The sequence below is a fragment of the Centropristis striata genome, chromosome 5 (assembly GCF_030273125.1).
Source record: "Centropristis striata isolate RG_2023a ecotype Rhode Island chromosome 5, C.striata_1.0, whole genome shotgun sequence".
Lineage (NCBI taxonomy): Eukaryota > Metazoa > Chordata > Actinopteri > Perciformes > Serranidae > Centropristis > Centropristis striata.
This window is the reverse complement of record NC_081521.1, coordinates 37,050,063-37,338,420: the sequence shown is the minus strand read 5'-3', so window position 1 is coordinate 37,338,420 and position 288,358 is coordinate 37,050,063. Positions and strand designations below refer to the sequence as shown.

The 288,358-nt window shown below is 38.7% G+C and overlaps 21 protein-coding genes and 3 long non-coding RNA genes across 32 annotated transcripts in view; 16 read left to right on the top strand and 8 right to left on the bottom strand.

Moving 5' to 3' along the window:
* LOC131971773 (chemokine-like protein TAFA-1) overlaps nt 1-5,276 on the bottom strand; it is a 29,677-nt gene extending 24,401 nt beyond the window's left edge. The window contains exons 1-2 of one of the 2 annotated variants that reach the window (XM_059333371.1): nt 4,959-5,276; nt 3,556-3,700 (exon numbers count right to left, since the gene is read on the bottom strand). In XM_059333371.1, the coding sequence (XP_059189354.1) occupies nt 3,556-3,697 (142 nt within the window). In that variant the 5' untranslated portion in view covers nt 3,698-3,700; nt 4,959-5,276. The remainder of the gene's footprint in view (nt 1-3,555; nt 3,701-4,958) is intronic. The other variant, XM_059333370.1, reaches the window with a different exon arrangement.
* Nucleotides 1-25,102, top strand: part of LOC131971061 (uncharacterized) — a 55,772-nt gene extending 30,670 nt beyond the window's left edge. Inside the window, exons 2-3 of the long non-coding RNA XR_009394343.1 lie at nt 21,293-21,392; nt 24,467-25,102. This is a non-coding gene — a long non-coding RNA (uncharacterized LOC131971061). The remainder of the gene's footprint in view (nt 1-21,292; nt 21,393-24,466) is intronic.
* Nucleotides 25,103-27,353: 2,251 nt separating this feature from the next.
* On the bottom strand, nt 27,354-31,544 carry slc16a7 (solute carrier family 16 member 7). Of its 2 annotated transcripts, none has more exons than XM_059333603.1 (5): nt 31,459-31,544; nt 30,633-30,863; nt 30,291-30,434; nt 27,985-28,848; nt 27,354-27,876 (listed from the first exon to the last, which is right to left on the bottom strand). In XM_059333603.1, exons 2-5 carry the CDS (start codon nt 30,847-30,849, stop codon nt 27,707-27,709), a joined length of 1,395 nt encoding a protein of 464 aa, XP_059189586.1. In that variant the 5' UTR covers nt 30,850-30,863; nt 31,459-31,544; the 3' UTR covers nt 27,354-27,706. The 2 variants fall into 2 exon arrangements, with proteins under 2 accessions (XP_059189586.1, XP_059189585.1); XM_059333602.1 differs by lacking the exon at nt 31,459-31,544 and adding an exon at nt 30,977-31,077.
* Nucleotides 31,545-32,246: 702 nt separating this feature from the next.
* Nucleotides 32,247-36,779, top strand: LOC131971926 (uncharacterized). Its single transcript, XM_059333604.1, has 3 exons — nt 32,247-32,700; nt 35,690-35,878; nt 35,997-36,779. Exons 1-3 carry the CDS (start codon nt 32,557-32,559, stop codon nt 36,189-36,191), a joined length of 528 nt encoding a protein of 175 aa, XP_059189587.1. The 5' UTR covers nt 32,247-32,556; the 3' UTR covers nt 36,192-36,779.
* A 2,286-nt stretch (nt 36,780-39,065) lies between these two features.
* LOC131972057 (calcium-independent phospholipase A2-gamma-like) lies at nt 39,066-44,923 on the top strand. Its single transcript, XM_059333806.1, has 8 exons — nt 39,066-40,547; nt 40,845-40,997; nt 41,089-41,246; nt 42,107-42,201; nt 42,991-43,162; nt 43,275-43,332; nt 43,552-43,746; nt 44,465-44,923. The coding sequence occupies exons 1-8, from the start codon at nt 39,108-39,110 to the stop codon at nt 44,921-44,923; spliced, it is 2,730 nt and encodes a 909-aa protein (XP_059189789.1). The 5' UTR covers nt 39,066-39,107.
* Nucleotides 44,924-46,141: 1,218 nt separating this feature from the next.
* Nucleotides 46,142-68,257, top strand: nfascb (neurofascin homolog (chicken) b). Of its 2 annotated transcripts, XM_059333713.1 has the most exons (28): nt 46,142-46,570; nt 49,308-49,462; nt 50,667-50,793; nt 50,874-50,979; nt 51,073-51,263; nt 52,739-52,861; nt 52,996-53,214; nt 55,038-55,149; nt 55,299-55,486; nt 55,571-55,702; nt 55,783-55,926; nt 56,331-56,442; nt 56,531-56,694; nt 56,977-57,124; nt 57,803-57,927; nt 58,012-58,113; nt 58,977-59,174; nt 59,457-59,527; nt 60,099-60,321; nt 61,174-61,289; nt 62,625-62,835; nt 64,045-64,167; nt 64,500-64,673; nt 64,777-64,908; nt 64,987-65,056; nt 66,015-66,026; nt 66,829-66,864; nt 66,984-68,257. In XM_059333713.1, exons 3-28 carry the CDS (start codon nt 50,718-50,720, stop codon nt 67,213-67,215), a joined length of 3,540 nt encoding a protein of 1,179 aa, XP_059189696.1. In that variant the 5' UTR covers nt 46,142-46,570; nt 49,308-49,462; nt 50,667-50,717; the 3' UTR covers nt 67,216-68,257. The 2 variants fall into 2 exon arrangements, with proteins under 2 accessions (XP_059189696.1, XP_059189698.1); XM_059333715.1 differs by lacking the exons at nt 46,142-46,570; nt 49,308-49,462 and having other exon boundaries at nt 50,645-50,793.
* A 3,076-nt stretch (nt 68,258-71,333) lies between these two features.
* On the top strand, nt 71,334-76,404 carry LOC131971238 (acidic mammalian chitinase-like). Its single transcript, XM_059332566.1, has 10 exons — nt 71,334-71,358; nt 71,459-71,488; nt 71,590-71,794; nt 72,231-72,287; nt 72,389-72,554; nt 73,695-73,819; nt 73,923-74,046; nt 74,147-74,329; nt 74,425-74,541; nt 76,173-76,404. Exons 1-10 carry the CDS (start codon nt 71,334-71,336, stop codon nt 76,335-76,337), a joined length of 1,197 nt encoding a protein of 398 aa, XP_059188549.1. The 3' UTR covers nt 76,338-76,404.
* A 5,424-nt stretch (nt 76,405-81,828) lies between these two features.
* LOC131971237 (acidic mammalian chitinase-like) lies at nt 81,829-85,295 on the top strand. The gene is made up of 11 exons (XM_059332565.1): nt 81,829-81,947; nt 82,033-82,059; nt 82,197-82,401; nt 82,486-82,542; nt 82,634-82,799; nt 82,886-83,010; nt 83,098-83,221; nt 83,837-84,019; nt 84,195-84,311; nt 84,412-84,544; nt 84,628-85,295. The coding sequence occupies exons 1-11, from the start codon at nt 81,836-81,838 to the stop codon at nt 84,897-84,899; spliced, it is 1,521 nt and encodes a 506-aa protein (XP_059188548.1). The 5' UTR covers nt 81,829-81,835; the 3' UTR covers nt 84,900-85,295.
* Nucleotides 85,296-96,844: 11,549 nt separating this feature from the next.
* Nucleotides 96,845-97,903, top strand: LOC131971239 (uncharacterized). Its single transcript, XR_009394363.1, has 3 exons — nt 96,845-96,907; nt 97,237-97,283; nt 97,868-97,903. It is a non-coding gene; the product is annotated as an uncharacterized LOC131971239 (long non-coding RNA).
* A 24,658-nt stretch (nt 97,904-122,561) lies between these two features.
* On the top strand, nt 122,562-142,197 carry LOC131971565 (chitotriosidase-1-like). The gene is made up of 20 exons (XM_059333074.1): nt 122,562-122,586; nt 123,029-123,055; nt 123,198-123,402; nt 123,544-123,600; nt 124,327-124,492; nt 124,612-124,736; nt 124,827-124,950; nt 125,039-125,221; nt 125,390-125,506; nt 125,634-125,766; nt 126,035-126,239; nt 126,381-126,437; nt 127,266-127,431; nt 127,551-127,675; nt 127,767-127,890; nt 127,979-128,161; nt 128,330-128,446; nt 128,574-128,706; nt 128,944-129,030; nt 142,193-142,197. Exons 1-20 carry the CDS (start codon nt 122,562-122,564, stop codon nt 142,195-142,197), a joined length of 2,364 nt encoding a protein of 787 aa, XP_059189057.1.
* Nucleotides 142,198-147,660: 5,463 nt separating this feature from the next.
* Nucleotides 147,661-156,696, top strand: LOC131971564 (mucin-2-like). The gene is made up of 13 exons (XM_059333072.1): nt 147,661-147,720; nt 148,387-148,413; nt 148,545-148,749; nt 148,839-148,895; nt 149,355-149,520; nt 149,615-149,739; nt 149,831-149,954; nt 150,045-150,227; nt 150,345-150,461; nt 150,697-150,823; nt 151,178-151,347; nt 151,840-154,443; nt 154,636-156,696. The coding sequence occupies exons 1-13, from the start codon at nt 147,696-147,698 to the stop codon at nt 156,694-156,696; spliced, it is 5,991 nt and encodes a 1,996-aa protein (XP_059189055.1). The 5' UTR covers nt 147,661-147,695.
* An 8,948-nt stretch (nt 156,697-165,644) lies between these two features.
* LOC131971563 (chitinase-3-like protein 1) lies at nt 165,645-173,653 on the top strand. The gene is made up of 11 exons (XM_059333071.1): nt 165,645-165,669; nt 166,073-166,099; nt 166,198-166,402; nt 166,493-166,549; nt 167,382-167,544; nt 167,645-167,769; nt 167,861-167,984; nt 168,074-168,256; nt 168,391-168,507; nt 168,624-168,759; nt 173,210-173,653. Exons 1-11 carry the CDS (start codon nt 165,645-165,647, stop codon nt 173,374-173,376), a joined length of 1,329 nt encoding a protein of 442 aa, XP_059189054.1. The 3' UTR covers nt 173,377-173,653.
* A 5,074-nt stretch (nt 173,654-178,727) lies between these two features.
* On the top strand, nt 178,728-185,401 carry LOC131971562 (chitinase-3-like protein 1). Its single transcript, XM_059333070.1, has 11 exons — nt 178,728-178,752; nt 181,066-181,267; nt 181,351-181,407; nt 182,351-182,516; nt 182,650-182,774; nt 182,860-182,983; nt 183,074-183,256; nt 183,390-183,506; nt 183,620-183,805; nt 184,472-184,780; nt 185,123-185,401. Exons 1-11 carry the CDS (start codon nt 178,728-178,730, stop codon nt 185,399-185,401), a joined length of 1,773 nt encoding a protein of 590 aa, XP_059189053.1.
* A 2,959-nt stretch (nt 185,402-188,360) lies between these two features.
* On the top strand, nt 188,361-192,491 carry LOC131971560 (mucin-2-like). Its single transcript, XM_059333069.1, has 3 exons — nt 188,361-188,375; nt 188,495-188,840; nt 188,899-192,491. Exons 1-3 carry the CDS (start codon nt 188,361-188,363, stop codon nt 192,489-192,491), a joined length of 3,954 nt encoding a protein of 1,317 aa, XP_059189052.1.
* Nucleotides 192,492-195,751: 3,260 nt separating this feature from the next.
* LOC131972364 (N-fatty-acyl-amino acid synthase/hydrolase PM20D1.2-like) lies at nt 195,752-202,205 on the bottom strand. Its single transcript, XM_059334191.1, has 13 exons — nt 201,921-202,205; nt 201,756-201,842; nt 199,617-199,852; nt 199,414-199,500; nt 199,175-199,308; nt 198,071-198,190; nt 197,835-197,910; nt 197,685-197,746; nt 197,523-197,601; nt 197,354-197,425; nt 197,098-197,263; nt 196,912-197,011; nt 195,752-196,590 (listed from the first exon to the last, which is right to left on the bottom strand). The coding sequence occupies exons 1-13, from the start codon at nt 202,138-202,140 to the stop codon at nt 196,461-196,463; spliced, it is 1,569 nt and encodes a 522-aa protein (XP_059190174.1). The 5' UTR covers nt 202,141-202,205; the 3' UTR covers nt 195,752-196,460.
* Nucleotides 202,206-203,809: 1,604 nt separating this feature from the next.
* Nucleotides 203,810-210,460, bottom strand: lemd1 (LEM domain containing 1). Of its 2 annotated transcripts, XM_059334045.1 has the most exons (11): nt 209,632-210,456; nt 207,836-207,938; nt 207,543-207,701; nt 207,023-207,084; nt 206,698-206,745; nt 206,431-206,586; nt 206,140-206,224; nt 205,904-205,998; nt 205,690-205,776; nt 205,317-205,390; nt 203,810-204,535 (listed from the first exon to the last, which is right to left on the bottom strand). In XM_059334045.1, the coding sequence occupies exons 1-11, from the start codon at nt 209,824-209,826 to the stop codon at nt 204,223-204,225; spliced, it is 1,377 nt and encodes a 458-aa protein (XP_059190028.1). In that variant the 5' UTR covers nt 209,827-210,456; the 3' UTR covers nt 203,810-204,222. The 2 variants fall into 2 exon arrangements, with proteins under 2 accessions (XP_059190028.1, XP_059190029.1); XM_059334046.1 differs by lacking the exon at nt 205,690-205,776 and having other exon boundaries at nt 209,632-210,460.
* Nucleotides 210,461-227,413: 16,953 nt separating this feature from the next.
* LOC131972246 (major facilitator superfamily domain-containing protein 4B-like) lies at nt 227,414-230,583 on the top strand. The gene is made up of 10 exons (XM_059334043.1): nt 227,414-227,707; nt 227,807-228,005; nt 228,229-228,471; nt 228,597-228,759; nt 228,926-229,041; nt 229,161-229,334; nt 229,424-229,571; nt 229,662-229,732; nt 229,870-229,990; nt 230,093-230,583. The coding sequence occupies exons 1-10, from the start codon at nt 227,478-227,480 to the stop codon at nt 230,185-230,187; spliced, it is 1,560 nt and encodes a 519-aa protein (XP_059190026.1). The 5' UTR covers nt 227,414-227,477; the 3' UTR covers nt 230,188-230,583.
* Nucleotides 230,584-230,736: 153 nt separating this feature from the next.
* Nucleotides 230,737-234,375, bottom strand: LOC131971762 (acidic mammalian chitinase-like). Its single transcript, XM_059333350.1, has 11 exons — nt 234,351-234,375; nt 234,146-234,175; nt 233,828-234,029; nt 233,617-233,673; nt 233,362-233,527; nt 232,955-233,079; nt 232,663-232,786; nt 232,334-232,519; nt 232,023-232,142; nt 231,284-231,425; nt 230,737-231,187 (listed from the first exon to the last, which is right to left on the bottom strand). The coding sequence occupies exons 1-11, from the start codon at nt 234,373-234,375 to the stop codon at nt 230,895-230,897; spliced, it is 1,470 nt and encodes a 489-aa protein (XP_059189333.1). The 3' UTR covers nt 230,737-230,894.
* A 3,777-nt stretch (nt 234,376-238,152) lies between these two features.
* LOC131971559 (CMRF35-like molecule 3) lies at nt 238,153-240,451 on the top strand. Its single transcript, XM_059333068.1, has 4 exons — nt 238,153-238,189; nt 238,272-238,637; nt 239,793-239,841; nt 239,994-240,451. Exons 1-4 carry the CDS (start codon nt 238,153-238,155, stop codon nt 240,145-240,147), a joined length of 606 nt encoding a protein of 201 aa, XP_059189051.1. The 3' UTR covers nt 240,148-240,451.
* A 1,545-nt stretch (nt 240,452-241,996) lies between these two features.
* LOC131971252 (cell division control protein 42 homolog) lies at nt 241,997-248,039 on the top strand. Of its 2 annotated transcripts, none has more exons than XM_059332585.1 (6): nt 241,997-242,165; nt 243,378-243,518; nt 243,636-243,708; nt 243,818-243,927; nt 245,549-245,746; nt 246,572-248,039. In XM_059332585.1, exons 2-6 carry the CDS (start codon nt 243,414-243,416, stop codon nt 246,659-246,661), a joined length of 576 nt encoding a protein of 191 aa, XP_059188568.1. In that variant the 5' UTR covers nt 241,997-242,165; nt 243,378-243,413; the 3' UTR covers nt 246,662-248,039. The 2 variants fall into 2 exon arrangements, with proteins under 2 accessions (XP_059188568.1, XP_059188567.1); XM_059332584.1 differs by having other exon boundaries at nt 242,011-242,165; nt 245,888-248,039.
* A 1,049-nt stretch (nt 248,040-249,088) lies between these two features.
* Nucleotides 249,089-258,083, bottom strand: LOC131971251 (F-box only protein 6-like). 4 transcript variants are annotated; one of them, XM_059332581.1, is made up of 7 exons: nt 256,917-258,081; nt 256,725-256,757; nt 250,839-251,088; nt 250,621-250,735; nt 250,444-250,539; nt 249,406-249,556; nt 249,089-249,305 (listed from the first exon to the last, which is right to left on the bottom strand). In XM_059332581.1, the coding sequence occupies exons 1-7, from the start codon at nt 257,562-257,564 to the stop codon at nt 249,159-249,161; spliced, it is 1,440 nt and encodes a 479-aa protein (XP_059188564.1). In that variant the 5' UTR covers nt 257,565-258,081; the 3' UTR covers nt 249,089-249,158. The 4 variants fall into 4 exon arrangements, with proteins under 4 accessions (XP_059188564.1, XP_059188565.1, XP_059188563.1 ...); XM_059332582.1 differs by having other exon boundaries at nt 256,725-256,760; nt 256,920-258,081; XM_059332580.1 differs by having other exon boundaries at nt 256,725-258,083.
* A 1,754-nt stretch (nt 258,084-259,837) lies between these two features.
* LOC131972079 (F-box only protein 6-like) lies at nt 259,838-268,530 on the bottom strand. The gene is made up of 6 exons (XM_059333837.1): nt 268,117-268,530; nt 263,219-263,468; nt 263,001-263,115; nt 262,824-262,919; nt 261,672-261,807; nt 259,838-261,571 (listed from the first exon to the last, which is right to left on the bottom strand). The coding sequence occupies exons 1-6, from the start codon at nt 268,216-268,218 to the stop codon at nt 261,425-261,427; spliced, it is 846 nt and encodes a 281-aa protein (XP_059189820.1). The 5' UTR covers nt 268,219-268,530; the 3' UTR covers nt 259,838-261,424.
* Nucleotides 268,531-271,084: 2,554 nt separating this feature from the next.
* On the top strand, nt 271,085-273,167 carry LOC131972172 (uncharacterized). The gene is made up of 3 exons (XR_009394441.1): nt 271,085-271,311; nt 271,412-271,491; nt 272,861-273,167. It is a non-coding gene; the product is annotated as an uncharacterized LOC131972172 (long non-coding RNA).
* A 1,299-nt stretch (nt 273,168-274,466) lies between these two features.
* Nucleotides 274,467-287,281, bottom strand: dnajc11a (DnaJ (Hsp40) homolog, subfamily C, member 11a). Its single transcript, XM_059333953.1, has 16 exons — nt 287,188-287,281; nt 285,674-285,803; nt 285,485-285,558; nt 283,774-283,875; nt 283,538-283,666; nt 283,273-283,395; nt 282,978-283,051; nt 282,690-282,879; nt 282,492-282,577; nt 280,829-280,945; nt 279,579-279,734; nt 279,381-279,450; nt 279,068-279,125; nt 276,310-276,452; nt 275,336-275,465; nt 274,467-274,988 (listed from the first exon to the last, which is right to left on the bottom strand). Exons 1-16 carry the CDS (start codon nt 287,257-287,259, stop codon nt 274,963-274,965), a joined length of 1,680 nt encoding a protein of 559 aa, XP_059189936.1. The 5' UTR covers nt 287,260-287,281; the 3' UTR covers nt 274,467-274,962.
* Between the last annotated feature and the right edge of the window lie 1,077 nt (nt 287,282-288,358).

The window sequence follows — 288,358 nt, the reverse complement described above, 5'->3', positions numbered from 1 at the left end:
CAAGCTTAGAGGAGCTCTCTCTTATGAATAATTCATAGCCTGGAAGAGGAAATAAATGGGAAATACTGAAATATGTAAAACCTATTTGTAGCTGTGAGCATACAGTAATAATTAGGGCACTGATTGTCCTTAGATTCATTTACTTCAGAATATATTTTTCTTTCAGGGCTAACCAAGGAAATGACAGGAATAGTTTATTTCTTGTGAAGAATGTGATACAAAATCGGCAAGGAAAACAAGCTTTGTCTCTTTCTGCCACAGAGCCAATAAAGCAAAGGAAATCCAGTTTGAAAGCTTTAGAGGAAGTTTTTGGTGTTTTCACAGAGTGGTCAGGGGTCTTTCTACAATGAACGTCACAGTAGCATGTGTAGCAACATCAGGACAAAGTGGGTTTGCTGAGCTCCAGATGTGGAGAGGCCTCAGGCTGAGGCTGCATGCCACTTCCCATTGGCACTGCAGCGAAGCAGCGATGACACTAGTGCGAGCATGGTTGAGAGGAGGTCTTGGGGAGGGGTGGAAGAAGATGTACGTCAAAATAATGTGCCCCCAGGATGCATTATATAAGGCTATTAAATTGTCAGTGTCTAAAACAGTGCATAGAGGATTCAACCTTTGTTTGTGACAGCCGAAAATCCATTTTTCATGTTTGTTTCATTGTGAGCTTTACCAGCGAGTGGTTTCTTTTGTTGGAGTGCACTGGAGAAAAAAAACTGGCCTGATCCTCTACCCCTCATTAAAGCTCCTGAAAGGGAGACATGAGGGATTTAAATGGTATTTTTACTCTGGAAAGAAATGACGTATAGGAGCACTGCATATTCTAGAAGAAAACTGATATTAAAGTTGCCGAACATTAAAGTTACATCCATGCTGAAAAGGTTCATCTCTAAGAGGGGCTGACGGGGCTGAGGAGGGAGGGCAACTATAGCTGCTATAAAGACGATCATACTAGGTAACAGTATGAGGCGAGAGGAAGACGGTGAAATGGATATCACACAGAGTAAAGTATTTATGACTTAAGTCTGAATAAATTATAATATACAGTGGATACTTAGAAGTGAGTTACTTCTGCTTGTACCCCGGTTCTGCTCCTCTGAATATCTTAGCTCAATATACTCGTGCACACGTATCTACGCATTTTACAGAAACCACTATGTAAGAGATTATCTGCACGGTGTTGAGAATGGATGACCTTTCACTGATGAAAAGGTTGACCCCACAAAGCTGACTGTTGGTGGGAGTCGGTTCACGAAGGAGCAAGGCCACCTCAGGCAGACGCTGTCTACTCTTCCTGTGCACTTTGTTATCACCTGCATATGATGCACTGCATCACCAATGGTACGGTTTCTTCCACAGGAAATAGACTGCTGCTCGACAGATTCAACACACCTTTGTTCTCTCTGCAGTGAGCATATATTTCAGTCTTTAGCAAATATCATACAAGAGCTGGGAAAAGTGCTCCTGAAAAGTGTGATTTGTCACACCTGCATAGCATATTTAATGTTTCTCAGTAGCTGGAATAAGTTTTAAAATCGATTCAGGTAGGAGGTTATACTTTGTTTAGCTAGTAAATGATTCAAAGAAGGAAATATCTCCTTCTGCAGTTTCTTCTGGACATGTTCAGGGGTCGAGAGAATGCATGACCCCAAAAGCAACATCTCTGCCCGGCACTTTACGGATGCACGACAAACACAATCTGTTCTCTTTTGTGCACAGTTCACGCTCTTTGCACCAAATAAATACAGTACCTTATGAATCATACCGCAGCGAGCAACACTGGCTGTACCAGGAAGGCAGAGAACTGCCGTAAGCATATCTAAGAGAGTGGCAGGCAGCAATCTTTAAGTAGAGCTGTAGGGCGGAAAGCAGGCTGCCTTGTCCGAATCACTGAGCACACACTGCACCTACTCAAGGGTCATCTAGCTAATGGACTTCTGGACACACATTCTTTGCAATAAGGCTGTCAATATCTCGATGCACGAGTGGAACGGTTGCTCATATGCTGTCAAATGAAATTATTATTAGTGAGAAATACAATGCTGCTGATAAATATGTAATCTTCCTGTCTTGTGTGGCTTTTCATGCCACAAGTGTTTTTGTTTAGAACTGGTCATTTATCTAGCGTTTGTGTGCGTTGACAGGGACTGAACATCAGGTCACAATTTAGCTGTTTTCAAAGTCACGACATGTGATTGACTTGGTTTTTTTTTTTCGAAAAGAAAATCCCCCAATAGATCTAAATTTCTATTGGCAAGGACACAACTGATCCCTCGGCCTCTGTAATCTCGATTTCCGCCGGTAATACCAGTCACCGTGAACTTGTGGCATTTCGCTGCCTTTAATGATTGGCCCAATGGTCTGCAACCAATGGCCTTCTTGCCACCAATTCATGACCCGTCAACCCCAATCCTCTCACCAATCCAACAGGCACACAACACACAGCACAGAACAAATGTCCCAGTGTCAGAATCAATCCAGACAGGCTTCCCATCCTCCTCTCATAAAACTGGCATCTCATTTATCCAGGAGTGAGGACTAGCCATACTATGGTAAATGGAATGACAGGGCATTTACACTTTTAGTGGCAGAGGGTCCTGAAGGATTTGAATTGTTCGCTTTGAACTCATTTTCTCCAAAGAGCTACCTGAATGCACATTTGAAATATTAATTCCATTTCCCTTTTGTTGACACGAGACCACTTTCTAGTGATATCTTATTTGTGAGTGTATTTTTCTTTAAAAAATAACATTTTTCTCCTCCAGTACACGCGTGCAGACACGAGTAATGAAATAAAGGTGTTGGAACAGGAAGTCTTCTGACTCACAATATTGAGAGTATTGAAAAGACCCCTTGCTGATACGCTTGAGGTGCACCGGCGCATGGAGGAAATAACAGACACCAAGGACCTGCACGCTTATGCAGCTACTTCTCCCTTTGAAGTTCTGACAGCATTCGGCTTCCTCTCCTACGTTGAATCCTGAGATCATAATTATTTACCATAACCACGGCACGCATCCGCCTGATGAAAACAAAAGTTCGACCGCAGTGATTCGGTCATTTTCTATTCAGTGCAATTTCACAGGGACCGCAATCGCACAGATCAAATTGAGAAGGAGCAGTGTAGCATGAATATCAACTGTAATAGCTCAAGAAGGGAAGGCATTCATTGTCTATCTTTTGTGATCTTCAGTAGAGAAATTCTCATACTATCAAGACCAAATCTTAATGAAAAACAGTCCCTGTGCAATGTGCTTGATAAATAATTGGTTGTTAGTCCAAGCTTAACCAATAATATATCAATGAATGTAACAACTTCATAAAATCAAGGTGGAAATATAAACCCAGAGAAAAACAAAGTGTTTTTTTCTCCGGGCTCGTGACAATCTAATTAAACACATGAGCTACCGCACCCAGGATGCTACAGAAACAACAGTACTCAAGGGGAGATGCCAGCAACTGAAAAAATGACACTTAAAGGAATATTTGTTTCTCATTTTGCTTGCTCTCATAAAAGATCTGTACCGCCCAGAGCAGGAGAGAAATCTCCAAAAGACTCACCGATCATGTGGATGGTGGTTCGTCCAGGCCTCGTCCCATGATGCTGTTGGATGGTGTCGTAGAAAGTGGCCTCGCACAGCTGAATGGCAGTCACACTGACCCAGAGGCACAGGCAGAGCAGCCAGGACATGACAGGACACATCTGCTAAGGACCGGCAGAGGTGGAGTCAAAGCAAAATACATCATGTTCTCAACCTATGACCTCAACCCCCCCAATCATGCACACACACTTCCAGAGTCGTGAGCAAAATAAATAAATAAATACAAATAAGTAAATTTCAGGATTTTAAACAAGCACTCCGGTCTATAATTGGCCTTAACGCTCCTCAGAGTCTTTTAGTCATCGAAATTTATCATTAGCATGATTATATAAGTATGACTTCTTCACTGTTTCGTCTTCCTAGTTTGCCCTGTCTTGTCCCTGAGCCACAACGCTGCAAATGTGGAGTGATCCCTGGGGAGTTTTTCCCATGCAGCAGAGATTTCCCCTGACAGGCTGACTCCCTTCAACTCCTGAGCTGTGCTCCTGCCTCAAAACCTAAATCAAACTTAAAGAAAGATAAGATTTTTGCAAGCAACTGGCTGCCGAGGCTTTTCTGTATCTGTCAGAATAATGTGACAGTGACACAGCAGTGATAGGAATCAAAAGCCTTGTAATGTTTCACCATGCTGTTTTAGATAAAAAAAAATAATAATAAAAAAAGAAAGAAATAGAACAACAGCGAGGAATGCTCCTGGTCATAGGATGAGGGTGGCTGTGAAGGAAATCTATGAAGGAGAAAATACAAAATGTTTCAGCCCTGAAATTGTTTCACAACAGTTTAACTCACAGTAGCAAACCACCAGCATGCATTAGATTATTAACCGTCTTTTAAAATGCATTAATTCATATCATAACCTATTCATAAGATTGTATTTTACTTCATTTCTTTGTCATGATTTCCACATTTCTCTCAAGTGCAAACTTTTATCAAATTTTAGGAAGGACAAACATGTGTTTCATTGATTTTATTTCTGTTAAGGTTGTAAATGAAATGCATTCTCCAGATTCAAATACTTTTCAGCCCTTTCGCGTTTATTGAGCTTTTAAGCATCTCACGTAGCAATAAAATAGTTTAGGAGAATAGCAAAATGGCTGAATAAACATCTTAAATGAAATTGCAATTCTCACTACAATCGATATTAAATCACATCAGGGGAGATTAAAAAAAATAGCATTTTTCTTTATCTCAAAAATGTGCCATAGAATACATTCACATGTGCAGAGTTCACATTTAAATCGAAACAGATTTTATGGTAACTGTATGATTTGCCAGTTTTTATGCAAAAAGCTAAATCTCTTGACAATGACAATGACATGATTTCTCTTTTGCCGGGAGTAAAAAAAAAGGAGAAATTCTTACCTGAGCAACCCTACACAGAGTATATAAATATCTCAACAGAATGACATAAATCCATCCATAATGCTGCTCATGTTGATCCCATCCAATAACTCTGAATTTAGCTCGAGGAGGGAACTCCACTGACTCTGCCTCCCTGCTCCACACTTTGATAGCAACAGTCCAGTGATTCAGAAATGACCGTCAAGCCGGAGTCAGGAAATAGATTTACAGCTCTTTCAATTCCACCTTTGAAATATCACTGCTTCCCCTTGAGGAGCTGCTCCCACTGACACTGAATTCATTTGCCCCTTCGCATTTAAAGGCACGTGCGGAGTGCTCCTTAATTAACTGTAGTGGAATCTCTTCTTTCACCGTCTGCATCCTTCCAGTGAGAGGCAGCCTCTGAGCAGCGGCTCTCGCTGAGTCCCCCCTCAGCGAGCACTAAGAAACAAATGTTCCCTTACAGCCGGGCTGTGTGTAAAGACTGTATCACATGTCTTAAAGCCAGACTGCCTCTGGATTAGATGGCATGGTAGGACTCCACCTGATCAAATGCTTCTGACAAATGCAAATCAGGGAAAGTGGCACCACTCACGTCGCTGTGACCACATGATTAACAATTATTTACATTTAGAATAGATTTTTTTTTTCTCCCCAAGGGACCGTTTCCTTTTATTTCTTTCTCTTTTTTTGTTGTCAGCTTCTACTCTGCCCTACATAAAGAGAACTAAGAGCATGCTTAATCTTTTAAGCATTAAAAGCTATTTCAAGAAACTTAACAAGAAAGTCAGGATGTTATATTACCAGATACAAGCACACAAAGAAGGAGAGAAGTAAGTCCGTAGCTTACCTTTGTGTTGTTAGAGGCAGGTGGAAAAAAGGAGATTAGAAAGGAACATGTTTAAAACGAGCTGAGAAGAAAGAAAATTGAAAGCGGATTGTGATGAGAAATAATGTCCATTCAGCTGAAGGTAATCTTCAGCTACAGTGGACGAGTTCCTCAGTGTGTGATGGACATGTAATGGTGATCTTAAAAAGCAAGGGGAGATGAGTGCTTTTGGAGTAAATCAGCGGCCATCTGTATGTATGGGAAGCAGCTCGATCCTCCCCGTTCCTCGCCACCTTCGCTACATGGTGAGCTCTACTTTTGCATTGTGTCTGGATTTTTTATCACTGGCATGCAGAACATGCCCAAGGCCTGCAGCTCACACTGCCATCTCTACGGCATAAAGACTTCACATTTTATTTTGATGCTTGCTCGGGAAGACAGGGTGCATTCCCAGTTCAGGAAGTAGCGGAGAATACCCAGAGTGAGAGGAACAGCAAGAAACTGCTTGAGATGTAGGCACACTACAACACAGCATTAATGTCTGAGGCTTTGGCAGAGTCAACTCTGTGCAGAGGGGATTTGGGACATATAGGAGAGAGCCAAATAGCATAATTTGCTGACTTGTTCTAAGCAGAACAATAGTTCCCGAGGATGGGGCAGTCATTAATTGTTCACAGGGATTGTCCCATGTCGACACTGTGCTTTGACACACTAGGACTGAATTTCATTCGAGCCATCTGTTTCACAGGGATTTTGTTCAGAATTATGTGGAACTCATGGAGCACATCGGAGGTCATGTACCCGAAACACGGAGCCCTTAATATCATTGATCTTTATTCCTCTGAAACACACAGGCAACTATCCGGAACACTTGAAAGAAGTGTCCACACAGTCTAACTTAAAGCCCCACTTCAGTGTATTTTGGAATTTATTGTTATTTCCTGTGAGTGTTGAATAGTCATACTGTACCCCACATGCTTTTTGACGAACAACTTGCTAAAGTTAAAAAAGGTTGTAGGCTTAACCCTATAAAGCCAAGTGTATCATATTAGATACAGTTATTTTTGAGACCTCTACATCATCAAAAACCTGATGTATACATGTGTTGAAGATAAACAACTGAGCAACAAATTGCACAAAAATACCAGATGTAGCAAAAATGATATGCAGGTTCCACGAATGGATCAGTCATTGCTGCATTAAAAAACTTCATATCAGCAGATGTATGATGTTGTGTTATATGGATAAAATATGTATTTTGCATGGTTGAGGAAAAAGGAAAAGTCAAAGTCTTAATAGGTTAAAAATGTTAGGGTTTATATGTTTTTGTTAGTTCGAGAAAAACAAACTGTGAGCAACAGATTGCACAAAAAGACCTGATGTATCAAATATGATACAAATTAGAATTCATATATGCAATTTATTTATTTCTTAAAATTCGTCAGCAGGTTAATAAGCACTCAGTTTTTACAAAAATTGAATTTTCTGGCAATTATTTCATGGTTCAGGCTTTATAGGGTTAAGGTTGCTAAAACTGGAAGATGACATATGACTCTAGTTGAGGCTGCAGGTCATCCTCCAAGCCTGGCAGGTGCTCTCTCTGTCTGTCTGTCTGTCTGTCATGTCTTAAAACATCATTGTGATTGAGCTACTGGTAGTCAAGATATCGCATATTACCATATTTGCAACATTGTAGCCTTAGTTATATCTCCATTCATATGAAGAAAAGATTGCGCCAGAGAGAGATGCTGTGTTGTACTAATTCTTGTGTCATTGTTGGTCGGATAAACAGAACATTTATTAAATTCAGTGCCATATTGTTGTTTTCCAAGATACTGTAGCTGGTTTAATCCAGACTGGGTTGGATAAATGATGCAGTCTGGTTGACAGGATAATTGATTATGTCCAACTTTTAACCACACCCCCATTGTCTGTTTGGGTGATATAACAATATCTGGATCACAGAAGCCAAAGTACTGACACCAATACTTTTTATTATTAAAAGTGTGAGGCTAATGTACTAGTGCGGTAAGCCGTGTGTCATGTTTTCAGCGGTGAATGTATCATTTATAATCTACAAGTGTAGGCACTGAAGCTGGCGCTGACACTCAGAACAAGACTTAGTATCAGTAGTTTCAATAATTTTATTGTCAGTCTGCCTGTCCCTAATGTTCAACAACCATTAACCTTTATGAATGGCTAACAGAAGGTCTCTAAACCCCTGGGTAAACATAGTAAAGGTCTTTAATCAAGTTGGGCACAATTAAATCACTCTGCCAATAACTGGAAAGGGGTTGAAACCCAGTGAAGTGAAGTCAAGAGATTCTTTGCTGCTTGTTCAGAAATAAAAGCTTTTTGTTTTTTAACGTTCAGTAGAATTGGCGATGTCACACATCATGGGAAACTTACCCTCCTCTTACACAGTCCTAATTGGTCAGTTCCAGCAGAAGACATACATCTTTTTAAAAAACTGTTCTTTGGTTTTGGCTACACAAGCAGTATTTGTTAGGAGGATCACTGAAGTTGTTGCTTTTGTTCTTTTTATTGAATTTTGTAGATAATAAGAAACATATAACAGGCTTATCCTTGGTAATCCTCCATTCAATTGTTCTTTTGCTTTCTTTGTTTAATGTTTGTTGAAGCTAAACTATTTCTAAACATAAATAGTTTACAGTCTCTACTGGAGCAACGCAAGTACACTTCACAAAACTGAGACCATTGCAAATATTAAAGAGCACTGAAATGAGTTGAAGGTCAAGTGTGTTTTCCTGTGATATACCAAGAAATTGTTATTTGTTAGTTGTTAACGGAGTGTATTGTGCAAAATACTCCCCTTTTCAGTGATTGTGCAGATACATTTGGGTATAAGGAGTTCCTGCCAATGCACAGACTGTGAAATAAGCAGGCTTTTGTGGTCTGCCTAGATTAGAAAACATGTGATTCAACAAGCCATTCAGGCTTCCAGTGTCACATGCAGGCTCATTAGAAGATACTGCTCTCCTACCTGTGTATCTGCTATGATAAACATACGCCATCATTTTTTCGCAAGCCACTCAGAGCCGTATGGGCTTTTTCTGAAGGTCGAAAATGAACTTGGAAAAAGAGCATAATATGTCCCCTTTAAAGTGACAATCCTTCATATTTCAGTCCCAGTTGATTTAGCCACACCCTATTACCTGGTTGTTTCAGCGAATGAGGTTTAATATAAAGGTCGAAGAATACTGGGGTCAGCAAAACAAACAGTAGTGGTTTTAACAAAGACATCAGTATATAATTGGCCTTTTTCCATCATTCTGTGAACAACCGGGATGTGATTTTATGCTGCACACAGCATGAGTCTGCGAACAGTGAAAAGTAAAAGTAGTTTGCTACCTCGCTGAGAAGTAAGAGGTGTGCAGCTCTTCATCTAACAGCTCACTGTGGTTGCTCCTTCTTGTTCCATTACTCCCTGCAATATTTCAAACTGAGAGATTGCAGGAAGAAATGAAGAAATAACAAAAATGGCCGTTGTTTTGCAGATGCTTCCTTGATGAATGTTGGCGGTCAATGTCAAGCATGTTGACACGAACATTGCATTTCCTGTGACTGCCTATATAATGAAAGTCAGCTCGTGTTTTGGAATTGAAATACTTTTAATGTGCAGCAATATGAAGTATTCGGTTTGTATTAACATTAATTTTATTAAGCGCCACAGGAATTTTTGCCCTCTGGGGTCAATCTTCTCAAACTCAGTGAGGATTTTGAATTGGTTGGTGGTCAGATGCCTGAAATAAGGTCTGTTGTAAGCGAGCTGAAGAGATGTTTGCGTTTTGTTGTACTATTCAAAATAAGTTACTTAATACCCCACTTGTGAATTTAGATGTTTTTACGTGTTCTTTAAAAGACGGCTGCTAACTAGTGGCTAAGTGAAACTACAGTGGTTGTGGGGACATTAGACATCATCACGCCGTGTACAGATGGGAACTCTCTCAGTAGTCCGCCTCACAGCCTTTAGTCGTGTTCTTCAGTGCTTTTGCAAACTCTTGTAGATTGTAGATTAGGTTAATAAACAGTTTATCAGGCTATGGTTTCGCTAGCTTGTCAAAATAGCTGGTTAGCTTTTCATAGATCATCTGAAGCATAACGGTAGTGACGTTCAATTCATGAGACTGTGGAGTAGTAGTTTAAAGTATATTGTTAGCTTTTTTGCTTCTGTTGGCTGCATTAACGCTTCAAACTTCATTAAAGTGTTGTTCATTTGTGAATATTATCCTGCTGAACAAAATTCGTAAGAATCAAAAATGTGTGTTTGCCATAGAGCCTATTTTCTGCAATGATAACAAAATCCAATGCAAAAATCCCATAGGCTAATTTTCAATAGACCCCATGGTTTGCTCTCTATACAGTATTTTTCCCAGAAATGTTGCCACAGTTTGTAATACTGCAAGTACACAAATTACGGCTGGCAATGTACGTGTAACAAATCCTGCGTTAATACATTAAAAACAAAATTGTACTTATAAAATTTGTATTCACTTTAAACCCTTAACTGTGTAACTTGACAGGCCTTACTGGGGATTTCCACCGGACGCGTTACTGCAGCAGCACGTCTCCACAGCGTTTTTGCTGCGTCTTGTCAATTCACACCGGACGCGTTACTGCAGCAGCACGTCAGTTTAGCGAGCCGGCCGTATACACGCGAGATAACGAGATCACGCGATAATCCTGACCATACGGGAGACCGCAAGCTCCCGTGATAAACTTTAAACTCTATTTATACAGTCTATGGATAAACTGTGTGTATAAAGTAAACAACAACAACAAAAAACAACTTACTTTGCTTCTCTGAGGTGAAAGATATGTTGATCTGACCATCTATCCTTATAAAAACAATATATTATGTCATAAATGATTGTATGATGTTCCACTTCAACAATTAGTCTCTTGTCTTCCGTGTCGCCGATCCCCTGAGACCCTTTGATTGATTGATTGCCGATCTGGTGCCCCGGTCATAACATAACGTTGATGTGAAGTAGTTTTAGGCTGCATGAACTGCGTATTGTGTTTTATTTTGAAAGGGGCGAAAGTGTTTTACGCTGAATCTGAGTCGGACTTCCTGTCTGGTGCGATCTGCTCTGTTGAGATTTACGCGGTTTGGCAGCGTCTCGCGGAGAAATAGAAGTCCTACCTAATGCTCGCGTAGAGACGATGACGCGACGCTGCTGTAACGTTACGCTACGCGCCCGGTGGAAATGCTCTCATTGATTAGAGTGCTACCTATTTGCAACGTCATACGCGACGCTGACGTTACGCTGCAGTAACGCGCCCGGTGGAAATCAGGCTTAAAATACATTTTGCAATTGTTTGGGCCACGATTTCATTCACCGTTAGCTTATTTTTTGGATATTTTAACACACACACACACACACACACACACAAACACACACACAGAGTATGTTTCAATAACTCATAAAACAAACTTTATTGTGCAGTTATTCCAGGTCTGAAGAAACACAAATGCACCTGAATCCATCTATCATTCTTTCAGTGCAACAAACCAATCAAACCGACTTTTTAGTGACCTGCAGACCACCAGTTTCTGTCTGAAGAAGGTTCATGCACTGCTGATTCAATGGATCCCTCCCTGAAAGGTTCCGACGGCTGCTCTCTGAAAAGCAGCCCTTAAAAAAAGGGGACACTTTTTGTTAGAATGTTCACAAGAGTTGTCTCCTAAATCTAAAACGGTCAGTACAAATATGGCCAGGAAGCAGACAGCCCATAAGCTCCCACGGGCTTTTGGCCTGAATGTTACATACCTACAGTGATGAGATTGTCTGGGACATATCCAAAGCATCGTGCTTCATCCTACATCTGCAGAAAGACAACATAAAGTCGTGTATTTTTTACAAATAATGGCAGCAATATGGGTCTACTCTTAACGCCTGTCTGGTTCCATGTCAAATTCCCTTTCCAAATGGCATGCCCACAAGATAAGGTGTTGGTTTGCTACTTTATGCCAAGGGTGGATAAGCAGAGTAAAAATGTCAATAAATCGTTGTATTTCGCTCAGGGTGGGAGAGCTGAAGATGTCTCTGGAAAAACTATTGAGCAGTTTTCTATTTCGCTTCCCCCCCCTCAGCCATGCCTACTCGTGTCATAACAGGAATCACTAAAGGTTTAGCTGCCCTAAAAAACGGGTGACATTTAAAGATGATATTATTGTTGATTACAATAACGGCATTCCCAGGAGGCCGATTTCTATTAGACATTGAGAACGTGTCATACTGTAGATGCATCAGCACACAATGTCTTTTGAACAATAAAAGAGGAGGGGCAGTTCTTGTAGATAAAAGTCATATATTTCTACAGGCATTCCTGCTACAATTTCACACAAATCCCCACATGCACCTTCCGTTCACAGCCGCTGTTTGGTGGCATAGCTGTGACACAGAATAGACAAGTGGTGTGAAAGCAAAGATTCAATAATAGAAGAAGATATTATCTCGCTGTTGGTTTAACAACTCAAATGTCTTTTCTCTGAGACCAATAAATCACTGCCAGGAAATTACTTACAGTGAAACAGTGAGAGATCCCTTTCAAGTGATTCGTTTGCATTTTCATTGAGTGTTTTTGTTTTCTGAAGCATTCTCTGCTCCTTTCTGGAAAGGTCAATGGGAAACGGTTGGTGTCTACTTTATCTGCATGAGCCAACTCTCAAGTTCAGCCAAGTAAGAAATAAGATTATCTTTATAGAAGGCAGTGTGAGAATCTGGCCTTTGAATCTTATTCAGTGGAGTATTAATGTCTTAGCGGGTAGAATCAGCCCAAACTGCTATTAAAATAACTGAAGTCTTGAGCGGGATGTTTTTCAATTCGCTGAGCCCCTCATGTTTAATGGAAATTGAGTGTCTCACCTTTTACATCAGTTGATCTTAACATTTAATAGATTCTTTTAAGGATATTAATCTTTTCCATTATATCTTTGTCGTGGATAAGAGAGAGGCATATTTCTCTCAGGCCAAACAACTCATTAATTTCCCAGACACAAGCCTTTCTACACCTGAGGTGTGATATGAGAAAACTCAGGTGAAAATAGCAGTATAAAAAAGCTAACAGTTCGCCAACGTAATGCATGCCTAGCTCTGTTATTTTTTTAGAGCACATAATTCAAAACTGGAAATGCCTTTTCTCCTCCATTATTTCCTGAGTCCGATTGACATTTACTGAGAGCTACACTATTTGATCCCACCATTAAGCCAAATGTCATTGCATGCATATTATGAAAATTTCAAATTAACAAAGAGAGCTACAGTATTGCAGTGTCAAGCAGAAAAAATACAGCAAGCATTTCAACATAAGTAGCCATTCTTTTAGCCCAAACTGCTGATGACAGTCTCCAGAGAGAGCAGATGCTGTTGCCTTCTGGCTCCGAGCTTCACCGTTCCATTCCAGTAACCGCCTCTGTGCCTCCTGAGATTTGCTACAGTAAAACCTGCTCTCTCCCATGGCATCCAGGTGACGAAACTTCACTAATACAATAGGTGGCTTTTTATTCCTGCCTTTTAAAAAATGTCATTGGCCGTCAGCGGTTATCTGGGTTATGTGCCCTGGGCTGTTTTAATAATTGAGATTAAATGTATATGCCAAGTGTGATGTGCGTTTGCGTGTCTTTAAGATAGTCTAATCAGATATGAAAACATGAAACAGGGAGATTACAGCTTCTTTGAGGGATTTTGAAAAGGGAGGAAATCTTTCTTTCCTCAAAGTCATACAATCAATCATTTTCAGTGCCTTTACTGTGTCCTCCTCGTCTCGTACGGTTGACATGGCGCATTGAAGTCATGTTGGCTCCATCACATCACATCACATGACAACCCTGAAAATTGTGGTTGTTCATGTAATTGAACTTGCCAGTCCTCCTCAGATGCCTGTATTCATCTCCTGAGATGAAACCACATTTGCCCTGGAGATGTTTACATTAGCACCTGAATGGCATGAACATAATAATTTTGGTCATGTTGCTGTTGCAGCCGTATGTTATGCATCAGGGATGCACGAACCGGATCATACTCGTAAAGGGGGTTGTGTCTGTGCTAATTCTTTTGTTGATGCTGGATTGTGTAAATATAGCCTCTTTTCTTTTTTTCTGCTACTGTCGAATACCAAAAACAAGTTTGAAAACTGGTTTAATACAGAGCAAATACACCCTTCCCAAACCGACATTCATACAAGGACAGAAAATTGTTATGTGTTATTTTTTTGTGCTGCTACAGCGAGCGAAAGGTCTATAGTTAAGGGTGAAATCAGTGAGTGACATGTCAAATCTCTGGTCTCCACTGCTGAATCCCTGTCTTGAAGGGATTCAGCAGAAATCTCCGTCTAACCCCCCTGACAAGGTCGGAGTGTCTCATGCAACCTTTTGTGAGAAACACTCAACACAACAAATGGACACCAAACTGTCTGATACCTGCTGTTTGCACTCACTTGGCTCAACTATGAAGACCCACCTGACACTCTCCATCCCAGCAGAGTAGGCTATTTGTTCGGGGCCCCTGCTGGCTAAATATGACTCACTGGCAGAGGTCAGCCTTTTGACAAGTGATAACTTTACTTTTGTCATGAGGTGGTTGAGTGGTCAACAATGATAAGATGATATTAGGAAAGTGTTTTTAATGTATTTAAAGTTAAATAAGTTTAGTTGGTCAAAATTGTAATTACTACAAAAATCTTTACCAGAGAATGAAGTCAAACTCCTTCTGTGTGTGTTGTAATCTAAGCAACTCTGTTCTTTGTTGTGGTCTCCGGTCTGGCCACCCGTGCATGTAAGTAAAGCCATATATGACAAATTGCAAATGATAGCCATGGGCAACCAAAGCTCAGACATATGCAATAAGTTTTATGTATTTTTCTGCAGTAACGACTCCCTATATTGGTGTTCTCTAGGAGCAGTGAACTGAACTGACAGCCCGTATTTTAACTTGATTAGTACAATTTCTGTGTGGGCGTTGCAAAACATAGCCTCAAACCCATGAAAACTTCAGTTAAAATCACACTGACATTTGCAAATGCAACCAACAAATTCCAGCCTTACGAGACTTAACATACCAGTTTTGTGTGCTCCACTCCATACGTCTAGAAAAGGATGGTTATTAGAAACAATCCAATATAGTTCTTTATGATAGTAATATTTCTTTATTCACCAACAAATGAACACATTTTGAACACCCAATTTGTCCTATGACATGATCCTGGCATGATCCTGGGGACGCTACCTCGTCCCTGTCGGCCTGGGGAGAGCCCTGAACTGCCACATGCTTCCTCCGATACATGTGGAGTTAGCAGGCCGCTTCTTGCATTCTATGCATTCTTGACATAGAGATTCCCCGGTGGGACGTAGCGCGTGGGAGGATCACGTTATTCTCCCCCCCCCCCCCCCCCATCCGACCAGAGGGAGGCTCTATAGCGACCAGGATCAATGCATGTTTTTGTGCGAGGTCCCTGTAAGGGGATCCTCGGGGGACACGGGGAGAAAATGCAACTCCACACAGAAAGGCCCTTTTGCCGACACCGACCAGCTCTGCGGACACCGGAGACATGGAGCTGGGGACACACCTCCAACGCCCACAGCGTCCTGGCGGGAAATCGAACCCAGGACCTTCTAGCTGTGAGGCGAGAGCGCCACCAACTGCGCCACCGTGCCCCCTATGAACACATTTTTTTTAATCAAACTCTTCTTAAATATTGCCAGCTTGAGAAAAAGTGAGAGGACGGGCGAGTCCATGGAGAGGACATATCTGCAGGATAGAGGAGAGAACTGGGGCGGCTGTGGCTCAGTTGGTAGAGCGGTAGATCCCTGGTCATGGCAGCCTACACGTCGAGGTATCCTTGGGCAAGATACTGAACCCCAAATTGTTCCAGATGCTGAATGAATTCCTGATGTTGCCAGGTGGCACCATGAAGCATAGCCTCCACCACCAGAATGAGACTAAGACTAGAAAAGCGCTATACAAGTGCAGTCCATTTACCATTTAACTGAATGGTACCAGCATAATTACATTTCATGCAAGTTGTAGTTTTGTTTTTTTGTCTACTTACAAATTAATTGTTATTTAAACATATTAAAACACATTTTTTTCTGCATAATAGGAGCTGTCATTGATGCAAATTTGTCTTATAACATGGATAGAAAACCTGCAGAAAAAAACAACGCAAAAATGCAGAAGGATAAATTGCATTGAGTTACAGAAGATGTTATTAAAATGTTGTAAACGTTACATTTTAAAGTATAGTATACTTAGACATTTTAGGAAAATGTTTATTTGTTTTCTTATCAAGAGTTTGAAAAGAAAAGTGATACTAAGTGATGCAGTTGAAGCTATGGCCAGAAGCCAGTTAGCTTAGCTTAGCAAGAGCTGGCATAGCTCTGCCTGAAAACACAACTTGTTCTTTTAAAAAAACATTTTAAAAAAAACGTGTTGATAGTTAGACAAGCTAGATGTTTCCTCCTTCCTTCAATGCTTTATGGCTTTGCTGGAGATGAGAGAAACCTGCTGACTTTGCTTCTGTAAATGCAATTAAATGATTTATTGGCCAGGAAGAACAAAAAAATTAAGTTAAGTTAGGACTATAAAGTTCCAGTGGTTCTACAAAGTAGCCTGGATTAGAAGATCCACGTCAAAGAAATACTGGAAGTCTTCATGATATTTTCTAATATTTTCCCGAGCTGTTCAAGTGAACTTCATTTCACCATTATCGTGCATTTCACCATTATCACACTCACTCTTTCTCCACCTCCACAGGAATGATATGAAAATAGCTAATATAAAAGCTGAAATTGTATTCTTTCCTCTGTAAAGAGAGATGATTGCATATCAAGTTGGCTGGTTGAAGTACCTCCTGTGTATGACTCCTGTGTGGTGGGAGAGGAAGCATTTTTCTTCCAACCAATGGAAGAGTGAGTCAGGTTTATGACTATGGGGAGCAGAGGGTGGCCTTTATTTCCCTGAGAAGAGTCATTATTATTGCCCTGCAAATTTATGGCTTGCTTCTGAAGAGAGCCTACCAGCAGAGTGCCTGTCATTTCTCTTACTATCTTATGCATTATTGATAAGTCTATGGTCCTATCATCCATTGTGTGCTGTTGCCATAACTCAACAGCAGAAAACAACATATACAGTATACCGTAGATGTGAAGAGGGAGTCTCTCTTTTGTTCTCGCTACTGTATTTTACAACACTTTTATAAAAGGTCTTTCACCTGTAAACAGAAGTTATGACGAAACCAAACATGGTAACAACAACTTTGACCCCTCTTAAAAGAAAATATCATCACTTTGTCTCATATTATCAAACATATTTTCTTGTATTCATGACTGGAAAAACATTAAACACAGGAACGATTTAACACATACACACTTGATTCCCCTGCAGGAATTGACAAAAAATAATTGGCTAATCAAATTAAAGTCAGTGTCATGAAGCAGTTTACATGGGCATGGGTTTGTTGCTTGGGTTCACATGAAGGTTGACACAGCGAGACACAGATGATGGTTTAAAACAGAATGGACGTGGGCTGTAATGAGCATGCTAATCCACTGCAAGAAGCTCTGGATCAGACGCGAGGGACAGGACTGGTTTCTTGTTTTCATAATGCAGGTGAAGCAGGACAGAGAGACTGAAAAAGTCATTAAAACACCTCCTTTGAATTATACAAACAGAAATGAGCTATTTAAATTTGAATATCACTGACCATCATGTGGTTACAAATGCTTCATTGGGTAACCCGTCGCATGACAGCCAGAACAACCTATTAATCGCACACGTCTGCTTCAATTAATATGTCCTGATAAATGGTTGCTATTCGCTATACATGCAGCAGTTACATGGGGAGATAATTAGATCATCATGCTGTTAAAGGATAATAAGGATTGGCCTCTTGCAACAAAGGATGTCCTCCTTTGACTCTGTCCTTCACCTGGCCGTGAACGCTGTTCAAAGAGAAGGCAAGAAGAAAAAAAGAAAAAAGCGTCCAGGCTCAGACGTCTTTCATTTTCTTTTATCAAAAAGTGCCAGTGAATGTGCCATCTTTAAACATGTGGACGTGCACAAATTGTAGCTGTACGTATAGGCTGCAAGTGCAACCACACACACACACACACTTACACATCAAAATCACTGCACAGTACTAAACAAGTTCATCAGTGATGTTTTATTTGGCACCTCCCACATGTGTTACCTCTTTCTCTCTGTCTCTTTCCTCCAAAGCTCCTCTCACTGAAGGACCCTTCAGACTAGCAGCAATCATCCTATTTAGACAGCTGAGAGGGCTGCTTTTTGAAACATGGTATTGTATAATGCGGCCTGCGCTTGCAATCATGCTCTTCACTCTGCGATGATGAGGTTAATTTCAGTCTTTTGTGTATATTCTGCGTATTTGGTTGTTTTATATAAGCAGGCTAATTCAACTGCAAAAACAAGCTCATTTTTTAATTTCAAACCATCAGCTTTCCACATGTTTTCTCACATGTCATATTATGAATTGATCAAATGCTTTTTTTAGTATGGTGTTAAAAATAATTTTTACTTACATACACACACACCACTGGAATTTAATTTGTTTCCTTCTTGATATGATGGTGCAAATATGTCTGAGTGACATATTTAAAGCTGCTCATGTGGTGATGCATCCTGAGCAGCAACAGTAAAGGGGAAGATAAAGACTTAACAAATTTGTTTATTAGCCTCCCACTTTCTGACGCTCAGCCAATCCATCACCGCTGAACGACCTTATGAATACATTACAATACATTAAAGCTGATTGGCTGCACAGGAGTCAGTTTGTGAGTTATGTGGTTTGTCATTCTGTTGCATTAGCTCTTAACTCCTCTCCATTACAAAGATAGATATGACTGCAACTGCTTGCTAAAATCACTGAAAATCTATGTCAAATCATTCTTTTGAGGTGTAATTTTCCACATGAGCAAAAATAAAGGAAATAATTTATAATTCTTACTTTAGGCTTCAGTGGAGCCTACTCATGTATTGCAGAACCAACAAATACTTGATATCTAAAACGTTGATCATTGATTTCTTTTGCCTGGCAGGAACAGGAGGGAAAACAAACAAAACAATATAACTGTTCAAATGACGTGGAATCTTTATATAATTATGCATAAACAGTGCTGCCCTTAATAATTACAGGTTATATAAATGAACCGAAGCACCTAAAGAAGCAACTAAAACAGCAATAATCTAAATTTTTTTCTCTAATCTTGTTGTGGGTAGCACTGACATCAGGCACCATGAAGGAAATAAGTCCTGGTCATTGTTTTGTCATACCTCTCAGATTCTCAACCATATATAAATGATCTATAGCAGGGGTCTCAAACTCAAATTACCTGGGGGCCGCTTGAGGCAGTATCAAAATGACCAAAAAAAGAGACACAAAATTACTAAAAAAAAAAGGACACAAAATGACCGAAAAAACACTAAATTACTTAAAAAACACACAAAATGGCCCAAAAAAGACAGAAAATGACCAAAAAATACAAAAAAATATTTAAAAATGACCCAAAGAGACACAAAATTACCCAAAAAAGACACAAAATTGTTTAAAAAGACATAACATTACCAAAAAAGACACACAATTACTAAGAAAGACACCAAATGACCAAAAAATATTTAAAAATGACCCAAAAAGACCAAAAAAAGACACAGAATTACCAAAAAGGCACAAAATTATTTAAAAAAGACACAAAATTACCAAAAAAAGAGACCTTCCACACACAATACGGTAAAGTGCCATTCATATAAAATTCACAATAAAGTTTGAGACCCCTGATCTATAGTGCATTTAGGCGTATCCACCTCCACTTTTGCTAGTTAAACAGCACATAATGAGGGCACAAAGTAAGGGACAAAGGGCTTGTTTTTAGTCTATAAAGTATTTTGGGCATAATGAGTTTAATCAATCAGTGTCATCTCTCGTTCTCTTTAAAAGCCAGGTGCACGTGGGACATTGCTATCTGCTATTTTCCAGATTTGGCAAATTAGAGAAGCGACTGGAAACCTCTTTTTTCCAGTCATTCATCTCATCAAATATCTGCAGGGGAAGGGAAGGAGAATTCTGTCAAACCTTAATCATATTAGTCATTTTAACTTAAACCATGATCTTTCCCGAACACTAACCAAGCTGCCTATGCTCATATGTATTGTTGTTGTTACGTGCAGTAAGATTTGTTGCAACAAATCCCTTGAAAAGACTTCAAGCAACAATAGAGTTGGTAAGATTGCAACTTGTCTGTCCTCTGTGTGACACTTAAAGGTCCCATATTTTAACACTTAGTTATATCTGTACAGTTTATATATGTGTCTATTAAACACTTCTATAAGGGTGTTGGCAAGATAAAGTGTTGATTTGATTTCTCTGGCGGCTTCTTTGTTTCCCTCCCACACGGCAAAGATTCTGCTGCTGGGCGGAAGTAACTGCACACTTGTCATCACTATTTGTGTGCAAAACGATCTGATTGGCTGAGCACAAATAAGTCTAAATGAACTTTCATAATATGAGACCTCATAGACTTTCTATTGGTTTAACAATCACAAAAATATGAAATATCAGCCAAACAGCTTTCTCCTGTTTTAATTTAGCTCGCCCTGAAAACACTTTTTCAAAATTATTTGAAAATGATTCTGAAACCTGCAAACAAGAAAATTTGGTTTTGAATGACTACCCTTGCACCTGTGTAGCTATTGACAACTCCTTAAAAAATATTGCTCAACTACATGAAACCTGGAGGAAAAAATCCCCCATTGTGTTCATCCATATTGTGTGCTGCACACAAATGCATGCAGTTTCTTTTGTCATTTCCTTCAGAGAGAACCTACAGGCTCTACTTTAAAGACATTTTATTGACTTGTCCATATGGTTTATAGGTTTCTAAATGGCTTCACTTCTCTTTAGGAAAAGAATGGGAATTTAATCACACACCTTTGGCGGGCTTAGCGAGGCAGCTGCGACAGTCAACAACCTCGTCATGTCAGCCTCAGACTCAGGAGAGACTGTCCTTGAAACACAAAGAACCTCTGATGACATTGATTCACTTCAGCTACTGTAGTGCTCATTCGCGGTTACAAAGGCCAGTGTGTTCAAAACCTTTCCAGCTCAAACAAGCGACAGCAAAACGACATAGTGCAGACCAGGTTTAAAATAAGTTAATCATTAATGCCTCCCACATTCCCAGAGAGACACCGTCATCACTGCTCCCCGCTCATCAACGATTTCGGTTCAGTGTAATGATACATTTAATTATTCTGGGTGCTGGCCAGAATTGTGCAGATGACACAATTTGGTAACAGAATCCCAGTATTACAAGGTTCCTGATGTGTAATTACACAGATGTTATGAGTGAATCAGGTACTGTATAAAGGCTCGCTGTTGATTTGTGCCATCATGTTTCATCCTGCTTTTCATTTTGAGGCAAGGACAAGCCGATACGCCTCAGTTGCTCTTATAATTATTTCTGCTCCTCTCCCTTTTCCATGCCCAGTCTCTCTGTCATGCTCTCAGTCTCGGCCCAGGCCTGGGTGTCGATCCCCGAGGACATGACGCTGGAATGCCTATCTCAGGCGTCTGTAGATGGGGATTGGGTACGATCTTAGATTCAATACTATTTTCCAAATCAAGACTGAGGAATTAAATGAAATCTTACAATGTTATCTCTCAGGTCGAATTGGTCACTCAAGTGTGCTGCCCTGATAGACTGATAACACCAGCCATTTACTTTTTCTCATCCACATGCCGCGGATTACATTAGAGACTGCGTGTGTGCACAATGTGTAAATGCTACAGCGCTTGCAGCTAGTTTATGTCATCCAGTCCTTTAGCTCTTCTATCAGAAATTGTTTATGTAACAGTGTAATTCAGTGTGGTATTCAAAGGATAGATTATAATCCACAGGACAATCCTTGTATTCTTCCTGTAATATGCACACAACAGCACCGCCGTCCCCAGACATGCGAGCTTTAGTGGTTGTCTGTGTTCACCAGATAAAGAGGAACAATGGTTCTAATAGGCAGCAGAGAGTCTCCACAACCAGTGTTTCAGCGGCGCACATTTGTTCTCACAAAGGCTAAATGTATTTTGAGTGGCAGATTAAGGATATTGGTCAGGGGCTCTGCATTGTCAACTCTGAAAAGTGGGGTAAATGTGCGTTTGGATGATAATTCACACATTCTTAGGCTCGACGGCGGACAAAAAAGCCGTAGTGTTCTCGGTTTTGGGAAATGTGTTTCACAGATTGTTAATTATGGGTAACATAATCTCATTAAGTCCTTTTGCTTTGCGACTCAATTTCTTTTACAAGCATTAGTCATGATTGAGTAGTTTAGGGGTTTAAGTTCCTCTTTTGTTTGAGTTCAAAAAATGGCCGTCTTCATAAGCGCCTGTTTTGTCCAATTTGTATTCCACAAGGATAGCCGATGTCCAGCAGCAGCAACAGCACAGTTTGCCTGCTCGAAAGTCTCTAATACCAAACAGTCTTGGCCTGGCAAAGACGTTGAAGAACATTCAGAAATTGTATTGATCCAAAGATTGTTAAGATTTACTTTTTCAGCGTAGCTTTTGCATGTTTTTCATCTCTTATACCTTCTTAATACAATACACCAGTGGTGGAGGAAATATTCAGATCCTTCACTTCAACCTATGTTCCAAATTACAAAAAAAACATTTACCAAGAAGAGAAGTCGCTTATACTGATTAATCTACAGAGACTCTGCATCCCCTCAGCTTTAAGAAGCTTTATAGCAAGTTTCAGTTCACAGTTTAGCTGTCCGCCCCAAAACTTTACTACTTTGCTTCACTTTCACCGCTCTTATAGTGTTATTTCCAGGCAGACAGCTCTACAACTTGCTCAGCACTAGCTGGTGAACATAGTGGAGCATTTAGCAGCATCAAAGACCAAAAGCAGAGCTGTCTCTTTAAGCCGATGTCTGCTCTGATTGGTCAGTGTTGCAAGGTCTTGCACATCTATATCAACAAGGATAGAATAAGGAGGTCAAATGGCGTCATATGGTTGGGGTACAGCACATGTGTGTGTACCTGGAGCTGTGATGACCCAATGAGCCTTTCAGTAAGTGCGACCAGATTTTAAACCCAATGATACAATGCCATTTAACCCTGTGACCTCCATTCTTTCTGCATTCTCGCTGTCTCTGAACCATTATTGCAGCCACTGTATTACTGTAAGGGAGTATAGCAGCATTTTCTATATAGTTGTGACACAGCAACCTTACCTAAAGTCTTGATGGCTCGTTTCAAGGCACAATTTCTGAATGCGGGCTGTGCTCGATTATCAGTGAATTTAGCGTTCTGATGCATTCACATTAATTATATAGCAACTAGACCTGCTTTACAATCAAAACACATATGGAGATCTCACTTTTTACAATGCATATCCTTTAATTTTGGGCTGAAACTATTCATTGTTTAAGCTACAACAACAGAAGTCAACAATTTTATCAAAAATATCCAAAAGGTTTCAGCTTCTCTGGCTCAAGGATTTGCTGTGTTTTCTGATTCACAATCAGATAATAGAATCCACTGAATAGTTTAGGGTTTTGGCTTGTTGGTTAGACAAAACAAGACGTTTGAAAAATTGACTGTGGGAAGCTTTTTTTTTTTTAAACTGTTTTTTGGACATTTTGAAGGTTAAGTGATCAATAAGAAAAATCAACAGATTAATAAATATGTTGGTTTCAGCTCTAGTATAGTCTGTAATAATGGATTGTATTGCATAAGCTTGTATTAACAAAAAAAGGGTATGGAGTGAAATAAAAAGCATATTTACTCTGAAATTTAATGGAATAGAAGCAAATCAGCAAATTGAATACTGAAGTAACCGTAACATATAAGTAGCTTAAATTGTACCTAAAGACAGTATTTGAATAAATTGACATAGTGTCCACCACTGCAGTAGACAGCATGCTGTACATACAGTATATCTGTTTACAAATGTCCTTTCAATGTGAACAAATATAATCAGTAATCATTAAGTGCTTTGTAGAAGAGATATTTGTCTTCTGATTCATTCCTCCAGGGATCGGAGAGGCTGAAAAGAAAATCTCGACTTCCTCTGTTTTTCCCTCTTCACATTCAGAAGTTGACTGCTTGTGCTGGAGAAAATCTATTTTTCAAAACTATCTGAGAAATACAGATGATTTCACTGCACATAAATATCAAGGTGACCATGATCGATGTTCTAGTAGCTGTTTGCAAAGATTATTGATTTTGAGAGTAGGGTACTCTGTGCCTTTTTTTCACCAAATGATCTCAGTAAATCTTGTGTTTCATCAGGGGCGACAGTCAGTTAAGGCACGCTGCAGGACATGGTGTCTCTAGTCTCTTGAAGGTGTGATTGAGTCCTTGAGAGCTCCTTGGATAGAGTGACATGGCAATTGCTCCTCTGTCGACTTGCGCTGCGTATCCATGTTAGCCGCCCTGGCAAACGCTGTTTATTTTAGACCAGCGATGTGTCATTAACAGCTCCGTCCACAGGGCTGATGAATAAAGTCTTAAGTCTCTGGTATTCAAATGACGTTGCCTTTCCACCGAGTGCAAACATTGTGAAGACAGATTAGTTCTGCTGCTGTGAGTAAAGAAGATTAGCAGAGATTATTAACAAACATGCTGGATTAAATAGACAGTATCACTCTCTTCTTTACAGACATCCCAACTGAGTGGTTAAAACAGAAGTTGAGGTTCAACTGCTCAAACCAGCAGCGTGGTTAAAACATCATGTCTTGGAAGCAGTCATCTCAGGGATTGGACGCAGAGCTGCCTGGATTTAATCGTCTTGGTCCCAATTAAAGTCAGATTTACTGACATCAGTCACAGTTCATCACAGTGATTATGCTCAAGCTGTTCAGTGAGGAGATGATACAGAGTTTATGGGAACTGCCACTAATTGGAGGTCTTCACTCTCTCACTTTGTGTTCACTCATTAATAACTTCCATTTTAATATATGGAAAATATGTCATATCACTATAGTAACATTAATACAATATAATAATTCAAGAAGACTTTAAAATCTAAAATTATCAAGGGTTGCAATGAAATTTGATTGAATTTGATTTTTCAGTTTAAGGTATCATGTGTTTTGTAACAATGTGATTTACTCAGTTAATGTAATGTATATAATGTAATGTATATACATGTAGATAGTACAGGAGAGGCAAAAATAAGCCTTGGGGCTTCAGCCTATTCCTTTTTCGGTTGCTGTCTGATGGATTCTTTTGTAAAAAAACATGATTTTATTTTGTTGTCTTTGTTTTGTTTGTTTTTGTTGTTGTTTTTTGTAACCGAAATAAAAGCATTCATTCATTCAATACCTATATATCTTTAAAAAAGACATCTTTAAATAATGTATGCATGCTTCCCTCTACACACTTAAAACCAATGGGTCAAAACTGACCTAATTTGGGTACGGTTAGATTATTTTCCCACCATGAAATATAGTTTAGCTGTGAACTTAATTTGCTCTAGCTCTTTTTCAACTTGTCGCTATTTGTTTCTACTTGTTAAAAAGATGTGTATCCTTTGCTGTTTTAGTGGTATAAATCTACTATGAACTAAGTAGGACTGTACTTTTTACACATTTGAAGTATATGTTGTCACATTTTTTCCCCATTTCATTATAATTGATATTTGTATTTCACCACATTTCAGAGAGGAATATTGTACTTTTTACTCCACCACAGCCTTATTTAACAGTTATAGTGACAGGTTCCTATTACTACTGTTTATTAATCAGTCAAGAAATCAGTTATTTTTCTTGATAATTGACTTATTTAAGTATTTTTTTGTGGTTTCATCTTCTCAAATTACACAATTTGCAAGTTTGGACTGTTTGTTAGACAAAACAGGACATTTGAAGGTGTCAGTTTGAGCTCTGAGTGTGACTGATATTTGTCATTATTGTCTTAAAATAATAATTAATGCATAATAATAAAAAAATACTGGTTGCAGCCCTGTATAAAAAAGTTTAGAATTTGCTTCATCTCAACAAAGAAAAAGTTATTTACACATTAACGTATGGGTAATAATAACCCATATATAATTGTATTTATACAGTATATCCTTAGACAATGGCTGTTTCTCTGCCGTGAGCTGCAATGAATACATCTGATATTCTATGTACATTTTGTGCAATAGGGTAACATTATTAATGCAGGACTTTCACTTATAATGGAAAGTTACAGTGTGGTATTGGTACCTGCATCAAAACATCATGTGCACATGATTTTGTACAAGTAAAAATAAATTTGTTATTTACAGTAATTCAAGTAAAACTTGAGCTTATTGTGTCTGGACACTGGATCAAAATAACCACTCTACACAAATGACAACATAGTAATGTATTTTATTTGGTTGAAATTAAACCAGTTCCCAAAGAGAGAAGACCACCCACCCATAAGCCATGGACTTGTACCGTTTATCTGACTTTCAGATAATGTTATCTAAGGTTATAAATAAACCTATTGATTCCCTCATTTGAGCAATTTTCATCCATCTGAAAAAGGAAGTCAATATGCACCTTGCAGGGACATGATAAGAATGGATCATTTAAGCATACATCTCTAATAATGGCATTGTTCTTTTCCTGAATGGCTCCAGTGTGTATCTTTTATTGCAGGCGCTCAAGGTCTGGCACTAAGGGCACGTAATCACGCAGCATGTTGAAATATAAAGTTTGACCTGAGGCGGTGATTTGACCTGGCATCGGCTCAACAATTGTATCTGCTGTCAGATATTTTCAGATGTATTCTTCGGTTCTTCACAATACATATGATATTAATATGTATTAGCGTAGAAAGTGTCAATTACAAATACACAAACGACACAACACAGCACATTAAAACACTGCAGTGTTTAGGGGCTGGTCTTATAGCTACAGTTTGATAAATGTGCTGGTGTAACATGCATTATATTTTTCATGTCAGTGAGACTATGCATGCAAATGCAATATTCTTATTGAATGCACAAAGGGTTCCCAAAGTTCAATGCTGAAACATTTCAATAACCTCATACTGAATTTTTAAGACTGTACTAAAGTTATGTTGCACTGATACAACTTGCACAGATCCCCATGGCACTGAAAATGTATTTTACTGTAGACTAAAACTTGAAGAGTGAATAAAGAGTTTTTCCTCTAAAAGTGGGAGTTAAACTTATAGGCAGCAGGAGGGGATTTCAGGGAAGGTATTTTAAGAGATGGTGTGTAGGGTTTACAACAGACATTAAATTCTCATTTTTCTTTAAATTGCTGTGCCCTTGGCGACTCATTTATAATATCTGCTTGCCCATAAGAGGGTCACTGCCCAGACATGGGAAAGCAGAGCGGTAAAGAACCAAATCACAAACGAAGATTCCTATTGTTTAATTGCAGTTTAATAGGAGAGATGTGTTGCACCTTGAGTTGTCACATGGTAGTCTCCAGTGCCATCTAGTGGTAAGATGATGACAATAAACAGTAGTGCTATGGCTCTGTGTTTTGAGGTTTAACTCTATAGTTTATCAGTCCCTCAGGAATATACTTTTCATTCAGCCACTGAAGAAAGAGGAATAATATTACTCTATAAAGCCATTATGGTAATTGCATTGGAAGAAACTGCAGCATTTCTAGATGTTTTAAGGCCATTAGAGTTGTTGTTGGCACATGATATAACAATAATGTATATAAAATAACCATTAAAATACCAAATATTGATCCGTGTAGAAAAGGTCCACAGAGTCCAACAACTTCTCCAAAGTAGAAGTGCCATCAACAATAACAATACTCCATATACTGTATGTCCTGCTGTAAAGAGCCTTTGCAGTGTCATCTTTCTACATCCACTAAAATAAATTCATAGTCAGCAAGTGCATCCATCTGTTTCATGTGCAGTTTTACCATAGGGGCTCATTCTAAGTTGTACAAGTCCTCATCTCCACAGTTGCACTCTTGCTCCGCTCCTCGTCCAGCTTCTTGTAGTTATAATAGTGCATGATGAAGAAAAATATGCCGGGCGTCAGCATGAACACTCCACATGCGTAGTACATGTATTTGTAGTCCCCGAAACGATCAACCAGAGCTCCTAAAAGAGAAGATCCACATTTCATCAGCATTTTTTAAAAGTCTAATGCTTTTTTTTCATGCATTCATAATCTGAAAGAAAAATCTTTGTCTCTTAAAGTTCACAAACCTGAAAGTGGAGGTCCAAGAAGCACGGGTGCACACTCGATGATGGTGACAAGTCCTACTGCACTGGAGAAGCGATGAGCTCCAACAAGATCCATCAAAACTTCAAAAAGCAGTGCAGAGAGCATCCCAAACGCCAAACCAAAGAAGACTGCATAAACAACCAGACCCACATATCCAGGTAACAATGGGCATATAAGGTGGCACACCCCATTGTATGAAACTGCAAAACTGAAAAAGTATTGGATCCGTGGTCGAACCAACTTGGTGTTGCCAATGAGGCCAGTTGCTGGTCTGATAAACATGTCCACCAGAGCAAAAATAGAGAGCAAGAAGGCTGCTGAATATTCATCAATCCCTTGATGTTTGGCATACGGAGCTAGAAAAACCACAGGCGCGAAAAACCCCAAAAACATGACCACATTACCAATGAGATAAATGAGGAAGCCCCTGTGTTTGAAGAGTGAGAGATCTATGAATTTGTGCACACAGCTCTGACTCTTGCTCTCATCTTGGCTTTCTTCAGTCATGAGGTTAGCTGACTGTGCACTGGTGTCTGAAGGAGCAGCTTCCTCAGTGGCTGCCCCGTTACACTCTGCTGGCTCACTGTTTGGTTGGGGTTTGGCATTTTTGTTGACTGGTCTCATCAAAGCGCCGGCTACACAGCAGTGGAGCACAATTGATCCCAGGATGAGGAAGCTCCCTCTCCAGCCAAAAGAATCAAATAAAAACTGATTGAGAGGAGCCAGAGTGAACAGAACCACTGGACTTCCTGTCATGGCGAGCCCGTTCGCCAGCGGCCTTTTGACCTGGAAGTAGGTACCTATGATCGTCAGGGCCGGCTGAAGGTTGAAGGCGAGGCCAAAACCTGTTGAAATATTAAAATCGTTCATAAACACATCATAAGTAATATCATTTGTGTCCCCATGAAAATACAGTAAAGCTTGTAATGCTGACGTCTTATTAAAAAAAACATTTAAAGGCAGATAAAGAAACGTTGAGGAATGCAGACACCTTACTTCCTCATCAGCAGCAGCTTTATCTGAATGATTTTACTTTCAGTGTCATTTTTTCTAGGGAGAAATTTGTTTTTTCAACTCAAATGTTAGAGATGCATTATAGAGAGTTAATATGCATAGCAGTTGTATTATGAATTAGTCAAAGGTTTGCTTGATTTAAAAAACTTGTTCTGGACAAATTCAAACAATTAAAATGTTTATTGGAGCTGGAGCTGTTCATTTTTAGAAATTGTACATTGTTATAAAATGTGTATAAAAGTTGCTTAAATTAGTTTGAGCAACTTTTATAGAAAAACAGCCAAATGTTTTCTGTGACCTTCTTCTCAGTTATGTGGATTTGTTTCTTTTTTTGTGTCACTGACTGATAGTATCTGGAATATCTTTTGGTTTTTGCCTGTTGATCACACAAAAGAAGCAATGTGAAGGTGTCACCTTGGCTTTAAGGGAATTGTGACAGAAAACATTCTGTCAGACTAATCAGTATTGGGTATAATTTAGTTGCAGCCCTAATTAATCAATCAAACTTTATTTATATTGCGCTTTCATACATAAAAATGCAACACAATGTGCTTTACAAAAAAAAAAAGAAAAAACAAACAATAAAAATGACAAAACCCACCCCTCCCTCCCCCACATACACATCTGTAAGTATACATACACAAACATGCACACACGCATTTAGTCATGCACGCACACAAACACACTCAGACTCACACACGGCACATATTGATTGATTGATTACTATTTCTGAAAAGTATTTGACCACTGCGGATATAAAGATAAGATCAGGCACTTCACCCATGTAAAGTCATTTTCTGTGCCAAGGTAGGTGGACCATCTCTGTTAGATTAGAGTTTAAAGTCTGAGGCTTTTGTTTACTCTCTGGTATTAGCACGATCAAGTGACCTGGCGTACGCTCAGGCATGTGAGGATTTTCTAAATGCATCTGATTTAGTCAGACATTTAAAAAAGCTCATTCAAACCCAAGTCTGGGTTTTTCTGATAGCAACATTTTAACAGGGCATAGATTTGTCTTTATGATTTGAGTACACAATTACACATTGAACAGAATGACCCAAGTTAACCCCACACATGGGCATGAATGGCCCTCGTGGACCTGACCCTGGTAATAAAAAAAACTCCAGCATCCTCCAGCCGGTCACAACCGGGCAGCATGAAACAAACATGAAGCAAAAGCAGCAGCAATGTTCCTAGTTAGCTTTCTCACAATCTAAATGAACCCCAGGTTATTGAATAGGATCTTTAATGACAAAACAAATGTAGAACTTACCTCCAATAACTCCAACGCAGAGATACAGATGCATGATAGACGTGCCAAAGGAGGCAAGCACCATGCCAGTGCTAACCATGAGCCCACCAACCATGACCACAGGTCTGCTGCCATACCTGTTGACAAGTATACTGCTCACAGGTCCTGTACAGAGGAGAGAAATATCTCATTTTCTTGCATGGTAGCTTCTTTAAGTAAAGTTTTACAGCTCTGAGACAATATCTGTGTTGGTTAATTAAGAGATAAAACATTTATCATGACTTTGCTCATTTAAAATGTTGATGGGAAACATTTCCCAAATGCCTTTGTCAACTTTTTTAAAAAGGTATGATTGCCACTGACCTCCTGCATACATAGAAGCAAGCATGACTGAGGACAGCCAGGCAATCTCACTGTAGGAAACTGAAAAGTATTCCTGGATCTCCTTAAAGTAGATGGTGAGGGACTTGGGGAAGGCATAGGAGAATCCTATGGAGATGAAAGCCCCAAAGACAATAGCCCAGCCCCAGCCTCCATCTGGTGGTGTGTAGCCCAGTTTGGTTGCTGTTGCAGGGGGCATGTTGGATCCTCCGGCTTGATAGTGGAAACAGGTGAACAAAGTAAAAGAAATTGCATAATTAAAGCTATAGTAACGCTCCCATGATGCAGACTCTAAAACACAAATTCTCCAAATCACAAAAGCTCACCTCTGCAAAATCCTCAAACACCGTACTGCGCAGTCTATGAACCCTGTTGTACCAGGATTATGTTGCCTCACAGAGACCCTGGTTTAAGGCTTTTGATCTCATCACGTGTGCTTGCATGACAAATACTACTGCCATACATGGAAAAAGCAACAACCCTCCCGGAGACAACATTTATTTTGTTAGCATTCAACAGAAACACAGGCCCCTTGAATCTCAGCCACAGATGTGCCATCAAAGCCTTCTGGGACCAGGAGTTGTTGAATACAAACAAAATAAGATGTCTTTTATCTCAATTAAAAATGACGAGGTGCTCAAATTTAATTAGACATTACAGAAAATGCCCATTTAGCTTAGAATATAACCATAAAACCCCAGTATTGTTACAGCTGTTACGAAAAGCACTGTGAGGAATAACAAAACATTAAACATGCTCAAATATCACTAAGCCAATAAACGTACAGATGCTGTTTTAGCTCACCCACCTCCAACAGACCAATAATATAATTCCTCCTTTGAAACAGGTTGTCTTTGAAAACTGGAGAAAGAGTTCACCTTTACTCCACCAACATCTGGCTAGTTAAAATGCAACAGAGTGGGACCTCTCTCCGCAGCCAGGGTCACACTATCACCACGCCCCCTTCAGTCACGCGCGCCGGTGTCGTGCCAAAAAGTGATTGCCTGCCAGAATCTGATTTCTGGCCGCGGGAGCGCGCACTGCAGCCCGTTGAGCGGTCAGATCTTTACATTATGAAGTTCATGAATGAGATCAAGTCATATTTAGGCAGAAATAACCTTTGAGTAACTGTATCTGGCCTTCAATCAATTTTTGGCAGGTGAAAATGCCTATTTTGTGTTGTAATGGTGCTTTAAAGGGATTCCAAGCTGTCCTGTTAGCTCTAGTGTTTACATTATGAAGCTGATGAATGAGATCAAGTCATATTTAGGCAGAAATAACCTCTCAGTAACTATACTATGCCTTCAATCAGTTTTTGCGAGGTGAAAACTGAAATAGACGTGTCTATCACGTAGTTGCCATGTCTGATTTCGCTACAAACTACACTTCTTTTGGCCACAGTTGTAATAATTACGCAACAACAAACGTTAAACTTTCGAAGCCACATGCCTTTGCTATAATTACATTATAATACAGTTGTGTGTATCTGCATATTAAAACCGTTTAATCCAGAGAAAAGCAGACGTGTTTACGCTACCGCTCAACGGGCTGCCGTGCGCGCTCCCGCGGCCAGAAATCAGATTCTGGCAGGCTATCACTTTTTGGCACGACACCGGGCTGCTGCTGCTGCTGCTACTAAGTCATTGATTTACAGTTTGTATACTAGTTTTGTACTCGTAGTTAAATTGGTGAATAAGATCATGCTAGAGAACTTCCGTCGAGCGTTTGTTTTCTTGTTTTGAAGGGTCGGTCACTGTTCGTGTTACTCAACAGCTTGTGTAACACAGTTCCTAGCATTGTTTGCTAGCTGGTAGCATTAGCTTAACGGAAGTGAATAGATGTTTCTGTGTAGCTAGGTAATTAGCTGTCTTTCTTAGCAAGTCAGTGTCAGTAAGTATATTTGTAAATGTTTTCCCAAGTGAGAGCACGTCTGGTCCCTGGTCTGACCAGACTCTGTGGTGGTTTAAACTCAAATGCGGCAATAAAAGTTGCACCTGCCCTCTGCAGACACCAGCATCACACCTCCAGCCCTGGCTCTGCAGGTGTCAAGGTAAGCTTCTCTTTGTTTCTATATTACTCTGTATAGTCTACACACAAATTATGATTAATGGCTAATTGACTTAATGATTCTATACACAACTACAGCAGCGTTGGTATGTACAGTTGCTCGTCAAAGTCACTGCAAACTTGCAAGAACACAACTATTCGTTAGCGAGACTCTTCTGTTTACATCAATGTTGTTGTTATTAAAAAGGCTTTTCACTACAATAATATAACGTTACAGTCTTGCCGGTGTTGTGCCGTATTAAGCACCCCTGCCGTGAAAAGCACCCCCTCAGATCTCTTAATATAACACAGATCTCTTATTCACGAGTAAATGTCAAAAAGGACTAAATGCTCATGTTTAATTTACTACAAATGACAACGTACACACAATGACAAAAATGATATTCTCATTCCATGTCACGTTCTGTTTAGCGTCCAGTTTTGTGTTAATGATTCATGTTTAAATGCGCTCATGGATTCCACAATAGTCATACTTTCCCACAATCACAGTCACAGATAACAAAAATCGGGTAAATGGTTATTGATGTCATTAATTAATAGCCTGCTTACTGTGTTGTCTTCCATAATATTTGTAAATATATATAATATAAACTCCTAAGTATGTGTTTGTGTGAGTGTATATATATATATATATATATATATATATATATATATATGTATATTGAAGTGCCGGTGTGTTGTTTTTTTTCTTGGTCTACTTATCATTGAATATAAACTCCTAAGTATGTGTTTATGTGAGTGTGTGTGTGTATATATATATATATATATATATATATATATATACGAGGGGGTGCTTTTCACGGCAGGGGTGCTTAATACAGCACAACACCGGCAAGTATGCCTACCAGTAATTCATTTGGATACATTTCCAGATACAGCTTGTATGCAGTAATGGTTTTAGTTTTTACTTACTGTAATGATTACATTAACGTGAGGTAAATTCCATCAGTTAGCCAAACTAACGTTACAGTACAACGTAGAAATATAACTGTCAATTTCTGCACTTTATTCCAAAGATGTTTGCCAGTGAAAAAAACCCACTCTTATGATTGATTGTTTCATTGAGTCTTTTTACTGACTCAGATCACTGACTCTTGGATGATAAATTGAACAAATCTTTTTTTTTTTTTTTTTTAAGTAATTTTGTTCATTTTAACCAGTGTGGCGCTGTAACCCTCTTGAGGGCAATGGAAAAAAAAAGCCAAAAAAACAGCACGGTTCTCAGACACTGAAGGCTACATGGTTTGTTACAGTTGACAGTATACACAAATGTCACAACAACACTGGGATGCTGATCAGCACAGCATTGTTATGCATCGCGATCATTAAGCTCCAGTACAGTGACTAGGTAGTTGTCACGATAAAAGGACAAAAGACTGATCGATATGAAGCACAGGTTGTGAATGAACCGCTGTGCTTACAGCTCATACCACAGTCCTGCGGCTGAGCTTGTACAGCTGTCGCATAACGAATGAATGAGAGACTCAAACATGACATAGTTGAGTAGCAAACTAATCTTTTTTTTTTTCCTGTCCTGGCAGAGCTTATGCAGCTGTCACGGACGAGGAAACGTACTGCGTGAAAATGAACGAATCACTGACTGAGACCACTCATTACTCCCATGTCATATAAAAGATTAGTTCAAAACGAAAGAAGCGTTCATGAATGACACACCACTAATTCTACGCTCATTTTTTTAGAAAGTTAAAAGCTAATGATCGAATCCTTCCAGGTAATTAAACTTCAAAGCAAACATCACGCCATTGTGTGAAACTTATCACCTTAAAATCTCTTGAATCTGCACCGCTGAAGTGCGTAGTGCCGAGCAGGAGCAGCGTGTCCAGTCCTGTGGAACTGGGTTAACTTGAAACTGAGAACTGTCAAATACGTTTTGGGGCATCAGATATCACAAGTGGCCGCCGTTAGTCTGCAACGTCAGCAGGAAAATATGTTACACTATTCAGTAATGCTAAATCAGATGCAACTTGAATACCTGTACGTGTGCAGAGTAAATCAAAGTTACTCAAAGATACTAAATCACAAATGATGACTTAACTGTCTGAATGAATGACGTTATATATTAAAAATAAATATATCATAATTAAATTCATGACTTCGACCTCGTTTTCGCTCATTTTTTAAAATTTGAGATCATGATAGATCAAATTATTTATTATTATTTTATTATTATTTATCCCAAGGGAAATCCAGTTTATGCAGAAAAGAAACATTGCAAAAACAACAGTACCACAAAGCAATCACAAAAGAATAAGTCATATATATATATATATATATATATATATATATATAATTTATTGATTTTAAAAATAACTAAAAATAAAAACTGTACTACAGAGCCTGCACTCAAGCTGAAAAGTGAAGAAGAAGTGTGTTCAGGACAGGTGCAATATGGGCTAATACAGCCAGTAACTGTAAAGAAATTTTGGCAGTTTTAAGACATCAACTACTCAACATGGGTTATTTTATTTATGTCCTTTTGAAGTTGTCATGTTTTTCTTTTTGATTGATTTAAAGTAAGGAGGCTTACTGATGATTCTTTATGAAATAAAGGGTTGTACATTTCATTTTCTATTTTTCTATTGTTTCAATTTTCTAGTTTGTTTTATTTTGGTCAGTATAATACAAAACAATATAATGTTGTTTTTATATCTAATTTCAGCTCTCATTGTATTATGTTGAGCTCCAGGGGTGTACCGTTTTCACAGTATTATTTATTGTTCTGCTGAGAAAACACTTGGTACCCACATTACAAGCAGAACTGGGCATGGTAACATTACGGAATTAATTGGACGCAATACAGTAATTATTGATATGGTTGTTCATAAATGCCTCAAAGTGTTGTTCACCCCAAAAAGCAATAAGTTAGACGCCTTGTGCACTTGAATTAATGCAATATTCTGTGTTGAAACAGAGGATTTCCTGTTATAATCAATCTCCCTGCTCTGTTCCAGGTGCTGTATGATGGGCTTTGTCCCATATGTGTAACAGAGATCCGATTTCTCCAGTTTCTGCAGAGAAACCAGCCTGGGAAAGTAGATTTTATTGATATCTCCCTGCCAGGATATGATGGAGAAAAATACAAGAATGTCAGCTATGAGATGGCCATGGAGGAAATGCATGTAATTGATGAAAAAGACGAGGTAAGCCTATGTTTCACTGGCATTACGAGCACTGATATTCTGTATGTTAAATTTTCATATTAGCAGATTAGCCTAACTGTAGTGTTATCAGTCAGGTGATCTTCTTTTGTATTGGCAGGTTCACCGTGGGGTCCCAGCGTTTGCAGTCATGTACAGTGCAGTGGGCCTTGGCTTTGTAGGTCGCCTTATGATGTCTTCACCTGTGAGACCATTCATGGACAAGTCTTATGCCATCTTTGCCAGAAATCGCTTGAAGTGGACCGGACGCGGGGAGGAGTGCACCGCGGGACGCTGCGAAAAGAAAACGCATTAAATATATTTAATAATTTAATTTATCGAGAAGAACTGGAAAATACCTCATGGTTTATCCTGTTCAATCAGTTTATTATGAACCTGTCTAGAAAAGGTTTAAAGGCTGTTTTTGAGTAAAAGGAAAATATTGTCTGCCTTATAAATTTGCATGCTGTGAAGCCATAATTTGATGTAAAATTTTCTTGTGAAATGGAATAAACCTACCTCTGTTAAAGTGATTAAAAAAATAATTAAAATGATCTGAAAATCATGCCAGTGATATAGATAGTCATAAAAAGATAATAGCAAAAACAGGATTTTCCATCATACCGAAAATGGCCTGAATATTCAAAATTGATGTGTAATGTAAAGCATCATATTGACATATGACAAAGTATTTAGTTATTTTTTATTATTTAACTTTAAACTGCTCAATCTGACCAATAACACCATTTTCTCAGAATATGTATCAGTATCCTCAACATATAGAACGCTGAGGTTTTAACAATAACCAACATGTTGCACATTATGTTTTAGTGTTGGTGCACAAGACAGAGCGTTATGGAGTACTGTATACAACACTGTCATAGTATGACAAATATAAACAACTGAGAAAATCACTGAAGCAAATTGCAGCCAATTTCCTGTCGTACAGCGTCTCAGATTGAGGTGCATTCAAAAGTAGATAGAGAACCAAACTGTCAGGAAACTGCCACTAGATGTCATCGTAAGCCTAAAATAATCAGCAATGAGGGGAAATGTTCCTCAGGAATTGTGTGATATGGCAGACCTGATTAATTGCTGGATAATGATTGACCTGTTCATTTAAGTTGCCTGTAATAGATATAAGAAGAAATGATGAGTGAAATCTATATATAATAAAAGAAACACAAAAACCAAACTGACTTGATATTTGTAATTGATTTACAATTTGTGTGTGCTGGCGGATGGATGCAGACACTGAAGTTAATAGTCTAACAAAAACTTCTCCTGTTTCAAACAGGTTTCATCAGCAATACATTGGAATGCAGAACAACATGTGCTGCCAAAGGTTTTACAAGTTGTGGCTGTAGGAAATGTTGACAAATTACAATAATTATGTATTTTCTTTTCCACAACAGCATGGTAAATCACTGGAATGCTTTTCAGGAAATGCTTCGGATTACAGCTTGCACAATACTGGAAATTATTTATAGATCCAATATCAATAATATACTTATTGGCTATGGAAAAGCTTGTGGAAATAAGGGGAATGTTTGTGTTTGAGAGACATGGAAATAAATTACTACATAATATTTATTTTAAGAAAATACAGTGAACAGTTATGTTTTTACTGGGTAACAAGTCAGGAATAATATGGTTTACAATGTTGTAGAAATTAAATCGGATTTCAAATAAATGTAGTTGTATAGGCTAGGTTTTAAATTATGATTAAATACTGGACTGTAAGAAACTGCTTTTGTAAACCCCTTTGTCACTGTAATTTTACTGACCTTACAATATAAAAGTTTAGACCTTTAAAGACCGGTTTGTACCTTGTAATGAAGTAATCGTCAAGTAATTTTAAAATTTTTAAGTACTCGGTGTACAGACTAGTTACACTTGAACCTGAAGGCTGAAATCTAGAGCATGCTGTATTTTATTTTATCTATTAAGCACTACAGACCTGTCTTGTGTCACATGTTGTTGCCTGTGAACAGTTTCTCAGAAGTCTGTATGTTTTTGAGGGAGGTATGTTTGTGTGTGTGGTGCTGTGACGCAAGAAGCAGCTAACACTGCTCACTGAGACCCTGGAATGGTCACCCACCCACCCCCTTCCTAATTTTAGACCTGTGCTTTCAGCCCGGCAGTCACCACATGACTTTAAGCGTGCATGGTCTTACAAAGCATTGGTCATGCTTGTCCTCTCCCCCCAGCCCAGCTCAACCAATAAGATTAAAGTACGGCAGAAAGGAGGGTTGACTCAAGTATCAAAACACAGAAGAAATAGTCCTCCAGTTGACAGTTTATCAAAAGTTGTTTGCTTTATTTTAAAGAACAAAGATTTTGTTGAAGAGGAAGTGTGAAGACTGAAGATAGGTGTTGTGTTTCAGGTAAATCTTCAGCATATGTTTTAATCTGACATTTCCTGTCAAGGTTAGAGTAGCTTTAAGCTACTTTGGCTCATGACCTTCCCCCACCTAGGTAGGAAACAACCATAGTAGATGTTTTACTATTGTACTGCAGAGCTGTTTACCTTTTCTCTCTGTGAAAGAACCACAGAAAGTGTTGATGAATGCACTTTATTTTATATAGTAATTTGGAGCACATTTATTTGCTAAGGACATGAGGGCAACTAAAGATTAGTGTCTCTAAATTTAATGTCACATTGCAGAATGTAGCGCTCTATTTACATGTCATGTACACTGATGTATTCCCTCTGAGGTTTCATGTTACATTTATGAGGGAACACAGTACAAGGAAACTGCAAGGTTATTGTGGCACAACATGTTTGTACACACTGTGTTAAGAGTCACATCATGCCTCTGCTCTGAACAAAGAAGATAACGATGCACCAAAATTTCCTGATACTAGACACTTAAACTTGTGCTTCTTTTTTACAAGGTAATTCAGTTTTGCACTTTGTAAACACAATTTACATATAATTTTCTGTAACAGGATGAATCCCTGTGGTTGAAATGATTGACTGAAAACTGAAAGCATCAGCGGTCAACATTTTCTCATATTTAGTTTTATATCTTTATATCTACCAGGTGGATTGGAACAATCTTTTATCCTGACAGTCATGTTCAGTACAAATTACTCATATATCTTGTACTTTGTTTTACTGTGTTTGTTTTGCATGTTTTCCTAGATTCCTGCTGAAACTGATGCTACAACCTAATTCAATGCAATCTCAGGAGCGACATTTGGACTTGGATTGACTGCTGCTCACCACATGAGGCCAAACATGGGTCGCTACCTTAGCACCAACTTGTGTTCAAGTTCTGTGAACAAGACTTTGAGATCATACTGCAAAATTAGGTACCTAATGAGCCTACTCAGAAAGCACCCTCATCTGGCTAAAGAACCACTCAGCCTGGACCTCCACAGATATTCATTGCTGTCCCCTTCTCATCCGTCCAGATTTACAAAAAAAGCTACCTTTAAAATATTAAACCACAGTGATACAGGTTCTACCTCTAACTACATCGTCAGAGATTTCACCAAAGAGCTGAAACATCTCCAGGTGGTGCGTTTTTATTCCTCCTCCAACAGAAAAACATTCAAACCTGAAGCTCCAATTGGGATCTTTGAGGAGGCTCCGAACAGTTTTCTTTTGAGTCTTGGTCAGTCATTTAATAAATTGTCCAGACATATTAATGTTTATTTCAAGAGAAAGGATGTTGTATGTCTAGCTGGAAATGCCAGCCTTGTTGTCACAACTCCAGATTATCATGGCAGGATGCAGAGACGTTGTCAAAGTCAAAGGGCAGCAAGAGAGAGAAATGTTTCTGAAGGGAAAGACACAACACAGACTTTAGAAAGCAAAGATAATCAGGAGAGCTCAGGTACAAGTCCTCCGACACAGGGCAGCTCTGGACTACAACTATTTCACATCAGCTCTTTGGTGACAACATTCGGTGAGAGCTACAGTTATGTTGCTAATCACATTAACTCAGTCTTTTCTCGCAGTTCTGCAAAAGTTCAAATGCAGGAGAATGTGGAAACCACAGGAGGGACAAACAGGAGGCTGAAGAGGAGAAAAATGCAAAACACTTACATCATAAAGTCTACAGAAGCTGACATTTCAGAAGCCAAATCTGGTGCCGATCAAGCAGCTGTTGAGTCTAACAATTTCTCCAGCAGCTGGGAGGAGGGCTACCTTCACTTTGCAAGACACATCAATAAATACTTCGGTGCTAAGGCTGCTGAAGAAGTTGACCCAGGTCAGAACAGGAGAGAACAACTTTCTGTGGGAAAGAATAGCACTTACAACAAACACTTTACAACACACTCTACCTCACAAACTCAAGGTGCCGTGTCACAACTGAAGCAAGACAAACCATCCAGCCATGAAACTGAAAGCCTTTTCCACAACAGCCAAAATAACACAAACTTTGGGGAAAACCATTTTCAAATGGCCGGTCACATCAATCAGTATTTCAAGGGTCAAAGTGGTTTGGATGAGGACATTGATCGTAATCTCTTACCGGAGATAGTCCCTGGATCTACTACTTCTGAGAAACCCAAGACTTTATCCTTTATGGATTGTCTTCGCCACCCTACAAGCGCCATCCCTGACATACTGGGTTCTTATCTGAATCTGGGCTCCTTGACCCAGACCAGTAAGCCCAAACCTGCCATAACATCACCAGAGGCAATACTGAGTAAAAAGGTAAGTTGCAGCAATGTTCAGTGATGCTGATCAATGATATTTGACTCTGAAAATATAAAAAGAAAAAGATCATTAGTCTGAAAAGGTAAACACTATCCCATATATACTGTAGAATGAACTGAATCTCATTCTTTAAACTTTTATAACATTTCTTCTGAATGTATTCACATTTTGATTTTAACTAGTGCTCTGCTCCCCCATAAGTAGCAAAATCATTCCTAATGCTCTTACAAAACCTAAAATACCTCAGGCTGTAATGCATATATTTATGATTCATTTTTGGTTGTATGTTCTCAGTTCGTCTTGGGTCGCAGGCAGGCGGAGGAAATGACACGCAGGCTGGTCGGCACTCTGTCACAGGCTTCATCTCCAGACGCTCTGACCGCCTGCGTGGAGGCACTGAATGAACACCTTATCCGTTACCCATCATGCAAAGCTGTAATGTGGCAGGTCTGTTGCAAATGAATCAATCACATTTGAAAATGTAATTTAACAAACTGATTTGACCTCAGTGAATTATTCAAGATGTTTCTGTTTCCAGGAGAAAACTGCCGCCACATTACTGAGAAAGCGACGAACCTGCAGAGATAACCAGCTGCTTCAGAACGCATTAAGGGAAAGCTTGGCTCTAATCGGCTACGTGGATCCAGTCAAAGGACGTGGCATTAGAGTGCTCTCAATTGATGGTGGTGGCACAAGGTAAAAAAAAATCGATCATTAATAAATGTGCTTTTACATTGCAAAGTGCATGATCAGCAGCAAGAGAAAATTGTCAGAAAACGGTGAAAGTTGTCCATCAATTCTTCAAATAGCAAGTTTCATCTAAACCAGTAGTTCTCAACCTTTTTGAGTCGCAACCCACAATTTAACATGCATGTTGTCCGCGACCCTCGCTCACTGAACAGAATCTCACAAGCACAGTTCAGATCACCCAAAAAAGAAACAAAATGACCAAAAAAGACACAAAATGACCAAAAAAGACACAAAATGACCCAAAAAAGACACAAAATGACCAGAAAAGACACAAAATGACCAAAAAAGACACAAATTGATCACAAAATTATCAAAAAAGACACAAAATGCCCTAAAAAAAAGACATTAAGACTAAAACACATGAACACTTTAACACAGTGGAGACAGAGCTGACTTCCAAAATGATTTGGCGACCCCCAGAAATCATCTCGCGACCCCAATTGACCCCAAGGTTGAGAATAGCTGATCTAAACAACAGTACAAGACATTTAAATAATTAGTTTGCTGTAATATAAGACAAAGAAAATTAGGTAGCAACCCATCCCTTCTGAAAGCTGGAAGCAGGGAATGTTTTACATTTTTTATTGAAAAATGAAAAGTATTAATGTCAGAATAGTTGCCTATTGATTTTCTGTCTAATTAGTTAATCAACTAATTGTTTCAGCTTCACCCAGAACCCAGTTTTAGATCCTCTCTGTCATGTGCTTTATATACAATTACCTTACCTATTATCCTCATCATAATCTTTCATTCTTCTTCATTTGATATACTGAATATTAAATTAAATTAAACCATTCCTTTTCCAGGGGTGTGGTGCCTTTGCAGGTATTAAAGCTTCTGGAAGCTGAGACAGGAAAGAAGATCCACCAGCTGTTTGACTACATCTGTGGAGTGAGCACAGGTGACAAACAACAGAAATGAGTGACAAAAAAAATCATATAATTTATTAAAGGAACACTCCACCGTTTTTTCATATTAAAACATGTTATTCGGTCAAGTAAGACGAGTTGATACAGACCTCTTGCGTCTCAATGCGTGCACTCAATCGCCCTGGCGTGCGGCGCCACTTGGCTAGCACTTAGCTTAGCCCAGTTCATTCATTAGGATCCAAACAGATGGACAGTTAGAAGCGACCAAACTCCTCCACGTTTTCCCTATTTAAATACAGCTACACGAGTAGTTAAACGACCAAGTATGGCGACACAAAATAAAACGTGGCGCTTTTCTAAGCGGATAAAAAGGAGAACTATAATGTATGGCGGAATAGCACTTGGGAGCACTTCAACTCAGCGCAGTAATATCATCACTCCTGAGGGGAGAAGATTTTTCAGGAGTGATGATATTACTGCGATATTTTGTGTCACCATACTTGGTCGTTTAACTACTCGTGTAGCTGTATTTAAATAGGGAAAACGTGGAGGAGTTTGGTCGCTTCTAACTGTCCATCTGTTTGGATCCTAATGAATGAACTGGGCTAAGCTAAGTGCTAGCCAAGTGGCGCCGCGCACCAGGGCGATTGAGTGCACGCATTGAGACGCAAGAGGTCTGTATCAACTCGTCTTACTTGACCGAATAACATGTTTTAATATGAAAAAGCGGTGGAGTGTTGCTTTAATTTATTTTTGATGCTTCTCAGTCTGAAGCGGTAAGTTTAAGGCCTTACTCACGTGTCTCTGCGTGTTTTTTAAAGGTGCTGTTCTAGCCTTCATGCTGGGTCTGGCCCATTTCTCTCTGGAGGAGTGCGCTGACATGTATCGTCGTTTTGGCTCTGAAGTGTTTCGGCAGAACCCCCTGGTTGGTACTATGAAGATGGGCTGGAGTCACTCTTACTATAACACTGAGACCTGGGAGACAATACTACGGTATTCACAGAATAGATTCTAACTCTCTATACAAGTACTCCATGCTCAGCATGTTAATAAAGCACCAATACAATTCTGGTCTAATGGAATTTTCTGTATTGATCCTTTTTAGAGAAAAGCTGGGAAATAGAGTACTTATCAAAACAGCCAGAGATGAGTTGAGCCCCAAGGTGAGAATACTGCAATCACAATGGTAGTTGATTTTATGATATTCTACAAAATCGTCAAAATCATAATGTTGGACTGATAAGGCTTCAGCTGCTAAGGTAAAGCCTGTTACTGTACTGTAGAATACAATTCATATATTTTCTTTGTTTCCAGCACTATACATGCAGTTTGCACAGCCATAACAAACATTTGACAGAGGGTATTGTTGGTTTTATGCCCAGGTTTCAGCAGTCAGCACTGTGGTAAACTGGGGTACAAGTCCAAAGGCATTCGTCTTCCGCAACTACAACCACAAACCAGGCTCTCTGAGCCGCTACGCAGGAGCCTCAGCCTGCCAGATGTGGCAGGCAGTTCGAGCATCATCAGCTGCCCCAGGATACTTCCAGGAGTTCACCTTGCAAAGTGACATTCACCAGGTAGGAACATGGTGTGGTTTCTGCATTCCCTGTGGGTTTTCAGTTTCAGGTTTTCAGTGGAAAACACAAAATGCTGCTGCTAATGAAACATTTATATTTCAGCAGAATAGAAATGTGGCGAATTAGTGATAGGGGCTGTTCAAAAATTAATTCAGGTGGGGGGAGGGACTGAACTTTATGTGACACAGCATCAATATATTTATTAAGAGAGAAAAATAGTTTACCAAAAAGAGTTTAAGATGGTGTAATCCAATTATATGTTAATAGTTATTTCACACAGCCACCAATTGCTGCAGTTATGACATGATTGTTTACCTGGCCAAACACGTTAAGGACCTGGGATGCGTACAAAGGCCATGTTTAAGTAACTTAAAAAACAACTCATTCACTCACTCAACTTAAAAGACAAAAATGTAAAATCTTTGAGAATTTGAAAAAACTTTAAAGTCCCTTGCCTGCTCTCCCTAAAAATGTAGCCTATCCTCACTTAATAACCACCCCCTTTGAGCCTCCCTAATCATTTCCATACTGTATTAGGATATTTGTTATTTATAAAGCTGTTGAGTTTAATTTACTGTATTCAAGCTTCAAGTTAACTAAATATATTCAGGATGAAAGGGCTCTGTGTTTTGGCTCGCACACAGGGCTTTGAGTGGGTCAGGACTGAACAAAATACTTCGTCCTTCACTTTCAAAATCATTTCTGTGTGTCTTCGTAGGATGGAGGAATTGTCCTCAACAATCCCTGCTCCTTGGCCGTCCATGAGAGCCGTCTATTGTGGCCCAACCAGCCCTTCCAGTGCGTGCTGTCCCTTGGCACCGGCCGCTATGACAATGCTAAGAGGGCACCTGCCACCTCCACCAGCCTGAGAGCCAAAATCAGCAACCTGATCTGCAGTGCCACTGACACTGAAGGGGTCCACACCCTTTTGGATGAACTGCTGGCTCCAGACGTGTACTTCCGCTTCAACCCCATGTTGAGTGCTGTGGTTTCCCTGGATGAGAGCCGGCCCCAGGCCCTGGACCAACTGCATAGAGATACCCAAAGCTACCTGGAGAGAAACCGGCCCAAACTGGCCAGGCTGTGTTTGGTGCTCGGGGCTGAGCGCTCAGCTGCGAGCAGAACTAAGGACTGGATGAGTGAGAGGGCCTGGGAGATGAAGCAGAGATGGATGTGAGTAAGTACAGTATGAGGTCTGTGCATTGACGCACTCCTACACAGGCTGTGGGCAAAATAACATAAAACACCTTAAAGTTTAAACAAGCACCCCAACGTATGCACTTTTTTGTTGAAATGTGTCACTGTTAATAGAAACTGTACATATAGATGGATGACATGACTGTTCTGCAAAACCTAGGTTTAAACAACTTGATCGCCCCCTGGTGGCTGGTTGCAGTATCAAGTCATAAGCCCCGCCCCTTCCATGTTAGCTTATGGGACCTGAGCCTAACTAGAAAAGAAGTGCACGTCAAATAAATTTCCCAAAAGATGTTTTCTTTCATTTTAGGTAGGTATGATAACATTGAAGTACATACTGATGAACAGAACTGATCTGCTTGAAGGAAATTGAGCAAACACCTTGTTTATAAGCGATTTTTCAAGTAAATATAAGAAAACTTCCAGAGGAACAAAGAAGCCAGATTTTTTGCTGCTGACCTTCATCAAATTCGTCAAGGTTATTATATCATGAGATTTTTTGTGTCCAATTCCTGTTATACTGTATGACAAATCAATATGGTGTTGTCAACATGCCTCACTTACGTATAGTGTTTTGTTTGATGTTGATTACTTCTCTATAAAGATGCACAGCACATTAATAATATAAGCACTCTCATGCACTTTATTAAATCACTTTGCCTAATGTGCAAGTCACATAATTTACTATCTGATTATTACTATTTATGTTGCACTTCTCAGTGTTGTTGAATGTAATATAAGCTATTAATCATACTTTCTTGCAACATCACAGGTGATGTAGTACATTATTGTGTATTTACAATTGCATTTGTTTCAAATAAACTCATATTTATGAAGTCTCTTATGTTTTTGTCATTATAACTTTCCGATACCAAACACATCAAACCGTCACCATTTTATCTCAACCCAGTCAGTAAACGTCCCTGGTCTTGACAAATGATTTAAAACTTTATCAATGAAGTAAAAGCCATCCTAACACTTGAATGTGACGGGTTAAATCCCCCGCCCCCATGTGTGTGAAAGCTGTGCCCTCCCTGCCCACAATAGACTGACTTTGTTCCAAACAGAAAAGCTTTGTGTGGGAGAGTGTGTGTCCGTGCCAGCCAGAGTGAAGATACAAGGTCAGTAACCCACCCCCTGTCCAACACACTGCAAATCAGCAGCACACATAAAAATATATATATATATTTGATTTGATCCTTTAAGCAAGCTGCAGTTGATTGTGGCTAGATGACATTTAAACCTAATCCACCGACTAGTGCAAACAAACTACTTGGGTTTAACTTTCCTCTCCCATCACTGGAGAGATGACGTTATATTTATGTGTGGATTTCACAATGGATTTATTATAATAGGCTCTCAGGCCCTGTTTGACAGGCGTGTGACCCAGGCTTTGGACAGCTGTCCTGGTGGGCCACACCAGCCTCTGTTATCTCTCCTGTCACCTGCATTCAGCTGATGGAGTGACAAGTAACAGGAAAGCCAGATGCAGCTGGAAAAGTTGAAGCTCAGCGTGAAGATAATGTGGTGAATCTACTGTGACAGAAGATGAGAAGAAAGTAGTTGTCTGCTTTCACTGCAACAAGGGTGACAAGGGACCAAGGAGAAGCGAAAACTAAACTCAAAGGTAGGGACATAAACCACTTTCTTAAAGCTCATTTTGAATATTATAATTGAATATAAATTACACCGTCGAAGAAGGCATTAACGCACTTGAGTAGCATAGAGTCAATCGCCATGTGAAGGAGTGCTTTAGTCTGTGCATGTGTCGTTCAAGACGGCCATCAATGGAAGTCAAGGTTTTAATGATGTCATAGACTGAGTTGAGAAGTGGGAGGGGTCTACAACTGCATCAGCAGATTTATGAGAGTAAACACAAGCTCTCACACCTGCCACTGAGATGACTGGCATGAATTTGCATCACTTAATATGTGGCAATGTTTCTGTTACAAATGTCATCTGCATTTGACTTAATATACTACATCTTACTTATTACTTAATGTTAAGAATAACTGGTTAGCATAAAGTTGTCTTTCTATTTTTATTTAACAGCATGACTCTATTGGTCGGTCTGCTGATTGGTCCATTGGTCTGGACTGAAATCTGCTATTTAATAGCTGTTTAATGGATTGCTATGATATTTTGCATGGATATTCATTATCAGCAGACAATGAATTTTGCTGACTTTCTGGGTCCCTCAACCTTTCTTTAGCCCAGCCCTGAGGTCCACATGTGTTGATTTGAGGTTCAGATGATGGTTCAGACATTCATGTTCCCCTCAGGATCGATTTTAATAACTTTGGTTATTCCAAAGCTTTGATGACAGACTGCCAATTTTGGGAGCCAGCATATGGTTAAGGGCCAAACTAAAAAAATCACACTTGTGAGCTTTTGACGCAGTAGCTGAATTGTGTGTTAAATGCAATGTTTTGAAAGTAAAGGTGAAATGGACAGTGGGAGATTAAAATGTAATCATGCATTTCCTGTCATGGTCGGGGGCCACATATAATGTCTCATTTGGCTGCCATTGACCCACAGGGCACACTCGGAGCAACTATGCCATAAAAAAAATGTATGCACCACCATCATGTCATATTTTCCTTTTGTTGTGAGCCAAATAACTTCAAAACACATGACAATTCCCATCAGCCTCAGCTGTATTTGTTTAGTGCTAATTGCCAAATGTTAGCATGCTAGTTGTTGGCATTTATCTCAAAGCACCGCTGTGCCTACAAGTACAGCCCCACAGAGTTGCTAACATTGCTGTAGACTCTTTGTCTGGTTACAGGATGCTCTTGAGTAAATATTTTGTTGTTGTAGTTTTTGAGACAATAATGTTTTGATTGCACAGTGGTGATGACTGGCACAGTGTCCTGGAGTTTCTCAGCAGCCTCCTCTTGAGCGCTCCCTGACACAGTGACGTCACAGTGCAAATGAAAGGTGCTCCGAGTCTGAACAGGCAGCTTGTGCGGTCAAATACTCCCTCCCACATGCCATCTGCTTTTACCCGAGCCCTGGGCACACGTGCCAAAGGAGACCCGCGAGCATAGAGACCTTCTTGTCGTCACTGAGCTGGCTCTGTCCGCCTCTCTGCCTCTTCACTGTGCAATCTGGTGCATGGCACTGATCACTGCTCACTGCTTCAGTCCTATGTATGGGAGGGAAAAAGCCCATTCTGAGAGCCAAGAAGCTCAACATACCACTTCTGCTTTTGTTTTCTGTGTGAGGCGTGTCAGGTTGTGTTTCAGTTGTGAAAACAGGGGAGGGGATCAGGGCCCAGAGGGTGGTTTAATGCTTTACATCACAAGTTGTGTGAAAAAACATGAATGAAAAGATGGTAAATCCCTTATGATTCATACAAACTTTCAGTCTGATTAATTACAAGTTTTAATTTCATCTGTAGGTAGAGCCACTTCATTGTACCCCCCCTCCCTCCCTGTCACCAAGCTATTGTTTAGCCCCATCTGTGCTGGTTTGTATATGCAGCCCCGTGTGGATGCCTGAAAGCCTACACAGGTCAGGACTCTGTCAGCAGCCGTGAGATGGCTTTTGTTTAACACAAATACAGCTTCTCCTGTGACTTTGGCACCGTTTCTAGAGAAGAAAACTGCTGTTTCCCCTCCTTAAGACTTTCACAGCTGAATGGTAATGACCTTTTCGTCCTCTGAGGATATGCATGTGAATGGTCTAGTGTAGAAAACTGTCTACTAAAACAGAGGATAAGTTCTAATTGGTGTTTTGGAAAAAACACAGGAGGTCCATGAAGGAAAGTTAAGAATGCATTACTTTATATTATAGAATTTCAGCACTACAAAGTCATCAATCTGAAAAAAATGAATGTTAAATGTTTTGTGTTTCCTTTATCAGGGCTATCAGCTGGAGTCACATGAATTGAGATTTGTCACATGTAAAATTCATATGAGAGAAACAAGCATTGCATTCATACTCTGTTTTCCCCAGCTCTCTCCAGTCAACAATAATTCCCACATATTGATGTCATCAAAACCAACAAGAATGCAAAGTTTTGTTGCTTTAAGAAAAAAGGAAATTAGGCTAAAAAAAATATATGCCCTGCCGTTCTCAATCTAAATCATTTAAAATGTCCAGCTGTTTGTGTAATAAATCTAAAAATGTAATATTTAATTGCTTGAGAACTTCAGTTTGTTTATTGTGTGGACTTTGTGTCTGTGTTTGATTGAGATGGATTGTTGAGAGTCATGAGAGGCTGGTCAGAACAGTGAAGTGATGTGGGTGAGGAGTAGGTGGTGTATGGTGCTCATTCATTATTCATGACATGGGTGGGCAGAGTGTAAGTGGCATTGGCAAACAGAAACTCCATTACTGAAGTGTATCAACTCTTCTAGGGTTCTTGACCTGATATTTGAAGGGCCGGGGTTTTAATTGGTATACTGCACAAACAAGAATAATTTCGTGGAGAACAGTCTTTGGAAGTATCGATGCATTGAGAGAAGCCACAGAGATGGGGAGGAGAGAGCCCTGATTTGACGTTACATGAGAGGTAGGTACTGACAACTTTTTGTTCTCATTATGATAACGTGACTCATGGTTCATTGCATATATTACAGGAATAATATGGTGAAAATATTTTGAAGAAAGTAATCTGAGGAAACACTTTTTTATGACACTTTCTAGACATATAATTTATTTATTCCTGCCTGTCTAGTGGTCCATGGCAGCTTAATCCCCTCTTTATTTGTGCTATGTAAAAAACTATGATAAACCAGCAGTGTGATCTTAGTATGGGAGATGTATTGGGTGGAAATAATGAGGTAAATTGACTCAAATATTATAAGTACAATTTTGAGGCACTTACTCAAAACATGAATATTTCAATTTGATGCCACTTTATCCTTCTACTCCACTACATTTCAGAAATTGCTTAACTTTTTGATCCACAGCATTTACACGAAGGCTAGAACTACATTTCAAGTAAAACACATTGGAAACTCTTATAAAATGTAATACATTATTACAGTTTATATTGAACCAGTTGTTGCAAATCTTTTTAGATAATGAATCCTCTCTTGAGACCACTGTGTCAAATATTTAAGAAGTATAAATTGTTAGCAGATTTACCTAAGAGTGATTTCTCCTCTAAACTTTGATTCAGTTGTTTTATTTAAATTTCTGTTTCACAATAAAGAAGTTTTTTCAAAAACTATGTAACAGAATCATTCTCACAGTGATCATCTCAAGACCTCTCAGATTATTCTTGTGTCTCTTTGGAGATGACCTGACCTTTAGGTTAGGAACCAGTGGATTAAACTGCTGAACTACATATATAGTAGTTAAACTAGCTCTGTTTACCCATTAGTGCACATTACTTAAATATGATATTAAACAACACTTACAGGGGCGATTTTTCTACAGAATTAGTACTTTTTATTTATATTTTATATATTGATATTTATGTTCTTTTACTTTTTACTTTACTTTTACTTTACTTTTTTTTACTTTTCTTTTTTTTTTTTTTCAAGTAAAATGAGGGACTTTTACTCTTTTTTTTTAACATTGTGGAATCACATTAACCAAGACTGTAATATGTTTATTGCTGCATTGAAAATGGTTTGTGAACCTTTGGTGAAATCTTTTGTAAGATGTTTTATATACAGCTTTTTTTAATGGCTTTTTTATCTGTATCGCATGAATGTATTGCACAGTAGATCACAGTATCTTCTATTTTTCTTCACATTCAATTTAAGAACAGGACAGTTGGTGAAGAAAAGAGTGGCTTGGTTCCATGCACTGTAAAGATGGGGACACTGGTCGAACCAGCGCTGCTGCTACTTTTATGGCAGAGTGTTTGGGCTTTTGACGTCCCTCTGGAAGGTGAGTCATTAATAAGTAATATGTATTGTCTAACCATTTAGTTTATAATATACTAATCTGATGTATTTTTCTGCCTGCAGTCAGGCAGCCCCCAACCATCATAAGGCAGTCAGTGAAGGAGCACATTGTCGACCCCAAAAACACCATGGTGATAGAATGTGAAGCCAAAGGAAACCCTCATCCAATGTAAGAGCCGATAAACAGTTGTGTTATAACCGTTATTGTCTGCAAACCCCCTCACTGTTTTTTTTTCTGTCTTCCTCATTCTCTTTCATGAAGTTTCTCATGGAGGCGTAATGGGAAGTATTTCAATGTGGCACGTGACTCTCAAGCGTCAATGCGCAGGCGCTCAGGGACGCTGGACATCTATGCCTGGAACAATCCAGAACAGTATGAGGCAGAGTATCAGTGCATTGCCTCTAATGAATATGGATCTGCATACTCCAACAAGATCAGACTTCAACTATACAGTAAGTTCAGTGCTGGGACTGTTAGAGCCTTCCTATGTTTAGTTTGGATTTAGATTTTTATTTTGGTGTTAAACTGCTCGGTGATTCATCAACCAACAACAGTATTTTGATATCAATCCTTTGACAGACAGTAGGCCAATGTAAAGACCTCAGGAAGTGAGTGATGTGATCCACTTTCTGGTCTTAGTGGTCTAGTCTTGAGCAGCAGCGTTCTGAATTAGTGGTCAAGTTTTTAGGAAAAGCTGTAAAGACACTGTTACAGCAGTCTGAAGATAAATCCATGGACAGGTTTTTCCAGGTCCAGCTGAGACATAAATCCTTTAATCCTAGATATTATCTTAAGGTGATAGTAGGATGACTTGTAATCGTCTTTGTGTGGCTTTTGAAATTCAGGTCTGAGTCCATGACTACACCAAGATATCTGGCTTGGACAGTGGTTTTTAACATTGCTGATTAAAGCTAAGCACTGACTTTTAGTCTCTCCTCCTTGGCTCCAAAAGCAAATATCTCAGTTTTGTCTTTGTTTAAATTCTGCCTATATTTAGTATTGGGGGTTGTGGGCAGGGGGTTTTTAGGGGTAGATAGCAGGTCAATAATAAATGCCACGTAAAAGTGGTGTCCATCATCTGAAAGATTAGTTTGAGATGCAGCTCAGCACTGTGTGTCAATATGTTCTGGTCATAAGTCTGACATAATTAATCAATTTATTAAACCTATTAATGTGTATAAGGGTTGAGAACAATAATGTTTGGCTTTCTGAAGTCCATTTCCATTCTCAAGTATGTCCTATGAGTTGTTGTAGCAACTTTTAATTTGAGAATAGACAAAAATCATCAAAAGCCCCTCCAGTTTCATACGATATCAGTATCTTCTCTATAGCCTTAAAATGTAACCATTGCTACAGCATCTGAAAGAAAGAGACACAGCAAAACAATGCCTGCAGTATTATATGAAATGTGTCGCCATTTATAATACATGGCCCAAAGCCAGGAGAACAATGTGTCTGATTGCTGGTTTGTGATATATATATATATATATATATATATATATATATATATATATATATATATATATACATACAGTACAGGCCAAAAGTTTGGACACACCTTCTCATTCAATGTTTTTCCTTTATTTTCATGCTTATTGACATTGTAAATTCATCAAAACTATTAATCAACACATGTGGAATTATGTACTTAACAAAAAAGCTGAAATAAATGAATAACTGAAAACATGTCTTATATTCTAGTAAGCAAAGGGTGGCTACTTTGAGGAATCTAAAATACAAGACATGTTTTCAGTTATTTCACACTTTTTTTGTTAAGTACATAATTCCATATGTGTTCATTCATAGTTTTGATGCCTTCGGTGAGAATCTACAATGTAAACAGTCATGAAAATAAAGAAAAACGCATTGAATGAGATGGGTGTGTCCAAACTTTTGGCCTGTACTGTACATATCTGTGTTTGTGTAGGACCTCCTGTGTGGCCGAGGGAGATTCTGGAGCCTATGGTGGTCAGTATCGGCTTGCCCCTGGTCCTGTCCTGTGACCCGCCACCAGGCCCGCCGAAACCTGATATCTACTGGATGTCCAGCTGTAAGCGTCTCTACATCTCTAAATGACTGGAAACCTACACAAAAAGACATCGAAATGATCTGCTAAACAAACATTTCAAGAATTCTAGCAGTTGAATTGTGTCTCCTGTGAAGTGACTTTATATTTGATTTCAGGCTCCTATGCAAGACCTTTCAACTGGCCCATTCAGACAGCTTTCCCCACCATGCAGCCTGTGCGGCCGGACCGCCGGGTATCCATGGGAGTAAACGGAGATCTGTACTTCTCTAACGTCCTGTTTAATGACTCTGCTACTGATTACTGCTGTAATGCCCGCTTCCCCTACAAGAATGTTATCCAGCAGAAGATGCCTGTGGTTGTTAAAGTGATTACAAGTGAGTATGAGTGTGTGTTAACACTGTCTAGTTTTTAGTCTATCGGATCTTTTTCATGACTAATTTGCAATGGCGGAAAGTAACTAAGTACATTGAGTAAAGTACTGTACTTTACTTACTTTACAGAGGGAAATATTTTACTTTTTACTTCATTTACTTGATTACTTTATTTACTTTGCAGATTCAGATTAATAATACAAAATAAAATCAATAAAAATTATTATGATTATGATATATTATTATAGGTGACGATGAGGCTTTATTGATCCCTTGGTGAAATGTACAAGCTACTAAATCAATATATTAAATAAGTAATGCATCAAATATTGTATTTCAATATTATAATGTATATTCCAAGTTTACTTTTTGCACTTTTAAAAAACTTTGGTGCCAATACTTTTGTACCTTTTCTTAAGTGAATTTAATGAATTGCAGGAACTTTACTTTTGATTCAATATTGCTAGACTTGTTTTACTGAAGTAAGAAATCTGACCACTGGCAAACCTGCATGTAGATAATTCAATGGCTATAAAGGAAACAAAAAGTAGGATTAGGGGATCTGTGGCTATAGGATTGGGCTGAGGCATGGCAGGGGTTTTGGCCTTTTGGGCGTCAGGTGAAACAGTTTTTATTCTTACTCTGTGGTAGAAAAAAACAAACACCTGCCCTCCAAACACAACAAATTGAAATATATATGACTTGTTGGAACATATTTTCTTGAGTACTTTGCCACCAACAGATTTTAAACTATTTAGTTGTTGTAGTCCTGTTTACATGTTCATACTGCATGTCTGATTTCTGCCAACAAAACATTAATTGGGAGCTGAATTTGAAATGTGTAAATATACTATGGCATCACACAGATGAAGGCAGGACTATTATGATATGGACAGTTTAAAAAGTATATTGTCAAATTATTATGTTGCACACAAATGCTTTCCGTTCATCTACACTAAATTTACTTTTTCTAACCAAACTGATACTAACAACTAACAATAACTTCTAATGTCTTACACACTGGACTTTTTTTTTTCAGACTATACTCAAAAGACTCATCATTTGCTTCAACTTAACTTACTAATTGTGGTGAGTGTGTGCTCTGCATCAGCTGTCCTCTCTTATTTTCTGAGTTAACCCTTTATGGTACGCATTATGATGGAGTTAGGAAAAAAATGTGTTTTTTGGTCTTAAAATAGACTAAATAAACATAATCTGAAGAAATTTTTGGGGGTTTGTTGTCAGTAGGCAACGTTGTACCATAACGGTGCACAAGTACAAAAGAGAGTTTTTAAAATTAATTTTAACATCATTTATTTAATTAACGTGTAAAATATTCAGTAGCTTCGACAGGGTACAATACACAACATTTTTAATTTAAAAACATTATAAAATGAACATTTTTAACTGGTTTCTTCTCTGAATGTTGCCTGTAGATGAATGTCTTGAACAGTCTAAGTGTATGAAACTATCAAAAATGAAGGTTTATTCATCCATCAGTAGGAATATATTTTTTTCCAGATGGAAAAGGGCCAGGAAATTACGTTTTGAGTGATTTTTTATGTCGCAACATAGGATTTCAATATGACCTCCTGGAGGTCATGTGACAAATTAAAGCATTACAATTGGTTCCCTATACTCTTCCCTCTTTTTTAAAGTACTGCATCACTCAAAAACATACATTGTAGAAATTTGACAGGCCAAAAATGGGTATGTTGTCTCAGGGCAACACCGTACCATAGAGGGTTAAGTTGTTTCATTGTCAGACAGGGTTTGTGAATGCTTGAGTGATGTGTGAGTGGTGAGTTCTGGTGTTTTCTCTGCAGCTCGTACAGTGGCCGAGGCTGCCCCCACCTGGCTTTCTCCCACAGGCTCCTCCAGCTCCACACTGGTCCTGCAAGGGGAGGAACTGCTTCTGGAGTGTATTGCTGCTGGAGTGTAAGTGTCAAAATATGACTAATCTAACTATAATACTCTAGTTTCAAAAGTTACTTGTCTGTATGTTTTTTGTTCAGTATAATTTATATTATTTTGACTTTGAATTCATGAAAGTCGTCCTGTGTAAAGCCTTGTTTATCACCATCAAGGCCAACTCCTCATATTACGTGGACCAAGGATGGTGACAACCTGGAAGTGACGCCACGCATGAAAGTAAAGAACTTCAACAAGATGATTCAGATCCCAAAGGCGTCTTTTGAGGATGTGGGTGAATACACTTGCACTGCTACCAATAAGATTGGATACATTGAGCACACAATAACTGTCAGGGTCAAAGGTGAGAGACACTTTCAGAAACATATTCTCTCTTTTTCATACTGCACAATAATGTGGAAACAACTAACATTGTTATATTTGACAGCGGCTCCATTCTGGCTGGAGAAACCTACTGATTTGGTCTTGGCACCAGAGGAAAATGGACGGTTAGTGTGTCGTTCTGATGGAGCTCCTCGTCCCACAGTCAGCTGGTTTATCAATGGGGAACCAATTGAAAGTATGTTTTTTGGAGAACATGCCTACCTAAATAGAAATAATAATGAATATGAGTAACTTTTTGTGTTTTTCCCCCTCCAGCTGCTACACCACAGCCTAACAGACAGGTGTCAGGAGACACGCTGACTTTACGCTCTGTGACGGCTGAAAACACTGCAGTGTACCAGTGCAATGCTTCCAATCAGTTTGGGTACTTACTGGCTAATGCTTTTGTCAACGTGCTACGTAAGTGACCTTTGTAATTTGTGACATTTACAGTCTTAAAGGCCCTTAAAGAGGAAACACTGTAAACAAAACAAATACATAATAAGATGTTACTTAACATATTTACTAGAGCAGTGCAGTATTAATCAGAAATTTGGAACAATTTGATTGCCAAGTAGGTTTGCACATAGGGATTTGTCTTGGTGATTTGGTGCATAACAATAAGATTATATATAAAGTTTAAATGACATGGAAAATGTGATCAAATGTAAGAAATACATAAATATATCTGTTTTTTTTAAGTGGAATAGCTTTGTAGTTTTATGCAGCAATGCAAAGTAATATTTACCAGGGGATGTGCATTTAGTTTCACAATGTAAAGTATAATTATTTATAATTATCAATAATTAACAATGTTTCTCTAGATGCAACGCCACGTATTCTCGGTCCCAGGAATGAACTCATCAAGGTGATAGAGGGCAGTAATACCTTCGTAGACTGCCGCTACTTTGGTTCTCCAGTGCCTGATTTGCGATGGTAAGAAAGTGCCGTTTGATATTTTGAGGCAAAGTGTGTATTCAGAAAGCTGCTCAGTGTGTGTGTGTTCATGGTTCTGCTCACACAGGTCCAAATATGGGCAGGGGAATCTTGAAGGAAATCGTTTTAGGATCCACAGTAACGGGACTCTGGAGATGAAACGTATACGGATAGAGGACCAGGGAACTTACCTGTGTGTCGTCAGCAACATTGCAGGAAGAGATGAGAGTCAAGTCCGGATAGAGGTCAAAGGTGAGAGTCACAAAACAAGAAAATCTTGTTCACACTTCAGTGTGTATTGTTACAACAACAAAAAAAAAGTTTAGCTTTATACTTTTTGATGAGAAGTATTCTAAAACTTGACCGTATAAGACATTATAGAAACCCGGTTTAAAAAAAGTTAAGACTCTGCAAAATGTAAATGAAATGTAATCAAAATCAGACTTCAGTGTGTATTGTTGCAACAAAAAAAAAAAGTTTAGCTTTATACTTTTTGATTATGTGAACCATCGTGTTTTCATCCACTCTTCTCAGAGCCCACGATAATTGCCACAAGACCACAGAGTATGAAAGTCATCCGTGGAAGCGATGTGCGATTCGAGTGTGGCGTGAAAGCAGATGTCACTACTCCTGTCACAACCACCTGGATGAAAGACAAGAAGCATGTCACTCTTGGCTGGAGGTATGTCTTTTTTTTTAATCTACAGACACCAATATCAATATCAATATACCCTTCTTTTTTATTTTTGTGTCTGTCTAAACTAGGGTTGTCACGATACAAAAATTTTCAACTAGATACCGATACCCAGGAAAATATTCGATACTCGATACCATTTTCGATACCACAAGGATAAAAACAAATACCCCAAAATTTAACAGAAATATTTCTATTAACAAGACAAATGCAACATGTAAGAATTAACAGAACCACAGGTTAAATATTTAGAATAAAAAAACAGTTGTGCAAAAAGAAACTGCAACTATGATAACAAGCTTCAGATACTTGATACTTTTTAAAATGAGTATCTAAAATATTTTAATTTTGTATCCTATTATTTTTGCTTGTTCACTGTTTTTGATGATGTTCTGTTATTTTTGTTTTAACTGTTGTATTGCCTCCGTGATAATGTACTTTGTAAAGCACCTTGTAACCCTGGTTTTGAAAGGTGCTATAGAAATATAGTAATAAATAGATAAATAAATAACGAGCTTCAGATACTTGATACTTTTTAAAATGAGTATCGTATCCGGATACAACGTTTTAGCATCAATACTTTTTGGAGTATCGATACTTTTGACAACCCTAGTCTAAACCAATGAGCACACTGATGTCACCAGTTTAACTTGCTTGTATCCTCAGACTCCTTCTGGATGAATCAAATCTGGTCATCACTAATGTAAACAGAGGCGATGAAGGCAACTATACTTGTATCATCGAGAGTGAACTGGAGCAGAAGGCGGCCTCAGCACGCCTAATGGTGATGGGTATGACACGTTTAAAATAAATGACATTTCCTCAGCCGTAAGACATGTTTGACTTTTTAATTGTTCATGTATGTTTGTGTGCAGACCGTCCAGATCCTCCCACTAAGTTGGAGTTGTCAGATCCATATGAACGCAGCGTGAGACTCAGTTGGGTCCCTGGAGAGAGCAACCATAACCCTATAACAGGTAACAGCCTTTCAATTTAATAAACTCACCAAAAACACTAGTAACACTTTCTTTGAAACACATGTCTATAATGCATTATAAACATACTTGTAATGTGTTATAATCAGCTTATAGCACTTTATAGTTATAGGTAAAAACATTCATAAATATTCAGTCTTTTTAACAATAATCCTTACAATGTATAAAGCTTTTTATTATCACTTATAAGGTCATGTGTCATACTACTTTATAATTGCTGGCCACACATATACTTTTTTATGAGCTGTATTATATTCGTATAGTTGCAATACATTACTTTACTATACTTTTATAATGCATTATAATCACTCATTATAATGAGATTTAAGGGTAGAGGGTTAGGCTAGACATTGCACTTCAACATTTTAGCATATTAATATTAACTCAAGTATGTTTGTAATGCATTTAGACACAAGCTTTCAAAAAAGATGTCAGTGAGAAGTATTATTATACTTGACCCTATAAGACATTATAGAAACCCGGTTTAAAAAAAGTTACGACTCTGCAAAATGTAAATAAAATGTAATCAAAATCAGACTTCAGTGTGTATTGTTACAAAAAAATGTATTTTTCTGCAGTTTTTATCAATTATGTCAAAAAGGATTAGCAAATTAAGAGAAAGCTCAACCTTTTTGGGACTCAGCTAAACTCACTTTTAGGAATTGTTATAGCTATAATCGTATAAGCTATTTATAATGCATTATAAGTTTATTTGTAATGCATTATAGACATGAGCTTCATAGAAAGTGATGCCAAAACATTTAGTTGGTTGTATTGTTTTTAGGTCATTCTTGTTATGTTTACTTTGGTTTGGCTGTATTTCTCCATGCATTGCTCTGTTACAGAGTACTTGGTGCAGTATGATGATGATGACTGGTTGCCGGGGAAGTGGAAAAACCTCTCCACATACTCAGGAAACCTCAACTCTGTCATTCTGCATCTTACGCCTTTCACCTACTACGAGTTTCGAGTCATCGCTATCAATGAAATTGGAATGAGTCGCCCAAGTCGTCCGTCTATGCGATTCCAGAGCAGCGGTGCACGTTAGTTTGATGTTCCTGAATACAGACTTGTTGTTGCGGACAGATTGTAAGCTGGAAAACAGTAATTTGATTTGTTGAAGAGTTAGAAGAATGAGGTAGCCTGCTCCAGCTTTTATGCAAAGTAATATTTACATCCCTGGCCTTCATATTTAACTTACATACATGAGTGTAGTATCAAAATTCTTATTTAATTCTTGCCAAGAAAGCTTAAAAGTGAATTTAATTTCCTGAAATGCTGAACTATCCCAGATGATCTTACCATTGTGTTGTTTTTTTGCACAGCCCCAGATGTTGTTCCAAAGAATTTAAAGGGTGTGGGGACATGGAGGAATAACATGGAGATCAGCTGGGAGGTAATGAACCATCAAAAACTCTTCAATATTTATCTGACTGTTGAATATTTGCATTTCTACCACAACAAAATCAAACTATGCTGATCTCCCAGTGGTGGAATGTAACTAAATACATTTAAGTAAAGTACTTAAGTACAAGTTTTAGGTACTTGAGTATTTCCTCATATCTAACTTTACACTTCTACTTTACGACATTTTAGAGGCAAATGTAGTACTTTTTCACTCCGCTACATTTAGCTGACAGCTTTAGTTACTTTTCAGGTCGAGATTCAACATAAAAAACATGATCAATTTAAAATGATTAAGCATGTTTATAAATAAATCTACATAACAGTATATTAAGAAGTTGAAATTAGTGCTACCTTCATGACAGTAAAATGCTGATTACATAATGTATCAAAAATAATAATAATAATAATAATAATAATGATATATTTGGAATATATATAAAACAATCTGAATGAGGCCATTCTGCATAATGAGTACTATACTTTTGATGTTGGTACTTTTGTACTTTTACTTAAGTATGACTTCTGCAGTCACTGTAAGTCACTGTAAACTATGCTTTCAGCCTCTGACCTACAGAGAGTGGAATGGGCCCCACCTGAAGTATCTGGTGTGGTGGAGAAGGAGAGATTCCAGAGAAGAGTGGAAGAACGCAACCACGAAATGGCTGAAATACTACATCTACGATGCAGACACCTTCACTCCTTATGAGCTAAAAGTCCAGGCTGTCAATGACTTTGGGCTGGGTCCAGAGTCTCCTGTTGTCACTGGTTATTCTGGGGAAGATCGTAAGTACCTGAATCTGCTGCATTATAAAGTACAGGTGAGTAGCAAAGGGATGAAAAACAGACTGTCAGAAAAGTCCATTTAGTAGGCTACACCAGCGGTTCCCAAACTTTTTTAGCCGTGCACCCCCTTCTATGTCCCAACTGGGTTGACGCACCCCCAATCGCCCACACCTTCAAAAAAACCAAAATGCAATAAGAGTTTTTATAGCCATATTAAAGGTGGAGGATGATGAAAGGCTCAGGATCAGAGGTAGAAAGCAGATCAGTTGGGAAAATGTGATAATATTTGAGCTGCGTTGAACAAAAATTGCAGCAAATTTAAATGAGCGTGGAGTGAACACAACCCAGTCTTTATAAAACAGGTTGGAAAAATGATACAAGAACAAGAAGCTAACTTCTTCTACGCTTCATTATAAGATCAAAAACAGCCAAAAATAGATGCAAAAATGACCAAAGATGACACAAAATTATCAAAATAGACACAAATTGACCAAAAATACATGTAAAAATTACCAAACAACCAAAAAATAGATGCAAAAATGACCAAAATAGATGCCAAAAATGAAATGTAATTGTGTCATTATCAGACCGCCATTACATTTTTCATCTCGCGCACCCCCTAGCAGCAGCTCACGCACCCCCAGGGGTGCACGCACCACACGTTGGGAATCCCTGGGCTACATATTCAAATCTTCAGGGTTGTTGTGCTCTACTGCTAGAGAGATTTTGATCGACTTTCTGTAGAAAACAACTGTAGAGAAGAAGGAACTCACCTCTTCTGGTTTTTAGTGAATCATTTTAAATCTTTGGGCCAAGTTGTCCTTCTCATAAAGTCATCTGTGTTTGCCTCAGGTCCCTTAACTGCTCCCCTGAACCTGAGAGTGTCCGACATCGAGAGCACTCAGGTGACTTTGCACTGGGACCCAGTAACACGGGACGCCATGATGGGACAGCTGAAAGAATATAAGGTGTGTCTATTGTAAATTTGATTTAGGTGTTCATTCTTTTTTTTTTTCATTCATTTCATTCACCTTTATTTAACCAGGCAGGTCATTAAGAACAAATTCTTATTTACAATGGCGGCCTGACAAGCGACAAGGGCCACTTGAGGGAAGGGGAGGTGGGCTAGGGAGTAAAACACAGTAAGGATCGTAAAAACACAACAACAGCAACAACAATAACAAATAAGAATATATATATATACACACACACACACACACACACACACACACACACATATATATAAAATTACAACAATATCACAGACAGACAGACAGACAAACAGCAGTCAACAAAAGAAATATGGAGAAAAAAAAAATGGTGAGGTGGTATTACATGGTAGAAAAACAGTTGCAGGAGTCAGTGAGAATGTCTGAGAGAGCAGCTTTGAAGGCAGGGATGGGGATGAGCTGTTAGACTAAGCTTTCTGACAACAAAAGAAGGTAACACTTTACAATAACCATCATTTATAGATGGTAAATAGACCATTTATAAATGGTAAACAGATAGTTTATTAATGTTTAATCATCATTTATAAACCATATATAGGCCATTTAAAATTGGTAAATAGAAAATGTAATAATGTTGAACTATAATTTATAAATGCCAAATAGATTACTTTACCATAAACACACATAATTATTAGTTTATTAATAGCTTTACACACATTATAACATTTTTAACACCATATTAAGTATGTAAATGATTTCAAAATTATTCTTATACCTTTAAGAAATTGCTTGAAACCATTTAAAGATTAAATATGTATAGAATTTTGTAAATGGTTAATAATAATTGGTTTATAAACCATCTATAAACATCACTTAGATGGTTATTGTAAAGTGTTACCCAAAAGAAAATGAGGAAAAAACTGTACTTCACTGGGAGAGTAGTGGTTACTGGTGACTTTTGATTGATTTAACAGTTTAGAAAGTAGTAGGAATTTCTTGGTTTGTGGTAAGACACCTTGATAGTAAACATAAGAAAACAATAATTTCACAACAACACAGCACATTACAGCCTGTGATTTTGGTATTAAGCTGTTTTTTTCTCTTATGACCTGATGAAAGTCCTTTACTGAAACATAACTCCAATAAACTCACTGCTGACAGTGTTACAGTAACAACCTGTTTCTTCTAAATAACTTCTTGTTCTTATAAATACAAACATATAAGCATGCATTCAATACTATATGTATGAATACCTGGAACTCAACAGACAGTGTGCAGAAATTCAATCTTTTCTTAAAGTCCAGTGTTTGCAGCCTAATCAAAATGCTGTGTGTGTTGCTTCTCATCTCTCAGGTCTACTACTGGAGGGACAGCAGCCAGCTGCGGTGGTTGAGGGTCAACCGAGGGATGAAGTCCAAATCATTTCCAAACAATGATCCAGAGCCCTCGGGGGTCCTCACTGGGCTCATCCCCTATAGCAACTACAAGATGTATATAGTGGTGACCAACAATCGATATGAAGGGCCGCCCAGTAATAGTATACACTTCTCAACGCCTGAAGGAGGTAAGAAAAGACGGTAACACTTTATATTAACCTTCATTAATAAATGTGAAATGAATACTTACTTAAACTTTTGTTATTTTGCTGTTAAAAAAATAAAAAATATAAAATGATCATAAATAATGCTTACTAACTATTAGTCATGCTGTAATTTATGTAATTTAGCAGTTATTGTTGCACGCAATCCAACATTTTATACACTATATTAAGTATATGTTAATTATTACCAAATTATTTGTAAACCTTTTTTTTTTTATGGACAGTTATTATAATGTTCCAACTGATATAGCAATTAGTTAATGATTAATAAGTAGTAGTATAAAGCAGCATTAAATATTTTATTGGTGGTCTATAAATCAATGTATCTATTTATTTTATAGATGCTTTACACAGTCTTTGTTAACCATTAAACACAGCATTATAATCATGAGTTGCAAAAATATAATAGCCATCCAAATAATTTTTATAGATGATTTACAAGTCATATGGTAATCCTTAACAAATACAAAATATAATATATAAAATAAAATAATGTGTGCAGCAACAAACTGTTAAATAACACACATAATAGTATTCCTTTTAATTAGTAAACAATATTAATTGTAATTTTATGGTTTGTTGTCAAATGACTATTCATTTAAGTTTAATTGACTATGGCAGGGATGGGCAACTGGAGGCCCGGGGGGCGCATACGGCCCGCACCCTCACTTGAAGTGGCCCTCCGTACAACTACATGCATTTGAGCATGAAATCTTAAAAGTGCAGTGTAAAAATGCACAAAATTACTTCTTGCAATTAATGTTGGTCTGCTGTTCTTGTACTGAAAAAAAAATAAATCTTAGTAAGTGGTTATTTTTTATTTGCTTCAAACCTTTTGTATTCCTATTTATACTGTTAAGCATGCATTTGAGCATGAGATATGTTAAGTTATTGCACTATAAACATATTTAAAATTGCAGTTTCATCATATCTGGTTAAGTGTACGGTCCTTTATGTGGCCCTGTGGTAGTGTCGATGAAAAATTGTGGCCCCTCCAGCATTTAAGTTGCCCATCCCTAGACTATGGTTATAGAGTGTAACTGAAAAGTCACTACCTCACCATATAAGGAACAAGAGCAGACCTGTGCCTTTAATCAGCCACATGCAAATCATGAGACCATCTTTGATTCCACAGCTAATTTGTGTCGTCTCCTGCTGTGTTTTTGTCTGTAGTACCATCTGTTCCCAGTTCCTTCAGGATCCAACAGCGACATCTGGACAGTATTTATGTGGACTGGGATCTACCAGCAGAGCCCAACGGTGTCATTACTGGATATTCCCTCAAGTACCAGACAGGTACGGAAACCCAACATCTGAAACACTGTGAAATACCTCATTATGTTGTATTCTTCAGCCCTCCTACGAGAAAAAGAAACCAAAAACATTTATTCCTGTAAATTTGACAAAGATTTCCACATGACATTCTAATCCACATCCCAGTTGCACATAATAGCACACTTAAATATGCACTTCAGCACCAAAGTACCGCTGAAGCATGTTCTCAGGAGGGTAATGAACACTTGTGAAGGCACTCTCCCAGCAGGTAAGCTGCTCAACAGCTCAGTTGTGTGCACTTAACCGGCACCAAGAGTCCTCCTCACACACTGGAATTTCCACTCTCTCCACAGTGAACGCCACCAGGGGAGAGGAGCTTCGAGTTGAGGACTTCCCTCCAAATGTTACAAGTTTCTCAGTCCGGCGATACGACCGATACACTCGATACAGATTCTCCGTGGCGGCACGAACTCGGCTTGGGCTCGGGGATTGGCATTCAGAGGAGTCTCCCCACTACACCACTGAAAGTATTTTACTTCCTGCCCCATGCATCAACACAAATGGTTGTCTTGCAAAAAAACACTTTGAAGTTCTGAGTGTATGGTGACTTTAATGATGTGTGTGTCTCAGCGTACGCGACGGACCAGGTGGACATCACCACTCAGGGCTGGTTCATCGGGATTATGTGTGCTGTGGCTCTCATCGTGCTCATCCTCCTCATAGTCTGCTTCATCAAGAGGAGCCGAGGCGGGAAATACCCAGGTACAGCTGCGATTCCTCCGATTCCGCGTTGTCCAATCGCACAACATCTTTTTACAAAGTAGCTTGTTTTAATTTCAGTACGGGAAAAAAAAGACATTTCACTGGAGCCAGTGGACGACAAAGATCAGGAGGGATCGTTTGACTACAGGTATGCATTACAGTGGACAGCTGATGGAAAATAACCAAACTCACTGCAAACTTTACAGCTACCACCAAGGTAGAAAAAGATTTTAGCACATCAAGTTATCAGTCTGGACTTACGGAAGCCCTGAACCGCAAGTGAAGAAATTTTTTTTTGAGATGTTTTCTTGTTATTTCGAGATCATATCTTGTTATTTCGAGATCATATCTTGTTATTTCAAGATAATATCTCATTATTTCGAGATAATACACATATGTAAAAAAAAAAAATAAGAATTAAAAAAAAAAAAATCTTCCAAAATTTTTTTTTTCTTCACATATTATCTCATAATAACGAGATAATATGATATACTAGATATATAATAGATATAATGAGATAATATCTGAAGAAAAAAAAATTTTGGAAGATTTTTTTTTTTTTAAATTCTTATTTTTTTTTTTACATATGTGTATTATCTCGAAATAATGAGATATTATCTTGAAATAACGAGATATTATCTCGAAATAACAAGACAACATCTCAAAAAAAAATTTCTTCACTTGCGGTTCAGGGCTTCCGTATGGACTATTTCAACTGTTTTTACAAAAGTCTGTTTTAGGTTTATTTTATAATGGCATGGTAATAATACTCAAGACTGAATAAATCATTATGTTTTCCATAACATTGTACAACATTATCACTATTGAAAACAATAACAGCTGTGTATTTAAATCCATTTGCTTTGTAGCTGTGCAGTAACTACAAAACACCACAGAGTGCCTTAAATTATGATTCAATTTTAGCCTGATGCTGCACAGGTACAAATCAAATTGGGTTATGTATGGCATTATTTATGATAACTCTTTGATCATACTTGCATTTTTGTTTTTTTCTGTTTTTTTTTTTCTTTTTATCTACCTTTCCTATCTAAACCCCCCCAAATCTCAACCCTGTTCTTTTCCCACTGAACCACCCTCTGAACCAGGTCTCTTGAAAGGTATGAAAAGACTAAATATTGACACATATTGACACTATTGTAATTTAAATAGTCAAATAATAATTTGTTCATTTGTTTATACAGTATCAGGGTTTCTGCAGGTGCTTAAAAGTCTGAAATCCAATAATTTGAATTATTTAAACAGTGCAAGTTTAATGAGATCTATCTTACGAACAGCATATTTAGTGCTAAGTTGTACCTATTGAAAACAACTCATTTAAAGACTTTGTGCTGGAAGATACTCAAATTAGAAAGTCATTAGATTCACATGGGAAGTCAGAAAAACACAACCTGCCGTCACCCAATGTTGCGCTGTATTCACACTGAAAAAAACGCCAAAATCTGGCTCCAGCACAACACATTCTGCACTACAGCGTTAACTCTGGCACCTCTGGTAAGCAACCTTCAGACATCGATTTGATCTGTGACTGCATTAAAAGCAGAGGTGCACTGGACTCTGCACTCTGATATTCCTTCATAACCTTGATGCCTATTGTACTAGTATAGATGTGAAATATGTCCTAAATTGCATTCATAATGGTCTTAAAAGTCTTGGAAAGGACTAAAATGCATTCATAATGGTCTTAAAAAGTCTTAGAAAGTCTTAAATTGCATTCATAATTATCTTTAAAATGTTACCTGTTGAAACCTGCAGAAACCCTACATACTGTATGTAACCGACAGACATTTGGAGCTATCAATAGTATATTCATAACACTGCAACTGTTATAAACATTTTGTGAGTGGATGATCAATAAATTACAATACAAAAAAAATGATACAATCTCTCTCCTTATTTCAGGATAGCACGTGTCTCCACTTTGCCTTATCCCCGGCGGTAAGTAAATGCACAGTTTAAATGTATTGATACATCAGGTTGAGTCTTATCCTCCACCACTTCTCTCTTCTAGTGCCGACATAATGCAACACATTTGTATTTTTTGCATTATTTCGTAGAGAGGAGGAAAGAGGGCTTCAAAGAGGCCAGCCGTCAATTGAGGCAATGATGAAGCGATCAGACAGCGACGACAGTCTGGTGGACTACGGCGAAGGAGGCGAGATACCGTTCAACGAGGACGGCTCGTTCATCGGCCAGTACACAGGGACCAGGAGAGATGTCAGGGAGCTGGACTTCGGTGGAGGTCTGGAGCTCCACTCACCAATGAAGTCCATCTACTCCCTGGCTTAAACCTCAGAAGTCACATTGCCTTCCGACTTGTCACGTGACTTTACCGGCTTGTACCCTCCACCTTGAATTAAGAACATGTGGTTTGTCTGCAGGAGGGGACAGCTGGAGCTTGAAGTGCTTCTGTCCTCTGTGTCCTTGCAGACAAAGCAACTATCTTGCATTTAAAGACGAAAGTGCTAGAGATGCTTATTCATCTGATGAAAAGTTACCGTTTGAGTTTTCGTATTGCTTTTCCTGTAAATAAAAATGCTGCGTGTTTGTACGTGTGCATACGGACGAGTACATGTTTAGTTGCCCTGTAAATGGAGACACTGGCTGCACATCAGAGGAGACAGAAGTGGATCAGTTTATCATGTTGATAAAAGCAGTTGCAAGGACCAACATAACTTCTGTAATTACATATTTTCCTTTAAGCTAATTTCAATAATGTGATTTGTGATATTATTGTGTGTGTTGGCTGTTTGAGATAAGGGCTGCATGCCATCAGTGGAACCACAATGTACTCCCTGAACTTAGATTGTGTATACCTTTTATACACTAGAGTTTATGGTGCAATGTGAAAGTATAAAAGTGTTTCTGTTGATAGGTGATACGTGATAGATGATAAAAAAAATCTCCAGGGACTAATGAGTCATCGGCATGGTCAGTTTGCTGTGAGGCAAGGATCAAACCAGCGAGGGAATAAGCAAGCAGCCTGAAACCAGCTCTAAAATCAGAACATGTTCATGTTTCTCTATGGACTTGCTTTAACTATCTCCCTGTTTCACTCACTACAGAGATAGAGCGAAATCATTAATCTTGATGTAACAATTTTAGTTTATTTGACCCCTAACATTATCTGTGTAATACCACAGTTATGTCCTAATTGTAAATAAAGTGGGAATATTTATTTCTAGCAAGTTTGATATGACTCTGAATGTTGAATTCAACTGCTGTTTTTTAGAAGTGATTTATTTTTCTTACAATACAATAATTAGAATTAGTTTGGAGCTGTTTGCACTTGTCTGTTTAAACCAGGGATCAGCAAACTTTATTAACAAAAGAGCCAAAAAAGAGAAAAAAATGTTGGAATGGAGTCCGCAAGCCTTATTTTGAGCCTAATGGTGAAGATAAAACAGCCTACTACGTCTAAATGACCCTACCAACATTACTAAAAATAATAATAATAATAATGCATTTTATTTATAGGCGCCTTTCAGGACTCTCAAGGTCACCTTACAATAAACAATGAAAAACAAAACAATAATAATAAAACAGCAATGGCAGTAATAATAAACAACAATGAAACAATTACAAATTAGAACAATAAAGACAACAATGACAGTAATAATAAACAATAAACAACACTGAAACAATACAGAAAAATTGTAATTTAAAAATGATGAATATTTTTGGGATAGGCTAGTCTGAACAGGTGTGTTTTGAGATGTGACTTGAAAGTTGGAAGTAATAGGTCATAATGAGCATTTATTCATATGATTTTGTCAGAATGTAGCGAGGACCCAAGTGCAAATGAGAGGCTGGACATCAAATAAAGAGGAATCAAAAGCTAGCCTAGTGAGGGAAACTCAAAACTAGACTTGATGTTGCCAAATTTAGAGGTTAAGGCGCTGGGCCATAGACTTTCATTCACAATTTAGTTGACTAAAAAAAAATGTAATGCTGACTATAAGGTACACATTTTTACAATTGAAAAATACAAATTGCTTTGGGCCTACAACAATGATAAATTAAAATGATAATGTCAAGAAATGACCGTTTATTTTTATTTTTTTGTCACAGTAACAGTGAGCCACTGCAGATAGCCTGAAGAGCCACATGAGGCTCTGGAGCCACAGGTTGCCTACCCCTGGTTTAAAACATCAAGACATTTCATATAGTGTGTTTGAATCACAGAATACTTGTGTACCTAATTTACAATTACTAAAGATGAAGCTGCCACCAGCTTACTCAGCATCATGACTAGAAACGGGGAGACAGCTAATAAAAACCACTACCATGTGCGTAATAATGACAGTTTACCGTTTCTCAGGGGGTTTGAGAATCTGGATTATTTCTTGGCTAAGACTAGTCAATTTTGGAGTATTTTCCTGGTGGTCCTTTGAGTCTTTGTGCTTAGCTAAATCAGCTGGCTGCTGGCGGTGGCTTCTCATTGACCATGTTGATTAGTATTATTCTTTTTTTATCTAACTCTCATTCTTACAAGAACATAAATAAACGTATCACCCCAAATGTTCCTTAAACTGTTGCAGCATCAACATTCAAACAGCATAAACCAAAACATATTTCTAAATATCTTATTGAACTCTGGCCTTTTTTTACCATATGAGATAACTCTCAGTTCATCAAGGGGTCATGCAGCTTCATGGAAAAGGATATCTTATCAAACAACCTTTGGTGTTTATCAGGCCTCTGATATGATACTGTACTCCCTGATATTGAGTTTTTATTAGTGCACCCCGCCGATTACAGGAGTGAAAGACAAAATGGTAAACTATAGATTAACATACGATTTTTCGGTTAAGTTCGATCCAGAGCAAACACTGCAATTCAAGATAAAAACATGCATGAAAACAGTCTCTTTCCAAATGTCATGCTCTTAGATTTGTTTAACAAGGATCAGCGGAGATACACATCAAATTGTAGTTGATTTTCAACTGAAAATGAAAGGTCAGGGTTTCGATTCATTTTTCAATCTTGAATTTAATTAAAATGCCAAACATTTGCTGGTTCCAGCTTCTCAGTGTGAGCATTGGCTGCTTTCCTTTGTCAGATATGATAGTAAATCAAATGACTTGGTCTTGGACTGTTGGTGTGATAAAACAACCAATTTGAAGATGTCGATTTGGACTTTGAGAAATTATGGCGTTTTTTCAAAAATAATTTGATGTTTCATAGAAGAACTGATAAAAATCAAGGGCATTACTTTGTGTTGAAAAGTGGAGAGGGGGACTCAGTTGAAAAACATGACATAGTCTTCAACATATGCAATTTCAGGCAATGAATAGGCTGCTACGGAGTCAATGACCAAAAAAAAGCAAACAATGTGGACTGCACAAGTAACATCCACATTTATCACATTCACAGCTGCAACTTTATGGCATGCATGTTTTGGGGTGATTGTTTTTTCAGCTTATGTTACTTTTTTTGGACAATGCAAACCAAATATAGGAGAAACACACATGCATTTTGTTATTGTGCTATAACCTTTCTCACAGCATTGTCATTAATTAGTTAACATTTCTTGGTGCAAGCTATTTTTCTGAACCACTCTTTTTTTGTGTGTTTGACCAGCCTTCTCAAAAAGTGGTTGGGACAGGTCCCCAGAGTCCCCTGTGTAAATGTCACCAGCTAAATATCAGTCAAATAACCAGTCAAATACCAGCAGATTAACTGTTAGTTGTTGCACTTAAGTATTAAAAGTTTTCAATGGAGGAAAAGGCCAAAAGTGTCCTAAAGTTTAACACAGGCCCAAGAGAAAGTCATTTTCTATAACTATAAAGGCAAGTGTAAAGTCTATTAATCAAAAGCCAACCTTAGAAGTGTTGGTGTTGTGTTGATTGTCGGCACATTGGAAACCAATTTAATCCTTAGATTATATAAAATACAATGCATCAGTTCATACATTTATCTTATCTGCATGAATTGGCCAGCTCCTCTGATCTTTACAGAGGCAAGTTTATATAACCTCTTGCCCTGAACCAGATTTATCTGGTAATAAAAAATAGATATCATCTTCTTGTCATGTCACCTTCTGACAGCTCATTGTAGTTTAATGTGACCAATTTTGTTGCAACAATTATCCTCTGCTGAAGCATCCAATACCTCACTGTCCTGCAGCCTTTGTCCCTGTCTTATCAGGTCTATAAAACGGACTCCCGACAGGATAGCAGGCACATCCAGTCAGTCACTTGGGAACAGGTAAGTCATCAACACACGGAGCCCACATTTTACTAGAATACAGGGTTTATTATGCGCCGCATTACTACCTATAGTACAGCCACAAGATGGTAAATTGGTTGCAGTTTACAAACAATAATGCAGTCTTATAAAATTCATAACACACAGCATGTTTTTTTATTGTTGCAGCTCTGAGAAAAAGGCTCAGCTGACACACCATGGCTCGACTAACAATCTTGGCTGGTAAGTTGCATTCTTTAAGTTATTAAGTCATTCAAAGGCAGTGATCTTGTGCAAAAACAAACAGAATAAAATTAAATAAAATTAAATGTTCATTTTTTAGGACTGTCCCTTTTGATGTGTCTCCAGATGGGTAAGGATTCATTATTTAACTTCTTTATATTACATCGCCATTCGCTTCTTAACCACCATGACCCTATAATTAATTATAATCACTTCTTCTCTCTCCAAAAGTGTCGTCTGCCAAACTGGTCTGCTACTTCACCAACTGGTCCCAGTATAGACCAGGTGTTGGCAAATATCTGCCTGCCAACGTAGACCCCCACCTCTGCACACACCTTATCTACGCCTTTTCAATCATCAGCAATTCTAACGAGCTGTCGCCCTACGAGTGGAATGACGATGTTCTCTACAAATCCTTCAATGAACTCAAGAATAGGTGAGTTGTTTCTACCTGCAGTATCAATCTGTCTGCAGCCATCTTCATTTTTTTTCACAACAATGGCATCAGCAGTCTTGAAGGTGGATAAGTTTTATTGTGGCATCATTTGGATAGAAATATAAGAAAACTGTTTAAAAAAAATCAAGAATAAGGAGAGGGGGAAGCAAAGATCAGTAAAGTCAGTAAGGTTTTGAGGAGTGTGAGTACAGTATGAGATCATAAGTTAAAAAGGGGGGGGGGGGGGGGGCACTGCTGTTTTATTATGAAAAAATATTGCAAGAAAGGCAGAAGATCATGCTCTTCAAGAATATTGTCAGTAATATTTACAATGCATGACATTTTTTGTATTGGAGTATTCTCCAGCAAAGTAAATGATCTATCTTCAACACTAATTGTGTGCTAATCTACATGTTTTTGCACAACTCTTGCACAGAAACCCCAAGCTGAAGACTCTGCTGGCTGTGGGTGGGTGGAACTTTGGAAGTGCCCAGTGAGTAAACAAGGCTTCAACAGCGAGTAACCATGAGGCTGCTGAATCTCATCTAATAATAATGAGAACATCATTAACTCTGCTGTTCTAAATGTTTACAGATTTACCATCATGGCTTCATCCCCTGCCAACCGGCAGACATTCATCCAGTCTTCTATCAGATTCCTGAGACAGCATGGCTTTGATGGGCTGGACCTGGACTGGGAGTATCCTGGAGCACGAGGAAGCCCACCAGAGGACAAGCAGAGGTACACATTGCTCTGCCAGGTCAGTCTCTGAAATCTACACCTCCAAAATATGTGATTGTATTGTTTAGAGCAGTAGTTCTCAACCTTTTTGAGTCGCGACCCCCAATTTAACATGCATGTTGTCCGCGACCCCCACTCACTGAACAGAATCTCACACGCAGAGTTCAGATCACCCAAAAAAGAAACAAAATGACCAAAAAAAGGAAACAAAATGACCAGAAAAGACACAAATTGACCACAAAATGACCAAAAAAGACACAAAATGACCAGAAAAGACACAAAATTACCAAAAAAGACACAAAATTACCAAAAAAAGAAACAAAATTACCCAAAAAATCACAAATTGACCACAAAATGATCAAAAAAGACACAAATTGACCACAAAATGATAATAAAAAAAGACACAAATTGACCACAAAATGATAAAAAAAAAAAGACACAAATTGACCACAAAATGATAAAAAAAAAGACACAAAAAAGACACAAAATGACCAAAAAAAAGGTATTAAGTGACCAAAAAGACTAAAACACTATAATTTGGCGACCCCCAGAAATCATCTCGCGAACCCAATTGGGGTCCCGACCCCAAGGTTGAGAATAGCTGGTTTAGAGGACTTGTTGTACCAGTTAACGTGGTCACTCATTAAACCAAAACACCAGCAGCATCTGTGGCTGCAAGCTATTTAAATTGTCCACTATCACTCGACTGTTGAGGACACAATCTAAACTGTTTGTGTTCATAGCGCCAGTTTAAAAACACAATTTATTACACTGAATCTGTGTCATAGTATTTGGCAGTCTGTACATGAACACAGATAATGTAGTATTATGCATCAATCATCATCATTTTATGCTCCACACACAAGGGTATTCCACCAAACACATGTATATTACTGGCCATTATTGGACTACTTGTTTCCTACCCATGCACTAAACGCACACATATCTGTAAGTTAGTCACCATTTGCCAAGGTCAATTTATCTGTGTATCATGATCTTAAAGCCCTTTCTTGCATAGCTTTACAAGCTATTGTCCTCTACTTCTGTTGTTTGCCAACAATGATGATGTACATAAGCGTGTGCATGTAGTCTGCACATGCTTATGTACATCATCATTGTTTGCAAACTGTAAAATGCTCTATCTCCCTTCTGCTTTCAGGAATTACTTGCTGCCTTTGAAAAAGAAGCCGCTGACAACAGAAGACCACGACTGCTGCTCACAGCTGCAGTGGCTGCTGGGAAGGCAAACATTGACAATGGATATGAGATTGCTGAAATCTCAAAGTGGGTTGCTGTCATTTAGGTTTAAAGTAAAAAAATAAAATAAAATTAAAAAAAAACGAAGACATTTTTTTTAATTTTGTGGCATCATGTTTTTTTCTAACAGGTACATGGACTTCATTAATGTCATGACCTATGACTTCCATGGAGCATGGGACCGGTTCACTGGTCACAACAGCCCTCTGTACCGCAGCTCTTCCGATCAGGGCGACTACATCTTCTTCAATACAGTGAGTAAAAGAAAAAATGACAAAATGAAATGATCATCCTCAGCAACCAAGAAGCTGAATACCTAACTTGTCATGAATACATTTAATTTTCTTCTCACAGGACTTTGCTATAAAATACTGGAGAGACCAAGGAACTCCTGTCGAAAAGCTGATGCTTGGTTTTGCCACGTATGGACGCACATTTCGCACGTCATCAGCAGCTAATGGTGTTGGAGCAGCGGCCAGCGGACCAGCCTCTGCTGGGACCTACACCCGGGAAGCTGGGTTTTGGTCTTACTATGAGGTCAGTGAAGGTTAAACATGAGGGACACATTTAATGCACAACTAAACTGAACTCAAGTTGAGGATGTTTAAGTATCATTTCTTCTATTTCTATAGATTTGCACATTCCTGCAAGGAGGCAGTCTCTACTGGATTGATGAGCAAAAAGTGCCCTATGCCGTCAAAGGAAATGAGTGGGTTGGGTTTGATAACAGGCAGAGCTTTGAAATCAAGGTAATAAATAACACTTCACCCTCCATATTTATAGAGATACTATCAACCAGATAAAAGTAGCATATCACTATTACTACATGCCAGCAATCTATATATTTTCTCCCTAAATCAATACATGGTGTTACTAGGTATAAACAGTTATTTTACCGTACATTGAGCAGAAGGTGTCCCTCTAATTTAAAAACCATATAAATGTCAACTCAGGTCTGGAATTTTTTTGGATCATGACAGGGTTTTATGCTTTTTTGCTTTGTCAGAACCAATGAGAGCCTAGCTTGATCACACTATTAGATTCTCACATTTAGGACAGGAAACTTGCTTTTACAAAAACAAAAAAAAATAAGAAAAATATACATTATACACATATTATTGTGTTTATTTGAAAATGCCTAACACATGTTAGTTCTAAATGTTGCCATGTTAAAGTAAATCAAATTCAGGAATGAGGCTAGATAGTTCAGGGGCAGTGGTGGAATGTAACTAAGTAAATTTACTCAAGTACTGTACTTAAGTACAATTTTGATGTACTTGTACTTTACTAGTACAAGTACTAGTGAATGCTACAAGTAAGTATTTCCTTTTTAATTTTACCCCACTAAATTTTGGCTGATTTAGCTGATAGCTTTAGTTACTTTTCATGTCAATATTTAACATAAAAAATAATAATAATAATAAAATAATTGTGCATTTTATAGATTAATTCACATAGCAGTATATTTAGTTTTAAGATAAACCCTACCTGGATAACAGTAAAACACTGCTTACATAAATGCATCAATAATAATTCCAATAATACATTTAGAATAAAACAATCTGAGTGGGGCCATCCTGCACAACGAGTCATTTTACTTTTTTTTTTACACTTCAAGTACATTTTGATGCTGATACTTTTGAATGCAGGACTTTTTCTTGTAGTGGAGTAATTTCACAGTGTGGTATTAGTACTTTTAGTGAAGAGAGAGGTCTGATTACTTCTTCCACCACTGTTCAGGGGCCAGAAGTGCGTCGTCAAATATTTGGAAAAGAGCAGTACCTCAGGCAATATTTTATCTTTAAGCCAAAATCAAAAATACATGCATTTTTTCTTTTACCTGTAGTGCTAAAAATAATTTGAAAAACTCAACAGCAATATCTTTTCATATCAAATCATAACCCAGTGACAAGAGACAATCCACAGTTTTTGTTGTGAGCAGTTTAATGTAGGAACTATTTTTCTTTCTAGTATATTGCCTTTAATAAACAACAAGGCCTGTGCATTATCTTGCAGGTCATGATTTCTGCAAAGAGACATTTGACACGCTGAGTTGTTTTAGTTCCATTATAGGCAGAAAAGATCTCTAACACTCAGCTCACACCAAAACAGTCTAAATTCATATATTGCTCAGTTAATCAACTGCAGTTAAGATAAAAAAAAACAACACTGTGTGAATTTTTGATTTTGGGGGTCCCTGTAATAGCCTTTATATATCCTATTTACTCTTTTCAGTTCTTGGATTCTTGGACATATTTGCATTCTGGAGATAAAAACAAAAATGTTTCCTTTTTTCTTTGGCATGTGTATAAAACTATGTGTTATACTTGCAACAGTTTATATTTTTTAAACAATAAAACTTGCACTTTTTTCCCCATAGGCACAGTATCTGAAAGACAACAAGTTTGGAGGAGCCTTCATCTGGTCTCTGGATCTGGATGATTTTGCTGGACAGTTCTGTGGCCAGGGAAAGTATCCTCTAATTAGTTTTCTGAGCCTTCTTCTGAATACAGGTAAACGGAAATCAGACCTTACCACAGCATGATTATCTCTTCTTAACAAGTACAATTTTCCACATTTTCTTGAGTTAAAATTCATTTTTATCTTACTAGATTATATACCTCCAACCACACGGCCACCTGTGAACACTACGAACCATCCCGGCTCCAACAACACAACGACTCACCCCACGGCTCCTACAACCCGTCCCCCTGCTCCTGCAACGACCACTGCCAAAGCTACCACCACAAGTGCTGTTTCTGGAAGTGGTTTCTGTGCCGGGAAGGCTGACGGCCTGTACACAAACGCAGGAAACCCCAACTCCTTCTACCAGTGCTTCCATGGAAACACATACCTCCAACTTTGTCCAGCTAATCTTGTTTTCAATCAGAGATGCAACTGCTGCGACTGGCATTAAATAAATCTTCCATTTGTTGAAAATAAATTGTGTGTACTATTTTTAATTAAGGTTTCATTCTATTTAATTCATTTCTTCTTCTTCTAGGCAGACAGAGGTCTTTAAAAATTTTAAAAACTTTTTTAAAAAAATGAATGTTTTTGAGTCTTTTCTAGTTTCTCAACTTTTAGCAAATATTCCAAATTTTTACACATTATTCAAAATTTTTAGAATAAACATAAGACCTTTCAATCAACTTTTTGACACCATTCCCATCATTCCAACTATTTTATCTTATAACCCATTTAAGCCAGCATTGCAGTTTAGTGTTGGCTCTTTAACAAACTTTAAAATATTCCACATTTTTTTTAACATTATTGGTATTTTTCGACTTTTCAATGACACTCATAGTAACATGACCCATTCTCACTTCCTAAACTATAGAGAACACACAGTTTAGTGACTCAAATGATTAACAAAGGTGTTCTTATGGGAAAATATCATATTCACTGCAGTCAATCACTCATCACTCAGTAAATTCTAATCACTTAAAATAATGCATGCTAGTAATAAAGCTTGAAAGATTTGTGAGGGATGGCTTTTTATTGTTTTGATTTATTCCCCTGTAGTTTCTTGTGATTTTTATACATGCCTTATACATATGTGTATAACCCTGAATCTTGTTTGTTTTTGTTGTATATTGTCTTTTCATCTGTATATTGTCTTCCACCTGATTTAAATTGTACTGTATTCTGTATTTGTGTTCTCTGCAAGAATTTGTATAATGTGTGTCAAAGAGAGAAGGTGAAGACGGGAAATATGAAAGAAATTATACTATTCAGGACAATACTGTTAAGGCTGGTTAACCTATATCTCTCTGTCACATAATGTTAGTTCAGTAAAATTATTTATGCATAAACGCTGTAAACCATAACCATATACTTCGTTAGTTAAGTCAGACCAGTTACACTTACCATAATGAGCAATATCCTGATAAATGTTTGACTTTATCTTGTATCATATCAACATAATAAAATATATGGTGGAATCAGCATGTGTACATATTCTTCTGCGGTTGAAAAACTGCTCAGTAACTAAACTGACAGCAGTTACTGTGTCCATGTTTCTAATTAGACAGTTATTGCTATATCAATGCTGTGAAATGTTTGTCAAAGCTGCATATTCATAGCTGTTTGATTTCCTTACTAAATACTGTATAACACATTGTACAATTAATATTGTATTAAAGTTTGATTGTCTTTTCTGTGTTGTGCTTCTTATTGACATATGTTCTTCTAGTCAGAATTTTATATTCAGCTATTTTTTACATTTCAATCCGACGACAAGCCTATTTTTGGTGGCATTTTCATGCTTTAATACAACAATTTTGATCAACTTTTTGATGCCATACTGTACTATGATGTTTTTATGAACTTTTTGATGATATACGATTCTATGAATTTTTTTAAACATTTTCGAAGACATACTAGACTATAACTTTTTGACAACATATGCCTTTTTGATTAACGTTTCGACGACATACTATGTTTGACTTTTTTCTTTTAATTTTGGACATCTTAAAAGATGTTTTTTTCATTATTTCTGGAAAAGCCGCCCTACTACATGTATCAACAGACTATAATTAGACAATTTTGAGAGTATCGGGCCATTTAAAAATGTTATGACTTTTTCACAAAAAAATTTCGACATGCTATAGCACGACCTTTTTTTTCACATTTTGGACATCTTATAATATTTCGTTTTTTGTTATTTCTGGAATAGCCACCTGTCAAGTGAGTTGAGATCTACTCGCCACACACCAGCTAAGCAGAATAAAGCTGTGGAAATCAGGGGCTTACCAGCTAGGCAGTAAGAGGCTGTGGAGACCAGGGACTTTCCAGCAGGGTAACAACAGTGGGGGACAATTGGACGCTTTCATAATAAATAATGTGATGCACAAATGGCTGTAATGATTGATGTTGATTTAGTATGATTATTGTGAAAAAGATGCTAATGAAAAGTTGATGATGATTGTATGTAAAATGATGAGTGTAAAATGTTGATGTGATTTGATGGAAAAACTGTGTAATGAATGCAATAAGGTCAGTAGAGGTTAGTTTGTATCAGAACGTGTGGTAACCGGATTGATCGTTAGAAATTTTGTAATAAGGTGATTGAGACAGGGCGAAGCTAGGAGACAAAGGGGAACTCAAAAGAGGAAGGATCGGGCTGAGACATGGTGTACGTGTGGAACGTGTTGGGCCGAAGGAGACAGGTGGAGAAGAGGTGAGAGGGACGATCCGAGAGATCGTGCCATGGCAACAGTAGAAACCAGAAGAGAGATGCAACCAATGAGAGGACTGGTGAGGAGTGGCAAGGAGGAAGTGCTCTGAAAGAAGGAGCAGCAGAGTATAGAAGCTGTAACATAGGAAATAATCTTTGTCATCCTTCTCGGGGAGCTGCAAGACTCTTCAACCGACTCTCAAGAGCTGAGGACGACGCCTGATCGACCACATCGGGGGAAAAAGACTCCAGTTCTACAATCAAGAAGAAGACAGAGTGAGGACGCCCACATCAAGAAAGAAGATTCCAATCTGACCGGTGAAGACGAGAGACGAGTGAGAAGAAGGGTGACCATTCCAACGCCAGGCGATGATCGATTAAAGAAGTCTTCTTTCCAAGTTCTCACTGAAGCCAGGACCAAGGGACCAGTCCAGGATCGCTCCAACTCTGGCCAGAGGGGAGAGTCACAGCTGAGGCCTGCAGCCTGGCATTGCAGAAGAGTTCCTTGGCCAGACAACTCTCACGTCTCCTTCTCCAAAACCTTCAAGTTTAATACCCAGCTACAGCTTCATTCAACACAGGCAGTTAGGATATCATGGTAAGACATTAAGTAGATTATAATCATTTTATTATTGAGATTTTTGAATATTTTAAGTAATCACTTTGAAATCAATTATTGCTGTAAGCTTGCACCTTGCTATACTATCAATACATTTTCAATTGCATTTAAAGTGAAGTAGTGGACCTTAGATTTTTTAGTCTTTTGGTATTAAAAGGTGGTGTGTAATAACTAGGTTTTTATTGGTTACCCTAGCCAAATAAATTTTAACTATCCTTGAGGCTTATTTTCACAGCCACTAAAATTAACCTAGCAAATTCCAAGTGCACAGATCAATAAGAGGAGAGCTGCCATTAACCGGGCGTGGCCAGTGTGGTATCTGTATTCCAGGGTTTCTCAACAGGTGCCTCTCAGGAGGAAGCAGGATAGGTGTCCGGACCAAGGCAGTCAGGAGCTAGGCGTGTCTCCTCACCACCAGCTTAAATTATAGGTTCCCAAAATACCTGCTGAGATAATATTCCCAGGAAAAAGGAATCTGACCTCTTAGTGGGAAGCTGGTCCAGAAGTCCCTACACAAGGGCAATCTCTCAAACACCACCCTACGACATGAATCAACAGACTATAATAAGAAAATTTTGAGAGTATGGGGGTTATTAAAAAAATTGGGACTTTTTCACAAAAAAATTCAACATGTATGACTTTTTTTTTTCTAAATTTTGACATCTCAAAATATTGTGTTTCTTTTTTGGTTACTTCCAGAAAAGCTACCCTACTACATGCATCAACAGACTATAAAAAGACCATTTTGAGAGTATCGGGGCATTTAAAAATGTTATGACTTTTTCCCGTAAAATTTTCCCAATGCTGCTCAATGTAGTCTGTAGTGTTGAAACAAAAACAGGAGCAGGCAGAGCCCATACAGTAAGTTTTGCCAACACATCAATGCAGCACTTACATGTGATTTAGTTTTTTCTTCATATACGTATATGCTGCAGCAGATTAATCTAAACCACAGGTCTGTATGCTCCCAGGAGGTCAGTAGGTGAATCAAAAATATCCACCAGGGGGCGCTCACAGCTCAGCTGTTTAGCTACTTGTTGTAAGTTTCTGGAAGACTTACAAGACATAAATTCACCATCCAGGTGCAATACTGACTGGCTGATTACTAATTGGCCATTCTGTATATTTTGCAATAAGGTCTGACCACAGAGCTGACACCTGAACTGACACTGGCACTTTGAGTTGCATTTATATGTATGAAAAGCGCTATATAAATAAAGTTTGATTGATTGATTGATGACACCTAATCATCTCTAAATGATCTGTATTCAGGTGTGCTGAGGACACAAATCTGATATTTTACCTTTACAAAAGAAAAGGATAAATAAAGAATAAAGACTAACGAGAACCCAACAATCTGAAAGTATTCTATTAAACATTTGACACCGATTTGACAACTTATTCAAAGAAAATGATTCCAAATAAATATACACAAATTTATTACACATCTTTAAACAACCTTGGTAAACTTTTTAATCACATTCATTCCATTTCCATTATTCCAACTGTTTAAATTACCTATACTTTAAACCACTATTGCAGTTTAGTGTCAGATTTTCAAAGAACCTTAAAACCTTCCACATCATTTTACATTATTAGAAGTGTTCAACTTTGCAATGCCATTCATTTAAATTCCTGCCATTTACACTGCATTCCTACTACTCCAGCTTCTTCTGACACATTCAAGCCAGCATTCAAGTGTAGCACTTGAGCATCCAGCATTCACACTGCAATGTCTTCAGAAATTGTACTCACAAGTTTGTTTGTGATATTGTGTCATGAATCTGATCTAACCCTTTAAAACACAAAAGTCACACAGTAACAGTAAGGGAAAGTGTTGAAAATATTCAATATATAGCATTCACTTAAACTGGTATTGATTTTTTTTAGGTGGCCCCATCCACCGCAGTATATTGCTTAGCTTCTGTGCCTGTCCTCCTGCTTCTCATCTGCTGTAGAAATACACTGCATATGGAAAAAAGTCAAAACAGACTATATACTATATATTGAAAGCTTCTGAAGAAATTGTCAAATTACTGCCAATAAAGGTGCAAAAAGCATGGTTAATAAATATCAGACAGTAAAATTATCAAGAAATGATCAGCAACAGGAAGAATTGGACTGTTCAGAATACAAAGGTTCACTCACATGTTTGTTTTCTGCATGTTTTTAGAAGCTTCTGTTATTTGTCTAGGATGATGCAACAGCTTCGGGTCCTTTGGGTCTTACATTTTGTTTGTGGTTAATGATTGTCATGGCTTGTGCATTTAAAAAAACAGCCTTCCAGTGCTTTGTTTTTGGCGTGACAAGAGCGAATCCAAGCACAGCAGCCATGAACAAGTCAATTCTATTTGCAGGTAAGGCACAATGAAAAGCATGGAATTATTTTTTCACAAAATCTCTTTTACCTCATATTTATTAACTCAGTCTGTAATTTTGAAGGTCTCTGTGTTTCCCTCTGCAGTTTGGGTGAGTTGATGAGTTATAGCAATAATGAATATTAAACAATCTCAGTTTAAACCAATCAAAGTCTTACATTGTTAAATGATTAGCCACTGATTATTTCTCAAATATGAATAAAAAGGTTTCTGCTTTTCCATGACTAGTCTCATCCTCCAGACTGGTGTGTTATTTCACTAACTGGTCCCAATACCGACCTGGCAGTGGGATGTTCAAGCCTGTAAATATTGATCCAAACCTGTGTACCCACCTGATCTATGCCTTTGCTGGTATAAACGAAGCGAATCAGTTGGTCACTATAGAATGGAATGACGATGAACTCTATAAATCTTTTAATGGACTCAAACAGAGGTCAGTCCAAAATGTTCTCGCATTATGACTGTGAAATGTTGTGTAAAGTGATTTTTGAGCAACTTAATTTGTATATTCTTATAGGAATCCAAATCTGAAAACACTGCTGGCAGTCGGAGGCTGGAACTTTGGAACACAAAAGTGAGATATTCAGCATAAAACAATCAATAAGATCAACGTTTTGTTTTATGTCCTCTTAAAATAATTGTTCTTTCTCTGAAATTCTACAAAGATTCACAACAATGGTGTCAACACAAGCCAACAGAAATACATTCATCCAATCTTCTATTCAGTTTCTGAGAAAAAATGGTTTTGATGGACTTGATTTGGACTGGGAGTACCCCGCTGCAAGAGGAAGTCCTCTGGAGGACAAACAGAGATTCACACTGTTATGCAAGGTCACATCCAAAATTACTGTTCTCATGTTTAAATTATGTTCAACATTAACCACAAAGTAAATGTACCATGATTCTGTGATGTGCAGGAACTCCTAGAGGCCTATCAGGCTGAGGGGACAGCAACTGCTCGGTCCAGATTAATGGTCTCTGCAGCTGTGTCTGCTGGAAAAGGAACCATTGATGCTGGTTATGAGATTGCAGAGATGGCAAAGTACTCCTAAATATTACTCCCCACAATACCTCCATGATTTTCTGTCATCATGTTTTGGTGAACTTCATCTCACATGCATTGCATCAGGTACCTGGACTTTATCAATGTGATGACGTATGACTTTCATGGCACCTGGGAGAGTGTGACAGGACATAACAGCCCCTTATACAAGGGATCCCAAGACACCGGGGACCATGTTTACTTAAATACCGTGAGTACTGGGATTCTTTTTTTTTGATGCATTATAATGTGAAGTCCTCTAATGCCAGTCATCACTTTCTGTTTCTTAAACAGCTCCGTCCATGTGTTTTAAGCACACTTCCAATTTGTACATAAAAAAAAACAATTGCAGAGGCCGAGAAGTTGGAGCATGTAGATGCAAAATGCAATCAAATGAAATGTAAATGCTCTGCAAATTAGTTATTATGTAATGAAGCATGTGGCATAATTATGTACTGAAGCTTCTGTACAGAAAAACATCCAACAAGATAGGATATTGAAATGTTTCTAAAATTAATACATTAATCAAACATAAACACCATATTTCCATCCAGTTTTATTTTGTTTTGTAAGACTGGTTCTCTTTTAATTATCATCTCATTACACTCTCTACTTCAACAATGCTTTAATGGTGATTGGAGAAAAAGCCCAACCCAACTTTTCTCAATGAGCCTGATTCCTAATATCACATTAAAAGAAGAGGATGGAAACCTGCATTCAATTGTATTTTCTCTTGCAGATTTTCTGTAAAATATGTTTAAATTTGCATTAGATTTGGTTGGAAACTTGACTTTGGTTTATCTTTTTTTTATTCACATAATTTCAGGACTATGCCATGAAATATTGGCGGGACAAGGGAACACCTGTAGGAAAACTGAATATGGGTTTTGCTACATACGGGAGAACATTTAAACTGTCGACTCAGGCCAGTCAGGTTGGAGCATCAGCCAGTGGCCCCGCTTCTGCTGGGGCTTTTACAAGGGAGGCCGGCTTCTGGTCCTATTACGAGGTGAAAATGGCAACAACTCATTGAATTTAACTCTGTCAGTGTTTTATTGATAACTCTATGTCACTTAGACAGAGAGTTAAGTGTAGTCTGTAAATTAAATGTAATTTTATTATGAAGTCACCAACTGGAGCTTTAATACATCAGTTTAAGTTTTGAAATGTAACCCTCTTTTCAGATTTGCACTTTTCTTAACGGGGCCACTGTTCAGCTGATTGAAGACCAGAAAGTCCCATATGCAGTGAAACAAAATGAGTGGGTTGGATATGACAACAAGGACAGTTTTGGGACTAAGGTGTGTTTCTAAAATGTTGCCCAATGTTTTTGTCAATTACCAAAGTTAAATAGATTTTTAAGTGCATTGGTGTTGAAGTGTTATATCATTGTTTATTCAGGTGCAATACCTAAAGAACAACAGCTTTGGAGGAGCTTTCGTCTGGGCTCTGGATCTGGATGACTTTAATGGACAGTTCTGTGGACAGGGAAACTACCCCCTCATCAGCTATCTTCGCTCTCTTGTAGCCCCAGGTACAAAATACAAATTGCTAGTCAACATATTTTCTTTTATAATTAAAGCAGCATTAATTTATATTCTACAATTATCTCCACAGATCTTCCTCCTCTTCCCACAGGAACAATTCCAAATCAAGTGACTCCGTCTCCAACCAAAGATCAACCTCGCACCACACCTCGACCCAGACCAACAACCACTAATTCAGGCCAAATCCCAGACAACTTCTGTGCTAAGAAGGCTGGTGGGATTTATGCCAAACCTGATGCCCCTGGTTCTTTTTACAGTTGTGCCAATGGCATTACCTGGATACAAAACTGCCCTGCTAATTTAGTCTTTCGAGATAGCTGCAAATGCTGTAATTGGCCCTAAAAGCTTGTGCATCATTTTAAGCCCTGAAATCTGTAATTCAGACTCAGAATCAGAATCAGAATCACTTTTATTGTCACTGTACCTGGGTACAATGAGATTAATAAACACCACCAAGTCAGTGCGAGAGACAATGTCTCAGAAATAATAATAATAATATATAAATAACATACAAACAGACATAAGGTGCACACAACGGTGTGAAGAAAAAAAAATATTGTTCATTTACAATTGCATGCATTCGTGTTGTATTAATTTCACATGGGGGATGTGGTACTGGGGTTTTCTGGGAGTAAAAATGTTTAAGTGAAATTGATTATCTTAATTAATTTCCTACCTATTTCCTCCTTAAACAGGTAATTATACCATATACACTGCATTAAAAACATAAATAAATAACGCATTGGTGCCTGGTCTTATTTCCATTAAAATATATGATATATACTGTTATAGTAATGGTCTGTAATATATACTTAAACAAAACAAAAAAAGTTGCTTTTGTGAACTTTATCAGAAGCCTAAACTGTCTTCATGTCTCACAAACTCTGACACCTGATGATCCCACACATATTGTCATTAGTTAAAACACAATAAATAAGTTTGTTTTTTGGATCCAAACATTTGGAAGTATTCGTATCCCTTGTTAAGTAAAAGTTCTAATACCACACTGTGAAAATACTCCACTACAAGTAAGTCCTGCATTCAAATCTTACTTCAGTAAAAGGACAAAGGTATCAGCATCTCAAGTAAAAGTACTTGTGCAGAATGGCCCCATTCACATTGTTATAAATATTCTGTTGTTGGATTATTGTTGGGTTTTTTTAAATTAATTTATCTAGGTTACATTTTACTGGTGTCCAAGTCGGGCTCATTTTAACAACTTAATATACTGTTATTGCAAACAATTTAGAAAAAAAATAATTTTAACTTGATCATGTTTTTCATGTTCAAATCTTGATCTGAAAAGTAACTAAAGTTGTCAGCTAAATGTAATGGAGTAAAAACTACAACATTTGCCTTTAAAATGCAATAGTGTAGAAGTACAAAGTCACATAAATAGAAGTTCTCAAGTAAAGTGAAATCACCAAAAAAATGTACTTAAGGAAAGTACTTAAGAAGTAAATGTACATGTACTTGGTAACATTCTACCACTGGTGATGAACTTCTAAAAGTAGACAGATCACCTGAAACCAAAAGATTTCTCCTTCCTCCTCCAGCTGGTGGTGCCATAGGCCACCCCGAGCTACTGACCTTTACTACAATTATATTTTTTTTCATGTGACTGCAAAGTGTGTCACACTGATTATGCAAATTACACAGCTCATTCCATTCAATGACAAAGCTGCTCTTGGATGAAGCGAAAATGCTCTGCCCTCATTGGAATGTTGCCTGAAAGTACAAACAGTTTTTATTGTGTCATCTTCACATGCTTTCCCTTACAAGACAGGTAGAACAGGTAGAGTTCTTGTGACCCATAAAATTTAATAACAAGGGGAGATGTGGAAACACACATGAATAGCATCTTCATTAGAAAAAGGTTTGGCAAAGTTACATAACAAAGAAAACATAGATTAGCAGCAGCAGAATAAATTATGGTTTACTGAGAACGGCATGTTTGTCCTTGTATCACACCTGCCACACCTTGAGTCACCTGTTCCCTGTAAGCCATACATGTGCTGAACATTCACCCTTTAAAGGTGTGCCAATAATAATAAGCAAGCAAGGCAAGTGATTGAGATAAAGGGAGGCAAAAAAGGCATACACACAATGCTCCTGAAACCTTTTGATGTCCACATGCATTTTTAGAACCGCCTTCTCACTGTATAAACATCCTATAAACTCTTCTCACAAAACAATACTCTCTTTCTACTGCTGGTGGCACTAGTAAGCAACATTTACACATATTAATGGCCAGTCTGTATAAGAGCAAAAAGTTTCAGTAAGAGACAATGACCTCATGCCAGAACATTTTCATATTCTTATCTTAATTTCGTAAATATTTTCAAACTCAAAATCGCTTCAAAGTAATTAAATAAACAATCCATTAAGTGAAAAACTACACTTCACTCCTACAACAGGTCTGGAGCACTCCTAAATTGTCCTCCTAAATTCTACAAGCAACTTAAGAATGAACCTGTTTGTACAGGTGGTTCTTGCATGAGGCTAAATGTTATATTACTATGCATATCACTTTGAGCCTTTTGCGGATATTGTTTTTTTTTTTTTAAGAGCAGTGTCAATGATACCCCTTGTTATGGAAAAAAAGTGATTTCAAATACAGAAAAGGGTGCTCTGATGAATTGGCCTCTATGAAAGCAGCTCACTAAACATGTTTGTCTGGCCAGCTGCATATTTAGAACCTCAAAAAATATTTATTTTTTTTTGCAAAAAACTTGTATAATTTTGCTTTTGTAATTCCAAAAACACATGCATATTTTCTGAAATTGTATTATTTACTACATCTTTACCACTAACGGCTCAGGCATGCCAAAAAGCACATATCCAGTCTGTGTCAGTCTAGTGTAGGAACACTTTGTAACACCTTACATTTAGCAGTAGATCGCTTTAGCAGTCATCTGATGTGTGAGGTTGATATTTCTCACTGAACTACTGAGTGCAGTTTATGGCCCCGTTCACACGAGGACGCTCGCGGGTAAAAACGACAAAATATTTTTTCAGAAGTGCCTTTCGTTTAGACGGTGGCGGCGTTTTGGGGGCTTAAAGACGCAAAAATCTGAAACCACCTTCCAAAGTGGAAAAGTTAAATACGCTCCGCCGTAGCGTGTCGTCTACACTGCCAAGACGCAAAACTCTGATCTGATCTGCTCACGTCACGTACGTGTTTACGTCACATACATGCTCCAGTACAGGAAAATAAACAAACGTGGGATTATTTCCATGCGTCGGACCTTCAAGCTGCTCTGGCAGCTCTAATAAACTTACAGGAGAGAACTTTGTGGAAGGAGTAGCTGATGGAAATGTGTGGCGTGAAAACTTCTGCATGCCCAAAGATGCTCTTATCGCTTTAGGTGATGCCGCCTGGAATGTATACAATCCAATTTCACACACTTTTGCGTCACCGTATGCAGCAGATTTCCTCCCGAAAATGCTCGTCTAAACGCGGAATAAAAAGTGAAGACGCGACGCCACTTTTGCGTCTTCTGTTCAGACCGTCCTCGTGTGAACGGGGCCTATAGTTCTCTTTTGTAGTACTCATTTACCCACACGCAATTACTCTCCTCTGTCACAGGGAAGAGCAGAGGGAGACTGAGGCTACGTTTACACGAGGACGGTCTGAACAGAAGACGCAAAAGTGGCGTCGCGTCTTCACTTTTTATTCCTCGTTTAGACGAGCATTTTCGGGAGGAAATCTACGCAAAAGTGTGTGAAATTCGATTGTATGCATGCCAGGCGGCATCACTTAAAGCGATAAGAGCATCTTTGGGCATGCAGAAGTTTTCACGCCACACATTTTCATCAGCTACTCCTTCCACAAAGTTCTCCACCATCACTAGATCTCCCAGGTCTCGTTCACAGCCGTCTGGCTCACCTCCGACCAATTGCTGCATCCAAAATGTGATGGAGGTAATTACAGATCCTTCTCTGTTCACTAATACTATCTGTACATATCCTGTACATTTGGTGGAAAGACTCCTGTAAGTTTATTAGAGCTGCCAGAGCAGCTTGAAGGTCCGACGCATGGAAATAATCCCACGTTTGTTTATTTTCCTGTACTGGAGCATGTATGTGACGTAAACACATACGTGACGTGAGCAGATCAGATCAGAGTTTTGTGTCTTGTCAGTGTAGACGGACACGCTACAGCGGAGCGTATTTAACTTTTCCACTTTGGAAGGTGGTTTCAGATTTTTGCGTCTTTAAGCCCCAAAAACGCTGTCACCGTCTAAACGAAAGGCACTTCCCATGAAATATTTTGTCGTTTTTTCCCGCGAGCGTCCTCGTGTAAACGGGGCCTGAAGGAGAGTGTGTGTGGGGGTAGTTAAGCTGGCTGAAGCCATGCCCAGCACACCTGTTTCAGGTTAGCCCATCACCATGAAATCACTGCACACAAACACTCACTCTGTGAAGCCACACCCACACATGCACCACAAAATCCACCACACAAAATGTCACACAAAATGCATCAAATCTAGTGCTGATACAGGTCTACCCTGTTACAAACACATAAACTCAAAAGGCTCAGGATTAGTTATTGAAACCCTTGCCTTCCAGCTGTGAGGTCACAGTTTGAGCACTGAGGTGGCCCTAAATCCTGCCCAACATCTTAGAAACCTTCTGCTCCAATGGTCTCTGTCTCTGACATGATGGAGGACAGAGGCCAGTGGAGGAGACAGTAACCTGAATGTAAGGCAGGACTGGAGCATTAAAAGACATTCTAGCAAATATGGTGTTAGCTGAGTAAAAGTGCAAACCCCCAAAAAACCCACACGACACTTAATAACACTAACCCTATTTCTTTTCTGCCGATGTTACAACTTAAACGATTTTTTTTCATGTTAGCGAATCAGTTGTTCATTCACTAAATGCGGGCGAACCTGAGCACCAAGCGAAAACCCCAACTCACTTGATAAAACCAACCCTATTCCTTCTCTGCCGATGTTACAACTTTTTAGGTTTTTTTTTCATGTTAGTGAATAAGTTGTACCTTCACTAAATGCGGGCAAACCTGAGCACCTGGCGAAAACCCCACCTCACTTGATAAAACCAATCTCATTTCTTCTCTGCAGATGTCACAACTTTTAAGGTTTTTTTCATGTTAGTGAATAAATTGTACCTTCACTAAATGCGGGCAAACCTGAGCACCTGGCGAAAACCCCACCTCACTTGATAAAACCAATCCCATTTCTTCTCTGCAGATGTAACAACCTTAAGATTTTTTTCCTGTTAGCAAATAAGTTGTTCCTCCACTAAATGCAGGTGAACCTGAGCACCAGGCGAAAACCCCACATAAAAAAAAACATGCCACACATCGCTTACACGAAAGTAGCCCTGTCCCTACGTCTGCAGCAGAAGGCTCTGCCCACAAACGAAAAGAACCTGACAAAGACATTGCACTTTCTGGATCCGCCCATCAGGTGATCTCTGACACAGCAGGCAATGTACTTATCAAAGGCTGGTTCTTCTGTTTCCAAGGAGACCAGAACATTTTCTACACAGCCCCACTTTTTACACAGGTCCTTGAACATGATCTTGTCAAGGTTCTTAAAAGTCTTTGAGGTGGCTTCAAAGTGTACACACTCGATTTCGACCAATGTCCTTTCCAGCAGACGCTCACAGATTGCCTCTGGGTTTGCGAAATTCCAGATCGGGTTCAGTTTGTTGAACACCTGTGAAATCAGCCTCTCCAAGAAAATCCTAAGGTGCTGCTTGTTTTTTTCTTCCCGTCTGTTTTTCTCTTCTTCTTCCTGTTCCTGTTCGGTCTCATCCTGGGTCTCCTCCAAAACTAGCTCAGCTGACTGTACCCTCATGCTGGTGCGAAAGGGTGAGCGTGTTGGGCCACTGTGGCCACTCTGTCTCTCAACAGTTGAACGTACACTCACTCTAGTGCCAGAGGGTGAGCGTGATGGGACATCTTCTGCCAGAGTTTCAGCTACTCTTTCACTGTGGCTGTCGACAGCTGAATGTCCGCTCACTCTGCTGCCAGAGGGTGAGCGTGTTGGGACATTTTCTATGAGAGTTTCAGCTACCCTTTCACTGTGGCTGTTGACCTGAGTATTTACCCACCAGCCCATTAGCCCCAGGAAGTTGAACACCTTGTTCCTGATGTAAGCATACATGTTAGTAACACAACATCCTGGTGACACAGGATCGTCCACTGGTTCTGGTTGCTCATCTCTTATCTCCCTCTCCAAGTCTTGGATGCCACTATCATGGTCTATCATGCCACTGCTGATAAGACAGTAGACGGTGTCAGTGAGTTCCTGTGTAAATTTCTGGTCTTCACCACTAGAAACCTTTTTGAAGCTCTGTAACACCTCGTTCCCACTGTCTGTTTTTTCAGAGTCCACTTTATGTATCAAGGAGTCAACACTAGCTATGAGTGACTGCACTGAAAGCCTGTCTTCACATACGTTGTCCTTGTGATATTTGGCCTTCAAGTGCTTCACCATACGATAGATCGACACCTTGGCAAACCGTTTTGCAAAAAAGATCTTCATTTTGCTCTTTGCTCCTTTCTTTGACTCTGTTTTGATTTTCTCTTCCAATTCTGGACTGGGGTCAGCAAGAGTCACCTCCTCTAAGCTCTTAGTTTCTTTAGAAATTAGCTTAGCTATGTCTCCTGCAACACTGACTATCTCCTTTGAGTGTTCAGCTTGCAGAAGATCATACTGGTCTGCCACTTCATCAAGAAGAGGTTCAAGGATCTCGTTTACCTCCGTACTGATGACTTCTTGGTAAGTCTCAATCACAGATTCTTGTGATGAGACCTCGTCCTCGTCCTCGTTGTATGATGAGCCTTCACACTGACTTAGAAATGAAATCGATATGCAAGAGGGTTCATCCGTATCTGTGACCTCGATAACTTCTGTCTTCTGGGAGGCTGTTGGACTTTTTCTCTCCTTCTGCTTACGTGGTCGTACAGAGCAGAAGGCATTCATCTTACCTGCAAATGTCTTGAACATTTTGCAGGCACGAGTCACGATCGAATTCAGTCTGCGAGGTGGAATGACATACTGAATTTCTACTGGATCTGTACTGCCCAAAGTAGTGGAGAGGGCAGAGTTTACACTCTCCAAAACCTCTTCAGCAACGGAACTTGTCAACCGTTCTAAGCTTTTGACTGGGTTCTCAATGCAAAGAACCTCCGAAAACACCTGAGAAAGTGTCTCGCTCAGACTGGACTTGACACGCTCCTCAATCGACACTACACCACTGCGTCTAAGAGCAGTCAACACGGCTTGTGACATAGCTGTTATTAATTCTAAGAACAGCTCTGCCAACATGATTTTGGTCGCATTGTCAGGAGAGCCGGATTGTAACATCCCCCACTGTTCCAAAGTCATCCTTTCAAAAAAGGAATCAATTGGTTGTCGGAGTGTTGCCACTGTAACCCCGGACATCTCCTCTATTTGTGATGTTCCTTGTTTAGCCATAGCAAATGTTGTATCGTTTGGAGAAATGTAAGTTTTGTGTATTGTGAAGTTCTTGGTTAGTTTCCACTGATCTGGTAGTTAAACTAGCAGAAATTAGATTGGGCTGGAAGAACAGAATGAATCAGATGTCTGCATATACAAGATAATTGGAACCAACATATGATATCATCATCATACATCATCAAAATATCAAAGCATTTAAAGACATGACATATATGACATCATCAAAAAACATTCTAGAAGATGACATCACCAATGATGTCACACATCAAAGGAATCGTTTAAAGGCCCACCCACAAACAGCAACTTGAGCTGAGCATCCGTTGCTAGGCAACTGGAAACCTATGGAGTTAGATTTGTGCCAAAAAGTTCAAAAAACACTTTTTCAAATTCAAACAAAAACTATTAATCAAAATATCAAATACAAAATTTTAACAAAATCCCAAACTTGCAATCAATATATTTGTGTAATTGCAAAAGAAATATGTCTTTAAGTCTTTGAATAACTGTTTTTTTGTTTGTTTGCTGCTGGTTTTGCATTTGTGACTCTGGTTTTGCTTTTGCAATTCTGTCTTTGTGTTTGCGATTCCAGCCTTTTTTGCTTGCGGTTCTGGCAACAAACTGCTCTCAGCTTTTTTCAGAGTGGACTTATTAGGGCCTCGGGGCAATCGCACCGAGCACTGGTCCCATACAGCAATAGCTGTAGGGACTCGGGGCAAAGCCCCGAGCACTACTGTTATACTGTGGATTTTTTCTTCTTCCTCTTCCGGACGCAATTTCGTCCCGCTACTAGTCCTACAACTTGAAGAGTTGCAGGACAAATTATATATCAAAACACACACACACCGGCAGTAGCCCCCCGTGGCCCTTTCAAAATTTCCTCAGAGGAAATTTTCTAGTTGTATTGTATTGTATTGGCCATGTTTCTTGTCTGTTTAGTTGCATTAATGCAAAAGTAAGACTCTGCTCTACTAGTGGTCCAATTGGCCGTTCGCAAAAGCCCCGCCCCCCTAGTTACTGTTGCTATGTACATCAAGCTCCCAGGACTGTCAGCAGCCATGGCGCAGACTGGCGATGTAAGAACTCCGGCAGGTAGGCTGCCCATTCACAAATGCTACAAAGATTAAGATAAAATAAGTTCATAATGGCCTGTTGGGATGTTATGTTCAACACTGACATATATATTACAGGGCTGTAAGTTAACTTTTTTTGCTCATAGCACTGGTGCTACAGAGACTGATAGTTTTGTGGCACAATCCACAAAATCTCTAGCATCTGTATGTAGTTACAAACACCTCATCTGTAGGCTACACTCTAGAAAACAAGTAAAATTAGGTGACGCTGGTCTTAAGATGGTAAATCATCCATAGCACAGTCTCCTGTAAAATAAGGTAGCATAAATGAATACTTCATTATTAATCAGTATTACGTTTGCTTGCATATGCAACACTGCATAATTAATTTAAAGCATATTGTTATCACATTATGTTTAATTCTGTTGTACATTGTACAATGAGAATAAAAAAATCTTAAATCTTGAATAAATATATGAGTTAATGAATCCACACGTGTTATTTTCTGCCAAAATTAATCGCATGGCTTATTTAGAGCAACATTGCTTTTAGCTGTAATAACTATCTACTATTTTTGCCAAGTTTCAGGAAAACTGGGGCAGTAGTTTTGACTTAATCTTGCTGACCAACAGAAAAACAAACAGACAGACAAACAAATAAACAAACAAACAAATTGCACAGAGCAGAAAAAAGAAAAAATACCTTGGATGTGCACCAGCAATACTGGGTGTGCCAAATTTATTTTCAACAGAGTATTACACCGCCACAAACATTCAAAAGAATGTGTCTCTGGAATGCATTATTAACACAACAACAACATATCCACACATTCTCTTCAGTAATAGTCAACAGTTAGTTCACAGCAGGTCTAAACATTCACTTGTGACGTGCTCTCAAATAAATCGATAATGCTACCTATACACCAGAAGACTTTGAAAAGATTTGGAAAGATTCCTGGAAGACTATCAGCTCACACCTGCTCACATCTAAAGACAAGTGTTTAGAATTTCTAGTCTCACACTGAGATTTTAGACAGACTGTGAATCTTTCAGGGTCACTATTTTCAAGACTACAACTAGATTCTTTTAGCCCTTTTTTTTTTTACCTACCATGCATTTTTTTCCTCATCATGCTCTAAGTAAAAACTGACTAAATGGAGGAGAAGCAGCTTTTGGCTCCAGCTGCTCTAGTGTGTTCAGTGGTTTGTGTTGAAAAAAACAAAAAGAAGAATAGACGCCACAAAATGCCCCTCACAAAGCTGGAAAAGGGTTTCTGTTTTTCTGACATGATAAGTTGACTATTTTACAGTAAACAAAATAGATATAAGGAAGAATAAAGGTAAGGAAAATTTATAAATGAATTTATGATATACATTTATGCCCTATTTAATTATGTGTTTAATTGAATAGTTATATTTATCAGCTCTTTCAACTCTCATTTAGTTAATCATACATTAATTATCGATTATTTATTACTTATTTATGTATAGGCCTACATTTATTTATACATTTTAACTGGGTCTCCTTACTGTTCTCTTTACTAAGAAACAGCGCCCCCAAAATCCCTCTTGTGGCCGTAAATATATGACATCACTATATTTGTATTGAGGACTGAGCTTACTAGCATTATTGTGATGTTCCTTTTTCCTGTGGAAGTGGTTTTACTGGTTTTACTGGCCGGTCTGGAACCAGGGACCTTTCCCCCGCTCATCTATTGGTTGGTGATTGTGTTACGTCACTGAGACTTGTGATCATATCACCCAAGACTAGGAAAAGACTGATATGAAACAGAGCAGATTACTACCTTAAACTTAACCATGGACATGACGGGAGCGCGCTGTGACTCCAGTAAAACTCCTAGATTTACTAAAGACTTTCAGTTTTTAGTCTGGGACTGGGGAAATCATTTGGTGTAAGCCCAGCATAACAAAATAATAGAAAAAGCATACTTTGTGTTCTCAAAAGCTGCAACCGCAAAAATACAACACACACACAGACATTGCGTGCCCAATGAGATGAACATAGTGAAATATAACATTCATGCACGTACTCATGCACTGAGCCATAACGTATCCACATTATGTGTGATCAAAAACACTATTTAACCATGTGAACACATTGGGCTTAGCAGCAGAGTAAAGGACACAACGATACTGCGCTCACCTGTGCGCACTGCGCAGCTCTGAATGTACAGGGCAAGACGGCGTGGCTTGGCCTTGAACGCATTTATTATTTCATTTATTTTTGAGTCCAGTTTCCCCGCGAGCTCTTTTTCAAACATGAGCAACGAAATGCTGTTAAGTCTCTCTGTGAGCATTGTAGCGCTGCTGGTGGATTTATTCCTGTTCATAACCGAAAACAGGCGCTCCACAGAGCAACTTGTGACAGGCAGTGACATCAGAATACGCAGTAAACAGTTCATGTTGGGAAAAACACCTTTGTCACATGAATCCAAGACTTCAATAAGGGACGGGAACTGATGTCCCCCGTCCCCTTTACGCCCGATGAGTTGCCCAAACACAGTGAGTTCAGAGGCCTCCAAATGAAGTCCATAATGCCTGCACGGCGCGCGCAATGCGTCCAGCTGCCAAATTGCGTCAGACGCTGGCAGCAGGGAGGCATTTTTTTCTAGGCAGAAGAAATTACCATCCTACTGTGCAACATTTTTCTTGCCAGGACACAGGGCCTCATATGCAAATGTATGTAAAATCCTTCAAGGCAAATTTGTGATTTTTGAAAATAAATAAATTTAATGTAACTTAAATGCTTTGTTCAAATGCTGAAAACCAAACTTTATTTATATAGCGCTTTTCATACATAAAAATGCAACACAAAGTGCTTTACAAAAAAAATAAAAAAAAAATAAGGAAAATTGTAAAAACGTTAAATGTTAAAACGATCTTTGCACAGAAGCGTTTAAAACATCAGAATAAAATGTTTTAACGAATCATGCAATAAAACATTAAAAACAAATGTTAAAACGATCCCTGCAATAAAACGTTAAAACATCAAAATCAAATGTTAAAACGATCTTTGCATTTAAAACGTTAAGACATTAAAGCCAAGTACTGGAGAGACTGTAGTGATGTGGTTTCTCTACCAGTGGTATGGTTTTAAAACGTAAATGAATGTTCCCTTTATCTTTAATATGAAAAAAACACTGGCTGTGTTCAACATACTTCAGAAATCAATCTAAAAATCAAAGAAAACCTGCTAAGTGGCACTGATTGACACCCCATAAAAGATGAAACTGAGCTACTTTATAACTCTCTCAACATCTCAACAAGAAGTACATTTCCTATCCTGTCATGTGGTGGTGGTTTGTAAACTGTGTTGAACTGCGTACCGTCAGCTACAGTGTAATAACCTTTGATTGACTTTTTAATATGCAGAGTGCAAATGTTTGCCCTTTTTATTTAGAAATCAGTGATATTGAACTATGACGTGATAATTAAAAAGCTTTCAAGATCAGTTAACACACATAGTTTTCAGTTGCTGACCAGGAAATTGAAGCATCCCTGGTTTAAATCTGGATGAAAATTATTGCTGCATATTATCTCTCCTCTGTTCTTTAGTGCGTGCTAATACTGATGGCTGCTGTGTTCTCATTTGCATGTAGTATAATTAATATAAGTCATAAGGGCGTGGCATGAGGTGACTCTATTCAAAAGTATTCACCTATTTAGACAATGCAAATGTGCAGTAATTATCCCCACCCATTTTAACTGCCCTGTCATCTGCCTATCCTATTTAAAACCACACAGTAATACATCCGTCAGTCACAGAAGAGAGACATTTCATCTGTTTACTCCACCATTATCTTTGTAAGTATCTCTTTGCTCTCATTTTATTAAAATCACATTTCATGGATTTCATAGTTGATGCATGTAATAGCTATATATATTAGTATACCTGCAAATTAAATGCTTGTCAGTAATAAAGTTACAGGGTGTGGATTATTTGATGAAACTTTGATTTTCTTGTCATTGAAGGAAATTAAGTATGAAGTCAACCCCCTCCCTGTATTTTAAATTTTAAACCTGTATTGTTACATTTATCTCTAAATTTTGATCAACCACTTTCTTTAATACATGAATGTTTTTGATTGATTGTTGGAGGAAAAACAATGTGGATTATCCTTCAATGATTTCAGGTGCTGTTTGATCGCTTGTTAAATCTTTGCACAGTACCTGGATAAAGGTATGTGAAAATGTTATTAGCCCAGTAGAGTAAGGTACATCATATGACAGTGACCAATGTCTTTAATGATGAATTATGATTCTGTACTGTTTGCTTTTGCCACAATTTATGTCAGTAAACTTAAACTGTGCCTGTAAAATGTCCATTTACCATACCAGGACTACCAAACACCTGGTTCTAAATGCTGCTTTGTGCCTTTGAATTACCCTGCTATTCATTTTGTCAATTATCTGTATATATACGTTATGTTTAAGGAAATGTGACTTATTTCAGAGGATGATTTAAAACTTGTTGTAGACAAAATTTCAAATGAATAATTAATTAAACAGTCTGTCTTATTTAGATTTAAATCGTTTTCTGAGTGACATACACTCATTACACTGATAAACTGAGTGCTAGAATAACTTTGGTTTCAGTTTTATTACATTTGATGTAAATCTACACTTGATTAAAGAGATGACTTGACCTTGGCAGAACAAAAAGTTTGAGTGCAGAAATGATAGATGTGCACATTACTGATTAACAATGTATGTAATCTTTTCTTTTTCTTCATTTCTATGTCTTTTATTTTTGCTGATCCACAGAGTATCAACATGTGCAGGCTGACTCTAACTGCAGGTAAGGCACACTGGTCCAGTTATTGTTTCCTGATATTATCAGTTACCCAAATCAGACAAACTCATTCTCACTTCCAGTGGAATCTAATAACGCTGATAGTTTTAGTTTTGATCACGATTTTTTATCCCACAGATAACAGTGAGAACACATTTGATTTGGATTTGAGCTGCTTACCACTGACAGACAGCATTCAGAAAATGTGCTGGCTACGACTTCTCTTCGTAGAAACAGTTTACCCATTTATCCTGGATAATCCTCACAACTCACACAGTGTTGATTATCCACATATTGCTGTAGAATTCCTCAAATCTAAACCAAATTATATTCCAGTCTGCTGGGGTGGCTGCTGAAAGTGATCTATCAAGTAATCTATCCTTACTGCTACAGACCAGTAGAAAAGAGTGTGAAAACCTGTGAGATTTTTATTATATCATTTGAGTAAACAGACCTGTTAAGCATTGTTTTTTTAACCTAATATTAACCAGTCCATTATTTTGAAGGTCTTTGTTTGATCCTCGCCAGCTTGGGTAAGTTCACAACATGCATTAATCATAAACAGTCTTATGGGCAGATAAATCCCCTACTCAACAATTGTTTTATTTTATTTTATTTTAATTATAATTTATTTTATTTTATTTATAAAATCCCAAATGCAGTATGCACAGAGTACAAATGTGTGCTCTTTCTATTTAGAATTGTCAGCAGCCATGCTCTGTGTCAAGAAAATATAATGAGATGATCAAGCAGGGTTGAAGAGCAGATAGCAGAGTATCTGAGTCTCTGCTCTGATTCTTTTAGGCATTCCTGGCCTTGCTGCTCCAGCTACAAACCCCTGTAATGGAAAGATAGATGGCCTGTACCCAAACTCTGCTGACCCAACAACTTTCTACAGCTGTGGCAATGGAATGTTCTACCTCCAAAAATGCCCAGGAGGTCTGGTCTTTGACAAAGGCTGCAGCTGCTGTGACTACCCCAAGACCATTGAATACCCCTGTAGCTCACCCACTGGGCTATTCCCCAACCCTAGTGACCTAACAACTTTCTACATCTGTGGCAATGGAATAGCCTACCTCCAAAAATGCCCAGAAAAACATGTCTTTAACCCAAAGTTGAACATGTGTGACTGTCCCACCACCGATCTGACAGACACTGGAAACCACTGTGTTGGAAAGACAAATGGACAATACCCCAAAACTGATGACCCAAAACGCTTTTACCAGTGTATAGATCAGAAAACCTTCATCGGTAACTGCCCAGGAATCCTGGTCTTTAGAGAATGCTGCAACTGCTGTGGCTGGCCCACCCTCACTACCACAACCACCCCCAATCCAACTACCACCCCCACCACCACACACCCCACTACAACAACTCCTACAACCATAACAACCACAGCTTCCCCTAGCACAACCACAACAACCCCACCTACCACAACAATGCCCACCACCACAGCTAGCACAACCACAACAACAACTCAAAGTTCTTCTGTAAACTTCTGTGAAGGTCGCAATGGGCACTTTTCCAACCCCGGACAACCATCGACTTTTATCAACTGTGCTAATGGGGTAGAATACATCCAAGTCTGTGGACCAAATTTGGTCTTTAAAGAAGGGTGCAATACCTGTGTACCTCCGTCATTTCCATGTTAATAAGCGGTGAAATGCATTCTGACCACCAAATATCAAAAGCTGTTATTTGAACAATTTCTTCTGCTTAACTGTTTATATATTAATTAGTTATATGTGGGCAAAATAGTGGATACTTATTTAGGACTCAGTAATCTATACTGAGGTGAATACATTTAAGAACAGAATTTAAGCATGTGATGTCACAACAACATTTTCTACATATATATATAAATATATATATATATATATATATATATAAATATATTGAAGCAAAATATGAACTTCTTGTACTCCTCATTTAGAGTTATTGTCCTGTTGACATCGTTTCATCTGACATTCTTTGGTTAATTAAAATGTTGTTGCATATATATTGCATTGTTGGTGTATCTAACCCTGTATGTGTGTGTTCTTGTTGGTTTATCTTTAAGCATTTTGTGATTGGATTTTTCCAGCATAATGTCACAGATGACTTATGTTGCAAATATTAACAATATAAATAAATACTGCAAAATGAATAAGCAATAAAAAATATATGAAAGGCCACAGCTTTCCCACTCTATGTTTTTTTTTTTACGTGTTGCGTCATTTTATGTCTGTTGCTCTTTTTCTATCAGGTGTTTGTAGGATATAAGACACAGGGAGATTAATCAGATAAAAGAGCCACCTCCTGTATAAAACTACTTTGTGATGGTGGACGAATGAAGACAAAGAAATAAATGTTTTTTTAATTTATTCTGCTCCACAATGTGTTCCTTTTAAAATGGTACATATACAGAAAATACATAATTCTCTTTCCTTGTCTTGTCCAAAGAATTATTGACAGAACCACATGATGAAAACTTACAATAGACACAGTTAAGATGATAGGATAGAGTATCATGGTGTTAGTGCCTGACAAGCTCTGCTCACTTGTTCCACCTGCCCAAAAAGCTGCATTAAAAACTCCAAACGCAGCAGAAATAGCTTTGCAGATGTGTGATTGAGAATTCCAGAATACTCAAGTCTGATTGGACCAGTTTTCACTTCAAGAATACATAGGGAGATGTGCAAAATCAGCCCAGTGCATGAATAGAGTTGACACTTCAAGGATACAAGGGGGATTTTTTCCCCATGTTTCCCGTTCATTCGGCTTGGGTGGTGGGTACTCTGACTTACTCACACAGTTCAAAGACATGTGGTTCAGGTTTAATCTGTGATACTAAATTGCCCGTGAACCAGAGTGTAAATGGTTGTCTGTTTCTATGTGTGTCAGGGTCAGTTGTATCCCAACTCTCGCCCAATGTCAACTGGGATTAGCTCCAGCCCCCCGCGACCCAAGTTCAGATAAGCGGTTAAGGAAAATTAATGAATAATTGAATGAATGAATACTCTATTTATATTTTATTTTAATTATCTTAATCTGTTTTACTCTTACTTGTGCTGCTGCAACACCTGAATTTCCCCTGTGGGGATCAATAAAGGACTGTCTTATTTTATTTTATGCTATCTTATCTTATTAAGCAATATTTCTGGTTAATCTGCTCATTCAGTTAAAGTAGTACAGAAACAGGGTCCTGTTCATGTCCTCAGAGGAAAGCAGCAACTGTACTTAATAATAGTCAATGCTTGGCAATACAAAATAATGCTCTGTGCTGTTTTTCCATGCAGAGTAATTACAAGGTCGTTGGTAGGTGTTTCTAATGAAATTGGGTGTGACTGCTGGTCAGTAATAATGTTACTGGATGTGCACTATTTAATGATACTTAGATTTTCCCGTCATTGGGGATGCTTTCATCTGGGTTTGTTCTTCTTCATAAACTTTAAACCGCCTGTTTTATTAGACGTGCCCTGGAAGACAATGCTGCTGTTCCTCATTTCTATTACTGTAATAATTACCACAATTTGATAATTACATGTGAAAATTAGCCTTTTGTTGTGGCAACATGTTGTTGTTTTTTTGTTTACCCTTAGTTAAGTTCAATGCAGCTTACAACAACACAGACGTGGCATGTCCTGGTGGTCTAAATAGTTTTCAGGTACTGACCATGAAATTGCAACATCCCTGGTTTAGGTGGATAGAAAACATTGCTGCATATTATCTTCTCTCTGCATAGATACTAATACATACATACATACTACATACTTACATACTTACATACTAATGGCTGCAGAGTTCTCAGTGTCCCTGTAAAAGTAACAAAACCTCATTAGAAGTAAGACATTTGCATGTGGTATAATTCTATTTTTGTTGATAAAATTTGATTTCGAAGTCAAAAAGGCTCTGCATGAGGTGACTTTAATCAAATGACTCAGTTTCCATCAGTATTCACCTATTTGGAAAATGCACCAGTGCAGTAATTATCCCCACCCTTTTTTACTTCCCTGTCATCTGCCTACCTTATTTAAAACTGCAAACTTATACATCCGTCAGTCATCCATCAGTCACAGTAGAAAGACGTTGTATATTCTTACTCCTCCATTATCTTTGAAAGTATCTCTTTGCTCTGATTTGATTAAAAACATTGCATTTAACAGCCATGGATATAAGTATATCTGTTTTATCTCTCTGACTAACCTGCTTGGTAACCTTCCTCCTAGTACATTTGTGGTGAGAGTGATTTTGTATGTGTGGGTGGCTGCTGAGCATTAAGTATACCCCACCCCCTCTGCGACTATATATAAAATTTCAGGGCTATATTGTTAGAATTTTCTCGAAACTCTGATCACCATTTGACCAAAACTTACTTTAAGACATAAATATACATACAGTTTTGATTGATTTTTGGAAGAAAAACAATGTGAATTGTCCATCAATGATTTCAGGTGCTGTTTGATCGCTGGCTGAGTCTTCACGCAGTACCCACATAAAATGTATGTGAAAATGTGATTGGCCAGTAAATAAATGTACATCATATCACCATGACCAATGTCTTTAAATATAAATTATGATATTGTAGCAACTAAATGTTTGCTTTTGCCAGTAAACCTAAACTCTGCCTGTAAAATGTCCATTTACCATACCAGGACTACCAAACACCTGGTTCTAAATGCTGCTTGTGTCTATGATTTACCCTGCTTTTCATTTTGTCAATTATCTGTGTAAATAGATTATGTAGGTCACTGATTCGAAATGTATGTCGTCTCTTCTTTTTCTTCATTTCTATTTCTTTTATTTCTGCTGATCCACACAGTATCAACATGTGCAAGCTGACTCTAACTGCAGGTAAGGCATACTGGTCAAGTTATTGTTTATTGATATTGTCAGTTACCCAAATCAGACAAACACATTATTTCACCTACTTGCAGTGGGATCTAATAATACTGATAGTTTTTGTTTTGATTGTATTCACGTCCGATGTCGTGGGGTGGCTGCAGGGTTGTCAAAAGTATCGATACTCAAAAAAGTATCGATACTAAAACGTTGTATTCGGATACGATACTCATTTTCAAAAGTATCGAGTATCTGAAGCTTGTTATCATAGTTGCAGTTTCCTTTTGTACAACTGTTTTTTATGATAAATATTTAACCTGTGGCTCTGTTAATTTTTACATGTTGCATTTTTCTTGTTAATAAAAATATTTCTGTTAAATTTGGGGGTCTTTGTTTTTATCCTTTTGGTATCGAAAATGGTATCGACTATCGAATATTTTCCTGAGTATCGGTATCGAGTTGAAAATTTTAGTATCGTTACAACCCTAGTTGGCTGCAGAAAGTAATCTCTCGAGTAATCTATCCTTACTGCTACAGACCAGTAGAAGAGAGTGTGAAAACCTGTGACATTTTTATTTTATAATTTGAGTAAACAGACCTGTTAAGCTTTGTTTTTTTAACCTAATATTAACCAGTCCATTATTTTGAAGGTCTTTGTTGATCCTCGCCAGCTTGGGTAAGTTCACAACATGTATTAATCATAAACAGTCTTATGGGCAGATAAATCCCCTACTCAACAATTGTTCTATTTTAATTGAATTTATAAAATCTCAGTGTGCAAATGAGTGGTCTTTTTTATTTAGAATTGTCAGCAGTCATGCCTTGTGTTAAGAAAATATAATGATGAAGCAGTCTCAGAGTCTCTGCTCTGATTTTTTTAGGCATTCCTGGCCTTGCTGCTCCAACTACAAACCCCTGTAATAAAGGGATCAGCAGGGATCGGCTCCAGCCCCCCGCAACCCGAGTGCGGATAAGCGGTTAAGGATAATGCTCTGAATGTGCTACTTGTGCTGCTGCAACACCTGAATTCCCCCCGTTGGGATCAATTAAAGGAATATCTTATGTTGTCTTATCTTATTAATCAGTATTTCTGATCAATCTGCACATTCAGTTAAAGTAGTACAGAAACAGGGTCCTGTTCATGTCCTCAGAGGAAAGCAGCAACTGTACTTAATAATAGTCAATGCTTGGCAATACAAAATAATGCTCTGTGCTGTTTTTCCATGCAGAGTAATTACAAGGTCGTTGGTAGGTGTTTCTAATGAAATTGGGTGTGACTGCTGGTCAGTAATAATGTTACTGGATGTGCACTATTTAATGATACTTAGATTTTCCCGTCATTGGGGATGCTTTCATCTGGGTTTGTTCTTCTTCATAGACTTTAAACCACCTTTGTTATTAGACGTGCCCTGGAAGACAATGCTGCTGTTCCTCATTTCTATTACTGTAATAATTACCACAATTTGATAATTACATGTGAAAATTAGCCTTTTGTTGTGGCAACATGTTGTTGTTGTTTTTTTGTTTACCCTTAGTTAAGTTCAATGCAGTTCACAACAATGCAGACGTGGCATGTCCTGGTGGTCTAAATAGTTTTCAGATACTGACCATGAAATTGAAACATCCCTGGTTTAGGTGGATAGAAAACATTGCTGCATATTATCTCTCCTGCATAGATCAGGGTGAATGCTAATACTGATGACTGCAGAGTGCTCAGTCTTCCTTTAAGAGTACAACCTCATTAGGAGAAAGACATTTGCATGTGGTATAATTCTATTTTTGTTAATACAATTTGATTTCAAAGTCAAAAAGGCTCTGCATGAGGTCACTTTAATCAAATGACCCAGTTTCCATCAGTATCCACCTATTTGGGAAATGCAACACTGCAGTAATTATCCCCACCCTTTTTAACTGCCCTGTCATCTGCCTATCCTATTTAAAACCGCAAAATTATACATCCGTCAGTCATCCATCAGTCACAGTGAGAGACGTTTTATCGGCTCATTCCAACATTATCTTTGTAAGTATGTCTTTACTCTGATTTTTTTAAAGCACATTTAATTGATTTCATAGTTGTTGCATGTAATAGCTATGTATATTAGTATACCTGTAAATTAACAGCTTGTCAGTAATAATATTACAGGCTGTGGATTATTTAATGATACTTTGATTTCCTTGTCAGGAAATTAAGCATGAAGTCCACCCCCCTCCCTGTACCACTATATTTTAATTTTGTGACCTGTATTGTTACTGTATTGTATTTGTCTCTAAATTTTGATCAACCACTCACTTTAATACATAAATGTTTTGATTGATAGTTGGAGGAAAAACTAAATTGTCCTTCAATGATTTCAGGTGCTGTTTGATTGCTGGTTGAATCTTCGCCCAGTACCTGGATAAAGGTATGTGAAAATGTTATTAGCCCAGTAGAGTAAGGTACATCAAATGACCGTGACCAATGTCTTTAATGATGAATTATGATTCTGTAGCCTCTAACTGTTTGCTTTTGCCACAATTTGTTGTGTTAGTAAACTTAAACTGTGGCTGAAAAATGTCCCTTTACCATACTACCGAACACCTGGTTCTAAATGCTGCTTTGTGCCTTTGAATTAGTGCCCTGCTCTTCATATTGTCAATTATCTGTATAATTACGCTATATTTGAGGAAATGTGACTTATTTCAGAGGATAATTTAAGACTTGTTGTAGACACAATTTCAAATGAATAATTAATCAAACAGTCTGTCTTATTTAGATTTAAATCATTTTCTGAGTGACATACACTCATTACACTGATAAACTGAGTGCTAGAATAACTTTGGTTTCAGTTTTATTACATTTAATGAAAATCTACACTAGATTGAAGAGATGACTTGACCTTGGCAGAACAAAAAGTTTGAGTGCAGAAATGATAGATGTGCACATTACTGATTACAAATGTATGCATTCTTTTATTTTTCTTCATTTCTGTGTCTTTTATTTTTGCTGATCCACAGAGTATCAACATGTGCAAGCTGACTCTAACTGCAGGTAAGGCACACTGGTCCAGTTATTGTTTCTTGAAATTGTCAATTGTCACAGTATTTTTCTCACTTCAAGTGGGATCTATTAACGCTGATAGTTTTTGTTTTGATTACGTTTTTTTTTTTTTTTTTAAATAAATTTTTTTAAAATCTCAACAGTGAGAACACATTTGATTTGGATTTGAGCTGCTTACCACTGACAGACAGCATTCAGAAAATGTGCTGGCTACGACTTCTCTTCGTAGAAACAGTTTACTCATTTATCCTGGATAATCCTCACAACTCACACAGTGTTGATTATCCACATATTGCTGTAGAATTCCTCAAATCTAAACCAAATTATATTCCAGTCTCTCTGAAAGTGATCTATCAAGTAATCTATCCTTACCGCTACAGACCAGTAGAAAAGAGTGTGAAAACCTGTGAGTTTTTTTGTTGTATAATTTGGGTAAACTGACCTGTTAAGCTTTGTTTATTCTATCTAATTTTAACGAGTCCATTATTTTGAAGGTCTTTGCTTGATCCTCGCCAGCTTGGGTAAGTTTATAACATCCATTAATCATAAACAGTCTTATGGGCAGATAAATCCCCTACTCAACAATTGTTTTATTTTGATTTAATTTATAAAATTTCAGAGTGCAAGTGTGTGTTCTTTTTATTTAGAATTGTCAGCAGCCATGCTCTGTGTTAAGAAAATATAATGAGATGATCAAGCAGGGTTGAAGAGCAGATAGCAGAGTATCTGAGTCTCTGCTCTGATTCTTTTAGGCATTCCTGGCCTTGCTGCTCCAGCTACAAACCCCTGTAATGGAAAGAAAGATGGCCTGTACCCAAACTCTGCTGACCCAACAACTTTCTACAGCTGTGGCAATGGAATGTTCTACCTCCAAAAATGCCCAGAAAAACTGGTATTCAGCCCAATCTTGAAAACATGTGACTATTCCACCACCAGTCTGACACAAACCACTGTTAACCACTGTGCTGGAAAGACAAATGGACGGTACCTCAAACCTGATGACCCAAAACGATTTTACCAATGTGTAGATCAGAAAACCTTCATCGGTAACTGCCCAGGAATCCTGGTCTTTAGACAATGCTGCAACTGCTGTGGCTGGCCCACCCCCACTACCACACACCCCACTACAACAACTCCTACAACCACAACAACCACAGCTAAAACTACCACTACCCAAACTCAAAGTTCTTCTGTAAACTTCTGTGAAGGTCGCACTGGGCACTTTTCCAACCCCGGACAACCATCGACTTTCATCAACTGTGCTAATGGGATAAAACACATCCAAAACTGTGGACCAAATTTGGTCTTTAAAGAAGGGTGCAATACCTGTGTACCTCCGTCATTTCCATGTTCCATTTCCATTTCTACAACCATCCCTAATCCAACTACCACCCCCATTCTCCCTCCCACAACCTTAACCACCCCCACCACCGCACACCCCACTACAACAACTCCTACAACCATAACAACCACAGCTAAAACTACCACTACCCAAACTCAAAGTTCTTCTGTAAACTTCTGTGAAGGTCGCAATGGGCACTTCGCCAACCCCGGACAACCATCGACTTTTATCAACTGTGCTAATGGGGTAGAATACATCCAAGTCTGTGGACCAAATTTGGTCTTTAAAGAAGGGTGCAATACCTGTGTACCTCCGTCATTTCCATGTTAATAAGCGGTGAAATGCATTCTGACCACCAAATATCAAAAGCTGTTATTTGAACAATTTCTTCTGCTTAACTGTTTATATATTAATTAGTTATATGTGGGCAAAATAGTGGATACTTATTTAGGACTCAGTAATCTATACTGAGGTGAATACATTTAAGAACAGAATTTAAGCATGTGATGTCACAACAACATTTTCTACATTTCTTGATTTCAATCTGCTCCCTGTCGCCACTGAAAATGGGGTTACTCTCCCTCTTTTTAATTCTGTATTGAACAAAACTACATTACAGTAATGACAACAAATCTAATATTTTGTCACATATTTTGATTAATTTGTAACTGTGCATATGTGTTAGGATATATATATATATATATATATATATATATATATATATATATATATATATATATATATCAACTTCTTGTACTGTTCATTTAGAGTTATTGTCCTGTTGACATCATTTAATCTGACATGCTTTACTTAATGAAATAAAACAAATATTTACTTATATGAAATATTGCTGCATATCTATTGCATTGTTGGTGTATCTAATCCTGTATGTGTGTGTTCTTGGTTTATATATATAAGCATTTTGTCATTGGATATTTTGTGCATAATTTCACAGATGTCTTATGTTGCAAATGTTTACTGTTTGGTCTACTATTAAGGAATTACAAATAACTATTGCTAAATGAACAAGCTATTAAAAAACTAATGAAAGGCCATGTTGTTCTATGTTGCTCTTTTTCTACCTGGTGTTTGCAAGAAAAAAGACACAAGGAGACTAGTAAATCAATATAATAAAAGAGCCACCTTCTGTCAAGGGACGTGTCTCAGAAGACAGGTCTCAAATGCACCGCAGGGATCAAGTTCCAATAATCAAAAGGCATTTTATTCCAGAAATGAGGTCGGTACAGAGGCAGGCAGTCACACAGACACCTTCAAAATAAATTGTTACCAGATCTTGCTTAAGTCACAAAGGCATGTTCAAAAAATCGCCTAAGTCATTTATTTCTCTTAAGTTACATAATTTACACACAGTGTTATTACTATACCAATAGCCATCCTTTGTTACATCCTTTTTGAGTGAAATGATCAATTAATGTCATATGTTACACTTTTGGTGAAGTTTTTTGTGTTTCCTGCTAAACTTGAAAAAATGAGTTAGGCGAATAGCCAGGCAGCTATCCGGACCTGCAGCAATTTACGGCGCTGTTCACAGACTCGCCTGTCTCGCTGGGGGTACGAAGCATCAAAGGCGTGGGTTGGGGGGGATGGGGTAGGGGGGGATGTATGCATATCTGTATATGTGGAAGTTCTGGGGCCCAACAATAAAATAAAATAAAGGGCGACTTCAACTTCTGGGGCCCACCAATAAAATAAAATAAAGGGCGACTTCTAAGGCCCAATCGTAATTAAATAAAATGTTTAGGCTGGGGCCCAATAATAAACTAAAATAAAATGTTTAGGCCCAACAATAATAATAATAAAATAAAGGGCGACTTCTAAGGCCCAATAGTAAATCTCTAAATAAAAAAAACAAAAACAATGGCTCAAAGTATGATTGAGAAGGCGGATTTGTTTCATGTGAATTTCACACAGTATAAATATACTGGTACGTGTGGCATCCAGTGAAGGAACACAACATGACAAAGTGCTAATTTTCTGTTCACCAGAAAAAAAGAAGAAGAAAAAACGCATAACAGTGCCAGAGTTTAAGTTAAAATTAGATTGTCATCTATATTCTAAAATGTTGAATTGGGTTAAAAGCAGAAGAGCAATCTAGGGCTTTAAGGTGTTTAAAAATCCAGTAAAAAGGAGGAAGAATGGTATCATCAACCCCCTATATGCACATTGCAGAAGATCCAATAAATCCTTAACAGCCCCATCAAACCCCCCTTGAAAAGCATTTTGAATCCATTCATTCAGGACTACTATCATCAATGCCCTTAGGGGCATTTCTTGTTCTGAGGAGGACTATAAAGTGACCGTAGAGGAAAGAATCAACTGCATTTAATACTGGCCAGTGTTTGGCAATACAAAATAATGTTCAGTGTTGTTTTTCCATGCAGAGTAATAACAAGGTCGTTGATAGGCGTTTGTTACCCAATTGCGTGTGATTGCAAATTAACTGCTTGCCGGTAATGATGTTACAGGACGTGCATTATTTAATGATACTTTGGTTTCCTTGTCATGAAAGGGACACTTTTGTGGGGGTTTCTTCTTGTTCATTAACTTGTGACTTCGCAAACATGTAATTAGACATACCCTACATGACAATGCTGCTTTTCCTCATTTCTATTACTGTCAGTCCAACCTTCTATATTTAACTTCTGTCTTAATTACTATAATTTCATGATTACAGGTGATAGCCAGCCTTTTGACGTTGGTCTTGTAATGTGTTGTTTTGTTATGTATTTTGTTTCCCTGGTTTAAATCTGGATGAAAATCATTGCTGCATATTATCTCTCCTCTCTGCACAGAGACCCTGTAAGAGTAACAGAACCTCATGAGGACAAATACATTTGAACGTGGTATTATTCTATATCTGGAAATAAAAATTGTCAAAAAGGTCAAAAAAGGCACTGCATGAGGTGTCTAATCAAATGTCCCAGTTTCCATCACTATGAACAATGCAACAGTGCAGTACTTATCCCCACCCTTTTTTACTGCCCTGTCATCTGCCTACCTTATTTGAAACAGCACAGATAAACATCTGTCAGTCAACCATCAGTCACAGTAGAGAGACATTTGCTACTCCACCATTATCTTTGTAAGTATCTCTTTACTCTGCTTTTATTAAAAAACATATCATTGATTGCACAGTTGTTGCATGTAATAGCTATGTATATTAGTATACCTGCTTTGTTTGGTAACCACCCACTCCATAAACTACTATCTTTTAAATCTGAGAGCTGTGTAGTTAAATCTTTCTCTAAATTCTGACCATCACTTAATTTAAGACATAAATGTGCATTAAGTTTTGATTGATTGTTTGAGGAAAAACAATGTGAATTGTCCTTCAATGATTTCAGGTGCTGTTTGATGTGAGTGTGGTGTGAATCTTCACCCAGTACCTGGATAAAGGTATGTGAAAATGTTATTAGCCCAGTAGAGCAAGGTACATCATATGGCAGTGACCAATGTCTTTAATGATGAATTATGATTCTGTAGCCACTAACTGTTTGCTTTTGCCACAATTTGTTGTGTTAGTAAACTTAAACTGTGGCTGAAAAATGTCCATTTACCATACCAGGACTACCAAACACCTGGTTCTAAATGCTGCTTTGTGTCCATGCTTTTCATTTTGTCAATTATCTGTACATATAGATTTACTGATTAGAAATGTATTTCTTCTTTTATTTTTCTTCATTTCTATTTGTTTTTATATTTCTGCTGATCCACAGAGCATCAACATGTGCAGGTTGACTCTAACTGCAGGTAAGGCACACTGGTCCAGTTATTGTTTCTTGAAATTGTCAGTTTACCCAAATCAGACAAACACATTATTTTTCTCACTTCCAGTGGGATCTAATAAAACTGATTTTTTTTGTTTTGATTACGATTTTTTTTTTAAATCCCATTTATCCCACAGATAACAGTGAGAGCACATTTGATTTGGTTTTGAGCTGCTTACCACTGATAGACTGCATTCAGAAAATGTGCTGGCTACGACTTCTCTTTGTAGAAACAGTTTACCCATTTATCCTGGATAATCCTCACAACTCACACAGTGTTGATTATCCACATATTGCTGTAGAATTCCAATCCAGTCTCCTGGGGTGGCTGCAGAAAGTGATCTATCAAGTAATCTATCCTTACTGCTACAGACCAGTAGAAGAGAGTGTGAAAACCTGTGAGATTTTTATTGTAAAATTTGGGTAAACTGACCTGTAAAGCATTGTTTATTTAACCTAATATTAATGAGTCCATTATTTTGAAGGTCTTTGTTTGATCCTCGCCAGCTTGGGTAAGTTCATAACATGCATTAATCATAAACAGTCTTATGGGCATATAAATCCCCTACTCAACAATTGTTTTATTTTAATTTAAATTAATCTATGAAATCCCATATGCAGTATGCACAGAGTACAAATGTGTGCTCTTTCTATTTAGAATTGTCAGCAGTCATGCTCTGTGTTAAGAAAATATAATGAGATGATCAAGCAGGGTTGAAGAGCAGATAGCAGAGTATCTGAGTCTCTGCTCTGATTCTTTTAGGCATTCCTGGCCTTGCTGCTCCAGCTACAAACCCCTGTAATGGAAAGATAGATGGCCTGTACCCAAACTCTGATGACCCAACAACTTTCTACAGCTGTGGCAATGGAATGTTCTACCTCCAAAGCTGCCCAGAAGGTCTGGTCTTTGACAAAGGCTGCAGCTGCTGTGACTACCCCAAGACCATTGAATACCCCTGTAGCTCACCCACTGGGCTATTCCCCAACCCTAGTGACCTAACAACTTTCTACATCTGTGGCAATGGAATAGCCTACCTCCAAAGCTGCCCAGAAAAACGTGTCTTTAACCCAAACTTGAACATCTGTGACTGTCCCACCACCGATCTGACAGACACTGGAAACCACTGTGATGGAAAGACAAATGGACAATACCCCAAAACTGATGACCCAAAACGCTTTTACCAGTGTATAGATCAGAAAACCTTCATCGGTAACTGCCCAGGAATCCTGGTCTTTAGAGAATGCTGCAACTGCTGTAGCTGGCCCACCCCCACTACCACAACCACCCCCAATCCAACTACCACCCCCATTCCCCCTACTACAACTCGACTTACCAAAATCACAACGACCTCTCCAACCACAGCAACTCCTACAACAACCACAACAACTCCTACTACAACTACAACAGCACCACCTACCACAACTCCTCCACCCACAACCACAACAATTCCCCTTACCACGACTGCCCCTACTACCACGACAACAACCCCAACTACAACTTCTCCTACAACAACCACAATGCCCCCTACCACAACTACAACTTCCCCTACCACAACCACAACAATGGCCACTACAACCACTACGACAACTGAAGGAAAAGCAAAAGGAAACAACTGTAATGGAGGGAGCACAGGGCAGTTTCAAGTCCCTGGTAAAAATAACCAGTATTATGATTGTCCGGCGAACGTCATTGTGACATGCCCAAGTGGTCAGGTCTTCAAGAAGAGTTCAAATTCATCAGGTTCATGTGTAAATCAGTAAATAATTTCACTCTCCATGAGGTATTTATCCTCTTGACAAATTGGGTGCACTGTCAAAACCTATTATATATACAATTTCTTCATATTTTTCAGTGTTAATTACACATGTAAAAAATACTGAATATTGGTTATGTTTACTTTATAAAGGACTCACTAATTTACACACAGGAGTTGTATTAGCAGGGGACCTCATCTGATTTAGAAATTTACACCAACTTCCAGGTCTATGTTTCATGCAGTGGTGAAGTCTGTATATAAGACTAATTTACTTACATAATTGTTGAGCCTGTTGAGAGGCAGAAAAATATTGGATTTTTATGCATAAATGAATTTACTCATTAAATGTCAGAAGTAATATTTTACTGAAATGCCAAAAACAATGAGAAGGTGGTTTAATCTCTTGAACTTCTCAAAAATGTGTGTATGTTCTTGTCTTTTTCACTGCCATGATTTAATTGTGACTTACTTATGGTTGTTGCATATCTTTGTCATTACTGGTGTATCTAACACCTTTGTATGGGTGTGTTCTGGTGTTTTTATTTAGCATTTGCATGATTGCATTTGTCCTACATAATCACAAATAGGTTGCATATTGCGCATATACTACATACTGTATTTCTATAGATAAATCAATACAAATAAATATTAGCAAATCAATAAGTAAATAATAAAAATTAAAATTGAAGTTTCCCAGACTAATTCTTACAAAGTGTGTTTGGTTGTTCTATGTTGGTTGTACTTTTTCTTTTATGTGTTTACAGGACTGTACTTTTGCCTCACAGCAAGAGGGTTGCAAGTTCAAATCCGGCTTGCGGTTCTTCTGTGTGGAGTTCATATATTCTCACCGTGTCAGCATGGGTTCTCTCCCGGTACTTTGGCTTCCTCCCACAATCCAAAGACATGCAGCTTAGGTTTAATCCGTGACTCTAAATTGCCGTCGGTGTGAATGAGAACATGAATGGTTGTCTGTTTCTATGTCTCTATGTGTCAGCCCTGCAATAGTCTGGTGGCCTATCCAGGATGTACCTCAACTCTTGCCCAATGGCAGCTGGGACCGGCTCCACATCCCCACAACCCAAGTTTGGATAAGTGCTTAAGGATAATGAAAGAATGAATGAATCAATGTTTGCGGGATAAAATATAAAATGTGCCATGGAAGCAAGTTGCTTAACTGGTACTCATAAAGAAGCCACTGAAATGAAGTTTGAACTGGAAGACACAGGAGCAAATTGTTTTGTTTATTTGCATTTCATGACATCAGAGCAATATTGGAAATATTTTTTTTTTTTTAAATGTTTAGGTGTTATTCTGCACCTGTTGTGAGACTCTTTGGAAAATGCTGAGTGGGATTCCATTCTTTGTTTTTTGTGCTTTCAATGGAAAGGCACATTTTACTTTTACAAAGATGTAAGAGACTTTGCAGCTCAATAAAGTGCTTTCCATTTATTTTTTACAACAGGTTCATACAAAGCAGTTGCTAAGAAGCTAATGTTAATGGTCTCTGTGTTTGACAAAAATAAGTTATAGAAATAAAATATGTTAAAAAAAAGTCCATCCAAAAAAGAAAACTTACTTGTCAGACATTTTTTAACATCTAAACCACCTACTGCATTTTAGAATGAACTACTCAATATAAGTAAACCTTTTTTTCTTTTCTTTTTTTATTGAGGAAATAATTGGATAAGGGCAAATAAAATACAATTCTCATTTTGAACATATAAAAAGGAAAAAAAAACATAACATAGTAGTACAAGTATAATACTGTGGAAGTATAATCAGAAAATAAAATGCAAATAACTACACAACTCCAGCAGCCACAGTAGGTTACATAATAAGAACATGGACATACATACATTCACTCAAACACACCCGTATACCAACGAGCAGCTAAATTGTTATATGTAAACTGTGCTGAATCAGGGCAAGAAACTATTAAATCAGGCAACAGCTGTAGTTCTGTAAAATACAAAATAAAAGGTTGCCACTTAAAAAAGAAATTCATAGCTGATCCTCTGTATATACTTGATTTTCTTCAGTTTTATAAAGAATATGTTTCATTGAGCTATTGAGATATAGAGGGGCACCAGCAGATTTTCAGTGCAGTGAAATAGTATGTCTGGCTGGTAAAGACGTGAAAGCTATAATGTCTTAACTACGTTTTAACTGTTTGGTCCAATGTACTAAAATAATAGTGTCATGAAAAACAACTCCTATTAGTGTAAATGGTCTGTCTCTGTGTTCAACACAACATTTTAGGACAAACACAATAAGTGAACATAGATGTGGTGTTAGATAAGGTACCATGGCAATGTACCCCGGTAAGAAGTAAACCACCTTTGTACCAGAAGGTTGATCCATAATAGGGGCTTCAGTAAAGTTTGTCAATAGAGAGTAATAACAACAAGGTGTCAAGGGACGTGGCACAGAAGGCACGACTCAAATGCAAGGACAGACATCAGGTTACAATAACCAAAAGGAGTTTTATTCCAGAAACGAGGTTGGTACAGAGGCACGCAGTCACACAGGCAAAGGTATCCAAAAACGAGAAGCAATACATCAGAATCAAAGACGAGCAAGGTTCAAACACGACAAGGCTATGACTGAGAAATACTGGACCGTGAGCTATGAAGAACAACTAACTGGCAACGAGACAAGACACAAAGGGGGATAAATACAGGGCTAATGGGGAGTGACCAGACACAGGTGTGGGAGACACAATCAGGGATCAGGTGCACACAGATGAGGAGGGGGCGGGGCAGACAGGAACCTGAAACAGAGACAGGGGTGAGTGATCAAAATAAAAGAGGAAACACAAGACATGGAACATGAAGGAAATATAAAATACTTAAACAGTTTCTAACCTAATTGGGTGAGTGTGCTATTTATCTGATTGTTGTGTTTATGCCTTATTTGAATATTCTACTGTTCCTTATGTGCATAATTGCTTCATTTAGCACTGAAACTAAGCTTTTGTGTGGGTGTATTTGCAATTAGATGCAATTAGATGGGTGTTCACATGTTGCACCTTACTCCTAATTGTCTTGTCCTCTGTATGTATTATTACTTTGTCTCTCTCTAATTACTGTAATTTGACATACCTTACGTCACATCATGACATTCTTTTGTTATATCAGGAAGTCTATCATGCCAGAGTGATAGCTGCCTATGTTTTTGGTTTCGCATGAATATTCATTGAATATGAAAATTCAATGCAACTTAGAGAATTGCGGACTTAGATCGATTCATGGCTCTAAATGTCAGTTTAAATAAACCTTTTGATGACTGTATGCTTATTGTTTGGGTGCAGAGAGATCTATAGCTTTGGATTGGGACTGGAGACTTGTAATATATTGCTGAGAGTTTTCACTCGCTTGAAACTTGTCTCTCTTAAACTCTCTAAAATCAACCTGAAATCAAAAATAAAAAATCAATTGCTTTGTCATGACCCTTGACACAACATTTTAAAAAATCCATACTGTGATTTGATAAAAAAAAAAAAAAAAGTTAAACATTTTGGGGAGGTCAAGTTTCAAGAAATACTGAAAATGCAATTGAATGGCTAGTATGGGACTAACATCGTCACACATGGCATCATCTCAGCTTTTTACTGATATCCAATTTATGCAATTCACAGAATGTTTATGGACCCCAAAATGCAGAAATATTAAAATGCAGAAGGCAAAAATATTTTAAAGAACATCGCTATATTACTATAGCTGTATACAAGGCAACATAAATTAAGCCAAACAATGTTGGAGATTGTCTTCCACCTGGCTGGGATCATAGATTGCTTTATATGTTTATCAATTCATGTATTTTAGTACAAAGCATAAGTTTAATTTTATAATGTTTTATATAAATACAATTCCATAAAGTCCATAAAATAATTCATAGTCTCATATAATACTCTGATATGTAGTCACACACTGATTTTTGATTTTTGAGGTCACAGTGACCTTTACCTCTGACAACCAAAACCTGATCAGTTCATCCTTGAGTCTAAGTGCTGGGGACGATGGAGGGATGGGCGAACAGACTGACAATCAGACACTATGTGCTGGTACGCAGGCATAAAAAGTCTTATGTTGAGGTGCTCAGCAGAGTTTTCCACTAAAGTAACTTTATAATGTCTCTTTTAGAGTTTCTCTCTTGTGGTCCTTCTCTCTCATTCACTGTGGATGTGGTTATAAACTTCAACTTCATTGTCTCCAGTCATGGTCTGAGGTACATGAATGAAGAATACATGAATGAGACTGCAGGAAAAGAAAATCTACAGTAGACTTGGCCATCGTCATTCTATCAAACCAATTATATGGAAAAATGAATTTTTAGTTGTAGTTTAGTAGTTTTACACCTACCCTTTGTAAGTTTAAAATGTCCACCCAGAGTGGAGAAGCTCAAGCCTCTGTACAGATGGTAAGGAGGATGCTGTAAAATATTTTGAGTCGAAAATGCTCTCATATGTGAGAGAGTTTAGGCATCTTAACACAAATGATGGCAATATGTTGCAACCTGTTCTTTTCACCTGAAGAGAGATTACTAAATCAACTAAATCAAGTAATAATAGAGAAGGACATGCCTGACTGAGCCTACTACACACCCTAAACCAGTCGAACTTCCAGAGAAGTGTAGTCATAAGAGAAATTCCATCATACAGGGCCCAAAGTGCACCCATTTTGATTGCACATGCAGCCACAAATCTGTCAAGTGCAATTTAAGAAATTTAATTGGTTGCACCTAAAATTGAGCTGGTGTCTCTGTGAGTATGTGTGAACCAACCCTGTACTTCTTCTTGAGTGACAAAATAAACTTAAAACAAACTGGTAAAAAATATTTTTCATCAAGAAAATGCTCCGGTGTCCACAATCCCGTAAGACTCAGCCCAGACCCAACTTCATTGGCGGAGGTAACCGCTTCACCACCCATCTCCACTGTCCCCAGGTGGATAACGAGTCCAGCATCATTTCTCAATGTTTATCAGCTAGAGGAGCACAGGAAGCTTCACTGATACATACTACATATTATTTTTTATTTTTTATTATTATTTTGGGTCAATGACGTATAAGGATTTTCAACAGGCCAAATTTTAAACACAAAAAAATAGCATATCTATTGCAATTGTTCAAACATTCTGAATGTTGTGCACACAGAAATTAAAATAAAAAAATGAAATGAAGCGTTTTTAGTGTTTTTTTTACCTATATGAATCGGCCATGGCCTTAAAAAACGTCATGTGGTGCGACCGTGATTTATCTTAAAATTAGTTATTTTCCATAATGTGCTTAACTTTTTTTTACAAGTTCTCAGTTATTTAAAGTGTTTAGAAACAAAGTATTTAAACTTCTTTTGATATTTTGTCAATAATGATTTCATATTTTTGTTCCATAATGTTACAGTCCCGTTCTTCATTGTGCTGACACAACTATAGTTCTTCTAAATTTCATTATACTGATTTAAAAGAATAAAATATACCAGTCACCTAAGTATACTGTATCAGTGATTAATATTCCTTTATATTTTGAATTCAATACAGTTACTGCTTTTATTGGTCGCACCACATGATGAGTGGTCGCACCAAATGACATGAAGATATTATATAATAAATATAGGTCAATAAACAGGTCAATAAACAATACTTTTAATACAAAACATAGCATTTCATGTGATAATAAGGACATTACAATAATAACAATACAAATAAAACAATTTAATTATATTTTCAGAAACATGAAAAATCTCAAACATAAACGCACTTTGTTTTGAACAAACATTTCATATTTTACAATAAAGATCTGAATGTGCACCACATTGCCTTGGTGTCCTGAAATGTTTTTTTAATAACATTTTTAAAAGTAAAACAATCTCAAACACAAGTGCACAAAAATTGGATTTGTTTTAAACAAAGACTTCATAACCATTTTAATTTTTTCTATAAATCCATCAAACATACAGTAACTGCAGTAACTTGACAAAAGAATTAATCAATTATGTTTATCATACTATTTTCATCAGAACCTTGTATTATAGTAAATCATGTAATCATTCACAAAGCCACAAATGTGTGCTTCTATTAAAACAGTTTGTGATGATGCATAATGATTTCATCACACTTGAAAATCATAACATGACTTCTGGGTATTTTAATGCATATGTCAAAGTGGGGGATATATTGTTAACTGCAGGCAGTTTTTAGCCCAGACATTCATTCCTTTCTCTGTAAGCACAAGATGCAGCCCTCCATTTCTCTCTTTGTTTAGTTTTCTCTCTCTCTGTGGCAGATCATCTGACTCTACATGTAGAATCTTTCCCTGTTGTTTTCTTCTCTGATAGCTTTCTTTTCTTCTAGCAAGGTATTCCTCTCTTGCCACTGGGTCAGTTTTTGTTTTGCTTGACAGTGGCATCTGGTAATAGATTAAAACAGTAAATAAATGACAAATGACTAATGAATACATAATTACCACAGTGAAATTGCATGCTCCATCTTTTTTTACATTTTTCTCATGATATTGTACAAAAAACTAAATGTTAAATTTCATTTCTGAAATACTGAGAAAACAATACTCAAATTGTACAAAAAACTATTCCAAAAAATGTTAACATAAAGTATTTTTTGTATGTTAGTCTTAAATTAAATATAAAAGCACAATAACTGCCTATCTAGGACATATATCTATTATCAAAAACACTCTACAATGGTCGCACCACATGATACCTGGTCGCACCAAATGATATTATCATGTTCAGTCAACATTTACAGGCAAATAATTAGCATCCTTAACAAAACAATCTAGCTTTACACAAAAGGCAAGTTTAAATTTTCTAATCAAAATATATATTTGTAGAAATAGTTTAATATTCATAATTTTTTGGAGGTCATACCACATGACATCCAGATATGGCAACTACATACCAACCGTTAAAAGCGATATGTTTTATCAAATTTGAGAAAGATTAACAAACCTGCTTGCTGTCTCCACGGGTTCTTGGCAAACTGTTGGATGATGCAACTTCCTGTCTTGGTCTGGATTTCAAAGTTTATGTCCCAAAGTGGTAATTTCTTGATGGTCGCACCACATGATATTTCATAAAATGGACATCCTCGGACAAAGTTTGCTTGTATGTTATAATGGAACTATATCTACAAATGCCTTGAAAATTTGTACAGGACGAAAAAACACTTTGAAAATCATGCCAAATGGGAAAGAAAATATATTTGAACAGATTTAGGGTAATTTTATAGACGTTTTCGAAACAAAAATGAAGGCCGGACAGTCGCACCACATGATATTTTGACACTTTAAAGAGCACAAAAATTGCCAACAACTAACTGTTTTTGAAAGGTTAAAGTAGGTTTATATGTGGGAGATATACTGCATACCTGTGGTTTCTTTTTACGAGTTTAAACCTTTTTTTAACTGTAAAAAACACAGTCGGACAAAAAATTTGGGCGTCACGTCATTGACCCTATTACAGTATTGTTTTTACTTAATTGTTGGTAATTAGGGTTCAGGACATGCTATTAAACATTATTAAAGCTACCTTTCCGTGTGGGTTTGTGTACTTTGTGTAATTAAATGTGACCTGCATGACAATACTGCTCATTTTCATTCCATCTGATCTCCTTTTGTTTGTTGTTTGTTACTTCCTTTTTAATTACATAATAAGGGTGAGGCATGGTGTGAAATTATTCCATTGACCCAGTTGCCCATCAGATTCCAACTGCTTTGGAGTTTGGCAAGAGTGCAGCAATTATCACCACCCTTTTAATTGCCCTCACAGTTGCCTGGCCAATTTAAAAGAGCACTGCGACACATCTGCCAGTCATCCATCAGCCACAGTCGAGGGACAATTTATGCTTCTTTCACCATTTTCTTTGTAAGTATCTCTTTACTGATTTTTAAAATTCAAAATTGTATTCACTTTGCTGTTGTTGCTGGGTATATGACTATAACTTCTACATCTCTCTAACAAACTTTTGAGGTACACGTCTTCTTTGTCACTTCAAATGCATACCTTTGTCGATACATCTGGGATTAGAGTGACACTTTGTGTGTGGCTGCTGTGCACTATGTCCTTAAAGATCTTTACACTTTAGCCATTTGATAGCTGTTTTCTTATATTTCTATCCCAATTATGTTACCAATTACTTTATTTTTTTTAAATTACTTAAATGTTTTTACAGTTTTTTTTTATTGTCTTTTGTATTATCAGCAATCTGATATGTTCTTTAATAATTACAGATGCTGTTTGATCACAGATTGAATGGTTACACAGTAGCGTGATTAAGGTAAGAGAAATAATCATGCTTTGGAGGGTTGACAGTTACATCATATGAAAGTGACTGGTGCCTTTAGTAATATAATTCCATTCTCTAGCCACTTGCTGTTTGATTTTACTTGTTGTGAGTTCGGAAATATAAACTGTAAAATGAAGATTTTACTGAGACAGGACTACCAAACACCTGATTCTAAACACTGCTTAATGTTAATGATTTACCATGATCTTTATTGTGTCAATTGTCTGTATATATAAGTTATATTATTTGGAAATATGACTTATTTCAGAGGTGAATTCAGAGCTTGCTCTGGGACACAATTTTAAATAAATAATTAATGGGTTAGGCTGTACCAGTTTGTCTAATTTTGATTCAAGTCATTTTCTTAGTAACACGCCTTACTCTGACTGCCAGAAAAATGTATAAGTTGTCAATTATAGGGCTGTTTCCTATACCCCAGAATGAGCTGGGTCTCACTCGCCGAAATGCCCCTAATTTGAATACGAGCACGACTTTTTACGTCCCTAATCAGCATAATAATCAGCAACTTTTCAGCTCCTCTTAACGAGCTCCAGGGGCCGGCGGCTCGTTAAGAGGATTACCAGAGCGGCACATTGCTCCTGTAGCAGGAGGTGTTCACTTAGCCATCTGTTAGTTTACAACACCACCGGACACTATGTGCACAGTTAGCGATGCCGGTTAATTCACGATCATGTTTATGATCAGCGGAGAAGCTGGGCTTAATTAGCCATGCTGCTTTGTTTATGATCAGCTGCTGACTTTGTGCAGTTAGTGACGGCGGCCACAGTTGCATCTCCCGTGTTTAGGGTTGCCAACCGTCCCGTGAAAAACGGAATCATCCCGTTTTTAGAAACAAAAGCACCCGTCCCGTATTGATGGGAAAAGGGACACACTTTGTCCCGTATTATTGTGACAGTCAAAAAATAGTCAGTAAATGCCAATTAAAAATTAGGGTTAACAGGGTGCTTTATATGTAAACTTACGGTAAACTTGTATCTCCAGATGGCCACAAATCTGTCTGTTCTTCGGTGAAAGTATGTCGTCTAAAAACATATTCCTCATCCATAAATGCCGGTCGATTGGTTCCGAGGGTTCAAAGTCCGGATCAGCAATAAAATCATCGGCGCTGTTTTCATCAGATCTCTTCCGTCACTTACTGCTGAGCTCCTCCGCTATAGTCGTCTTCCTCCATGATTTAAAGTTCTGGAAAAGTCCGATGTTGCATTGCGACACTCCCGCATGTATTCTGATCATGATTCTGATGCATTTCATTGGCCAAGAGACCGAAAATAGGTGGAAAAAAATACAAATACTACAAAACGAGGTATCCGCTGTCCCGGCCTTAATGGTAGAATAACGCAACAGCGCTCCCGGTTTTAATGGTAGAAATGCGGTAATGCTTTCCCGGCTTAAATGGGTTAAAGGAAACACAGCTTATGACACCAAAAAAGCAGACCTACATTATATTGAAGAGGGAACTGACACAGAATGAATGTATTTTGAAATGTAGCTTTAATGGCTTTTAATGGGATTTGTTTGAAAATCATGTTTTTGTTTCTTTTGCTGACCACTGAATAGCTTTTTTTATTTCTTCTATTTCTGTTTACCCACATAGTGACAACATGTGGAGGCTTGCTCTAATTGCAGGTAAGGCATGCTAGTCAAATACATTTTTACTTAAAATCAGAATCACAAAAACACATTTTCTGACTAACCACAAGTGGTATCTAACAATGCAAATGGTAATTGTTTTGCTTACACATGTTTTTGTCACTCAAATGTCTTTAGAATTTAATTTGTGTTATTTAGGACAGTTGGCAACTTTTCCAGAAACAGTGTCCCCAAATCCACCCAACACACTGTGTTTATTTATTTATTTATTTATTTATGCATGTTGCTGTTTAATTTTCAAAATTTAAAAGGAAATTACATTCCCTTATAACCTTTTGGGGTAGATGCTTTGTGTGCAAGAGACCAGTAGAAGACAGTGGGAAAACCTGCTTTTTTATTTTTTAAATAAACAATTTGGGTAAACCTACCTGTGAACCTTTGTTTTTAAACTAATACTAACCAGTCTGTCACTTTGAAGGTCTCTGTTTGATGATCGCCAGCTTGGGTAAGTTACATATATGATAATAAGAAGTCTTACTGGCACATTAAAAAAATGTCGCTAACTTAAAAAATTTTGGTAAAAAAGGATCTGATATAATTGATTTCTTTACAAACTAAGTAACAATATCATTTATTTCATGTCTCAGCCTCTTCATCCAGGCTAGTGTGTTACTTTAACAGCGAGGCCGAAGAAAGAGCAGAGGACGGGAAGTTCACAGTTTCAGATATCGATCCAAACAAGTGTACCCATCTGATCTATGCCTTTTCTGACATTAACCATCAACACAAGCTAGTACCCAGTTGTGGAACGGACATACAACGTTATAAGTTCTTTAATGGACTCAAAAACAGGTCAGTGCTTAAGCCTCAAACATGAAAAAAGGGAAGTGGTCTAAATACTTTTTGGAATGAAATGAATGAAAAAAAAATAGCCAATTATGTTGAAATTTGGGTTTTGAAAATAATCATTACTGAACTTTCATGCTCACACAGAAATCCACGGCTCAAAACCCTGCTGGCGGTTGGTGGCTTGACTTTTGACATATCAAAGTGAGTAACTTATTGGTATTTCGCATCAGTGAAAAAGATAGTATAAGCATGACTTCAACATGTATTTTCCTGACCAGGAAACTTTCATTCCCCAGTCATGCCATATTTTTGTGCCTTGCACAACATGCTTGGAGGATGCTGGTATTTGACTACAAAAAAAGTTAATTTCATGATTCCATCAGCTCACAAAATAAAATTTGATATTTGTTTTTAGCAAGAAAACATTAATTCAAATTGTCCATGAAACATATTTCAACAGGTAAATATATTTAGGAATCATACCTTAAGTTTAAAATGTTTTAAAAGCTTTTTTTTTTAAATCTTCAACTTAAAAAAAGGCCCGTATAAGAAAAATAGTTTAAGTGTACACTATATCTTGACTATTTCTACAACCTCACCTTGGGCAGTACATTTTCTGAACCATGAAAGTTAGTTTCAATACAACTTCAGGATCTTTCTGAATCAGGGGATGTCAGCAACTCCAAAAAAATGGCTCTATGAAAGCAAGGTAAAGCAGTGAAAATAGTCTAGATGTAACATGCACTAAAACTGAAATAATTTTGTTTTATTTGGGCCTTTGTTTAGGTGGGTAAAGAATGTTTTGTAGTTGCACACATGCCCTTGTGCTTTGTTTAGCTCTTTGTGTTGATGTATTTTTAAAAAGCCCTTAAATGCAGTATGTGTAGTGTCATCATGAAATCACTGTATTGTTCAAATGTTTACCAGATTCAGTAAAATGGTGTCAACACGACCAAAGAGAGCAAAGTTCATCCAGTCTGCTATCAAACTTCTGAGAGCAAATGGTTTCAATGGGCTAAACATTGACTGGAGGAACCCCAGAGGAGCTGGGAGCCAACTACAGGACAAGCAGAGATTCACATCGCTGTGCAAGGTCAGATTAAAATTTCTGTTTTGAAACAGGCACTATCAAGAAATATGCCATAATCTTTATACCATATATAAATAATTTTACTTTTGACAGCGACTGAACAATGCTTTTGTGTTGTATAGGAGCTCAGGGAGGCCTTTGTGGCTGAAGGAGAAGCCACTAAACGTGAAAGGTTAATTATCACTGCTAGTGTCTCTGCTGAGAAACCAATCATCGATGCCAGTTACGAAGTTGAACAGATTGCCAAGTAAACTAATTTACTGTAATTTTTGACATTCTGCACACGATTAGCTGTCATCATGTTTTGCTGAACTTGATCTTCTCTGCATTTCATCAGGTGCCTAGATTTCATTAATGTGCTGACATTTGACTTTCACCACCCATGGGAAAGTGTCACAGGACATCACAGCCCCTTATACCAGGGATCCAGAGACACTGGAAACAGGATCTACTTGAACACTGTAAGTACAGAAATTAATATTTAAATGCATAAACACCATTCTGTTTAGAGACATCTTCTCATTGTAATTTTTTATCTTCATATTGTAGGACTATGCCATGCGGTACTGGCAGTCTAAGGGAGCCCCTGCAGAAATGCTAAACATGGGGTTTGCAGCATATGGGCTAGCTTTTAACCTCTCCGGTGCATCCAGTGAAGTCGGAGCACCAGCCAATGGTCCTGGAGCCGAACGCCGATTCACTAGTGAAGAGGGATTATGGGCCTACTATGAGGTAAAACTACATTCATAATTAAATTTATAATTAACTATGTTTATATTTACTAAAATAATTAAACGATTTAAACAGCCTTCATTTAAGATAACTGATTTTACTGTTTATGGGGAATTTCTGTTTGAGTGAATACATTAGGGTGACGTGAAATTTGACCCTTCTTTTCAGACTTGCCTTTATCTTGAGGGGGTAACAACACAGCTGATTCCTGATCAGAGAGTTCCATACGCCACCGCAGAAAATCAGTGGGTTGGATATGACAACTATGACAGCCTTCAAACGAAAGTAATAATCATGTTTATTTCAGCTCACCAATTCATTTTCAAGTGCTGGTTGTTAGCAAATCTGGGCAAATAGATATATTGTCAATATGACTGCAGCTGTTGAAATGCTTGATTCCTCATTCTCTCAGGTCAATTACCTAAAAACTAACAGCTTTGGAGGAGCCGTTGTGTGGTCTCTGGACCTCGATGACTTTAGAGGAAAGTTCTGTAAACAGGGAAAGTACCCCTTCATCAGCCAACTGCATACTCTCCTGGTCCCAGGTAACAACATGGAAAATGTTTCTATCTAATACTGTCATAGGTTAGTGGTTTAAGTGTAATAAATTAAATCCATGAGGGAATCAACTTCAATACATGTTGTAAAATGTTGTGCAAATGGGGAATCTTTCTATTTAGGTGTCTTACTGGAATAAGTCTTACTGGCACATAAAAAAAATGTTGCTAACTTAACAAATTTTGGTAAAAAAGGATCTGATATAATTGATTTCTTTACAAACTAAGTAACAATATCATTTATTTCATGTCTCAGCCTCTTCATCCAGGCTAGTGTGTTACTTTAACAGCGAGGCCGAAGAAAGAGCAGAGGACGGGAAGTTCACGGTTTCAGATATCGATCCAAACAAGTGTACCCATCTGATCTATGCCTTTTCTGACATTAACCATCAACACAAGCTAGTACCCAGTTGTGGAACGGACATACAACGTTATAAGTTATTTAATGGACTCAAAAACAGGTCAGTGCTTAAGCCTCAAACATGAAAAAAGGGAAGTGGTCTAAATACTTTTTGGAATGAAATGAATGAAAAAAAAATAGCCAATTATGTTGAAATTTGGGTTTTGAAAATAATCATTACTGAACTTTCATGCTCACACAGAAATCCACGGCTCAAAACCCTGCTGGCGGTTGGTGGCTTGACTTTTGACATATCAAAGTGAGTAACTTATTGGTCTTTCGCATCAGTGAAAAAGATAGTATAAGCATGACTTCAACATGTTGGTATTTTCCTGATCAAGAAACTTTCATTCCCCAGTCATGCCATATTTGTGTGCCTTGCACAACATGCTTGGTTCATGGTTTCATACTAATGAGAACAAGCACAAGGAGAGATGCTGGTATTTGACTACAAAAAAAGTTAATTTCATGATTCCATCAGCTCACAAAATAAAATTTGATGTTTGTTTTTAGCAAGAAAACATTAATTCAAATTGTCCATGAAACATATTTCAACAGGTAAATATATTTAGGAATCATACCTTAATTACATTATGGGAAACCAACTGCAGGTTACTGGAGAGCAATAATAATAATAATTTAAAACTTAAGTTTAAAATGTTTTAAAAGCTTTTTTTAAAAACCTTCAACTTAAAAAAAGGCCCGTATAAGAAAAATAGTTTAAGTGTACACTATATCATGACTATTTCTACAACCTCACCTTGGGCAGTACATTTTCTGAACCATGAAAGTTAGTTTCAATACAACTTCAGGATCTTTCTGAATCAGGGGATGTCAGCAACTCCAAAAACTGGCTCTATGAAAGCAAGGTAAAGCAGTGAAAATAGTCTAGATGTAACATGCACTAAAACTGAAATAATTTTGTTTTATTTGGGCCTTTGTTTAGGTGGGTAAAGAATGTTTTGTAGTTGCACACATGCCCTTGTGCTTTGTTTAGCTCTTTGTGTTGATGTATTTTTAAAAAGCCCTTAAATGCAGTATGTGTAGTGTCATCATGAAATCACTGTATTGTTCAAATGTTTACCAGATTCAGTAAAATGGTGTCAACACGACCAAAGAGAGCAAAGTTCATCCAGTCTGCTATCAAACTTCTGAGAGCAAATGGTTTCAATGGGCTAAACATTGACTGGAGGAACCCCAGAGGAGCTGGGAGCCAACTACAGGACAAGCAGAGATTCACATCGCTGTGCAAGGTCAGATTAAAATTTCTGTTTTGAAACAGGCACTATCAAGAAATATGCCATAATCTTTATACCATATATAAATACTTTGACTTTTGACAGCGACTGAACAATGCTTTTGTGTTGTATAGGAGCTCAGGGAGGCCTTTGTGGCTGAAGGAGAAGCAACTAAGCGTGAAAGGTTAATTATCACTGCTAGTGTCTCTGCTGAGAAACCAATCATCGATGCCAGTTACGAAGTTGAACAGATTGCCAAGTAAAACTAATTTACTGTAATTTTTGACATTCTGCACACGATTAGCTGTCATCATGTTTTGCTGAACTTGATCTTCTCTGCATTTCATCAGGTGCCTAGATTTCATTAATGTGCTGACATTTGACTTTCACCACCCATGGGAAAGTGTCACAGGACATCACAGCCCCTTATACCAGGGATCCAGAGACACTGGAAACAGGATCTACTTGAACACTGTAAGTACAGAAATTAATATTTAAATGCATAAACACCATTCTGTTTAGAGACATCTTCTCATTGCAATTTTTTATCTTCATATTGTAGGACTATGCCATGCGGCACTGGCAGTCTAAGGGAGCCCCTGCAGAAATGCTAAACATGGGGTTTGCAGCATATGGGCTAGCTTTTAACCTCTCCGGTGCATCCAGTGAAGTCGGAGCACCAGCCAATGGTCCTGGAGCCGAACGCCGATTCACTAGTGAAGAGGGATTATGGGCCTACTATGAGGTAAAACTACATTCATAATTAAATGTATAATTAACTATGTTTATATTTACTAAAATAATTAAATGATTTAAATAGCCTTCGTTTAAGATAACTGATTTTACTGTTTATGGGGAATTTCTGTTTGAGTGAATACATTAGGGTGACGTGAAATTTGACCCTTCTTTTCAGACTTGCCTTTATCTTGAGGGGGTAACAACACAGCTGATTCCTGATCAGAGAGTTCCATACGCCACCGCAGAAAATCAGTGGGTTGGATATGACAACTATGACAGCCTTCAAACGAAAGTAATAATCATGTTTATTTCAGCTCACCAATTCATTTTCAAGTGCTGGTTGTTAGCAAATCTGGGCAAATAGATATATTGTCAATATGACTGCAGCTGTTGAAATGCTTGATTCCTCATTCTCTCAGGTCAATTACCTAAAAACTAACAGCTTTGGAGGAGCCGTTGTGTGGTCTCTGGACCTCGATGACTTTAGAGGAAAGTTCTGTAAACAGGGAAAGTACCCCTTCATCAGCCAACTGCATACTCTCCTGGTCCCAGGTAACAACATGGAAAATGTTTCTATCTAATACTGTCATAGGTTAGTGGTTTAAGTGTAATAAATTAAATCCATGAGGGAATCAACTTCAATACATGTTGTAAAATGTTGTGCAAATGGGGAATCTTTCTATTTAGGTGTCTCAGCAGTCATGTTCAGTGAAATTAAAACATGATATGATAAATAAACAAGGTTAAAGAGCAATTAAAACATCTGACACTCTGGACTGATTCTTTCAGGTTTTCCTGCCCATTGGGTACCAGCTGATAACTCTACAACAACAACAATCACTCCAATACATGGAGGAAACCCCTGTCATGGAAGGAGTGATGGACAATATCCCAAACCGGATAACCCACATTCTTTTTACAACTGTGGTGGAGGAAAAGCCCACATACAAGACTGCCCACCAAATTTAGTCTTCAACGCAACCTGCAAATGCTGTGACTATCCCACACAAACTCCCCCCACACAGACAGCACCAACACACAATACCAAAACCATTCCCATGCATACTGGAAACCCCTGTCATGGCAGGAGTGATGGGCAATATCCCAACCCGGGTGACTCACATTCTTTTTACAACTGTGGTGGAGGAAAAGCCCACAAACAAGACTGCCCACCAAATTTAGTCTTCAACGCAACCTGCAAATGCTGTGACTACCCCACACAAACTCCCCCCACACAGACAGCACCAACACACAATACCAAAACCATTCCCATGCATACTGGAAACCCCTGTCATGGAAGGAGTGATGGGCTATATCCCAAACCGGATAACCCACATTCTTTTTACAACTGTGGTGGAGGAAAAGCCCACATACAAGACTGCCCACCAAATTTAGTCTTCAACGCAGCCTGCAAATGCTGCGACTATCCCACACAAACTCCCCCCACACAGACAGCACCAACACACAATACCAAAACCATTCCCATGCATACTGGAAACCCCTGTCATGGAAGGAGTGATGGGCTATATCCCAACCCGGGTGACTCACATTCTTTTTACAACTGTGGTGGAGGAAAAGCCCACAAACAAGACTGCCCACCAAATTTAGTCTTCAACGCAACCTGCAAATGCTGTGACTACCCCACACAAACTCCCCCCACACAGACAGCACCAACACACAATACCAAAACCATTCCCATGCACACTGGAAACCCCTGTCATGGCAGGAGTGATGGGCAATATCCCAAACCGGATAACCCACATTCTTTTTACAACTGTTGTGGAGGAAAAGCCCACATAAAAGACTGCCCACCAAATTTAGTCTTCAACGCAGCCTGCAAATGCTGCGACTATCCCACACAAACTCCCCCCACACAGACAGCACCAACACACAATACCAAAACCATTCCCATGCATACTGGAAACCCCTGTCATGGAAGGAGTGATGGGCTATATCCCAAACCGGATAACCCACATTCTTTTTACAACTGTGGTGGAGGAAAAGCCCACATACAAGACTGCCCACCAAATTTAGTCTTCAACTCAGCCTGCAAATGCTGCGACTATCCCACACAAACTCCCCCCACACAGACAGCACCAACACACAATACCAAAACCATTCCCATGCATACTGGAAACCCCTGTCATGGAAGGAGTGATGGGCTATATCCCAAACCGGATAACCCACATTCTTTTTACAACTGTGGTGGAGGAAAAGCCCACATACAAGACTGCCCACCAAATTTAGTCTTCAACGCAGCCTGCAAATGCTGCGACTCTCCCACACAAACTCCCCCCACACAGACAGCACCAACACACAATACCAAAACCATTCCCATGCATACTGGAAACCCCTGTCATGGAAGGAGTGATGGGCTATATCCCAACCCGGGTGACTCACATTCTTTTTACAACTGTGGTGGAGGAAAAGCCCACAAACAAGACTGCCCACCAAATTTAGTCTTCAACGCAACCTGCAAATGCTGTGACTACCCCACACAAACTCCCCCCACACAGACAGCACCAACACACAATACCAAAACCATTCCCATGCACACTGGAAACCCCTGTCATGGCAGGAGTGATGGGCAATATCCCAAACCGGATAACCCACATTCTTTTTACAACTGTTGTGGAGGAAAAGCCCACATAAAAGACTGCCCACCAAATTTAGTCTTCAACGCAGCCTGCAAATGCTGCGACTATCCCACACAAACTCCCCCCACACAGACAGCACCAACACACAATACCAAAACCATTCCCATGCATACTGGAAACCCCTGTCATGGAAGGAGTGATGGGCTATATCCCAAACCGGATAACCCACATTCTTTTTACAACTGTGGTGGAGGAAAAGCCCACATACAAGACTGCCCACCAAATTTAGTCTTCAACTCAGCCTGCAAATGCTGCGACTATCCCACACAAACTCCCCCCACACAGACAGCACCAACACACAATACCAAAACCATTCCCATGCATACTGGATACCCCTGTCATGGAAGGAGTGATGGGCTATATCCAAACCCGGGTGACTCACATTCTTTTTACAACTGTGGTGGAGGAAAAGCCCACAAACAAGACTGCCCACCAAATTTAGTCTTCAACGCAACCTGCAAATGCTGTGACTACCCCACACAAACTCCCCCCACACAGACAGCACCAACACACAATACCAAAACCATTCCCATGCACACTGGAAACCCCTGTCATGGCAGGAGTGATGGGCAATATCCCAAACCGGATAACCCACATTCTTTTTACAACTGTTGTGGAGGAAAAGCCCACATAAAAGACTGCCCACCAAATTTAGTCTTCAACGCAGCCTGCAAATGCTGCGACTATCCCACACAAACTCCCCCCACACAGACAGCACCAACACACAATACCAAAACCATTCCCATGCATACTGGAAACCCCTGTCATGGAAGGAGTGATGGGCTATATCCCAAACCGGATAACCCACATTCTTTTTACAACTGTGGTGGAGGAAAAGCCCACATACAAGACTGCCCACCAAATTTAGTCTTCAACTCAGCCTGCAAATGCTGTGACTTTACAGCTGCCACCACAAACGGAGCACTGCCAACTACAACAACATCAACAACTCACACAACCACAACTATTGCTCCTGGCACCACCAAAACACTTTCTCCCCCTACAACAACAGATCTCCTGATCAAAACCAAAACAAGGCCTCTGACCCCAATGACAACGATAACCACTTTGACCCCCACTTCCACAACAACAACAACAACAACAAACAGTGTCTTACCCACTACCACATCTGGAAGAAATCGTGGAAACTTCTGTCATGGAAAGAGCAAGGGGCTATTCTCCAACCCTGTAGACCAACATACTTTCTACAACTGTACTGGTAAAATACCCACTATTGAAAGGTGCCCAAATAATTTGGTCTACAAACAAAGTTGCAAGTGCTGCAAGTCTCCTTCTACCACAACAACAACCACTTTGACCCCCACTTCCTCAACAACAACAACAACAACAACAACAACCAGTGTCTCACCCACTACTACATCTGGAAGAAATCGTGGAAACTTCTGTCATGGAAAGAGCAAGGGGCTATTCTCCAACCCTGCAGACCAACATACTTTCTACAACTGTACTGGTAAAATACCCACTATTGAAAGGTGTCCAAATAATTTGGTCTACAAACAAAGTTGCAAGTGCTGCAAGTCTCCTTCTACCACAACAACAACCACTTTGACCCCCACTTCCTCAACAACAACAACAACAACAACAACAACAACCAGTGTCTCACCCACTACTACATCTGGAAGAAATCGTGGAAACTTCTGTCATGGAAAGAGCAAGGGGCTATTCTCCAACCCTGTAGACCAACATACTTTCTACAACTGTACTGGTAAAATACCCACTATTGAAAGGTGCCCAAATAATTTGGTCTACAAACAAAGTTGCAAGTGCTGCATGTCTCCTTCTACGACAACAACAACAACCACTTTGAACCCCACTTCTACTTCCACAACACCAACAAACAGTGTCTTACCCACTACCACATCTGGAAGAAATCGTGGAAACTTCTGTCATGGAAAGAGCAAGGGGCTATTCTCCAACCCTGTAGACCAACATACTTTCTACAACTGTACTGGTAAAATACCCACTATTGAAAGGTGCCCAAATAATTTGGTCTACAAACAAAGTTGCAAGTGCTGCAAGTCTCCTTCTACCACAACAACAACTACTTTGACCCCCACTTCCTCAACAACAACAACAACAACAACAACAACCAGTGCCTCACCTACTACTACATCTGGAAGAAATCGTGGAAACTTCTGTCATGGAAAGAGCAAGGGGCTATTCTCCAACCCTGTAGACCAACATACTTTCTACAACTGTACTGGTAAAATACCCACTATTGAAAGGTGCCCAAATAATTTGGTCTACAAACAAAGTTGCAAGTGCTGCATGTCTCCTTCAACGACAACAACAACAACAACCACTTTGAACCCCACTTCTACTTCCACAACACCAACAAACAGTGTCTTACCCACTACCACATCTGGAAGAAATCGTGGAAACTTCTGTCATGGAAAGAGCAAGGGGCTATTCTCCAACCCTGTAGACCAACATACTTTCTACAACTGTACTGGTAAAATACCCACTATTGAAAGGTGCCCAAATAATTTGGTCTACAAACAAAGTTGCAAGTGCTGCAAGTCTCCTTCTACCACAACAACAACCACTTTGACCCCCACTTCCTCAACAACAACAACAACAACAACCAGTGTCTCACCCACTACTACATCTGGAAGAAATCGTGGAAACCTCTGTCATGGAAAGAGCAAGGGGCTATTCTCCAACCCTGTAGACCAACATACTTTCTACAACTGTACTGGTAAAATACCCACTATTGAAAGGTGCCCAAATAATTTGGTCTACAAACAAAGTTGCAAGTGCTGCATGTCTCCTTCTACGACAACAACAACAACCACTTTGAACCCCACTTCTACTTCCACAACACCAACAAACAGTGTCTTACCCACTACCACATCTGGAAGAAATCGTGGAAACTTCTGTCATGGAAAGAGCAAGGGGCTATTCTCCAACCCTGGAGACCAACATACTTTCTACAACTGTACTGGTAAAATACCCACTATTGAAAGGTGCCCAAATAATTTGGTCTACAAACAAAGTTGCAAGTGCTGCAAGTCTCCTTCTACCACAACAACAACTACTTTGACCCCCACTTCCTCAACAACAACAACAACAACAACAACAACCAGTGCCTCACCCACTACTACATCTGGAAGAAATCGTGGAAACTTCTGTCATGGAAAGAGCAAGGGGCTATTCTCCAACCCTGTAGACCAACATACTTTCTACAACTGTACTGGTAAAATACCCACTATTGAAAGGTGCCCAAATAATTTGGTCTACAAACAAAGTTGCAAGTGCTGCATGTCTCCTTCTACGACAACAACAACAACAACCACTTTGAACCCCACTTCTACTTCCACAACACCAACAAACAGTGTCTTACCCACTACCACATCTGGAAGAAATCGTGGAAACTTCTGTCATGGAAAGAGCAAGGGGCTATTCTCCAACCCTGTAGACCAACATACTTTCTACAACTGTACTGGTAAAATACCCACTATTGAAAGGTGCCCAAATAATTTGGTCTACAAACAAAGTTGCAAGTGCTGCATGTCTCCTTCTACGACAACAACAACAACAACCACTTTGAACCCCACTTCTACTTCCACAACATCAACAAACAGTGTCTTACCCACTACCACATCTGGAAGAAATCGTGGAAACTTCTGTCATGGAAAGAGCAAGGGGCTATTCTCCAACCCTGTAGACCAACATACTTTCTACAACTGTACTGGTAAAATACCCACTATTGAAAGGTGCCCAAATAATTTGGTCTACAAACAAAGTTGCAAGTGCTGCAAGTCTCCTTCTACCACAACAACAACCACTTTGACCCCCACTTCCTCAACAACAACAACAACAACAACAACAACAACAACAACAACAACAACAACCAGTGTCTCACCCACTACTACATCTGGAAGAAATCGTGGAAACTTCTGTCATGGAAAGAGCAAGGGGCTATTCTCCAACCCTGTAGACCAACATACTTTCTACAACTGTACTGGTAAAATACCCACTATTGAAAGGTGCCCAAATAATTTGGTCTACAAACAAAGTTGCAAGTGCTGCATGTCTCCTTCTACGACAACAACAACAACCACTTTGAACCCCACTTCTACTTCCACAACACCAACAAACAGTGTCTTACCCACTACCACATCTGGAAGAAATCGTGGAAACTTCTGTCATGGAAAGAGCAAGGGGCTATTCTCCAACCCTGTAGACCAACATACTTTCTACAACTGTACTGGTAAAATACCCACTATTGAAAGGTGCCCAAATAATTTGGTCTACAAACAAAGTTGCAAGTGCTGCAAGTCTCCTTCTACCACAACAACAACTACTTTGACCCCCACTTCCTCAACAACAACAACAACAACAACAACCACTTTGAACCCCACTTCTACTTCCACAACACCAACAAACAGTGTCTTACCCACTACCACATCTGGAAGAAATCGTGGAAACTTCTGTCATGGAAAGAGCAAGGGGCTATTCTCCAACCCTGTAGACCAACATACTTTCTACAACTGTACTGGTAAAATACCCACTATTGAAAGGTGCCCAAATAATTTGGTCTACAAACAAAGTTGCAAGTGCTGCATGTCTCCTTCTACGACAACAACAACAACAACCACTTTGGACCCCACTTCTACTTCCACAACACCAACAAACAGTGTCTTACCCACTACCACATCTGGAAGAAATCGTGGAAACTTCTGTCGTGGAAAGAGCAAGGGGCTATTCTCCAACCCTGTAGACCAACATACTTTCTACAACTGTACTGGTAAAATACCCACTATTGAAAGGTGCCCAAATAATTTGGTCTACAAACAAAGTTGCAAGTGCTGCAAGTCTCCTTCTACCACAACAACAACCACTTTGACCCCCACTTCCTCAACAACAACAACAACAACAACAACCAGTGTCTCACCCACAACTACATCTGGAAGAAATCGTGGAAACTTCTGTCATGGAAAGAGCAAGGGGCTATTCTCCAACCCTGGAGACCAACATACTTTCTACAACTGTACTGGTAAAATACCCACTATTGAAAGGTGCCCAAATAATTTGGTCTACAAACAAAGTTGCAAGTGCTGCATGTCTCCTTCTACCACAACAACAACCACTTTGACCCCAACTTCCTCAACAACAACAACAACAACCAGTGTCTCAGCCACTACTACATCTGGAAGAAATCGTGGAAACTTCTGTCATGGAAAGAGCAAGGGGCTATTCTCAAACCCTGGAGACCGAAACTCTTTTTACAACTGTACTGGTAAAATACCCACGATTGAAAGGTGCCCAAATAATTTGATCTACAAACAAAGTTGCAAGTGCTGCATGTCTCCAACAACAAAAAACAGTGTCTCACCCAGTAACCCATCTGGAAGAAATCTTGGAAACTTCTGTCATGGAAAAAGCAAGGGGCTATTCCCCAACCCTGCAGACCGACATTCCTTTTACAACTGTACTGGTCAGATACCCACCATAGAAAGGTGCCCAAATAATTTGGTCTACAAACAAAGTTGCAAGTGCTGCATGTCTCCTTCTACGACAACAACAACCACTTTGACCCCAACTTCCTCAACAACAACAACAACAACCAGTGTCTCAGCCACTACTACATCTGGAAGAAATCGTGGAAACTTCTGTCATGGAAAGAGCAAGGGGCTATTCTCAAACCCTGGAGACCGAAACTCTTTTTACAACTGTACTGGTAAAATACCCACGATTGAAAGGTGCCCAAATAATTTGATCTACAAACAAAGTTGCAAGTGCTGCATGTCTCCAACAACAAAAAACAGTGTCTCACCCAGTAACCCATCTGGAAGAAATCTTGGAAACTTCTGTCATGGAAAAAGCAAGGGGCTATTCCCCAACCCTGCAGACCGACATTCCTTTTACAACTGTACTGGTCAGATACCCACCATAGAAAGGTGCCCAAATAATTTGGTCTACAAACAAAGTTGCAAGTGCTGCATGTCTCCTTCTACGACAACAACAACCACTTTGACCCCAACTTCCTCAACAACAACAACAACAACCAGTGTCTCAGCCACTACTACATCTGGAAGAAATCGTGGAAACTTCTGTCATGGAAAGAGCAAGGGGCTATTCTCAAACCCTGGAGACCGAAACTCTTTTTACAACTGTACTGGTAAAATACCCACGATTGAAAGGTGCCCAAATAATTTGATCTACAAACAAAGTTGCAAGTGCTGCATGTCTCCAACAACAAAAAACAGTGTCTCACCCAGTAACCCATCTGGAAGAAATCTTGGAAACTTCTGTCATGGAAAAAGCAAGGGGCTATTCCCCAACCCTGCAGACCGACATTCCTTTTACAACTGTACTGGTCAGATACCCACCATAGAAAGGTGCCCAAATAATTTGGTCTACAAACAAAGTTGCAAGTGCTGCATGTCTCCTTCTACGACAACAACAACCACTTTGACCCCAACTTCCTCAACAACAACAACAACAACAACCAGTGTCTCAGCCACTACTACATCTGGAAGAAATCGTGGAAACTTCTGTCATGGAAAGAGCAAGGGGCTATTCTCAAACCCTGGAGACCGAAACTCTTTTTACAACTGTACTGGTAAAATACCCACGATTGAAAGGTGCCCAAATAATTTGATCTACAAACAAAGTTGCAAGTGCTGCATGTCTCCAACAACAAAAAACAGTGTCTCACCCAGTAACCCATCTGGAAGAAATCTTGGAAACTTCTGTCATGGAAAAAGCAAGGGGCTATTCCCCAACCCTGCAGACCGACATTCCTTTTACAACTGTACTGGTCAGATACCCACCATAGAAAGGTGCCCAAATAATTTGGTCTACAAACAAAGTTGCAAGTGCTGCATGTCTCCTTCTACCACAACAACAACCACTTTGACCCCAACTTCCTCAACAACAACAACAACAACCAGTGTCTCAGCCACTACTACATCTGGAAGAAATCGTGGAAACTTCTGTCATGGAAAGAGCAAGGGGCTATTCTCAAACCCTGGAGACCGAAACTCTTTTTACAACTGTACTGGTAAAATACCCACGATTGAAAGGTGCCCAAATAATTTGATCTACAAACAAAGTTGCAAGTGCTGCATGTCTCCAACAACAAAAAACAGTGTCTCACCCAGTAACCCATCTGGAAGAAATCTTGGAAACTTCTGTCATGGAAAAAGCAAGGGGCTATTCCCCAACCCTGCAGACCGACATTCCTTTTACAACTGTACTGGTCAGATACCCACCATAGAAAGGTGCCCAAATAATTTGGTCTACAAACAAAGTTGCAAGTGCTGCATGTCTCCTTCTACGACAACAACAACCACTTTGACCCCAACTTCCTCAACAACAACAACAACAACCAGTGTCTCAGCCACTACTACATCTGGAAGAAATCGTGGAAACTTCTGTCATGGAAAGAGCAAGGGGCTATTCTCAAACCCTGGAGACCGAAACTCTTTTTACAACTGTACTGGTAAAATACCCACGATTGAAAGGTGCCCAAATAATTTGATCTACAAACAAAGTTGCAAGTGCTGCATGTCTCCAACAACAAAAAACAGTGTCTCACCCAGTAACCCATCTGGAAGAAATCTTGGAAACTTCTGTCATGGAAAAAGCAAGGGGCTATTCCCCAACCCTGCAGACCGACATTCCTTTTACAACTGTACTGGTCAGATACCCACCATAGAAAGGTGCCCAAATAATTTGGTCTACAAACAAAGTTGCAAGTGCTGCATGTCTCCTTCTACGACAACAACAACCACTTTGACCCCAACTTCCTCAACAACAACAACAACAACAACCAGTGTCTCAGCCACTACTACATCTGGAAGAAATCGTGGAAACTTCTGTCATGGAAAGAGCAAGGGGCTATTCTCAAACCCTGGAGACCGAAACTCTTTTTACAACTGTACTGGTAAAATACCCACGATTGAAAGGTGCCCAAATAATTTGATCTACAAACAAAGTTGCAAGTGCTGCATGTCTCCAACAACAAAAAACAGTGTCTCACCCAGTAATCCATCTGGAAGAAATCTTGGAAACTTCTGTCATGGAAAAAGCAGGGGGCTATTCCCCAACCCTGCAGACCGACATTCCTTTTACAACTGTACTGGTCAGATACCCACCATAGAAAGGTGCCCAAAAAATTTGGTCTTCAAAAGAAATTGCTCATGCTGTAAATGAATGTGAAGGTGAATCGTTTCACTGTCAGTAAGGTGGCAAAATTAACAATAAGGGATATACATACCTATATAATTTAAACTTCATGTATTATGTAATCATTTTAGTAAAAAAAAATTCAGATTGGTTTCCATAACCTGAAGATGACGGTACTTATTTGCCAAATCAATGAGAAAATGGTTAAATCTCTTTCACATGCTCATCTATGCCTTTGGCCAACAACAAAAACATACTTTAACATCATGACACTAAACCAAAAGGATGGTAATGTCCTCCATGTCTTTTAATATACAATACAATTGATGTCATACAATAATTATTATTAATTTTTTGATTATATTATTAAAATATTGTACGTTATACAAAAATAATCTGTGGATTACAGCTGTTATCCTTTTGTTGTCTGCTGATTGTGTTATCTAAATCTGTTGGGGTTGTATGTTTTTTTCAATGCCATAAATTAATCCGACATGTCTCATCAATCATTAATATTTAATTATTGTTGTATCAAACTATTTTTTTCATGTGTTCTTCTTTTTATTTACATTTAGCCATTGCATGACTGTATTTTATGATACATACATATTTTATGATATATACAAGATGATTTAAAAAATAAAAAAAATCAATAAATGGCACAAGTTTCCAGATAACTTTTTTGCACATTTTGTTTGTTCTGTGTTTGGTCGATCTTTGTTGGTTCATCAGGTGTTTGTTAAATAAAGACAGAAAATAGTATGGGGAAAAGGTGCTAAAAACAGTCATTTAAATGAAAGAATGAATATTAGGTATATCTTCACATCAGAGCCGCCTATTTCTGCATTGTAAGAAAAACTACTCTGCAATGTGAAAAATACTTTTTAACAAGAATGTGAGGGACTGTACAATAAATTATTTTGTCATATTAGCAACCTTCTGAGCTGAAAAAAAGTATGTTTTTCTTTAAGAAATCGCCCAAACTCCACTGTTTATCACAGAAAGAAACTTAGTAAAACAATCATTTTCTTCTGAGATTTAACTTTCTGATGGTCCTTGAGTGGGTCGTGTGTGACGAATGATTCTAACAGAAAAATTAACCTAAAATAAATGTAAAATTTAGGCATTTCTTCAGATTCACCTTATTCTACATGTCTTATTTAAAACTTCGCAGAAAATGAACACTCCAGTCAGCAGCACTATATTTTCAGCTCACTCTTTTAGTTTGCTGGTCCATCAAACTACAACAATTTGTTACTTACGATACTTCTGACCCAGCAAATTATTTTTGGTTTGGTTCATGTAAGCGCTGCAGCATTCTTTGGCCCGCCCCATATGCTCTCGTTGGTTGAGGTGCTTGCAGGACTGGACTGGGACAAAAACTCAGCCCTGGCATTTTTGCTCCGATCGGCCCACCACAACTGATAATTCACTCAACTATCATAGATATATTAACCATATCACTCCCCACTACACTACGTGTAGACTACATAAAACGGCCCTCATCCCAGAGTTTCAATCAAAATGCAGGAAGTCACGATGGATAACTTTCACTCTTTAATATAAATGAAATAACATGTAGTACAACCAAGCAAGGCCATAGGCCTGCAGGAAAATATGAAAGAGCACACAGTACTGTGAAAGTACAGTGGGAACTTCATTGCTCACTGTAAAATGGTGCTCTACTAATGCTTAAGACACAATGTCTACATATCGGGGAAAAAAAACTACCCTGCAGAAACCTAAATGTCCCACTAGAACATTTAACCCTTTCACACTAATAGCATAACCTTCACGTCTAACTGCTAGTCTGTTTATCATTTACAACACTAACAGGACTGACTAACATGGAATTATGACAAGGCACTAGAATGTTAAACTGGTAACAACAGCAAGCCAAGCATGTTGCTGTGCCAGTCTAAAAACTTCAACAAATTAAGTAATTAAGTTTAGGTCCATAACTGTTAAACTCAATTAAAAGTTCAGACGTGCCAAACTTACTGTCATCAGTGTGCACATAGTGGTGGCAGCAGAAATTTTCCTCTCTTTATATGCTTTTGCCCCCTGGTTGACTTGCACCCAGTACTGTTTGCAAACAAGACACAGGTTGATAATTGTCACATTCGAACTCCATTGGTTAGCCGCTACAAAAATACTTGTATGGGAACAGAGGCCGAGGGGAACTAACTAGTGGGCGTAGCCAAAACAGTCAGCCGCTCACCAAAAAGTACTCAAAAAGTACTCAGTGGAAACACGTCTAGTGTAGCAAGCAAACTACACATGCTGTGTTAAAAAAGTTAGCAAGCTAACAAAATAAAGTTATTAACCTGACTTCATGATATTTGAGCCAGGCAGAGAACCATCGCTTCTTACCGGGCGCTGCCATCTTTCCACCTCTCTCGCCTCATTCCCTAAAGGCCACCTCCATCATCACAGTTGGCACTGCTGAGTGAGGTCCAGCTGCTGCAGCATCAAATTTAGTATTTATTGCAAATCATGATAAAATAAATATGAAAACTTGCAGTATATCAATTTGTGTTGTACAATAGCCCTCCAGTATTTGTCACAATTTGATTTGAGTTTTAGGCTTTATTTATCATTTGAAGGAACTGCATGGCCACCCCATTGTATTTTCTGTTATTGTTGTTACTGTCATACTTGTTTCTACTTCCATACTTATTTATTTTCAGTTACTTTCCACAAATAGAACATCTTGTTTATGTAGAACTAACATACACCAACTCCTCTTTTTACCATCCACAAATCATCCTCAGCCCTTTCGTGGTATCATATTCTCATTCTCACTGATTCATAAATACAATGTTTCAATTTGTCACAGACCATTCTTCACTGTATTTTCACTTAACTTACCTTGTCTGTTTCCGTTGGTCACTTTATTGCTTTTTAATTTATAAGTGTTCCGCTTCACAACATTATGAAGACACATTAAATATACTCTCTGTTATACATGGACAATACACAGTTGTATATTTCTCTCCCCTATGATGACCTCTTTCTGTAAATAACAAAGTAAAAAGTACTAATTATATAAATTACTGGATATCCAGAAGAAGGACAAACTTAGGACATGAGTCATTTTAGACACTTTAGAGATTTGAACACTTTAGATTAGAACAGTTGTATATCATTTTGGAAAAACTTTAAAGGTTAATGATTCATATAATTGTCTCTGACAAACTGTCTCATAAATTCCTCTCAAACAGGTTAAACTACTGCAATTACAATTGCTTTGCTTGTTTACCAAAACAAACAACAGAACTGCTCCCAGCTTGTTCAAAACAAATTATACAGCCATTCATTACTCATACATGCAAAGTTGGACATATTATACCAGAGTCTGAATTACTTTTCTCTCTCTTGATGTAATACAAAATCTAATTTTAATTTCAACTATAAAGGCTATGAGCATTTAATGGTTTCTGATATGCTCTGACAAGATGCTCTCAGGTCATTCAAAAATGGTAGTTTTGTAAAAGTACCTGGACAAAACAATTGTGTTCTAGTGAGTTGTTTTAAATGACTTTGGTCCTGCTATCAGTGTCATGTCTGTGTTTGCAGTTTATGACATTTTGTGTCAGTCAGTCAGTTAAGAAAAATTAGTTGGAACATTATTTTGTTTGTTTATACAATACAACATAGCAAGATGAAATTTTAAAAAGTCAGAGCAAAATTAGAACAGGTTAAAACATTAAAAAACAGATGTACAGCTACATTGCTCGGACTGCCTTTAGGAGAAAATAACAAAAAATATTTTTATAAGCATAAGCATGATATCACCTTGCCTTTACCTAGAACCAATGCACTAAAAAGGTCAGTTATGTATAGAGCTGTAGCTCACTGGAACAGTCTCCCACCACTCTTGTTCATTACCAGTGGTGCATCGAGCTTTAAACTGAAACTGAGAGAAGCAGTGTTTAATCATAATCTTATGCTGCAATAGTCTTCTATGAAAATATGAAATATGAAATCATGTTAAGTTGAACTCAAATATGTTAATACATCTGCATTGAACGTCATGGTAAAATTTATGCTTACCTCGTATACTCTTCTATAATCATGTAACTCTTTTTATAATCATACCTTGTACTACTTAATTTATATTATAATCATGTTAATATACATTATAATCAAGTTAGGATGAATGACTTCATGTTATTATCTGTGTAAATGCTGCAATGATGTAATTGTGTAATAATTGTTTGATTTAATGTGGACCCCAGGAAGAATAGTCTTCATCTCTATGAAGACTAATGGGGATCCAAAGGATACAATAAACAATAAACAATCACACTTAGGCAAACGGACTAAGGTACATAAAACATGAGATACATCAAATAACACAAACCTAAAAGACTATGTTTGTCCATCAATATTCAATCCAAGCAGTCATATGGGAAACTACTCATCAGCTGAGTTATCATTGACTAGAAATAACCTTTGGAAACCTACATTTTTGCTTGTAGGGGCAAAGCTTAAGTCCTCTGGACAAGGCTTGAAGAGGACACTGTAAAATATCTCAAGCCTATTACAAATTATTTAATTGGTTGGGAATTTGGCAGCGGAAAATGTAAACATGGAAATAAACAAAGCAACATGGAGCCGAACGCACCATGAAATACTGTCTAATAAGTTTTTTACCTTCACTCTGATAAATTGTGTGCATGATTGACTACCTAAACTTCATTGTTTTTGCAGACTTTTATTCAGCATCTCCTGTATATGATCTTTGTATGTACTTCAGCAGAAGTCCAAGTCAGTTCTCCTCCAGTCATGTTCCATCTGTCGCTCTGTGTACATCTCACAAAATGCCTACACAGGAAGCCCACAATCTGCTGTGTTTTTCGGTTAATTTCCTGTAATTGGGTCGAATTAGGTTCACAGTGTAATCAAACCATGGCAAACCGGGTTAATATGAAAACGGATTGAGACCCTTTTTTTGCAAGTGCTCTCAGACGGGTTGTTTTGGTCCGCACCAGAGTACGATTGGATCGTTCACAAACAACCAGACAAAATGTAACAAGAATTTAACCGCACCATAGTTCCATTTAAACTGACTAAACTTTAGGTTGTGAGGGTACGGAATGGTGATTTATGACTTTTTTCTAAAATTTACAGATGCATCTTTAGTTTTGGTGACATTCCGTTTTAACCTGCAACTATCACACCACTGAAGAAGTCATTAATCACTGGGCCATGATAATAATCACTCTCCTGTAACAAGCTCACTATGATCGAGGCCGATGCACGCATTATGTATCTAGCAGGATGGGAACTTCTGTATTCATTAGTGTAAAGCTGTAAAAATAATAATAATAATAATAATAATAAATAAGCTGACAGGACACAGCCATGCAGCAATCTAGTGGAAAAGCACCCGACGATTTCAAATCTATCTAACAATGACATGGTTTGAATTAAAATTAGGCACTAATTCATTGGCTTAAATGTGGAGCTGAATTGTGTATGTAGCAGAAGGGGAATTTAAACTTTCTTTTCTTAGTTAGATCCTGTAAAGAGCACCAATAACCACCTAGTCCCATTTTCAGCCTTTTGACAAAGTTTTCTCTAATTTTGGATGTTTTGTTAGATTTTCTTTGATCACAGAAAATGATCAACCACTTATGTCTGTGGTTTCAGTCTTGCCTGGAGTAGGGCCCTGTCCCAAAGGTAGCGAGGTCTGGGCAAGAGGTTCTATATACACATGACCCAGTGAGACCAAATTACTTGAATCCCTGGGAAGACTGATTTGTAGAATTATCTTCAGTTCATTATGAAACTGGCAGAACAAACTGTGGCGGCTGCCTATGTTGTTGCTGCTGCTGAATTTACATCAAATAATTTCCATTCACTATAGGACTTTTCTCAGTTAAAATAAAAAAAAACAACAAAAAATATTTTAATACTAATGAAAAAACAACCAAATCCAAAGACTGAATTATATCATTTTACTTCTCACACTTATTTTCAGAGTGAAGCATGCAGCAGGAGGAAATGTTATCACCAGATATTAAAATTTTCTGGACAGAAACACACATACTTAGGTTACACTATGGGAAAATAAAACAGACAAATACTAACAATACGCACAAGCTTTGAGTCTATCACAGAAATCATCCATTCAAGAAGAGAGAATGTACTAACAAACTGTATAACAACATTATACTCGTGTTTTGGCACTGCAAGAGCAATGGTATTTATTATGTTCTTGTTGAGAAAGGAGAGGAGCGATAGACCTACATACTGTATGACGATGGCTGGAGTAAATTAGTCTTCGTGTTTGAGCTTCACAGGATTAATGGTATTTTCTGTTTTGGTAGGCTAGGTTGTTTTTAACATAATGTCAGTTAACTAGTTACTACAGAAGGCTACAGAAGCCGTGATACACCATACAGTAGTATTTATGATAACCAAATGTAACAGGGGCAGACTGACCAATCTTTTTGTCAATTGATTGGCAGAAGACAGAGAGGAGGGACAAAAATGTAAGAAATCTTTTTTTTGTTTGTTATTTTTTAATGGCAACTAATCTACATCATTCATCATTCATCAAACATTTTCCTTGTAAAACCATGAAAGGCACACCTTTTCTAAAGGTGTTATTAAATCTAACCTTTTGTCTGGGTTTGGTCATGTTCATTTTCAATCCGTGCAATTAGATGTGCCTTACATGACAATGCCACTGTTAGTCATTACTACAAATTATAGCTTTCTTCAGTGCGTGCATTGTTTGTCTTTGAAAAAGATTTATATCATTTGTCATCATACTGTTGGTATAACATTTTTGTTGACGACAATAAGTCGTGAGTATTTTTTCAGATAGATAGATAGATAGATGAAATTATAATATGTTAAAAAACAAAGTCGGTTTGCGGTCTTCTTTTTCGTACTTTAAGTACATATTTAGCTTGATCTATCAAAATCAAAAGTTTTTGAGTCTAAATCAGTGTCTGGTGCACATTAGTACTGATTAATGTTTTAGGGATTGCAACAATGCATTAATTACCTCCATCCTTGTTACGTCCACACCCTGTCTGCTCGCTACATCCTGTCTACTTAAAATAGCACAGACAGGTAACCGCCAGTCAACCATCTGTCGTAGTAGAGAGACAATCTATGCTTCTACATCACTACCTTTTTTGTAAGTATCCGTTTTATTCTTATTTTATTACACCACATTTTCACTAATTTTTTGTTTGCTATGTATATTGCTCAATGTCTCTTATTAACTAACTAAAATCTCAATTCCAAAAGATGCTAAATTAAGATGAGAATGTTCATTTCAATATAGCACATACAACAGATATACATTTAGCTATAATGCAAATTACCGACATTAGGCATAATAATAATTAAACACAATTTCCAGTCTCAGGTTTGTAGTATGTAGTCTGAATTTCATGCATTCTGTTTTTATTTATGTTTCACACAGTGTCTAATTCTTTTGGAGTCAGGGTTGTAACTAACTAGTTCACTAGTTCACTAGTTCAACTAAAAACATTTTTTATTTGTTGTACCAAATGTTATGATTATCCTATGTTATACATATTATGTACACCTGTTTCTAAACTCTGCTTTATGTCCTGAGTAATCTGCTGTTCATTTTGTCAATAATGTTATTCTATATTTAGTTTTTGTGCTAAGACCAAAATTCATTTTTGTCACATTTTAGTCAATATTACCGTTTATAGTCGACAAATTAAAAAATTATAAATTTGACTACTTGTTTTAATTTAGTCTTGGTCTTTGTCCTGTGTAAAATGTAAAATGTAATGTTTTACAATATGTAGACATATCTAAATTTAGTATGGTGAATACCAATAACTTTGGAATTTTAGTCAAACTTATTTGACATAAAATTTTGTCTTATTGTTATCTGATGACAAACACAGGCTGAATATTGAAAAATACAACTTTGCCGTTAGTCTGTCTTAGGCGGACACAGGAGTAATTGTAAAACAATCAATTTCTTCAATCTAAAAAAAGCTAGATTGATGACACTCTAAATATGATTAAAAAACAAATAATGACATTTGACACAGGACTAAAACCAATACTAAGTTCACTAAAAGAATAGCAAACAAAATCAACTCTGGTTTAAAGAGAGAAAACATTTTGACTAAAAGTTTTGTATATATAATGACTTCTTGTCAACTAAAACTGGACTAACATGTTTTGAGTTGTCGTGGGCAAAAACTTGACTAAAACTTTGAAGGATACAAATGTAACTAAAACTAACTAAAATAAAATGTAACTAAAACTAATAAGAACTTAAAAAACTGAGACTAAATCTAAAATAACTGACAAAATTGAATGATGTCGCAACCAACATACATCCCTTTCCCTCTTGCACATTACATTCTGCGTTGTGTAATAAATGTGAGTTGGATACGTCCCTAAATGCACTTGCACCATGCAATTTAGACCATGCCCTATAGATCACCTAAATAGGGTTTGGTGAGAAATTTTTTTCAATTTTCAAATTTGACACCGACGTAGACCTATAATATATTAAAACTTGACCTTGATAGAACAAATCATTCTGGTACTGAACTAGAATTAATGAAAGCTCTGTAGTTTTTTGTCTGGACGGCTTTTTTGTTTGTTTGTTTAATAACAGAAGAGTGAGTATTTGTTTGAAAATGCTGTTTCCTTAAGCTGCTTATTAAAACATATTTTTCTATCTTTGCATATCCATACAGTGACAACATGTGCAAGTTCAGTCTAAGTGCAGGTAAGACACAGTTATTCTTTAATTAAAGGGTTGATTCACCCAAATTACAAAAACACATTTTTTCTCAGTTACTTCTAGTGGTATCGAGCAAGCAATGTTTTTATCGCTCAGATTACAGTAAAAGTGAGTGGAATTTGGTTTGTACTGCTTACTGCTAAATTCCTTTTGGAAAATTATTGGCAACTCTTTCCCGAAATGTTATCCCCAATTTAAAAAAACAAAGACTGATGGCTGCCTCATGTGACCAGGTCTAAAGTGGGTTAAATGCGCATTGACAAATCTGTGTTTTACTTCTTGTGTATAACATGTCAGTATCCTCACTATGCTACGTTTTATAAACTACGATAATCTGGTCACGTCTCTCGCCCAAATCCAGGCACCAATAATAGGTTGAGTCTTACAAAAAAAACTGTGTTGTTTATCCAGGAGATGCATTGCTGTTCATTTTTAAAATGAAATTCCATTCACCTTCAATATAATCTAATAGAGCAATATCTCATTAACCTAGAAAAATACAACCAAACAAAATTTGTGATTCCAGTAATAAATAGAATAGAGTGAGAAAACATGTTTGTTTGTTTTTTAATCTATTTTGTAATTTGTGTAAATTTACCTTTACTAAGCTTTGTTTTCAACCGAATACTAACACAGTATGTTACTTCAAAGGTCTCTGTTTGATCATCGCCAGTTTCGGTAAGTATATAACGCATTATTCACGTTCTTACATGGATATTAAAAATGTCCTTAACACAACAAATTTGGTGAAAAATGTTGATGTCTTCAAAAACTAATTAAAGCCATCATGATTTCTCTCCATGTCTTAGCCTCTTCCTACAGGCTGGTGTGTTACTATGACAGTGAGGCTGAAGATAGACCGGATTATGGGAAGTTCACAGTGTCAGATATTGATCCAAACCAGTGTACCCATCTGATCTATGCCTTTGCTGACATAAACGACGTCTATGAGGTGGTCCCCAAGAAGGAAACTCACGAACAAGGCTATCAGTCCTTCAATGGACTCAAAACTATGTCAGTGCTTTAGCCTGTAAATATTGCGGAAATTATATAGAATTTTGTGTTTCTTTATATACTCATATATAACTTTTACGCTTCCACAGGAATCCACTGCTGAAAACCCTGTTGGCGGTTGGTGGCTTAACTGTTAGCACACAAAAGTAAGTTACTAACAGGACCATTTAGGCCTTTTTGTGTCAGTGCAAAGACAAGTGTAGAATATCAACATGTAGTTCTTATGATTTCATACAAATGAAGAAGCACAAGGTGAGAGGCTGGTATAATAATAAAATAATAATATATAAACACATAAATGAGTACATTTCCTGATTCCCAAAGCATTAATGTAAACAAAATATGTGTTGTCCCGCAACAAAATAATAATGCAAAGAAACAACAATCAATAAGCAGAAATATTACATTCCTGTAAGTTGTAACACAGTAATGGGAATCATATTCTGGGTTATCTTATTCATTATTTACAGACAATTTCCAATGGCTATTTTTTTTTTTTTTGCACATGACACTGTGGTTTGCATTGCTCTTTGTATTTGCTCTGAAAAGAGAGCTCTTGAATGCTGTATGTGGAGTATCTTCTTGAAAGCATGTGTATTTACCAGGTTCAGTACAATGGTGGCAGAAGAACAAAGCAGATCAAAGTTCATCCAGTCTGCTTTAAAAATACTGAGAGACAATGGGTTTGATGGGCTAAACCTTGACTGGAGGAACCCCGGCAGTGTTGGAAGCCAACCACAGGACAAGCAGGGATTCACAATGTTGTGCAAGGTCAGCCATATGCCATACAGTATGAACCATGAATAAATATATATGATGTTTGATAAAACTGACTGAAACTAAACCATGCATCTTTATTGTATAGGAGCTAAAAGAGGCCTTTGTGACTGAGGGAGCAAACACAAGCCGTACCAGATTACTCATCACTGCAAGTGTCTCTGCTGAGAAAACAACCATTGATGCCAGTTATGAAGTCTCAGAGATTGCCAAGTAAAAATAATTGAATGTATTTCTTTACATGATATCCATGATTAGTTTTTGTTATGTGTTGGTGAACCTGGTCTCCTCTGCATTTTCTCAGGCACCTGGATTTTATTAATGTTCTGACATTTGACTTTCACGGACCATGGGAAAATGTGACAGGACATCACAGCCCCTTATACCAGGGATCCGAAGACACTGGAAACAAAAACTACTCAAACACTGTAATTTGAAGGGTTTTGTATTTCAACAGCCTAAAAATCTATTTCAATATGTCCTCACATCCTTTTTGGATCTTTTTCTGCACATTATAGGACTTTGCCATGCAGTACTGGCATGACCAGGGAGCACCAAGACAAAAGCTCAATTTGGGGATTGCAGCTTACGGCCGAGCTTTTGACCTCTCCACTAATGCCAGTGGTATTGGAGCACCAGTCAAGGGTCCTGGTGAAGAGGGCTGCTACACCGGTGAAGATGGATTCTGGGCCTCCTATGAGGTAAAACTGCAATATATTAAATGTATATAAATTGCCTTATTATAGGCTTTTACTGTATCTGGTGTGTTACATTTCAGTTTGAATTAATGCATTAGGTGATATTTAACACTTTTTCAGATTTGCCTTTATCTTGAAGGAGTTCCAACCCAGCTGATTACAGACCAGGGAGTTCCATTTGCTGTCACAGAAGATCAGTGGGTTGGATTTGACAACAAAGACAGCCTTGATACCAAGGTAACTATCAGTTTAATTAGTGAGAACTTTTTCCAGCAACTTCTTTAGACACATTCCCACCAACATGGCAGCATAGCAACAGCATCCAGCTTCCCCACTGGAATTTTCTCCACAAATGGCATTCTCTAGTTGAAACTGTAGCTCAGTCTTTTAGTTGCAAAAGACTGACACACAAATCTGAGAAAAATGTATATTTTTGCAACATGCAGAAGTTTTTTTTCTCTTGTCCTCTCAGGTCACTTACCTAAAAACAAACAACTTTGGAGGAGCCTTTGTGTGGTCACTGGACCTGGATGACACCAGCGGGATGTTTTGTAAAATGGGCAGCTTCATCAACCACATGAAGACTCTCCTGTCTCGAGGTAACCAAAATTAGAAACTTCTCTAATGTATGTATGTATGTGTGGAGGTTTTTCTTATGTATAAGATTCAATGCTATATGCAGTAATGTAATCACCTTTTAATTACATTATTGGGTGACTGCAGATATAATTACATTATTTACATTACATGTTATTTTGCAGATTTCATATGTGTGTGTGTGTGTGTGTGTGTGTGTGTGTGTGTGTGTGTGTGTGTGTGTGTGTGTGTGTGGCAAATGAGTATACTTTTATTGACAAATTTCAGCAGCCATGCTCACTAACACAAATTATGATTTGGTGGTCCAACAGTGTTAAGGAACAATTATGAATATATCTCTTTATCATTTTGTTTAGGTTCTACAACAACTCCCACTACCACACCTACAGCAACATTCACTTCCAATTCCACTTTGAAACCCACTCCCACAACAATTACCTTTAGCACAACTACAACCACTTCTCCGACCACAAGCAAAACAACTCTGAAAAACACTACCACCCCCCCTATCACAACCACGACTATTGTAACAACTCCCCCTACAACAACCAAAACAAGTGCCACTACCACAACTCACCCTAACACCAATAAGAACACCTTCTCTTCCACAACCACAACTACTTCTCAAACCACAACCACAACTCCCCCGACAACTACAAAGACAACTCTCCCTCATACAAATAGAACTCCCTCCTCAACAACCACAACACTGCCAGATTCCAAAGGACCTCTTGCTAACACCAAAACAACCGTTTTTTCCACAACTACAGTTCTCACTACCACAAATCCCCTGACTACAACAACTGCCCCTATCACAACTGCAACAATGCCCACTACCACAGCAATCCTTAATTCAACCACAGCAACTCCCACTACAATCACAACTTCCCCCACTACCACAACTCCCCCTAGCAAAACAACATCAACCCATTCCACAATTTATCCTACAACAACCACAACTACCCTTACTAAAACCACAACAACCTCTCCTACTTCAACTTCAACTTCTCCAATCAAGACCAGAACAATCTTCACTACCACAGCACCCCCTACCAGAGCTCCCCATACCACAACAACCTCTCTTACAACAACCACAACTTCTCCACCTACAACCATGACAACCCCCCGTACCACAACAATGTACATTACCACAACCTCAGCAAGTCCCACTACAGCTACAACTGCTGTGAGCACAACCACAACAACCTCATATACTACAAACACAACTTCTCCTCCCACAACCTCAACAACCCCCCCTACTACAACAATGCCCCCTACCACAACCTCAACAACCCCCCCTACTACAACAATGCCCCCTACCACAACCACAACAATGCCCACTACCACAACTCCCCTTGCAACAAGCACAACCAATCCTACTATAACCGTAACTTCTCCTACTACAACCACGACCACCCCCCCTTACACAACCACAGCAACTCCTACTTCAACCACAACTGCCACTGCTACCACAACTCCCCCTAGCACAACAACAACAACGGCTCCTACAACTAGCACAACTTCTTCTTCCAAAACCATGACAACCCCTCCTACCACAACAATGCACACTACCACAACCACAGCAAGTCCAACTACAACCAAAACTGCCCCCACCACCAAAACTCCGCCTACTATCACAACAACCTCTCCTACTAGAACCACAATGCCCTTTCCAACAACCACAACAAAGCCCACTACGACAACAACACCCCTGACCACAACTTCTCCTACAACGACCACAACTTCCCCTCCCACAACAATGCCCACTAATACAACCCCCTCTACCACAACCATAGCAACTCCCACTTCAACCACAACTGCTACTGCTAGCCCTAGCACAACAACAACCTCCCCTACAACAAGCACAACTTTTTCTCCCACAATCATGACAACCCCTCCTACCGCAACAATGCCCACTACCACAACCACTCCAACTACAACCATCACTTCTCCTACGACAACCACCACAACCCTTCCTACCACAACAACCTATCCTACTACAACCACAATGACCCCTCCCACAACCAAAACAATGCAGACTACCACAACCACAGCAAGTCCCACTACAACCAAAACTGCCCACACTACCACAACTCCCCCTACCACAACAACAACCTCTTCGACGATAACCACAACTCCTGCACCCACAATCACAACAATTCCCCTTACCACAACTGCCCCCTTTACCACAATTACAAGCTCTCCTACTACAACTACAGCTTCTACTACCACAACCACAGCAACTCCCACTTCAACCACAACTGCCCCCACTACCACAACTCCCCCTAGCACCACAACAACAAGTACAACTTCTTCTCCCACAACCATGACAACCTCCTCTACCACAACAATGCCCACTACCAGTGCTCCCCCTACCACAACCACAACCGCTCCAACTACAACCATCACTTCTCCTACAACAACCACCACCACCCTCCCTACCACACCACGTCCTACTACAGCCACAATGACCCCTCCCACAACAAAAACAATGCAGACTACCACAACCACAGCTAGTCCTACTACAACCAAAACTGCCCACACTACCACAGCTCCCCCTACTACAACAACAACAACCTCTCTTACTACAACTTCTCCGACCACAACAATGCCTACTACCACAACTCCCCTTACCACAATTACAACAACCTCTCCAACGATGACCACAACTCCTCCACCCACAACCACAACAATTCCCCTTACCACAACTGCCCCCTCTACCACAACAACACCCCCAACCACAAAGACCACAACTTCCCCTCCCACAACAATGCCCAGTACCACAACTCCCTTTACCACAATTACAAGCTCTCCTACTACAACTGCAACTTCTACTACCACAACCACAGCAACTCCCACTTCAACCACAACTGCCCCCGCTACTCCAACTCCCCCTAGCACCACAACAACAACCACTCCTACAACAAGTACAACTTCTTCTCCCACAACCATGACAACCTCCTCTACCACAACAATGCCCACTACCGGTGCTCCCCCTACCACAACCACAACCGCTCCAACTACAACCATCACTTCACCTACAACAACCACCACAACCCTCCCTACCACACCACGTCCTACTACAACCACAATGACCCCTCCCACAACCAAAACAAAGCAGACTACCACAACCACAGCTAGTCCCACTACAACCAAAACTGCCCATACTACTACAGCTCCCCCTACGACCACAACAACCTCTCTTACTACAACTTCTCTGACCACAACCACAACAATGCCTACTACCACAACTCCCCTTACCACAATTACAACAACCTCTCCAACGATGACCACAACTCCTCCACCCACAACCGCAACAATTCCCCTTACCACAACTGCCCCCTCTACCACAACAACACCCCAAACCACAACGACCACAACTTCCCCTCCCACAACAATGCCCAGTACCACAACTGCCTTTACCACAATTACAAGCTCTCCTACTACAACTGCAACTTCTACTACCACAACCACAGCAACTCCCACTTCAACCACAGCAACTCCCACTTCAACCACAACTGCCCCCACTACCACAACTCCCCCTAGCACCACAACAACAACCACTCCTACAACAAGTACAACTTCTTCTCCCACAACCATGACAACCTCCTCTACCACAACAATGCCCACTACCAGTGCTCCCCCTACCACAACCAAAACCGCTCCAACTACAACCATCACTTCTCCTACAACAACCACCACCACCCTCCCTACCACACCACGTCCTACTACAACCACAATGACCCCTCCCACAACCAAAACAATGCAGACTACCACAACCACAGCTAGTCCCACTACAACCAAAACTGCCCACACTACCACAGCTCCACCTACTACAACAACAACAACCTCTCTTACTACAACTTCTCCGACCACAACAATGCCTACTACCACAACTCCCCTTACCACAATTACAACAACCTCTCCAACGATGACCACAACTCCTCCACCCACAACCGCAACAATTCCCCTTACCACAACTGCCCCCTCTACCACAACAACACCCCCAACCACAAAGACCACAACTTCCCCTCCCACAACAATGCCCAGTACCACAACTCCCTTTACCACAATTACAAGCTCTCCTACTACAACTGCAACTTCTACTACCACAACCACAGCAACTCCCACTTCAACCACAACTGCCCCCGCTACCACAACTCCCCCTAGCACCACAACAACAACCACTCCTACAACAAGTACAACTTCTTCTCCCACAACCATGACAACCTCCTCTACCACAACAATGCCCACTACCAGTGCTCCCCCTACCACAACCACAACCGCTCCAACTACAACCATCACTTCTCCTACAACAACCACCACAACCCTCCCTACCACACCACGTCCTACTACAACCACAATGACCCCTCCCACAACCAAAACAATGCAGACTACCACAACCACAGCTAGTCCCACTACAACCAAAACTGCCCATACTACCACAGCTCCCCCTACTACCACAACAACCTCTCTTACTGCAACTTCTCCGACCACAACCACAACAATGCCTACTACCACAACTCCCCTTACCACAATTACAACAACCTCTCCAACGATGACCACAACTCCTCCACCCACAACCGCAACAATTCCCCTTACCACAACTGCCCCCTCTACCACAACAACACCCCAAACCACAACAACCACAACTTCCCCTCCCACAACAATGCCCAGTACCACAACTGCCTTTACCACAATTACAAGCTCTCCTACTACAACTACAACTTCTACTACCACAACCACAGCAACTCCCACTTCAACCACAACTGCCCCCGCTACCACAACTCCCCCTAGCACCACAACAACAACCACTCTTACAACAAGTACAACTTCTTCTCCCACAACCATGACAACCTCCCCTACCACAACAATGCCCACTACCACAACATACTTTACCACAATTACAAGCTCTCCTACTACAACTGCAACTTCTCCTACCACAACCACAGCAACTCCCACTTCAACCACAACTTCCCCCGCTACCACAACTCCCCCCAGCACAACTACCGCTCCAACAACAAGTACAACTTCTTCTCCCACAACCATGACAATCCCCCCTACGACAATGCCCACTACCAGAGCTCCCCCTACCACAACCACAACAACCGCTCCTACTACAACCATAACTTCTCCTACCACAACCACAATGCCCCCTACCACAACCACAACAATGCCCACTACCACAACTCCACTTTCCACAATCACAACAACCTCTCTTACAAAAACCACAACTTCTCTACCTACAACCATGACAACCCCCTCTACCACAGCAACGTACACTACCACAACCACAGCAAGTCCCACTACAACCACAACTACCCCCACTACCACAACAACCTCTCCTACTATAACTACAACTTCTCCGCCCATGACCACAACAATGCCTATTACTACATCTCCCCTTACCACAATTACAACAACCTCTCCTACTACAACCACAACTCCTCCACCCACAACCACAATTCCCCTTACCACGACTGCCCCTACTACCACGACAACACCCCCAACTACAACTTCTCCTACAACGACCACAACTTCCCCTCCCACAACAATACCCACTACTCCCCTTACCACAACTGCCCCCACTACCACAACAACCCCGACCACAACTTCTCCTACAACAACCACAATGCCCCCTACCACAACTACAACTTCCCCTACCACAACCACAACAATGGCCACTACAACCACTACGACAACTGAAGGAAAAGCAAAAGGAAACAACTGTAATGGAGGGAGCACAGGGCAGTTTCAAGTCCCTGGTAAAAATAACCAGTATTATGATTGTCCGGCGAACGTCATTGTGACATGCCCAAGTGGTCAGGTCTTCAAGAAGAGTTCAAATTCATCAGGTTCATGTGTAAATCAGTAAATAATTTCACTCTCCATGAGGTATTTATCCTCTTGACAAATTGGGTGCACTGTCAAAATTACTATTATATATACAATTTCTTCATATTTTTCAGTGTTAATTATACATGTAAAAAAATACTGAATATTGGTTATGTTTGCTTTATAAAGGACTCACTCATTTACACACGGGACTTGTATTACCAGGGGACCTCATCTGATTTAGAAATTGAACAGCACAGTGAGCCTCCTGAATTCGCACTTAAATTGCTGTCAAAATTGTTATTCAGAATTGCCAAAGCAGCCTTCATAATACTCAACTTGGACAGAGGCAGAAAAACAGTGCAGAGGAAAAGAAATACCTTGCATTTAAATCCCAAATTACCATGATGCTGATGCAGATGGGACATTATCACATGATCTCTGTGTTTGGCAAAATATGGCAGTTCATTTGCGAAATTACAAATCACCAGGTAATACTAGTGATGCCATATCATTGTTCCGATAGCCTTTGGACCAAAAGCATTTGTCCCATTATCCTGAAAACAAGAACCATTACTCTGAAGGCCCATTGGTCCAAAAAACATGCTCTCACTGGAATTTTCTGCTTTAAATACATTCATAGGTCACATTATTAGCCAGCAAGGTGCACCCCTAATAAAACAGTGGTTTGGTCTTCTGCTGCTGGAACCCATCTGCTTCAAGTTAGACGTGTTGTGCGTTCAGAGATGGTCTTCTGCATACCTTGTTTGTAATGAGTGGCTATCTTAGTTACTGTTGCCTAATGTTATTAGCGTAAAGTAAAACACATTCACCAACAAATCCAAACCAAGGAAAAGGGGCTTGGTGTGCATCTGTTTAAGGCACCGGGAAATTAAAAAGTGTTGGTAGTCTTTGTCATTGTTTAGGAGTCATACAAAGTCATATGTTATGATTTAGAAGTATCGTCTTGGTGAACTACTTGGCTGTTGGAATAATGAGCAGTCCCCATTCTATTCCCATGTGAATAAAGCTTGAGGTGAATACAATTTTTTTTAAATTAACGCATTAAATGTCAACATTTACAAGCACCCTGACCCCACTGAATTGCCAAAACAATCAAAACATGGTTTCATCTCTCCAACTTTCTCCCTTTACATATATACTTTCAAGAATTTGCAACTGAGTATGTAAATCGTGGCAATGTTCTCCCATTCATGTCTGTCAATATTATTTATATTATTTATATTATTTGTAATAGGAACAACATGTACTGTTTGTTCATAATTGTTGTTCTGTTGCTGTTAATTGAAGGTGTCTATGTCAGTTGGGTGTGTATGTTCTTGTTTTTTTTATTGCCATCCACTAATCCTACGTGACTTACTTAATTATATGGTTGGTGCATATCTTTGTCATGATTGGTGTATTGAACCCTATTGTATGGGTTTGTCTTGGTGTTTTTATTTAGCCTTTTTGTGATTGGAGTTGTTCTGTATAATCACAAAGATGTTGCATATTGCATGTACACTACAGACTTTATTTCTATAAGTAAATCAGTACAAATAAATATTTCTTCATCATAAGTCAATAAAAAAAATAATAATACTGCAAGTGTCCCAGACTAATTCACACATAGTGGCCCTCATTTATCAAGCGAGCGTAGAAACGAGCGCAGATTTCAGTGTATATTTCGTCTTACGACAGGGTCCACGTGTGATTTATCAAACGATCGTATCTCGCCAATCACAGCGTAAGAATGATCGGCTGTTGATAAATGTGGCGGCTCGAAACAAGCGTAATTTAAATACCACGCCCTAATATATACCCGATTCAGAAGACTCGCCTTCAGAGTTTACGACACCGAAGGGCGCAATGCGGCCAAAAGGAGGTTTTTTTCACCCTCTAAAGTCAGCTTTATTAGCAAAGTGCACCGTTACAATTAACAATAGGGGCAGTATAGACATATTACAGAAATAGACCAAGTCCAGTGATTATTTTACATTTGGAGCACGGACTTAGAAGTTTTCAGCAACAATGTTTTAAAGTAAGTTTTAATTCTAAAAGAAGAGGAATTTCTCAGTCAGAAAGTGAAACGCTGACGTCCAACAGCAGCAACACAACAAACTGGTTTTGTTTGGCAGCATAAAAAGTGAAAAAGAAGGAAATCAGTGGTGCTGTCAGCAGAGTAGCGGACTATTAAACTCCCGGCGAGGTTTGAGTAATTACATGGTGATATATAAAGCCTAATAATCTATATAATATCCGAATGTTGCTATTATTATGATGGAGAGATATTATTCACCTCTTTACATTTACTAATAATGATGTCCTAGTCAGAGGAGCGTGTGACGGCGCTGATTGGAAATGTTTCTATTCTGGCAGCACCGCTGGTGAAGGAGACGCTGACGCTCCGGTGTCGGAGCTGGATAACAGTAAACAGCAGAAGACAACAACATTTAATGTCCTCGGCTGGTATTCTGCTTAAAGAATTTCACGATCGCAGGGTTTATTTATTTTTGGATTATGTTTTAATGATAAATTATGTAGTCTAAACATGCTTTGCTTTGTCACTATTAAAAATCAAAACACCACAGAGTTTTATCAGCTCCAGGCATCGATACTGTAGTCTAAGATCAATTCTCCGACTCAGACGTGTGGACTACACGCTGACTCAGATTTGCGTACACGAGCTGAGAGCAGACGTGAGATCTGATCGTACCGTCCGCTCACGTCCAAATTGATAAATGCCGAGGCTTGCGTAGAAATCATCTTACGCCCACTTTACGCACACTTTCTGACGTACGCTCGTTTGATAAATGAGGGCCAGTGGCCCTCATTTATCAAGCGAGCGTAGAAACGAGCGCAGATCCGAGTGTATATTTCGTCTTACGACAGGGTCCACGTGTGATTTATCAAACGATCGTATCTCTCCAATCACAGCGTAAGAATGATCGGCTGTTGATAAATGTGGCGGCTCGAAACAAGCGTCATTTAAATACCACGCCCTAATATATACCCGATTCAGAAGACTCGCCTTCAGAGTTTACGACACCGAAGGACGCAATACGGCCAAAAAGAGGATTTTTTCACCTTCTAAACTCAGCTTTATTAGCAAAGTGCACCGTTACAATTAACAATAGGGGCAATATAGACATATTACAGAAATACGCAGCGACGGAGGTTTATGAAATAAAAGTACTTATAGTTATAAACTCAAACAAGTCCAGTGATTATTTTACATTTGGAGCACGGACTTAGAAGTTTTCAGCTTTTTTGTTGAAGGAGGTAAACAATGTTTTAAAGTAAGTTTTAATTCTAAAAGAAGAGGAATTTCTCAGTCAGAAAGTGAAACGCTGACGTCCAACAGCTGCAACACAACAAACTAGTTTTGTTTGGCAGCATAAAAAGTGGAAAAGAAGGAAATCAGTGGTGCTGTCAGCAGAGTAGCGGACTATTAAACTCCCGGCGAGGTTTGAGTAATTACATCGTGATATATAAAGCCTAATAATCTATATAATATCCGAATATTGCTATTATTATGATGGAGATATATTATTCACCTCTTCACATTTACTAATAATGATGTCCTAGTCAGAGAAGCGTGTCGCAGCGCTGATTGGAAATGTTTCTATTCGGGCAGCACCGCTGGTAAAGGAGACGCTGACGCTCCGGTGTCGGAGCTGGATAACAGTAAACAGCAGAAGACAACAACATTAAATATCCTCGGCTGGTATTCTGTTTAAAGAATTTCACGATCGCAGGGTTTATTTATTTATGGATTATGTTTTAATGATAAATGATGTAGTCTAAACATGTTTTGCTTTGCCACTATTAAAAATCAAAACACCACAGAGTTTTATCAGCTCCAGGCATTGATACAATAGTCTAAGATCAATTCTCCGACTCAGACGTGTGGACTTCACGCTGACTCAGATTTGCGTACACGAGCTGAGAGCAGACGTGAGATCTGATCGTACCGTCCGCTCACGTTCAAATTGATAAATGCCGAGGCTTGCGTAGAAATCATCTTACGCCCACTTTACGCACACTTTCTGACGTACGCTCGTTTGATAAATGAGGGCCAGTGTGTTTGGTTGTTCTATATTGGTTAGTGTTTGCGGGATAGCACTTCAGCCTCACAGCAAGAGGGTGACGGGTTAAAATTTGGCTTGCAGCTTCCTCCCACAATCCAATTACAGACATTGTTTTAATTGGTGACTCTTAATTGCCCATGGGTGTGAATAAGAAAATGATGTCTGTTTCTGTGTCTCTGAGTCAGCCCTGTGTTAGTCCAGCGACCTGTCCAGGGTGTACCGAGTTCTGAAATGCAGTTAGGGATAATGAATGACTCAATGAATGCTTGGGAATGAAATATAAAACATTCTGTGGAATGTGAAGCTCCTTAACTGGTACTCAAGAAGAAGCAATTGAAATGAAGGTATGAGCTTGAAGACGCAGGAGTAAATGTGTTTATTTGATTAACCACTTTGCAATATTTAAAAAAACAAAACTTTGAGGTGTTAATCTGCATCTGTTGTGAGACTTTGAACAATGCACAACAAAATGTGTCTCACAACAATTGTGAGAGACTGAACAGTTCGGTAAAGTATTTGTTTCTTTACATAAACAATAATTTAAATGAATCCATGTGATATGAAAAATCTACTAATACTAATATTCTGAGAGAAATAACAACCCAGTCAGGAGCACTATGTTGTTTTTAGCACAGCATTTCAGTTTACCTGACCAACAACAACAGGTCCATATGAAGCAGTTGCTAATAATGTAATGTGAATGATGTGTTGAAAGAAATAAAATGTTTTAAACAGTCCATCAAACAAAGAACTGCTACAGAGGGATATTAATTGGATATTTTAATTTGATGCTTATGTATATCTGGGTGTGAATCTTGGCAGCCGCCAGGACTTTATCTTTGTGAGTAGTATTTGTATGGTTATTTTTTAATGTGATTGTATTTATATTTTATTATATTTGTGAATGTTTTCTGAAGGTGTTGATTATTTAATTAATTTGAAACAAGGTGTAAATAATCTGTTTTTAATATTACTGCCCTTATGAAGACCATGTGAGGTGAAAACTGAACTCCATTTTTAACCAATATACCAGACTAAATAAAATATTTTAATAAAACCATTCTCCTTACTCCGCCTAAGAATGCCTGAAGAAGTGGCTATTTGTATGCGTTTTTCACCCTTCTAGCTCACTAATTGTTTGGAATCTGGCTATGATTTCTCTCCTTCTGTGTGTTTAATAAACCAGTGCAACAATGTTTTTCCTCCATTTTTCTCTGCTGTGGTGGTCAGCCAGAGGCAATAAATCAGGCATACATATCTGCCTTTTGAATGAGTTTCTATTCCCTCTTGCCATATTGTGTGCCTCTTAACAGAAATGCCTTAAAATACATATTGCAGAAGAGTTAATGTATAATAATTTTCTGAGAAAGGACACATACACCAAAAATCCAAAAATCTTCTTAAGGGTCTACATGCTGAGGTGTTTTTTGCCATCACTAATTAGCAACTCTAACATTTGCTAATTAGTGTTACAGCTGAGTCTGATAGGAGTTACATTCATTTTGCATGTATTTGGTTTTAGTAGTAGTATTATTTTGATGTAAGTAATATTTGACAAATAAAATTCAAATAACCTGGTGTTGGTATGAGAAAAGTTGATATGAAAAGTTAAGGGATCACCTAAATTATTACAATTCAAATTGAGGGGGTCATGAATATTCATCCAATAGATTTTAAGATACTGTGTTGCAGTCAGGATCATTGCAGGTCATTGCCATTCATTGAGCCACGCTGCTAATGCAGTGTATGTTAACATCATTGAAACATACCTCTTCTACAGCTGTTTTGCGAGCTATTTTTTAACACACACCAGTTTATTTTTAAGAGGAATGACAATTTAGCTGATTAAGCTGCATTTTGCCCATTAAACAGAACAGAAATAGAATACTGTACTCGTCCAAATGCCAGTCCTTGTCAATGCACAGTGTGAATCAGTACTGTTTGTCAATCGAGAGTAATAACAACAAGGTAGATAGGTGTTTCTAACCCAATAGGGTGTGTGTGCTATTTGTTGGGTTGTTTATACCATTGTTTCAGGACATGCCTTATTTAATGATAGTACTTATGCAAATAATTACTCTCTTTGTCATTAAAGTGAACCTTTTGTGTGGATGTGTTCTTGTTGGTTATGTTGTAATGAGGCGTGCCTTGGATGACGATGGTGCTGTTGCTCATTTCCACTGAATCTAGCATTGTTGTATTGTTGTTTTTAACAATTACAGCAATTGGACATATGTCATAGTATGACGTTATTTTAAACATATTTATTGATTATAAGAATTGTATTAGCAACTTGTGAACAGCTGAAAATCATGCCACATAAACAATAATGTTGATTGTATGTTGTGTTTCTTTTTACTTTGTGAAGTTGAATGCAGCTATTTTTTTATTTGCTCACCGAGTACAGAAATAGATTTATTTTCTCAGGTTATCCATGAGCTGAAGAGCTGGGGGGGGGGGTTGGTATTTTTTTGTTGCTTTTGTGGGTCTTGTGGTGCATCCAGTGTACAGTAATACCAATGGCTGCAGGATTTTCAGTTCCCATATAAGAATAAAATAGTCTCCAGGAATTGGAACATTGTGGTATCATGCTATGTACAAAACAATTTTAATTGTCAAAAGGGCCTGGCTTTAATGTGACTTTGTCCTCTTGTTCTTGTTTCCATCTGTGTCTAATTGTGAATGACATTGTGACACTGCAGTAAAAGTCTCCACCCTAATACCTGCCATGCCCTGTCAACCTAATATAAAACCACAAAGCCACACACCTGTCAGTCAGTCATCGTTGGAGATACAGTAAATGTTTTGTTCTACCCTCATATCTGTAAGTACTCCTTACTCTGTCTTTAACAAACCACATTTTCACTCTTTTATTTGTTGTTACCATGTCTATTGCTATATCTGCTTGATCTAAACTAAAAAGATTTTAGGGGGGCATGTCTTTCATTTTGTTGTATGTAATTTTGATATTACTGTGTATTGTACCAATTTTGTACATGTTGTGGGCATTTTAGTCTTAAAGCAGTGTTGCTGCGACAGAGGCGATTAACTGATCAAACTTGATTGATTATGTGCTTCCAGTATGGCTGTCTGTCAGTCAAATCATACTTGATCTGATCAGATCTTCTATGGGATTGAAAAATATGTTATAAAAAAGTAATCTGATATCTAAGCACGAGCTTTACTCACACTGCAGAGCTATAAACAAGACTGACGACTGTTCTGCAATGCAACAGTTGGCTTACAAGTCTGGAAGTGTTTGCCAAACTAGTTCTACTTCTATGTCTTCCAGTTCTTACCTCTATTGATATATCTGTGGTAAAAGTGATCCTGTATGTGTGGACAGCTGCTGAACACCGTATCCATGCCACCATATACCTTTACTTTTTGCATGTGATAGAAGTATTGTTTCCTTTTTTATTTAAATCCAGATCACCAGATTCATTTTTGTAATTAGATACTTGTATTTAAAGTTTTGGTGATATAATACCTATTAAAGCAAACAGGAAATATGATGGGACCAGGAAAAAGAGAAATATTTCTGATGTACGTGCCTCGGTTTCACTATGAGATGGTGCAGTTGTGTTTTCAAAAGAGTGTTCTCACACTCCTTTCAAATCACAAGGACGTTGCTAAAGTAGATAATTAACCTATGTGTATGAGTCATAACCATCTTTCAAGGCAGCATTTTTTTTACCATAGTAGTCATCTGCCTAAACTCTATATGTGGATGTATCAGGGTGATATGAGGTATGAGAAAGGATCAAAACTTGAGTGCTAATCTAATTTATTACTCTTGGAAAACATTCCGCAAGTTTTTGGTTGTGTACTGAAAACTTCAATGGCTTTTGGCTACATCTACACCAGCTCTGTGCATCCAAATAACCATTACAATACTTTCAGTAAACCCACAAACTAGCTGCAACTAAAGTCAAAGTGGCACTAACAAACACACAGAATATAAAACTGTATTAAACTTACTAAAGACGATTCTCAAGCAAAGCAGCAGTCACAGGGAGAATCTGTGTCTAAGCCTCAACAGGCTACAGTCTCAAAACTATTAAAAAATATTAGATAAAGAAGAAACCGGTATTTTCTATTAATCCATGCCTGGCTTTCTAAATGATAAACAATGAAAAAGAAAGACTCTTGAATCCAGTGCATCACTCAAGTGTAACTGTGTGCCCAATTAAATTGAATGCTATGTTTTGTTGTCATGTTGAAGCGCTGTGTATTGTTCATGCAACTGATGTCCAAATTTATATCTTAAGAAAGTGGTAGTCAACACTGCTACGTATCCCTGATTAAGCCAACTGTTAATCATGTAAATTATTGGTCCATACAAGTTATATTTATTATCAAAAAATGTGGCTAATGTCAGGGGTGAATTTAAAGCTTACTCTGTGACACTATTTCCCAAAGATTACAACAGCCTTGGTCATTTTGGATAAACATCCTAAAAATGCATTAAAATAAAAACAAATAATCATGCCTGACATTAATGAGATTAACGTCTCATGGGGTTTAGGTGTAGTTTGAAATATGTAGTCATATGGTTTAATTTCATTAAAATACACTTTGTACGCTAACTAATGTTCGTTCTCATTAGAGGTGTATAAGTGAATTATTTACTCGTTAAGACAAGTTGGGTAGAAAATTAAATAATAAGCTTGTTACAGTGTGTATAATTTTAATCCAAATAAATTTCTGAGTGACATTTTTCAATTTTGTCAGAAGAAATTCTGACCTACATTTTGTTGATATATGGTCTTGGGCTGGGCGGAACAAATAGTCTGGGTACTTCCAACTACAATTAAAGAAGGACTTAGGAAGTTTTGTTTTAACTGTATATTAACTTTTTTTTTGTATTTCTTCTGCTTATCCACACAGTGACAAAATGTGCAAGTTGAATCTGATCACAGGTAAGGCATGCTGGATAAACTATTGTTTCCTTTAAAATAAACATGTTTTTTTACTCATTACCTATACTTCCAGTAGTATCAATTTGCTTTTCACAAAAATTCAGTTGCACTTCTTTCCAAAAGACAATGTCCCCATTACTTTGTGTTATCCACAAAACACATACTGTTGATTAACCAGTGTACAACTTATTTTTTTGGGATGAAAAAACCCCATTAAGCTTTAGGATATATAATTATAATTACAATTATACATAATTACATAATCATTCATCTGGACAATTAAACCAAATCAGCATGTGAGTTTTTTCTTGTTTGTTTGTTTGAATTCTATTTTGTAATTTGGGTGAACTGGCCTGTTAAACTTAATTTTTAACCCAGTACTAACCAGTCTGTCACTTTGAAGGTCTCTGTTTGATCATCGCCAGCTTGGGTAAGTTATTAACATACATAAATCATAATCAACAGTCTTACTCGCAGATAATGTCCCTAACTTAACAACTATTGCTAAACCATTTTCTCATGTTTCAGCTTCTTCCTCCAGGCTGGTATGTTACTTTAACAGTGAAGCGGAAGATAGAGTCGATGCTGGAAAGTTCACGGTTTCAGATATTGATCCGAACCAGTGTACCCATCTGATCTATGCCTTTTCTGACATCAATAACAAAAATGAGCTGGTCCCCAAAAAAGAATCAGACCAAGCACGCTATCTGTCCTTCAATCAACTCAAATCCAGGTCCGTGCTCAAGCCTATAAATGTTGTTGAAATTATATAGAATTTTGTGTTTTGTTAAATAATAATTACTCAACTTCTACGCTTCCACAGAAATCGACAGCTCAAAACGCTGTTGGCGGTTGGCGGCTTGACCTTTGACACAAAAAAGTAAGTCAATTATAACAACATTTATTCCTTTTTTGAGTCAGTGCAAAGACAAGAGTAAGCAACACTTTAACATGTTGGTATTTTCCTGACCATGAAACTTGCTTTGCCTATTTGTGAGGATTTTTTGTGCTTTACATATCATGCATGGTTCATGGTTTTATGCAAATGAGGAAGCACAAGGTTAGATGCTGGTATTTGATTACAGAAATATCCTAATTTCTGATTCGATCAGAACAAACAAATACATAGAATTAAAGTTACAGTTGAACACACATTATCATTAATATACACCTGTAAACACTCATTACATTATGCAAAACCAAAAGCAGGTTGATGGATGAAGAATCACACATAAAGGCACACATTAAACTGATTAGTATCCTTGGTACAAATACCAAATGGATTTGTGTTCACATCAAAAGATTTTACTTAATGTATTATCAATACATTTTTTCTTATCGTGACAACATCGCCCTATAAGGAAATACACATAATAAACCTCCTTTTTAGAGGGGTAGGGAGGGGGCACAGGTTTCTTGACGGGGGATAGCGGGTCAATAGTAGATGCCACATATACATGGTGCACAGAATCTTAAACCTGACAACCACATTCAGTTCTGAGTTATGTGGATCATTGTGTGACTCTTGTTCGTCATCAGTCATAAAAACTAGTGAGAAATATGGTCAGCAGACCATTAACCAACATATTAATACATTTCAATTACTTGGTGGTTTGCATTGCTCTTTGTGTTTTTGCCTTTAAAATAAAACCTTTATATGCATTATGTGGGGTGTTGTCTTGAGTGCACTGTTATTTTCAAATGTTTACCAGGTTCAGTACAATGGTGGCAGAAGAACAAACCAGAAGCCAGTTCATTCAGTCTGCTCAAAAAATACTGAGAGATAATGGGTTTGATGGGCTAAACCTTGACTGGAGGAACCCCGGCAGTGTTGGAAGCCAACAGGATAAGCAGGGATTCACAATGCTGTGCAAGGTCAGCCATATGCCATATTGTATGAACCATGTATGAAAATATATGATTTTTTACAAAACTGAGAATGAATAAGAATAAACCATGCATCTTTATTGTATAGGAGCTAAAAGAGGCCTTTGTGACTGAGGGAGCAAACACAAGCCGTACCAGATTACTCATCACTGCAAGTGTCTCTGCTGAGAAAACAACCATTGATGCCAGTTATGAAGTTGCAGAGATTGCCAAGTAAAAATAATTGAATGTATTTCTTTACATTATATCCATGATTAGCTTTTCTTATGTGTTGGTGAACCTGGTCTCCTCTGCATTTTCTCAGGCACCTGGATTTTATTAATGTTCTGACATTTGACTTTCACGGACCATGGGAAAAAGTGACAGGACATCACAGCCCCTTATACCAGGGATCCCAAGACACTGGAAACAAGAACTACTCAAACACTGTGAGTACAGGGATTTGTATTTCAACAGCCTAAAAATCTATTTAGAGATGTCCCCTTATCCTATTTAGATTTTTTTCTGCACATTGTAGGACTTTGCCATGCAGTACTGGCTGAAACAGGGAGCACCTCCAGAAAAGCTCAATTTGGGGATTGCAGCTTACGGCCGAGCTTTTGACCTCTCCACTAATGCCAGTGATGTTGGAGCACCAGCCACTGGACCTGGGGAAGAGGGCTGCTACACCGGTGTAGATGGATTCTGGGCCTCCTATGAGGTAAAACTGCAAGCTGTGAATATATTACAATTATATAAACAGCCTTATTATAGGTGTTTACTGCTTCTGGTGTGACATATCAGTCTGGATTAATGCATTAGGTCTAAATGTGACATTTTGACACTCTTTTTCAGACTTGCCTTTATCTTGAAAATGTTACAACCCAGCTGATTACTGATCAGAAAGTTCCATTTGCTGTCACAGAAAACCAGTGGGTTGGATTTGACAACAGAGAGAGCCTTGATACTAAGGTAATCATGTGTTTAATTGAAACTGCAGCTCAATCATGTATTTGCAAATGACTGATCTGAAAAAGTATATTTTAGATTTTTGCAACATGCTTAAGTTTTTCCCCTTGTCCTCTCAGGTCAATTATCTAAAAAATAACAGCTTTGGAGGTGCCTTTGTGTGGTCTTTGGACCTGGATGACAACAGTGGAGAGTTCTGCGAAATGGGCAAGAATCCCTTTATTAGCCACTTGCATGCTCTCCTGGTCCCAGGTAACCAAAATGCAAAAGTAATTTTTTCTAGTGTGTGTTTGAATTGATTCCATGAGCCTGAATCACTTCCTACTTAGATTATGAAATTGTACAATGCTGACAGCAAATGTTTACTCTTTCTATTTAGAAAGTAGCAGCCATGCTCAGTGATATGATTGTGTGGTAATCAAAGAGGATTAAATAGCAATTAACTGATTGTGTGACTCTTTTTTTCTTTCTTTTTTAGATTTTCCTGGCCTTGATTCTGCAACTCGCCCTGTCACAAAAATTCCCCTGACCACAGCAAAACTAATGCCGACTAACACAGCGACAACAACTCCTACTACCACAAGCACAAAAAAAACTACAACCAAAATAACTCCTATTTCAACAGCCAAACCTACAAGTCCCCTGGCCACAACCACCACAATCACAAGAAAGCCCACCGATCCTGCCCCCACCACAATAATTCCAACAAAACCTGCCCCTACCACAGAGAAGCAAACAACCTCTCCCCCTAACACAGCAATGCCCACTAACACAACCCCCCTTAGAACCACCATGAGAACATCCCCTACCATAACCACAGCTATTCCCACTACAACCACATCACGCCCTACAACAACCATAGCAATTCCCGCCACAACCGCAACACTCCCTACCACAACCACAGCAATTCCCACTACAACCACAGCACTCCCTACCACAACCACATCAATTTCCACTACAACCACAACTGCCCCCACTACCACAACCAAAACTCCCCCTATCACTACAACCACAACAGTACCCCTTACCACAACCACACCAACTCCCACTACTACAACTTCCTCCTCTACCACAACAACAACTCCCTTGAGCACAAAAATGCCCAAAAACACAACTCCCCCTACCACAACCCCAAAAATGCACACTACCACAACTCCCCCTACCACAACCACAGCAACTGATCCTACCACAACAATGCCCACCACCAAAGCTCCCCCTACCACAACCACAGCAACTCCCACTACAACCACAGATGCCCCGACTACCACAACTCCCCCGAGCACAACCACAACAACCGCTCCTACTACAACTACAACTTCTCCTACCACAGCCATAACAACCCAACCTTTGACAACAATGCCCCCGATCACAGCTCCCCCTACCACAACCACAGCAACTCCCACCACAACTGCTCCCACTACCACAACTTCCCCTAGCACAACCACAACAAACTCTCCTACTACAACGACAACTTCTACCACAACCACAACAACCCCATCTACCACAACAATGCCCACCACCACAGCTCCCTCTACCACAACCACAGCAACTCTCACTACAACCACTACTGCCCCCACTACTACAACTCTCCATAGCACAACCACAACAAATGCTCCGACTACAACCACAACTTCTCCTACCACAACCACGACAACCCCACCTACCACAACAATGCCCACCACCACAGCTCCACCTAGCACAGCCACAGGAACTCCCACTACAACCACAGATGCCCCGACTACCACAACTCCCCCTAGCACAACCACAACAACCGCTCCTACTACAACCACAACCACAACAACCCCATCTACCACAACAATGCCCACCACCACAGCTTCCCCTACTACAACCACAGCAACTCCCACTACAACCACAACTGCCCCCACTACCACAACTCTCCATAGCACAACCACAACAAATGCTCCGACTACAACCACAACTTCTACTATCACAACCACGACAACCCCACCTACCACAACAATGCCCACCACCACAGCTCCCCCTACCACAACCACAGCAACTCCCACTACAACTACAGATGCCCCCACTACCACAACTCCCCCTAAGACAACCACAACAACCGCTCCTATTACAACCACAACAATGCCTACCACCACAGCAACTCCCACTACAACCACAAATGCCCCCACTACCACAACTCCCCCTAGCACAAGCACAACAACCGCTCCTACTACCACCACAACTTCTCCTACCACAGCCACAACAACCCAACCTTTGACAACAATGCCCCCGACCACAGCTCCCCCTACCACAACCACAGCAACTCCCACTACAACTGCTCCCACTACCTCAACTTCCCCTAGCACAACCACAACAAATGCTCATACTACAACCACAACTCCTACCACAACCACGGCAACCCCATCTACCACAACAATGCCTACCACCACGGCAACTCCCACTACAACCACAGATTCCCCCACAACCACAATTCCCCCTAGCACAACCAGAACAACAGCTCCTATTACAACCACAACCTCTCCCACCACAACCACGACAACCCCAACTACCACAACAATGCCCACCACCACAGCTTCCCCTACCACCACAGCAACTCCCACTACAACCACAACTACCCCCACTACCACAATTCCCCCTAGCACAACCAGAACAACAGCTCCTATTACAACCACAACCTCTCCCACCACAAGCAAGACAACCCCACCTACCACAACAATGCCCACCACCACCACAGCTTCCCCTACCACCACCACAGCAACTCCCACTACAACCACAACTACCCCCACTACCACAACTTCCCCTAGCACAACCACAACAAATGCTCCGACTACAACCACAACTTCTCCTACCACAACCACGACAACCCCACCTACCACAACAATGCCCACCACCACAGCTCCCCCTAGCACAGCCACAGGAACTCCCACTACAACCACAGATGCCCCGACTACCACAACTCCCCCTAGCACAACCACAACAACCGCTCCTACTACAACCACAACCACAACAACCCCATCTACCACAACAATGCCCACCACCACAGCTTCCCCTACCACAACCACAGCAACTCCCACTACAACCACATCTGCCCCCACTACCACAACTCTCCATAGCACAACCACAACAAATGCTCCGACTACAACCACAACTTCTACTATCACAACCACGACAACCCCACCTACCACAACAATGCCCACCACCACAGCTCCCCCTACCACAACCACAGCAACTCCCACTACAACTACAGATGCCCCCACTACCACAACTCCCCCTAAGACAACCACAACAACCGCTCCTATTACAACCACAACTCCTACAACAACCGCAACAACCCCATCTACCACAACAATGCCCACCACCACAGCAACTCCCACTACAACCACAAATGCCCCCACTACCACAACTCCCCCTAGCACAAGCACAACAACCGCTCCTACTACGACCACAACTTCTCCTACCACAGCCACAACAACCCAACCTTTGACAACAATGCCCCCGACCACAGCTCCCCCTACCACAACCACAGCAACTCCCACTACAACTGCTCCCACTACCTCAACTTCCCCTAGCACAACCACAACAAATGCTCATACTACAACCACAACTCCTACCACAACCACGGCAACCCCATCTACCACAACAATGCCTACCACCATGGCAACTCCCACTACAACCACAGATGCCCCCACAACCACAATTCCCCCTAGCACAACCAGAACAACAGCTCCTATTACAACCACAACCTCTCCCACCACAACCACAACAACCCCAACTACCACAACAATGCCCACCACCACAGCTTCCCCTACCACCACAGCAACTCCCACTACAACCACAACTACCCCCACTACCACAATTCCCCCTAGCACAACCAGAACAACAGCTCCTATTACAACCACAACCTCTCCCACCACAAGCAAGACAACCCCACCTACCACAACAATGCCCACCACCACCACCACAGCTTCCCCTACCACCACCACAGCAACTCCCACTACAACCACAACTACCCCCACTACCACAACGTCCCCTAGCACAACCACAACAAATGCTCCGACTACAACCACAACTTCTCCTACTACAACCACAACAACCCCACCTACCACAGCAATGCCCACCACCACAGCTCCCCCTAGCACAACCACAACAACCGCTCCTACTACAACTTCTCCTACCACAGCCACAACAACCCAACCTTTGACAACAATGCCCCCGACAACAGCTCCCCCTACCACAACCACAGCAACTCCCACTACAACCACAACTGCTCCCACTACCACAACTTCCCCTAGCACAACCACAACAAACGCTCCTACTACAACCACAACTCCTACCACAACCACGACAACCCCATCTACCACAACAATACCTACCACCACAGCAACTCCCACTACAACCACAGATGCCCCCACTACCACAACTCCCCCTAGCACAACCAGAACAACAGCTCCTACTACAACCACAACCTCTCCCACCACAATCAAGACAACCCCACCTACCACAACAATGCCCACCACCACCACCACAGCTTCCCCTACCACCACCACCACAGCAACTCCCACTACAACCACAACTACCCCCACTACCACAACTTCCCCTAGCACAACCACAACAAATGCTCCGACTACAACCACAACTTCTCCTACTGCAACCACAACAACCCCACCTACCACAACAATGCCCACCACCACAGCTAGCACAACCACAACAACAACTCAAAGTTCTTCTGTAAACTTCTGTGAAGGTCGCAATGGGCACTTTTCCAACCCCGGACAACCATCGACTTTTATCAACTGTGCTAATGGGGTAGAACACATCCAAAACTGTGGACCAAATTTGGTCTTTAAAGAAGCGTGCAATACCTGTGTACCTCCGTCATTTCCATGTTAGGAAGTGGTGAATGCATTCTGATCACCAATTATCAAAAGCTGTTATATGTACAATTTCTTCTGATTAACTGTTAATATATTAATTAGTTATATGTGGGAAAATAGTGGATGCTTATTTAGGACTCAGTAATCTATACTGAGGTGAATACATTTAAAAACAGAATTTGAGCATGGAATGTCACAACAACAATTTGCTAATTTCTGGATTTTCATCTGCTCCCTGTCCCCACTAAAATTGAGTGGGAAAATGTTTTACCTCTTTTTAGTTTTGTATAGAACAAAACTAAATTAGAGTCATGACAACAAATCTATATTTGTCACATACTTCAATACATCAATATGTAACTGTGCATACATGTTGAGAATGGCAATGTCAATATAAAATATTATTTATTTTTATTTATTAAAGCATAATAGGAACTTCTTGTACTGTTCATTAAGAGTCATTGTCCTGTTGACATTATTTAATCTGACATGTTTTGCTTCATTATTATGTTGTTGCATATCTATTGCATTGCTGGTGTATCTAACCCTGTATGTGTATGTTCTTGATGATTTATATTTAAGCATTGTGTGACTGGATTTTTCCAGCTTGATGACAAAGATGTTTTATGCTGCAAACATTTACATACTGTTTAGTCTCTTATTCTAAGTAATAATAAATTAATGAAATGCCACAACTTTCCCACCCTATGTTTTGTTCCATGTTGGGTTATGTCTGTTGCACAATATAGAGTTGGCACTTCAAGGATACAAGGTTGTTGTTTTTTTTCCACATTTCCTATTGATTCGGCTTGGGCGGTCGGCAAAAAAATGGTCTTAAAAACAGTCGGGAAAACCCTGGATTTGTGAGGGATGGCTGTGGTAGGTGCCTGTAGCCCTGTGGTCCCACCTGGCCACCGCTTGGCAGCACCTCTGGCTTGGCCCACTAACTCCAGTCTAACTTTTTGATCAACTTAAATTGTTGATTGTACTGGAAAGTGGCGTTATTTGACGAATGAGTTGTGTGTAGAGGTATGTGTGTTTATTTTTTTGTAGAGTGAAACTGCTGTAACACAATAAGAAAATTGCATTTTTATCCTATGATTCACAGCTCTGTTCTCCCTTACAGTGCTCCTTCGCTCCAGTCTATCCTGCACTCTATCAGATACATATACTTTTACACATGGTCTTGTTAGAATCAAGAATAGTCCCGCTCAAGTTTAACATTATTAAACCAGGTTTAATTATTCGAATCATATTGTAATGTGTTGTGAAGCTATTCATTTTCCTTGGTTGTTCTTTCAGATGTCCGACAAGCCTGCAACTATTATATATTTGGCTATTTGTTTTTGCGAATGAAATTACAATTTTTAATACAAATCCATTTTAAAATTCATAGTTACTTTCTGTCCTGATCCACCCAATTATATACTGTTCTGATATTGGTTTGCAAAGGACCGACTGAACCACTGAACATAATCTAAAAGTTTAGGTATTGTAAAAATGCAGGAAATGTGTTCAAAATAAAACTTTTCTTCTGAGGAAGGAGCCCAAGATGTTTGTTCAATGTTTGTCCCCCATCTTATAACATAACCAGGCATAACGATGATCATATCACCTGACAAAAAGAGCTGTGTTGTGCTTTATTTTCACTGCATGGTTCAGCTTAACTCAACTTGACTCAACTAATTTTGGTACATGTGGTATAGTGGATATGCTTCTTTTACCAGCATTGTCTTTCACCAGGATCATCATTAGGGCCCGAGCAGGCAACAACCTGCGAGGTCCCTATTGTATTTCAAATTATTATTTTTTTATTTCATTTTATTTTTTCTTCTTCCCAAATGATCACATTTTTCACTGCCTGAACATACCCTAAAACTCATGAAACTTTAAATATAAGTCACACCTGGCGAAAAATGTTATAATCTATTTTCATCCTGAATTTCCACCACTAGGTGGCGCTATAATAAAGGAAAGTGCGTTTTGGCAAATAATTTATCGCCATTTATCGCACATTCAAAAACCTTATATTCACGCGTTCACTGAGTTGTGCTGAATCTCGTGATAAAGGCCACGCCCATTTTCGCCTATTCGCAAATTCAGGAAATGTCACAAACCTACTTTTTCGAACTCCTCCTAGGCAATTTCATCGTTTTGCACCAAATTTTGCACACAGCATCTATGGACCCTCATAACAAAAAGTTACTAAAATAATTTTGATAACCCAAATAATACTCAAGTTATAAAATAACAACTTCCTGCAGGTGGCGCTATTATCAACACAAAACACAAAGTGTTGCATATCTCCACATTGGTGTGTCTGAATGACATGAAACTCAGGTTACTACTTCCCCATGAGCCCCTGAGGCTCTCTGCAAAATTTTGTCCGATGACCACAAGGTGGCACTCCTTAAATTGAAGTATTTTATATCTCCACATCCGGTTGATCGGATTAACACAAAACTTGGTACATTTATTCTCAATACCCTCTTGAGGATAACCCTTGAATGTTTTATTGATCCGCCCCTAGATGGCGCTGTGGTGGCAGTCTAATTTAATATTTGGCAAAGTGGCCACACCATAACACTTGGCAATGAAATTCATAGGGGTGGTATAGACTGGCCCCTGTAACTCACACATCCCAACGGTAGCATGCCCCAACATGCGTGCACTTGCATATATAATGCAGTCCTTTACAACAACAGCAGAAAGTACAGTCTCACATATTCTACAGAGGTGAGGAGCCCTGTTGGGCTAGGGTTTTTAGAAGCAAACCATGTTAAAAATGAGGCCTTCATTGCATGTCTTTTGTCCTCTCTGCTCTTATTCTGGAAAAATATTTTTCAAGCTATCACAAAATTATTGCAGTGCTATTGTCTTATACTGGGCCATTATTTCTATTTTTCTGCTCAGTCTATTTGGATATTGTGTTTCAAGTAGGCAGGTTATCAAGCAACTTGCTGTTGTGAAATTATCTGAGTTAACAATCTTCTCTATCTTAAAAGTTGAACACCTGGGTTGTTTGCCACTTGTTTGTCTACATACTTAGCTTAAAATATCAAAAATAACTGATTGAGATGTCTGAGACAGAAATTGAACTTGATCGTATCATGCCATTTCTGAAATAGCATGATACAAAATGGATACTGTAGTGTATGATTCACTACCCCTTTTGAGTGAAAAAGAATGGATGGACGACCAGGTGAAAGTTCCTTTTAGTCTTCTTTATTATAACTCATCAAAAAAATACAATTGGAGGAGACTATTGTCCAATTTTAAGGCTGTTGAATGAAAGGTCCCACACCAAATGAAGCCCTGTCTCCTCTAAAAATTCTGTGTGTGAGGCGTTTTTAAGCCTTTGGTTCTGACCCATGGGCGCGTCTTCCAGGGGCCCAAATACACTCACTAAATTTACTTTTTACCCTTATTTGGCTGACATCCAAAACCCCTCTTCTTTCTGATCGATGTTCACATTCCAACATCTCCACTGTCAAAACAGCTGTCCCCAGAGTCTCCCCGAGAAGTCCTGATGTCTCTATTTTCCGAAGGGTCAGGATGAGCCCCAAAGGGTCAGAGAGGCCCCTCTTTACTGGCGCCAATATCCTCTGCCCATGTCACGTACAGTATACTATTTGTGGCACGAAAATATACTACAATACATTTGAATTCAACAAGAGTAGGCCGTGACATGTGGTACTTTGTTTTCCCAGTTTCCTTCCGTGTAATATTGGCAAGGTTGAATTTATTGTCCCCACCCTTATTAAATGCCTCGCCCTCTTAGGTTTCTACCGAATACAGTTGGACAGCCGTCAGTCATTAAGTCACAGCGGAGGGATAATGACATGCTTGCCTCATCATTATATCTGTAAGTATCAGTTATTCTGATTTTATTTAATCATACTTTTCTTTTTTGTTGCTTTGTTTATTGATATACCTGCTCAATTGATCTGACTGACTTAACATACACATTTAAGGGAGGGAGTATAAAGCAGCAGGCAGTGTACAGATTTTTTTCTCTTTTTGTTGTATATAATGTTGTTGTTGTAGTTGTTGTTGTTATTCTTATTGCATGATGCAGGCAAAAAATTGATTAAACCTGATTGATTCTAATCATCCAGTAGCCAACCTTTATTCAGATCACACTTGATCTAATCAGATCTAGGGGATTAACACTCAAAATAAAAATAAAAAATAGTAGTCTGATATCCAAGCAAGAGTTTGCCAAGGCATAAGCTGCATTGCTAATTATAAAAAAGTAATTCATTTCTGAAAATCCAATTTTTTATAAATGTGTATGTAAAGTTTCTATTGTGTGTTCTATTACCTGATAAAGCAAACTGAAAATATTGTGGGAAAATATAAATATTTATGAAGCAGTTGTATGGGTTTCACTATATAATGGTGTTCTTGCATTTTGCCGCTAATATTCTCACACTACTTTCAAATTGGATTTGCAAAAATAGATTCTTGAACTATGCTGAATGATAAGCATCCTGTTCTGTAACATTTTTTCACAACACTTATCATTCAGTCATGTGGCATGACTTACTGTAATCTTTGAAAACATCCTGTGTTGGCAACATCAATGGCTGTTGACTACATCTTAATTGCAAAATCATACCAACTCTGTGCGTCATGCATCCAGGTGAAACTTCCAAAACATTAAACTAACAATACAAACAGCTGGCACATGAAACTTAGTTACTTAGTTTTTTTGGTGAGAAATGGTGTAACACCAAAAAGAAAATACTCCAATTCCAATAAATACTACATTGTGCAGTCTTGCTGCAGAGCTATTGGTATCAAAGTGTACATATGTGTGACCTATTTCAGAGGTGAATTCCAAGTTTGCTCTGTAATATTATTTAACAAGGGTTGCAACAACATTCATGCTGGATAAACATCTTAAAAAGACATGATACGAAACACATAATCTTGACTAAGATTATTGAGATTGTCATCTAACATGGGGTTTAAGTTGCACTCTTCAGCCATATGCTGTGAATTCAATGGACTACGCTTTGTATGGCAACACATTTTTTTCATTGGAAGGTATAAATGCCAGTTATTCAGTCAGAGAGACAGCATAGATTGTAAATGAAATAAAGATTGACTGCTAGTAATAATCAGTTTTCAATTATGACACCAAAAATGCAGAACTACACTATATTAAAAAAAATAAACTGCCCTTGATAGTTCGAGTACTGAACCAGAATAAATAAAAGATGTGTTCTTTTCCGATTTGAAATTCATCCTTTGGCAACAGTTTAATGATAACAGAGTGAAGGTTTGGGATTTGTGGGTTGTTTTCTGCTGCATATCAATCTTTTTTTACCCCTATTTCTTCTGCTCATCCACAGTGACACCATGTGCAAGCTCAATCTAATTGCAGGTAAGTTAGTGGTAGCAGTAAGTAATTGCCTTAAAGGTTCAGTTCATCCAAATCACAAAAACAATTTCTCAATTTAATCCAGTAGTATTGAACCATGCAGACACCTTACCCATGTTTCTGTTTCTCTGATTACAGTGAGTGAATTTGGTTGTAATTGAAATTTTGCAAACTAAAAAAATCACCGGCACCTCTTCCCAAAAACAGCAGTCCTTTGCAAACTGCGTTTCAGCAAGTGCCATAAAGAAGCTCGTCCATAATTACGCCTTCAGACATTTATACTGATTCACATTGCAATCTGGCCTTGCGGAACAAAGTGGGAGATGACGGTAATGCTTTGTAACAGCAACAGTTTCTGTACAATAAGTGATGGCAGCGGCCAGTGCATTCAAAACAATGATGGTGGAAGAACTGCAGGTTATGCTGTTTCTCAATGTAGAGATTCTACACACTCAAGCTAAATTCTTCTTCATTTTACTTAACATGATTCGATTACTGTCGGACTCATTGAGAGGTATGTTCCTGATGATACGGTCCACATCCTTTCTTATTACCTGGGTGTTGATCGACCAAATAAGGTATGTCACATATTTTCTGTCTTGTCGGTTCACAATGAACCCACCTAGAACAGCCTAGCAAATATATCGCCTCTGTTACTACCTTCGAAGGCGGTACAAAGCCAGGACCACTTGTTCCCCCCATTACACCTCTGGGACGTTCAGATTGCGGAGGCCTTTGTCAAAGGAACAGAGTACCAATGTGACAGTAACCAGTGGTGAACACTGACAGATAGTGTGACTTGCTGCTTGGTGGAAGAAAATAGTGCCATTCCATGCCATTGTGAAGCCATCATTTAAAGCCACGCTACAGACCTTTGACAAACAGTACATACTCCCCAAGCGAAAAAAACTAAGAAGAATAAAAAAATAAGAAGCTATTCCCGAAATGATAATAAAAGTGAAGGACAATATAATACACAACAAAAAAACGATGTTGACTATTTCTCTGCAACAACTGACATAGGGTCAAGTGTAAACCAGATGCCTTACATGACTCTGACCTTCCAATATATAAACAAAAACTGTGAACTGAAATCAAAGAATGTTTTCACGCCAGAAAGCCACACTGGTGACAACTTAGCGGAAGACCTCCGCTCTTCATTTCAAGAGTGGTCCTTGGATGAGAGGTAACTGGCCTACATCATCACAGACAACATGAACAACATAGGGGATGCGGTGCAGAAACTTGGCTGGCAATAGCTAAGCTGCTTTGGCCATAACCTGCATTTAGCCGTCACCAATGCAATGATGATAGAAAAGGATTGTGCAGCCTGAACCATGGGATTGCGCAGAACGTTGGTGACTGTAGACTTTCTGGCAGAGCTGGCAAAAGAAAAGCCACTCTCACCAAAACTCAGTACACCACTTGGTTCTGGTAAGTTGCTAAGCTGCTTCATCCTTCCAGCAGTAGTTGGAATGCACACCAACAACGTAAGCTTGTAAGCAATGTAGACCACAGGCATGCATAACCTTTCACCACGGTAACAAAAATTCTGTACCGACACAGGCCTAATTAACACTGCTCCCAGTAGTGACAATTATCAGTTGCTACATTTTTGCATGACAGGCATAATGTGTTTGGTCTATTAATCTACTAATGTAGGTCTACATTATGGTGTGTTGCTTTAAATGTTAGTGTCACGATGAATTGCTGGCTGGGATTACATTTTTTTCTGTTAAGGATGGTCCAGTGTACCCTATGCTAAAGGAGATAAGAAGAAAGTATTGAAACACCTTTCCTTCTCATAGAGAATTCGACTAGGCTTTATTAAGGCTACAACTTAGATATTTCCAGGTCATTTTAATAAGTTAGGAACCTTCCTAAGTAAAAGACCATTTGACTGCAGCCACAGCGTTGAGTATCCAATATATACATTGCTGTAATGTAATGTACATTAAATTTCATTAACCTGCAATGTATTAAGGTGATTGCAGAAATGTAATAGTAATATCTCATTAACATTGAAAAACAAAGCCCAAACTATCTGTGATGCTGGAAGTGTAAAAATTTGAGAAATTTCTTTCAATTATTATTTTATTTTGTAATTTGGGTAAACTGACCTGTTAAATTTTGTTTTTAACCTTATACTAACAAGTCTTTCACTTTGAAGGTCTCTTTTTCATCATCGCCAGCTTGGGTAAGTGTACTAATCCTGATCAGTTTTAATAGCAGATAATTATTCTCTTACTCAAGAGTTGTTGGTGAACAAGAATTCTGATATTGAAACTATTTTTTTTTTTTTTTTACATGTCTCAGCCTCTTCAACCAGGCTGGTGTGTTACTTTAACAGTGAGGCTGAAGATAGAGCGGAGTATGGAGAGTTTACGGTTTCTGATATTGATCCAAACCAGTGTACCCATCTGATTTATGCCTTTTCTGACATTAATAATAATGAGGTGGTCCCCATGAAAGCAACAGATATACAACAATATCAGTCCTTTAATGGACTTAAAACCAGGTCAGTGCTTTAGCCTATAAATATTGGTAAAATATGTAATTCTGTGTTTTGTCAATCATTATGAAACTGTTATGCCTCCACAGAAACCCCCTGCTCAAAACCCTTTTGGCAGTTGGTGGCTTGACCTTTGATATACAAAAGTAAGTTACTTACAAGAACACTGAGGCCTTTTTGTGTTTTTGCAAAAGACAATTGTAGCAGCACTTTAACATGATGGTATTTCCCAAACCATGAAACCTACTTTCCCAATTCAAGTGGTATTTTTGTGTGCTTTGCACAGCAGGTATTGTGGAAGGTTTCATGTTAATGACTTAGCACAAGCTGAGATGCTGGTGTTTGATTACATAATACATTTGATAATTCCATTAGCACACAATAAAACACAGCACACACTAAATGCTTACAATCATGTCTATGTATTGGATTTATATATATAGATCTATAAATATTTTATGTTTACCTGTAAGTCCCTCTGTTTTGGCCCATCAGAGTAAAGCTAAACAATATATGTCAAATAAAATTCTTGCTAAAGTAAGATTCTGACACTTTTTCATCTTTTAAGAACATTTCAGTCTGCTCAAAAGTATGGTAAAAATAACTTTTATGTGTAACTTATGGGTAATATGTATACTTGTCTGACGCAGGCTCTTCTTTAAAAAAATAAATGTGCACACTATGCATATGCATGTATTCATATCTATACACTTAAATACACTAGAGGCTCTGCCTTTTATTTACCTGTTGCCACAGTGAATCATGGTATCACAGTTCCATTAATAATGGCTTTTCGTCAGGTTCTACCTTTCCAAGTTAATTGAACTAACTCTAATCAGCTGTTCCGTAACCAAAAAACTGTTTTCCATTTCAGGATTAGGTAATTGAAATTTCCGGGTTAGTCTCTGGGTTTGTTAAAGCTGCTTTCTGGAAAAGAACCCTGATTATTTGACTATGGCTGTATTTGTCCTCAAATACATTACCTTGTGCTTTGCACTACTCTTTCTATTAGTGCTATGAAAACAGAGCCTTTAATTGCAGTGTGTGGAGTGTGTTCTTGAGAGCACTGTTTTGGTTAATTGTTTACAGATTCAGCGAAATGGTGTCAGAACAACAAAACCGAGCAAAATTCATCCAGTCTGCAATCACAATACTAAGAGCTAATGGGTTTGATGGGCTTAACATTGACTGGAGGAACCCCAGAGGAGCTGGAAGCCAACTACAGGACAAGCAGAGATTCACACTACTGTGCAAGGTCAGAACCTGAATTTCTTTTCTGGCACAGACATTATCAATAACGTAACAAATGCCATAGTATGTATGTACTATGTATTAGATTTTAACCTTAAATCAGACTTAACCGCGCTCTTGTGTCTTGTGTCGTACAGGAGCTCAAAGAAGCCTTTGTGGCAGAGGGAACAGCAGCTAACCGTATCAGATTAATCATCACTGCTAGTGTCTCTGCTGAGAAAGCAACCATCGATGCCAGTTATGAAGTTGCAGAGATTGCCATGTAACAATAATGTAATCTTAACATTATATCTATTATAAGCTGTTGTCATGTTTTGGTGAACGAGATCTCCTCTGCATTTTCTCAGGCACCTGGATTTTATTAATGTTCTTACATTTGACTTTCACGGACCATGGGAAAATGTGACAGGACATCACAGCCCCTTATACCAGGGATCCCAAGACATTGGAAACAAGAACTACTCAAACACTGTGAGTACAGGGATTTGTATTTCAACAGCCTAAAAATCTATTAAGATATGTTCTCTTATCCTATTTAGATTTTTTTTCTTCACATTGTAGGACTTTGCCATGCAGTACTGGCGGAAACAGGGAGCACCTACAGAAAAGCTCAATTTGGGGATTGCAGCTTACGGCCGAGCTTTTGACCTCTCCACTAATGCCAGTGATGTTGGAGCACCAGTCAAGGGTCCTGGTGAAGAGGGCTGTTACACCGGTGAAGAGGGATTTTGGGCCTCCTATGAGGTAAAACTGCAAGCTGTGAATATATTACCTTTGCATAAACAGCTTTTTTTATAGGCTTATACTGTATCTGGTGTGACACATTTCAGTCTGGATTAATGCATTAGGCCTCATGTGACATTTAACACTTTTTCAGACTTGCCTTTATATTGAAGGGGTTACAACCCAGCTGATTACTGATCAGAAAGCTCCATATGCTGTCACAGAAAACCAGTGGGTTGGATTTGACAACATAGACAGCCTTGATACTAAGGTAATCATGTGTTTAATTGGTACTGCAGCTCAATCATGTATTGGCAAATGATTAATTTTACACAAATATTTTTTTGCAACATGCTGAAGTTTTTTTCCCCCTTGTTCTCTCAGGTCAATTATCTAAAAAATTACAGCTTTGGGGGAGCCTTTGTGTGGTCTCTGGACCTGGATGACAACAGTGGAGAGTTCTGTAAAATGGGCAAGAATCCTTTTATTAGCCACCTGCATACTCTCCTGGTCCCAGGTAACCAAAATGCAAAACTGACACTTTCTATTGTCTACTGTCATGGAGTGGAGGTATTTAGTGTGTATTTGATTTAATTCTATCAGCATGAATGTAATCAACTTCGACTTAGATAATTACATTTTTCGATACTGAGAGCAAATATTTACTCTATCCATCTAGAAAGTACCAGCCAGGCTCATGGATAGTATTATGTGATAATCATACAGGGTAAACAACAATTAATGGACTATGTGACTTTTTCTTTTAGATTTTCCTGGCCTTGCTTCTGCAGCTGATCCTATCAAAAAAGCTCCCCTGACCACAGCAATAATAATGCCATCAACAACTCCAACTACCAGAAGCACAACAAAGGCTACAGCCAAAAAAACTCCTATAACCACAGCCAGATCAACTCAAACTACCACACCTAAAAGTTCCCCTACCATGACCACAAGTACAACTCCAAGAACGGCCACAAGCACAACAAAGCCCACTGACCCTGACCCCACCACATCAATTCCAATTACACCTGCCCCTCCCACAGCAATGCAAACCACCCCTCCCAGTAACACAGCAATGACCTCTATCCCTCCCCCTACCACAGCAATACCCAATGCCTTTCCCCCTGCCATAATCAGAACAATGCCTATTAACACAACCCCCCCTAGCACAGCCACAACAACTCCCCCTGTCAGAACCAAACCAAAAACTCCTACATCAACCGCAACTCCCCCTAGAACAACCACAACATCCCCTACCACAACTCTTCCTTCAACAACCACAACTTCACCTACCAAAACAATGCCCAATACCACAACTCCCCCTTCCACAACCACAATTTCTCCCACCACAACTACAACAATGGCCACCACCACAACTTCCCCTACCACAACCACAGCGTTGTCCCCAACCAAAACCACATTAACTGCCCCTACCACAACCACAGCAATGCCAAATACCACAACTCCCCCTGCCACAATCACATCAACCTCACCTACTATGACCACAACTTCTCCGACCACAACAATCCCCTCTACCACCACAATGCCCACTAACATAGCAACCCCTACCTCAAACACTGCAGTTCCCACTACAATCACAACTTCCCCGACGACCACAACTTTGTCCTCCACAACCACAGCACTGCCCCCTACCACAACCACAAACACAAATACAACAATGGCCACTACCACAACCCCCCCTACCAAAACCACATTAAATGCCCCGAGCACAAACACAGCAATGCCAAATACCACAACTCCCCCTATCACAATAACATCAACCTCACCTACTACGACCACAACTTCTCCAACCACAACAATCCCCTCTACCACCACAATGCCCACTAACATAGCAACCCCTACCTCAAACCCTGCAGCTCCCACTAGAATCACAACTTCCCCGACGACCACAACTTCGCCTTCCACAACCACAGCATTGCCCCCTACCACAAACACAAACACAACAATGGCCACTACCACAACTCCCCCTACCACAATAACAACAACCTCTCCGACTACAACCACAACCCCTACCACTACCACACACTCCTCTATCACAACCACAATAATAACCACTACAACAATCACAACTTCCCCTACCACAACCACAAAAATGCCACCTACCACAACCACAGCAGCTCACACAACAACCACAACTTCCCCTAATACAGCCACAACTTCTCCTATCACAACCACAACAATTCTCCCTACCACAACAATGCCCATTATCACAGCAGCCCCTACCACAACCAAAGAAACTCACACAACAATCACAACTTCCCCTTCCACAGCCAAAGAAATCCCACCTACCACAGTACCCCCAACCACAGCAACTCCCACTACAGCCACAGCTGCCCCCACAACCACATATTTCCCTGCAACAACAACAGCCCCCCCAACAACAACAACGGTGACTACCACAATCACAAAAACCTCTCCTACTACAACCTCAAATTCTCAGACGACAACCCCCCCTACCTCAATGCCCACAACAACCACAACTACAATATTCCCATCTACAAAAAAAATGCCCACTACCACATCTCTCCTGACCACAATCACAACAACGTCTCCTAGTACACCCCCTACAGAAATCAGAACAGCCTCTCCTACTATAACCACAACTTCCCCTACCCCAAACACAGCAATTCCCACAACAACCACAACTTCCCTTACCACAACCACAACAAACCCCCCTTCCGCAGTACCCCCTTCCACAACCATAGCAACTCCCACAACTTCCCCTTCATCAACCACAACAATCCCATCCACCACAACAATGCCCACTACCACAGAACCCCCTACCACAGCAACTCCCACTAGAGCCACAACTGCCCCAACAACAAAAACTTCCCCTACCACAACTACAGCAACTCCCACTACAACCACAACAATCCCACCTATCACAACAATGGCCACTACCACAGTATCCCCTACCACAGCAATTCCCACTACCAAAAAGTCCCCTGCCACAACCACTACAATCCTCCCTTCCACAACAATGCCCACTAACACAGCACCTCCTTCCACAACCAAAGCATCTCCCACAACAACCACAACTTCCCCTTCTATAACCACAACAACCCCACCAACCACATCAATGCCCACTACCGCAGTACCCCCTATCACAGCAACTCCCACTAGAGTCACAACTGCCCCTACCACAACCTCGCCACCTACAACAATCACAACGATCTCTCCAACTACAATCACAACTCCACCTACTTCAACCACAACAATGCCCACTACCACAATCAGAACAACCTCTCTGACTAACACCACAAATTCCACTACCACAACTGCAGCATTATCCCCAACCACAACTCCCACTAACACAACAATGCCTGCTACCACAACAACCACAACTTCCTCTACCACAACCACAACAATCCCACCTACCACAACAATGCCCACTAGCACAGCACCTCCTACCACAACCAAAGTATCTCCCACAACAACCATTACTTCCCTTACCACAACTATCCCCCCTTCCACAACCACAGCAACTCCCACAACAACCACAGCTTCCCCTTCTATAATCACAACAATCCCACCTACCACAACAATGCCCACTACCACAGTACCCCCTACCACAGCAACTCCCACTAGAGTCACAACTGCCCCTACCACAACCTCGCCACCGACAACAATCACAACGATCTCTCCAACTACAATCACAACTCCACCTACTTCAACCACAACAATTCCCACTACCACAATCACAACAACCTCTCTGACTCCCATCACAAATTCCAGTACCACAACCGCAGCACTATCCCCAACCACTACTCCCACTACCTCTACAATGCCTTCTACCACAACAGCACCCCCTACCACAACAATGCCGGCTATCACAACAACCACAACTTCCTCTACCACAACAACAACAATCCCACCTACGACAACAATGCCCACTACTACAGTATCTACTACCACAGCAATTCCCACAACCACAAATTCCCCTACCACAACCACAGCTATCCCCCCTTCCACAACAATGGCCACTAGCACAGCACGCCCTACTACAATCACAGCAACTCCCACAACAACCACAACAACCCCCCCTAACACAACAGCACCTCTTACCACAACAAATCCCACAACAACCACAACTTCCCCTACCAAAACCACAACAATCCCACCTACCACAACGATGCCCACTACCACAGTATTCCCTACCACAGCAATTCCCACAACCACAACTTCTTCTACCACAACCACAACAATCCCCTCTTCCACAAGAATGTCCACCACCACAGTACCCCACACATCAACTCACACTAGATCCACAACTGCCCCGACTACCACTACCAAAACAGCATTCCCTACTACAACATCTCCCACAACAACAACAATCCCCCCTCCCAAAACCACAGCAACTCCCACTACAACCTTAACTGCCCCAATAACTACTACCACAACAGCACCCCCTACCACAACATCTCCCACAACAACCACAATTTTCCCTACCACAACAATGCCCACAACCACAAAGTCCCCTACCAAAACCACAACAATTATCCCTTCCACAGCAATAACCACTATCACAGCACCCCCTACCCCAGCCACAGCAAATCCCACAATAACCACAACTTCCCCTTCTATAACCACAATAATCCCACCTACCACAACAATGCCCACTACCACAGTACCCTCTACCACAGCAACTCCCACTAGAGTCACAACTGACCCTACCACAACCTCGCCACCGACAACTCCACCTACTTCAACCACAACAATGCCCACTACCACAATCACAACAACCTCTCTGACTACCACCACAAATTCCATTACCACAACCGCAGCACCATCCCCAACCACTTCTCCCACTACCACAACAATGCCTTCTACCACAACAGCACCCCCTACCACAACATCTCCCACAACAACCACAATTTTCCCTACTACAACAATTCCCACAACCACAAATTCCCCTATCACAACCACAGCTATCCCCCCTTCCACAACAATGGCCACTAGCACAGCACGCCCTACTACAACCACAGCAACTCCCACAACAACCACAACAACCCCCCCTACCACAACAGCACCTCTTACCACAACAAATCCCACAACAACCACAACTTCCCCTACCAAAACCACAACAATCCCACCTACCACAACGATGCCCACTACCACAGTATTCCCTACCACAGCAATTCCCACAATCACAACTTCTCCTACCACAACCACAACAATCCCCTCTTCCACAAGAATGTCCACCACCACAGTACCCCCTACCACATCAACTCCCACTAGATCCACAACTGCCCCGACTACCACTACCAAAACAGCATTCCCTACTACAACATCTCCCACAACAACAACAATCCCCCCTACCAAAACCACAGCAACTCCCACTACAACCTTAACTGCCCCAATAACTACTACCACAACAGCACCCCCTACCACAACATCTCCCACAACAACCACAATTTTCCCTACCACAACAATGCCCACAACCACAAAGTCCCCTACCAAAACCACAACAATTATCCCTTCCACAACAATAACCACTATCACAGCACCCCCTACCACAACCACATCAACTCTCACAACAACCACAACTTCCCCTTCCACAACCACAACAACCCCACCTACCACAGCAATTCCCACAACCTCAAATTCCCCTACCACAACCACAACAATGCCCACCACCACAGTACCCCCTACCACAGCAACTTCAACTAGAACCACAACTGCCCCCACAACCAAAACTTCCCCTTCCACAACCACAGCAACTCCCACTGCAACCACAACTATCCCAACTACCACTACCACGACAGCATCCCCTACAACCACAATTTCCCCTACCACAACCACAACAATGCCCAGTAGCACAGCGCCTCCTACCACAACCACAGCAACTCCCACTGCAACCACAACTACCCCTTCCACAACTACAACAATCCCACCTACCACAACAATGGTCACCACCACAGTACCTATTACCACAGCAACGCCCACTAGAGACACAACTGCCCGCACGACCACAACTTCCCCTACCACAACCACAGCAATTCCCACTTCCACAACTCCCCCTAGCACAACCACAACAACCCCCCCTACCACACCGATGCCCACTACCAAAATCACAACCTCTTTTACTACATCCTCAACTTCTCCTACAACAACCAGGACAACCCCCTCTCCCACAACAATGCCCACAACCACGACAGCACCACCTACCACAACCACAGCAACCCCCACTACAACCACAATTACCCCCACTTCTACTACCACAACTTCCCCTTCCACAACCACAACAACCCCACCTACCACAGCAATTCCCACAACCTCAAATTCCCCTACCACAACCACAACAATGCCCACCACCACAGTACCCCCTACCACAGCAACTTCAACTAGAACCACAACTGCCCCCACAACCAAAACTTCCCCTTCCACAACCACAGCAACTCCCACTGCAACCACAACTATCCCAACTACCACTACCACGACAGCATCCCCTACAACCACAATTTCCCCTACCACAACCACAACAATGCCCACTAGCACAGCGCCTCCTACCACAACCACAGCAACTCCCACTGCAACCACAACTACCCCTTCCACAACTACAACAATCCCACCTACCACAACAATGTTCACCACCACAGTACTTATTACCACAGCAACGCCCACTAGAGACACAACTGCCCGCACGACCACAACTTCCCCTACCACAACCACAGCAATTCCCACTTCCACAACTCCCCCTAGCACAACCACAACAACCCCCCCTACCACACCGATGCCCACTACCAAAATCACAACCTCTTTTACTACATCCTCAACTTCTCCTACAACAACCAGGACAACCCCCTCTCCCACAACAATGCCCACAACCACTACAGCACCACCTACCACAACCACAGCAACCCCCACTACAACCACAATTACCCCCACTTCTACTACCACAACTTCCCCTTCCACAACCACAACAACCCCACCTACCACAGCAATTCCCACAACCTCAAATTCCCCTGCCACAACCACAACAATGCCCACCACCACAGTACCCCCTACCACAGCAACTTCAACTAGAACCACAACTGCCCCCACAACCAAAACTTCCCCTTCCACAACCACAGCAACTCCCACTGCAACCACAACTATCCCAACTACCACTACCACGACAGCATCCCCTACAACCACAATTTCCCCTACCACAACCACAACAATGCCCACTAGCACAGCGCCTCCTACCACAACCACAGCAACTCCCACTGCAACCACAACTACCCCTTCCACAACTACAACAATCCCACCTACCACAACAATGGTCACCACCACAGTACCTATTACCACAGCAACGCCCACTAGAGACACAACTGCCCGCACGACCACAACTTCCCCTACCACAACCACAGCAATTCCCACTTCCACAACTCCCCCTAGCACAACCACAACAACCCCCCCTACCACACCGATGCCCACTACCAAAATCACAACCTCTTTTACTACATCCTCAACTTCTCCTACAACAACCAGGACAACCCCCTCTCCCACAACAATGCCCACAACCACGACAGCACCACCTACCACAACCACAGCAACCCCCACTACAACCACAATTACCCCCACTTCTACTACCACAACTTCCCCTTCCACAACCACAACAACCCCACCTACCACAGCAATTCCCACAACCTCAAATTCCCCTACCACAACCACAACAATGCCCACCACCACAGTACCCCCTACCACAGCAACTTCAACTAGAACCACAACTGCCCCCACAACCAAAACTTCCCCTTCCACAACCACAGCAACTCCCACTGCAACCACAACTATCCCAACTACCACTACCACGACAGCATCCCCTACAACCACAATTTCCCCTACCACAACCACAACAATGCCCACTAGCACAGCGCCTCCTACCACAACCACAGCAACTCCCACTGCAACCACAACTACCCCTTCCACAACTACAACAATCCCACCTACCACAACAATGTTCACCACCACAGTACTTATTACCACAGCAACGCCCACTAGAGACACAACTGCCCGCACGACCACAACTTCCCCTACCACAACCACAGCAATTCCCACTTCCACAACTCCCCCTAGCACAACCACAACAACCCCCCCTACCACACCGATGCCCACTACCAAAATCACAACCTCTTTTACTACATCCTCAACTTCTCCTACAACAACCAGGACAACCCCCTCTCCCACAACAATGCCCACAACCACGACAGCACCACCTACCACAACCACAGCAACCCCCACTACAACCACAATTACCCCCACTTCTACTACCACAACTTCCCCTTCCACAACCACAACAACCCCACCTACCACAGCAATTCCCACAACCTCAAATTCCCCTGCCACAACCACAACAATGCCCACCACCACAGTACCCCCTACCACAGCAACTTCAACTAGAACCACAACTGCCCCCACAACCAAAACTTCCCCTTCCACAACCACAGCAACTCCCACTGCAACCACAACTATCCCAACTACCACTACCACGACAGCATCCCCTACAACCACAATTTCCCCTACCACAACCACAACAATGCCCACTAGCACAGCGCCTCCTACCACAACCACAGCAACTCCCACTGCAACCACAACTACCCCTTCCACAACTACAACAATCCCACCTACCACAACAATGGTCACCACCACAGTACCTATTACCACAGCAACGCCCACTAGAGACACAACTGCCCGCACGACCACAACTTCCCCTACCACAACCACAGCAATTCCCACTTCCACAACTCCCCCTAGCACAACCACAACAACCCCCCCTACCACACCGATGCCCACTACCAAAATCACAACCTCTTTTACTACATCCTCAACTTCTCCTACAACAACCAGGACAACCCCCTCTCCCACAACAATGCCCACAACCACGACAGCACCACCTACCACAACCACAGCAACCCCCACTACAACCACAATTACCCCCACTTCTACTACCACAACTCCCCCTACCACAACCACAACAACCCCCCCTACCACAACAATACCCACTACCACTTCTCTCACTACCACAATCACAACAACCTCTCTCACTACAGCCACAACCTCTACTACCTCAACAACTCACCCTACCACAACTACCACTACACAAACCACAGGAAACCCCTGTCCAGATCCCAATGGGGTCTTCCCTAACCATGCTAACCCAGGCACTTATTACAACTGTGCCCATGGAATAGGTCACCTCCAATACTGCCCAGGGGATTTGGTCTTTAAAGAATCATGCAACTCCTGTTGCTAGAGATACACATGAACCACTTCACTTTAGGAAAATGCTCATGATGTTGATGCATACTTATTTAGGCCTCAGTAATCTACACTATGGTGAATACATTTTAAATTGAATTAAAGCATGGAATGTCAGGATAACATTTTCTTTATTTTGAGTTGGTGGTTGTTCAAAAAATGAATTTGAAAAAAAATGTGCATCAAATGCCAATACTAACATCTTGTCAGATGGATTTCCATAAGCTCCCCATCTCCACTGAAATGCCAAAACAATGAGAAAATGGTAGAGTCTCTTTTACTTCCTCTTCTTTTCAGTTAACACAGAATAAATAAAACTATGCTTTACAGTCATGACACAGAATCTTTAAGCCGTTCATCACATATAATTTAATCAGTTTGTAACTTTATGTCAATGTTGACCATGGCAACATCCTCTCATACATGTCTGTTAACAGACACTATTATTGATATCATTACATTTGTTTGTTGACTGGACTCACAACACTTCACTCCACATATCAGTCTGTAGTAGGGTTGCAAAGGGATGGAACATTTCTGGTAAATTTCCAGAAACTTTCCATGGGAAGATGAGCTTTGGAATTTTTTTCATTGAACACCCCACCCATTCAAAAAATAACTGGCAAGTGGCAAAAGTAACAAGTGGCAAAATGAGACTACAGTGGTTGTCGGGGACATTAAATGTCATCACGCTGGACATGGATGGCAACTCTGTCACTTCCTTAAAGCCTCTAGTTGTGTTTTTAAGTGCACTTACAGGCTGTAAATTATGTTAATAAACAACTTATTATGCTACGGCAGCTAGCTTGTCAAAACTGATGGTTATCTTGTCAGAGAGCGTCTCAACCATAACAGTAGTGACGTTGAAGTCATGCAACCGTGGAGTAGTTCACTGATGGATAATGTTAGCATATCACTTCTGTCGGCTGCATTAACACTTCAAACATCATAAAAGTGATGTTCATTTTGTTCTGCTGACCAAACACAGGTTGGCATACAAAAATACGTTGTTTCATTTGCTTTCTATAGTCTTGTGCTCTGGGCTCAAAAGTGTGGCCCAGGGTTCTAGAAATCATCTGTGCACATGAAGGAGGAATGCACAATGAATGTAGGGGGCATCAATAGCCCTGCAGTAAGCAGTGTGCTATGTGCACGTGATTGAGAAATAGCAAAGATATTCAAGTGTACATGTATGAAATCTAGTTGTTTTAGTCAAGATTAAGCTGAAATATATTTTCCCCAACTATATTTAAGTTTCTTGTTAATGGCCAACCTTTGACTCTGAATATAGTGGATATTGTTTGCTGTAACGATTTTGAAGCCCCCTGAGGCAAATTCTTAATATGTAATATGGGTATGTATATAAAAGTAATTTTTGTTCTTGTTCTTCTGTATGTCTATTATTGTGTGTCACAAACCAGGCTGTATGGCCATGATGAAAGAGACTGCACGCAACTAAACAAATTAACAAACTGTTCGTAGCTTAGAAGTTAAAAGAAAAGAAAACCTTAAACAAACAGTGGCATGTGTAATCAGTAAGTTCAGTAGTGTACGTGGGTGCACAAGTGAGATAATGCGCATATGCAGTGTTGTATGGTGCAGCAACACAAACAGGTTTTTAAAAGCTCTCTAGCCACACTCTCCTTTGCCATGCCAACCTGGTGTAAAATCCTGTCATACGTATTACAGACAATCAAGAAAGCTGAAATAGTAGTAGTAGCACACCAAAAAAGCCTATTGGACCAAAATGGCCATAAAAGACTAGATATTCTCAACAGAAACCAAGCTCATCAAACCCTTCCGTCAGTTGGTGAATGTTGGCACACAAAAAATAGATCAGTGAATTAATACTGTGGTATGTCATCTGTCATCTCAGTGCAGCTTTTGCTTAAATGTTTAGATGCAGCATAATGGTATCAACATCAACAAAAAGAGACGAATTCATCCTCTCATCTATCCCACTAGTGAGAAAAGTTTAGTGTAATGGCATAAACCTGGACTGGAATTTCATGAAAGACAAAGGAACGCTTGCCAGAAAAATAATTCTTATTAAAATAGATATCATTATTGTATTATATGCAGTTGGTTAATAATAATTAGTAATTAATTAGTATTCTGTCAAAAACTGTTTTCATTACTTTCCAATTACTGCATGAACAACGTAATAAATTACTAGGGAAAGTAATTTTTAGCATTACTTTTTTCGTTATTTTTGTTGATGCTTCAGTTCTCTTATACACACTGTCACAAAACCGAGATTGCACTGTTTTCAGAGGTTAACATGTTTATTTATTCAACTTAAAGCAACGGAAAACAGAACAAATATTACAAGTGGGATGTGAATGTTAACCCTGCGGCTGCCATACCACTCCACGGATTGCATGGTCTGCTGGAGAGAGAGAGAACGAAAATCAGTTAAATGTGGGCCTTTAACCCATTGAGGCCTGAAAAACCGCTGGGCAATTTTAAAATAAGCCTCTAATTTTCTGGAAATTCTGGGAAAAAAAGTGTCAACTCTTCTACTAAATAATAGATTTTTCAGCCTCTGTAGCAGATAGAAATTAAATTCAAAAAGTATTTGAGAGCTTATACAAATACTACAAAACGACGTATCCCCTTTCCAGGCTTCAATGGGTTAACATATCAGAGCACCCGGGCCCAGGTGCCCCAATCAACAGACCCAGCCCACAGACTGAAGTCCCACCAGAAGGCAGCTGTCTCAACAGCAGGGGTCGCCACAATACACATTATTTTAGTGTTGCTTTGGCACATTGTGAGACAAGACTTTAAAATTATATACATTGGCTCCATTATCAGTATGATAAAACTAAGTATTGGTACAACAAAACACAATATTTTTAAATTTCAACGGTTGCATGTCCTCCACATACCTGGCAATCGGCGTTAGCATCTTTAGCGACTAGCGTCTTGGTAGTGTGTTGTTTTGCCGGGTGCTTCTGCAGGTAGGAATTGCTAACCATTGATGTGGATTAAGTTTTTGCCCCTTTACATAGATATCTCACCACTATATTCCTTTCTCAAGGGGCCACATGAGATACTGCGAAGGTTGCGGAGGGCTGGACTGATACTCTGAACTAAATTCTGCTCAATTAATTATTTAATTGCTTTATGAAATGCAGTAAATTATATGGTTTTGAACTGCTAGTGGCAAGAATACATGTTATGATAACTATGTTAATGTGGAGTAACTCAAAAATAACAGTTTAAAAAATTGTAAAAACTCCAATCACTATCTCACTTTTCCATTTATTTTAAACAAAACATACATTCAAACCACAAAAACAATATGGAGCATTTATGTTATGAAGCAAACCAGCAATTTATTAACTTTATGCAAAAGCAATAAGTGTTTTCAGTCAGTCAGTCAGTACTGAAATAACTAAATAATTTAAAAAATACTGTGCTTGATTCAACAGAAGGAAATTTTAAAAATGAAATATCACGTCAGCATTTCCTCAGTAACAAAACGATTTTTATATTGTCCATTATGAGCAGCAGAAAAATATTTATCCAGTCATTTTATTAAAGTTACTTGTATTATCATAATTTCAAGTACTATGGTACTACTAGCAGCTCAATGAAAATGTTACCATTAATTTCATAAAAGTATACCGTCATGATTATACATTCAAAAAGCATCACAGTTTTCTCAAAAATCTTAATATCAAATTCAAGTGCAGGAGCTCTGTATAGTTATCCCATCGTCATTTCATCACAACAAGATCAATAGTGTATGTCATCAAGCAAGATTAAAATGAGTTATTTTTTTCCTGAAGAGCTACACATACAAGGCAATGGAAAATTGTACCATCTGGCTACAAAATGCAGAATCACATAATTTCATAAGTCAAGGTCCTGTTCAGTGTTGTTGAAATTATAGTCTTACAATTGCATAGGTTTTTGAATTTCATTTTTTGGAGGAATTGAAAAGATTGGTAACAAGTCAGAGTTCATGGACAGAGCTATGAGGTTCAGGGAGCTTCTGAATGTCACAGTTTTGAATCAGACTGAAGTAAAATACTACCATTTCCTCGTAGTTCTTTTTGGAAATCCGTTCATTGATGCCATGGAATCTAAGAAAAAGAAAAAAAATGTATGGTATCTAAAATGAAGAAAAAATGTGTCCTTCATTTTATTTCCTCGTGCTGTTGTTGCAGCATAATGGCTTTTTATTATCAAAGCTGAGAGGTACACAGAGCTCAAAGGTTGGAAGTAGGTCACACCATTACATCACAAATTTGTGACAAACATGTGACCAACAGCAGAAAGCTCTTTTGTTCAAGTTGCCTTCTAGTTTGCCAGATATGACTCTGTTCAAACTGTTTATTATACTTACTGCAGCACACTTAATGTATTATTAAAATATATTTTAGTTAGACAAACTAGATTCTTACCTCTGAGCGTCACCTGGTTTAAACCACACCGGAGCAAATCGGTAAATATCATTTGTCAGGTCTTTGAAGTGTCGACTGTCTGTGTTCCCAATACAGATACCTGCACATTCAAACATTGGAAAGACTTATGGAATACTTTGACCTTAATAACTACATTTTATACAATTAAAGATATCTGCAATCTACCTGGAGCAACTGTTACTGTTGGAAACATGTCCAACACAGTTCTCTTTATGATCTGGAAGCCAAGGGACTTTTCATCAGAAGAGCTCACAGGCAGAGGGTCAAACCCGTCAACAAGCTCGATCTTCACTCGTTGATCCCCCACTGTAGACTGGATTTGGTCTAGGACCTAGATGAGACAGCAAACATCGGATTCAACTCAAAATATTCATAGAGACATCAGGAATACTCAAAATAGACAATCAAACTTCTCACTTACCTCTTGTAAAGACTGCGCTGAGTGGATTCGTAGATTTACAAAAGCCTCAGCCAAGGAAGGGATGATATTCACCTACATGGTGGGAAAGAATTCAACACACAAGAAAGCTGAATTGCTTGCAATCTAATTTTCTGTGAATAACTTTCTATTTTATAATTAATGACTGTACCTTAACTCCTGCATTAAACATGGTGACTGCTGTGGTTGTCCTTACAAAAGCATTTGTCTCAGGTTTTCTTTCAAGTACCCTGTAACAAATCATGTATACTGATTTATTACAATGGACACAATCAATAGAAAACATGCTGAATGGATTTTAAAATGTAATTACCTGCTAAGGAGTGGGGCAAATAGCCACAAATTTGACATAATGAACTTCATTGGGAGTCCAAACTGAACAAAAAAACGTGTAATTGAGTCACGACAGAGAGATCTAATATTCTGCTAGATGTGATTAGCAGTGGACGTTGGCTTCACTTACCTTATGCGCCAGATGCTCAAATGTTCCCCGTTCAGGCCCTTGACCAAATAATCGTGGCATGGGGTTGTCCTCTAGTCTGAGGACATAGCATGACAAAGTTTTAGCCTTAGATTGACAAAGGAATAATTTAGTTACACGTGTTACAGGATGATCAAAAATATGAGATTGAATTCATCACATGAAAATGAAATGAGCAAAAAAAAAAATTGACAATTAGAAGAAAAAAAAACGCTCACCTTTTGACTGCTGCAGCCAAGATCCCAATGGTGGTCTCACTAGGAGGCATTGAGGAATGACCAGGCGTCATAGACACGCTAAGCTTCACAGTGGCTGAACCCTTTTCACTTAATCCAATTCTACAAAGCATATACAAACACATAAGACATAGGATTTTCAACCAATGTCAATCAATCACAATTATTTTACACAATTTAACAGAGACATACATTTTATGCTTACTATGAAGAGGGTTCAACATTACCAGTGTATCTTTTTGTTATCTGGCTTCACCAAATCTTACAACTAGCTGACTGTGTCAATAAGGGTTATAGTATCAATGCAAGAGAGTCTGAATAAAAGCTTGATGCTCAAAACATCACTGTGCGTTATAGAAATTAAATATGCTCATGGGAAAATTATGAAGTCTGCAGGCGCTATTTTTTCCGTCTTATAATAGCACTGCTCAAGGGCACAAGTAGATCTGACTATGATTACATTTACTGTATGTATTCCGTTAATATGTTGCCAAGATGTATTCTTATGGAGTTTATGACAATTTTATCCTTATTCCTTAAGCTGCAACCCCAGCAGTGTGAAATGGACTTGAGAGTAAATAAAAAACTAATTTGAAAACAGATTTCAAAGGTTATATGTGACTTACTGTCACAACTTTTGTGTACAACAAGTACAAGGCTTGAGTTTTTTTTAATAAGTCTGTTGTAGTTGGATGATATCGGTATAAAAAATAATATAATGGCTTTCATGTGCATACAATCTGCGTGACTGCAAGCACAAACGTTGCTAAGGCAACACACACCTCAGATAAGCCTGTCCCTCCGACAAGGATCGATATTATTAATTTTCCAAAACATAATTGAATGGTAAGTGGGCAGTGTTTTTATATGTTGATCTGTTATCTTGAAGACAACCTGCTCTGAAGCAGGTTAGATGTGCAGTACAACTAAGCATGGCAATGTTCCCCAGTAAGAAGTGAACCGTCGTCATAGGACGGTAAACACAAGGGTGGTGTGATGTCAAGCTTGGCAAAACTGTTGACTTTTAAGTATGGAAAAGCTGCAAATTCAACATCGTATTTACAATAGAGCATGACAGGTTCTCACAGTGCAGCAGGTCCTTCAAGACCACTGATGACTCCATCAAGTATCGCCAGGCCCTCGTCCACAACAAACGACAGCTGCACACCACGCTGCTTCAGTACACGTACTATGTTCATTGCCCCTTTGAAACCACTGACCTTTAAAAAGAAATATTAAAAGAAACGGGCATTCAGGTATTATATTTTAAATCTTAGTTAAGTTCAGGATTAAAAAGGTAAGAGCTGAATAAATATTTAAAGTACTTCTTCATCATGACCAAGACCAATGTAAAATCCTCGGCGTGGAGCATAGCCTTTTATCAGCAAGTATTCCAGTGCTTGAAGTATTCCCTAAAGTAAGTAAAACATAACAGTTAAGGCTGGTTGGCACATGAAAATACATTTTATTTACATATTTTAACACTGTTTAATAGCAAAATCACACAAATGATCACTCCTTATCTTACCATTAAAGGGCTCTTGTCGTCTATGGTCCCTCTACCGTAGATGAAGCCATCTATCTCCTTGGCAGAAAATGGGGGGGCCTCCCAGCCATCCGACTCTGAGGCAGGCACCACATCAATGTGGGCCAGCAGCATGTATGGTACCAGGTCAGGCTGTGATCCTTCCACCCAAAACAGGTGGCTGTAGTTGGCAACCAGTTCATGACGAACCAGCTTTGAAGAGAAAACTGTTGGGAAGGCTGACATAAGAAGAAGAGTACAAGCTTAAAGGGGGGACTCCATCTATGTCACACATTAATGTCACTTTAATACTCAGCCTATGAAAAAGATTGTTTAATTTCTTCTGTGGCTCTGGGGAGTTTGTGAGTCTATCAGGCCTGAGTGGCATTAAGGTTGTTTTTAACAAAAAATGCCATTGTTTGCATTATGGTAGCAAATCGGAGATCCAGAATTTTTAGAGTTTAACCAATACTGGAGACTATAAGGTGTGACATGTGAGCCTGTGGAGCTTCAGTGTTGATTTTGTTTTAAAATTTGTTTCCTGTGTGTCCACAAAACATTATAAAGGAACAACATAAAATTGCTAGAGTATCCCCTTAATTATTTTTAAAAGCAGTTATTTTTACTTTCTTTGTTATAGAATGTAGAAAGCTGAAACAGTTAGTTGATGAGTCAATCAACAAGAAAAATATTGCAAAGAAAAAGGAAGATATTTTGATGAAGGAGTATGATTTTGCAGTATGATGCAAGTATGAGAATTGCCCTTGTCTTTTAACACTATGGTGGACTCAAGAGGTGCCCTTTCAGTGGATAAAACATGGTAAAGTGGCTTTTTTGTGCTCCACCGCATACAGCAGATGCCCTTTTTTAAATTATTTTTGCCTGTGCCCCTCAAACACCCTGAGTCCGCCAGTGTCTTATATGATAGTAAACTGAATATCTTTGGGAGTTTGGACTTTGTGAGACAAAATAAGTTAACTAAAAACATTAAAGGTTTGATGAGACACCTGTATCAAAATGTGACATGACTGTAACATTAGCTATTCTAACAGTTGACCTTAGTAAGTAGCAAGTCTGCTGACACCTGTAGAGTAATACACTTTTAATAGAGAAATTAAATTAGAAAAACTCCCTCCAGCCCCTAGTTATGCCGCTATAGGCCCAATGTGTCGGGGGACACGATACACCGTGCCCCTCTTTTCTTCTCTCTCTCTGATGTCCCAATAATACATGACACAAGCTTTTATCTTCCCAGAGTACTCGCACTTTTCTTTGCTATCTCTTTCACAGGGTGTCGTGCTGTGGTCCTGTTCGGCATCACTCCTGCTGGTCTCACTGCCGTGGATCTTGGTCAGCCCCAGATGGGAATGCTCCTCTCCTGGTCCACTCTAAACTCACCATCACCACTGGCCAATGGTGGCGCTTCATCACCTGCTGCTGTACCCCTCCCAGAACTCCTCCCTCTCTGTCTCTGTCTCCCTCTCAACCGTCTCTCTCTATCCTCCCTCCCTTTCCCCCTTCAACCTCCATCTACTCTATTCTACTCTGTTGATCTGCCCTGTACAACGACATCTATTGCACGTCTGTCCGTCCTGGAGATGGATCCCTCCTCTGTCTCTCCCTGAGGTTTCTTCTTCTTTTTCCCCTGTTAAAAAGGTTTTTTGAGGAGTTTTTCCCTGGACGCTGTGAGGGTCTAAGGACAGAGGGTGTCGTACTATGTACAGTCTGCAAAGCCCTTTGAGGCAAATCTGTGATTTGTGATTTTGGGCTGTATAAATAAAATTGACTTGACTTGACTCTTCAAACAATGTAAGTGCAGAACTGGGCTCTAATGTGCATTATAAACAAATGATCAGTCATGAGAATGAAGAAACTGACAGAGGAGGGAAACAGGCACGACAGTAACTATAGCTGCTAAGTTACATTGAAGTGCTACCTTGCTAACGTTAGCTCATGGTTTTATACATGACAGGCATCATCAACCCTCCTGTTTAATGTTAGCTAACGACGTTAGAGCTAGCAACAACTCCACGGTTAAGTTAACGCAACTTAAACTACACGTGGAACATTTTTGTGACTTCTTACAGGAGACATTTCAGTGGCTCATATCTTTAACTGCAGCATTTATTATTATTTGTTTACCTTTACGGAGCAACCTGTCAAATTCAAGCAGCGCGGTGGTGTTGCCCTCCCTCTCTGAGAATGACACTGTGGGGATCCGGATAGCTTCTGGAGAAAAAAAAAACCGAGTAGAGATAACACATTTTCCACAAGGCATTTTTTTTTACTCTACCGAGCGAGAATTACCTTTAAAGTTTGCAAGAAGCTCCTCTCTCTGGTGGTGGTCTATAACAAGCGAGATGTTCTTCGTCTTTTCCCAACGTGCGAGTTGGAGTCCGACATTCACGTCCAGTGAAAGAGTCCTGATAGATGCTATGGTAAATAACAGCAGTACTGTAATGAGGAAACTACTAATAATGATCTTTAAAAACTTGAATATTTTGAACTTTGGCCCTGGGTCTGTCATTGTTGACTGTTTTGACAGCGGAACTCGTTCACTGAGACTGAGTGCAGGCTGGATGACTTCAGCTTTGTTGAATGAGAGCCACCTGCTGGCGCCAACAGGTAATACAAACATATATATATATATATAGACTATATAGAAGTAATACAAACAGACTATATATATAGACCACAGACTATATATATAGACCAGCGGTTCCCAAACATTTTTAGCCGTGCACCCCCTTCTATGTCCCCACCAGGTTGACGCACCCCCAATCCCCCACACTTTCAAAAAAACAAAATGCAATAAGATTTTTTTATAGCCATATTAAAGGAGGCATGTTTAATCATGCTCAAATGTCCAGAACACACATATAATAAAATAATCACCACTTTTCAGAGGAAATGGAAGAAGATAACTTCTTCTACGCTTCATTATAAGATGAAGTGCATTTTGAAATTGACCAAAAATACATGTAAAAATGACAGAAAAAGACACAAAACAACCAAAAATAGATGCAAAAATGACCAAAGATGACACAAAATGATCAAAATAGACACAAATTGACCAAACAACCAAAAAATAGATGAAAAATGACCAAAATAGATGCAAAAATTAACAAAAAATGACACAAAATTGAATAGCCTGTATTTATTAATTAATTAATAACACGTCTTTATTGTGTGGGGGGAAAAAATGTAATTGTGTAATTATCAGACCGCCATTACATTTTTCATCTCGTGCACCCCCTAGCAGCAGCTCACGCACCCCCAGGGGTCCACGCACCACACTTTGGGAATCCCTGATATAGACTATATAGGCTGTATCGACACACTGTTAAAATAATCAGTAATAGTCATTTTTTGTCAAAATAGTTTTTTTTGCCTAAATCATCTCCTCATGACGCCATCCACCTATGGTAAAATCTCCTCCATCCTCAGTTGATCAGATCATGTGATTTTACCCCTTTAAGATCATCACTTCTTTGACAATTTGCCACATTCATAGGCATCAGATAAGAACCCAGCAAAGAAGAGCTAGAGGGAGATTGTTTAGTTATCAGTTTAGTTTATCAGTGTTTTATTGTTGACACTAATATTGGTAACACTTTACTCTAAGGTGTCTACATAAGGGTGACATGAGCGTGTCATAAGCATGACATGGGATGTGTCATGAACATTAATGACACTTTGATGTTACATTAGTGCTCATGATACTTGTCATGTCATGTTTCTGACAGGCTTGTGTGACTCTTATGTAGACACCTTCAAAATAAAGTTTTACCATATCTTGCTTAAGTCACAAAGGCATGTTCAAAAGAATTGCCTAAGTCATTTATTTTACTTAAGTTGCATGATTTACACAGTGTTATTACTATGCCAATAGCATCCTTTGTTACATCCTTTTTGAGTGAAATGATCAATAAATGTCATATGTTATACTTTTGATTACATTTTTTGTGTTTCCTGCAAAACTTGAAAAAATTAGGCGATTATTTTAACAGGGTGATGATATTAGAGCAGTTTATTAATTATTAGTAATTAATTAATATAATTATATCCATTTATTATTTTTACTATCTTAATAAACAACTCTGGGCTAGATTAAATGTAAAATATCCCTTCAAGATATATATATATTTGTGTATTGTTTTTTAATTTAGCTAATATCATCAGTTGCACAAAAAAAGTACGAAGCAAAACATCTTTATTGAAAATTCAAATATTATAAAGAAAATACATACATGTACAGTGACAGAAATTCTTTGAAAATGCACCGTGAAATTACAGTTTGGGTTAGAAAATAAAAAATATATAGCATTATTATTATTTATAAATTTGAAAAAAACTGGTAAGTCTAAACTAAATTTCCATGTTTTCTCAATTATTTCAACTATAGTGACATGAACACTTTGGTTACACATTCATAAGCTAAACATATAAAACTGTGAAACCAGACTTTGAGGTTTGCTCCCAAACAGTCACAGTCAAAAGTAAAGCAAAATGTGCTCCCTGAAGATATCACAATTATGTCATTATGGCTTGCATTACCAAAAAAACAACAACCCTTACATCTGTAGGGGATTAAGTTACGTACATTGAGTTACTCCTGTCCAGAGAGTGCTGGTGTGTCCTGTGTCTCAGCCTGAAGTAAAAGCCCCTCCTCGCTGTCTGACCATTGGTTTAGACTGTCCAGTAAGCCCACAAATGGACTGAATGAGTTGTCCTCGACACAAACATAAATTATGTACAGGAGGCATGCCACAATGAGGAAGACTAAAATCTGTATCTGGATGGGCACAAGGCGGCGCTCCACCTCTCGTCTCTCCAGGGTAGTGGGACTGGCGGGAGTGTCTGGGTATGCGTACTGGACAGGTCTCCCTGCTGCACCCCTGATTGGTCGCCGACGAGTGGCGCTGAAATACAACAGAGAATGTACTGATAATGATCCACGCACTAAATCTACGCATGACACATTGCTATGTTATTAATATTATTACTACTACTACTACTACTATTATTATTATTATTATTATTATTATTATTGTTATTATATATACTGTTGCTGCCATCGCTATTATTACTATATCCTGTAATATACTACTATTATTATTATACCGGCCCTACCGGCCTTATTTATTATTACTATTACTATATATCATATTATTTTATTATTTCTTTATTTTATTTTATATTGTTACTATTTATTATTACATATTATATTATATATTTTTATATACTGTACTATTATTATTATTATTATATAGTCACTATAGCATTGTTGCCATCATATCACCAGTATAATAACCGTCATCTTGCCAACCATCCTACCGATCGATCGATCTATCTATCTATCTATCTATCTATCTATCTATCTATCTATCTATCTATCTATCTATCTATCTATCTATCTATCTATCTATCTATCTATCTATCTATCTATCTATCTATCTATCTATCTATCTATCTATCTATCTATCTATCTATCTATCTATCTATCTATCTATCTATCTATCTATCTATCTATCTATCTATCTATCTATAATACAATCACAAACATAATATCCATACCATGTTTTGGTATGGATATGTTTGTGACTAATTCATAATCCTGTGCTTCAGTGAAATATTATTCTTTAAAGCTCTAAAACGTTTCTAATAAGTGCACTGTCATAGTGTTGGTGTGGTGCCACTTACTAGATCCCTGTGGGTGTGGCTTCAGTGTTCGGAAACAAGTCCTTGAAAGTATCTTTTACAGGCTCCTGAGAAAGCTAGAAAAGAAAGCAGAAACTTTGGTCAGAGTGGACCAGAGAAAAATACAAATATGTCCCAGAGAGCAGAGTCATCAGAGACAGAGGTCCAGCAAGTCAGGTGGAAACTGAGGAAAAAGGTGATCGTTAATATAATCACCAGAGATCTGACAAAATGTTAAAATAGAGTAACAGTTAAGTTTGGTGTGTTTGAAATGAAATAATTCATATGAAAGAAGTCGCACCAAGAAGTGTGTTCTTGTAGACAGTACACCCCCAACAAGTGAATAACACAGAAAAAATGTATATAATGCATATGCCTTCATTTCCCATTCATTAAGGGATGCCTTGGGAGTGCAGTACAGGGACCGATTCACGGTGTACTTGTCCAAAATTTGTACGTCCAGCTAAAGAGAGGAGAGGTTAGAGATTAGGATTCCTGTAGTCTGAATTTCTCCAGTGCACCTCTCCAACAGTTTGAACCACCACCAAAGTTGGAGCTTATAGTGTATGAACAATGCGAGCACTACTGACCCTGTTGGACCGCGACCAATGTTCCTGCACATTGCTCCCATTCAACTCTCTCTCAGTGTCTGTACTCGCAGAGAGTGACCTCCGACTTTCCATCTGTTGTTTAGAGTGAGAATGTACATGACTGAGTGAGCACTCCGGCCGTGATTACTCACTACCAAAAAATAAATGGTATGACAACCCTGTCATTTTTAAATATGTGGAACATGAGTTTAAAAACATTTAAGATTAACTTCCCTCCTCAACCATTTGAGTGATGCTGAAGGCCGAAGAGGAATTTGATGAGCCACCATTGGGCTTAACTGCTTGTGATCCAGACGGAAACTGCAAGATTTAGTATTACTGGCATGCTCACAACAACACAAACATGGATCATTCATCACACAATTTATACACCAGGGAGATACCAATGACCATTTCTGTAAAACATAATAAGGTGGCTTGAGAAGGACACACAATAAAGCTACAGTCCAAGGAAAGAATGTAGAGAATTTAAAATCCACATGAGAAGTGAAACAAGACCAGCCTACCCCTGATCCTAATCCCGAGTGTTGATCTACAGAGGATGCTCTACCAATTCCTGCGGGAATCTGTGAGCGGTGAGGCCGACTCCGCTCCAATGATTTTATCGCATTCCCTGAATTCCACTTGGGAATAGGTTCCCTCTTTCTAGAAGCAGGAGCATGCTACAAAAGGCCAACCCAATCAAAAAAAAGAAAAAAAACAACATCAGTTCCCCCTGAGGGTTCAGTTTGACAGAATTGTGTGCAAAGGACCTGAATATCTGTTATATTTACCAGCCTTGGTGAGGGTAAAAAGCACTGTGGGTACACAAAATCACCATCCTGAAAAACACAACTCTACCTGTGAATAAACACACCAACACTCATAATGAGAGTGCATATTCCAAAGAGTGAAAATTTACAGTTGCAAGTTTACAGTTGCAATCTGTAACCACTAAGTGGCACTGTAGGAAAAAAGTATTTCAATACACCTAGTGGAGGCAAAAATGCAAGAAGTGTAAGATCCCACATTTCTCACAATTCAAGTAGTTTTATTCATTAGACAGGAACTCTAAATCATTTAACCAAAGAGATAAACAACTATTTACAATTGTCTTACCTGGTTACTCTCTTGTGTCTGGTCTGACTGTTCAACTGTATCTTCCTTTGCTTCTTCTGAACCTGTGTAAGCCACAGAAAATAAAACGAAGCATATGATTATCTGATACTAACTAGGGCTTTTATCAGATATTTAGATATTGTGACAATATAATCACAATATGTATGGAAAATTTCAGTCAACTTTGTTTATTGTGTGTTTTATTGCAAATAAATTACACTTAAAATGTGTTTAAATGAGTGTAGGGTGGTGGAGAGCGTCTGTAACCATGACTGTACGAAAGTGTACAAAAAGAACAACTGCACTCTTTTCTGGATAGTGAAAAGGCAACTGGATAAAATTATTTAAGAGGCGGTGGATTATTGACAAATTTTATCATATGTGTATCATTTCTATTATATCAATATTTCATTAATACATCAGGCATTGTCAATACCAGTATATCACGAGACCCCTAATACCACAAACAAAAAAAATCTGGACCAAAAAAAACAAACATCAACATTATTTCTGGCGATACCTGACTGTTCGTCATCGTCGTCCTCCTCCTCTTCCCCATTTTCTTGCTCTTCCTCACTGTCAGAGTACAATACACCTTTCTCTTCTCCATTCATACGGACATGTCCATCAGACTGAAGAAGATTCCTCAGCTTCTTCTCATACAAGGCCCTGGTGGAGGCTAGCAAACACAACCAATACTATAGCAATTTGTCGCACATTCATTAAAACACACATACTGACATTATTGATTGCAGAAATAGTATTCTTCTATGATGAACACCAATTTCAGGACAGTGATAAGTGCAACCTCACCGACTATGGGCCCAGCTTTAACCCCGCGTTCAAGCAGTGCAGCCTTGAGGTCATCATCAGTCAAACCACTCGGGTCGGGCATCTCTGCCTCCTCTTCCTTGTCCTCACAAAACACAATTTGCTGAATTTAGTGAATGCTAGTGTGGGATCATTTATTTAACCTGAAAGGTCCCACTGAGATACGCTATCTCTTTGGCCAGGAAGTCCTGGCAGCAAAATAGAAAGTTTCATATACAAGTATGAACAGGAAATGATAACATTACAACAAAATACGATCTGAAATATAACAAAACACACAACACAACAAACAGGAATCAGAGGCTAAAGGAAGCATACCAAATAATGACACTTGTTTTAAAAAAGGAGAAAAAAATAGAAAGAGAGCAAGAAAACAGCTTGAGGCTGCAGTTCACATTTTGTTCAATATTAATCCAACTTTGGTACTGTATGAATCGTCTGCTAATTACATTTACCTATTCTGAACAACTGCAGAAGAAGAGGTTATCAGTCATCATCTGCTTATAATAGATATAAACTGGATTGATACTGTAGATTCACTGTAGCTCTCTTATCTTTGTCACATCTCCTCATCACAACACTCCAATTATCCCTCCCGACAAATACTCAGAAGGGCAGCAACTAACCATTATTTGAATTATTGATTAATCTCCCATTTGTGCTTTAATTCAATCTATTAATAGTTGGTCTTGAAATGTCAAAAATACTAGTGAAAAAGCCCATCAAGGTTCCGTAAAGCACAGGGTGGAATCATCAGGCAGGTGCTTGTTTGCCTGATATTCAATTTACTATGATTATAAAAACAAAACAAAAATGTTAAATTCAAAAAGGCTGCAACCAGCAAATGACTTGCTTGAAAAAATACTTAAATGTTAATTTTCTTAGATTAATAGATGTGACAAAAATCACAAAAATGTCTATGTTCCAGTATTGGCTCTTGAGTGCAAATCTTGCAGCAATTTTGAAATGTGAAACTTTCATAGCAGAGATCTTAAATAGACTAAACACAGACTGCCCAAACAGACAGTCTTTCTATCCAATGACACAGTACAGAAACAACTTCTAGAGTGCATTCAAGTGCTGGTGCTCTTCTTGGCACACACAGGCCTAAATGAGTGTGACAGGTGCGGTGAGCACATGCACACGACTGCAAAGGCAGAAGCCAACTACAGAAACGTCTCATGTAAATCTATACCAGCTATACAACTGGTGGCTCAGTGGTCAAGGACCTCAAATGCTACAGCAAGCTGAGAGGATTGTTTGGTAGCAGTGACCTAGATCTCCAACTCCCTCCCCTCCGCAGCTGCTGACCTTGCAGCATCGGTTTAATTCAGTTCATGCCAATTGTTATGATGCACAACGACTCATTATTATTATTTAATGAAATTGTTAGTTTCCTTAAACGCACCACTTTTATTGCTGATATGTCTTTAACCAGGCAGCATTGAAATTGTGCCAAATTACATATTGGGGGGTACTTTCTCAGACATGTCAAGTAGCCAAGTAGAAAAATTTGGTATTTTTTTTAATCACTACTGATAATAGTGATACTCATAATAAATGAATAACAGAATTATGATAATTTATTGTAAATATTGCTTTCCTTATCTTGTTATCTTTTTTTTCTGATGCTTGCTTTGGCAATATATACATTGTTACGCCATGCCAATAAAGCCAATTGAGTTGAATTGATAACACTCAGTGGTTATAAGTCACACTCACTCAAGTTAAGTGTGCTGCAAGGTGCACGCTGTTAATGCAAAAGTAGAAACACTCACTGCCACATCTTCTAGCTGGTCCTCTTCGTCGCTAGAAAAATCGGCTGCGTTTTTCTGATCGATGTGTTTTAAGTGCAACTCCACATAAACCTCCTTCTTGCTCTTGGTCGGTGGCAGCGCGACATTATGGGCAACTAGATCTGACTTCAGCCTGGATTTAGAGAGGTGAGCAGGGTCTTCCACGAACAGCGACATGACACCAGGACGACGCGGAAAATTAAAAAGTAGTGCTAAGCTGTTCTTTATATTTGTATAAAAAAAACGTCTTGTAAGTTAGATGAAGCCGACAGAGCTTTCCGGAGAAACTCTCTGCCTGTGGTCTAAGAATCACGCCGACTGAACTCAGAACAGCTGCAACTGACGACTTGATTGACAGCAAGGAAGCTGGCTTTACATTCCGTTACTATGTAAACATAAAAGCACCTGGAGAAAGCTAACTGGCTCTGAAGTTTATTATATTTAAATATAACGGAAATGTATGAAATCATGTTAACGTTATAGATAATCATTTTTAAAAACAAGCTCCTTAACGTAGGCTATTTGATTGGTTTTGGTGTTGTGATACTAACCAAACTATGTTAACTCTGATATTTTAGCCCCAGTCAGTTACTTAATCTTGAAGTTCCAGCTGACAATATTAAAAAGAAATAACTTAATCAAGTTAAATCCAGGCCAATTAAATGATTTAATTTTTACATGGCGCCCTCCTTTTTTTCACAGTAGAGCAGGTAGCTTGTCATAATAACTTTAACAAAGTGTCACAGTGAGCCAGTGATTATTTGCATTTTTTTTTTCATCTGTCTAAATGTCTTTAGTGCATATGAAAGCCCTTGGGAACCTCACATTTGAAAGGCAGCTCTAAAAGTTGATTTTTCAGTGCAATGATTTCCATCCAAATCATTGCCATTGAAATGCCTGTGTACCTTTCATCTCCAGGTTTGGCCAAGGCTGTGGTCGCTGTCTCTCTGGTGCACACTGCTGCTGCTGCTGCTGCTGCATTTTTACTGGACTGATGCATCCACCTAGTGCACGTAGAAGTGGTGAGTAGTTCCTTTCCAAACATCTGTTAACAGATTAAAACAAACAAAACATGCAGGGGGTGTCAAATGTGCTACTGAGGACTTTTTCCCCAACCAAACACCTACAGCATGCATCTGTTCTGACAAACACTTTGTTTTTCTGAAAAGCTTGCTGTTAAAATCAAATGACTAGTTAAGATACAACTCAGGAAACCTTCCTCTTGGGACAGGCCCCTGGTGCTTTCAGAGACATGATCAGTATGAAATGTCATGCTTACCCAGGTGTAATCCCAAACATACATGATTATTTAACCTATGTGGACAACTGTTTAGACTAAAACTAAAAAAAACACCTTCTAACATCGGATGCTGAATTGACTAGAGCTGATTTCGGGCAGTTATCCTGTTTCATTATACAGGTCCCTGTGTTAGGGGAAAATGTTGGTACAATAAATAATAATTATTAGTTTTTATGGCAAATTGACCCTTCCTGTTTTGCTTTAGGTGACTCAAAACACAAGAAAAAATTAAATGAAAAAAAATGTTCCCATAGAGCTGTATTCCAAGAATACCACTTGATGCACATTAAAATATAAACAGATGAAGCTAAATGGATCTCAAGAGCAATATTTATTTGTTTTGTAGTCTTTGTTGCAAATTGCACAAAACAGCTCAAAGATATTTAATTAGATGACTTTGCTATCCTGCTGCTTTGCACATGCAAACATAAAATGACAAGACAGCAGGTGTTAACATCACATTGCAGTGATATTGACTTTGAGTTGAGCAGACTTGATCACCTGCTGTGCTTTTTACTGATGAGAGCTTGAACTGGACCCTTTTTAGATTTGATCAACACATTGTGATGTGATAAAAACAACTTTGTTTTTTCTGCGGGGATCTGCAGAAGGATGAGTGGATTGAAACTACCTGATAGGGATACATCAGTTGTGAACACATGTCTTGTTTGATTGTTGGATAAAAAAGAATTGGCCTACTGGGATTTTAATACTATTTTTTATCAACTTTTCCACATAATTGTATTGGGCCAGCTTTTAATATTGATACACAGTCAGTTGTTTGTCAGCCGTTTTTGTCAATGATTCAGAGAAGGTAGCTCAGGAAATTGCTGCCTATTATGTTAGATTCCCTTTGAAGTTTTTGACCTCTAAATAGCACTTAGGACCTTTTTTACTATCAGTGTAACTAAGGGTGACGCACTAATGTAGTGATCAAAAGGTGTTGGTAACATGCCAAGCTATACTGCAATCTGTTACCTCTGTTTTATTGTTTTTGTGAGTAACAGTGAATGTAAATATAACTTTTGTTAATTTAGAAAACTTCACAAGGCATCTTATACTAACAGAGCCAGAACATTACTGTTAAAATGAGTGAAATATTGTGATCTCTGTCACTTGTCTTCAGGAAGTCAAACAGAGTAAAAAGAAATATATATACAGTAGAATTAAATGTTGTCCGACATGCAGCCATATGAAAACTTTTGATTTTATTTTTCCAACATACTATGCAGAAAAAGGTGCTTGGGTTATTTAGAAATGGTGTCAAGTTTGTGCAGTAGAGCGTGCTACGACTTACAATCCAGTAGCAAACAGCACAGGATGAGAGACGAAAAACTGCTTTAAGCGATGTGCCCCAAGAATGTTATTCAACACAGGGGACAAGAGCTTAATGTCACTGAACCAAAATAAAGCTGCTGTCAAGAAAAGTGCATTTTGGAACATAAAAAACTGCAACCTTAAAAAATACTACTGCCTATTCTGCCTATAGATTGGGCCTGAACAGTGAAGCCAATGCAGAAGTGCCATAAACATCCATTCTTTCTAATGGCCAGCAGGTGGCACCTGTTGCAAAAAGAAGTCTGTTAAAATTCAGTAGTTAATGACTCTACTTCTCACTTGACTAATTACTACTTTCTTTTTGAACAAATGTTATAATTGTAACTGATATTATGCAGCTCAGCAGTGCTAAATGTTAGCACAATTTGCTTAAATTTGAACCCCAGTTCATTTACAATAAATAAGAACCATTATGAATACCAATACTTCCTTGTCCATGAAATGTATTGAAATGAACAAATAAAACAAGCTGCAAGAAATAATTTATAGGCTATAGTTTTTTTAAAATTATACCTGAATCCAAAAGACAGCCCAATAATTGAATCATCATAGCATGGGAACTGTGTTATGTAGAGGTCTGTTATGAAGTTTCCAAGTTGTTCTTGGTTCTTGGTTGGAAAAGCTGGAGGCTAAGACAGTGTGCCCCCAGGAGTTTTCACATTTTCCTCAAGCTGATGTAAAACCATATAGCTATAGCTATTATAGCTGTGATGTTCAGCTTGTTTCACATTGCTGGTCACACAATAATATAATTTTATCACTGTAAAATCATATTTTCCTCTGGAATGTTACCTGGTTAATGGGAAACAAAAAAGCAGGCTGATGTAGTAGATTTTGGTGACCAATTCTTTCAGTGATAAGCCTTCAGAAATTACCTACAATGTTTTGCAAATCCTTTGTGACCTATATAGTCAGTTGAATACAGTACAAAGACAAGATATCTTTTGCACAGACTGTGAAACTTTTGCTGTTGCTTATGCTGTTTTTTAATCCATGTTTTACAGTATCCCATTGTTTTTGTAATAAGGGTTGTATCACTGGAGTGAATACTGATACCAAATTATTTTATAAATATGAAAACATATAAGCATTGGATAAAGAATGCAAAAACAAGTAACATTGTACCAGTAGCAGTGATGTAGGATTCATTGTTTGCAAATCAGAAACAATATATTCCATGGGTAAACTATTTTAGACATTTTTAACAAACACTAGTACAACCACGATTTCAAAAAAGTCGGGACACTGTAAAATGTAAAAAATGAATAAATAAGGATGCCTCAAATTCAGAATGAGTCTATATATTTCCAAAAACCAAAATGTTTCCATATTGAGCATTAGATATCTTGTCTCTGATCTGTATTCAGTTAATTGAAGGTCACAAAGGATTTGCAAAGCATTGTATACTGTTTTTTTACACGTTCAAACTTTTGTTGGGATTGGGGTCGTAGAACTAGACAGGTCTCATGAGGAAATAGTTTGAAAACATTTTAATGTTCCCAAATGGCAGTCATCAGCAGGATAGGCTTAAAAATCCTAGACTTTCACTTTTAAATAACAGGTGGCTGAGAACACCCCACAGTCATTAAATATACAAATCTCTGAATGCACTTTTTACTTTCCAGTAGTAAGTAATGAGAGCTCTAAGCTGTTCATGGAAGTTGTAGAATGGCTGAGAGCAGCAGGAGGACAACTGTTTCCATTTTCTTTGACCATCTGTTAAGTCACAACTTTTATGAAAACCAGGCCAAAAACATCTCCAGGAAAATATCAAATGTTAGCTCAGATATCTGTATTTCCCCCACAACTACAAAAGTCTTGGTTTAGTTCCTCGGGTGACTGTCCACTGGGTATCCAATGGCTTTAAACCCTACATGAAATGTTAGAATGAACTCACATAGGAATAGAAAGCCATAAGACACAGTTGTGGTTTTGATTTGGAAGATATTAATACAGAATCAGTGACTGATGCAGTTTGAGAGAGACTGAGAGCTTAAAAACAAAAAGAGGTAAAAACAGGGGCAGGCTGCAGAAAGCATTCAGGATTTAAAACTCACATCGGCATGAATAATTAACCAAAGAAACTGTAAGTATTCATCGGAGGCCTGGGGGAGTAAAATGAAACTGTCTTGTTAGTCTTTAGATGGAAGGAATTGTATTTTTCACAGCACAAACTCAAATAATTGACCCCTATCCAACGCTTGAGTCTTACAGCAATATCCTGCAAGTTATTAGATTCCCCAGGGAGGTTTACAGAATAATCTTTGATTAAAAATGCCGCTTTGAATCAATTTCTACAGGGAAAAGGTGCTATGTTAATCAAAAGGATTTTGTTTCTGAATTCAAAACGGATTACGTAAAGTATTTCTATATTCTGTAGCAACCCTCTGCTTGACTTCCAGAAGCACAAAGGAGATCATTACCTCAGCATTTTGATTCGAGCACTGGGCACAGAAAGCCTAGCAGTTTTTATTAATGACCAACATGGTTTTGCAGATATAAAGTTCACATTTTCATGCAGTAGCTCTTGTGCCTCTTTAATCAAAGCCATCATACTGATGAGTCAAGCATCATTAATGCACAGAAAACTACGAACATGCTTGATTGATTTCATTAGAAATGAATGCATACTCCCGCGACTCTTTAACCTTAAACAACAAAAATAGTAACTATTGTAAATACTGAACTGACTGTTTACCACTATTTTAAGCACTAAACTGTTGGAATTGCTTTGGACCGTTTTCAACCCCTCAGTGAGTAGAGACTCAAGCTTTGCAGGCCAAAATCTGCTCACCCAGATGTCTGCTCAGAAAACAGTAGCCTTTATAGAAACATGAAAAATCTTGTGGACAGAGAGGAAACGGGCTACTATAGAGGACAGAGGAGGCATTTGTTGACATTGTATCAAGTGCAACGCTGAGATATTTGAGGCACAGAGGGGCCAGGTATTTGTCAGTCAGTGTTTCTTGTGCTTTTGCTGTCTCCAACTCAAACAACAAAAGCCCCATTGAAACAGCCTCCTTTTTTTCTAACCAAGCACACAAAGCTTCCTGTACTAGGCTGCAACTGTCCAGCACTGAGAACTACTTCTAGTCGTCTTTATATGCACCTGTTTCAAGTTGTTGTGGCATTGCAAGGGAGTGAAAACACTTTGTTAGATAGTTTCACATCTTTTTCATAGCTTTGCTACATTTACCTTAAATTATTTATCAAACAGGCTGGTTGCAAGATGTCTTAACTTTATCACAAAGTCTTCTAACTTTATTCTAAAGAGAAACAAGTATGATTTTAAGGTTGTCTGCTCTACCAAACATGGAGCAGTTAACACACTTCGATTAATATCTCATTGGCCTCGCATATGCTGGATGTTCACAGAAAACATTATCTACTGATTGAAGGGAAAGTGTTTACTCAATCAGCCTTTTCCAGGTTCAAAAAAGACCACTGCCGCCAAGCTCCAGGGAACCTGTTCTCATGCATGTCTCAGCATAAATTAGTAAAGCTCCTGTGTCAGACCCTGTCCAGACAAGAAGGTGAATCTTAGCCACAGGGAGGATTAGCTTTAATCCCTCAACACTGCACATGGTCCCTCTCTGCTGGGAGCCAATTCAGGGAATCGTCAATATCCAGATGTTTTTATTGGCTTTAGGATAGTTTTAATATATTTTAATACATTCCTCTGTTCTTTCGACAAAAGACTATGAGCAATGTGGACATTTTTTCTGAAAAATGTAGATATAAAGCAATAACAATACAGCAATATATCCAACAATTTTACATTAGACACTGGTCTTGAATATAAAAATGAAGGGGTGGCATCTGATTTCCTATCCTATGCAGTACTCCTTTTTCATATATTCAAAACACACCTATGCACATTTCACTGGCAGACAAGACAACCAAAACACATTGAAACACTGCATACAACACATAAAACCCCCAGAGTATCAGTAAATTCCAGCTTCCAGCTTATCCTCACTGTCATTCTTGATGAAAAACCAACAGCTATTTTTCTCAGCACACTTTACACTTCTGAGAGTAACGGTGACGTGCATTTAGTGCCGGATGCATTCTTATGCTATAAATCTGACTCTTACCTCCTTCTCCCTCTCCTGCGTCCCTCGCTGGAACGAGTATGGCATCCCCCTCAGCCTAATACTGTATGGAGAGACAATGGGTAGTGGGGGGAGGAGTTACTATGTTAGCAGGAGTGAGAGTGGGGAGACAGAGGGAGTAAAAGCAGAATGAAAACTGGGAGAGAGAGAGAGAGCGTGAGAGGGGAAAGGGGGCTCAGAAGGGAGATCACTCGCTCACAATACTCTCAAACCGCGAATCTGACGAAACGTTACATGAATGGCAATTCTTGAAGCCCCCCACCCCTTCCCCCCCTCCTCAGATGCGATGTCAGAGAAAACAGCAACCAGAAATCCCTCTTCACGTGGGAAATGTAAGGAAAAACAAGAGACTGTGAGAGAATGGGTCCCGGTTTTAAACAAGTCCCTTTCTTTGGCTTTCTCTGAATGAGTTCTTAAGATTCCAAGTTGGCAGAGTGCCCATGGGTCCTGGATGGAAAAGGATAAAAGAGGGGCTGAGGTAGGGGGGCTGTCTATTGTGTTTGTTCCTTTCCTTTCAGTCCTGGCACTCTAGTTGATCTTTGCAGCCAGTTGCTGAATATTCCAGTCACTTATCCCTCAGTTGTGTATATAGAAGAAGAACATTTTTTAATCATCATTCTCATATGGATTGATGCCATATCAATGATGACATAAACTTTTTTTGTCACCCTGCATCATTTTTACAGTTTAGGTGTCAGGTTTGAAACAGAAACCACAGTGAAAACAATAACAAAATGAGCAGTGGCTTCAAGTCAGCACTGATCTGAAGATCCTGGTGTCTTTACAGTCTCTTATTCTTTGTTTGGGCCTCTTTTCTGCCTTCTTTGTCCTGCTAACAGTCCATCACTAGTAGAGGGAGAATGCTGTTTTGCCTGGTGAATCAGGGATGAAGACAGCAGGTGCTGTTGCCCCTCTCTGAGCCACATTCACTCACAGCTTTCTCCCCCTCCATCCATTTCCTCTACTAACACACCCTCCTCCCTCGTATATGTGAGAAGGGGGGGGGGGCAGATAGGGAGAATGAGCTACTGTATAATGAAGCACAAGTAACACCCAGAAAAAAAGATATAGTTTTTTGAAGGTTTTAACAAGTGATGTGTTAATCACATCGTCCTGATCAGAATAGCTGATGAGCTGCGTGACACCGAGCAAAGGGTGTAAAGGATTAATGCAACTGCATCTCTTGTCAGACACCACTGTGCTTCTCACCGCTGCTTGTGCTGCATCAGTGCCGCAAGAGAAGCCCTGTTTTCACTCACAGTCTACCCTCCTCCTCCTCCTCCTCCTCCTTCCTCACACAAACCCTTCCCTACCCTCTCTCTCTCTCTGTCTTCCTCTTGCTTTCCCTCAAATAGACACACAGGCTGGGTTCATTACTATTCACCAGGTTTCACTAAGACACGCATCATTGCCCCACTCTCTACAACTGTGTCGAGAGAGGCGGGGGGAGAGAGAGTACAGGGGAGATGGAGAAGAAGGGAAAAGCAAGAGACATCTTATGATAGAAAAGAATAAATCACCATTGTGTTTTCTGTGTCCGGACGTGTGTACAAACATATATTACCAGACAGCTGCATGCATGAGTTGCTTTCTCTTCTGCCTCTGACAGAAAAATCTTCAGGGGAACAAAGCTAGTTCAGTCTTCAATGCAGAAATCTGTTTTCCCTTTGTGGGGTTTTGAATTCATCACTTGCCTTTCATTAAATCCACTGAGGTCATACACTCTCTTACAGCATTCAAGTTATCATCTGTGCTGATGTAGTGACAGAGCATTTCATCCATGAAAATGGGCACGATGGTTGATTTATATTCATGTGTTGTCTAAGCTTTATATACTCCAGAAGTCTGTCACATCCATGTCAGGAAAACCTAACTTCACTATGAAACTAATTCTTTGTTATGCTTCATTTGATTTTTACTGTTTAGTCAGCTGTTCTCAAAAGATTTCAATGATTCCTAGAATTACAGCAAAATCATAACAGAGATGAAACTGTGCTGCAGTGGTAATCTCCGCATAAAATCGTGTGCTTGGATAGGATACGCCTTGAGCTGCTTTTTAGGTTTCTGAACATGAGCAAGAATATTATATATAAGAGTGTTACCAACCTTTTTTCTTCATCGTTGGTTATTTCATTCAGTGTTTTAGGATGCAGAAGACTCCATCAGCTTTCTCTTTCCCAAGATTTCAATCAACAAATTAAGTTTAAAAAAAGTAATTATTCACTGGTTTTAGCTTCTTACAATGAATATTTTAATTGTTGTCTTCGACTTTTATGATATTAAACTAAATATATTTTTGTGTTTTTACCGTTGTTTGGACAAAACAACGGGAAAATAAGAAGGTAATCACTTTTTTTCTAAACCAATAGCAAACAAGCAGGAAACTAGTTTGCAAATGCTGTACAAATGTTCTCATTTAATCTATACTGTGTTTAGAGTTAATAAAACCATTGTGCTGAGCTAAAGGCCTTCTGGTATTGATTCCACATGAATCAATAAGGAAATAAATAAAGAATTTAACTAATAAGCAGAAGCGATAGTGGCAGTGGTTTTTAGTAAACCATCCCTAAGTCCAAGTTTATCCATTCATAACGTCCACAGGCTGCTAATTGAGATTGTGCAGCCATGTTGCATTGTGGTCGTCGCCCCCATGAAATCTATTGGATTTTAAAAATGATTTCTTTATTAAATTATCTACTTTTTTAACCTCACAGCCAGGGTTCTCATGTCAGCCTGGGTTCAGATTTAGATGATGATTAAATGATAATATTAATCAGTCAAAGTCCTTCTTGTCAGTAAATGGTCAATTATCAACATTTGTACAATCAATAGATCATTGTCAGTTGCAGTCCTATTCACTTTGTGAGTTGGACTTGAGTGGCACCTGATGGGTAGTATATTCCAGGATTTGTTGTAACATTTTAAAGTAGAGCCCACTCTACACCCTTAAATCCCACTGAGAGGATTTAATGTCAGCTTTACTGCATCAAAAGAGCCGATTAGAACAGTTTCCAAACCAAAATCTGAAGATTAGTACAATTAGGTGGGAAATGCTAAGCCTTTAGAGATGATGTACTGTAGATTAATATCAATTACAAATGTTTTCATATTTGTGGGAGTTTAAGATGATATAAGACACTCAGAAAGACAAAGGTGACTGTGCAAAACAAAGTGTAGATACGACAACAAATAACTAATTGCCCTCTAATAAACAATTCATGATAAGGACAATAATAACCTGACACTCACTGACAGCACTGATCATTGGAGTGTAATTAGCCAGTATAACAGGGATCAACAGATACAGCATTGCTCCATTCATACAGAGTTCAGAGTGGTGATTGGCTGACAGAAGCCATTATCTTCAGAGGCCTCCAGGTGTGATCGGCCGCTGCGCTTTCAGGAATTGTGGATGGAAATTCCTGATTGAAGTTTGTGGATAAGCATTGACGCTTCACTGAACTTAAACTCCTATTCACATAATAATAAAGCCTGGACTGTTGGAGAATAAGACTGCACTCGGTCCAAAACTCAAATGATATTCTGAAAGACATAATGTCCACACAGAATACAAGAGCAGCATTCTTTTAAGATTCATGTTAACTCTGCAATTGTATCGAAAGATCTTCATTGCTGCGTAGGCCTTTTTCTCCTGCTTTCCAACCCTGTTTTCTAGAAATTATGTTTATATGCTCCATGCAACAGTAAGTGTGTTTCGGTTCGGGTGACGTTGAGACTGAACGTTTCTGCGAAATGTTCACTGACATGTTTGTGACCTTTTTCATCCCTTAAAATGTCAATTAATTAACAGTATTCACACTTGAAAGACGATATCTGTTTTAAGTTAATAAAACACAAAATTTTGGTACTCAACTCAACTCAAACTTTATTTATAATGCCCATTTAAAACAACCGGGGTTGATCAAAGTGCTGTACAGATATTGCAGTTGCAGGAAAAAAGGTAAAACTAAAATACTAAAATACATAAACACACTGCAATAAAATAGAATGAAAATAAAATAGAATAAAACATATTTTAATTTTGTCCACTTAAACTTGATTAAAAGCCAGGTAGAAAAAGTGTTTTTTTAGGGAGGATTTAAAGACCTCATAAGATCCTGCAGATCGGATGTGCCAGGGCAGGTAATTAGAGCCTTGGGGCCGCTGCCACAAAGGAACAGTCACCTTTGGTTTTGAGTCTAGTTTTAGGGGCGGCCAGTAGCAGCTGATTGGAGGATCTCAGTGTTCTGGCAGGGGCGTGGATTTGAAGGAGCTCCATCAAATACTGGGGGGCTAAGCCATTAAGAGATTTAAAAACAAACAATGACATTTTAAAATTTATTCTAAAAGCAACCGGAAGCCAGTTCAGCGAATCTAGGACGGGTGATATGTGGTCACGTTTGCGTGTGCCAGTAAGGAGACAGGCAGCTGCATTTTGTACCAGATGCAGGCAGTGGTGGAATGTAACTAAGTACATTTACTCAAGTACTGTACTTAAGTACAATTTTGAGATATTTGTACTTTACTTGAGTATTTCCATTTTATGTTACTTTATACTTCTACTTCACTACATTTTGAGGCAAATATTGTACTTTTTACTCCACTATATTTAGCTGCCAGTTTTAGTTACTTTTCAGTTCAAGATTTAACATAAAAACATAATTAATATGAAATGTTTGCTAACATGTTAACATGTTTTAAATTGAACATCATAAGAGTATATTAAGTTGTTAAAATGAGCCCTACCTTGAGAAAATTAAAGCGGTCCGTACATAAATGCATCAAAAATAATAACCAACAATATATTTTTAGAATATATGAAACAATCTCAGTGGGTCAATTCTGCATAATGAGTACTTTTACTTTTGATACTTTAAGTACATTTTGATGCTGATACTTCTGTACTTTTACTTCAGTAAGTTTTGAATGCAGGACTTTTACTTGTAGTGGAGTAATTTCACAGTGTTGTATCAGTACTTTTACTTAAGTAAGGGATCTGAATACTTTTTCCACCACTGGCTGCAGGTGGTGCAAAAGTGAGTAGTCCAGGCCAACATATAGTGAATTACAGTAATCCAATCTTGTATTAATAAAAGCATGGATTGTAGTCTCCAGATCTCTGCGTTGCAGGTAGCCTTTAACTTTTGATAAAATCCTTAACTGGTAAAAGCTGTTTTTTACGACCAAGCTAACCTGACGATCAAATATCAACCTGTCATCAAGTATCACACCAAGATTTTTTGATGACCGAATGTTAGTTGTAAGGGGGCCCAGAACGCCAGCAGGAAAGTCTGCTGGACCACAACCAAACATTTTGATTTTAGTCTTGCTTTCGTTCAGGTTCAGAAAGTTTGAGGTCTTCCAGGATTTAACATAATTTAGGCAGTCAAGCAATGACAAAATGTTGTTAATCTTACGTGTACGTACACGCAGCACTTGGTTAAAGGATAGGTTTGCATTTTTTCAGGTATGACCAAACTTTTGCTTGCTGTAATCAATCGTTCTGTTCATACTGGTCAGTACAAAATCCCTTTCTAATGCACTTTAAATGTAAATGATTGGAGACAAAAAATTGTTAGTCCAGTCAGTACAAAAGTACAATCTAAAAGAGTTGTGTGTGTTATCTATCAATACAGTATTTTTAGTTGAAAATGATTTATTTCTACTCATATCCCTCCATTGCAGCCAGCATAGTCAGTGAAAACACAAAAACAGAATCCTGTATTAAAAATAGGACCTAACTTTAGAGGATACCCACTTGATTTTTCTAACCCAGCTGAGGATATTAGCTTCGGAAGCTAAATGGAGATTATGTATGACTTACATTGGAAGCAGGTCAAAAGGGATCCGCATGGTGGCGCAGTTGGTAGCGCTCTCGCCTCACAGCTAGAAGGTCCTGGGTTTAATTCCCGCCAGGACGCTGTGGGCGTTGGAGGCGTGTCCCCAGCTCCATGTCTCCAGTGTCGGTGTCGGCAAAAGGGCCTTTCTGTGTGGAGTTTGCATGTTCTCCCCGTGTCCCCCGAGGACCCCCTTACAACATGTTTTTCCCCTTACAGGGGATCTCATAAAAACATGCAAACATGCTCTCGCTCCCCTTGGTCGGTCGGGGCGCCTGATGGGGGGGGGGGGGAACCGGTGATCCTCCCACGCACTACGTCCCACCGGGGAATCTCCCCCTGTTAGGTGTCAAGAAGCGGCCTGCTAACTCTGCATGTATCGGAGGAAGCATGTGGCAGTTCAGGGCTCTCCCCAGGCCGACAGGGACGAGGTAGCGTTTGTTGGGATCTGTTTGTTGCCAGTGTGACAAGTATGAATGATTACATCTGGCTATTGTTTTGAAGCACCATGGGTACCATTTGGAGAAAAAATGTATATTATTTTCATAACAATGCTCTGCAACCTCACCGCTAGATGCCACTAAATCCTACACACTGGTCCTTTAAGAAAACACCTGAAAAAATTGGAACCTCTCCATTAATGCTACGGGAAGAACATGGTCTTAGTTTATTTTCTTTGACATGCAAAATAAAAACCCAATCTCTGCTGCTGCTCATGCTGCACCCATAGTACAAGCACAGACCATGGTAATCTGTGTACCCACCCAGACCACCTCCATGGGACTTGTTAGGTGTACAAAAATGTAGCAAGTGCTATACTTTAAGAAGAATGTTGCGAGTGAGCATGATCCAGGCAGCAATTATATTAACTGTCAAAAATACGCTCTTCCCTGTTTGCTTTTGCACTCCATCAAGTCCGTCTTGGCATCATTCATTATTACTGTGGCCACTAGAAACCACTGCTATTACAAACGTAAATATTGGTCATATAAACTCAACATGTTTTACTCATAAGAAAAATGTAATAAAGATGTTAGTTTGTACTAAATATTTGATCACGTTCATCACTGTCTTGGCATCTTTGCATGTTTTTTTTTCTTACTTTTAAAATGCAAAGAGTTAGCCTAGAGAACGCTCCCTATTCAGGTTTACAGAAACTATTTCACATGAAAGTGAAAGTCTCCCTCTTAAACTCTAAATAATTATACTTGGATGTTTTTTTTATCTACTCGTACTAACTCTCTTAAGTGCTTTGTGTTTTAACTGTTTCACCAGCGGCTGGTTTGAAAGCACAGCGCCTCGTAGAATAGCACTGTTTTTGCCCTGCAGACGTCTGTTTGCATACCACATATCCTTGGCTCTATTTTTGGGCCTGAGGAGATGTGTAGGGGGTGCACTGCAGGGCATTTCCACCCAGGGCTTCTGGGACAGACTGGAGAAATCTGGATATGTGACAGATACCATTATTATTGCTCCAAGAGGAGCCTGTATAATGTCAACTTTAGCAATTCCCCTCACTTGTGTTAATGTATATACTGAATCGTGTCTGCCTGTTTGACTTGATCAGTAATAATACACTGAGATATTGTGACTTCCTCCTTCTCATAGACCTTGAAATGTTTATTTTCTTCTCTCACCAATAATTAAATATACACATGCACTGGCTTATGAGGAATATATAGGGCTTTGGAGGTATTAGCATGTAATCCATGGCATTTACGTTACTTTTATCGTATATGGCAGCAACAGCTTTTCTTTGCCGCCTCACTGAACCCTAAAGAAACACGGTACAAAGCTAAAAGTAAAGATGGAGGAAGAGCAGAGAGAAAAATCAGATTATGATTCCTGTCACATTGTCCTGGCACTGTCTCAGGCCTCTGATTGAGAGTTGGCTAAATGTCAGCCTATGGAGATGAGACAGAGAGGAGCGAGGCAATGCTGTTTTTGTTCACTTTAAACCCGGTTACTGATGTCTTGTCTCTTTGTGTGGCTGCCATCAGCAAACCATGTGTCAGACTAAAAAAGAAATGCTGTGTTCTGTGTGTGTTTGAAAGATAGAGAGAGCAACCTTGTCTCTCCAAAGAGGCACACCTGATTGATTTTTCCTTGAATTGAGCATGAATGCAATACTTTTACACCATCTAGTGTTGAAAGTGTGTGTAGAAAATCCATTATTTCACTTAGGTGTTGGAGCTTCACTGTGCAAAGTGATGTACATGCAGACTTGACACTGGAAGGCTGTTTTACCATGTTTCTGCTGAATGGAAAAAGTTTATCTAGTCACCTGAAATCTGATAAGTAATAAGTAAAAACTAAGCCTTCAGTGCACAGCAACTGAGAATGGACTTTAAAGTGAAGTAGGGGACATCTTGTGTCAAGCAATTATACTTTTGAAATAATTAGCGTTTGTATATTTATAAATTTGTCATTTTTTAAAGACATTGAAGGAGTAAACATAATCTTAAGAATCTTAAGGTTTAACAAGTAAATATTTTTGTTGAACAACACAAATTATTATTCCAAGAATAGTATTTCTAATTTTAGTAAAGATGTTCAACACATCTGCAAGGGTGAGGGAAAGTGCTTAACAAAAGTACGGTAAAGCATTTCAGTTGGATTACATTCATTTACAAAAATCTGGAGTAGCTGTACACTTATTGGACTGCTCTATCACATCCTCAAGCACCAAAGGATTTTTTTTGTTCCTCAATTAGCAAACAAATACAGTGCTTCTTCTTAATCTAACCTGCGTAAATAATTCAAAAACAGATGTCCTACTTCAGTAACTAGAAGCTGCTGTTGATTTTTAACACCCCCTTGCACACCTCTAAGATCAGGTTAGTTGACAATTACCTGAAGAAGTAATCATGTGTTGCTTTATCTCCAGAAGAGGAAGCGGATGTTAATGAATGCCTTTTGTATAAACACACATATTTCTCAGGGTTTAGTACCTGACCAGCATCTTCACCTCGCAGAGCTCGTTGGCAAATCAGTGACACAGCTTAGTTTTGTAGTCTATGGGATTTTGCCATAAGCACCACTGTAAAAAAAAAAAAAAGAAACAGTCACAGGAAAATGTGTCATACTGAGAAACTTAAAACAGACATCATAGATATGTGTCATACTTCTGTAATCAGAGACAAGTGAACTTGCAACGTAGCTTAATGGCCCACTGCAGCAGCAAGATATGATCCAAGAAAATAGCATGTCATGAAATAATTCACTGATTACTCAGAGCTGTAAATCGCACATTTAAAAAATTGATACAGTAAATCAAACACAAAGATTTTTATGTCATCAAAATGAAAATATATAAAACCCAGTGTGCCTTTAGCGGAGTCTTTCATAAAAAGTTTAAAGATGACTAAATTCACAGTTTTTTGAATAAGCCTGTGTTGTGATTTCTTTAGTTTCCCTGTTTCAACCTTGCCGGAAGCCCATATTTGGCCACAACCAGTGGAGCTTTGCCTCTCCTATGCAATCATTACAGGGATTAGGTATTAAGCCCTTTCTTTTATTCATACCACTGTGGGCCAAGTAACACAACACGTATAGAATACAAATGTTTTAATCCACAATAACAGTCAAGTGTAAGAATCAAAAATATCTAAATCATGCATAAGCCTTAAGATGCCAGTTTCTTGGCAGGCTGACATCCATTCTTGAATGGGGTCAAGCTAAACATTGTAGTATCGTATCACACATATTCTCCATCCTAAGAGGCCTTCCTGAACTTCAGACCGACACCCACACATGCACATTGGCAAGAAAAGACAAGGAGATACAATAATCAAATGTGCTAACAATTATTGAGACTTAACCCCTTTACTCACATTAACTTAATTTCAGTCTACCATACACCACTAAATGTCACTGATAAAGACAGTATGCTAACTTCTCTATGATGATGTTTAGCGAGCGCAGTATCACGTTCACCATGTTCAACACCTTAGTTTAGTGTGTTAGCATGCTAACTTTTGCAAATTAGTACTAAAGACAAAGAACGACACGGGCTGCTGTCAGTAGTTGTGCAGTTATTTGGGCATAAACAAAATATAGGACAAATTTACTCTTTTGGATGATATGGTGGTTCTAGATTAAAATGTTTAAATTAATGTTTGTGCCAAATGTTACGGTAAACCAACAAGTTTGGAGTCAAATGTTGTTGAAACATATGACTCAGAACCAAAATATCAACCGCATGGTGAATGAAGAGCTGCATCACCAAAGTCTGTGGGATACATTGTTTGGAACTCATAAATGTCTATGCAGTTTTTTCATGCCAATCCATCTGGTAGATGGTGAGATATTTCCCAGAATAAATTAAGGCTCTGACCTGCTAGTAAAAACATTTTGACAAATGTAATGTACTGGACACATATATATGCAGTGATATATACTAAATGAGACCATACACAGGACTGTATGACAAGAGGGAATGATGATGTCTTAGATTTTAAAACAAAATATCATAAAATTATGTTATTTAATTAATCATTATTTAATTATGCACATATGAACCTGCTTTTCACTCAGTATAATTCTCCCATAGTAAGTAAAATACATTTTTGTAACAATATTTTACATTTTAACCTTCATATTGTCATCCCATGCAACTTTTGTTTTGTCCACCCGGGTAAAAATGTTTTAATTTGATTGTTCAGTTACTTCTGTGTACTGAGCATCTTCATTACCACATGTTTTAAACTTCTTTTTAGAATGTATCAATGTTATTATGTGGCATTTAAATGAAAGACACCCACATGTCTGATATAAGGAAATTTGGAATAAGGTCAATTTTGACCTAAGGACAACAGGAAGGTTATTGCACGCATTATGTTCATTTTAACATCCAAGCAGGGTTGTACAGATATGAAATAAAAAACAACCTGTTCATGAAAAACCTGTGTGTCATAGCATCCTGAATGACAGATTTTTCCATTGATATAAATGCAAACTTTCTGGTAGCATTTCGACACAGTGTCTTTTTTTTCAGTGCTAATCATTGACACAATTCAAATAGTCATATTATTGTTGGAAGAATTTCCACTTCACCCATTAACTCAAGGGGACATCCTTTCTGTTTTGCAATCCCAAGAGGAGGGCTCTAGAAGCTATAAAACAGATCAAGACACTCATTATACTACAAAAAGCATCCACGAAACTTCACAGAGCTGCTGACACGTATTGAGATTGTTATACTTCATTGTAAAAAATTCTGTTTCTACTGTGGTCAAGATGTTTGTGGATGAGCGGATTTTGACTCTGTTCAAAAGGAATGCCCACCACACACTGACCTACTGGAGTGTTTTTTTCAGCTTTGGACTGTGCATTGCCTTCCTCGGACCTACAATTTTGGACTTGCAATGTCAAACAAAGTCAACACTTAGTCAGATTACCTGGGTATTCTTTGCTCAGCAGTTCTGCTTGTTGATTGGCAGCTCTATTGGTGGTGTTTTTAAAAGGACGTAAGTATCATTCCCACAACTCTGCAGGTGTTTGTGGTGTGCATGAATAACCTGCCCCAAAAATATACCATCATAACCGTTTTTTTTTCTTTCTTAAAGGTTGTTCAGTGCTCTAGCTGCCTTATTTGTCTCTGCTCTCACCATCTCCATAATATTTGCCATCATCCCTCTGTGCAATAATGTTCTCGTGCTTGCCATCGCCATGGCTGTGTCTGGGTTTGCGATGGGCATTATTGACACCATCGCGAACATCCAACTGGTGTCCATTTATCAGAGGGACTCGGCTGTTTTCTTACAGGTAAACGAACCTGTATTCACATACATTTTATGTAGAAGTACTGACTTGATGGCATAAATAGCAGACAAAATTTTAAATATAATTCAGAGTAACCAAAATGTTTACATGGAATATTTAAGAGGATTATTTTCTGAAGTTATAAGCCAATTGTGTGATTAAAAACAAAAACAAAAAAAAACAAAAAAAAGTAATGTGTCTGGCTTTTGTCTTTACATTGTTGCAGGCTCTTCATTTCTTCATTGGGTTCGGAGCCCTGGTGAGCCCACTGATTGCAGACCCTTTCCTCTCAGAAACGGGATGTGGGAATCATACGGAGAATGGGACTCAGATCATTCATCATTTCAGGAACGTGCTGAGAAACAGTCCCATTGCAGAGCACAACATAACTCAGAGTGACCTGCCCCATGAGGGAGGGGAAGAGGAGTCCAATGTGCACTATGCTTTCTGGATCATGGCGCTTATCAATGTAAGACACTGAAAAGGTGTACAGGTGTAGAAGATGTACATTCAAAATTAACTTTTTTATAAAGTCGATTTTTCAGCTAATGGTTGAAAATGACAAAATTGGAAATATTATTCATGCATCCTCAGCTGCCCGTGCCCATTGCAGTCCTGTTCCTGATGTATCGGGAGCAGCTGATCCCATGCTGCCCCAGCAGCACACCTCGTCTTCTGGACAAAGATGAACTGGCAATGGAGAACCAGCAGGGGGCCGAGGGCTCTGATGTGGAGCAGAGGGAACATGAAGCTGGAGGTAAAGACATAGAGGAAGTGTTTTATTCAGGACTCCTGTTTTAAGATGAATAATGCACACTTTCTTCAGTGGATTTTCATTCGGTTGAGATGAAAAAAAGAAAATCACAATAAATGCCATTTCACATGCTACAATCTGTCATTTGTGACCTCATGCTCTGTTGCAGGTCATGGGGATATCTTTAGCTGCTGTCAGAATGATAACCTGCGCGGGCTGCCAGTATCCTTCTTCATGATTCATATCCTCGGTGGGATGGTGCTCTTCATGACCGATGGTATTGTGGTGAGTGAGTGAGGGCTGCAGATAAATAATATGACTAGTATTTCACTTACTACTACAACATAACATTTTATGAATTCATACAAGCAGAGCATATGAAAGAATCTGCCTTTTCCTTTCAGGGGGCATATGCCGGCTTCGTGTACACCTATGGTGTAGCACCACCTATATCACTGCCTCATAAGACAGCAGGTTACCTGGCGAGTATCTTTTGGGCAGCAATCACTGCTGGACGTCTGTTGTCCATTCCTCTCTCGTACCGTTTCCAGCCTGTCAGACTGCTCATGTTCAACCTGGTAAGGCTACATTATACATAAGACATGCACAATGAAACTTCAAGGTCAGACACATAATTCATAATACTCTCTGTTCTTTGTTGTTACAGGCAGGTGCTATTGTTACCGTCTTGATGCTGCTTATTTTCTACACCAGCAGCACATTTCTGTTTGCCGGGACATGTTTATGCGGGCTTTTCCTCAGCAGCATATTCCCTTGTATGCTCGCCTATACTGAAGACATCCTTGATTATCAGGGTAAAATGAATGTTTACAGCATAATAATTAGGACACAGTAATAGAATCAAAGCAAGAAGAGGATATAAACCATACATTTGTTCTTTTAAGGATGTGCAACATCAGTCCTGGTGACAAGTGCGGGGATGGGAGAGATGGTAATGCAGGTTCTGGTTGGCTCAGTAAGTCTGATGAGTATCTTTATTATTATAGAAAAAGAATGTGCCAAAGTAGAGAAATAGGCTTATAATTGCAAAAACAATTCCAGTAGAGATTTAGATTAGTGTTCAGCAGTTTAATGTTGCTATCTCATGCCCAGATTATCCAGACTCAAGGCAGCTACAGCTTCCTGCTGTGTGGAATGATAATCGCCTGCATTGGCTTTATCGTCTTCATTGGTCTCCTGCTGTTCCATCGAATGCACAGAAATTACCTCACAGGTACAGTATCAGCCAGCCCACTCGTACACTGCTGCCTCAGGTTTGTTTTTATTCATTTCACACTCCTCATCCCCCACTCGTACTACCTCTGCATCCCAACAGGAACATCAAAAAAGTCAGCCATGGTGGAGGAACCGGCAGCAGAGCAGAATGGATCTGCCAAAACAGAACAGAAAGAGGAGGCAGGAAGCAGCTGAGAAGGGCAGCAGCTGTGTTTTGTCCTTTACTGGCTACTGTAAGGGGTTGAGGTATTACAACAGTCTATCATCAAAGATGGAAGATCAAAGATGTTTTACCAAAGCCTCCTAAATGAACATTTTGCTGATGTACTTTAATTGTGAAAATTAGATATTTGCAAAGTAGATAAGGTGCTCCTGTTAGTTTATAGTTCAAACTAGTAGATTATTTTTCTCTAAATCACAGCGTTCATCAAATTGTAGAATCTGTTTTATATTGTATTATGATTTCCCAAACTATGATCATTTTTTTTCTGTTTTGTTGTTTTAATTGTAATATTTTGTTTTCATATTGTTTAATATGTTTTTGCATATATTTTGGCATATGTACATGGCATACTGTATACTATGTGTATTAAAATGGTTAATATGGTGAATATAGTGTATTATTGATTGAAAGAGACAATCCTGACACCACATTTTATAATTGACAACAAGGGAAAGAATGTGGATACAAACAACACACATGCAACAATTCAGATGTTTATTTTATTTGCTTTCAAACTTAACTAGTCCAAAGGACAGCCTCAGGTTTTACATTGTTAGACAGCCAATGTGGAAGGAAGGACTTTGTACTCAGAGAAGTTGGCCCCTGAGAACTAAGAACAAATGTAAAACAGAGTCATCCAGCCTTTGAACAGTTAACCAGTCAATCTATAACTTCAGCTTTAGGCCCAGTTGCAACAAGAACAGGAGGCGTCAAAGACCAGACCAGCAGCACAGTTCTGGAAGTAGGTCTTGCCGTCGCTGCAGTTGTAGTATTGGTTCTTGTCTTTTGGGTTAGGGTACATGCCACTGGCCTTCCCAGCACAGAACCCGCTGTCCATGCCACTGGTGCCAGAGTCTCCACCGGAGGAGCTTCCGCCACTGGAGCCACCTCCAGAGCTGCCTCCAGAGCTACTGCCGGAAGTGGTGCTCATTCCTACGATTGGAGGAAGTGGAGTGGCAGGAGGGGCGCAGGCTAAAAAACATGAATGATTATTTAATTGTTTTGTTTCTTCCGAGAACACTTGATTCACATCGATCACCAATGATAACCACTGAATGAATGCCTTACATGCTTGTTCCAGATTAAGGCCCTTTTTGAGAACGTTGATCAGTGGGTATTTTCCCTGGTTACAGAAAGTTCCCATGTAGTCATCCATGTCAAGGGTCCACACCATGGCACCTCCGAAGTTACTCTTTGTCAGCCAGTCAACCTGCAGACAGTCAGAAGGGGTGTTGTGGGAGGCATTTTGAGGTCAAAAACATCAAATTCATCAGAAGGCATTGACACAGGTGCCTTCCTAATCACATACTTATTCTTTTTCCTTTTGATGCATACTGCAGCTGCACTTATACATAATGTTGCATGCAACATGCATACATTTGATCCCTTTCAACTTTGACACTCCTGCCCATGTATATGCTGCACAGAGGATTTTTGGTCAGAAAGGCATGCTTGCTTGCATAATGTGAATGTGATCAGATGAAGTAGGACATACCTGTATTTTTGGCATATTGCATTTTGTATACTACATATTGGGACATATTTAGTATTGTTCTGGCATACTTAATACCCATAGCAGGGGGTATTTGAGTTAAAAAAAAAAAAAAAAAGAAGAAAACTAATAGATTTGCTCCTGCCTGCCAATTTCATTTACTGCACAGATGGAAAACTTTCACATTTTATCATGTTTAATAAGTCTTGACTCTTTATATAGATTGGGAAGCATCTTTAGCTTGGAGGTAATTGACAACAGCCAACAGATTGGACTGTCAAATGGTAAAACAAATATTCTGTGCAGTTCGGTTACCTTGATCTGGAAGCTCTTCATATTGTCATAGCCCACCCACTGGTTTCCCTTGTAGGCATATGGCACATCCTGGGCCTGGTTCCAAACCTCAGTGGCTCCATCTTTCAAAAAGCCGCAGATCTGTAATTTCACAAAGCAGTGCATTAATGACTAGCCTAAGAACTCATTCACTTCTTCATCCAGAGTCTGTAATACTGTGATAAAACAACCTGCTCTCTTATCAGGCGAACAGAAGAATATTAACTAACTGAACCGCCGTCAATATTCAAGCTCTTTCTCTTTTACTTTATTACAATGATAAGGAAGCGTACCTCAAAGTAAGCGAGTTCTCCAGCCTCCTGTGTGTACTTTCCTGGAGTTCCAGCGCCAGCAATAGCTGCTCCGACACCGTGGTTAGCAGGGTTTCTAAGAGTGAATGTGTTGCCATATGTTGGGAAACCAACAATCAGCTTCTCAGCTGGGGCGCCCTGGCTCTTCCAGTAGTTCATGGCATAGTCCTGGAAAGAAGGAATTGGAAATAGATGTGGCTCTGGAACTAGAAAGCTTTTGTGGATGCTTTAATGTAGTAGCAGATATATCTTGCATACTACAGTCACAACTTTGGTAAATACTCTGTTTCTGAGGATGTTTCAGTACTTACCACATTGAAATAGATGAAGCCACCCTGGTCCTCGGGGCCTTTGAACAGGGGACTACACTCGCCAGTCATGGGATCCCAGGAGCCATGGAAGTCATATGTCATGACGTTGATCATATCCAGAGCCCTGGGAGAGAAAAACAAGAGGAGAAGGAGTTACCACTGCAGCCTTAACAAGCTTATCATTGATCATGTATACTGAAAGGGTTAGATTGAGTTGTTTCGTACAACTGTGACTCATTATGTTGCTGTGAATAAGGTTAGAAATGCCACAAACATTGCTTCAAGTGCTTACTGGCCAAGCTTGGGAATCTGATAAGCAGAATCAATGGTGTCCTTTCCAGCCGACACAGCAGCAGACATCAGAAGACGAGCCCTGTTGCTCTGCTTGGCCTCCTTCTCAAATGCAGCTCTCATCTCCTGTTGAATGTCAACAGATATAAAATATTTAGTGTTAACTGAACTCCAGGATTCATAATCCATGATTTGTTACATGGTCAGGATGTGAGTTGTTTTGCTTTTATGTATATTTTATTCAGCACAGGGCACAGTGTAAAAAAACCCACAGGGATTTATTGTGGCCCAAAGAAATTGAGGCAAGCTTGAGCAGCTTTATTTGTTATGAGGTTTGAAATAATTCAAATTCTATTGAGGAAAAAAAAGAAAATAAATGGAGCGGTAAACCAGACACAACAAACAAACCTCCAGGAAAACAGAGTAGAACTGCTTGTCCTGATAAGCGCCTCCTCTGTTGGCTGGATACTCCCAGTCAATGTCAAGCCCATCAAACTCATACTTCCTCAGGAATGAAATGACTGAGTTGATAAAGGTCTGACGGTTGGCAGCACTCAACACCATATTTGAAAACCTAATGTAGGAACAAAAGAAATGTATTTAAAGAGAATATCACCACTTTTTTTAAATGCCAAGTCTGCAGATACCTGTCGTTAATCTCACCCTGCAGAGCCGAAGTTCCATCCTCCAACAGACAGGAGAGTCTTGAGGTTGCCATTCCTGCCAACAAATTATACATGTTACACTGCAGTGACAACTAAAAACACTCCTACTTTCCTAACCATGCTTTATTAGTGAAACTTCTTCTTCATCATTCTTTACGGAGCTAATTTCCATTTTATTTAAGAGGTAACATATTTTTCTTATGACTTACTTGTTCTTCAAGGCGTTGAACTGACCATAGAGCTCCACATCGTTCCACTCATAGGTTGCCAGTTTGCCGTTCTTAATGGTGGCGAAGGCATACAGAAGATGGGTACACAGGCATGGGTCGACGTCATTGGGCATATATATGGTGGGAGGTGGTCTGTACTGCGCCCAGTTCGTGAAGTAGCACGACAGGATGTAGGATGATCCTTTGATTGAAAAGAAATTTAATATTTACAGAGCAAACGTGTATTGCAATGCAATTTCTGACCATAAAAAGTAAATTAAACATGCATACTCTATCCCATATTCATGGATTGCTTACCAAGCTGCGCCTGCAGCAGCAGGGCCAGAGCTGTAAAATTAAAAGTCACATGTTATCTTTGAGAAAAAATACATTTATTGGAAAAATGCTCAAAACTGCCCTCTAAAGATTGTATATATCCAACTCCTGGAAATAGCAATTACCAGGAGACCACTGCTAGAAATACAAGAGAAAAATGTTTTTAAATACAGCAGCACTGACTTACCCGCCACAAACAGTACTTTGCCCATGACTACCTTGTACAAGGAGGTCATCTCACAGGTGCACTTGCTTTTATACACCTAGTTTGCTCAGACTTACTGAAAAACGGGACATCTGCCAAGACGGTGTTTATTTGCAAAAGATTGTTTCAGAGAAGATTATCAAATGTGCTCACTTAAGGAGTAATGTGTGATTACTTATCATGCTTACAAGCAGTTTCTCCTTGTGTGAAGGACTTATTTATTCAAACTAAACATAATACAAAGCAAATATAAAGCAGAACATATGCTTGGCTAGGCTTGTTTTAAAAGTAAAAAACAAACACCAAAAGAACACTGCAGAATTTTTCAGGAATTTGTTTGGAATTAGATACATTATATTTTACCAATTAGGCCTGACCTGCCAAAGGCTTAACACATATTGTTAGCTCATCATATCAGAAAATAAAACATTTTAATTTTTTAAGTGTATTATCTATGCATGCACAACAAAACAAGAGGAAAGACAGATGTTTGTCGATTTGACTAAAGTGCATGAATCTATGGCATCTTATTAAATATGCCTTTCATGTCACACAGTCAATTTGCTGTTGACATAACTCATTAGAAGTCAACTGGCATAAACAACGGGCAAAATTGCCTTTGAAAAACTGCTCCGACTGCAGATATGTGAGGATAAATATGTTTGACAACTCTAATCACGCTGAAAAGAGGATCGTGATATGTCATGAAGAGCGATTTTCATTAAAATGGAAAGCATTCACAAAGTAAATGGAGAACTTATCTAATCATTTTGCTTCCATTATAATGCAGCCTTCTTTATCTTTAATAGTTAATGTAATATTTAAAGAAAGATATGCTGGTGTCCGCAGAAAACACCTTGGCTGCTGGAAAGCCAGAAGAAATGCCGTTTGCTTTTCCAAAACAAACCTATCTGCTCTTCATGGCATGTCTCAAAATTGTAAATAGTTGTGCAATAAATGTCTGGTTGACATTCATTTACTCAGTGATTTTCCCACTTAAAAGTGAAAAACTGTCCAATTTAAGTTTTAACCAAGTTCTTTTCATCATGTCAGGAAAGTTTAGCACTTAAGATTTTTCCCCCCCAAGGTGAAAATCAAAGACTAATCTGTCACAGATCATAAATGTACTTAAATTATACATCAGCTCAGTACTAAAGGAAAATACACACACACACACACACACACACACACACACACACACTGTGACCTCATCCAATTTCAGCCTGAATATTCACAAACTTAAAATGTCTTTCACCAAGTAGTTGAGGCTATTTTGTATATATGTTCCTGCAGTAACTATCAGATAAAACTTTCACACGCATATCTTTAATAGGTTATGTACGCCATAGTTATGAAGGATGTTTTGAAAAACAGGTTTGTTGCTGTAGGTGTTGTAACCTTCATTCTGCTTTACTTACTCAGAGTCATGCGTCACCTACTTCTGTTTTTTCATCTGTGGGTTGACCTTAAAGGAAACATTCGTATCCAGCTTCCTTCTTAAACTCAGATAATCTTTTCATCTCTGCTTTTACCAATACTACAAATGAGTAAAAAGTGATACATTTACTGTTAACTTCACAGATTGTAATAAAAAGTGATGTTTTAAAATGTGCTGCATGAATCAGTGTGATCCTGTTGGCATGACAGTTTACCTGCATGTGAACTTTGTTATAATCTGAAACCACTGCTCTGTGACACAATCAGCTCAGATTACACAACCATAATATGTCTTTCATTGTGGTATTTGTTACATAAATATTTCTTTCATTACAGTTTATAGTTTCCTCATTCCATGGTATTATGACTATGTTTTGGCAATGCCAATTTAATTTGGACTGAAACCATTTCAAAGTACCATGGTAACATTTTGAATGTATTAATCACTTTGGATGTGCAATGTGTCATCATATTGTAATATTACTTAAAATTGCGACCTCCCTGACTTTCTTAGTTGCTTATAACAGACAGCAGACTGGTTTCTATGTAAAGGACTCTGGATGTGACGTTTATGCGTGAAAAAACTATCATTGGGCTTTTGATTCATCTTTGATTCACCTTCGTTGGTTTTGGAGATTGAAACCGACTATGAGCTGGCTTCCTTCCTATTGAATGCTTGCCTCTTTTTTTGTTTGCTTGCTAACATAATTACTCGCAAAAAATACTATATGAGTGAAGTATTTTAGTTGTCTATTTTGCCAAATCACTTCACCAGTGATCCATGATATTAAGGGGAGACACTACAGGTGAATATGGTATTTTAAAACGTAGAGATATCACTATGAAACTTCCCCAGTTTGTTATTAACATTAAGACTTTTTTTAACATTACAAGTTTTCTGAAATTGTATGTTTAGATATGTAAATGAGGCAGGAACTAATTTTCAGGAAATAAATTTGAACATATTTAACATATGAACATATTTTGTTGATATATTAGATTAGATTTACTGAAGAAAATTTGGATATCTCCTTTTATCATTTCATAAATCAGATAATATTGTCAAAAGCCATTTTAAAAAACAAAACAATTTCCGTCGTGTTTTTAGGAACAGTTATGTAAATCAAGTTATGCATTATATATAGACAAAGTCTACCTGTGTATGTAAGTAGCTGAAGTTAGATTTAAGTGAATTTGGGAGAAATCTACAGGCGCAAATGGATCAAATATAGTATAGGCTATATAGATTTCTACTAGCACAGCATGGCGGCCATAAGCTAAGCTAAGGTTAGCCAGCTAGCTGTAATTTTACTATGCAGGCAGTGACTTATGAATCTTCTTTCTTATATTCTTATAAATACTAAAGTAGAGCAGTTTGTCAGCTGTCACTGAGACAAAGTAATCAATAAAGATCAAGATGATGTAAAAAAAAAAAATAAGGTAGGCCTACAACATAAATTGAGATATCATTAGACATATAAAGTAAACTGCATGCACAGAAAATATCAAAGCCCATAGAAATAAATCTGAAAGCATAATCTTTTATGATAATACATGGCATCAGTTACATCATTATTAAGCTGTTAAAAAAAAGTACAGTTGTGCAAAATGACACAAAAAAAATTTCAGATTAGAGGAACTAAAGCCTGGGGAAGTACTCGGGCAAATGCAATGGAAGTGAAGCAATGGGGCAAGAGAAAATATTGTTTGTTTGTTCCACAGTAAATTGTTCCCATGGATGGATGGATAGGTGAAGAGATGGAGAGATTAAGTGATTAAGTGATAGATAGATAGATAGATAGATAGATAGATAGATAGATAGATAGATAGATAGATAGATAGATGGATAGATAGATTTCTCAAGACAGATTTCAGAAACAGAAAGACTGCTGCAATGCATGATTGTGAAAACACTTAAACATTCGTATTTGACTTTCTTCATGTGGTCATAATGAATCTTCTTTCTTTCCAAAAATGTAAAAAAAAAAATATAATAATAATAGGATAGACCCGAAATGATCAATACTGCAGGCCCAGACGTCCTCTGACAGTCTGGTCTTTAGTGCCACCTGCTGTTTCAGTAAATAAACTGGCCTATACAGTTTCCACTCTACCATACTGTATCCCACAAAGATGGACAACATACACATGAGAAACATTTATGTGTTTCTAGATCTCAACAGAATATCGCCATACAAACACAAGCCTACGCAAATAAACATTGCCTGAATCACATAAACCACCTCATTGCACAAGCTTATCACATGGGGAAATAAGAGGAAGCATAAAGCATGCAAAATATTACAAATTTTTGCTTCTGCTTCACATTGCTCTTTCAATTCCCATCATGAGGACCTCGGGGATTTCTCTTGGCTTCTTCAATGGTAATAACAGCATTTTAAAATACTGTAGCTGTGTAATGGAACTTGAAAAGAATGATTAAGGTATGTTTTTTGCACTTTGCAGCTCCAGTTCTCTGTCTCTTCTGCCTAACAAAGCATGCAGTGGACTCAGTCCAGTTGTCGGCACCAGAGGTGGTAACAGGAGTATACGGAGGATCTGTGACAGTCCCCTGTCAGTACGAGAGTCAGTTCAGAGATTACACAAAGTATTGGTGCAAAGGACCAATTTATGAGCTTTGTGAAATAGTGGCGAAAACACCCAGGATGCGACCGAGTGAAAGAATCTCCATTACAGATGATAAGGTGGCAGGAGTCTTCACTGTGACTATGACTTCTCTCAGAGAGAGTGATGAGGAAATGTACTGGTGTGTCATTGCCAAATTGGGAAGGAACTACCACACTGGTGTCAGGCTCAGTCTCTCCCACACAGGTATAGTTCACCTGGGTTAGCCCAGACATGTCATACACTCTAACCTCTAAACCTCCTTTTTGAAAAATGATATTATCTGCCTTAGAATCGTGTTGATATGTTCTTAATATCTGTCCTTGAAGAATTGTGTTATTTTAATGTGTGATCAAGCTTAAAACAATTTTAAACATTATATACATGATTGTCACTAGCACTAATAGCTCATATTGCACTATACCTTGATTGTTTGCTTTTACTCTTCCTGTAAGTCACTTTGGATAAAAGCGTCTGCTAAATGACTAAATGTAATGTAAATGTAAATGTATACAAAAAGTTTCAAGCTAACATATAAAATAGACTTTGATTTTAACATAGTATGTTCAGAAACACATTTTTTTTCACTCTAGGAAACAAAAAAAGAAAGAATATGAATTATTTCTGGGGATGGGAATTGATTTGGGGATGAAAAGTAAAGATTTTGTTGATCCCAAAAGCTGTTATAGATTCTGCTTATTGGTCCGATTTCCTATTGATTCCTGATCAATTTTCTGCACAGAGAAAAAGTCGGTTTTGACAGGATTGACAGCATTAATGTGTATTGTCTCTGAGTCTGAACATGCAATAGAAACAGTAGAGAAAAGGCACCAAGTGACTCAAGTGTGCAAAGCTCCATTGTTAGTTTCTAAAATTAATAAAATGAGAATATTTGTACAACATTGTTTTTCATTTAGGAAACATACCATCAATGATAAAATTAAGTGATATGCTTGGTGGCATATGTGTCTGGTGTATTGGTCAGCTTGGAGCATATTCCCAAATGGAACCAGTTCCTATTTCCTAATCCATCCCTTATTATTTCACCTATTATATTTCTAAAACAAATAAAGCCTTAGACAAGAGATATTCTTATTGCTGTAGGTTTGCTGTTACTCAATGGGGCAGAAGGTCTGAGAGCTTTATTACATAATTTACAAAACACATTGAATAATTTTATAGCCTAATTGAAATGAGCAATTCCATCTTCTCATGGGGTGAAGGTGATATAGGAAGCCAACACCTGATATGTACTCAACATTGACTATTGGACTCATATGACAGTTAGTAAACAAATTTCCAAGGACACAGGGTCAGTAAATGTCATTTGTTGACTTTTAATGCAAAGTGTTCTTTTCCCAGTGATAACAACAGCCAATCCATCACTGGTACTGGATCAAGATGAAATAAGGTGAGAAGAGTCTTCAGGGACAATATATTGTAATTTCCATAATGTCATTCAGTGAAATATTAATAAAACATTAACTAGTGTGTCTAAAAATAATATACCACCAACAAAAGAAGGTATTTCTCATCTCCAATGTGTTTGTTTGTTTTTACCAGTTGGTGGGCAGCTCTGCGTTGGATCCTTTTTATATTTATGTTGTGTTGTGTGGTATCAACACACATCGCTGTGTGGAGGATAAAGGCTGCAAGGAAAATACAGCTGCGACAAGAATCTCAAGAACAAAACTCAAACATCTATGCTGAATTATGAACTCATTCATGCTAAGGCTACAAAACTATTCTTCCAGAGGATGTTCTATCAGTCTGTAAATTAAACCAAGAAATAATGCAAGTGGAATAAGTGGCTTTTTCGGCCTCTAGTATGGAAATGATAAAAAATCTAATTAATTTCAGTGCCAGGACCTGATAACTATGGGCCCAACTTTTGAATATATAATCAGCTCAAAATGAGCACCTCTGGAGGACTGGGGCTCTTGGCTTTCATCTAAATTATTTGCAAATCTTATATGGACTGTCATAGAGGTTGATGTTCTTCAGGGGTGTACTTCAAAGATCTGAATCCATGCAGAATAAAAATCTCTTCATGCATTATTGATGGCCAAACTCTTGTGAAATCCTGCTTTTAAATGACAAAATGTGGACAAATAATAAAGTTGAATGGTGGTGATGTCCAGCTTCACATTTTGTTAATCTAAGAAAGGATCACAGATGTAGATTAGACCTAAATCTTAGGCATGCAGACACATACACTCCAAAACAGGTTTTCTTGGTTTCTGCTACTTAACCTTTTTCTGCACATTTAAACCAACAGTGTAGTGCAGTGTCAAAAAACCTAAAATATTCCGCATATTTTTACATTACGGTATTATTCAACTTTTCAATGACATGCATGCTAACAAGAGCCATTCCCACTTTACCAACTATACCTACTACTTCAACATCTTCTGAAACATTCAAGTCAGCATTGCAGTGTTGTGTCAGCTTTTCAGCAACCAGCAATCACACTGTATTTTCTTCAGAAATTGCATTTTCTAGTTATTTTTATTAGTAATTATTAGAAACCTATAATATGCAATAAAGTCTTCACTTAAAGGCTTATAGCTAAGTAGCTGCACAAACAAAAACAAACAGCAAATGCATTAAACTCAGGTATTTTGTTGTGAATTCTACAGATTTTCATAGTTTTGTGTTTGCATTGACCAGCTCAGCTAAATGCATCACTTAATTTCTGTCTCTGTTCAATTTAAATCAATCAGTCTTTTCAAATACAGGATAGCCGTATGTGCAATGTGGGAGAGGTAGAGCTCAGATTCAGGTGAAGGTGCAAGGTGTGAGGGGTTTAGGAGGTGATGTCACCACTTCTGCTGCAGGAACCTCGCAGAAACTCGTGTCAAGACAGCTACCATAATCAGAGAAAGTTAGCTTTCAAAGTAAAAGCAAAAGGAAAAATATATGTAGAAATAGTATTTTATTTGAGTACAATTTGCAGAACCACATTGTAAAGAATACTTCTACTAATTATGCAGAGTGGCCTATTTTAGTATACTTAAAATATCGCTGGGTTACAATTGGTGATACATTAAGTAGTATACACCTCCATGTAAGAAACGATAAGATGAACTTTATTGATTCCATGCTGGGAAAATTCACGTTACAGCAGTTTAAGAGCCAAGAAATGCAGATGAAAAAAGTTTCTGATTGATTATAAAAAGAAGAAACAGCAAAAATTACAAATGACGTTATAATAAAAAATATAGTGAAAATAACTTCACAAGATAAGTGCCCCTATACTTGCAATACACACAGTGTACAGCATTTTACAAAAATATATTACTTTTCCTATTGCTTATACATTTACTATGCTAGTGTTTACATTCATTTTATTCATTTACAAATCGTCACTCGCGATTATTTTAACAGTGTGACGAAATACTGTCTACACATTTTTTTTATGTTTATATTTTTGCCCTGTAATTAACAAACACAGTTTTAAGTCTTAGTCTTCATTTTTGGATGGAGTCTGAAGATGTTATATTTCCATTGCCATCGACTGGTCTTTGTGGTAGTTGTGTACCTGATAATGGAAATAAAATTGTGAACTAAATGTTTTACTTTGAAGGTGATATCCGGTGTTGTTGTCTCTAGCCTGACAGCCGGAGTGAAGCTTTAGCTTCTCACTGACTGTAGCAAGTTGCTGCTGATCGCTGGTGCCAACGCCCGGCGAAATAGACAGCTAACGTTAGCTAGCGGAGATACGGAGGGACATTGGTATGTAACGTTAACATTTTCTGACATCTCTGCCTGAGGTCAGATTACAAACCAAGTTCAGTTGTTGTTTCCATGCTTCATCTTGTTAGCTGGGACTCAGATACACCAAGTAACTCCGTTAGTTTCTAATCGTAGCCGGCCGGTTGCTAATCCGGCTAACTAGCTAGCATTGTGTAGTGATTGCTAGCGCCGCGCTAGCTTAGCTTGCTAACGGATATACAAACATTTTCACTACCCATTTACGCGTAGTAAGTAGACAGTGTTATATTGTGTGATTGATCCATTACCTTATTTACAAATACTAAAGTTAGCAGGGTAAGAAAATGGTTAAGCAAGTGAGTAACGTTGTCAATAGCTAATGTTAGCCTCCAGACAGTTTGGGTGATGGGGTGTGACACTTAACTACTTAATGCTAGGTTAGGAAACAGCATTTCCCCTTAGAGCCCCTCTGCCTAATCAAAGCCCTCACTAGTTTAGAAGGTATTATTAGTTAATAACAGTAGGCAACGCTTGTTATTTCAGGGCCAAAGTGAATAGGAGCATAACATATCGTCACACTGTTAAAATGATCGCCATCACAAGTCATTTTTTGTCAAAATTGTTTTTTCTTGCCCAAATCATCTCCTAATGACGCAGGCCACTTATGGTAAAATCACCTACATCCTCAGTTGATCAGATCACGTGATTTTACCCCTTTAAAATAATGGCTGGTGTCAAGTGTGTGACTTAAGCGGATTTATTATGCCTAAATCAAAATAAAATGTGATTTAGGCAATTTTTTGAACATGCCTTTGTGACTTAAGCATGACATGACAAGTATCATGAGCATTAATGTTACTTCAAAGTGTCTTTAATGTTCATGACACATCCCATGTCATGTTTATGACAGGCTTGTGTGACTCTTAAGTAGATACCTTCAAAATAAAATGTTACCATATCTTGCTTAAGTCACAAAGGCATGTTCAAAAGATTGCCTAAGTCATTTATTTCTCTTAAGTTACATAATGTACACACAGTGTTGTTACTATGCCAATAGCCATGCTTTGTCACATCCTTTTTGAGTGAAATGATCAATAAATGGCATATGTTACACTTTTGGTGAAGTTTTTTGTGTTTCCTGCAAAACTTGAAAAAATGAGTTAGGCGATTATTTTAACAGGGTGACGATATTAAATGTCTTAACAAGTTGTTGTTTTTTACCTTTCCCTTCAGCTAACGTTATTAGCAGCAGGCTTGAAAAGCACAGAGATGCAGACTATCAAATGTGTGGTGGTGGGTGATGGAGCAGTGGGTAAAACCTGCCTATTGATTTCATACACCACCAACAAATTCCCCTCTGAATATGTACCCACAGTAAGTACATTTGGTGTGTTACACAGTCAGATGCATGCTGGCAGACATAAACATTTTGCTTAATGAAGTAAAACTTCTGAATTCACTATGACATGCCATTTATTCTTTTAATCACAGGTTTTTGACAACTATGCAGTAACTGTAATGATTGGGGGTGAACCATACACCCTTGGCTTATTTGATACTGCAGGTACGTTTTTTGTTGTTTTTATTCTCTTTTAATGAGCGTGAATTTATAATTGAATTAAGTACAGTCTAACACAATATAAGATACTTTGTTTTCTGTGGTCTCTTCATAGGTCAGGAGGATTATGACAGGTTACGACCACTAAGCTACCCACAGACAGATGTCTTCTTAGTCTGTTTCTCAGTTGTATCACCCTCCTCATTTGAGAATGTCAAAGAAAAGGTGAGTACAAAGTGTTTATCTAAAAGCAATGGAGTTGCTCACCCGAAAAACATCTAAAATCAAATTTCCTTCATCCCATACTTCATATTATCATACTTTGTCTTGTAAAGTTATTGGACAATTATAGCATTGGATGATTGTAGCAATGAGTTAAAGTGTATAGATTGACTGATACTTTCAGGAATAATAAGTAGAGTAACAGCTGAAAATAAAGACCATTTTGCAATGGAATGAGACCAGCGATGATGACTAATCGAGCCAGGGGCGTAAAGATGAGAGGTCAATGGCCCCTGTCCTACTTCCTTCCCCCGTACTTCCGGCTTCCTTTCCCAGACCACACCCATCTTTAAACTTGACCTATATTTCGACAGCAACTTGATCGTTTGCACGATTGTTAAGCTATTACATTGACAAAATCTGGCCACAAATAAAAACCTGGCTCAGTACTCAATACAGTAGGTGTCTCCAGGCCTCATTTTGCCATGATTGCGTACACGTAGAAAACGCTGTGGAACATTGTGGATTATTGTTAATGCATTGTGAGACAACTGAAACAGACAGAAACTGATTGGGAAAAAAAACATATTTTCAAAATATGGGGGTTTCAAACTGTTTTCAGTGAATGAAAGATAAATCTCTTAGCCTGAATCTGCTTGATTTGGTCAAATAGATGGTTAGGAGATACAGTAGTTTGGGGGATTATTACTTTTACTTACTATGTCAGCAAGAGTTGAGGGGGGTGCCTTTTCTGAAGTTTTGTGTGAGGGGAGGTCCACAGTCTCAGACTTTGAAAACCCCTGGAGTAGAAGATATGAAATTTTCTTGAATATATGAATCGTATATATAATGACTCACACATCATTTCATGTGGACGGGTTAAGTAGTGGTTGTGACTCTAAATGCAACATGTTGTCCTGTACAGTATTTTTCCTCCTTTGCTGCCTTCATTATAAAACACTGGAAGGCATGTTTTACAGGGAATCACACATGATCCTATGATCATGTATAAAAGTGTAAAGTAGGGGGTATTTTATAAAGCCAGATAAGATTAACATGAAAACCGTAGACCGAATGACACTGATACTGTTTTTCAAACACCAAGAACATGACTATGATTTAGTCATGCATGCTGATATGCAAAATTTCCGAATACATTTCCTGAGGCATTTCAGAAATATCTGGCGAACTGTGGATCCTGTTCTGTGAGGTGCCCTCTAACAATGGGAAGTCTCTAATCATAGCCTGCTCTGGTCATGGTGGTTAGAAATTATTACTATGTATATTAAATATATAGTAATGTTATAATTATAATAATCATCATGCAAGTGCTGATATATAACATATTTACAACTGATTACAATTACCAAAAAGTTTATATTATTGTAAATGTTTTTTTCCCCTTTTTATTCAAACCCATGTAACTTCCCCCCTCCTCCATGTCACCACATATGTTCCCTCCCCTCAATCTATAACAATCAAATTTTTTATTACAATTATATTCTGTCATCTGAACTAACTTCATGGCATTTTCATGCACAATATCCTACCTGTAGCATCATTTTAAACGAGTGTTTCTGCCTTTTGTTGACGGGTTTTTCATTTTTATGTTTTTTCTCTCCAGTGGGTTCCTGAAATAACTCACCACTGTCCCAAGACCCCGTTCCTGTTGGTAGGCACTCAGATCGACCTGCGTGATGACCCCTCCACAGTGGAGAAGCTAGCCAAGAACAAACAGAAGCCAATCACCCCTGAGACAGCAGAAAAACTGGCTCGTGACCTTAAGGCAGTCAAATACGTCGAGTGCTCAGCCCTAACGCAGGTAAGATCTCCCGTTAAATAACACCGAGAGCCAGTGTGACACGCATGTGCTTGAATGTCTGTTTCCTAACAGCATTTGGCTTAAAACTCCATCTAACTCTGTGTTGTGTGCCTGTCTTTCTCCCTTTTCCTCTTTCTGTAGCGGGGACTGAAGAACGTATTTGATGAGGCTATCCTAGCCGCTTTAGAGCCCCCTGAAACTCAAAGAAAGAGAAAATGCTGTTTGTTCTGATGTCTTCTTGCATCTCGCTTTGCCTCTCGATTGTTTGCTGCTTACTCATTGTAAAGAGATGTCTGTCACTAAAATAACTACAACCACTCTTTTAAACTTTACAACTTTGTGCTCATTAACTTTTTTTTTCCTTCTGTTTATTCAACTTGGCCTAATCACAACTGTCCATGCTGCCTGAAAAAACAAGAGTGCCAATCTTACGTTCTTCTTTCTTTTTGTCAGCATCTTGTGTGCGAGTCTGTGAAACTGGACGTGACTGTTTTGTTTTTGTTGTTTAAATTAACATTCTGTTATTCTCTCAGTATTGAGCTCTTCGGCATCAGTTGTATCCTAGAAAGCATTTATGCCACAATCTGTCTTAGACAGTAATAACCTTTTTTTTCTACTGCAGCATCAAAATTTTCCATGGGCTTTTGTCTTTACTCAGACAACCTGATCATGAAGGAGTCTTGTATAATGTTATTTGAATAAAGGAAAATTTTGATCGCCCTGCTCCATTTCTATTCAGCCTTCTTTTGCAATTAGCTCCCTGAAGATGTTAATTTGTATTTGGAACACAGCCCTGTTTTGAATATTAATATTTTATTTCCACAGAAAGGATTAAAGAATGTGTTTGATGAGGCAATACTGGCTGCCCTGGAGCCTCCTGAACCTAAGAAAAGACGTAAATGCGTTCTGCTCTAAGTTTCGTCGCAGCCTTCTCCACACCAGTTTCCAAATCTAGGTTAACAGTACTGAAGAGGTTTGTTGCACAAGCACATTCCAACATGAGTTAAACTATTATGAAATGTTTTCCCTCTGACTGACTTAACCTAAATACATATTCAATGTGTTGAACACAATTTTAAGATTGAGTAACATTTGATGCTGTTTGTGATTATTTGATGCCACTGAAATGGTCTCAAGTGACAAACATTGAATGGTTACATCAAACTGAAGGTGACATTGTTTAGTAACCTTTACATTATGTCTTGGAGTTAAGTGCTATACCAAAAGAACTGACAATGAAGTGGTATTTTAATAGATCTCCTGTTTTATTGACTGCCTTAAACACAAACAAGCTGATAATATTTGGTTAGAGTGCTACTCCAATGATGTCTTAGTATATCCTACGTATGTTTTGACCAGTAACAAATTACTTGCTACTAGTAATACAGTAGTACCAAGTAATTCCCTTAAAGTGTATGGTTTATACTGTATGTTTTACCCTAACGCACAGACCTGCATGTGTGTTGCATTGTCATAAAACTATTGTTTTCCAATTCTTTAAGAAATGTGCATTTCTCAAAGTGTTGCCGTACTTATACATAAATTCATGTTCATAGCCTCCGGGTGGTTCAAAGAAATATATGACGTAACGTGACATTTCTAGGCTATGCTCCATCATAGTTCTAGTTTGCCAAAACATAACCTGGTGAATTGACACTTGTCAAAGAGGAGATCCACAGGAGCTGACATATAATGACAGAAATGTATGGAGTTTTTAACACAATGCTATCGCAAGTCACGAATCACTTTCAATTTAAATAGCTACATGCAGAAGTTGGAGCACAACGATTTCCCAGTCATTTACTTTTTGTGACAGAAGCTGATATGTGTCCTGACTGCTTATCAAAATAGCTGAACTTTGCCAGAGCATTCTAGCCTGTAACCCCAGGCTAATCAACTATTTTGTAAACTGAACATACTTGCTGCAGAAGTCAGTAACGCATAGCGACGGCTCTTACAAAATGCTATACATAGCTTGAAACCCTGTGAAGTTTTTTGAGTGACTGAACTAGCACTATTTGCATTTGTCTTTTACTATAACCATGCCTGGATGATGGGTTTGAATTTGATTTGTAAATACAGTGAGAGTAACTCCTAACTTATTGACTGAATACAACGTGTGCATCACTGATGGAGTTGAGATGAAATCAAACTAACCAGGAACATGTTGAGAACACGTTTCTTTGATTCTTTGGTTTTTATTCAATTTGACATCACAATTGTACTGTATCTTGCTTGTGATAAAAGCATCACAATAAACCAGTATTATGAATAAACCTAACTTCAAATACTACTTTGTTGTCTGACTTGGTTACATAAAAGGTTGTGAAAGTGTATACATTTGCCACAGATGACTGATACAATCGTTCAGCATAACTTACAGAGCAGAAAAAAGGATTAGTACTTCCATTAAAGCCTGTTAGTCATTGTAGTGCTGCTGTTACAATAGCATGTATAGGCAGAATCCCTAGTATTCAACCTTTTTATAAAAATACTTTAACTGTAACTGTAATACTGTAACTGCTTATGCCATTATATAACCACATTATTAGCCAAACACAAGACATATTTCCCTTAAAGAGTGCTCTGCAAAGCTGCCTTGGTACTGTAAGGCGTCTTGTTCTAAGGACTTCCATAATCACATGGCATTCAAAACAAAAATTCAGACATATTCAAGTATGTAAGTAAGTAAAGTTGTATGTTTTGACTAAAATTGAGAACTGTTGACTGGAAGGTGATTTACTTTTTTGTAAAATTAAAACGCATCGTGAGATGTCAGTTAAGTAGCCAACAGCAATATGTCATGAGGGGGCTAATGGTTTGGTTTGTTGTTCGCGTCTTTTAGAATCTAAACCAAAAATGTTCTCGGGGACCATAATGGTAATGAAACTTACCTCATTGCAAAAATGTGTGTGTAATGCTCCTAGGGAAGAAGTGGATAATTACCCATTAACATACTTTTTATCCACATGCTGTTACGGGTATATTTAAGTCTAATAAATGATATTGCTATTATTTAACTTAACTATTTAAATGGTATTTTAGGGTGATTTCGATTTTCTGAAACTAACAATTTAGGGTTATTTTACATTTTCAATTCCATTTGTTTCAGGACTAAAATGTAACAGTTCTGCTGTTCAGCACTCCTTTAACCCAAGACCCTTATAAACACCAAAGTGTGTGAGACTAACACACTTCTTAAGGTGCAGCATTGAGAGTGCTTTGAAAATGACATTTCAGAACAAAATGATACAAAATGAAACATACAGTATTCGTAGCATTTTACCCGAATAAATATTACTTCAACATTTAGAATGGTTGCAGATTATATAAGGAAAACAAGACAATTTCAAAAAAGAAGGTGCAATTTTAGGCAAAGGCAGGAAGCAGGCATTAGATGAATTCTTCAGGGCTACGTGTCCATAGCTGGACATATCTCAACGGAGCTGTCGGTGACACGAATCCCATACCATCCTGCCCAGAATATTGTGTCCTTGCCTCCGTGAACAAAACGGATGTATCTCACTCCTGGTCCATAGTTCTTGAACACATGCGTCATCTGAAAAACACACATCAGTAAGTCTAGAGTTGTCCTTGGGTTTTGAACCTCCTCTAAACTTCCTTGTATTAGTTAATGCCGCTCAGTGCTTTGTACATACCTGATTCCATTTCTGGTCGTGCTTAAGGTGCTCCTCAAACTGCTCAAAGTAAATAGTCTCAGGAGAAAACGTCTGAATAGGCTTCTTTCTTTGATTCAGCAACTCCACACAGATCTCATACTCACTGCCACATTCCCACCGTGGTGCGTACCTGATATAACACAGAAGCAAAAGCATTGTACACTTAAACTCGGGGTCAGTGATTAAATTTAAACATGTTTTTTTTGTTTGTCTTTTTAGCATTGTTCATTGGTGAGTGGAATTACAGCCTTGGTAAACAGACATTTTTGTTTTCAGTAGGTTTGTGTATTTCTTTTATTTAGTTTGAGAGTTACAGCAGCTTGTTAGTCCTTGTTTGGCAAAAAATGACTTGGATGTGTTCTGTGTGCAATATAAGACTAGGTTTATTGTGAGTGTAAACACATACTGACTCAGTACAAAAACAGGGATTAGAGGTGTTATTGACTTCTCATTTATAGTTAAATTAATCGAAACAAATCAATGTTACGATCAAATAGGCTAAGCTTTATTATTTGTTATCCATCTTGTAAATGTATTATTCTTTATTTCTTTTTTTTGCTTGGAGCGCCCTCAGGCTGCTATTTGCCTCAGAGTGTGCCACATGATTTTGGCATAGACAATGTTAAATATGAAAATGGTTAAATGTTTTAGATTTATATAAATCTTTTGGGATTTTTTAAAAAGTTTAGTACTTGAATGGTTTTGTTACTAATATAGTTTTTAACACACCAAATAATAAATTTGCCTTCAGTTTATTACATAGTTATTTTGCCTTTTCTCTGTGACGGTATTAGACACATTTTTACTGTAATTACTTGAAATTAGAATCTTTTTCATCACATTTGGCTCAGAAAGTTTTTTTTTTTGTTTTTTTTAGCATTTAAAGCAGGTTTGAAGGATATGTACACTTAAGCTTCTATCTTCTCTCCTTTGTGACCAAAAGTCAAAACAGATACAGAATCTCATGTTTAAGAAGAACGTAGTGTTGTGAGGGTGTTTAATGTGTGTTCTTCTCACCAATCAGATATTTTGATGTCTGGCTGGAAGTGATCCATGAAAGATGCGTTGTACCCTTCCACCTCCAAATCAATCAGCTGACCCTTCCTGCACATTCTACAGAAAACAGAAAGCTTTTTAGCAGCTACATAACAGAAATTTTGCATACTTTCTGGACCACTGCTGGTGAATACTCACCCGTAAGAGGTCACAAAGTTTTTCTTGACTATCTTATTTGGATGTGCCACCAATACTCCTTCTACTTTCCAGTTATCACCACCATTCTTCAGTATCTGCCAGTTCTTCATTTCATCTATAAAACAAAAAAAGGGTGTTGTGAGATCAATCATTTCATAGAGCCAGTTTGTTGTTCAGCAGGAAAATATGCCACCAGATGTAGTAACATTTCTTCTTACGTTCTCCTCTTGGGTTCTTGAGAAGATTTCTTCTCTTCTTGCACAAGAAATAAAACATCCTCCAGTCTCTGGGTATTTTGGAAGCATCGCGGATGCGATATCCTTCTCGTCGACATCTCTCTTTCCACAAAGACTCACTGTCAGCCACTTCTTTCCACTGATGGCACACTAACCGACACACAACAACCACCTGATGGGGAGGAAGATGCAGGAAGATCTCCTCCAGGACCTCCAGGTTAACAGGGAACAGCTGAAACGCATAGAAAGGATGCAGGTAAGCGCAAACTCTGGGTAAACTGTTTAGTTTTAATAATCCATTCATTTTTTGCTTCGATAATCCAAACATTTAAACTAACCCACTTCATCATACAGAAGCAGTTATTGAATTAAGCTGCTCAGTATTTTTTTTAACTTGTCTATTTCTGTTTTTTCATTTCCTGCTGTTACGGTTGGAGGTGTGTTGTGTTTGTTTTCTCTTTTGTTTTCTTGCTTCTTTATAGATCCGCCTCCTGCTCCTCCCAGTTGCTGTGTTTCCAGCCGCACCAATGATCTATTGCTAATTAGGTGTTAAATAGACTGAATCCTGAAGCAGACGCAGCTGGTGGGCCATTGTCGCGCTGTGATTTTGCCGGTTGTAGAAGTGTTGGCTGTTTTAGGTGAAACCCCTGAGTGCTGCCTGGAAGCTGGGGAAGGAGAACCCAGTTGGTTCTTATATCTTTGGTTTGTGTCCTCAGAGTGTTTTAGTGTGAAGGCATTTAGGTTATTGTCGCTGTCCGTTGGATAGTAGTTTTGTGTTCGCCGTATATAAATAAATCCTATTTTTCTATAACTCAACTTGCCTGGTTTTCCCTTGTTTTTTAATATACAACATCAATGGTTACTCCCGAACCTCAATTTTCTCATTTTCTACTAAAATGAAAGTGAATCATTTAGGCTGCACCTGTGCCTCCTCTACAAAAATAAAACAGTCTAGTCTCACAGAAACCAGAATTCAACTTATGAATTCAAACATTCAGTAAAGTTCATAGCCAAACAGCTGGACAGTTAAGGAAAAGTCCATCATGCCATATTTTATGACATTTTAATTCAGTGGTTGCCAAGAATAAACTATGCACCCTATGAGTATGTCTGAAACATTTCAATCGCATGGTCTGCATCACTGGTGGACCACCCCAGCAAAACCAACAACACACAGAGTCAAAGTGCCCTCTTTGATGCCACTACTATAGTGGATAAAATGAGAAGCAGTGCCCTCTAGGGGCCCTTAAATGGGGAAAAGGTGAGGCAGTGTCCCTCCAACAATGAAATCATAATTAAGTTCTCTTAACAGTGGTGTTAATCTTGAGAAAACATGATGCAGTCACATAGAATTCCCCTCCAGCTGATAAGCAGTGCACAAATGGTTACCATTCAATGGAGAAAAGTGAAAGAAAGAAAAACTCCCTGCAGCTTGTGCCCCTGCACATCAGATTGCCTGAGTCCACCACTGGTCTGAACTACAGACTGTGGTCTGAACTAAAAGTGTTACAAGTCGTCACACTGTTAAAATAATCGCCTAAGTCATTTTTTGTCAATATTGCTTTTTTTTGCCTAAATCATCTCCTCATGACGCCGGCCACCTATGGTAAAATCACCTACATCCTCAGTTGATCAGATCATGTGATTTTACCCCTTTAAGATAATGGCCTATGTCAAGTGTGTGACTTAAGCGGATTTATTATGCATAAGTCAAAATAAAATGTGACTTAGGCAATTTTTTGAACATGCCTTTGCGACTTAAGCAAGATATGGTAACACTTTATTTTGAAGGTGTCTACATAAGAGTGACATGAACGTGTCATAAACATGACATGGGATGTGTCATGAACATTAATGACACTTTGAAGTAACATTAATGCTCATGATACTCGTCATGTCATGTTTCTGACAGGCTTGTGTGATTCTTATGTAGACACCTTCAAAATAAAGTGTTACCATATCTTGCTTAAGTCACAAAGGCATGTTCAAAAAATTGCATAAGTTATTTATTTATCTTAAGTTACATAATTTACACAGTGTTTATTACTAAGCCAATAGCCATCCTTTGTTAAACCTTTTTTGAGTGAAATGATCAATGTCACGTGTTACACTTGGTGAAGTTTTTTGTGTTTCCTGAAAAACTTGAAAAATGAGTTAGTCGATTATTTTAACAGGGTGACGAAGTTCTTATTAAATTGAGCTTCTATTAAGATTGCAACAAGTAAGAGCTGGTTGTAACCACCTATCAATCTCATTTTACCCGGGCCGCAGTTATGTGAAGCTCTTTCAGTAGTTATGTAATAATATTGTAAACACTTACATCCTCTTGTGAAAGAGAGTCTGACGGTCCTGCAGCTGAAGAAGTGGTCACAATTGAACCAGAGCTCTGAATTGCACCCATAGCTTTAGCTTTCCTCTTCATTCCCGGGACCGACCCAAGCTCCTGGTGTTTTCACAATATACTTAACCGCTTTCGACCTCTTAGAGAAAATACACCTGTGTGTAGTGGCGTATAGCTACAATTTCACGTACATGGCCACAGTTATTTACACCCGATGACACAACACGGAAGTACCGTTCAAGGTAAAGACACTAGTAAAAGCAGCTACGGCGTTTCCCATAAGCCTAAACTTAGCAGAGAATTGATAGCGAGTCCTCTTGAAACCCTCCTTTGAGGAAACTTCCGGTATGTGTCAGCCTAATGGGCGGGCAAAGTGTGACTTCTTTCACTCGGCCCTGATTACAGCCTTATGCCATTACACCCAGCATTTCACTGCAATATTTAAATTATATTTAATAATAAAAAATGATAATATTTGACTTTTGAATTCTTTAATATTTGTCATTTACATTTCACTGAGTGCAAGGATGCAATAAAGTAGACTGACTGCAAAAGTTGCATTTAGAAAGCACAGTTGACGGTACCGGTTCAATCTTCTTTGGAGGAAGATTAGGGCCAGGTAAGAGAAAATAATAATAAGAGGATGCACTTTGAGAAAAAAGTTTTAAATGACGAGAATAAAGTTGAAATACGATGTCGAGGAAGAAAAAGTTGATCGAGAATAAAGTCAACTTTTTGAGTTCAGTAAAGTAGACTGCGAGCTACAACCTGATTTTCCTCAATGTCTAATATATGTTAAAAAAAAATCACATAAATTACATAAAAGCAGATTTTACCAAAAAAATTAGTTGTGGTAGCCTACTACCAAGAATGGCTCATCTATGTGTTGGGGGATTTTAGTAGTAGTACACCCTTAAATATTGTGGTTATTGCTAATGTAACGTGAGGGTTCGATGTGTGGTGGTTGGATCTCACTTTATAAGGAGAGACAGCAAGATGGAGACAGATGACTTTCTCAAAACAGCCTTTTTACTCAGTCACCAAACCTCAATACAACTTCACTTCCTGGTTTCTCACATCCACCAGACTGAATCAACCAATCAGCAGCCAGTCCTAAACTGTCTTAAAGACGCAGCTGCAAACATTCAACATGTAAATATGTAAATAATAAATGTGCAATATAAATACACAAACAGCCAATTAATGAAAATGATAACATTGTAAAAGCATATTTTAGTCAAATATAAATTATATTAACTTCTGAACCTTACACTAATTTTAAATAGCTACATGCAGAAGTTGGAGCATGATTAAGTTCTCTTAACAGTGGTGTTAATCTTGAGAAAACATGATGCAGTCACATAGAATTCCCCTCCAGCTGATAAGCAGTGCACAAATGGTTACTATTCAATGGAGAAAAGTGAAAGAAAGAAAAACTCCCTGCAGCTAGTGCTCCTGCACATCAGATTGCCTGAGTCCACCACTGGTCTGAACTACAGACTGTGGTCTGAACTAAAAGTGTTACAAGTTGTCACACTGTTAAAATAATCGCCTAAGTCATTTTTTTTGTCAAAATTGGGGTTTTTTGCTCATCTCCTCATGATGCCGGCCACCTATGGTAAAATCACCTATATCCTCAGTTGATCAGATCATGTGATTTTACCCCTTTAAGCGGATTTATTTTGCCTAAGTCAAACTAAAATGTGACTTAGGCATTTTTTAACATGCCTTTGCGACTTAAGCAAGATAGGATAACACTTTAATTTGAAGGTGTCCTCATAAGAGTAACATGAGCGTGTCATAAACATGACATGGGATGTGTCATGAACATTAATGACACTTTGAAGTAACATTAATGCTCATGATACTTGTCATGTCATGTCTCTGACAGGCTTGTGTGACTCTTATGTAGACCCCTTCAAAATAAAGTGTTACCATATCTTTCTTAAGTCACAAAGGCATGTTCAAAAAATTGCATAAGTCATTTATTTATCTTAAGTTACATAATTTACACAGTGTTTATTACTATGCCAATAGCCATCCTTTGTTACACCTTTTTTGAGTGAAATGATCAATGTCACGTGTTACACTTGGTGAAGTTTTTTGTGTTTCCTGAAAAACTTGAAAAATGAGTTAGTCGATTATTTTAACAGGGTGACGAAATTCTTATTAAATTTAGCTTCTATTAAGATTGCAACAAGTAATAGCTAGTTGTAACCACCTATCAATCTCATTTTACCCGGGCCGCAGTTATGTGAAGCTCTTTCAGTAGTTATGTAATAATATTGTAAACACTTACATCCTCTTGTGAAAGAGAGTCTGACGGTCCTGCAGCTGAAGAAGTGGTCACAATTGAACCAGAGCTCTGAATTGCACCCATAGCTTTAGCTTTCCTCTTCATTCCCGGGACCGACCCAAGCTCCTGGTGTTTTCACAATATACTTAACCGCTTTCGACCTCTTAGAGAAAATACACCTGTGTGTAGTGGCTTATATCAATCAATCAATCAACACTTTATTTCGGACACAGGGGCGGTCCATATAACAATAGAATAAAACACAATGATAAAAAAATAAAATAAAAATCAACAAGACAGAAACAAAAAGGATAGAGACAGACAGATATTCAATATCAAATATTTACATATAGGCTAAAACGCCAGTGCTTCCAAAGCCTTGAGGTGAGCCTGACCGTACTCATGGCAGGGTTTGCCAGCACAGAAATGATGCTATTTGGTGACTGAGAAAGTCTACACATGAAGCTGAACATGAGGTTCCTGAGTACAGCAGGACATGTGGACACACCAGCACTCACAAACATTTGGCTAGCACTGCTCCCTCTTGGTACATTAAGCAGCATCCTCAAGCCATCATTAAATGCCACCTTGAGTCTCTGGATACTGCTATTTTTAGTACTGCCGCCACAAGTGAGCAGTATACATTGGGGTGCAGAAAGTTTTAAAAAGAGTGATCTTCACAGACAATGAGCACATACAGAATTTACGTTTCAACATGTTGACATGTGCATACATCATGCGGCACTGTCTTTGAATGTCCCTATCATCAGACAGGTCATCAGTCAAATGATGTCCTAAGTATTTGACCTCTTCACATGTTTTAAGGACAGTGCCTGAGAGAGAGAAGACAGGAAATGACAATTTATTGTCTTCCTTGCTTCTGACTATCATAATATTGCTCTTTTTACCATTGTATTTAATATCAAAGTCAGAGCCATATTGCGAACATACTCTGAGTAGCTGCTGGAGGAGACAGGATAACCAGATCATCCGCATACATCAGATGGTTTACAATGGTGTCACCAACCATACATCCTGTTCTGCAGCTATTAAGCTGGTTGGATAGCTCGTCCATGTAAATATTAAAAAGGAAGGGAGATAGGATGCTCCCCTGCCTAACTCCATTGCATACTTTAAAAGGAGCAGATGTTTTTTCTAATTTCTCAGCTAGATAGTCACTCAAAGTCTTAGCGTCTAGATCGGGGGAGAAACGAGTGGCAAAGACACTTACCAGCTTGGTTTTGATCACTGGGATGTTACTCGCTGTGCCGGTGCCAATTATACCCACGTTCCTCTGCTCGCGTTTACGGATCTGAGTGCCTCCGGGTTTTGGCTGTACAGACACTTTTGGGGGCTTCTGAGGCTTGCGTTTCCCTTGCTTCAGAACAGTACTCCATGCTGGGGAGAGAAGTTTGGGGCTCGCCGTCACTCCCGATGGCCGCCGGGCATGTTCCGCCGACCCCAACACTTCACTCTCCTGCGATCCCGATGAAGCAACACCAGCCCCACGGGCCCGACCGGGCGATCCATGGCGATGGCTCCTCTCCAAGTCCGTCATCCGGCGATCCAGGGCCGCCGTAGCCGCTCCCTGGTTAATGCTCACACTTGCCTGAGTTTCGAGCGCCTCTCTCAGAGTGGAAACTTCCTGGCTCAGTCGCTCCAGCCTGCTGAGTAGCGCCGATGCGTCCATGCTGCCAAAGCCGACAGGTGGGAGTTCATCCAGGTGGTAAGAAACAAACCTAGGGATGTCCTCACCACGCTCATCCAGCAGTCTCATGCAGTCCTTAATATTGTTCGCGTCTTTCTGTGCGCCTTTATGCTCAACACAGCGTTGCGTTGTCGGGCACAGTTCGAACAGAAGCCGCTTGGATTCTTCTATCCAATCGGAGGAGAAATTGTTTGCGGCTAACAAAACAATTTCATCATGTGGCACTGTTCTCATCTTGACAGAGATGAAGTGTAGAAGCTCATCCTCCACAATCACTTTCCCATCAGTTGTTTTATAAACCTCGGGTTTTATTCGAGCACCAGCAGAGCCGGCAGCTCGAGCACGCAAGGCTGGCGCCGCCATACTACCTCTAAAGATATAAAAGATATAGATATAAAGATATAGCTACAATATCACGTACATGGCCACAGTTATTTACACCCGATGACACACAACACGGAAGTACCGTTCAAGGTAAAGACACTAGTAAAAGCAGCTACGGCGTTTCCCATAAGCCTAAACTTAGCAAATGACTACTATTTTCTCTAAAATTACCTTTACTTTCGCTTATACGTGTTCCGAAACAACCTATGTGTCATATTTATTCTCTATAGCGACTATTGCTATCAGTTGACAGGGTAGCGCTCGTTATTCACTCCAGGACACTCGAGCTAGATGTCAGAGAAGTAGGCGGGGCTAGCTTCTAGAATAAGGCAGAAGAACGTCGGTTTGGCAGTTGACTCCGCCGTACCGATTGAGATTCGGTGTACGCCGGGTAGAATTGATAGCGAGTCCTCTTGAAACCCTCCTTTGAGGAAACTTCCGGTATGTGTCAGCCTAATGGGCGGGCAAAGTGTGACTTCTTTCACTCGGCCCTGATTACAGCCTTATGCCATTACACCCTAGCCTGGGTATACCCAGACTGCCTTGCGCGCTCGAATTTGATTTCGAACCTCCAGGCGGTCTGGAAACTAAGCGATTATCTTAGCCCTGTTTTAGGGATCCAATCACAGAGCGGGGAGGGACGGTGAGACGATGACGCGTACTACTCGGCACTTGGAAGCTTTCCGGATCCAACATGGCTGCTGCAGACGCGAAACTCTCTTTAGCTGTAGATGGTGTTTTAAATAGTTTAGAGCGAAAGTTGAAAGGCGAAAGGTCTCTCGGCAGCTCCGCTGTCCCCCGGCTCGTAGCGAGATCACCGGTAGCGGGGCTATTAGCGCCGCACGGGCGGTTTCTGCGGCTCGTTGCGCCGAGCCGGTGAGACCGCCGGTCACCGCCGGTGATCTCGCTACGAGCCGGGGGACAGCGGAGCCCCCAGAGACCCGCAGCAGCTTGTTTATTGCCCATAAAATCAGTGGATGTGTGTGGCTGAATGACATGAGGGGGAATAAAGCGTGAAAATAAATAATCTTGCAGAAAGCGAGAACTGGAGAAGCAAAGCAGCAGCAACACTCTCTCACAGACACACACACAACAAACATCCATCTCTGTTGCTCTACTACGTCATCTGGTATAACTGATCTGATTGGCTAAGAGCTACCTACAGACGCTTTTGATAGACATTCTAAGCGTCCAATAAACGGCTCCGGAGGATCGTAAACCACACCTCCTCTACGGAGAAATGCATTGAAGGTGTCCAGACCTAATCTCCAATGAGATTTGGTCTGGTGTTAGCCAGGCTAATTACACCCAGCATTTCACTGCAATATTTAAATTATATTTAATAATAAAAAATGATAATATTTGACTTTTGAATTCTTTAATATTTGTCATTTACATTTCACTGAGTGCAAGGATGCAATAAAGTAGACTGACTGCAAAAGTTGCATTTAGAAAGCACAGTTGACAGTACCGGTTCAATCTTCTTTGGAGGAAGATTAGGGCCAGGTAAGAGAAAATAATAATAAGAGGATGCACTTTGAGAAAAAAGTTTTAAATGACGAGAATAAAGTTGAAATACGATGTCGAGGAAGAAACAGTTGATCGAGAATAAAGTCAACTTTTTGAGTTCAGTAAAGTAGACTGCGAGCTACAACCTGATTTTCCTCAATATGTCTAATATATGTAAAAAAAAAATCACATAAATTACAATAAAGCAGATTTTACCAAAAAAATGAGCTGTGGTAGCCTACTACCAAGAATGGCTCATCTATGTGTTGGGGGATTTTAGTAGTAGTACACCCTTAAATATTGTGGTTATTGCTAATTTTAAATAGCTACATGCAGAAGTTGGAGCACAACGATTTCCCAGTCATTTACTTTTTGTGACAGAAGCTGATATGTGTCCTGACTGCTTATCAAAATAGCTGAACTTTGCCAGAGCATTCTAGCCTGTAACCCCAGGCTAATCAACTATTTTGTAAACTGAACATACTTGCTGCGGAAGTCAGTAACGCATAGCGACGGCTCTTACAAAATGCTATACATAGCTTGAAACCCTGTGAAGTTTTTTGAGTGACTGAACTAGCACTATTTGCATTTGTCTTTTACTATAACCATGCCTGGATGATGGGTTTGAATTTGATTTGTAAATACAGTGAGAGTAACTCCTAACTTATTGACTGAATACAACGTGTGCATCACTGATGGAGTTGAGATGAAATCAAACTAACCAGGAACATGTTGAGAACACGTTTCTTTGATTCTTTGGTTTTTATTCAATTTGACATCACAATTGTACTGTATCTTGCTTGTGATAAAAGCATAACAATAAACCAGTATTATGAATAACCCTAACTTCAAATACTACTTTGTTGTCTGACTTGGTTACATAAAAGGTTGTGAAAGTGTATACATTTGCCACAGATGACTGATACAATCGTTCAGCATAACTTACAGAGCACAAAAAAGGATTAGTACTTCCATTAAAGCCTGTTAGTCATTGTAGTGCTGCTGTTACAATAGCATGTATAGGCAGAATCCCTAGTATTCAACCTTTTTATAAAAATACTTTAGTAACTGCTTATGCCATTATATAACCACATTATTAGCCAGTGGTTATGCCAACCTTTTTATAAAAATACTTTAGTAACTGCTTATGCCATTATATAACCACATTATTAGCCAGGTTTCATTGAATATGACTGAAAAGCAGACAAACACAAGACATATTTCTCTTAAAGAGTGCTCTGCAAAGCTGCCTTGGTACTGTAAGGCGTCTTGTTCTAAGGACTTCCATAATCACATGGCATTCAAAACAAAAATTCAGACATATTCAAGTATGTAAGTAAGCAAGTAAAGTTGTATGTTTTGACTGTTGACTGGAAGGTGATTTACTGTTTTGTAAAATTAAAACGCATTGTGAGATGTCAGTTAAGTAGCCAACAGCAATATGTCATGAGGGGGCTAATGGTTTGGTTTGTTGTTCGCATCTTTTAGAACCAAAACCAAAAATGTTCTCGGGGACCATAATGGTAATGAAACTTACCTCATTGCAAAAATGTGTGTGTAATGCTCCTAGAGAAGAAGTGGATAATTACCCATTAACATACTTTTTATCCACATGCTGTTACAGGTATATTTAAGTCTAATAAATGATATTACTATTATCTAACTAAACTATTTAAATCAGGGGTGTCAAACTCAAATACACAATGTGCCAAAATTTAAAACTTGAATAAAATCGTGGGCCAACATTGAACAAATAAACCTTTTAATATATACCAAACATGTTTTGCTTTAACATTAAATATGGAACCAGCAACGCTTATAAACATACAATATATAACTAAATAGTGCAGACATGCAAAATCAAATTTCAAATAAAAAACACATCAATGTCATTGATTTACAATAATAATATAATGATTTGGTATTGCCCGCGGGCCAGAGTTTGACACCCCTGATTTAAATGGTATTTTAGGGTGATTTCGATTTTCTGAAACTAACAATTTAGGGTTATTTTACATTTTCAATTCCATTTGTTTCAGGACAAAAATGTAACAGTTCTGCTGTTCAGCACTCCTTTAACCCAGACCCTTATAAACACCAAAGTGTGTGAGACTAACAAACTTCTTAAGGTGCAGCATTGAGAGTGCTTTGAAAATGACATGTCAGAACAAAATGATGAACATACAGTATTCGTAGCATTTTACCCGAATAAATATTACTTCAACATTCAAAATGGTTGCAGATTATATAAGGAAAACAAGACAATTTCAAAAAAGAAGGTGCAATTTTAGGCAAAGGCAGGAAGCAGGCATTAGATGAATTCTTCAGGGCTACGTGTCCATAGCTGGACATATCTCAACGGAGCTGTCGGTGACACGAATCCCATACCATCCTGCCCAGAACATCGTGTCCTTGCCTCCGTGAACAAAACGGATGTATCTCACTCCTGGTCCATAGCTCTTGAACACATGCGTCATCTGAAAAACACACATCAGTAAGTCTAGAGTTGTCCTTGGGTTTTGAACCTCCTCTAAACTTCCTTGTATTAATTAATGCCGCTCAGTGCTTTGTACATACCTGATTCCATTTCTGGTCGTTCCACTGCTCGAAGTAAACAGTCTCAGGAGAAAACGTCTGAATAGGCTTCTTTCTTTGATTCAGCAACTCCACACAGATCTCATACTCACTGCCACAATCCCACCGTGGTGCGTACCTAATATAACACAGAAGCAAAAGCATTGTGCACTTAAACCCGGGGTCAGTGATTAGATTTAAACATGTTTTTTTAGTTTGTTTTTTTAGCATTGATTTGATTTGAATTTGACCATTCATTGGTGAGTGGAATTACAGCCTTGGTAAACAGACATTTTTGTTTTCAGTAGGTCTGTGTATTTCTTTTATTTAGTTTGAGAGTTACAGCAGCTTGTTAGTCCTTGTTTGGCAAAAAATGACTTGGATGTGTTCTGTGTGCAATATAAGACTAGGTTTATTTTGAGTGTAAACACATACTGACTCTGTTATTGCCTTTTCATTTATAGTTAAATTAATCGAAACAAATCAATGTTACGATCAAATAGGCTAAGCTTTATTATTTGTTATCCATCTTGTAAATGTATTATTCTTCATCCAACATGCACTGTTTGAATATTATTGTTACAAGGTCATATTTTTTAGCCTCTACAGTAGATGTATGAAAATCATGCAAAAGTTTTGATGCAAACTATCGAGGGGAAAACTTCAACTCTCATCAGAAGGCCAAATATTTTTAGCTTGGAGCGCCCTCAGGCTGCTATTTGCCTCGGAGTGTGCCACATGATTTTGGCATAGACAATGTTAAATATGAAAATGGTTAAATGTTTTAGATTTATATAAATCTTTTGGAATTTTTTAAAAAGTTTAGTACTTCAATGGTTTTGTTACTAATATAGTTTTTAACACACCAAATAATAAATTTGCCTTCAGTTTATTACATAGTTATTTTGTCTTTTCTCTGTGACGGTATTAGACACATTTTTACTGTAATTACTTAAAATTAGAATCTTTTTCATCACATTTGGCTCAGAAAGTTGTTTTTTTTTTGTTTTTTTAGCATTTAAAGCAGGTTTGAAGGATATGTACACTTAAGCTTCTATCTTCTCTCCTTTGTGACCAAAAGTCAAAACAGATACAGAATCTCATGTTTAGGAAGAACGTAGTGTTGTGAGAGTGTTTAATGTGTGTTCTTCTCACCAATCAGATATTTTGATGTCTGGCTGGAAGTGATCCATGAAAGATGCGTTGTACCCTTCCACCTCCAAATCAATCAGCTGAGCCTTCCTGCACATTCTACAGAAAACAAAAAGCTTTTTAGCAGCTACATAACAGAAATTTTGCATACTTTCTGGACCACTGCTGGTGAATACTCACCCGTAAGAGGTCACAAAGTTTTTCTTGACTATCTCATTTGGATGTGCCACCATTACTCCTTCTACTTTCCAGTTATCACCACCATTCTGCAGTATCTGCCAGTTCTTCATTTTATCTATAAAACAAAAAAAGGGTGTTGTGAGATCAATCATTTCATAGAGCCAGTTTGTTGTTCAGCAGGAAAATACGCCACCAGATGTAGTAACATTTCTTCTTACGTTCTCCACTTGGGTTCTTGAGAAGATTTCTTCTCTTCTTGCACAAGAAATAAAACATCCTCCAGTCTCTGGGTATTTTGGAAGCATCGCGGATGCGATATCCTTCTCGTCGACATCTCTCTTTCCACAAAGACTCACTGTCAGCCACTTCTTTCCACTGATGGCACACTAACCGACACACAACAACCACCTGATGGGGAGGAAGATGCAGGAAGATCTCCTCCAGGACCTCCAGGTTAACAGGGAACAGCTGAAACGCATAGAAAGGATGCAGGTAAGCACAAACTCTGGGTAAACTGTTTAGTTTTAGTAATCCATTCATTTTTTGCTTCGATGATCCAAACATTTAAACTAACCCACTTCATCACACAGAAGCAGTTATTGAATTAAGCTGCTCAGTATTTTTTTTAACTTGTCTATTTCTGTTTTTTCATTTCCTGCCATTTTCTACTAAAATGAAAGTGAATCATTTAGGCTGCACCTGTGCCTCCTCTACAAAAATAAAACAGTCTAGTCTCACAGAAACCAGAATTCAACTTATGAATTCAAACATTCAGTAAAGTTCATAGCCAAACAGCTGGACAGTTAAGGAAAAGTCCATCATGCCATATTTTATGACATTTTAATTCAGTGGTTGCCAAGAATAAACTATGCACCCTATGAGTATGTCTGAAACATTTCAATCGCATGGTCTGCATCACTGGTGGACCACCCCAGCAAAACCAACAACACACAGAGTCAAAGTGCCCTCTTTGATGCCACTACTATAGTGGATAAAATGAGAAGCAGTGCCCTCTAGGGGCCCTTAAATGGGGAAAAGGACTTTCTCAAGCAACAGTAGATTATATTTATCTGTATAGTGGGGCGGATTAGCTAAACAATCGTTCACTTTGTGATAAAAGCATGAAATTTGGTAAATGTGTTGGTGAATATGTTTCGAACAAATCTGGATATTGGGCCACCTCAAAAGCGCCCCCTAGTGGCCGTGACAGGCATTTGTTATACAAATAAATCAATGATGAATAAAAACTGCCCTTTTAATAATACCAACTGGTGATGAATTGTATATTGTTGGAAAGCCTGATTAGTCACCTTTACAACGAGGTACAGCTTGTAAGGATCGTGCATTCATGGAATGAGCAACGGGGCTAAACGTGTGGGTAGCACCCCCCAAAAATGTGCATCCCCTGTGTAGTGGGGCGGATTAGCTCAATAAATGACAAGAATTGTTTATTTTGTGATAGAAGCACACAATTTGGTGGATATGTTGGTGGATATGTTTCAAACAAATCTGAATCTTAGGCCATCGCAAATTCGCCCCCTAGTGGCCATAGCAGTCATTTTCTTGGTTAAAATTACAAAAAATATTTAAATTATTTCTTAAAATATTTAAAAAATTTAAACTAAATATACAAACGTAAATCAAAAAATGTAAATACACATATTAAATTAACAAAAATCCAGTTAGACACTCTTTCAGTTATTTTTCCTGCCCCACCACAATCGGGCTAGCCATCGAGCTAGCTAGTAAATGAGCTAGCTAGCATTTGCTTCCTGGGACAAGCAGTGCAGTGGACTGTCCATCAAGGTATGTATATATATTTTATTTCACCTGTTATAATTATGAATAAAATATGCTATGAACATCATAAAGGCTAAAGAGAAAAACAATCATCATGGGCCTTGGCGGAAAAGTAAATTAGCAAGATAGCAAAATTAGGTACTTAAGCTAGCTAGTTAGCTTGGAACATGTATCAGTGGCTGTTGGGTGTGAAAGCTTAATAAGACACTGTTAAATTATGTCCTGTGGAATGTGGACATCCCTCTCTGCACACACACACACACACACACACACACACACACACAGGCACACACACACACTATATGTAATATGTCTCCTTTGCCCATGTGGTTCTTTTTTTCTTTTTTTTAAATGTATTTTATAACTCCATCACAGTTAGTCAGGCGGCTTAGGACCAGATTTGAGAAGAAAGGGGACACGCCGGACAAAAGCACCAAAATTTTTCCACATGCTCTCTATCACCAAAGGTTTCAACTTTTGGTAGGAGCCACTTCATCAAGATTGCAGATAGGAGACGGCAGCCATATAAGCCATAAGTCTATGAGAACCAATATATCTTCCAAGCCACTTAGAAGGTCAATCTTGGTGTCAAAATATACATTTTCTGGGTCAAAGAATCATTTAAAGCTATTGAGAATATCACTGGATGACTCACTGTAAATAATTTGTTGATCAAGATCTGACATGAGATGAAAGCGTACCCTTGATTTTTTTGAGCAGTGTACATGGCAGCTAATCCTCACGTGAACATTGATTCCAAACAGTTTCAACTCAGGATTCCCTGCTGCAGCACTTGAAGCGAGTTGCCCAGTCTGAGTGAAAATGAACATATCTATTTGATCAAATAATCATCTAGTGATATTCTCAATAGCTTTAAATGGATCCTGGACCCAGAAAATGTATATTTTGACACCAATTGACCTTCTAAGTGGCTTGGAAGATATAGCATTTCTCATAGACTTTATATGGCTGCCATCACCGCAATCTTGATGAAGTGGCTCCTACTAAAAATTGAAACCTATAATGATAGAGAGTATGTGGAAAAAATGTGGTGCTCTTGTCCGGCGTGTCCCCTTTATTTGGCTAAACCGCCTGACTAAGTCACACACCTCAGTACAAGGATTTTGCCAGAAAGAGTAACCTGCTACAAGTAACCCTAGTAGAATTTTTAAAATGTATGATTTTTTTCTCTGTCTAAATGTGTTTTGTTTTTATTGTTGCAGGTCATACAATATTGAAAATTATTTTTTCTTTTTAAGGAGCAACAGAAGAATACAAGCCAAAGAGGAGGCCATAGCCTGTGAATGGGAATATCAAGATCTAATAAAATGTTATACAAAGTTAATGTTCTTTTCTATTAGACTGTAATAAAGCTTTTGTCACTTTAACATGTCTCTAAATTATATTTGTGGTGCTGAAAACATGAAACAGCAGCTGTAGGGTAGGCAAAGCATTCCTCGCCAGTAGCCACCGGCGGCCATTTTAAAAAATGGCTGCCACAGCCATCAGAATTTTTTTTGCGATGGCCCAATATCCAGATTCATTAAACATGTATTCAGCAATGAGTGTACCAAATTTGATGCTTTTATCACAAAATGAACGATTGTTCAGCTAATCCACCCCACTACACAGGGGATGCACATTTTTGGGGGTTGCTACCCACACGTTTAGCCCTGTTGCTCATTCCATGAATGCACGATCCTTACAAGCTGTACCTCATTGTAAAGGTGACTAATCAGGCTTTCCAACAATATACAATTCATCACCAGTTGGTATTATTAAAAGGGCAGTTTTTATTCATCATTGATTTATTCGTATAACAAATGCCTGCCACGGCCACTAGGGGGCGCTTTTGAGGTGGCCCAATATCCAGATTTGTTCGAAACATATTCACCAACACATCTACCAAATTTCATGCTTTTATCACAAAGTGAACGATTGTTGTAAAATATTGAGCTAATCCGCCCCACTAGTAAGCATAATGAGTGTAACAATTTTTTATTTTTATTTATTTATTTATTTATTTATTTTTAAATATATTATTATTTGTTGTAATTGTTATTTTATATTCACACACTTTTTATTTTATTTTAATTTTTAATTTTTACTCATTTTATTTAATTTATTTTTTGTGTATGTGTGTTTAGCGGGGTCTGCCTGCTTTTCATTATGTGGCTAGTGTGGTGAGTGTTGATGTGTTGTGTATGTTCTTATTGAAAATGAATAAAAACATTGTTCAAAAAAAAAAAAAAAAATGGGGAAAAGGTGAGGCAGTGTCCCTCCAACAAAGAAATCATGATTAAGTTCTCTTAACAGTGGTGTTAATCTTGAGAAAACATGATGCAGTCACATAGAATTCCCCTCCAGCTGATAAGCAGTGCACAAATGGTTACCATTCAATGGAGAAAAGTGAAAGAAAGAAAAACTCCCTGCAGCTAGTGCTCCTGCCCATCAGATTGCCTGAGTCCACCACTGGTCTGAACTACAGACTGTGGTCTGAACTAAAAGTGTTACAAGTCGTCACACTGTTAAAATAATCGCCTAAGTCATTTTTTGTCAAAATTTGTTTTTTTTTGCCTAAATCATCTCCTCATGATGCCGGCCACCTATGGTAAAATCACCTACATCCTGAGTTGATCAGATCATGTGATTTTACCCCTTTAAGATAATGGCCTATGTCAAGTGTGTGACTTAAGCGGATTTATTATGCATAAGTCAAAATACAATGTGACTTAGGCAATTTTTTGAACATGCCTTTGTGATTTAAGCAAGATATGGTAACACTTTATTTTGAAGGTGTCCACATAAGAGTGACATGAGCGTGTCATAAACATGACATGGGATGTGTCATGAACATTAATGACACTTTGAAGTAACATTAATGCTCATGATACTTGTCATGTCATGTCTCTGACAGGCTTGTGTGACTCTTATGTAGACCCCTTCAAAATAAAGTGTTACCATATCTTTCTTAAGTCACAAAGGCATGTTCAAAAAATTGCATAAGTCATTTATTTATCTTAAGTTACATAATTTACACACAGTGTTTATTACTATGCCAATAGCCGTCCTTTGTTACACCTTTTTTGAGTGAAATGATCAATGTCACGGTGAAGTTTTTTGTGTTTCCTGAAAAACTTGAAAAATGAGTTAGTCGATTATTTTAACAGGGTGACGAAGTTCTTATTAAATTTAGCTTCTATTAAGATTGCAACAAGTAAGAGCTGGTTGTAACCACCTATCAATCTCATTTTACCCGGGCCGCAGTTATGTGAAGCTCTTTCAGTAGTTATGTAATAATATTGTAAACACTTACATCCTCTTGTGAAAGAGAGTCTGACGGTCCTGCAGCTGAAGAAGTGGTCACAATTGAACCAGAGCTCTGAATTGCACCCATAGCTTTAGCTTTCCTCTTCATTCCCGGGACCGACCCAAGCTCCTGGCGTTTTCACAATATACTTAACCGCTTTCGACCTCTTAGAGAAAATACACCTGTGTGTAGTGGCTTATAGCTACAATATCACGTACATGGCCACAGTTATTTACACCCGATGACACAACACGGAAGTACCGTTCAAGGTAAAGACACTAGTAAAAGCAGCTACGGCGTTTCCTATAAGCCTAAACTTAGCAAATGACTACTATTTTCTCTAAAATTACCTTTACTTTCGCTTATACGTGTTCCGAAACAACCTATGTGTCATATTTATTCTCAATAGCGACTATTGCTATCAGTTGACAGGGTAGCGCTCGTTATTCACTCCAGGACACTCGAGCTAGATGTCAGAGAAGTAGGCGGGGCTAGCTTCTGGAATAAGGCAGAAGAACGTCGGTTTGGCAGTTGACTCCGCCTTACCGATTGAGATTCGGTGTACGCCGGGAAGAATTGATAGCGAGTCCTCTTGAAACCCTCCTTTGAGGAAACTTCCGGTATGTGTCAGCCTAATGGGCGGGCAAAGTGTGACTTCTTTCACTCGGCCCTGATTACAGCCTTATGCCATATTTAAATTATATTTAATAATAAAAAAATGATAATATTTGACTTTTGAATTCTTTAATATTCGTCATTTACATTTCACTGAGTGCAAGGATGCAATAAAGTAGACTGACTGCAAAAGTTGCATTTAGAAAGCACAGTTGACAGTTACCGGTTCAATCTTCTTTGGAGGAAGATTAGGGCCAGGTAAGAGAAAATAATAATAAGAGGAGGGGAGGAAATCATTATGCACTTTGAGAAAAAAGTTTTAAATGACGAGAATAAAGTTGAAATACGATGTCGATGAAGAAAAAGTTGATCGAGAATAAAGTCAACTTTTTGAGTTCAGTAAAGTAGACTGCGAGCTACAACCTGATTTTCCTCAATATGTCTAATATATGTAAAAAAAAAAAAAAAATCACATAAATTACATAAAAGCAGATTTTACCAAAAAAATTAGTTGTGGTAGCCTACTACCAAGAATAGCTCATCTATGTCTTTTAGTAGTATAGTACACCCTTAAATATTGTGGTTATTGCTAATTTTCTGACGGACAGTCTATCTAACTGTTTGGATAGATGCTCTTTCTCTCCTCTGATGACCTCTGAACTGTGAATTTCTTTCCAACTTTACCGAACACAAAAATTTGACTTTATTCTTCTATCATTTTGACTTTTTTCTCAAACTGCATAATGGAAAAAAAATCCTCCTCTAATTATTTTTTTCTCCTATCTGGCCCCAATCCTCTTCCGTAATCTCCAAACCGACGGTGTGCTTGATTCTCTAACCTTCAGACCACCACTACCCATATTCATAAAGATTAACATATTGTTGGTTTTAGACTGTGAACACTGTCGTTTACCTTTCAAAATTCTTATTTAAAAAAATACACTACATTGTATAAAGTATGGTATATATATTTATACAGTCTATGGGTATAACCAGGAGCAAAACTATTCAAATCCCTGACTTCAGTAAAAACACTAATACCACACTGCAGAATAACCCATTTACATTTAAATTTAATCATTTAGCAGACGCTTTTATCCAAATCGACTTATAGACAAGGGAAACAACTCCACTACAAGCAATAGTCCTACATTCAAAACGTACTTCAGTGAAAGTTCAAAAGTATCAGCATCAATATTCCATATATATAATTGTATTATTATTTTTGATGCATTTTAGTGCATGTTAATGTTTACTACTTAATATAATTGTATGTGTTTTGATTAGTGTTTTGTGTTTTGACCAGAATGCAGCTGCTCGATTGGTCTTCAATCTTCCCAAATTTTCACACACAACACCTCTCCTCCGCTCCCTCCACTGGCTACCAGTGGCTGCGCGGATACGCTTCAAGACTCTAGCTCTGGCGTACTCTGCTGCTAACGGTTCAGGTCCTACTTACATCCAGGACCTTGTCAAACTCTACACCCCTGCCCGTCCTCTCCGCTCTGCATCAGCCAAACAGCTAGCGACTCCCACCTTGCGTGGGTCAACTCGCCTCAAAACCTCTTCCAGACTTTTCTCTGTCTTGGCTCCCAAATGGTGGAACGAGCTCCCCACCGACATCAGGACCTCAGACAGCCTGTACATCTTCCGCCGCAGGCTGAAGACCTATCTCTTCCAACAATACCTCGGTTAAGTCATGGTCACCTAACAGATATATATATATTAAAAAAAAAAAAAAAAAAAAAAAAAAATTTTCTTCTTCTTTTCTCTTCTTTTCTTCTTTAACATATAGCACTCCTTAGCAATGACAGTTAGCTCTTAAAGTTATGTACTTACTCGATTCCTATGGTCTATGTCTAGTACCATCAGGTTGAATGCACTTATTGTAAGTCGCTTTGGACAAAAGCGTCTGCTAAATGACATGTAATGTAATGTAATGTAATGTAATGATTTATAAACATGCATAATCATTTTAATTGATTTTTTCATGTAAATCTTGACCCTGAAAAGTAACTAAAGCTGGCAGCTTAATATAATGGAGTAAAAAGTACAATATTAGCCTCTAAAATGTCGTGTTGTAGAAGTATAAAGTTATGTATGAATATTCAAGTAAAGTACAAGTTGGCTATACCTCAAAATTGTACTTAAATACAGTACTTGAGTGAATGAATAGGGGTATAACTGCCATTTTTTTTAACGTTGTATGTAATATACTAAGGCCAGAGGCTAAATGGTGAAAATCAAATGCATTTAAAATGCAAGCATAGTCAATTGAGCAACCTCTTGAACAACAAAAAAAGAGCCGCTGGAGGGCAAAGGGGAACTTTACAACAACTGTGTGATCATCTCAGAGTTCACAGGGTGCACCTGAATGCACCATGAAATCCTTCTCGGCGTCTACAGGTGCACACACTGGTGCACACTGCACATGGCGCGTTGTTTATGTGAAACCAGGGGAAAGGAGAAATGGCTCCCCACAGCCGACGTTAGGAAAGCAGGAGGGTTTTCCAGTTCTGTTGTTTCTTCGACATCTCTGACTGGCAGTGGCCAGGGTGTCTGTGAAAGTACAGCTGCAGGCCACAGGTAAGCTCTGCTGTGCCACCTTTGAAAGGCTGTTGAATTCTTCAGGGTGCAGGTCGGCAGTAACTTGTGGTAAAAACCGGGACATTTCTGTGCTTAACAGTTTTTGTCTGGACACATTTGGAAACCTGGACAATCCCTGACAAGCCAGGATGTCTAGACACCCCTGTTACAACCCAACCTGTAAGTTATATAATGTTTTAATGTTGATGCATTAAAAAAAAAAAAGTTTGTGTCTTTAATGATGCTTCATCGGAGCTGGTCACCTTGGGAGAATTCAAAGGAATCCTGAAGGACAGAGAAGATAGTTCTCTTGGTCAATGCAATTGTTTGTAAAACTATTTTCTGATAACGACCGGGTTTATTCATTCATTTGTCACCAGTTTATTTATTTCTGCCCCCCGTTGGTCCAAGGCAATCCAGACTCTTTGCACTTCTTGTTCCCCGCTGGTGGAACACACTACCAGTTCCTATCAGAGCAGGGGCGTCCCTCTCTACCTTTAAAAAACTCCTGAAGACCCAGCTCTTCAGAGAGCATCTTCTCTCCTAGACCACATGATAAGTCTACTCCTCAAAGAATTGTCACTAGCACTAATAGCTCTTATTGCACTATACCTTGATTGTTTGCTTTTTACTCTTCCTGTAAGTCGCTTTGGATAAAAGCGTCTGCTAAATGACTAAATGTAAATGTAAATGTAAATGTATTTCATTTTTAACTGTATTCATTTCAATCTTCATATAGTCTTGTCCCTGATCTTGTATGTATTTTAATTGATGTTGAATGTGGTGTATGAGAATTGTGGTTGATTGTTCTTATTTTATCATGGTGCTGCCTTCTTGGCCAGGTCATTCTTGAAAAAGAGATTTTAATCTCAATTAATTTTTACCTGGTTAAATAAAGGATATTAATTGATTGATTGATTCATATGAAATCGAGTTGATGGATTGCCTTAGAGAAAATTACTTGGGATTTACTTGACTTGGACCAAATTACTTAAGTCAAAGTTATTTGTTTTTCCATGAATGCTTGTTAGGCAGCTGGTTGTCTAAGTATAGGCCTATTGTGTATTTTAAAAAAAAAAAAAATCTTATACACACCTGTTAAACAATAAACGACCAAAACAGAAAAACATTACATTCACATTAAATTCTTCAAACTAGACCTACTCAAAATATCATATGATTAATTCATAACTTTAACTTAGGATAATAAAAAAATCCGATCTGAATGATTTTGGAAGAAAGCAAAAAGGTAAAATAAATCGCTTTTGATTTATTTTTACGAAACAATCAGCTTATAATGCATCCTATACATTTTTTACACAGAATATACAATCATAAACTGTTGTTTGGAGATAGTTAATTTTAATAAAAGTATAATCTATATTATTGATGATTGTATGGTCATATTTCAGGATTGATGTTAAGATCTTGTTAAATACCTTTAAGGCTCTTCTTGACCTGGCTCTAGATTTTATTTCAGACATTGTAATCCCATATGAACCTTTGTGTTGTTTGAGATCCTTGTGCAGTGGTCTCTTGTCTCTTCCAGAGTCCAGAATGAAAACTAAAGGGGACAGAACTTTTGCATTCAGGACCCTGAGGCGCTGAGAAGACCTGCCGGAGGGAAAAAGGTCTCTTATCTTGATTCCATCTGAGCTGCCTGTTTAATTGATTGTTTTAATTTCTTATTCAGTTTGGTTATTTCTCAGTTTTGCCCTTCATGTATTTTACCATTAAGGTTTTATTTTTCTCCCTGTGAAGCACTACGCACTTTGTGTTTTTAAAACGATGTTTATCATTATTTCGATTGATCATCAAATCATCAGTTTTCCCTGACAAAAATAGATTGGCCTGATGAGTAGCTTGTAAATTCACTGGGATTTTTTCTTAAAAAATAAAAAAAGACTGTTAAGATGTCATTTTGGGTTTCAGGAAACATCAGGGGCTTTATTCACAAAAAATGTATCTATCCACTAGGTGGACACATAAAAAGCACTTAAAGTCCAAAGCCAAGAGTTTTTTATTCACATAGCTGTTGAGACCATCTTTTACCAAGGAATTTGGAGAAAGGGCGGGGTTGACCCTGTTTCTATGAATTATGTCATGTTTTATGAAACTGTGATTGGCTCACTTGGGTCTTGAGCTGTTTTGGGACGCTGCTAGTGAATTCATGACAGAAATACTGTAGGACATGATGCCATATCAAAATATTCTTTCAAATAAGTAGGCCAAGTGTCACTGATTCAACATGAAAAAAAAAAAGAATAATGAGTGAAGTAAGAGTAAAGTAATGTGTTGTCAGGTATATGTGCAAATAATTCTTAAATGCCTCCTACATGTCTGGTAGCTTGTTAACAATTCGTGAGTATCCATATCAGAAGCCTCCTGATCATCAGATTTCAATAACCATGGCTGATAGTGAGAGGTGCAAATGAAAACAAAAATGGATGCAAGAGCTTTTACTTCTTCCCTTACTTGTCCATGAGAGGAAAGACATTATCAAAAGAAAATTCAGACTTGGGATACCTGTGAAAGCCATAAATGCTTTTTAAAAGCTTAGTACCATTAAAGGTTTCTAAAACCTTGATGCAATTGTGATGCAAACTGCCAGCAAAAGACAGTTTGTGCACTTAGAAGTTCTTGACTACTTCTAACTTCTAAGATTTAGTAGCTGGTTTTAGTGACGAAACACTTTATACTCTTAGATTAAAAAAATGAAAATGTTCTCAAATTAAGGATTGAGTTGCTCCTACACCAGCTAGTTAGGAGCTACTTTTAAGAGTAGAGGTTTTGTGAATACAGCCACTGGTCAATCTGTCAGCCCTCTTTGCATGGACTGCTCGTTATGATTTCTAAAAAGACAGGGTTACATTTTTCCCAGGGAGTAAAGCAATCCTCGGTCTGGTAGTGATTTCAGTTAATCCTCCCCTTTCTATTTATGGCACACAAACTGGCAAACAAGTGAAGGGAGGCAAGATTCATTAACTCCCGGATCAAGAAGAGGATCATAGGAAGAAGACCTTCAGCGTAAGATATGTTGAATCTAATTGAAATGTTAATGATAAACAATCACAACACTTTTTATATGCAGTTTCCCCATGCTGTGAACCTGACACATATCATCAAAATTCAGAAGTAGTAGTAATTTCTAGAAGACACTGACAATCATTTAATTTCCAGAGCTAGAAAAACGATTTTTTAAAAAGTACCAAAATGTTTAGGCAACATTAGAGAGACTGGTTTTAATAATATGGCAAATAAACAGAGGTGCATTCATGTCTTCAATCACATAGGCACTGCAGTTTGTGTACAATACAGTACATAGAACTCAATCATAAATTACAAGCCATACCAAAAAAAAAAAAGGGAAATCGAGGCTAGAAGACCCGGAACATTAGATGGTAGCCATTGATTTTGGTGTCACATTAGAATTTCAAGCAGGCCACAGCGCTGTCCATGGATCCTGAATATGATCAATCCAGTCTACGATGCTTTAACTCCGCTCTGCATATTTAAATGAATATAAAGACAAAAAGGTAAATGCACGATTTCTGAGTAACAAGGATTTCAATCCGTGTCGTATCTAAAACAGCTTTATCCATCTTTCCGTCAGACAGCTTAGAGATGAGTCTTTTTGGTCAGCGGAGGGGCTCATGTGTCTGCGTCAATCCTGTGAGCTGCACGGTGGAAACGAGAACAAAGAAGTCAGAAATAACGCCGCTGGCAGGCACATAAAGGTGGCAGGCAATATAGCTCAGTGGATTTTAGGAAACATTCTGAGTGGAGATAAATTATTCTGAGATATGTTGCATCACACGCATCTACAAAGGCTTAAGGTTCAAGTAAACTCCCCCTGCTGTCAGCGAGATCTAAAACAGTGGCAGGTTAGACAGTTCAAGAGAGTATACGGTCTACCAAATCATTAAACCTGCACTGAGGTAGCTAAATATTACATAAATGGGGAGAAAACTGTGACACAATCCCCATACGAGAGCCAGTGTGCTGCATGCTACATGAGGCTTACATTGCTTTGGTATCCTGAGTGGTTCTGTGTCTCCTGACAGGACTTGATGCATGACTCCGCGGAACTGATACAGCACCTTCAGGCTCTTCTCCTCCCCCACACAGGGGTCATAGAAACCAGGGAGTCCTGACTGGAAAGACAGCAGAAGGTCATGCACCAGCAGATTACATCATCATACAGCAGGTTGAGGACGTAGGTTTGTAACACTGCAATACATTTTAACCAGTGTGTGTACCAAGGTTATTATAGTTAACGAAATAACGAAAACTAGAATTGAAAAAACATTTTCGTTAACTGAAATAAAAATAAAAACTAGAGTTTTTAAAAAAAAAAACGATAACTAACTGAAACTGTATTGCGTGGTTACAAAACTAACTAAAACTAACTAAAATTATAGTGAAAATGTCCTTCGTTTTCGTCAACTTTTTTCATTCATAATTCAGTGTTTCTATTTGCACATGCAACACATGGTAAATATGTTTACTGAGACTTAGATGTCTACACTCCAACCAAAATTCAAGTTAATATTCAGTCAGTTAATAACCTTATTGGGGCTGAGATGGATAAACCAAAGGAAATAAAGGCAAAATTTATTATGACCACTTTGAATCTCGCACCCAACACATAGCCCATTACAAAAAAACTAAAACTAACACTAAAACTAATAAAAACTAAACTAAAACTAAGCATTTTCAAAAACTAAAAACTAAACTAAAACTAGAAAACTCACTCTTAAAACTAACTGAATTTGAAAACAAAAATTCACAACGAAATTAAAACTAAAACTAATGAAAAATCCCAAACTATTATAACCTTGGTGTGTACTATATATATTTATATCATGTTCTGCGTGATTCTGATAAGCTGCACCATTCATTCCTAAAATGGACATCTTCTGTTCACCGTTCATACTGAATGGCTACATTTACTGGCTACATAGTTTCGGATCATTTTTGTGAATTTGGGAATCTTACCTTTGTGGCCTCAGTCAGGATGAGTTTAGAGTCTTTCACCAGGCACTGCAATGGCACAGTTACATCAATGACCTTTGCCCTCTCATGTTTTCGGCTATTGTCTGTTACAAACTTGCCGTACCAGGCGTTGAGGATGATGAGACCTGGAAGCAGCAGCATAGTGTGAATCAACTTGAAATGTAATGTATTACTGTGTTATTTTAAGGGGATGGTTCACTCCAAAAATCTAAAAATGCCTTTTTTTCCTCTTACCTGTATAGCTATTTATCAATCTAGATTGTTTTGCCGGGCCTTTTCTTGAATTTAATTGAACTAGATGGCACTTAGCTTGTGGTGCTCACAACTTAAGAGCAATGTGTCTTTCCTGAAATCATAATCAAGTTACTCAAGATAATCTAAAGATTGTGTTAAGAATAGTTTCATATTGGAACTTTACTAAATAAGAATATAGTTCCTAAGGTGCATTTTTGATTGTACAGTGAACTGTCATTTCAGAAGTTTAGTCACCATAATGGCTTACTTAGTTTCAGAAATACAAGAATGACAAAACAGACAAACAAAGCAATATTAGATTTAGTCCATCACCACGTTGACTATAAAATAATTTGACTCTTGCATGCCAGCAATTTCAGCCACATATTTAATAACAGAACTATGGTCATTTTTAGGACTTGTTTGTTAAAATTATTGTGCAAGCATAAAACAAAAAGACAGCACAGCTCACTTTAATTGCAAGCTGCATTAACAATGCTGTAACCATTTCATATTGTCTCGTCCATTGAATAATGAAGCAGAGCTGTGTGTCCGTCATTACGCACACGCACACACACACGCTATTAACTGTTACTTTACAAGTGCACAGTCTAGGGGACCTCCGGTGATACTAAAATTAAAGCAGCCTCTACAGTGACAGGTGTCATAAGCCAATTATCACTTGCCAAACTTCCCAAGTCGAAAATTACACTGTCTGCTGAGAGCTTTTTGTTAGTGTACTTATGAAAAGCAAACTAAAAAATGCCAATTATCACTCGTCGGGACCGAAGCAGGAGGGTCATTAAAAAATCCACTGAACTCCATTTCCCCTTATTAACAATTTTAACCCTTTTTTAAAAAGCTCTCCACAAAATCACACACGTTACTGTCAGTGTCCACCAAGTACATCTCCTCATACTACAATGGAAAAGCCCACACAGTTTTTTTATTTGCCTTGTGTGCTGTCCCTTTAAATTTTAGTGAACTGCTGAAGAAGATCTCTGAAGGCATAAATTCTGCTTTAGTTTAGATTTGTTTTTTAAGGTTTAGACTGTAGCAGAAAATTTCCCAGTAGTGAAAGTCTTGCTGAAAGTGAACTTGTCTTCATGAAGTATAAAACAGGTACTGTATCTCAAGAATGACACTTTAAATTGACAACATTCAACCATGCATGTAGGGACAGAAATACCGAAAGCCAAAACCAAAATACTGAAAAATATACAGAAAATAATTTTTAAAAAAGAAAAAAAAAGATTTTCAAGATAAAAATCCTACAACGAAATAAAAACATCAACCATATATCTAAATTGAAATGTAAAGTGCAAATCTCAACAGTTGCCAATCATCAAAAAAAAGGAGGTATAAAAAGTGTAAGTGTCAGTGGTGGAATGTAACAAAGTAAATTTATTCAAGTACTGTATTTAAGTACAATTTTGAGAAGCGTATACTTCAGTTGCATATTTCCATTTATGTAACGTTATAATTCCACTTCACTACATTTTAAAGGCAAATATTTTACTTTTTACTCCACTACACTTAGCCAACAGCTTTAGTTACGATTCAGGTCAAGATTTAACATGAAAAACCTGATTGAACATTTTAAAAAATTAAACCACATAAAAGTATACTAAGTAGTTGGTATTAGCCCTGCCTTGCCGACAGTAAAATGCTGCTTACATAAATGCATCAATAATAATAATCCAACAATATTTATAGAACATATGAAACAATCTAAGTGGGGTCATTCTGCATAGTACATTTGTTGCTGGTACTTTTGAACTTTAAGTAAGTTTTGAATGCAATGAAGCAGGAATGTTGCCATTATTGCAATATGCATTTTTTTTTTATCATATAAAGCAGCTATTCTCAGCCTTGGGGTCGCAAGATGATTTCTGGGGGTCGCCAAATCATTTTGGAAGTCAGCTCTCTCTCCACTGTGTTAAAGTGTTCATGTGTTTTAGTCTTTTTGGTCACTTAATGTCTTTTTTTTTTGGTCATTTTGTGGGTTTTTTTGGTCATTTTGTTTCTTTTTTGGTTGTTTTGTGTCTTTTTTGATCATTTTGTGGTCAATTTGTGTCTTTTTTGGTCATTTTGTTTCTTTTTTGGTCATTTTGTGTCTTTTTTTTAGTCATTTTGTGTCTTTTTTTTAGTCATTTTGTGTCTTTTTTGGTTGTTTTGTGTCTTTTTTGATCATTTTGTGGTCAATTTGTGTCTTTTTTAGGTCATTTTGACCTAAATGACCTGTGCATGTGAGATTCTGGTCAGTGAGCGGGGGTCGCGGACAACATGCATGTTAAATTGGGGGTCGCGACTCAAAAAGGTTGAGAACTACTGATATAAAGAATATACTGACATTGTGGTGAACGATACGGCACACCCCTACATGCATCAACATTTTTCAACCTAAATGATTTCAGAATGTAAAAGAATCAAATACTTTTCCACAGCCTGCTTTAAAAACATTATTCCCAAGATAAGCTCATCCCTTAAATATTACTGATCTTACCCAGTCTAGACTCCTCGGTTTCAATAATCCTGCGCACAGACTCCTGCATGAGCAAAACCTTAAGAGATGAAAAAAAAAAGCACACAGAGGAAGAAAAGGAGACAGACACAACCAATGAGATTTCACATCATATGGATTATACTAATGAATTTCACTAAGACTTTGCATCTTATCTAATCCCATCTCAGCCCCTTTCGTCTGACTTGTGTATTATTCCATGACAGTCACCCACAATACCTGCGTCTCTTATCTAACACTGAACTACATTGTAGGATTGGTACCACTAGCACATGCAAGTCTGTAAAACACTCACAGCAGCCTCTGCCTCCTGTTTCTTCTTGGCTATATTAGAGGCCGCGCTCTCCCGCTGTTTCTCCAAGTCTCTGGTGAGTTGAAAGATAAATGGAGAAATGAAATGAGCTCATAAAATCTGGCCGTAAGAATACATGCGGTGCTCTTTCCAATAACATTTCTTGCATGAAACTGCCGACTTAAAGTGAAGGTTTCTTACTCTTCCTTCTGGGCCCGCACGTAGGGCCGGATAATAAGCTGCTGGATGGCGAGGTAGAAAACCAGTGGTCCAACTGTGGCGTAAAATACAGCACTTGGCAGGAGTTGGTCAGTCAGATGAATAGGGAAGAAATATGTCTGGCTGGCTCGGTTTAGTCTGCAGATAGAGAGCTGGTTTCATTATTTATACCTGAATGGACACTAACTGGCTGCTAAATTGGTTACTCCATACAGTGTTTGTGTGAATCTCTGAATAAAAATAATAAGTATTCTCTCAGCTAAAAATTACAATTTGAAAGTATATGCCATATTCTGGGTTAGATGGGAAAGTGAGTGTGCCGATATTTCCTCAACTGTCCCCGGAAATTGTCAAAAGTGTCAAAAATAAGAAAAGATATATACTGTATATGCTCAGACTTTGCATGTCATATCCAAGGATGTCTAGAGCCAAATCTAGGGCTGCTCAATTATGGGGGAAAAATCATAGGCATGATTATTATGAACAATGCGATAACAATCATTTAACAAGATTACTCAACTTTGGAAACATCTCACATTTATTCAAATATTGTCGTTTTAACTGCAGATTTTCTTAAACTTTAAATATAGTCCAAATTAAATACAAATAAAAATATAAATGGAAAAAACAAAGCAATAAATAAATGCACCTGTAATATATAAAGAATAAAAAAGATAAAAAGATAAAAAAATATAATTTGAAATAAATTATATAAAAATAAATAAAATTAACTATGTTATAACATAAGTACACTTCCACAACCAACACAGAACCACTCAGTATATATTTAACCTTTAAAAATAATTACCACTGTCACAACCTTCTAAAAAAACTCCAAAACATATGTTCAAATTTTTTTTCCGTAAACTCTATTTAACATTTTCCAGTCAGTAACTCAGCAAAACAGGTGACTGCACGTCTGCACACAGTCACAAAACTGCATTATTGCAAAACAAAGTGACATAATAATTAATGTATCTCTATGATTTTGTTTAGATAATCACTGGAAGCCAAAATCATAATTAAAAATCTGATTATCACCAAGCCCCAGTCCAATCCTGTGTTTACATCCTCAAATGTACACCAGCGTAGATACAACTTACAAAATTCATTGGACTAACTGCCATGATGTCATGCCTTCATTTCTATGGCTGTCATGGAAACAGAGCGGTTGAGGAAAACCCTCTGCTCCAGTTTCATTTTTGATGCAGGTTCCAAAAAAGTGCACTTACTTGATCTTGAGGGAGACACCTTGGGGCACTCCCACACTGACTGTGGCCCCCAGGACACTGTGCCGACTGATCTTCCTCTCAGCACCGTACTCTACCACAGTCCCAAAGAAACCTGATCTGTAACATAAAGACAAAGACAGTATCTCTCCATCTGCTCTGAAAATTTATTTAGAATTGAGCTGTCACAAAAACCACTATGTATATTTAAGTCTAGCCTAAATGGAACGAGTCTCTGTCTTCCTTTATGTCTGTCTTTGGATTTTCTCTACAACCGTTTATCCAATCAACTTCACACTGTGTTTTCATAAATTATAAATTGTTCATGTATTTGTTTATGTAATCCATTTCTTAAAAAAAAAATAAAAAATATATATATATTTTTTTGTAAATATATATTATTTAAATATGTGTTTAGGGGGGAAAAAAAGTGTTAATTGAGTAGTGGAGAAGGGGTAGCTTTAAATAAGCATATGCTTCATCCTACTCCTTTTCGGACATGTTGCGTTCACATTACAGCATTTGTTTTGACTATTGCTATTTTTTGTTTTGTTTTGATTATTCTCATTGGATGTATTTGTTTTTGTGTTTACTTTGTTGTGTTACTCGCACATGTTCGAAATAAAAGCTGAACTGAACTGAACTTCACACTTTGTAAATGTTGAACGAGTGTGAAATGAGTGTGAACTCTTGAGATCTATGGGACATATTTATTACTAGTGCGTTACTGACATAGGTGTATATTCAAGAACAGCTGTAGAAAGAGAGACCAGAGATGTTACATTGTAGCAAACTCCTAAAAATTAAAATCAGCTATGTCACTTTCTGAATAAACACTTTTGTTCCCAGAAATAGTCTGGTCCCAACAAGCTACCTGTTACCAAATATTGCATACTATATACTCTGATAGGTAGATGCATAGATACACAATTTTGAAATGTCACATTAAAGATTAGGGACGTTTCCATCAACTGGTTTAGAGCGAATAAACAAAGCTGCATAAACACACTTTTGTCGGAAGATGGCAGCATAATGTATTAGTGTAGGCTAATCCGTCAGTAAATAGAAGGAGGAGGAAAAAAAGAGGTTGCTAGTCGGACAACTTCGGCCACCCACAAGAGACAAAAATGGAGAGAAATTGGATTCAACTGGGCAACTTATGGTTCTTTCTTGTCAGAGTGGAAACAACTAATCAGTCATGCGAGTTAAATATTTGCTACGTCAGAACTTACTCGTAAAAGCGTTTTAATCTCCCTTTTAGTGCATTAACTATTTTTTGAAAAACTTGTATGTGCATTTTTGAAGGTTTAATCGAATTCTGGTATTTCCATCAAGCTTTTCTAATGCAAATCTTCAAAATACACAGAAATTTGTTGATGGAAACACAATTTATGGCATATGTCATTGAAGGTGTATTGCTCAGGACCCAAAGAAGCGCAGGGTCGAGTGTGAAGTTGTTTGTGATGAGCGGTTCTCTGGAAACCTGCAGGCAGCAGTACCAGAGACAAAGCAATCAAAACATATGAACAGGCACTGCACTAGTGGCTAGAATTTGAGTTTCTGTACAAGCAGAATGACAGCAAACACATTTAATCATGGCCTACAACAGGGATATTAATATGAAAGTATGATTCCATTCTCCAAATAAGACATATTGACAACATACTTCACTGAGCCCTTAATCTTTGTCTGGTCATCATCCTGGAACTTGTACTGGTAGCTTATCATTGCAAAAGTGTGAGGAATGCCGAGCTGCAGAGACAAAAAGATAAACGATCATTGTTGGCAAAACCCTGACAATGAAGTGTTGATTTATTGATGTCTTGACTGAGATGAGAGTTAAATATAACTGCTGGCTGCTAACCTGCATTGCAAAGGTGAAATGGCTGCTCTTGGTGTCCCTGACAATGCTGGTGTTCATAGAGGACTGGGTGCCCCAGCGCCACTGCAGATAGCCCATAGTGTTCTTATCTAAGTGACGGGCCAGCACTGTGGTAACCCCGGGGCGCACGCCTCGGGATGAAAACTGGAGCCCACACTGAGCAGTCACAAAGCTGAGGCAGAAAAAAGAAAGAAAAGAAAATCACTGAACTGTTCATTCTGTAGTAAATTTATCTTCAAAGACAAAAAGATTTTGCGTTTTAACACATACAGTCGTGGCGTCAGGTTTCGGAAGATCTTCATTCCTAAGAGAGGTCCATGTGTGTCTCCAGCACCGAGCTCTACCTGCGTACACACACACACACACACACACACACACACACACACACACACACACACACACACACACACACACACACACACACACACACGCAACATTTCATATGTTAAAGTGTCACTACGTGTTGCATCACACAGGCAGACAGGACGGACAGAAAGAAAGTATTCCATTTATACTATACATTACAAAGTCAGCATGTTCGGTGCCCAGTAAGATTGAAGCATACCTCTCCCCACCCCTTGGCTGAAGTGACTCTTCTCAAGGCCAAGTTAATGGTGCCCCCGCCATTTCCATTGTGGGTTGACAAAGAGCCAGACAAAATGGCTGTGTCTTTTGTAGTAAGAGGAGCCTGCAGCAGAACATAAAAAAGAAGTCATTTGATAAGAATTTGCTATAAATCTTTCATTTCAACTATCTTAAATGTAATTGTGGCGAAAAGTCTTTCAATCCAAGCAAATGTCCAACTGAAATCCTCATGCAGAATCCATTACCTCTATGGATTGTGATATGTGCATCTTGTTGATTTCCACATGTGGGACTCCCCCTCCAGCCATGTCCTCATAGTCCTCCTCATACTGGTCAAAGAGGTCCGTGGCATCAATACCCACACTAATAGTTCCCTGCAAACAACAGGTTCAGGAGTGAATACTGTGGTAATTAATGATGTATAATGACTCTTCAGTGCAGTCGCTTCAGTGTGAGGCTTGTTATCTTCCTCTGAACATACCTTTGGGTTGGTCCTTTGCTGAAGCCTTCTCTCCTCTCGCTCAGTCTGAAGACGCTCATACTCTTCTCGAATCTCTGCAGGGGTTCTTTTTCTTTCCACCACCTGGAGAAAGAAGATAGTATTTTTAAAACAAAGGAAACGGTGGATTGGCTGCTTCACAGGGAGCAGATAAAGAGTTACAGTAAGAGAAATTTCTCCACAATTTTACACTCCCAAATGTTCTGTGTGTCATATTTTCTACTCTGAGGCATCTGTGGTTTTAGTAAACGGGGATTAACCAGAACATGAATGATGTCAAGCAGGTCATGTGTGACAGGAAAGTCTTTGAATTGTCTCATTAATTTGTAGCTAAAAAATGTATAAGCTATAAACGGTGGTCTTGTTTTTCTAAATTAATTGGATAATTATCTCAATAACTCAGAGTAGTTTTTCCCATGAAAACATTTCTAAGAATTCTGAGATAATAATCTCATAAATTTAGAGAAACAGGGCAAAAATTCTTTCCTCAAGTAAATGTATTACGCTTCCATAGTCCAAAGTCACATTGTCAAAATATACATTTAACTAAAAGCTGAAAGATTTCTGTCCAAAGGTCACCATGTTCCCAATACGCCTCCAATTAAAAAATAAGGTGCCAAACCTAAATAAATGCTCCATCCAAACTAAACCTGCCTCAGTGTGTTCTAAAGTGAAGGATACTAAAAGAGGATATCCCTTTTTTCAGTAAATTTTAATTCTTCTACAAAGCAGTGCCCATGGATGTTAATGCAAACACACTACCCTCGCCACCCTGATAAAGATATGATAGCTGAAGATATTTGGTGAGGTGATTAAAGCATGGTGTCCTGGAAAAGAGTTGCGTGACAGGTTTTAATTTGGATAAACTTTGCCAACAACTAATGCAAACATAACCAACTTTTCAAATATATGTTTTATTTTTTCATATAACTATCAATACACATATGACATTAATAATAAATCCAATATGCAGTGTTTTTATGCATGAGGTAGGCCTGAAAATCGTGAAATCATTCATGTGAATTTCAGAACTCCACTGAGTCTGGCTGGTCCCACGAGGCTTCAACTCCCCTGCCTGTATGGTTTGTTTAGGACAGGGGTGTCAAACTCAAATACACAATGGGCCAAAATTTAAAACTTGAATAAAATCGCGTGCCAACATTGAACAAATAAACCTTTTAATATATACCAAACATGTTTTGCTTTAACATTAAATATGGAACCAGCAATGCTTATAAACATACAATATATAACTAAATAGTGCAGACATGCAAAATCAAATTTCAAATAAAAAACACATCAATGTCATTAATTTATTAAATAACAAATAAATAAAAATTGTATGCCTCTTTTCTATTTGCATCCTTCTGATTTAAATATCAAAATAAACTTTTTCAACAGGTTAAGAAATTCTTCCTTTCTTTTCGCCATTTCTGGGAAGGGGTAGCTCGGAGACAGCTCTAGCTTGAGGTTGCTATGACGACTGTCACAGAGGAGTGCGTTTCTGGGTCCTGTCCTGATTGACGCGCCAAAACAACAGCAGGGCATTGTGGGATTTGTAGTATTAGCTGTAAATGTGCCGTATAATACCGGCGGGTCAGCTTTTATAGTACAATAATAAGATAATAATTTGGTATTGCCTCGCGGGCCAGAGTTTGATACCCCTGGTTTAGGACATTAGAAATGGACGTACCTCCCATCCTTCAACATCCAGTCCTCTCTTGCCATAGATATCATAGATAGCTCTTGCCTGTGGGTCACGAAGCACTGAAAAGACAAGAATAAAAATCTTTGTTTCATACACCAAAACATGTTCAAGTCAACATCAGATTCATGTGTAAGGGACGAAGTTGACTTAATGATGCATCAACACTTTTCTTACCTTCATACGCTTCATGTACGAGGTTAAAAAGCTGTTCTGCTTGACGCTTTAGGTCAGGGTCCCGGTGTTTGTCTGGGTGATAGAGCATGCATAATCGCCTGTATGCCGCCTTCAGTTCATCCTGTGTTGCCTGAAGCACAACAACAAAAAGGAGGAAATGTGAAAGAGAAAACATGCTGGGAAACTTGATCATCAACATGCAAAACACACAGCAGGTTGTTGCTACAGCTGGACTCACCTACTTCCAACTTAATTTACTTATCTCCTAACATTTATTTGAACTTTATAACCGTGCTGTAATGCCATGCAGGGTTTTGGTGGTTTGTGAAACAGAAACTTGTTGTTTGATTCCAGGTTATATCTATATTTTGTGAGATAGACTGTACAAAGGTGTTGGCCCAATCATCAGAGTTAAGAGCATAGTTTCACATTCATGTAAGGCTGGAAAATTATGTCACTGTGAATACTTTGACTGGTATTGAAATTGCAATATGGTTCAAAATATTAGAGAGAATTATCATTTTTGCATCATTACGCTCATGTTTATTGAAAAACACAAGTGTTTGGTTTTTTTCCCCCTTTAGCCTGTAGAATGTTATTTGTACAATCTCTGAGGCATCACAATCTAATTCATAATGGCATTTTATTATTATATAATATGTTGCCTTTAACAAATAGTAAGCTTTATGTGATTTCAATATTGCACAAATCCATGCTGCTGTTTGAAAAAAAATCAATTAATTGTGCAACCATACATTCATGTAATCTACTCAATTGTTAATATAATTTATATTTAAAATAACCGGCATCTAAACCATGACTCACTCAATAGGTGAATTAAACATATTCTAATTTATTCTGAATTTAAAGTATGTCATGCAAACATTTTTTTATATTCTACTCTCCCACACTGACCCCATTTAAAATCAGAAAATACCGGTAAATGAACTTTTAAACTTTTTGCATTTCCAGTCGCTCTGGAACAGCATGTCCCTGTGCCACAAGTTATTTTTACTTTGTAAAATGCCACTTGCATGTGAACATTATGTTCTCTACTTCACAAATACAGCTATCAAAGCCCAACAAAGCGTCTGATTGCCACACACTGGATAGCTTATTTGCAAAACTGTAAATCTTTCATGCAGTCTGAAGTAAAGTTGTAGCATTAGCTAACTTAGTTAGCGCTGTCTACAGTCCAAGAGATAATGAAACTGAAAATAACTGGTCACTAGCTCTGTGATCACCGCAGTAACACGCGATTCTCCATCTTACTTCATCAACTGACAACTCCTGTTGGTAAAGTCGTGACCCCACAACCTGTTGTGTGCCTTACAAAGTATCCAGCCGAGGAGACACAGCACACTAACCAATGTCGAGGGTCAAAGCTAGCTACCTAGCTGCCGTTACATGTGATTGTACGAGTAGCCGTTAAATATCAAACGGAGAAAGTTTACAGACTGACTTCTACAACAACCCGCACACACATCTGTTCAGATCACAACTGGATATTGTACCTCTCTTCTGACATTAAGCAGGGAATAAAAATCATCACTTGAGATCTCATCATCGTCCAAGGCAGACGCCATGTTTACACCCGGTCATCTCTTCTTCGTGTCATATACGACGCTCCGAGGCGTCTCTGGGCGCTCTGTCGCCCCCTTGTGTTAGGGATGTTTTACAACGCAGCAGCTCTATATATGGGCTTGTTAGTGCTGTTTTTAATTTTTTACTTTTCATTTCGTCACTCTGTTAAAATAATCTGCTGAATATTTTTTTCAAGTTTCGCAGGAAACACAAAAAACTTCACCAAAAGTGTAACATATGACATTTATTGATCATTTCACTCAAAAATGATGTAACAAAGGATGGCTATTGGCATAGTAATAACACTGTTTGTAAATTATGTAACTTAAGAGAAATAAATGACTTAGGCAATTTTTTGAACGTGCCTTTGTGACTTAAGCAAGATATGGTAACATTTTATTTTGAAGGTGTCTACATAAGAGTCACACAAGCCTGTCAGAAACATGACATGACAAGTATCATGAGCATTAATGTCACTTCAAAGTGTCATTAATGTTCATGACACATCCCATGTCATGTTTATGACTCGCTCATGTCACTCTTATGTAGACACTTTCAAAATAAAGTGTTACCATATCTTGCTTGAGTCACAAAGGCATGTTCAAAAAATTGCCTTAATCACATTTTATTTTGACTTAGGCATAATAAATCCGCTTAAGTCACACACTTGACATAGGCCATTATCTTAAAGGAGTAAAATCACATGATCTGATCAACTGAGGATGTAGGCGATTTTACCATAGGTGGCTTGCGTCATGAGGAGATGATTTAGGCAAAAAAACAAACAATTTTGACAAAAAATGACTTGATTATTTTAACAGTGTGACGATTTTGAAGTTTACATGTACAGTTATTCATATTTATTGGATCTTTTTTCAAATTAAAACATAGGTTGGGATTTTTCATACAGCAGCCAAACTGTTTTATCTTAAATTCCTATAATATTCATTCATTCATTCATTCATTCAGTCATTCATTCATTCATTCATTGTCCTTAACTGCTTATCCAAACTGGTGTTGCAGGAGGCTGGAGCTAATCCCAGCTGACATTGGGCGAGAGGCGAAGTACACCCTAGACAGGTCGCCAGACTATCGCAGGGC

What these genes read in the sequence shown, in the direction of transcription:
- slc16a7 (XM_059333603.1), bottom strand. Translation starts at nt 30,849, where the DNA reads ATGCCCCCTGCAACAGCAACCAAACTGGGCTACACACCACCAGATGGA. An exon ending in TGCTTCTATGTATGCAGGAG is followed by an intron (nt 30,435 to 30,632) that starts GTCAGTGGCAAT and finishes TCCTCTGTACAG; the next exon opens with GACCTGTGAGCAGTATACTT. An exon ending in TCTTGGACCTCCACTTTCAG is followed by an intron (nt 27,877 to 27,984) that starts GTTTGTGAACTT and finishes CTTCTCTTTTAG; the next exon opens with GAGCTCTGGTTGATCGTTTC.
- LOC131971926 (XM_059333604.1), top strand. Translation starts at nt 32,557, where the DNA reads ATGTTTTCCCAAGTGAGAGCACGTCTGGTCCCTGGTCTGACCAGACTC. An exon ending in CTGGCTCTGCAGGTGTCAAG is followed by an intron (nt 32,701 to 35,689) that starts GTAAGCTTCTCT and finishes GCTCTGTTCCAG; the next exon opens with GTGCTGTATGATGGGCTTTG. An exon ending in TAATTGATGAAAAAGACGAG is followed by an intron (nt 35,879 to 35,996) that starts GTAAGCCTATGT and finishes TTGTATTGGCAG; the next exon opens with GTTCACCGTGGGGTCCCAGC.
- LOC131972057 (XM_059333806.1), top strand. Translation starts at nt 39,108, where the DNA reads ATGAGGCCAAACATGGGTCGCTACCTTAGCACCAACTTGTGTTCAAGT. An exon ending in AGGCAATACTGAGTAAAAAG is followed by an intron (nt 40,548 to 40,844) that starts GTAAGTTGCAGC and finishes GTATGTTCTCAG; the next exon opens with TTCGTCTTGGGTCGCAGGCA. An exon ending in ACCTGGGAGACAATACTACG is followed by an intron (nt 43,163 to 43,274) that starts GTATTCACAGAA and finishes GATCCTTTTTAG; the next exon opens with AGAAAAGCTGGGAAATAGAG.
- nfascb (XM_059333713.1), top strand. Translation starts at nt 50,718, where the DNA reads ATGGGGACACTGGTCGAACCAGCGCTGCTGCTACTTTTATGGCAGAGT. An exon ending in TGCTTTTGTCAACGTGCTAC is followed by an intron (nt 55,927 to 56,330) that starts GTAAGTGACCTT and finishes ATGTTTCTCTAG; the next exon opens with ATGCAACGCCACGTATTCTC. An exon ending in CTTCTCAACGCCTGAAGGAG is followed by an intron (nt 62,836 to 64,044) that starts GTAAGAAAAGAC and finishes TTTTGTCTGTAG; the next exon opens with TACCATCTGTTCCCAGTTCC.
- LOC131971238 (XM_059332566.1), top strand. Translation starts at nt 71,334, where the DNA reads ATGGCTCGACTAACAATCTTGGCTG. An exon ending in GAGATTGCTGAAATCTCAAA is followed by an intron (nt 73,820 to 73,922) that starts GTGGGTTGCTGT and finishes TTTTTCTAACAG; the next exon opens with GTACATGGACTTCATTAATG. An exon ending in ACTACATCTTCTTCAATACA is followed by an intron (nt 74,047 to 74,146) that starts GTGAGTAAAAGA and finishes TTCTTCTCACAG; the next exon opens with GACTTTGCTATAAAATACTG.
- LOC131971237 (XM_059332565.1), top strand. Translation starts at nt 81,836, where the DNA reads ATGATTGTCATGGCTTGTGCATTTAAAAAAACAGCCTTCCAGTGCTTT. An exon ending in TGTTTCCCTCTGCAGTTTGG is followed by an intron (nt 82,060 to 82,196) that starts GTGAGTTGATGA and finishes TTCCATGACTAG; the next exon opens with TCTCATCCTCCAGACTGGTG. An exon ending in TTTAATGGACTCAAACAGAG is followed by an intron (nt 82,402 to 82,485) that starts GTCAGTCCAAAA and finishes ATATTCTTATAG; the next exon opens with GAATCCAAATCTGAAAACAC.
- LOC131971565 (XM_059333074.1), top strand. Translation starts at nt 122,562, where the DNA reads ATGTGGAGGCTTGCTCTAATTGCAG. An exon ending in ACAGGATCTACTTGAACACT is followed by an intron (nt 124,951 to 125,038) that starts GTAAGTACAGAA and finishes TTCATATTGTAG; the next exon opens with GACTATGCCATGCGGTACTG. An exon ending in GCATACTCTCCTGGTCCCAG is followed by an intron (nt 128,707 to 128,943) that starts GTAACAACATGG and finishes TGATTCTTTCAG; the next exon opens with GTTTTCCTGCCCATTGGGTA.
- LOC131971564 (XM_059333072.1), top strand. Translation starts at nt 147,696, where the DNA reads ATGTGCAAGTTCAGTCTAAGTGCAG. An exon ending in GAAGTCTCAGAGATTGCCAA is followed by an intron (nt 149,740 to 149,830) that starts GTAAAAATAATT and finishes GCATTTTCTCAG; the next exon opens with GCACCTGGATTTTATTAATG. An exon ending in GAAGACTCTCCTGTCTCGAG is followed by an intron (nt 150,824 to 151,177) that starts GTAACCAAAATT and finishes CATTTTGTTTAG; the next exon opens with GTTCTACAACAACTCCCACT.
- LOC131971563 (XM_059333071.1), top strand. Translation starts at nt 165,645, where the DNA reads ATGTGCAAGTTGAATCTGATCACAG. An exon ending in TTCAATCAACTCAAATCCAG is followed by an intron (nt 166,403 to 166,492) that starts GTCCGTGCTCAA and finishes ACGCTTCCACAG; the next exon opens with AAATCGACAGCTCAAAACGC. An exon ending in GATTCTGGGCCTCCTATGAG is followed by an intron (nt 168,257 to 168,390) that starts GTAAAACTGCAA and finishes ACTCTTTTTCAG; the next exon opens with ACTTGCCTTTATCTTGAAAA.
- LOC131971562 (XM_059333070.1), top strand. Translation starts at nt 178,728, where the DNA reads ATGTGCAAGCTCAATCTAATTGCAG. An exon ending in GATTTTGGGCCTCCTATGAG is followed by an intron (nt 183,257 to 183,389) that starts GTAAAACTGCAA and finishes ACACTTTTTCAG; the next exon opens with ACTTGCCTTTATATTGAAGG. An exon ending in ATCCCCTCTACCACCACAAT is followed by an intron (nt 184,781 to 185,122) that starts GCCCACTAACAT and finishes AGCTCCCACTAG; the next exon opens with AATCACAACTTCCCCGACGA.
- LOC131971560 (XM_059333069.1), top strand. An exon ending in CAACAACCCCACCTACCACA is followed by an intron (nt 188,841 to 188,898) that starts GCAATTCCCACA and finishes CCACCACCACAG; the next exon opens with TACCCCCTACCACAGCAACT.
- LOC131972364 (XM_059334191.1), bottom strand. Translation starts at nt 202,140, where the DNA reads ATGACAGACCCAGGGCCAAAGTTCAAAATATTCAAGTTTTTAAAGATC. An exon ending in ACGACAAGAGCCCTTTAATG is followed by an intron (nt 199,501 to 199,616) that starts GTAAGATAAGGA and finishes TACTTACTTTAG; the next exon opens with GGAATACTTCAAGCACTGGA. An exon ending in TTGGCTGCAGCAGTCAAAAG is followed by an intron (nt 197,911 to 198,070) that starts GTGAGCGTTTTT and finishes CTATGTCCTCAG; the next exon opens with ACTAGAGGACAACCCCATGC.
- lemd1 (XM_059334045.1), bottom strand. Translation starts at nt 209,826, where the DNA reads ATGTCGCTGTTCGTGGAAGACCCTGCTCACCTCTCTAAATCCAGGCTG. An exon ending in TTTTACCCTCACCAAGGCTG is followed by an intron (nt 206,587 to 206,697) that starts GTAAATATAACA and finishes GGCCTTTTGTAG; the next exon opens with CATGCTCCTGCTTCTAGAAA. An exon ending in ACTCGGGATTAGGATCAGGG is followed by an intron (nt 206,225 to 206,430) that starts GTAGGCTGGTCT and finishes TAAATCTTGCAG; the next exon opens with TTTCCGTCTGGATCACAAGC.
- LOC131972246 (XM_059334043.1), top strand. Translation starts at nt 227,478, where the DNA reads ATGTTTGTGGATGAGCGGATTTTGACTCTGTTCAAAAGGAATGCCCAC. An exon ending in GGTGGTGTTTTTAAAAGGAC is followed by an intron (nt 227,708 to 227,806) that starts GTAAGTATCATT and finishes TCTTTCTTAAAG; the next exon opens with GTTGTTCAGTGCTCTAGCTG. An exon ending in AGACATCCTTGATTATCAGG is followed by an intron (nt 229,572 to 229,661) that starts GTAAAATGAATG and finishes TGTTCTTTTAAG; the next exon opens with GATGTGCAACATCAGTCCTG.
- LOC131971762 (XM_059333350.1), bottom strand. Translation starts at nt 234,375, where the DNA reads ATGGGCAAAGTACTGTTTGTGGCGG. An exon ending in GCTGCTGCAGGCGCAGCTTG is followed by an intron (nt 234,030 to 234,145) that starts GTAAGCAATCCA and finishes TTTCAATCAAAG; the next exon opens with GATCATCCTACATCCTGTCG. An exon ending in TTCAACGCCTTGAAGAACAA is followed by an intron (nt 233,674 to 233,827) that starts GTAAGTCATAAG and finishes ATTTGTTGGCAG; the next exon opens with GAATGGCAACCTCAAGACTC.
- LOC131971559 (XM_059333068.1), top strand. Translation starts at nt 238,153, where the DNA reads ATGAGGACCTCGGGGATTTCTCTTGGCTTCTTCAATG. An exon ending in GCTCAGTCTCTCCCACACAG is followed by an intron (nt 238,638 to 239,792) that starts GTATAGTTCACC and finishes TTCTTTTCCCAG; the next exon opens with TGATAACAACAGCCAATCCA. An exon ending in CTGGATCAAGATGAAATAAG is followed by an intron (nt 239,842 to 239,993) that starts GTGAGAAGAGTC and finishes TGTTTTTACCAG; the next exon opens with TTGGTGGGCAGCTCTGCGTT.
- LOC131971252 (XM_059332585.1), top strand. Translation starts at nt 243,414, where the DNA reads ATGCAGACTATCAAATGTGTGGTGGTGGGTGATGGAGCAGTGGGTAAA. An exon ending in CCTCTGAATATGTACCCACA is followed by an intron (nt 243,519 to 243,635) that starts GTAAGTACATTT and finishes TTTTAATCACAG; the next exon opens with GTTTTTGACAACTATGCAGT. An exon ending in TTGAGAATGTCAAAGAAAAG is followed by an intron (nt 243,928 to 245,548) that starts GTGAGTACAAAG and finishes TTTTCTCTCCAG; the next exon opens with TGGGTTCCTGAAATAACTCA.
- LOC131971251 (XM_059332580.1), bottom strand. Translation starts at nt 257,564, where the DNA reads ATGGCGGCGCCAGCCTTGCGTGCTCGAGCTGCCGGCTCTGCTGGTGCT. An exon ending in CAAGAACCCAAGAGGAGAAC is followed by an intron (nt 250,736 to 250,838) that starts GTAAGAAGAAAT and finishes TTTGTTTTATAG; the next exon opens with ATGAAATGAAGAACTGGCAG. An exon ending in ACGACCAGAAATGGAATCAG is followed by an intron (nt 249,306 to 249,405) that starts GTATGTACAAAG and finishes TGTGTTTTTCAG; the next exon opens with ATGACGCATGTGTTCAAGAA.
- LOC131972079 (XM_059333837.1), bottom strand. Translation starts at nt 268,218, where the DNA reads ATGAAGAGGAAAGCTAAAGCTATGGGTGCAATTCAGAGCTCTGGTTCA. An exon ending in ACTCTCTTTCACAAGAGGAT is followed by an intron (nt 263,469 to 268,116) that starts GTAAGTGTTTAC and finishes TATGCGTTTCAG; the next exon opens with CTGTTCCCTGTTAACCTGGA. An exon ending in CAAGAACCCAAGTGGAGAAC is followed by an intron (nt 263,116 to 263,218) that starts GTAAGAAGAAAT and finishes TTTGTTTTATAG; the next exon opens with ATAAAATGAAGAACTGGCAG.
- dnajc11a (XM_059333953.1), bottom strand. Translation starts at nt 287,259, where the DNA reads ATGGCGTCTGCCTTGGACGATGATGAGATCTCAAGTGATGATTTTTAT. An exon ending in ACATATCACAATCCATAGAG is followed by an intron (nt 283,396 to 283,537) that starts GTAATGGATTCT and finishes GTTCTGCTGCAG; the next exon opens with GCTCCTCTTACTACAAAAGA. An exon ending in CAGCCAAGGGGTGGGGAGAG is followed by an intron (nt 283,052 to 283,272) that starts GTATGCTTCAAT and finishes GTGTGTACGCAG; the next exon opens with GTAGAGCTCGGTGCTGGAGA.